This window comes from Microplitis demolitor, chromosome 5 (genome assembly GCF_026212275.2).
Source record: "Microplitis demolitor isolate Queensland-Clemson2020A chromosome 5, iyMicDemo2.1a, whole genome shotgun sequence".
In the NCBI taxonomy this organism is placed as follows: Eukaryota; Metazoa; Arthropoda; class Insecta; order Hymenoptera; family Braconidae; genus Microplitis; species Microplitis demolitor.
Window position 1 is genome coordinate 21,704,518 of NC_068549.1, and position 288,358 is coordinate 21,992,875.

The window sequence follows — 288,358 nt, forward strand, 5'->3', positions numbered from 1 at the left end:
AAAATTGTTAATTATTTATTTTATTAATTATTGTTAAATCGTTAAATATTTATATTTATAAACGTGGACGTCACCGTGCTTATTTTGTTTTTAAATTTTTAATTAAAAAAGTTTAAGTTACCTCATTTTATTTCATAATTATTGAAGTTAGATTAAAATTTTTTTTTCTGTGCTTGACTTCTTTTCACTTTTTTTAATTTTTATAAAAAAAAAAAAATAAATATATAAATAAATAAATAGAATATCAGCAGACAATATTATTTATTGATTTTTACCTGAGCAGTAAAATTTCAAAAGCTTCCTAAAGTGTAGGGGAGGGGGGTGGCAAAAGGGGGTACCTTTGGAAATACTCAGTTTTTGATGACTAAAATACGCCAAATCTTTTTGTTTTCAATGATATCCAAGGAAAATAGACAAAATTGTTAACTGCCGTTAAAAAATAAAATTTTTACTTTTGGCGGGCAAAATGGGGTACCTTTTAAAACAGCTGAAAAAAAAAATTTCTGAAAGTTGATCAAATTTCATAAAATTAAATGTTTTTTATGTAAAATACATACAGAAAAATTACATTTCACATCATTGGTGGATACGAACAGAGAAAAAATTGATTTTGTAGGGCAGAGAGACCCCCCTCCAAAGAATGAGATTTTTTTTTTTTAATTGAATTGTTATCAATTAAAAAATAAAATATTATTTCCGAATATTTTTAGTGGCCAATTTTGCCCCAACTATAGGAAATCAGCCGAAAAATGAATTAACATTTTAATTTTTTTTTAATTTGACGATAAAAGTATGAAAGTATCATTTTTCAAAACTTTCGGCTGGGCCATTTTGCCCCAGATATCTAAAATATCGTATGTACAGTAATTAGACGAAAAAAAAAAGTTTTCTTTTTACCAAATTTCGGGGGTACCCCGTTTTGCCTACCCTACCCCCTTTTGCCCCCCCCCCCTATTAGTGAAGAATAATTTTTTTTTGTTAATTTAAAAAATTTAGTCAAAATTTTTGAGTTGTCCCATTACTCAGGATAGTCAACTTACCCCATCTAAAGCTCACAAATAAAAATTATGGACTAAAAATAATAATAGTCATTTATATTGAAAGTATTGAAGATATAATAGAGCTATTAATTAATTATTTTCTATAAAAAATCGACTAATTAAATTTTTTCGATTGTTAATACTTAAAGTGCTTCTGTACAACCAAATAACAGCAATAATTAATTTTAATTAAATCCATATATTTAATTTAGCTTGGTCTTAAATTACACGAGAACAATAACTGCTCTTTAACAAGGCTTCAAACGTAAATTAAATATTTAATGAAACTCTGTACCACTAAGATTTCATCTTACATAACAAAACATCAATTTTATTTATTATTTCAATTTATTTATACTCGGATATAAATAAACTGCAACAACCTATAGATTTAGTACTTTCAATGACGTTAACTTTATGCAATTATAAGTGATTAGTGACAATAAAAAATTTTTTACTTCTCTTACTGCTCCCAATTTATGGGAAAAAAAAAAAGGAAAAAACCATTAATGATAAAAGAATATTTATCGCCATAAATGTTTTAGTTAAATGGTGAATTTATGTCGCGTAAATTATCACTAGTTTTGTCGTGTGTAAAACAGTAAAGTTAATCTAGTTTGTTTGAGAAGAAAAAAAGTTTTAAGTCGTTAAATAAAAGTTATGAAAAAAAAAAAAAAAAAAATACTAAATGATAATGGCAAGTGAAGAGTAAAGAGCAAATACAAGTAGAGTAAATGCAAGTTGAGGAAGAGAGAAAATCATAGAAATTAAAAACAACAACAATAATAAAGAGGTTAAAGTATCCTCTTTATCTTCTCTATTTCATCCACGTATACATATATATTATCATAGAAACAAAATTATATTTATGCAGTTTATTTCCCTATAGAGTTGGGTTTAAATTTTAAATCCTATTATGGGATAACTTTAACAATTTAAGTACAGGTTTCTACAAGACGCTGAACTATTGAAAAAAAATTAATACCGTTAATTAATTAGCGTGTGGAAATAATTTTAGATTTCAAAAATTGTTTTTTTTTTATAGACAATTTAATTTAAAAATCATTTTTACTAATGAAAGTATTACGCTAATTAATTAGAGTAAAATTAAAAAAAAAATTAATACCCGGGTCAAAAAAATGAATTGATTTTGACTTGATTAACTTAATTTTGACTGCTATAATTTTTTTTAACTTTAATATGACTTTTTTAACTTACAAATATAAGTCAAGTTTGACTTGGATTCGACTTAGAAATTTAAGTCAACTAAATTAAATCCAAAACACCATAACTTTAATTTGACTTTATTGAAGTAAATCGGTGGTAAGACAATTTAGTCAAAACCAAATGTGTTTTTCATTGTTTAAAAAAAGAATTTATTCAGTTGCTTTTGTCTCTCTAGATTCGCTTTATTTAAAATTTTAAAAATCGCGCCAAATTCAAATTATTTTTTTGACGCGGGTATTCGTAAAAAAAAAAATCTTTTTCGGTATTTAAAACGGCTACAATTTTTAAATGAAAAACTTCTCATACTCTGTAATAAATTTGGAGTGAATTTGGAGTAATTATGAATTTTATTTAAATCAGAATTGACTTCGTAACAAAGTTTCGAAGTTGTATAAAAAATTACTTCGAATTACATCCGGAGCAATTGGGGAGTTGTTTTTCTAGGAGTGATTTCGGAGTGATCTAGATTTTATTTAAGTCCGCATTCACTTCAATCCGGAGTTTTAATATTAAAATAAACTCCCCTTGTAGTAAATTTCACTCCAAGGGGACTAAGTACAGAGTAACATCATGTTAAAAAAAATCCCATATAAAATTTATCAAATCGTGTATTTTTTCGATAAATTTTTTAAAAATTACTAATAACACAAATTTACATTTAAAATATAAGTAAATATTTATGACACACCGGATACACAGTATCCCAAAAAAGTAAATAAAAAGAAAAAAAAAAAATTCAAAAGTTAACCAGCAATAAATTCAAGTCAGACGGGATAAACATTAAGGGTGTATCAGAATATCCTGAGGGCATGAGAAAACGACTGCGCCGAGTGTAATCGAGAGTGACAGGGTGTGGAACAATATATATGTACAGATAGATAAATAGGGTGTTGTGAGAACGGTGTGTTGTATAGTAGAAAGAAGTAAGAGATGAAACTTACGGAAGTTTGATGTACGTATACATGGGTATGGAAGTGCCGCATGTGGCATTAAGTCTGCAATCCAACTGAAATAAGTCCATGTATATATGTATTATTTATAAAGCGGATAGTAGTGGATAGCGATAAATCTTAGTATCACGTAAAACTTCTATTCACCTTCTCGCAGCTATTTGTGTGTTATGTTGTAATATATTGTACTGTGAATGGAGCTTAAATTCGCCTTGGAATATTATATCTCACGTGATATGCAATTGCAACATTGTACTGGCTTTTAGATCTCATATTCGTAGTGTTGCTTTGCTTGTCCAACTTCATTTAATCGATTGCATGTCGAGTTTTGGTGATAAATACCAGAAGGTTCAAATCGGAAATTTGATCGCTGACAAGGATACAAATGTAATGTACTTTGAAGCATTCGATATTGCTGGTTAGTAGTGAGTGTAAATGAGATTGTTGGCTGATTTGTGGATTTGTTTTATTATTTTTGACGGTTCATTTCGGTGCCGAGTACTGATGTATATTCATAATCGATAACTGGATTTTTGCACTATTTTTAGACGTAAGTGCATTCGAAAATATTCAAGATGTAAATTCGGTTACAATCATGCCACTGATAAAATAAGAGATTCATTTTTAAAGATTACATTCTGTGGGAGTATTTGACCCAGTAGTTTAAATTGTGGAATCAGATATTGAGGATCTTTATGCGGGCTTTTTTTTTTTTACTGGGTTTAGTTATGATAATTTTAAGTGGAAACTCCGAAATGGATTTTGACATCATTTAATAAAGTGGAGAAGTATTTAATGTAGAGAAAAAAAAAACTCAAGTTTAAAGTTGCGATAATAGACTGAGAATTTTTTTGCGGTAAATATGAAAAATTTAAAGTTCACTAAATTTTAGCTCTTGAGTCTATTCTCAAAAATAATCGGCTATTTTTTTTCAAATAAAACAAGAAAATTTTTAAATTGACGTCAATTTTTTTTTTTTTTTTTTTTTTTTTTTTTTTTTTTTTGAGTAAATTTATGAAACAAGGCTTCGAAAAGTAATAATATTTTTATAAGAAATTTTATTCTTAAATTTATAAGTGACTGGCTGTCAAAAACTGAAAACTGTCAATAGTCGATTACTTCACTCTTCAGTATAAAAAAAAAAAAAATTTCCAATATTTCAGCATCGAAATTTCCTCTCCTAAATAACGTAATAAAAATAAAATATCCAGGATCTTAAAAAAAATTTATCTCAGTTAAACTTTAGTAGAAATACTGAAAAACTCAAAGTCTGAGTGCATTAAAATGATATATAAGTGCACGGTCCATAAAAGAATCTTAAAAATGTATTATATAGTAATAATTATGATTATTATTGTTATTATAAAGTAGAGTACTAAGACTAAATGGATATTTTATCGTTTTACAGGTATAATCTTTGATGTAACCGCTCTACTCATGAAAAACCATTTTTTTTTTAAATAATACTTTTTACCTTATTTTTGTGTCGCATCTTTACCGGCATACCACATGAGCCTCCTCAACGAATTTTATCATGTTCTAGCTCGGTATTGTCCCTCATCTGCGCTTAACTTAAAAAATTTCGCGTTTTTTTCTCAGACCGGATCGATGCTAAAACGTACTTGACTAAAACTTTGCTGCAAGCTACAGCCGTACTTTATCTTTCCTATCTTTTCTTTTCTATCCTATTTTTTTTTTTTATTCAACATATTTTTTTTTTTTTTTATTTACCTCCTCTAGCTATCATTCTTTTAGTTTCGTCAACAAGCTTTCACAATCTTTTCACTAACGGAATTTTTTTTTGTTTTGTATTAAAATCAGTATATCATATATATATATATATATATATATATATATATATATATATATATATATATTTGTATTTTAAAACTAAAAAATTCATAACTTTTTTTGTTTGACTGAAATTTAAAGATAAGTTAACGTCAAAATGTCCAAAATCAAATTATTTTTTTTGTGGTGGTCATAAAAATGACCTTTAAAATTTACTCTGATATATAAATATATATGTATGTATATGTATACAAAAAATAGAAAATTAGGCAAAATGGGATACATCTAAAAAGACAAGAAAATTTTTTTTTTTTATAAAATGATTCAAAATTGTAATTTATTACTGTTACAGTTAATAAGAGGTTAGAAAGTCTGGACTTTGATTTTTAAAAATACATTTTTTTTAAATTTTTTCCAAAAATATAAAGTGATTTGATTAAATACAATTCGTTATTTCGAATTAGGGTATAAGTAGCATTTGTGGCCATTGTTCCATTTTTGGACGTGATAAAAGTATTTTTGGAGAAATTTAGAAAATTGATTGTCATTGCATGATGAGTGAGAATGTAGCAGACATCAGAAAAATTTAAAACTATAAATAAATAGAGTAATCAATTAAAAAAATAAAATTTATAAAAAATGCGCTTATTAATTTCAAAATTTTCCAAATGCGCATTTTTTAAAAATTTTATTTTCTTAATTATTTACTCTATTTGTTAATAGTTTTAAATTTCTCTGTCTGCTACATTCACACTCATCATTGCATTTTTTTCCAAATTATATTGTTTCAATTTTTCACATGTCCAAAATTGGCCATCGAGTGGTTGAAAACGGAACTTCTACCCAAGCAGAAAATTTTTGAGTAAAAATTACCCACAAAATTTGGTACTGCAAAGACATATAGCAAGTAACTAAATTTTGACTTTCTTATTAGTAGAAATTTCACTTCATTCACATGTTATCGAGTAATAAATTTTGCAATGTGCATGGAAAAATTTAGATATTTACCACATGTCCTTACAGTATCTTATTTTTTGGGTAATTTTTTCAAAAATTTCCCTGCGTGTATAGACTCTTTAGAAAAAAAATTTCAAAAAAAAAAAATTGATAACTAACTACTGAAATAAATTCATGAAAATAAATTTTTTTCAACTAATAGATGACAATTTTGGACTTTTTCTGAGCTCTAGTACTTTATAGTGTCCCATTTTTCTTTATACATTTATATACATATATATTGTGTCGAAATGTTTTGAAACAAATTCGACAAGTAGTATACAGCAGTTAAGTTGGTCAGCAAAGTATCTAAGTACACATTGAGACTGAGCATTGAAGACCAGACACTCAAGGCTGTCAAGTCGATTACGAGTCAAAAGTTACCCTGGCGAATTGTCGTCTTTTCCAATTTTAGTTTTACCCTCTGATGAGCAATATAATAATCCCCGAGGAAATCCCTCTTATATCTTACAGATCTTATGATTTTTATTTATTTTCAAATTATATGTCTATATAACTATTTTTTCTACTTAATATTTATTTGACTCAAATACATCAGAAAAAAAATTCCAATTTTTTTCTCTCTTCTACAAAAATATTGTCGTTGATATTTTTAAAATTTAAAAAAATTAAAAAACGTCGAAATTACGATGAAAATTTTCAAAATAAAGTAAACATATATTCCATTACATAAAATAGATTTATAAATGTATCTCAATATTAGTATAAACGATTTAAACTTTGCAACTAAATGCAATCTCATCGCCTTTATTGATTTTGTGGTTTAAAATAGATGCGTTAACATCCACAAAGCAATCAAATATCCACAGTAATCATGATGATGAATCAGCGGTATTTGCCCTGTAAATTAACCCTTACTATTAATGTAGTAAATCATTATTTTGATAGATCAATAAATAAATAAACAGTAAATAAATATGAGGAAAAAATAATAGCATAGATGAGTCGATATAAAAAAAACCCCGAAGACAAGGGAAAGTAATAAGTCCCCAGTGTCTCAACGGAATTTTAATAGTTGACAGACGACCTTACACTCAGTGGAGCGTTGTATGGCGAAAGCTGCTCAGCGATGCAAGAAACGATCATGTTTTCTGTTTTCAGCAGAGACTCTAGCCTAATGGCTAGTGAGACTAGTGCGAGGTACTACCAAAGCAAAGACTAGAGAAGTGTTTGAGATAAAAGAGTAAGTGAGTGAATGAGCTAGAGAGGAAAGATTATACGTGTAGCTTGCGAGAAACATTAAGTGAGGGTGAATAAATTATACAGCTTCACTTTTCTATATATATATATATATATATATATATATATATATATATATATATATATATATATATATATATATATATATATATATATATATATATATATATATATATATATATATTTATTTATAAGATCAAGAGTACAGAGTATAGAGGGAATTAAATTGTCGTGAGCCTTTACTTGCTCAAGTACGGAATTATGTGATACTGATGTGATGACATCAATTTTTTTTTGTAGTTTCATAATTAAACATTTAATTTGTATAGAAATATAAGAGGGTCTGGCAAAATAAAATGCTTGGAACTTTTTTTTTTTTTTCAAGTGAATTTTATTTATTATTTTTTTTGTAATTTGAGTAGTTGGTTTTTTTTTTGAAAACTCGTTAAATTGTAGGAAAAAAATTTTTTCGACTCGATTTTGCAAAAAATGGAACAAATTTCTATTTGTTTAGTGGGGACTTTAGAGAAATTAATTATTTATTTATTTTGTACTTGGTAAAATAAATAGATTTTACTGATTTATTTTTGAAATTAATGCGATAATTAATGAGTATAAAATTGTTTATTTAATAATATAAATAAAATTAATCATTACAATAAATTATATTTCATACTCAGTAAATTATTTACTTGACACTTGTAAGTAATATATTTGTATCAAATATCGCGTTATTATACTATCAAATGAATTATTTGTTACACATAAATTTTTGACGTCTATGTTCAATAGCAAAGTCGCTAATGAAATAATTAATTTTTCATTACTTCGATATTCATTATAAAAATTCTGATAATTTATTGCAAAAGTACTTTTTAGTGCGAAGTTAACTGTATAAATTTATATAAAAACTGAATATATTAATAGCTTCATTTCAATGAATAAATTATTAGGCTTTTGATACTTTGATTTACATTGTAATGTATTCCAAATTGTTTTTGAATATTCATATAAAAAGATACGGAGTTTGAGTAACCTTAAAGACTTTCTAGATTTTGAATCCTTACTTAAAACTGTGAAAAAAACGGTGTAAGTCGACGTTATCTCGTTGTAAAATTTAACCCTAAAAGGTGTTAAAGTAACACTGGTAGCGGTGTTAATATTTTTCTTAGTGTTATGCAGTATTACAAAAAATGGTTTTATTTTTCAAGTATCAGAAGTCGAATTTCATTTCAAATACAAAAAAAAAGTTTTGTTGTTTCAAAAATGTATGACACGACGAATTTTCGAATTTTTGGAGAAATCCGAAAAATAGTTGTCCACAATATAGAAAATAGACTTTTAAGATTTTTAAGTCTTTTTGCAAATTACACGGAAAATATCGGTAGCAGCTACTGATTATTTTTTAGTAGCCGCTACCGATTATTTTGGTATTTGCTACCAAAATAATCAGTAGTTGCTATCGATTAATTTTTGATAACAGCTACCAAAATAACCGGGAGTAGCTACCGAAATTACTGGAGGTAGCTACCGAAACTACTGGGAGCAGCTACCAAAAATTAATCGATTGCTTGCGATTAATATACTCACACCCTCATACTTTGATTGGAGTTAATTTACTTCTTATGTACACCGTTTTTACACTGCTAAGTAGCACCATTACTGGTGTCAGTTAATTTTACACAGCTTTTATACTGTGTAGGCCCACGGGTAATCTGATTGGTTAATGAACGCTTCTAATTGGTCGTTGAGTCGAAGTAGGGGAAAGTGCTAGTTAGGGCAGGGGTAGGGGTAATTTAAAGGGGAAGGGGTAATTTAAATATAAAAACAGACGTTTGAAATTAAAAATATTTTTGTAAGTATCGGAAAAATTTTATTGAAAATATAAATTAGCTTAAAAAATATTTTACAAAAAAAGCTAAATAAATTTAAAAAGTAACGACTTGAAAAAAAATTACAAAATCGAAACGTAACATATTTTTCCGGTCGGATGAAAATAAAATTGTTGAATTCAATATCAACCTATAAAATTTTATTTTTTATTCCTATAGCAAGCGATTTTTCTATTCAGTGAAATGAAAGGACTAAAAAAGAAAAAAAAAGAAAATATTGAGCATTAAATCGTTCTTACAAGATTGTTAAATGATTTAAGATTGAAGATAAATATTTGTTAGGGTAAATTTGTGTACTCAGCACTCGGTTATTTATTTTTAACTCGATGGTTTTACAACTCTATAATGTTGTAATGAACAATGTTACCTTTTTATTTTTTTTTCTCCAAGGCGGGTTTATTAAAGTTGATAAATGATTTTCATAAAGTAGTAGCAGTTGCCCTTTAATGTCACGAGCTTTCACATCTGGGTGCGGTTTTTCGTGTTAATTACAAATTCATATTAATATTAATTTATATAATAATAATAATTATGACAACAATAATTAAACATAAATTATAATTGTCATGGAATAAAATTATTTAAAAATAACATTTTATCTCTATTAACAAAACTATCACGCATTCTATTGAATTTACATGCCCGCGAATGATAATTAATCAAATCACCCGAAGCTAAATATAGAAAAAAAAGTGTCACTATCGTTATCGTTAGCTAAAAATAAAAAAAGTCATTAACAATAGGGTAAAATAAAAATATAACAAAAGAATTTAAAAATTGAGGAAAAAAAAAATCAAGTCAACATTTCCGAAGATTTTTTATTTTATTTGAATCCGCTTATTGTTCTCGGAGAAAATGGCTGAAAAAATTGCAGATGTTTGGTGAATAGAACCCAAACATGATGAAAAATAATAGATCTTTGTGAATATGAAGCAAAAAAAAATTAATTAATTAGTTCTGGGGTGAAAAAAAAATTTTTTTCATTTTTTTTTTTTTTCGAGACGATAAAAATTTTTTGACAAATTTTGCATAATTGTTTAAAAATTTATTTGCCGATGAAAGATGGGCGGAAATGGAAAGATTTAAAAATGCAAAGGTAGTGCGGGTAAAATGGACCACCCCAAAAATTTGATAGGAATGTTTTTTCTCCAAAATTATTTTTTTATTTAAATTTTATGTTATTAATAAAAGAACAAAATTTTTTACTTTTTATTGGGGCTGGTCCATTTTGCCCACTTGGGAAAAAAAAATTTTTTCAATGGCAACTGGAAATTTGGTTTGATTTCTTCAGATGGAAGTCAATAAATAAAATTAAAATGCACAAAAATAAATTATTTCCTTCGCTGTCCCATTTTACCCACGTTTCTGCCATTCAATAGTAGAAATTTTTGAATTTTATTGAAAAATAAGGAATTAAATTATTTTTAAAAATATATTGTACTTGAATATTTTATGCAACGTGCTATTTCAAAAAGTTTAACGACTTTTAACTTCATATTTAAGTTTCTTGACTATGAATTTCATACGAGGCCACGTACCAGAATTCCTTCCTCTCCATTTTCTCATTCTCCGAACCAATATGTTGGGTATCTCAGGTATTTTATACAAGCTCTCATAAAAGACGACATGAAAAGTTAAAAAAAAAATCAAACTTTTTTTTTATTGACACCTTAATAAAAATCATTTGCGGTAGCAATAAAAAGTACATCTACTACAATAAATATAAATATCAAGACAATTTTATAAAAGTTCGGACATGGAACTGATCCAACAAACAGAAAAAAAAAAAACTAAAATATAAAAAGTGCAGCGTCACCAATTTGTAAATCATTTGGCGGGAAAGAATTTTAAATCTTCAGTACTGTTTTTACTCCAGTTCTCTATTCAAGTGTCTACACGAGCCAAATTAATTTTGACTCAATTCAAAAACGTCAAACTAATATCCAAAAATTATCGAATAGTCTACAGAATCAGAAAAGTTCAAATATTCCATCCTCATTATTTTTTACCGCGCATTTGAAACCGCGAAGTTTTGAAAAATCACCCTCAGAATAAATTTTAAAATGTCAGAAAATTTTTTCGCGGGAAAAATTATTGGCAGTCTCAAATTGATCTCAGTTGCATCTAAAAAAAAAAAAAAAACAAAAAAAAAAAACAAAAAGAAAAAGAAAAATCGTGAGTACGACAGTTTCTATTTTCCCGCTCGTCTGTTTCCGTTTCTTTAGAAGTAAAAAACAAAAAAAAATTGCTGTAAAGTTGAAACGTGTTAATTATCTAGCAAACAATAACATATTGTTTGGATGACAAAGTGTCATATACAGAACTGTGTAATATCCAAGTAAATAATAATGAAAATGAAAACAAACCATCTGTATTTATCTAAATGAATCTTTAAAAAAAAAAATTATTCTATTGAGAATAGCTGGTACTCAGTTTATATAATCTACTTAAAAATAATACATATATATATATATATATATATATATATATATATATATATTTTATAAACCCATGTGTCAGTATCAGTGAACTCGCGCTTATATTTAAATAATGACAAATTTTGTAAAAATAATTTTTTTCAATCGCAATTTATTTGAATAAACCACACGCAGATTTATTTAATTATTTATTATGACGTGATTTTTAAAAAAGTATAGAGTATAAAATATATGTAATTTATATTTACACTTTTGTAAATTAATGAGTCTCGTGTAGACGAGTCTCGATTGTACAATGTGTCACAGACAGTAGAGATAAATAATTTCCATGTGTTGTATATATTTAGAATCGTATGGAAAATGTATGGATAGTGTGAAAGGAAATGCGCGTGCTAATCTGAAGGAAATAAAGTAAAAGTTACATTTTGGTATGTTTATTTATTTGTTTTTTTTTTTATCTAGTTCATGGTCGTACTTTTACTAAGGGTCAGACAGTTTGGGGAGAATCAAATAAATAGTAGGATAAAAGGTAAATATTTTTGTAATTATCAGCTCGATGACTAAGGCATTAATATTAATTAGTTTTATTGAAGGACCGACGCTGACTTGTTACAAGAAAAGTATTTAATTGAGTAAAAAAAAAAATTTTGATAATTTTTTTTTTCAAATTGTAAATTTTGTAAAAGTATTAAATTTTTGTGTAGTGGTTGCATAAATTTTTCCGAATAAGAAATGAAATTTTTTTTGTTATTTAGGGGAGAGATTTACACTAAAAAATGGGGATTGAATATGGATTTTATTTAAGTTCGAATTTGACTCAGTCGGAGTTCTGGAGTTAAAAAAAAAATTATTTCGCACGCGGAGTGAGTAAGGATTTTTTATGGGGGATTTTGTTATTTAATAAAAACAGCTGTTAATTATAAACATAATTATTTAAATAAATAATTAATTGAGATATTAATAATTAAACTTAAAATTTTATTTTTTTAATTTATAAAATGTTTAGGAACTCAGTAAATTATAATTTCATATATATAATACATAGTGAAAATATTAAATTATTGAATAGCTGTAGTGACATAGTTTTTATGGGAATATTTTATATTTCGGTGCAATATGAAATGTTATCTCGTGGTATGGTTGATGTAAGTCATACGACAGTTTGTGACTCAGTGTAATTATATTTTTGCAAGTTTTATTATCAGCTGGTTATAATTTTTAAAAATAATTTTGCGTGAATATATGGAAAGGGAGCTCGTAATTATTTACGTACTCAATATAAATGTCTAAATATCAAAGACCTAAGCTCACTATATAGTAATTTTTTTTGTAATTAACATTTTCCGAAAATCCCTTTCGGAGTGAAATTCACTCCCAGAGAAATAAATAAATAAACAATTATTCACTCCGCATTCACTTTGCAAATTTTTCACAGTGTAAATACAAAATACCATAATTTAATTTAAAAAATAACTGTACTGTAGGTTGAATCCAAGTTTAGTTGATAAAGCTGCCACTAGATGGCCAAAAAAAATAATTTCTCAAAAGCAGAATATTGATGAAAACTGATCTTTAGCTATAGATGCAACAGAAACATTTGATAATTATTTAGCCAAAATATTCAATTCACTCCGCATTCACTTTGCAACTTTTTCACAGTGTATTTCTTTATGTGTAGGTCGTAATTTCGAATCATTCCCATTCTTTTTAATTCATTAAACATTCAAAATTTTTTTCTCAATTCTGTTGTAAGCCAGTCCTTAAATTTCATTAAAATTTACAGAAAAAATTTTTTCACTTTTTTGGAAAAACTCGATTTTTTGCCCGAAAATGTAAAACATTTTAATGTATACTAATTAAAAACTTGCATACATGTGAAAAGCAAAAGATTTAGCCTGATAAAAATAAAAAAGTAAATTTTTCCTCGGTTACATGTTGCGTTTAAAATTAAGCGGTTAAAAAACTGTAATAAAAGAATTTTTAATAAAAAAGAAACGTTAACTTATTGAGACGTCAAATGCGAGCGCTGACATGATAATATAGAGGTTTCTGTGGTATGTAAACGAGGATAATTTATTTTTCTACTCTGGAGTAAACCACATGAAATATTGAGACGTGGTAACGAAAAATTTTTCCACAAGTACGGTCTATGTAAAGAGAGCAAAAAATTTAAAAAAGGAAATGACGACACACAAATTCAATTTCATGTAAAGTCCACTGAGTTTTAATATAAAACCTGATAGAGTTCAGATATTATCATTATTGTTTTTTTTTTTTTTTTTTTTTTTTATTTCATACTGGTCAAAGTAATTGGAAACTTATATTTTAGTTTCGTTCGATAGACTTGTTATTTTTTTTAAACTTGTAATGGAAAGTGAATGAAGTCAATTTCGATGCTTGGTAGGATGGAAGTTTGTGTAGAGTGAAGAGACCATAAAATAACTATTGAGTAACCCGCAAATTGTTTCCCTCAACTACTATATTACTCTCTGTGGTTTTACGTACTGACTGTTATTGAAATTGTTTATTAAACTCAGCATTTGATATTATTATTACTTTTAAACGATTATATATTTTATAAATTTAATCCATTACTTCACATCTTTCTTATGAGCACTTACTATCTTCTGACAACAAGTTATAAACTAATGCTACCAAAGTTTATAAACTTCCATAACTTGTATAAATTTAATTTATATTTAACAATTAACCATTTATTACAGGTCACAAGCGTTGTTCGCACGTGTACTGTCATAAATGTTATTAAGATTATTTATTATTAATGCATGTTACAAAAAATTATGAAATTCGAAATTTTCAATCTAATTTAGTAATAGTACGAAAATTTGAAGATTTCATTTAAAATTTTTTCTTAAGTTGAAACGAGACCGAACTTTTTGCTCACATTCAGAGAAATAAACAGAATTATTTTTGTTGTTTCTGTAGAATAACTGAGAATTTAAAAAAGATTTTACGAAATTTTCTGCTCTTTGTTAATGTTCTAAACTAAAACTAAAAAATCTCCATTTTAGACTTCTAATATTTATCTTTGAATAAAAAATAATTGAAAAAAACTTACCGTGACGCCTCAATCAACTTTCTAAAAACGAATTAGTGAAAATCACGTGACAGTCACTATTTAGTCACTTATTACCAGAATTCAGCTCGAAATATTCACATGGAAAAAAATAATTGGTAGCAGCTACTGATTATTTTTCGGGAGGCTACCGATTATTTTGGTATCCGATACCGAAAAAATCGGTAGCCGCAATCAGTTAATTTTTGGGAGCAGCTACCGATTATTTTGGTTCTCAATACCAAAATAATCGGTAGCTGCAACTAATTAATTTTTGGGAGCAGCTACCGTTTATTTTGATACCCGATACCGAAATAATCGATAGCTGCAATCAATTAATTTTTGGTAGCTACTCCCAGTTATTTTGGTAGCTGTTAATGAAAATTAATCGGTAGCAACTACCGATTATTTTTTTCTGTGTGCTCAAATTTTTTTTTGGACTAGTAAAAATAAATTTTTTTTCTTTTGTCAAGAAAATTATTTTTTAACTTGCATTGGAAAAAATAAAATAAAAGAAACCAATGTCCTAAGAGAATTTTATTTTTCTTGTTCTTTTTTTTGCATTAAAAGTCGGTTATTTCTATGAAAAAAAAAAAAAAAAAAAATAATTACGTAGTTAAATCTAATATATATTCTTCTATTAATATTATTTTTTATAATTTTACTATGAAAACGCCAGCCAAGTGTGAATAGAAAAAAAAAAAAATAAATAATAAAATAAAATTCTTAGCTATCAAAGCCTTTTTTATAAAAGCGTATCTACGCTGAAGAAATTGAATTCTTCGTATTATATCGTTCCTTTTTAATTTTCATCGTTCACTAGTGAAGCTTTAGAGTAAGTAGAAAATATTAAACTTGAATTATAGAAAGCGCGAGAAAAAGTGTGAAAAGTGCAGCATTAAAGAAGTAGTGTCTTGCATTCTTCTACGCTCGAATCCTCGGGTAATTTGAATCCACATATTTTATTTTTTTATTTTAAATTTCGTAGTATCAAATTCAATAGACCCGTGAGTTTTTAATCCTCTAATCCACGGCGGGGAATAAAAATAATTTATTTATCAAAAATTTCTAGCCGAATATTAGAATGAAAAATTTAGTGCGGGTTAAAATAGCCGCAAAGCAAATGGTAAAATACTCTAGACTATTGGGTAAAATTATATTGTTTACCTGACTAATGTATCCACTATACCACAACCACAGTAGTGGCGAGAGAGTAAACATTTCATCGAGTTACACCGAGAAATGGCGAGATAGTAAAGTGCTGTCACATCACAACTTATATATCAGTAGTCTGAAAAAATGATAGTAAAAAACCGATTTTTTTTTTTTGTAGTACTTGAGTTACAACAGACGTTAAAGTTACCATTCAAACTAAAACTTAAAACAATAATAATGATAATCAATATAATCAAGAGAATAAGGAAAATTTTGTTTCAGTCATATTTATATGATAAAATCAGTTAATGTTATTAAATTTGGTATCGTTAAAAAGGTATTGACTCGAATTGCCTTTTCAGTTTTCATGGTTTAAACTCTTTTTTATTGCCAAGGATTGAGATACATCAATTTATCTATATTATTTGAATTACATTTAAATTACGCGGGAAAAAAAACGATCGTATTTATTTTCTTTGAATAAATTGATATTTCAATTATTCTGTCACTGAATATGACTGAATATATATATAACTATTATAAGGTAAAAGCCCCCATACCTGTTCAGTACCATTAGTCGCTCACTTTAAATGTTTAAGGTGTTTTTTTATAATTAAAAAAAAAAAAAAATTACAATTTTATTTATTAATTTATATTGAGGGATTTAATCTCACTCCGATGAAAAGTGAAGTGGTATAGGGGCTTTTACCTCATATATAATTAATAGAAAATGAAAAAAAACATCGAAATCAATAAATTTGCGAATTAATGATGAAATTTTTCTTATTAAATTTCGATGATAATAAAAATAAACGAAAAATTCTAGAGTTAATTTTAGAGTGGATATTTTAATAAACAGTGCAGTCACACAGTGACCGTAGGTTGCCTGTTATTATTATTATTATTATTATTATTTTAATTATAAAAATATAAAGAAATAGACGGCATTAAAAATAAACTTTGGCAATTTGTTTTTACATTCTGCTATTTAATATCTTAGCGTTCGAATGACTTGAAAATCTTTTAAACTCGAGAAAATAAATAAATAAAAAAAAAAAAATGGTATTTGTATAGAATGAAGTAAAAGGATAAAAAAGCAACTGGTGAAACAAGAATTGTAAAAATTTTACTGTGCAGATGTTGAGTTCTGAACTTTGTATACAATTCGTAGCGCGGTTTTGTGTACTTGAAAAGCTTTAAAGTAATCATTAAAGAAAACACGGCAAACGTGACCGGAATTTATTACTCAAGACCGTGATGCAATGACGTGAAAAATACTTTTTCATTAATGCGATTAACTCTTTTTAATATTTTATTTTTAAATACCGTCTCTTTGCTGAATAATTTTTCTTAAGTTTTAACGCTTTCAATCAATTAGCTTTCAAGTACTTTTAATGCTTGTGAATTTTATTTTTTCCATTCCTTTGTTAGATAAAAAATTAATTAATTTTTTAATTTTTACAGTTATCATTAGGGAAAAATACTTATAAGAATCTATTGATCATTACTTTAATCACAACTAGGTCCGCATGAAAATACCATATATGATAAATATGTATGGAAAAATATATGATCAATATGGGACCATATAAGTGGCCAAAAACGATATATATTTTCATATATATAATATAGTAAGTTTTAATATAATTAATTATATACGTAAGTTTATAAGTTAATACATGTATTATATATATTTATATTCATATATGTAAACTTATGAGTTAGCACATATATGTATTACATATATTGATAATTATATATGTAAATTTGTAAGCTAGCACACATATATATTCTGAACACATGTTTGAATCTTATAACAGAGAGAGGAAGACAGAAAAGAATAGATTTTATTTATTCTTACATATATGGGGAGACTTATATGGTTCTATATATCGAAAAATATATAAAAATTTATAAAGAATACATGGTACATATATCGTGCCATATAATGATGAATTATATATGTATTCTTATTTGTTTCCATATATAAATAACATTTATGTTTGAATATATTGAAATTATAAGTTTTCAAATATATAAATAATATATTGAAGTTATACGAAAATATGTAAAATCATATAAGAGAAAACATATAAAAATATAATTAAATCGGCCAAAATCTATATATAGTTCTATCTAAGATTTCATGTATTGTCATATATATATTTATATCTGTAACATATATTTTTACCATATATGATATTTTCATGCGGGTGCATTTCATGTAATTTATTTAATTATTTCATGCTGCCAATGGTAAAAAATCTTTAAAAAAATATTTCAAATGTAAATTTTCATTTGCTTCCATTCATTTTTTTTAATAAAAAAAAAAAAAAAAAAAAAAAAAAAATTGAATAAAAGTAGCGACAGTTTACTTAGATATATGACACCCGAGAGACTTTAAAATTAGGTAGCATTACTTTACTGATAAATGGGGTTCTTTAGTGGTATATAGAAAATTTAAATTTAATATAATCCTTACAAATTTACTATTTTCAGGTAAAGTTTATATAGATATATAAATGTATATAAGAAAGGAAGTTTAATTTAGTGCTAAAAGTATAAGATGAATTTTTTCTTTACGTAAAAGCGTCGACGAGGAAAAAAAGATATTTATGAATGATGTATAAATATAAGGTTACATATTTAGTTAGTGATATAAATGTATGTAGATTAATGCCAAGCGATATCTATTGGATTTCGGCTAAATTCAGAGTATTATATACTTGAACAGGATCACTGACGTGGAATTATGGAATAATTATTGGTTCCTTGATACGCTAATCAACTTAAACAAACGTCTCGTATTGAGTATAATCGACTTGCCTGCAATATTAATTACCGATTATTTACTGAGTTTGTTTTTGTAATTTAATCATTTTTTTTACTCTACTATTATTAATTTTTACTAAAAAACTTAAAATTTTATTTTCCGGCCTCGACTCGAGAAATTTCAAGTGATAAATTTTTTAATGCGTTGAGATTCGAAAAAAAAAAAAATGATTTTAATTTGAAATAAAAATTATTAGTTTTACCAAAAACGATAATTTATGTATTGGAATATTTTGAAAATAAAAAATTAGTGGGAATAAAATTTCGCCGCGGGATATCGGATTGTTAATTTAGTGTATAGTAAATGCGGCGGGTGTTAGTTGAATTTAATTTGATTGGATATTGAGTTCAGTGGTGGAAAAAAATAAAAATGATATGTTTGTATCTATTAGATACAGAATATTTGGGTGAATGTGGATGTATAGTGGGTTAGTTGGGGCTATGGGTGCTATGTAATATCAAGAGTGCTTTTGTGCGCTTAATATCATGAGCGTGTTTTTTTGCCCTCTCTCTTTCTCATGCACTTTGGCTCAACGAATTTTAGCTCTTGGATCTATTCCAGCTGTTAGATTAATAATATTATGGATATCAATGTTACAAAAATTACTTGAGTGATGGAAATTTAATTTTTTTTTTCTCTATTTCTTGTAATAGAATTTTTATTTTTATTTTGTAATAACAACAATAATAGTAATTAATTCTCTAAAAAAAAGCTTCATATATTCCTGTGGCATATTTGATAAGAGCTAAAAACCACTGTCTCCGGTATAGATACACGGTAGCCTCGCGCCATGACACTTCTTATGTACATCTATTTGAACGTGTACTTGGCGCGAGACACTACCGTGTCTCCTGATTTATAACTTGTAGTTTTGGTGAAAATGACAAAATTTGTGATGACTTTGTCTGTAAATTCAATCCGCGGAACAAATAGAATAGTAAAAATTAATAAATAATAGTAAAAAGTGGAATCTGTTATCAATAATTAGTACTATTATGTGCTTAATGCAAAGTAGTTTACTAAATTTCGTAGATTCCTAAAAATTACTATCAATTATTTCAAAAAGTAAATAAATATTATTACTTTTAGGTATAATGCGTGACTTATTAGTGAAAGTTAATTAATTTATGGCATAATCTATTAAAAAGTAATGATTGGTCAAATTAAGAATTGCTATCTTAGATACTGATTTTTCCAGTCGAAAATGACCAAAGTTACAAACTTTTATTTTATAAATTCGATATCACTGATTAATTATTAGCTTAAAATATCATTTATTCATCATTATAAATAAATTTACAATATACATAAATCTAATAAGTGGCAAATAATAAAATGAAAAATTAGTATACTAGATACTGATTTTTGTCTCATAAAAATACCGAAAATTTCAAACTCTTATTTTATAAATTCTATCCCATTGACTAATAATTAATATAAAATGTCATTTATTCGTTATTATAAATTAATTTATTGTATACATATATCGAATAAGTAGTAAATAATAACATGAAAAATTCGTATACTGGATCTTTATATATTAATATGTACGTTTACTATTTTTTCGGTTCCTCATTTTGTAAATTTTTCTGTTTATTTGAATAGTAATAACTGTAGGTACCAATATATCGATTCTTTTTCATATTAATTTTAATATACGAAATTACAAATTTTGCTCTTGTATGTGTATCAAATTTTAATATAAATAATAGCCATTTTGTAGTATATATAATTATCCTGGTTTGATATTAGTATCGAATATACCAATTTTAAGTCGGAAATAAACTACAAACTATTAAAATTTTGAGCATCATTTTTTCCGTGTAGATAATTTTACAAGCTACAAAAAAGGTATCAGTGATATTTCTCATATTTGCAGTATTTCGGCAGACATATTTATTTCAAAGTCGCAGGTGGAATTTAAGTCAAAATTTCGGAGTTTCAAAATCTTCTAGGGTGAAAAATATGAATTTAAAAAAAAACAGTAAGGGAAATTTTTTTTTAGGTAATTCAAGAGCTAAAATAAATATTGCAATAACTTTTTGATATTAAAAATATTTAAATTACAAAATATCAATAATTGAGCCAGTAAATTTCTTCATGACACTCCCGGTTATTAAATATTCGATTTATAAAAATTTTGAGCATCATTTTTTTCCGTGTACTTTAGTTGGAATTTGAATTTAAAATTTTCAGGATTTTAAATACCAAACTTTTTTTAAAAAATATTACAAAGGGTGACATTGTAAAATTTATGCATTTACATGAACTCAAGGGTTCACTTTGCCCTAAGGTAGTACTCTACTACGCCAGGGCTGATGAAACTGAATTTCAAAAGTTCAGAAAAACCTCAAAAATTTGGCGGCTTTTTTTAAGAATATTGAAATCCAAATTAATTATTTTTGTATATAAAATTGATATAAAATATGCGATTAATTAAATTAATTAAAGTCAAAAAAATGTACAAAGTATGTTTGATACTTTTTTATAATTAAATTTAATAAGATTGTGTTGAATCTAGAGTCAGCGGATTAATTGCATGGCATCCAGTCTCCAGCGTCGTTTGATCTCCCGGACTAATTGTATCTAACAAACGGGTTTATCCAAAGTCAAGACACAGATTGTTCTGTGTACATTTTACTTGATAATCTTGGCTAGTCACGTATTCAAAGGATAATGAGATTCTATGGATAATAGTTACTCGGTTTCATAATATCTGTAATCTATATGAGAAATCCGCCGTCTCTGTGTGACTGCTCGAGTATAAGAAGAGTCTTTATTGAATATCTTTTAAATTAAATTTTTTATCGAAACTTTTGTTTATTGACTACAGAACAAAACTAAATTTTCAGGTACTCGATTACATGCGATAATAATTTTTCAATATTTTTTACTTTTTCGTAATCAATTTCAAAATTTTTAATTATTCCGCATTATTGTCCCGAGGAACTTCTCTCTATCCTTGTCTTTTTTTTTAGATTTTTTTTATAAGAAAATTTTTTTCTTACATTTTCTTAATATTTATTATTATCAAAAATAATTAAAAAAAAAACAGAATTTATTTTCTGTTACAATTTGATCTATTTTTGGTTTCAGTAATTGAATATTTGAAAAAAAAGTTAAGAAATAATGAATTTTTTTTTTTTGACTTTTATTTTAAGTAATTAAACAAAATTTCCAGCTGCCATAGAATTTTTTTTTTCCAAGCGGGCAAAATGGACCATCCTCAAAAAAAGTAAATTTTTTTTTCTTCTATTTACGATTACAATTTTCTAAAAGAAAATTTCCGTCAAATTTTAGACCCTCGCTCTAAAAATTCAAATTGTACAAAAAAACCCGCGGTAAGAAGTCATCAAAATTTTCTTTTACCCCAGTTTTTTTATTTCCACGTTAAAAAAAAAAAAATAAAAAATTGTGATGCCTGAGGTGGCCAATTTAGCCCACTTTTCTCGACTATATATAAAAATTTTTGGAGTGAATCGTTTTGTAGACCGTTTCGTTTTTCCCGCCCTCTGTATGTAATTAAAAAAAAAATAGCGTAGTCTAGGCGTGACCTTTTTGTCAAGTATTTTTTACATACTCTCAATCTTTCTGTGAATGATCTACTCGTTGAGTGATATAGGTCCGTATAATAAACGTTCTCTAGTTTGATGGCTGGTATTCAATTTACCGAACCTCTTTCACTTCACTCTGTTATCCATTAGATACCTATATCTATATCTACATATCTAAAAAAAAAAAAAAAAAAAAAAAAATAAATAAAAAACTAAAAACCACTCGCTGTCGACTACACTATTTTAACGACCTTCAATATATATTTGTGTTCGTAAAATAATAAAAATTGAACGACCAAAAATTTATCTTCATTTAAATAAATTAAATTTTCACATCTCGTGATAATTATTTTTTTCGAGATAAAAGTGAAACGAGATATTTTTTACTCTTATAATTATAACGATACTAAATTCGATTTTAATGCCATCGCTGCTGTACGACTGCAATTGCGAATGTGAAGTAGATTTAATTATTTTTTTTTTTCTTTTATTATTTGCTAAATGATGTTAATGATTCAAAGAATTTTTTTAACGTTAATTACGATCAGTATGGGTATCGTTTAAAATTAAACTGCTTCACGGCCATTAAATTGACGGCGAGTTACATAGAGACTGTAGTTCCTTCGGGTACAAGTGCACTTTGGTTAATTGGCGAGTTGCAGCTTCCAAGTTTGATGGTATCATGTTGAAGCTCACTTTGACAGAAACGAAATACTCTATATATATAGACATTTAATAAATTATTAATAGAGAAATTTTTTAGTGAACATTAATAATAAATTTATTAATGTTATTTAAAAATAATAATTATTTAAAGTAAGACTCATTACCTGCTCATTTTTAATTGTTATGAGATTTAATCACATGATAAATTCGTAAGTGAAATGAAGGATCATTTTTTTAAAATAAATATGTTTGATAAAAACTCAAAATTAGAAATTCATTAAAAAATTTAGCTGCCATGTTATTCAATCATTTTTTTTAAATACTTTCTTGCATTCGAGCGCCATCTTGTGATCACTTTTTAAATGAGCAAATGAGCTTCGCACGTTTGGATTTTACAATTTTATATATTTACAAATCTAGACATACAAATATATGAAGTGATCGGGTAGGTCGTTTACTTAGCTCGATTTTTTTTTTTAATAGAACCATAAATTATTCAAAAAAAAAATATATATATAAATCTGTCATATATTTAAATACATATATTTGTGCAAATATATGTAAATATAGGTCCATATAAATATATATTTACATACATTTATACAAATATATGTGAACATATATTTATATAATTAAATATATGTTCACATATATTTGTATAGTATAAAATATTATAAGCAATACTTATAAGTTATCATGTAAAAAAAATATATTACCGATATATATGTTGCAAATTATAAAATCATATAATATTTCTGAAAAATTTTGTATATGACCCCATATATGACTTCTTATAATTCCATATAATTAATCATATATTTTGAATTATATTGAAGCTCATATACACGGAAACCCAAAACTTCTCGCTGTTTTTGAGCTTGGAGAGATTATTAGTAAAATTTTGAGTTCCAAAAATGGCTGTACCAAAAATCTATACATTTCACTAAAAAAAAGTAATTTTTGTCTAACGGGACTTAGATTTGATCAAACTTAGAAACAAGTCGGTCAAGCGACACGTTATGCAACCAAAATTTTGAAAAAACCTTTTTTTGATTTTGACTTTTTGTACCACTTGTAAACTCGACCGATCAATTTCAAAGTCTAATCAGTCCTTTCGATTCCACATACATCCACACATACGAATGTCCACCGGAAGTGGTCACAATAACTTCCTTTTTTTTTAAATTTTGAATTTTCATAGCGAAAAATTTGAAAATAAATTAATTATTAACATTATTTACATAACAGTAATTATTAATTACTAATTAATGAAAAATAATGACAATTAATAATTTGACAAAGTATAAATATTAATATTAATATTATAAGTTAATAATATTATGCAAGCCTTGATAATCCATCAGTCTGATCAAAGCACAGTGTCCATCACTTAAACCAACTGAGGTCTAGCCAATATGCACTATCCGATTCATCCTATCACCACACCCTCGCAGACTAGATCTACCCACACCAAAATACTGCGCACATTTACACAGACTAAACATTGTCCTAATGCCCCGTGTAAATAAACCAGCCCTCAGTAAATAATTTCTCACTCAATACTACTGATATTATATTTACTCTCGCCTGACCAAATACTGACAATTATCACTAATTTTTATAATTCTTATCACTCTACCTCCTCTAATTGTTTAATGCAATTAAAATTTATTTGGCAAAGTACAATATCAATTTAAGATTCCCACAGCAATGATGATATAAAAAACTTATCCTTTTTTTATTTTTTCGACCAATGAACTCTCTCTGCATTCGTGATATGCGAAGATTATACAGGAAACTAATCCCGAGACCTTTTTTTCTGTTCCGATTAATTAGCAAACCCTACTTACAAATACTTTGATCCCATATATATATATATATATATATTATTTTTTAGACCCTTGCCCCGGAGATTTATGTTGTATAGAAAACCCGGGGTAAAACGACCAAAAATTTTTTTTACCCAACGGTTTTTCTTTTTAATTTAATGCCAAAAAAAAAAAAATAGATTTCAAAATTTTGATTTTCATACTGAGGTGGCCAACTTACCCCACTAGACAAGAAATAAAATTTTACTGACTAGTGTTTCATTTTGCGCCATTTCTTTTTTCTTTTTTAATTTTTTTTGTCAAAAATAATAATTTTAAATTTATGAGAAAAAATTGAAAAAAAAAAAAAAGTGCCTAGAAATTAAAATAAAATAAATTTATTCATCCGAATAATTACAATAGCTTTCTAAATGAGCTTTTAAAAGTATATATTTTAGAAAAATATAAATTTAACGCTTTGAACTTTTAAATCGATATTCTTTTGTGCTTTTAATTTATATTAATTTTTTATTTCTATTTTTTCCAATGCTACTGACACGTGGATACGAACTTTAGATTTTTTTATGTACAAATATTTTATTAATAAAAGAAGAAACTATCGATTATTCGTGCGCGTAAATTTATACAGTAGATTAAATTGAAAGAAAAAAAAATTCGAATGTAATATATTTACTATAGATATACGTTTGTTGTAAAGTTTTGATTTTAGAAATATTCCGTCAGATTTTATTAAAACGTGTAGTGCACAAAGAATAAGAGAGAAAATATTAATGTTACAGTAAACATCTTCTACCCATTTGTATTCGTATTATTCCTTTGGTGTGTACGTGGCACAAAAAAAGCTGCAATATATAAGCAAACTTCTTCTTTCGTGTCACATTCACACTTTTTTAACTTTATTCTTTACTTAGATTTTATGCACGCTGACTAAAAATGAACTGAGTAATAACATAAATAAATAATAATGTAGAAAGTTTTAATAAAAGCTTATTTTTAATAGATTTTTTTTTAAATAATTATTTACAATATAACTTTTTTGAAAAAAAAAAAAAAAGTGCATTATCATCATAATTTTTTTTTATTTGACAGAATAGTATTTTTTCCCGCGAATATTTGAATTTTGAGTATACTCTATAGACTGAAAAAATATTTATATGAAGAACATAAATCAAAATTTGAATATGGATAAATATATGAATATATATATGTATATATTAGGGATGTATAAATCGTATTCGAATCGAATATAACTATTCAATTCGAAAATTTGTTAAATTCGCATTATTGGATTCAAATTCAAAAATTTTGATTAACTTTCAAATATTCAATTGTTATTTGATACTTAGCTTGTCGAAGTAGCCGAAAAATTAAGTATGTTGTCGATTTGTGTCAAAATATATATTGCGTCACTAATTCCAAAGACATATTTTTTTACGACATTTTGGTTTTAGTTACAAAGTTCAAAACCAAAAAAGGGTATAAAAATATGAGTATTTTTGAAATTATTAACTCGATATTTGGCTCTGACAAAAATTTGACCTACTGTAAAAAATCTCACGATTTTGTCTTCCAAACGAAGAAATTCTCAAATAATTTGAATCCTGATAAATAATTCGTAAAATTTCCAATAATTTGAAAATTTACGAATAATTTAAAAAGTATTTGTTCAAATCGAATATTTCGAGTCATTCGCATACCCTCAGTACATGTATTTTTTGTCATTTAATATTATGATTATTATTTTAGTTCGTGTCCAAAATTAAGTTCAAAATACTCTTCACTCAAAAACGTAATTTAACTAAATTTTTTTGACTTATCAAAAAATTTTTTTTTCTCAAAAAAAAAAAAAAAAAAAAAAAATGAAATTCGTCATAAACTGGTATCAAACAATGACATAATCAGTTTAATTCCCAATCAATTGATACCATTCATCAACTAATGATTTTATAATTTCCGTCACACATGGATCGCATATAAAATACAAACCCGCTAAAATTCGACAACCAATTACGGGTGATGGAATAATTGTGAGTTTGAATTTTCTATACATCCTTCATATCACCTATCTATTATATTATTGTATATTCATCCATTTCCACCAGTAGCAATTATATTTAATACTCTCAACGTCATAATCCAATGACAATTTATCATCTTGTTCAATAAATTTTTTTTTGAAAAAGTTTCATTTATTCTAGTTCGCAAAAAAAAAAATATTTTTTTTTATTCATTTTAATCAGATGTTAATAATAAATAGTTCAGATAAATAAAGAAACCATCAAAATAAATATATATTGTTTACACTCTTATCGATTTTATCGGACATATATTTTCAACCATTATTGATATTTTTTTTATTTACTTGATTTATTTTGTCATAAATTTTATATACGAACTAAACTCTATAATATTTCTTAAATTATTTTTTTTTAAGCTCGTAAATATTTATTTTAAAATTTATGATAATAATAAATAACAATAAACCCATTTGAAGGTTTTATTTCCAATTAAAAATATATATCGTTTAAAAATAGAGCAATAAAATAGAATCAGTTTTCATACTTTTTGATAGTTCGATGCTTATTGGAAATAAATGCGATAATTTTTTTGTAATTGAAAAGTAATTCAGAAGGGTGTTAAATAAAAAGAGAGAGGTCTATTAGTGTGGAGATTTTTAGTCATGTGTTAAATAGTAAGTAGAAATGAGAAGCGTGAGCTTTTGGAATATGTATACCATAATAATAGTGAGAGTATATTTAACTGTGAGAATAAGACGAAAACATAGAATAAGAGTAATATCGTAAGTTGATGTTACATTACAGCCAGAATGGTTCATGACATATATACATATACATATGTGTATATATATATATATATATATATATATATATATATATATGTATGCCGTGCGGTAATAATGTATATCTCTTTGTTCTATATTACAGTCCTTGATTTACATATTCATATATTTACATGTAATTTAAAATGAAATATGATAATTATTATTATTACTATTATAATAATAATAGTAATAAAAATAATAATAATAATAATAATAATAATAATAATACACGGAAAGAAAATTATGGTAACAGTTACAATATATTATGGGAATGGTTCCCATACTGCATGGTAACCGGTTTTTTTGAAATGTTGATTATAGGAACGGTACCCATATATATTATGGTAATCATTCCTATAACTATGGGTATAATTCCCATAGAGTATCGAAATAGTTCCTATGGAATCATGGTAATCGTTACCATGTAACTATGATAATGGTTATCATAATATTATGGTAATAATTTCCATACATTTTGGTAATCATTACCATAATATTATGGTAACCATTACTATAATATTATGGTAACGATTACAATAATGTATGGGAATTATTACCATAATAGTATGGGAATGGTTACCATAATATCATGGTAATAATTTCCATACATTATGGGAATGATTACCATAATATTATGGTAACCGTTACCACAATATGATGGTTATGTTTACCATAATATTATAGGAATAGTTACCATAATATATAGGGCTTATTCCCATACACACTTAGGAACCATTACAATGTGGTTATAGGATCGGTTACTATTTGCTTGTGGGAACTATTCCTATGAGTATGGTAATCATTACCATGATTCGTTCACATGCGATATGGAAACTGTTACCATAATGGTAGGAATTGTTCCCATACTTATGGAAACTTTTCCCAGAAAGTATGGGTCTATATCCCATAATCCCAAGTAATCATTACCATAACGGTATGGGATGATATTTCATAAATGTACTAGGAACAGTTACCATAATTTTCTCTCCGTGTAATAATAATAAAAATAAAAATAAAAATAATAATAATAATAATAATAATAATAATAATAATAATAATAATAATAATAATAATAATAATAATAATAATAATAATAATAATAATAATAATAATAATAATAATAATAAATATTTTGTAAAAATGAAAAGTAATGTATTTTTGATGAAAATCAATCTTACTTTTTCGGTTTAAAAACTTTGCAAAAGATGATCCTATGTGACAAAAACCGCGTTTCACGCCGCGATACATTAATCATATATGACTATTATTTTCCTATGTTTTTCACGTGATAGATAACAATAACGCAAAATGAAAAAAAAAATAAACACCAATAAAAAGTATTAAAAAAATTAAGTATTTAACACGGATGAAAATTTCATGAAAGTACAAACATAAAAGTAAAAATAAGATAAGTAAGACAAAAAGTATAATAAGAGAGAAAAATACTTGAGGGTAAAATTTTATTTTTTTTGTTTAAGACGACAAGTTAAATGAGTGTACATTTCTTTTGACATTCTTATAATTTTTTTTTGTCTTATTACTTTTCTGAAGAGTTTTGAAAAATTATTTTTCCAAGCTTGATAGAATAAGTTACAATTACTTCATATAAAGTTTTAACTTCAAAAGCATGCACAGAAAATTATTTATTAAATAATTAACAAGGGATTTCATAAATGAAATTTTAATCAAAAAAAATAATTAATATTTTAAATTTCTCTACACAAATGGAGGCCATTCCCATGATATGGTGTAATTTTTACTGTAAATTTCTCTCTGTGTATAAAAAAAATTAGAATCAAATATCGAATCTCTAATTAAAATAGTAATTTGCAAAAATTCTTCAGCAAAAATTAATGAACTAGTAAAAAAAAATGAGGAAATAATTTATCTGAAACATAATTGGTACAGCAACAAATGATGCAGAAACTCCCATCGTACTTTTCTGTCTGTTTCCTATCAATTTTTGTATGCTTCTGTCCAAGAATACAATAGACTTTAAGTATAATGGCGATAGAAGTTTACTTCCCTTATATTCTGACAAAACTAGTCGTCTGTTCTCTTGTCTCACTTGTACTTATTATTACTCTACTCCACTTATTCTTTCATCCTGCCCTCATTCCAACTTTATTCATCCCCCGTGATACTCATTGATACAGCGGCAGGGTGCTCTTGCCTTGTTAGTGCTCACAGCTGATATAACTAAACAAGAGACCCAAATCGTCCAAAAAAAAAGAAAGTCTCGAGACGTGGGTCGAAGTCTCGGAAAAAAAATATTCTCTACTAAGTGTTAGTCTTCAATTTTACTCAATTTCCACTTGAATCAACTTTCCAAAACCTAAATCTCAAAGCTATACTCTCGTATCCTCTTGCCATCTTGCCTTGAAATGGACTATCAAGTTTCGCTGCCGAGATAAATTTACGTGAAAACCATAAAATATATTTATATATATTTGCAATTGTAATTGTTGCTGTTGTGAATCGACTAGACTACACGTCAGCTGCTTTGTAAGGTTCCTAATGCAGATCTCAGGTCACGGCCATTAGTTCATGTTCCGCGGCATGACTGAGCAGCCAGATTGCCTCGTGTTCAAGCCATTGATATGCAGATCCTTAACAAATTAGCTTCACACACCTCTGCAGCTTAATTTGTGACGGTATTAATCACTCAGACATTTCATATCCAGTACAATTATAATTAGTAATTAATAACATTTTTCAAAAATTAATTAACAGCTGAAAAAAAAATTTCCCATTTGCTCCATGTGCGAGGTGATTTTTTTAAAACTCCGTAACTTTCAGTAAATTTTAGGTTGCATGAAATCCATATTCACTTCAAATTTATTTCCAAATTTTCCAATGGATCATTTCTGGTAACTGAAATTAATTTTCTTTAAATTGAATAATGAAAGCTGTCAAAAATTGAAAATGTATACAAAATGTATTTGGATTTTGTTTCAATACGAATTTATTGCGTTACTTTAAGTTCTGTATGGTAATTTTTATATAAATATTTGAATTTTCGTTATGAAAATTGAAAATTTAAAAAAAAAAAGGAAAGTTATTGGTTTCGGTCCTAATTTCGAAAATTGAGTTTTCATCAGATCTCGATATTTTAAAGTCTCAGGAAAATATTCTATTTCCGGATAGACATCTGTGTGTGTGTGTGTGTGTGTGTGTGTGTGTGTGTGTGTGTGTGTGTGTGTGTGTGTGTGTGTGTGTGTGTGTGTGTGTGTGTGTGTGTGTGTGTGTGTGTGTGTGTGTGTGTGTGTGTGTGTGTGTGTGTGTTTGTAGGAATGTAAACTAATTTTTCTCATACGATATTTTTGAAATGAATCAACAAATTTGAACAGTTGAAATTTGGCGGCAATCAAAAAGGCTCATCAGGATTTAGATCTGATTATATTTCGACTAGTTTTCCACTTTTATGTTTTTTTGAGGTTTTTACTTCAAAATTTAATCAATGCTGTTTCAAAAAATACTTTCGTTTGCCACAAAGCAGCTATCAATTTTTAGATTTTTTCCAAAAATATCGTCAGACAAAAATGACTTTTTTCATCGAAATGGATTATTTTTGGTCCAAGCGTTTTTTTAATCGGAAGAGCTCAAAAATTCACAAATAATGACGGTTTCAAGATCTTTGAGCTCGGAAATAGTACGAAATTTTAGGGTTGGCCCACAGGGTCAACCGTTTTCGGATTTTCTGTGTAAAAAATACCGTGAAATTCTCTGTGTACTGACTGGTATCTATATAATCGTGTATAATATTTACACATGTGCACACAAAGTACGTATTACAATTTATGAAATTATATATATATATATTAAGCCGACTTTGTGGGTTTAATATACAGTATTTAGTTCTTATTTAATTGAACACGTACTAATTTAATTTTAATCTTCATAAAACATTATAATAATTAGTATTAATTAATTTTTTAATTAATTAATAAATAAAAGAATAATGAGGGCAATGATTTACAAAATTTAAAAATTAGATTATTTGTTATATTATATTAAGTTTTGTGGTTTAAATGAAACATTATTCGTGATACAAAATTACGGGTAAAACGTTGTAATAATGATTATAATAATAATGATAATTATTATTATTTCGCCAAGATGGTTTACATTGTCGAGGGAGAAATTTCACGGGATTATGATTATGAGAAATGGGAGGGAAAAAAAATATGAGAAGGATAATGATGAGAAAATAAGAGCAGTTGGAGGTTTAATGTTCAAAGTTTATTTCGTTGTTTTTTTTAACTTTGTGTTAACTCAACAAAGAATTTCGACGTATATTTAATATTTTACTTTTTTTTTTTTTTTTTTTTTTTTTTAACATTTTTAAAGTTTAATTGGAATTATTTAATTACTAAAGCTGAGTATTTCAGCAGATATGCTTTGAGCTTTTAATTTATTTTGATTTCAGGCAGAACAAAAGTTTCTATTTTTTTTTTTTTTTTAAATTATTCTAAAAAAAAAAATAATTAGTAGAATATTTTAATTTTTGAGAAAAAAAAAAAATTCGATTTCTTTACCCCATTGAGATTTTCGACTGGAAAAAAAAAAAAAAAAAAATTGAATTTAATTGAGTTTAAAAAATTAATTAAAAAAAAGATTCACTAAATTGTAGAGAAAAAAAATTTTCTAAAATTAATAAAATTTGTGTCAGTCTTTTAACAAAAAAAAATCTATTTCACGTGACGAGCTATTCTCATTATTGAAATTCTCATATTATTATTATCATTATTATTGTTATTTTGTTCTGATCTCTATCTTACTCGACATGCAAGACAAAATGAATTTTTGCAGAATAAAGTTTTAGAGAGAATTTAGTACGAACAGAGAGTAAATACAAGTATTGGTACCGTCTTGATAACATGATCAAGGCCTTTGGCTTCTACTGATGACAACAAGACACCGCCTCTCTCGCGTACTCCATTATTATTAGTATACCTTAACAGGGTTAGTATACGTGCGTGTCCACGTCTTCCAATATCGTGCATTTACTTGCATTAACAACTGATGATAGTTATTGCATCATAAATAATTCACCTCAATATAATATACAATACAACATGCATGTCTATATGTGCACACCGCAATACATTTAAAAACAAGTGAACCTTAAAATTAATAGCAATTATTATTACTATTATTGTTTCGTTCAAATACAGTTATAAATTAATGTATACAGAAAATCATAATATAAGTAGGAAGCATATTTTATTGAATTTAATTTTGGCGCCTCCAGAGAATACAATTAATTTAATGGTAATCCTCATGTTAACTTGTGCATCGGGTTTTGGGAAATATATAGTAATAGAATATGTTATATGATATATATTTAGAATGCAGAGCGTACGAATTATCATAGTCCTTACGAGCGCCAGGCAATAGATTTAACGTATGCTAAATTTGTCGGATAGTAGACGTCAAAATATGTAAATAGGGAAATGGGACTGCTTAAAAAATAATGGGTTTTTGTGCATTTGAATACGGGAAATTTTCTTCTTTCGACTTAGACTTGAAGTAATTGAACCAAATTTACAGTTGCTGTAAAAAAAAATTTGTCTCTGGGTGGGCAAAACAGACCCCCAAGAAAAGAAAAAAATTTTTTTTTAAACAAAATGATTTTTTTTTGAAAAAATAATTTTTCAAAATTTTTGGGGTGGTCCATTTTGCACACCCAGTCTCTTTTTACCTAATTTTCTCTTATGTATGTATACATAAATATATTTATATATGTATATATAGGGAAGGTCATTAGTAGGGACAAAATTTTTATCCTAATTTTGAAATGAATGGTTCAAATAGTTCATATTATGGCGAAAATATTGATCGTATAAAAAAATTTTTCAAACAAAAGTTGTAGAAAATTTAATTTTAAAGAAAAAATGTCTCTTATGATTTTTTTATACGACCAATATTTTCACCGTAATTCAAAAATTGAGATTCATAATGAATTATTCAAATTTTTGTTAATTATGAAAATATTGAGTTTAAAATTACGGTGAAAATATTCGATACAAAAAATCATAGGAGACATTTTTTTTGTAAAATTAAATTTCCTACAACTTTTGTTTGAAAGATTTTTTTATACCACCAATATTATTACCGTAATTTCCAAATTATGATTCATAATGAATGATTCAAATGTTTGTTAATCGTCAAAGTGTTAGTTTTTAAATTACGGCTTTCGTATTGGTCCTGAAAAAAAATTATAAGAGACATTTTTTTTATAAAATTAAATTTTGAACAACTTTTATTTGAAAAATTTTTTTATACGGCCAATATTTCTGCCGTAATATAAAAAATTTGAAACCATTAATTGTTAATTATAATCGATTTCAATTGATCCGTCGATTTTCAGTTCAACCAATAATATCAATCGACATATATACATATTATGGTGATATATTAATTCAATAGATCGATTACATATCAATTCGATGTATCATAAATCGATAAAATCTCAATGAAACGAATCGATTGAATTTATTGTCTGAGCTGAAAATCGATAGATCGATTATATCTAAATTTTGTCTAACCCGAACCTTCTGATTAATTGTGAATGCGTCTAAGCAGAAACACGAAATATATGATAAAGCTTAAACGGAATGAAAAGTAGTACAACTTTTATTTGTCAACGGCAGACAGAGGAGCATGTACCTCTGCACTCACATACTTGATTTCATCTATTCTCACTCGACTTCAGTGCCGTCTTTCATTCAAGATTCCCTCTTATCTCTCAACAAGTGATGTGACGTACGTGAATAATCGATCGAGTGAAAGTGTCAGACACTCGATTTCATTTTAAACCTACTCTTCCACTCTGTATTTCATCTTCTCTTTCGTCCTCGTTTTTTACCGCGGCCGCTATTTATTTTTTTTCTTTCTTCACTCCGGCAGTCCTTGACAATCGAATAAATTTATTTTCCTATACATCGACTCTCTACAGCATACATTAGTCCCAATACATCCAAATACCACTAATTTTTTTTTTTTTCACTAACATCATTTGGTTCCCACAGGATACTTTTCATCAGAATTCATAAACAGCCGTCCTCTCCATGCTCAGAATCAGTAAATAAATGAATACTATCCTACTCATTATCATTATTACAGATAATAGCTTATTGTAATATATATTATTAATATTTCTTCAAGCGGTTAGACGATATAGATACTCAATTATAAAACAATTCTCATTATACCCCGCTCACTTTCGCACTATTATTCTCATACTTTATTTCCTTCTTTCCTCTGCTATCGGATCCATATTGTAGTATACTGCGTTGTCTATACTATTACACTTAAGATAAGAAATCTGAATAGGGGTTGAGGTAAAAAACTAAAGTTGAGTGTAGTCCAGAATGAGAAGATGAGAACGTGGGAAAGAAAGGATGCAAGATGGAGCTGGGGTAGATGAGGAAGAACAAATAGAAGATAAGAATGGACTGAGAGAGGTAGAGCTAGAGAAATAAATAGTCTTTAGATATCTAACAAGAAAGGTAGCTGGTACTCTGTAGTAGATTCTGTGTTTACTGTTTACCCAAAAGAGATCTTTTTGTTGAAATAAAACCTAAAATGTTCATCGGGGATTATTCCAGGAGATATTGTCACAATCATACTGTGTACTGTATCCCTTCGTTATGATTTCCTCTGTCTTCAGTCTATTTTTTTTTTTTTTTATTATTATTTTTATCATCACTGAAAATCCCTTTTGTTCCGAAAGTTATTACGGTCTTACTAAAACTATTTTTAAATATTTTTCTATCTTAGTAATATATTTTTGAGGTTCTTGCTGATTGATTAATTGCTATAATTATCTTGAATATCTTTATTATTTTTACAGTCTGGTGATAAATTAGTGGGTCAAATTTTACGTATGCAAATTTGGAAACTTAAAAATGATAAAAATAATGACTATGAAGTTAACCAACGTCTAATAATTTTTGAATTTTCTTAAAAATTATAAATTATAAAAAAATAAATATTTTAAAAAATTGCACATGTAGATTTTTTAATTTTCTACATGTGCATATTTTTAGTTTTTCTTTTTTTTGCAGTCAATGTTTAAAAAATAAAATTCAAAAATCTATAATTATCTACCAACCAGGATCATAATAACTTTCAATTTAAAAAAAGAATAATTTCAATGCATCTTTTTTTTTCTTGTAAATTTTTTTTTTACAAGATTAAAGTATTTTTATGTAAGGAAAAATTCCTTAGGTTCTTATAAAGTTTTAAGTATTAATAAAGTTCATAGAAAATAAAAAATTTGTTAAGAAAGTTGAGTTAGCTCTCGTTAAAGTATGGGAAGTATTACAACTTGTACATATGGAGGTATAGCGCGTGTAGCCTGCAGCAAATTTAGTGCATCGATTCGTCAACAAAATGACTTACGACTGCTAGAGCTAGTGTTATGTATCGAGTACAGTATATAGTTTGATATATATAGAAAGCACCCAAGCTGTACTGATGAATTAGCTTTTCTCAAGCCCCATTTGCCTACAAACTCTAGCGTACAATCACAAATTCACATTCCAAACCAGAGATGTCTAGTTGTATTTCACCTACAATATATAACCAATTCCCTCATTCTTTTTTTTGTTTTCTTTATTTTTATTACTTTAAGCCATTACACAAGTCCACCTTTATCAAAGTAATCCCTTCAATTAAACAAAAAAAAATTCAATTTATTTTTCTTGGATAAATTATTTCTTTTATTCCGGCTTTTGTGCCTAACAATTAATTTTCGACCTTTAAAAGGTCGAACAATTTTTTTTAAGCTGTTGTATTTTATTTATTTTAAAGCTGCTCGGTGGCCTTAAGTGATAAATAGTTTGATACTAAAAAAATTTAAAAAGTTAAGGACTCTGGGGTAAAATAGTCATAGGAAAAAGTCGTTTGAAAGCTTCTAGTCTCAACTTTCAATGGTTTTTCAAAAAACGTCTGACTTTTTAGTAGTTTGTGAGGTGAGTTGGAAAAATTTAAGCTCGTGAGAAAAAAGGCGAAGCTGTGCGACATTTTTTTTTACGGTTATGATAATTTTAGTGAAGTCTTTTTGCTCTGTCGTTGAACATGTAAACGGATTGAAAAATAGAAATTAAAAAAAGGAACTGAAGCTTGAAAAATGATTCAGATAAAAATATTATAGTTGAGCTTTAAAAATATATTTCAATGCTGAGCGTTAAAAAAGTGAATTTATTTCTAGATCAGTCAGGATTTCTCTTATGACAAACGAACGGAATAAATTTTTCACTATTTATTGGCTACATAATTTTTAACTTCTGGCCTCAAGATTCAAAATAATATTTTTAAGCAACATATCAATTTTTTAAAAATACGACTGTTAACTTTTGATGAAATGTTATGTAGAGTTGTTAAAAATTTCGATAAGTATTCAAAACCACCCGAGAAAATTTAAATTAGATCATTTAAAAAAAATTTTGGTCCTTCGAGCCGGCTCATTTTTGTGGTTTCTGAAGCAAATAACGAAAAAAAGTAAATAAAATCCAAACTGGGTGAACTTCAGAATCATTAGAAAACTACCGAACAATATTTGAAAATAATAATTAAATTTTTCCCGCCACAATATTAAATTACTCAAGCGAAAATTCACTTGTAATTTTATTAAAATTTAGCTGAAGTCTTAGTATGAAAACCGAAAACTAAATTAATTGAAAAATTTAATGAAATAAATAGTAAAGGCGATTATTAGGGTCGATTCCACAAAACTCTCAAAGACAACGTTACTGTATCTCTGGACAAGCAAAGGCCATTCGTCGGTGTCTCCTCCCTGGACTCAGACACCCAGGAAGTTGGTGTATTTCCGGTTGGCCGATTGCTTTGTCCTGGGATTGCATTCTCAAGCGAGACGATATATTATACCGTACACTATTTTGCCGTGACCGTTCTATTCCATTTGAACCCAAAAGAACAAGAAGAAACAGTAGAACCAGGGCTAGACTTGCAGTACTAGTGGCAGCAGCACCACCAGCAGCTTAGTATCCAAAGCTAAACTATACTAGAGTTCTGGTCGGTGTTGAAGCGTTCGAAAGCCGTCTAGATGTTCCACAAAATCCGCTCTTTACTCGACACAAAATACCGCATGCTTTAGCTCTAGAGTTGAATTATCCTCTTCCTCTTCCTCTTCCTTTTCCTCTACAGATAAAAATCGCTCCCATTTTTCCTTCTTCTTTAAGCTCTCCTTCGTCGCTCTTTACTTTGTATCCTTTTAATTTTGTGTCCTTCTTTCGCTCATGACCCAATGACCCCAAACTGTTCATCGGCATTGGGGGACGAGTTGCATCGCGTGCAATATCCAAGATAATGGAGCTTAAGTCCGCAACTTCCACTTTTTTACTCAGTGAAAACTTTCTAAAGAGAATTATCGATATACTTGTTCACTTAATACTCAATCTCTTTAACGTAGACACTTATTTATGTCTTCTTTAATGGTAGCATTGATACTTATCGCTACTTATTTATTTTATGGGCGATGGTCACCATTAAATGGGTGCAGGATTATTTAATTTGAAAAAGTTAATACAGGGTTTTAGAATGAGGTTTAATGCTTTGAATTTTTTTTTTCGGCTTAAGATCGCATGTCAGGTGAGGAAGACTCAGGGAGAATGACCCTGTCTATGTATTTTTATGAAAAGTAGCGCTTAACTTTTTTTCGGATGCAGATAACGCCACACAATATTAACATTTTTTGTTCATTACGATGCCCTCTAGCCAGAGAAACCCTAAAAAGTCCTGAGAAAAATTTATTTTTTGAATCCTGACCCATATAAGGATAAATGAGGATAAATGAGGATGAATATCTATGAAGAGTGGCCCATAACTTTTTTTCTGTTGGGAATAACTCAAAACTATATCAACATTTTTTGTTCAATATGATGTCTTTTAGTAGGAGAAACCCCAAAAAGTCCTGAGAAAAATTTATTTTTCGAATCCTGACTCATATAAGGATAAATGAGGATAAATGAGGATGAATATCTATGAAGAGTGGCCCATAACTTTTTTTCTGTTGGGAATAACTCAAAACTATATCAACATTTGTTGTTCAATATGATGTCCTTTAGTAGGAGAAACCCTAAAAAGTCCTGAAAAAAATTCATCTTCAGAATCCTGACCCACATGACGATAAATGAGTAAAAAAATTTTTTTTTGACTTTTAAACCATATGAGGATGTATGAGGATGACACTATCTGTATTTTTATGTTCTGTATATTTACGAAAAAAAACAAAAATTATTATAAAGCAATCCTGGTTGTAATTTTCTACTGGGACATGAAAAATAATGAATCACTTCTCTGAAGTTTCTATTTCTAACTAAGCCTGTCATGATCTGTTTTGACATTAAACATACATATATATATGTTAAAAAAATATTTTTTCAACTTTATACCTTGATAAGAGTCATAAATCTCTTAGACGTGGTGTCTTATCTAAAAAAAAACAATATTTTTCTAAGTCAAAGTGATTTATAAAATTAAATAAATGTTTAAATCTGAGTACTGTAAATATTAAGTGTTTAGTAAGTGATTTTTGACGTGGGGTAGCATAAAGTGGGAAATAATTCTATGTGTTTATAATATCTAGGGGCATAGAATATAAAATGCTAATAATGATAGTGATTCGAGAAGATTAAAGATCCACGTACTAGAGAAGTTTCGACAAGTGTACACTAAATGTTATCTGGTGACAAAGATACGGTGTTTTGCTCTTAACCGTCGGTTTTTCAACTTTGTAATTCCGATGGGCGGAATAAATTTAACTAGACTACGATTTTTCACCTCCATCATCTACCCTCTGGCCTTTGCGCCCTCTTCTCTGTCGAGATCGCACGAGACTTGTGGTGAGGGTTCTGATTCCATGGATAAACTATGGTAATTTCGACAAATGAGGGGAATTGTCTGTCAAATGACTCTTTAGCTGTTCTCTTATATAAATATATAAATCACTTGTCTTTGCTGAACATACATATACATATTTAAAACCAATTAAACTCTTTACATTAATGATACTTGGGGATAATTTATTCCCTAGTAATTTTTTTAGACCTCAACAAAAAAAAAAAAAAAAACTATTTTGTACTCCGTAAAAATTGGGAGCGAATTTGGAGTGACTAAGAATGTCATTTAAATTCAAATTACTCAGAGCTCTGGAGTAAAAAAATTACTTCGCATACGACGTAAATGGGGAGTTTAGTTTTTCAGTGATTTCGGAATTGGTTTAAATTCAAATTTACTCCAATTCGGAGTTCTAATATTAAATAGACTCATTTTTTGAATCAATTTAATTCAAAACCGGAGTTTAAATATTGAAATAAAGTCCCCTATGGAGTAAATTACACCCCAAGGTAAAATTAGGAATTTTTTTAAAAATATTAGTAATAATTTTTCAGATACACGGGCTTTGAAAATATAATCGCGAGCTTAATTTACTCTTTTTTTTTCTAAACCCGTCTTTGCACTAAAATCAACTCAAATCATTAAAATCATTCCTGAAAAAACGAATTCCTTATTTAGCCCGTATGCGGATCGACTTTTTCTAAGACTTCTGAACTCCGAGTCCGAAATCTAATTATCAGCCTTCAGACGATTATTTGTCTATTTAAAAATTAAAAAAACATAAAATAAATGTTAATTATTTTTAAAATTCTCCTTATTAACATGGATCTGAACATAAAGTATTTTTTACTGCACTGAGAATACTATTTTATTTGCAGAAAGAGGATTAATGTAAACAAAGTTATTAACAATGGCTCAAAAAAAAATTCAATGAAAGCTTCTATTGTAAATATTTTTATTTTAAAAAAAATTAATTTGTAAATTCAATGAAGTTGGTATTGATTCAACTAACACTGATGCGCGAAAAAAAACTCTAGGGTTGTACGGAGATAAAATAATTAACGATAACTGGCAATGCACTCACGTACTTCATTGACCGTTGATTTAATTTTTTTTTTTTTTTTTTTTACGAAATTCAAAATTGACATTTAAAAGTTTTTTTAAAAAAAAACTAAAATTCTGGCTAAATTTACACAGATATCAAAAAAATGCATGAGATCGATTCGGTAGCTAATTAAATTCTCTATAATAAAGGTCTTATAACATTATTACGTACATCTGATTATTTCAGCACAATTGCAACTTGAAAACTAAAAACTAAATATTTTATTGAAATGCCAAAGATAAATAATAATAAGACAATTAAGTAATTAGATGATATTTTATTTAATAACCTATCATGAATTGCTAAGAAAACCATTTGATAAATATTTAATTACCGTAATCATCAAAATTAAATCACTGCTAAAGTTTGTTTCAAAGTTTTTAATCTCGAATCTCATATAATTTTAATCCTTTTGAAATGTATGAGTAAATACATTCGTACAAACTTATCCCGGGGATATTACATCCTTTTTATCTTCTTTACTCATTACTTATCCTCTTTTCACTTAGAAATATTTAATTAATATCACACTTTGTCTTTTACAATTGCACGTAATTTTATTTAATAAATTAATAATTAATTTCAAATTACAAAAGAAATTTTTTATTATTACTGAAAATTTTTTTTTCACTGCGCAAAGTGGGGGCTCAAATTTTTTTTTTCATATTCTTGATAAATTTCATAATTTATGTAATTTAGGAAGTTGGTACATAATTAACAATTTTGTGATTTTTTTTAAACAAATTATTTACAAAGAAAAAAAAAACTAGAAAAATGCACTTGTAGAAAATTTAAAAAACTATAAGTGCAATTTTTTATTTATTTTTTTTTTTTTATAATTTATCGTTTTTAAAAAAATCAAAAAATTATTAGCCGTCAGTTAATGTCAGTATAAAAAAAAAAAAAAAAATACAAAGAACTGAAATTTTCAAAAAATAATATTAGAAGCTTTAAATTCAAATTTCAAAATTAATTAAAAATAAAATATTTTTATACATTACTGCTTAATTTTAAAATTTAGTAAGAAGTAACTCATACTTTCTTTTTTTTTTAGTCATATTGATAAAGAAAAAAAAAAAATTTTTTTTAATAAAAATTACTCCAGAAAAAAAAAAGAAATGAAAATTTTTGCTGATATGTGTTTCGGCTTGTCCTCATTTTAATTGAACTTTCAATAAAAATTATAATGCATAAAAAAAAGTAAATGAAATTTATTAAGTTTTTAATAAAAATTTTTTTTAAAAACCATAATATTATCCACTGGCGAGTTTTTAATATTCAATGTTTGCATTTTATGAATTTTATTTATTTTTATATAATTTCATTTTCATGCTCGTTTATATTTATTTTTCATCTGCGTCTACACAACCTGTGACCATAACGCAAAAAAAAATGTCAAATATTTTTTCCATACGCTCAAGGCAGCAAAAGTAATAAAAATTCAAATATAAAAGTTAACAGAAAAAGTTAAACAGAAAAAAAAATTAAATAAAGTTGTACTTTGTACGATTTCCAAGAATACTTTTATTTTTTTTTTAATTTTTCTTATAATTTACACGGAAATTTTCGTATTCTGCATATGAATTTTCCAATTTTCGCATGCGAATAATCAGATTCATATGAAAATTAAAATAAATTCATATAAATCACTGCTGATAAAAATTACACAGTGTAAATTATGAAACTCAGCAATAAATTCAGGTGTAATAATTTTATTTATATATATATATATTATTATTATTATATTTTCTTTACTATACGCAAATGTATTTTTCATATCTGACATATGAATTATTTTACAGTGAGATAGTAGTGAAAATAATGCTTTGGAATACCAAGTGGAGATCGTAAACTTAAAATTTTAGAGTCGAAAAAAGAAAAAATAACGACTGAGGGTTGAATACTTGAATAACAGTAATGGGGAGGTTTCATACCTGAGATTTTAAATCAAGTAGATATGAGAGAAAATATTTTTTATTACTATTTCCAGCAGGTTTTTAGTATGTTACAACAAGTCGAGATTGAGGTATGACAGGATACTGCAAAAATAAAATTTCAAAACAAAAATATATCGGTTTTATTTATCCTGTGTGAGAGAATGCAATCCAAAAAAGTTCGAAATGTAGAACTCGTGAATTTAAAAAAAAATTCTACAACTTCTTTAACATTTTACAAACTTTTATGACTATTATAGTAAAAAGTATAGTTGGTTAAATTTCATTTGAATTAAATAATGATGTCATCAATATTTTTGATAGAAAAAATTTTTTTATTCTTTACTTCCCCTAATTTTACCCGGGATGAAAAAATAAATTTTTATCGGAACTTTTTTGAGTTTCTCCTACTAGAGGACATCATAATGAACAAAAAACGTTAATATTATGATGGGTTATTCCCAATAGGAGCAAAGGTACGGGCTACTCTTCAAAGAAAATCATCTCCACCCAATCCTAATATGGGTCTCAACTCAAAAAATAAATTATTTCCGGGACTTTTTATGGCTCTCTCTACTAGAGGGCATGCTAATAAACAAAAAATGACAATATTATGATGGGTTATTCCTAACAGGAGCAAAGTTACGGGCTACTTTTTATAGAAAATGTCATCCTAATTTATCTTCATTCATCCTTATTTATCCTAATATGGGTCTCAGCTCAAAAAATAAATCATCCTTGGGACTTTTTTGGGTTTCTCCTACTAGAGGACACCATAACGCACAAAAAATGTTTATACTGTGCTGAGTTAATCCCAACAGGAAAAAAGTTAACGTCCACTCTTACTAGATAGTCATCCTCATTTATCCTCATATAGGTCTAGAATCGAAAAATAAATTTTTTCAGGACTTTTTAGATTTTTTTTTTACTAGAGGACATCATATTGAACACATAACCTTAGAATTGTCTTGAGTTATTCCCAATATAAAAAAAGTTATGGTGTACTTTTTTCAAGAAGACGTGGATGGCATCCTACCTGATGCTCCTTCCACTTCCCTGGCCAAATTCGGCGTTATTTGTCAAAAAAATAATTTTTCTCAGGCTTTTTTGGAGTTTCTCCTACAAAAGGGGTCAAAAATTCGATCGAGCACCCAGTGTCTCAAATCGGCAGCAATTGTTACTAATTTTCTAGCAAAAAAATTATAATCAGCATAAGTAAAAATATAATCAACTGATAAATCCCATCAAGCAGACACTCGTAGAACAGCTCAGCAGTAAAGCTCTGAAATTTAAGGAATTTTGATCGACGATTCGCTGGATGACTCCATATCCCATTTCCAAACCAACTCATCGACTATTCCGACAATTGAATTCCTATATCCATTTCCCATCTTATAATACAACCAACTAAAACCGTTGACCCCCTTTTATCTCACTCCACCTTACATTTATCTCTTCTCATCCAACTGTCCTTTCCATTCCAAACTCGTTAATCATTTTTCCATGATGGCACTTGGTTTTAATTAAATGTCGCAAAGGATATCTCTGCTCAAACCAATTTTAAATCACAAATTATTATTACCTTCATTAATTTTTTTTTCAACTCAATTCACTTTTCGCTGAAAAAAAAAGCCGTTAAATGTGAGCTGACACCCAAAATCTAAATATGTCAGTATTAATTAAAATTTCTTTTTATTTTTGTACTGAATTAATTTTATCCCTTTTCTTACTCTCACTTATTATTAATCGACTTATTCATAAATTTTAATTACAAAAATGCCCGAGCCTAATTAATTCTAATAAAAAATGTGGAAAACCAGTTATAAATTTTTTTACTTCTTTAAGTCTGGTTTTCAAAATCGGCGAGGGGTAGGGAAGATCAAAAACAGTAAAAATTAATTTAAAATAATAATTCTGTATTAATTACAGATACATCTTATTTATAATTATCAGTTCCTTCAATGATTTTTAGTTTAAAAAAAAAATTCAAATTTACCCTCAACGCCTACATTAAAAATTAGGGGAGAAAAGAGCAAAATGGGGTAACGGAAGTAAATTTTCAGGAACTCAAATACGTTAAATTTGTTTTTTTTATGATATTCAAAGTGAATAGAAAAAATTTCGGCTGCCGTTAAAAAAAATGCATTTTGCGGGCAAAATGGGGTTGCCCCGAAAAAATGTGAAAAAAAAAATTTCTGGAAATTACACAAATTTGATTAAATTAAATTCTCACCATACCTGCGCTAAAGTTTAAACTCCTGCCCTGTTTAAAGGGAAAAGAGTCGTACTTTTCTCTTATGTGGAAACAAGTGACATAAATTAACGCATGCGCCATTTTTCACGCAAACAGAAGCAGAAATTCAAACTTTCAGGTGCAGGTCGGGTAAAAAATTGTGTCTACACCACAGAGGAAGGTCTTCTGTTCGGATAAGAAATTACACACGTGGGTCAGAATGTCCTACTGTCTTCCATCTGTGTGTAATATGCTATTTCTTAAAAGTAACTTACATGACGAAAATTTACACTTCACATAATTATTGAATGTAAAGGAAAAAAAAAAATTGTTCAATAGTTTTTGTCATAAAACAAATCTTTGACATTTTTCGACTGACATTTGATTTTTGAAAAAGTTTCAATAAAAAAAAATTCAAAATAATATTCAATTATATTTACAAAAGTGATTTTGGAATCTTCAAAAAACATTGTATAAAACAGACTCTTTTTATAAAATTTTGAAGGGACCCCATGTCACCCCTTCCCCCGCGTTCAGCCTCTTCGCTATATAACTCATTTAAAAAATTATTTTTTATATTTGTTACAGAAATCTCGAGAATAATATTCAATGAATAAAAGAACCAGAAAAAAAAGCTCCCAGCGTTACGGTTCCGTGGTTTTAATCTCGGATTAAACATCAAGACCATACGATTCAGAGTAAATAAAAGTTGCTAAAATAAAAAAGAGGCAAAAATATATATCGTAATATTAAAGACAAGGTGTCAGTACTGAAAAAGCGAAAAAAAAAAAAAGAAATAGCCAGAGGCCCAACACATCCCCAAAAACGTGAGATAGTAAACAGGTGACAGCCTTATGTTGCTTCTGCCATACAAACAACAACCATCGAACCCTTCAACTACGGTAGTAGTGTTGCTCTTGTTTTAGCCGTGTCGTCAAAGTTACGACGGAAAAGTCAAGCCAAAAAAATTCAACACTGAAGAGGATAAAGAGAACATACTCAGCCTTTCATCAGATACAGAACGAAATAACGAAGCAATGAGTTCGCTATAAAAAAGTTATAAAAAAGAGACTGGACCTAGATAAATCCTGGGAAAAAATTTAATGTTCCGTAAATCAATAGAGAATATAATGAATTATTTATAGAATAATAATTATTGTTATCAATAGAGTATCGATAACGTGAAGAATTAATTTAATCGTCTTGGTGATTCGATGGTTAAAAAAATATTAAAATTAATGTGTTTTAAAAATAAGTGGCTACGATGCCATACAATAATTAAAATCAAATAGTGCTCTGATAAAAAAAAAATGTCGAGTATGTAAATGAATGAAAATTTTCGGGGTGATGCCCCTGAGTAATCGAATTAGTGATTAATTGATTAATCAATTGATTGATTAATTAATTGATTGATGAATAGTGAAATTTAATAAATTGCTGGTGAGTAATTTGGATAATTAAAAATCCAAAGATGCCGCCAAATAATAATACATATTTTTCAACGGGCGAACCCTTCAATTCAACGCCGTGGCCGGTAAATTCGATAAATTATTTTGGCAATGAGACAAATTTTAATGTTACGGATATAGATAGTAATAAATTTACGTTGCCTCTGTGGCGGCAAATAGTGTGGTATTGTTTGTTTGTCAGTATGATTATTGTTGCAACTGGTGGTAATTTAATAGTTATATGGATCGTGCTTGTGCACAAACGAATGAGATCGGTGACTAATATTTTTTTGGTTAATTTGAGCATCGCTGATACAATGGTGTCATTATTGAACGTCACCTTCAATTTTTACTACATGCTTCACAGCCATTGGACATTTGGTAATTTGTACTGCAAAGTCAGTCAATTTATTGCTGTGCTGACTATCTGCGCTAGTGTTTTCACACTCATGGCTATTTCCATCGATCGGTGAGTTTTTCACTTTTATTATTTATTATTTATCACTTACTTTGTGCTTTAGTTGTAAGAATCCATTTTTCTGAAGACTAGAAACGGGATTAGGAAATAAGTTACTTATTTTTTATCAATTAACAGGAAATTGTGGCTTTAATATTTAAAATATGCAAAAAATCAATGAATCCTTTTTTGTAGCCCGTAAAATTCTCTACAAAAAAGGTCTATTTAATTTTTTTATAAAATTGATATTTTAAGCTCGAGAAGTTCAAAAGTTTCTGGGACAAAATTTTAATTTTGAAATTCAAATAAAAAAAAAACTTTAAAATTAATTTAATGACTTAAGGAATTAAAATATGAAAAAGTCAATCAGATATTTTTTTTAGCCCATTAAATTCTCTACAAAAAAGGTCTCTTTGATTTTTTTCTACAATTGATATTTTAAGCTCGATAAGTTTAAAAAATTCTGTATCAGAATTTAAATTTAAAAAATCGAATGAAAAAAAACTTTAAAATTAATTTAATGACTTAAGGAACTGAAATATGAAAAAAGTCAATCAGACATTTTTATTAGCTCTCAAAATTTCCTACAAAAATCATTCAATGATTTTTTTTGTAAAATCAATGCTAAGATAGCTATCAGGAAAAATTTTGCGAAAATTTACGAGGCCTCTAAATTTTGAAAATTAAAATAAAAAACTTTGGAGATATTTTTTAGTTAGATAAAGTTGTATAAATCGTAATGGAATGATTGCACAATAAATCAGTATCAACGTGAAAAAAAAAATAAACGTCCAATCGATTCGGTTGCCGGTACTTTACACTTTTGATTTTTTTTCATCCTTTTATTTTTTCTTCAACGCCTCTAAACACTTTTGTTACTCGCTTTATTTTCATTCCCCACGGTCCACCAGCTACACCAGATATCTACTACAATTTATAGGTCTCCGAGCATGTGCTTGACTTTTCTTTGTCTATTTCTTTTTAAAAAATAATATAAATTATAAACGACTATTTCTTTAAGGAATATTTCGCAATTTATTTTTTCAATTATTGCCCGCGAGATTAATATTATTACCATTATTACTATTATTATTATGACGTTATTAAAAAATATATGAGATTTCTTGAATTTAATAAAACTATGTCAAGATTGAAAATATCAACTTCTGTATTTATTTATCACTAGATCCAATGAGCTGAGACTTTAGCAATAAAACTTTCATTTCATTTTTTGTTGCGCTGCTTGAAAAATAAAATATTCGAATATAAAAATATTAAAAATAAAAAAACTCATGAGTATTAGATTTAAATTTACTTAAGAATGAAATTAAAATGGACATTGGGGGAAAGCCGGGTGAAACAGGATCGTATGGGCAAAACGGATCACCCCAAAAATTTTGTAAAAATTGTTTTTATAACTCTTGTCATTTTGCGACTCTTATTATCATTTTTGTACAATTTTGGATGTTCAAAAAATACATACGGTGACTTCTTCACTATATTGAATTTTATTTAAGTTATTTATCTTCAATAATTTTTTTTTGGCACCTTTATTTACTAACAGTATTGAAAATCTCTTTTTTCACTTAAATTAGATATAAACAATTTTATTATAATCATTTTTTCTAAATTAAAGATTTTATTCTTTTGGGGACTGGTCCATGTTACCCATGGAAAAAAAATTTGTTCCTATAACAATGGAAATTTGGTTTAATTACTTCAAATGAAAGTCAAAAAAGATGATACTGAAGTTAGTCGAAGTCTAATAATTTTTTATTTTTTTTAAAACGATAAACTACAAAAAAAAAATATTTGAAAAATTGCACCTATAGCTTTTTTAATTTTCTAAGTGTGCATTTTTTTAGTTTTTTGATTTGCTGAAAAAAATCCTAAAATTGTCAATTGTCTAACTTCAGCATTGAAAAAAAATAAAATTCGCCATATTCAGTTACACAAAAATCCATTATTTTCTTAGCGGTCCCGTTTTGCCCACCCTTATCCTATTTTTTAATTAATTACTAGTACATACTGATTTCCATCTTACGTTAATGATTTTCTTTTCATTTCCGGAAAAAATTGATTTTTTTTTTTCAATAACTAGAATGATTAGCATGTAAATTTAATTGGAAAATATAATTATTAATTATAGAGTAAAAGAATGCAAAATTTTTCCGAAAATTTTTCACGGGGGTCTAATTACATTTCAAAATTTTTTAAAAAATAATAATTATTATTATGGGAACTAATAAAAAAATTATCATTAATTGATTAATTAGACATTAATAGAAGTTGATTTTATTGATAGCAACAGATTATTTGGAGGTTACAATAAATGTGAATTGTAAAAACGCCCTCTGCCACATCCGGTACTAAAATTTCAGTCTTTCTTAAGACAACGCAATGGCTAAAATAATTTTGACTCCTAAATAAAATCAAATTGCGTGGAAAAAATGTGGTAATACATATTCTCTGTTGAGAAAAACATCTTAGATCGATAATAATAATAGTAATAATAAAAATAATACTAATACTTATCTTTTATCCACTCGGTACTGTTTGATAGCTCAGAGTCAGCAATTTCACAGACTTCTCCCGCCTGCTATTTCTCAATTCGATCCCAACTTCTCTAGTTTAGTTCCAGCCTCGACTCTACGAGGCCATGAAAACACTCGGGAATGGTGACACACTCGTAATCTCATATAGAAAATGGATATGCCCCATTGAGACTACTCAGGCACATCACGTATTTTATTAAACACACCGACATGAATTTTTTTCTCATCTTTTAATATAAATTTTAATTCTAACTACTGATTAAATTCTTTATAAATCATATCTGCGATAACAACCAACGACAATTAATGCGGCTCGGTTACAATTCATTGTCATTATTCACACACAATAAATAAATTAACTAGAAAATAGGAAAAATCAAATTAAAAAACGGGAAAAAAATTTTGAATAACTAAATTACTATTGGGACTGTGAAAATTACATTGCTATGGATCAAATATTTGAATTTTCCAATAAAAAAATATGGAAAAAAGTTGATCAAGTGCACTAATTACAAAATTCCCCTTTTTTAAGCTCAAAATCATTAGCGTAGACACATTTTCGAGCGACTCGTAGAACTTCGAAACCTCCGAATTCGGCGAAAACGCGATTTGCGAAAATCGGGTCGACGGATAAATTTCCTTATTCTTTTTCAAGGTCAATGTTCTAAGCGGGAAGTTCAAAATTTTTTTGAATTCAATACTTTCGTATATTAGAGTTCTTCTGAACGACTTATTTGACATCCTTAATAACTAAAAACATCCATTTGAAGCCGTACTTTCGGCCAGGATGGCCGTCTAAGAAATTTTATAGAAAATCATGACCACTGGCTTATGCCAGAAAATTAAAATTTTTCAAACATCGGTTTTTGGATCCTACATGGAGAAAAATGTTGGCTAGAAACCTTACAATTTTAATGATGCTGTCGACCAAACTTGAAACAGCAAATGAAGCATCCAAAAAATTATTATGCTGCATCGCAATTATTATAGTGTATGAAAGTATGTTATCAAACTTTATCGATAAGTTTTTCACGTGTAGTAAGTATTGTGATGCATCATAATAATTTTTCGTATATGAGCATAATAATTTTTTGGATGCTTCACTTCCTGTTTCAAGTTTAGTCGACAGCATAATAAAAGCTGGTAAATTTCGAGCCAACATTCTTCTCTCTGTGTTAAATCATCAATAAATGATGATGACACAAATTACTATTAAATTCTTATTCGTGCCATTTACCTCATATTCATTAAAAATAAACCGACGAAAAGAGTATATTCAAACGAGTAACATGAATGGGAGAATTATTGATGTGACATAATTTTATAACGTTGTTATTAAATATAAGAAATTGGTATGGAATATTTAAAGACTTATTGATGTGAGAAATGGGGATGGATATTGGTATTGGATGTAAGAAGATGAAATCAAACTGAATGTTGTATTGTTTAGAAGAGGGTTTTCGAGTATTTGACGGTCCGGTGGTTAGGGTTCCAGCTGATTTGAATAGAATTGATTTTAAAGGATATATCGGGACGGAGTGGAAGCTTCTGCTGGAGATTCTAAGCCCAATCATCAATAATTCTGCTTTTAGCTGACCTGAGGCTTCATCTCTCAAGAAGCCTAGGGTGTTTGTGTGATTGCCATGATTGCGGGTCAGTGATCAATTGTGTTCAATATGCCTCTTATGTTGATGTTTTGTGCTTTTTTCCCATTTTTTAAAAATCAAATTCATTTCCTACACTGAGAAAAAATTTCGCTTCGGACAATTAAATTGGTTTTGTTAAATTCTGTGAAACTAATATTTAATTGGGACACCTAAATTTTAATAGGTTAACACAATCTACTTTGCCATTTTTAAAAAAGAATTTAATAGATTCCATTTGGTTGATGTTAATATTTCTTTTGCTACGATAATAAAATCATTTGATAAAGTTAAGAAAATATTTATTTGATAGACAACTAAATTATTTCGTAGTGCCAAGATGTGACGAGCTCGTAAAAAAAAAAACTGATAATGTGACGTGCGTGGTAGACCGAGTAACAGAGAGAGAGTAGGGTAGGAGAGGGGATACGCACGAGAGAAGGGAGAGTAGTTCGAGGTTCGCTGCTAGGTGGACACCGTGGCGCCTGAGTTTCTCCGAGTTGGATACTTATACTAGAGTGCTTATAAGTGATTCATCACCACTAGTCTTCGGTTCTTTTATTTTAGCCTACGATCTGTATCATGTGAGGGGATGTTGCTACCCGCAGGAGGCCGCATTCGTTGGAGGTTGCTTCTGCGATTGTTGTATTACAGCATGCAACTCAGTCACCCGTTGATTAAGGTTATTGACCGTCTGCTCGAGCTGTTGCCTGGCCCTCTTGCAAGAGTCTTTATTGTTGGTGAGTGGAGCTTTGGCTCGCCGAACCAGAAACACCTTTAGCAGGTCTCCAACGAGCGATTAATTGCGGAAGTACATGTTACTGAATATATTTTTCAGCAACTTGCATTCCGCAAGCGCTCTACTGTTACCAAAAAGACATTTGGTGAACATACTCAGTTCAACCATACATGACTTTTCGGCGTTGATATTATTTTTCTCGATTTCTTGGTTCATGCCGGGGACATTAAGTGCTGTCACGCATTCCGTCCCAGGCAAATCTACAACTACGATCATTTCTCCTGTCACTTTTCTGTAATCAGAAGAACAATTGTTTTTAAAATCTACTGTGTATAGAAAAAAAAAAGAAATAACAGAATGAGGTACCTCAAAAATTTTATAAAAACAGTTTGTTAAGGAATGGTTACTTATATCTCGTATATTTCTTTAATAACCAGAACATTAGAACCTACTCAATCCCATTCTGACATGATTTTTTAGTAAACTCATATATGTCTTAATTATTCTTGATACTAGAGACACATATAAATCTGTTGTTTAACTGTGGCTTTTTTGTCAAACTTTTTCTGCAATTTTTTAATAAATTTTCTATAAATTTCATCTCCAAAATCCAAAATTCAAAAATAAATAATTCACAATTTAATAAAGGAAATTTAAATTACGATTAAAATTTACGTCAAATTTTTCGCTCCATTATAAAAAAAAAAAAAATTCACCGTGGGTTTTTTTGAAAATAAACAAAAAGTTCAGTCACGTAATTCGAGTAAATAATCGAAGCTTTGAAACTTTATATTCCAAAGTATTCCCAATACTAAGTTCTACTTTTGCTTGAAATTTTTCTTAGCCCTTCCGCTATAACTTAGAAAAAAAATCATCTTAAATATTATAAGTGTTTTCCGTGAAAAATTTTTTAAAAAATAATTTAAAAAAAATCTAAAGACCCGAATAATTTTCAAAAATCGATTTATTAAAATCCAGTAGATTTAGGTCATAACCCCCAAGTGTTTAAAATTTACTGCTTCTTTTTGTGCAACAAAAAAAAAATTATCTAAATATTGCATTTAAAAAAAAAAATTATGCTACAGTACGACATTAATTTCATCAAAATAATCAAAATTTTTTGACTTATTATTATTAATATTAATATCCAATCTAAATAATAAATTCCATTTCAGTACCACAGGCTTTCATATGCATGCTCTCAATACCAATAGTTGATATATATATATATATATATATATATATATATATATATATATATATATATATATAACCGTAAAACGTCTTTCAATACCCATAGCATCACGTGCCATAAAATGAGAATGCGCTGACAGAATTCATGATCTATAAAAAAATATTTTTATTTCATAATTCAAACCTACTTCTATTTTTTTCCATTAGATAAATTAACAATCATTTATTTTAATCTGACAAATAAATATTTACTGCTTCTCATAAAACAAAAAAACATACAAATTACTCATGTATAATCAAACCTCTTAGCTCCATTTTTTGCCTCTCGTAAAACGAGCAGTAAATTTTCCTGTGGCTTTTCCGCAGCTTCTTAACCAACTTTTTTCATTTTTCATTTTATTTTTGAATTTCTTGTCACCGTCTTAGTGCTTTAAAAGTTATTATACATACATACATATACATATATATGTATAAGGTTTAATGCATAAGGTAGTCAGTTAATCAAAAGCCAAGCTCGTGACCAGAATAATGAACACGTGGACTACAGCCGCCCTTTTAATGTCTTAATCTTGCAAATGGGTTCGTGAAAATACCTTAGACTTAACATTTAAGAGCTTACTAACAGTCTAAAACACGTGATCTATAAATATAAATTTATGTTAACGAAGTTTTTTTTTTTTTATTGCGTCAATTTATTTATTCTGTAGATAATTATCTATAGATTTGAATAAATTATTCTACTTCCGTATCAAAAAAAATCTAAAGAACGGTTGACCAACCCTAAAACCCCGCTATTTTCGGAGAGCTCGAAAACGTTATTATTTACACTTTTGAGATCTTCAGGCTCAAAAAAAAAAAAAAACGATTTGACCAAAAAAACATAAATTTCACTGGAAACATCATTTTTGTTCGACGCGATTTTTGAAACGAACCAACCGATTCGAGCGTTTTTTGGCGCCAATAGAAAAAGCTCTCTAAGATTTGAAACCGGTTCGACTTTGAGGCAAATCGAGCAAGTGGTTTATGAGCTGTACGAACAAAACAGTTCTATTCAGAAATAGTCAGAATAGTTTTCTAGGACCTGAAATCGTCAAAATCTGATGAAAACTCGATTCTCGAAAATCGGACCGAAACCGATAACTTCTTTTTTTTTTTGAAAATTTAAATTTTGATAGCGGGAAGTTTAAAATAATAAAAAATTTAAAGTATAATTGAATTGTAATTTTTAAATTCAGTAATTTGTTTCAAGTAAACGGTGAATTAAAAATAAAATTGTCAATTACTCTCGGTAATGTACCAGGAATTTTTTTATTGTCCATTAAAGTGTAATGGGCATAATAATAACATCAATAAAAAGTTTTAAATTATTTCATCAAATACAGGCAGTCGGTTACTGACGAACCGATACGATAGAAAACGTTTTATAGAAAAATAAACAAAATGAATTTCGTGGGTATTTTGTTGTTTAATATAATGGTAAGTTATACTATTATTTTTATAAAAATATTTATTACAAAAGACTCGGGTAAAATGAGCTTTGGAATTGAATGATAAATTTTGAAAACCAATAAAATTTTTTTTAAAATAATTTTTCGTTGTAATAAAAAAATTTTATTCTAGTTCATATTGTCCCCACCCCTTTTTTTTAATTAATAAGTAATCACATAAAAATTATCAATTTTATTTTTTGTCTCTAGAATTTTTAATAAAAAAATTTCATTTTTTTTATTGAGATAATTTTTATTATTCAATTAAATTTTCCAAAAAATTCAAATCAATCGGTAATTTTTGACATTTAATTTAAAATTTCGAACGTCAAACTGCCAAAAGTAATTGAGTTTCATAACAACGAATTATTATTATTAAATAAATTTATGAAAAAATTAAATTTGTGATCGTTCATAAAATAATTTTTTTTTTTTTTTATTCAAATAAATAAATAAATAAACGATGGCTAAAATTATTGAAAACATTTATCATATAATTTAGTAGATAGAAAAAGCATTGAGATACCGGTGGTTAGAAATATCTTATCCTTTGGCATACGAATGCATTCGAGAAAATCGTATTTTTCACGCTCGACGTTTTCAATATATATGAAAGTATATAAGTAAAAGCAAGAAGTCCCACAAAATGAAAAAACTAAAATAAAATAGAACAGGAATAAGCATAAGATATTCCAAAGCTCGCATCAGCTGCACTTCCTCGATAGTATTTGGCATCGATTTAAAACCCAACATAAATTTAATCTTTTATATTCCATATAATATATTTTTATTTTGCATATCAGCTTCGAAAATCATTGGGAGCGATCGCTTCGTCTGCCATCGAGCAAGCTGAAAAATTCGACATACCGATCCCAGATTATCGCAATCATCTGCCGCAGCCGGATAGTAAAAAATCTTCAAACGTGATTGACAAGAACGGAATTGAGGCGATCAAGTCTTTCAACATGAATGGCAGTAATCTCCGTAAAATACCATCTCATTCATCCCTATTACAATTCTATCCACATTCGAGGTTTCGGCCTGTAGTACATAGTAGTGGGCGTCATCATCCAGATGCCATAACCTCCATCGACAACGTTCCAGCTTCGACAACTCAACAATTCGGGAATTCCAATAATTTTGATGTAAAAAATGATAAAAACCTCAAATCCATCAAAAGTAATGAGAAAGTCGCTACAAATTCATCTGCCAGCGATTTGGGGCCCTCAGAACTTTTAGCGGGAAATTCAAATTTTTCAAATAATTATTTATCTGAAAATTCTTTTGTCAGTAATAATAATGATTATTTAATATCATTAAATGACAAAACAGTAAATTTGTCATTTATAAAATCATTATTAACAAATAAAGTAATTTATAAACTTTTGGAATTCATTTTGAGTATTATCGACGTAATCAGGTTATCGCCATTTCGTGTCACGTATAAAAAAATCCAACCTCAATCTTTAGGATTAAATGATGAAGTAAAGCCTACGGAAAGTAGTTTTGTACAGAGGGTTGAAATAAATCCTGAAATAGAAGTTGTAGATAAAACACAAAATAAATTAAAGCAAAATAGTTGGAAACATGATAAAGCTTGTAACAAATCTGTAAAACTACACAACTTTGAAAAGGTTGAAACAAAGTTTAATGTCAAAAACTCATCAACGGTAAATGCACACAAAACATTGTTACTTGACTATTTAAATATGAATAGTTTGTCTAAGATAAGACAAGTAAACTCTCAACGTAGTAGACTTGACAGTTGTAAAGGCAGTTCAAGACAAGTTTGTTCTTCGACAACTTCACTTCTTCAATCTTCACAACTAGAGCACAAAGAACGCGATAATATTGATAATCAATATCTACATAAAAAATTTTTTATAAATAAAAATGTGGGGACTAAGTCACACAAGTGCAAGTCCAAGGCAAACAAAGTTGACCTCAAAAAATCTTTACCTGTTGAATTTCAACCAACTCGACTTGTTGATAATCATAAACGGGTTTTTGGAAATTTTCATTCCAATAAAAAAAATATAAATTATAATAAAGAGGGAGAATTTAAATTTTTAAAAAATAATTCAATTTAAATGACACGAAATTTTGAATTTAAATCAATTAAAGTAATTATATATTTAATGCAATGGACAATAAAAATGAGGTTATAAATGGCGGGAATTTGTATAGTAATTATGGTTATGATGGAATGAGACGTCGAGTGAATTTTAGTACTGTAGTAAATAGAGCAACAACTCTGCGTAGTGGGACAATTAGAGATAAAAAAAATCTTTTGGCAGTTCGCTGATAAAAAAAGCTATTGATTTGGGTTTACGAGGCAGTAGTTTATTTTATCGTTTCGATGATACGGGTGATAGAGAAGTTTTATAATTAAATATTTTTTTTTCGATAGAAAAAAAAAAACCATTGATTATTGTATGCTATAAAATGTTAATATTGTTGAAAATAAATAAATAAAATTATAAAAAAAAATTAATGAATTATTATTTTTTTTTTATCTGGAAGTATGCGTTACATATTTGAAAATATCCAATAATTGTTTTCGTTTCATTCGAAGCGTTAATTTTTAAATTTTTATCATTTCGCGCGTAAAAATTTTCGGTCGAAAAGTCAAAATTTTACCGAAATCACGCCGAAACCATAGAATTTTTTTTTTAAAGGTCAAAATATGGCCAAAAATACGGCGAAATTTTGTCATTCTATTAAGGATTTTTTTTTTTCATTAATTTTTTTTTTTTTTTTTTATTAAAACAACCCGAAAATCGGCTGATGAATTGAAAACCTATTTTCCACCATGGATAATTTTTTGAAATAAAGTTACAGGATTTAAAAAAATTTCAACCAAACCAATATAGAATTTGGACGACTTTAAAGTTTTCAGGCATTTTTGGGCCGTCAGCTGAATTTCGGGTATTTTTCGGTCTTATGTTCACTACTTCTGCTTGAAATTTCTTTTCTTGAGTTTTTCATTATTAATCGAGACATTTTCATTTTTTTTCACGAAATATCGGTTATGAAAACACAAATTCTTTCTTAATTTTGGATTCCGATTTTTTTTTCTGGAAATATTAATTTTAAACCCGCAGTTCGATTAATCGATCATTAACCTCTTACAAAATTTCGAATACTGTAATTCGATAATATGAATTAAAAATAAAATAATATAATTTAAATTATTAAAATAATAAATTAATAACAATAATAATTTACAACACAATAAATACAAAATTTCATATTGAAACAAATTGAAAATACTTAAACTAAACAAAGTTTGTAGCTTTATAACGACTTAGTAATGACTTGTATCACTTAACAGAAGTTTTAAACTTTCAAAAGCATTCCGCATTCTAAATTGTCTCGTATAATTGATTTCGAGTTCTCTTGTCCTCGTACTTGTCCCGGATACTGGAAAAATATAAAAGTAAAATTTGTTTTAAAAATAAAAAAAATGATAAATATATTTTTGATGATAATTATTATTGTTATGAAATAATAATTAGTATGTATTAGGATAGTTTACCCAGTTGAATTAATAGGATTATTCAAAATCACGTATGATAGGTATTTAAATATTAACGGTGTAGTTTACTGGGGGTAATAAAATTCAAGTTATGATGCACGATAAAGCCTTTTGAATGCTAACTCGATCGTAAATGCCTGTTATGAGGCAAACATCTCTCCTCACATGTCTCTTTATCTTTTAAAGCCCTTTTAAATTTATTCTCTACATAAATTCGAATAACAGATATATCATTTCAAATTTCCTTCAAATGTCATAAATAATAAATTTTTATATTTTATTTACTTATACTCACAAACAAAAATTTTCTTCTTCATTATGCAAAAATAATAGTAATTTCGGAAAAATTATTACGCGGGTAAAAATATTTGGCTGAAATCACACTGAAAATATAGAATTTTATTCCAAGAGGCCTAAATTTTGCTGAAATCATGCTGAAGTCATGGAATTTCGTTGGAAAAACTCGAAAATCGGCCGAAAATACGCTGAAATTTTAGTATTCAGACCGAAAAGGTGAAATCTGGTCGAAATCGCGCCTAAATCGTAGAATTTTAATGGAAAAGGCTGAAAACACGCTGAAATTTTGTTATTTTTATAAACAGTCCGAAAATTGGCTGATTTCCGACCTTTTTTCGCTTATAGTATTTTTTTCAGATAAAATAATAGAAAGTTACAGAACTTGGAAAATTTTTCCAGTTTTCGGTCGCAAAAAATTTTGTTATTTTTTTGGCTCGAAATTTTTATGTTTGAGATGAAATTTGAATATTTTTAGTAGAAAATACCAGAACACGATGAAATGCTACCAATAGGGAAAAAAAATTTTTCCATTACTATTTTTAGTTACTTATTTCCGGGCCTACAATAATTTATGAATATATTTTATTAGAAAAAAAAATTTTTTTTTATTGGGGTATGATAGAAAATTTTTCAAATTCACAGTTTTCACTCTAGTTTCACTGAAATAAAAAGTTGAGTTTTTTTTTCATATGATCTTTAAAGTGCCCCACTATCCCCAGGATATTTTGTATCACTCGAAATTGAGAGTATTCTTAAATTTTACTAAATTGCCACTAAAAATATTTTTTTTCACGAAATTTCAAAAGTATCCATTCTCACCCTGGGTATCCCGGCGCCTCTCAGCCTCTGTGATTAAAAATGAATAAGTAATTATGAAAAAATAACATAAATTAATCTTTCGGTGTATAAAAAAATCAGATACAAAAACATTAATCTACCCAGTAGGTATACACGGTTATATTTATTCTTATATAAAATTTCCCAGAATAAAAGCCGGAGATTTATTAAAACGTCAGTCTTCATTAATCACATTAAAGAATAATGAACTTGGTCTGTATATTAAAAAAAATGTAATACTACCGAAATTAGTTATTTATTATTTCGAATTAACATAAGATGTAATGTCATTATTAACTTTAAAAATATTCACCTAATGGCGGGTAATTTAAATTAAAAATTTTTGCGTCTACTAAAATATAGATTTTTAAATAAAATTTTAATTAGACATTACACAGTCTTAAAATGGTATTTTAATCCAGTTGGGCATTTAAATAAATCAACCCGGTATTTAACTATCGCTTGTTATTTTTTTTAAATTATAAACAAGTTTTATTTAATTAATTAAAATAAATAGATTTTAAAATCGATATCTAAATAATAAAATTTAATTTTTTTTAATTTTTTGAAATTTGGATATTTTTAATTCACTTTAAATGCTAACGAAATATTATCAATGAGTTATTAAAATTATTAATTAATTAAATAATCACGTGAATATAAACTGCTTACTATTTATTTATAAAAAAAGTTAAATATAAATATAATTTAAGCAAATACAGTTCAGTGCAGACAAACTTTTTAGTAAATATATATGAAGGCTCGTCAATATTTTAACGTAGTCAATATTTTATTCAAATACCTTCCGTTATGTAATTCCTACTTGTTCAATTTATGTATAACATTTTTTAAAAATTATGCGCCGGTTAAAATTATCGCGGAAGTAAAATTAAAAAATTTATTTATTCATAAATTTATAAAGAAACATTCAATAAATTTGTCATTGAATACTTCAATTCAAAAATACTTTAACAAAACACATAAATAATTACTATTTTTTTTTTTTGTAATGTCTCTCATTAATTAGAAAGAGCAAAATGAGCTCTTTGAAAATTTCAAAAAATTCAAATGGCGCGAAATTTTTTTTTGAACCCTTTTTATGGAGCAGAGGGGGAAAATGGGTCCGTTAAGAAAAAAGGACATATGTAATATTAATGCAAGCCCATTTTGCCCCAGGGGCTAATTTCGCCCCATTTTCCCTTAAACAGAACATTTTCTTATTTTCATTTTAAATATATATGTAAAATATACATTTGATAAAAGAAATTTTTTTTGAGCTCATGAAGACCCACATAAATTTTTTTTAACGACCCGATGATATTTGCACGCATCAATTATTTTGTTCGTAAAAAGTTTGAGTATTGGAAAAAAGTAATAAAAAATTCAAACTCTGATCCGCGTTTTTGGTAAAGGGTCCGTTTTGCCCTCGTTTCCCTCATAAAAAATCCCTGGGTGTAAAATATTGGATGACAAGTATATTTTAAAAATTCACTATTTTAATACATATATCATAGATTCAAGAGAGTAAGAGAGTTGAAGAGATGCTTTCAGTTGTCGCACAAATCAAATTTTTTTTGACCTTCTTCATCTCATGCTTTTTCCGTCTCATAAATCGAGAGCAAGCTTTTTTTATATATTATACTCTTACTTCACTCTCTCTTTACTTTTTACATACATACGAAAAAATAAAAAAAAAAAAAAATAGAGAATCCTCATACTTGTAGCATCAGCTCCTTTACTATTCAGATCTAATATTATAAATATTCTCAAAGTAAAAAAAAAATTACAATAATACAAAAAGATATTTTTTACCAATCACTTGGGAAATATGTTGACGTCATAATCAAATCGACGAGTTTTCTGCAAAAGATTTGTGTTATAAATCACATCATATTTCTCCATCTTCATGTTATTAAAAAATATATATTCAATTTTTTATCTCAATACCAAATTCATTGATCATTTTTTCGACATTTTTTTTTTTTTTCAAATTTCATTGCATTAACCCGCATGAAAATACCATATATGATAAATATATATAGAAAAATATATAATTAATATGGGACCATATAAGTGGCCAAAAACGATATATATTTTCATATATATAATATAGTAAGTTTTCATATAATTAATTATATACGTAAGTTTATAAGTTAATACATGTATTGTATATATTTATATTCATATATGTAAACTTATAAGTTAGCACATATATGTATTACATATATTGATAATTATATATGTAAATTTGTAAGCTAGCATACATATATATTCTGAACACATGTTTGAATCTTATAACAGAGAGAGAAAGACAGAAAAGAATAGATTTTATTTATTCTTACATATATGGGGAGACTTATATGCTTCTATATATCGAAAAATATATAAAAATTTATAAAGAATATATGGTTCATATATCGTGCCATATAATGATGAATTATATATGTATTCTTATTTGTTTCCATATATAAATAACATTTATTTTTAAATATATTAAAATTATAAGTCTTCGAATATATAAATAATATATTGAAGTTATATAAAAATATATGAAATTATATAAGAGAAAACATATATAAAAATATAATTAAATCGGCCAAAATCTATACATGGTTCTTTATAAGATTTCATGTATTATCACATATATTTATATCTGTAACATATATTTTTTAATATATGTTTACCATATATATTTTTATGCGGGAAATCACAGAAAATTATTACAGAGAATGATTTTACGATCAGTTGTCAAAAAATTTAATTTTATTAAGAGAATAATTACAATCCATATAAATTTTAAATTCAGTCATATTTTGAAATTTCTGACATTTTAATTTACCATAAAAAAAAATTATTTATTGATCATAAATTCAAAATTTATTTGAATATAAAATATAATTTTAATTATTATTCGAACTTTTTTTTCTTTTACTAGAATAATTTAAATACAATAAAAAAAACTTTTATTCTCGTACGTGAATTCTGGGATATTATTGGCAATTTCTCTAGGCTAAATAATAAAAAACTGAAACTACAGACGTGACATGAAATGAAATGGCGAAAGAACAAAGTCTATCAAAGTCGAAACTCGTAGAAAATGAAAACAAAGTAAAAACTTTAAACATTTCTGTATAATTTAGCTTCCATATCTCTATTTATAAACTTTCTGATTCATCGATTAACCACTTTTTAGACTGAGAAATATGATAACTTTGTGCACTTTCCTTTGGGTTTTTTAAATTTCGTACATCCATAAATATCACTTTCCCTGGGGTGCGTGAACACGTGTACAGTATTTATTCTCTCGAGTACTGGAGTACTCACACGCGATAGCAAATATAATATATATATACAAATACACTTTCCAATAATATATCAAACAGCACTATAGCGAAACATGTTTTTATTTATATTTCAGAAGCTTTTTACGTATTTTTCCCCGTGTCCTTTTCCCTATTTATATATTAACTTATTACTTTTATTATTTAATATAAAAATAATGTATTCTCATTCTTATTATTAATTTTTTTTCTGATAATAATTTCAAAAAAATTGCAAACTCGTATTTTATGCAGAGAGAAAAATTTCCATGTTTTCAAACTTAAATATCCCAGCGGTGTAAATTTAAACAGCTGAGCAAAACGGGATTTCTAAAAAAGTAATGGAATTTTGTGCAGTCGAATATGATGAACTTTTTTTTTGTCTTCCATTTGAAGTAATAAAACCAAATTTCCAATTTCTATAGAAAAAAATTTTTACCAAATATTTGGGCGGTCCATTTTGCCCACCCGGTCCTGTTTTACCCGCGCTTCCCTACGCATCCTAAATATTATCGAAATAAAATGACTCCAATTTAAGTGATCATAAAATTTTCGAAGCTCGTAAATTTTTTGAATTTGATAACAGAAATAGCTGCTGATTTACATTTTTATCACTAAATATTCTTACATTTGAATTATGTCTGTTAGTCATTAACATATTTTGCCGGAAAATTAAATTTTTTTATCGGGTTGAAGGTAAAGATTAATGTATGACTAATTGAATTTGAAAACCGGGAGAATAGAAAATATTAGTATCATATAATAGAAGGTAATTTAAAATTATGTATGCATTGAAATGTATATAATTAGAAACTTAACATTAAGATATATATATATTTATCAAGTCTTTTACAAGAATTCAACAGCAATAAAATTGCAAATGTTAAGAAAAGAGTCAGCATAGAAAAAAAAAATGAAAGGTAAATGCAATTCTTTTTTCTTGTGTAATTCTTCTGTGAATTCATAAAACTTTAAACAATTCGAGCGAAAAACTATCTACTTTTTTTTTTTATTCAATTTCCAAATGGTTTTTGAATGTTCAATTTACTGATAAGAAATTTTGATAAAATATTTCTAGATCAAGTAAATAAAATTCCAAATGTCACTTAATACCACAAGGAAATAAGTTTTAATTAAAGTTTACAGGGCAGAATTTTATCAATCGATTTGTTGAAAAAAAAAAAAAGAAAAAAAGTCGACATTTTTTCAGTAAAAAAAAATTTTGTGTAAATTTACTTTTTATCCGAGTTGAAATTTCTTTTATTTTACCTTCGGTTGTACCTCGAAAGCTTTGATAGAAATTCAGATATCTATACACCGGCATTTGGTATAATATAAGTAAGACTCTTGTTGAGAACCTAAAATCCTTTGGAATTCTGTAGAATAATCGTGAATGAGATTGTAGCTAAATCAGCAGCTTAGTCGCTGAAAAAAATTTCCAGTATCCTCTTGTATTACTTTTGTCTAAAAAAAAAAATGTTCAATAGACTTTACGCCGAAAAATTTATGGTAACAATTACAATATATTATGGGAATGGTTTCCATATCGTATGGTAACTGGTTTTCTGAAAATATCGATTACAGAAATGACACCTATCGATATCGGAGTAGTTCCCATAATATATGTTAATTATTTTCATAATATTATGGTAATTGTTCTTGTACTACTACAGTAACCATTACCATAATATTATGGTAATAATTTCCATAAAAATATAGGAAAAATTACCATAATATTATTGAAATATTTCACATATACTATGGGAACAGTTATCATAATGTATATGGTTTCCCATACGCACAGAGGAACCTGTGACTATGGGAATTATTTCCATGAGTAAGGTAATCATTACCTTCTGGTGTAAGAGTTTTTACCATAACTATAGGAATTTTTCCGATAGCTGTGGTCTTTTCCTAGAAATTATGGGCAATCCCATAATTTCAAATAAATATTACCATAATTTTATAAGCTGATATTTCATAAATGTATTAGAAATGGTTACAATAATATTCCCTCCGTAATCAGTACATAATTAGAATTAAATAATTAATATTTATTGGAACATTATAATACGCAGATTGAAAATTTTAAACTAATGATCTATTGATAAAGGGTTGATTAATGATCAGAGGTCTGTTAATCAAAATTTATGGACTCTTATTGTTTATAGAGGATCTACTAATTTTTTAATCGCTAGAATCAAGATAACATTATATTTAGTGATTATTATTAATATTAATTGTATTAATAATTTTTGGAAATGATAATCATAATTAGTAATTAAATAGTTGATTAAAAAATTTAATTAATCAATTTTCATGCGGTTCGATAATAACATTTGACGAGGGCTCGTTCGATTGAACTCATACTTTAATTAACGTAGTTTCGCATCCTCGATATACTTATACTCAAATTAATAAGTTATTATATTCCGATGAACCTGTAAATAGTTCGAAAAAAATATGTATTGAATATAATTTTGTTAGGCTTCCAAAGTAATTCTGCTATATTTTTTTTTGATTGAGAAATAATTATCATTATTGTCTTGTACTTTGAGTAATAATCGAATTTTTGTGTTTGCGCTGAGAAAATTTATAATTTTGTAAATTTAACTATCATTTATACTGCGCCGAAACTTATTGTGACTTTGTCTGTTTTTCGGATTGTTTATATTTTTTCTGTTTCATTTTATTATTTTTGTATCATTTAATTTTTTTCGAAAGAAAGAGATTATTCATTTCCTTACAGTCTATCCATTCGTAGGTTTATTTTTCAACGTTATTTTGTATCATTTAATTCTTTCTTTATGGTATAACCATTCGTAGGCTTATTTTTCTAAGATATTTTGTATCACTCAATTTTTTTTTCATGAAAATGGATTGTTCTGTATTTCTTATTATATTTCTTATTATTATATCCATTCGTAAGCTTATGAATCAAAAAAACAGCTAAATTAAAACACTTTATCAATAAAATACTTATACTTTTTCTTAGATTCATACTAGTACCCAAGCCGCCGATAGAGGGACAAATCATTTCGTTTGTTTCCACTGGTACAAAGGTTGCTTGAACTTTTAAGTACCGATGTAAGATCTGTGTCGGGACCGCCCGTCTGGGTGATAAATAAAATCAAAATAAAATGTTCTAAGCTCAGTACTTGTGAATCAAACTGAAATCAATAACTTCCTTCTTTTTGTTCTTGAAAATTTTCCATCTCACTCACGAGAAATTGAAAATTTCAAAAAATAGTTTTTTCGAATAACGTGAAAAAATGAACTGACCCGTAGGGTCAATCGTTTTCCATTTGTTTTTTTTTTTTTTATTAATTCAAAAAAATTCAATTTTCTAAAACAAAATCGAAATTTCATGCGATAATATAAAAAAATTTATATAACATTAGGACAAAACGTAAATTTAAAAATAATTAAATATAATTTTTTTTTTGACAAATTCAAAAAATTATAAAAGTATCACCTGTAAAATTTTAATTGTACGCTCCCATTTTTACGCGAAAGTTATCAAGTGTCATAATTGGAAAAATTAATAAAAATCACGTTTCAATGAAATTCATTTCCTCAACTTTGCTATTATAATCAGAAAAAAAAAAAAATGATAATAATACTGGTTCTAAAAAAGAAAAAATAATAATGAAAGTCAGTACTTACCAAAAGACCTTGCGGAGGGCTTTTAAGCTCTTGCTATACAGAAATAAGAGAAGAGATCTCCAAGTCTACGTGTTCAATCCATCGGGGATTTTCTTTCTCGTAAAATAAAAAAAATAAAAATGGATAAAAAATACATAAACAGAAGTCTGCATTTACTTATACAATATATGTATTTATATAATGTATATATATATATATATATATATATATATATATATATATATATATATATATATATATATATATATATATATATGTATATATATATATATTTTAGCCTACTTTTTTATTTTTCCTTATTTCAGTGCCAAAAAGTAAATATCCTGCAAAGTTTGCAAATTTACTTTTCAATATTTTGTATATCCACCAGTACTTTAATATCAAAGTATGTATATAATTTTTATTAAAAAAAAAAAAAAAAATTTTTTTCTATAAATATATGTCTTTATAATGCCAGTTAATTTTAATAAATGAATAGTAAAAATATTTCAAATTTGAACTCGCTGACTCGGTTGATTTTCATTTTAATGAGAAAATTCAAACCATCCAATTGGTCTAGTAATCGGCTAATATTTTGGCAAAATTCTTTTTTTTTCCGAAAAATCAACTCAAAAATGTTGGACAATATGGACGGATGGAAATTTTTTGAAAAAGTTTTTAAGTTTAAAACGATTACATTTTTTTTTCTTTTCGTTACTCGTTTCATAATTAATTGCATTATTAAATTATTGATATTTGTTTTAGTATCAAGGATACAAAAAGTTTGAACTAAAATAAAAAAGTATAAAGGATTGATTGATTAACTTTTGCAAACTCAAAGTTTGCAGTGATAGCATCTCTTAACTTTCTTATCAATCATTGGACACTAGAGTTCCGCAAAAAAAAAATCTATAGTTCGTATACACGTGAAAACACTCGATCTTCAATTTGACTCAATTAAAAAATAATAATAATAATAATAATAATATTAATAATAATAATAATAACCATATATTTTATCCCATAATTTAAAAAATTTTTAATTTCAACCAGGAGATATTTATCCTCATATATGAAAATATTTAATATTTTTATTAAAATAAATATATATCACAGTACATAGTGCAGTTACATTTAAAATATGCCGTGCATCAAATAGTCGTTTAAAGAATTCCATACCATAAAATTTTTTATTCATGAATGTAAACAAGAATATTGCACTGAGAAAAAATTTCTCTTCGGACAATTAAATTGATTTTGTTAAATTCTGCTAAACTAATATTAAATTGGGACAACTAAACTTTATTAGATCAACATAATCTATTTTGTCATTTTTAACAAATGATTTAATAGACTATATTTGGTTGATGTTAGTATTTCTCTTTCTACAATAATAAAATCATTTGGTGAAGTTAAGAATATATTTATTTGATAAACAACTAAATTATTTTGTTATGCCAACAAACCCCAATATTAAAGCAAAATATCATTAAACTAACTCTAATAAATATTACTTAGACACAATAATAAATATTCATTTAGAAAAAGTATATATATATATATATATATTTGTTCGAGGTTAATAAATATTATATTTAAACTTAATGATTATTGATTTAAAAAGTTATGGTGCTAGGCAGCACTAGCGGGAGTAGTTCGGTGCCCGCCACTAGATCGCGCCGACCACTTTTATTGTCCCTGGTAAGAAACTTATTTCAGAGGTATTATATTCGCATCAACGGGCCAGGTCATCCGATGTTTTTTTGGAAGTAAAGGATATCACATATTACGCTACTTGAATCTTTCCCTGAACAATTTGTGTCACAGTACAAAAAAAAAATATGTCAGAAGAATTTAAATATTCAATGATTTGATTTTCGAAGAACTATTCTATCATTTTAAAAATCGTATCCAATTATCATTCATTCATTCTCTAAGACTCACTAATATATTTCATTATTACTACTTCAAAAACTTTACAGCCAGTCAATTTGATTTTCTTATCAGTGTAGTAATAAAATTACTTACCACTAAAAACATAATTTTTTTAACTGTTTAGTACGGTCTTCTACTCCGCTTCCGCCAATTGTGTGAGTGTTGGTTACTCATGTGTTTCTCATACCCTTCTGGATATGCGTAATTTTTCTTACAAAATTCTCAGGAGAATCTTCCACCGAAGTTCTGCCGCCTTTCTGTATACCACCGCGTACTGTGGGCTTGGTCACTTGTGGAAAGAAACTGACAACATCTCGGACGTTATTGTTCGTGAGTGGAGCTTTGGCTCGCAGAACCATAAACACCTTTAGTAGGTCTCGCGATTAATTGCGGAAGTACATATTACTGAATATATTTTTCAGCAACTTGCGTTCCGCAAGCGCTCTGCTATTACCAGAAATTTTTTTTTGTACTATTTTCGATCCATGAATAAAAATATTTCGCATTCAATTTTCGAGAAATAAAATTAAAGTGAACATACATGTAAATTCATGAACAAATATGTACACAAAAAATAAAAATCAACAGTTCGAGATTTTAATTTAATTAGAATTATTCTTTTGCTAAAAAAAAAAAGTTAATTAATTATTGAAAGATTTAATTGAATATGTAGAACAAAATAATTTGAACAAGAATTCAAAGTATGTTTTCATAATTATTTGATCAAAGTGTACGCGTGCGCTTGTCATATTTTAATAAATAAAGTTTAATGGTTGGTAACTCAATAACGTTTATTAAACTTGGACCTCATTAAATTTTCTCTAACTTATATTTGATCGGTCATATGTGCACGTTTTTAGTTTTTAATTAATGTTAATTGCTGTAAATTTTTCATTTTCCATGTACCGAAAAAAAGTTTACTATGCATTGAAAATATTAAATTGAATCCTGGGTAAAATATTTCTACTTTGGCCGAAAAGGTTAAATATGATTGTAACTTTAAATTTTGTTCAATAATAAGGCCGAAATTTTACCGAAATCAAGCCGATGTCGGCGAATTTTATCGGAAGAAGCCGAAAGTCGCCCGAAAACGGGCCGAAATTTTAGTATTCTTAATAAAAAGCCTGAAAATCGGCTGATAAATTGAGTAAGCCTATTTTCCGTCATAGATTTTTTTTTTAAATAAAATTATTGAACTTGAAAAAATTTCAAGCAGATCAATGTAGAACTTGAAAAATTTTCAAGTTTTCGGTCATTTTTAGGCCGCCGTCAGTTAAATTTTGATCTTGTGTTTACTTGAAATTTTTCGCAGCCACTTTTCGGCCGAGAAAAAATTTTTCACTGAAAATCTGCACTGAAACTTGAAGTTCCAACGCAAGTAATCATGAAAAATTACTATAAAAAATTCGACTTTTCGCAGTCACTGTTCGGTTAAGGAAAAATTTTATTATTTGTTCCACTTGAAATTTTTTCACCCGGTAAATAAAATCAATAATTCGTATAAAAAAAATGGAAATTAAAATTGCTAGTTAATTGATATCGCACTTGATTGATTTAGAGCTGAAATAAAATAAAAAATTACAATTTATAGTTTAAAAAATTGAATTTTATTTTAAAAATCATAACAATTATTTTTTGCTTGAATTGAGATTACTGACGCCCTCGTAAAAATTCAGCTTTTGTAGTAAAGCATTCGAAATGAACAAAAAAAAATCCAAAACCGGAAACACATACGCTTTTTATCATTTCCATGATTGAAAAGATAAAGCGAAAAAAGGTAAAAAAAATACCTCAATAGGCGAAATAGTCCGCATGATTGTGAACGAGCAGCACAAAGGAATATCGATTTTCAGTTAATACTTTATTACAAACGTTAACATTAACATTAACAATAACAATTATTTTTCTTTCCCTCTAATTAAAAACTTTAATTTATCTCTTTTGTAAATTTTTCTTATTAATAACCCAATTTTTCAAATTTACATTAGACATTTTTAACATATACTTTTTACTACTCAAAAAATATGATAACCATAATATTTGAAGTGGGTCAGCTATATTCAGTAAAAATATAAAGTGGAAAATTCACCTTGGATACTGAATAGAATATTACTTATATGTATATTATATATTTATATATATTTTTTCTTATTTTCAGATATAAAGCAATTATGAATCCACTGCGTCAGAGAATGAGTCGACGGAAAACGTTATGTATAGCCATAGTAATATGGGTATTCTCAACGTTGCTTTCAATACCGAATTTAATATTCTATAATATATATACTGTCACTTTTCCAAATGGTATGGTGAGAGTAGTTTGCTATAGTGATTGGCCAAATAAAGATGATAACGAATTCAGTTATGATGAATACATGTAAGTTATTTATTTATTTATTTATTTCTATATATATATGTATGTATAAAAACTATATGGGTGACGGAAAAAATATAAATATAAGTATGTCTTTGGGAAAAATATCTTAATTGAATATCAATATATTCTTAGAGAAAATATCCTAAACAAATCGGCGAAAAAAAAAAAATTATATTTTACGTGTATGATATTCTGTCGGAATATTTCGTTCGGAGATCGATAGTGACTGTCATATATATGCATTACCATGATACCAACATCGTAATTTCAGTTTCAGTGTATGTATGGTCAATCGAAACAAGCTAATTTCAGCTCAATGCCGCAGAGAAATATTAGCGTATGCGTGAATTGCGAATGCCTTCAGTCAGAGGACAGAAACAAATAATATTTCTGCCCGATACATGGAAAAAATAATAGTGGAAAAATTACAGTTTTAAATATCAGCAAAGTCCCTCTACTTCGAAACTGTAAAAATTACACTATTTCTGAGACGCAGCAATTATTTAGAAATTGTTACAGATTCATATGACTTTTTTCAGTCCTTAATAGCGTTTCATTCATAATAAAGTATCATTCAACTAAAAATACATTAAAAACTGTTGAATTTGGTATCTATGATCGTAATTACTTCATTACAAAAAGTAGTCTCGATTATTACAGTGGAAACTATAATACTTTAAGTTTTTTCAACGAACGCCCTGTTTCTGCACTAAAAACTGAAATTTTTCCAATGCTCTCTTTTCCGTGTGAAAGCCAATTCCACTCTTTATTTCAGCTCTGATACTTGCCATTTGTTTATTAGTAATTTCAGATTACTAATTTTATTTATGTAATTGACAGTTATGACTTTCTGATTGTTTTATAAAAATTAGTGTAAATGACAAACAATACATATTTTTTCTGCTTAAAATATTACTGTCGATTTTAAAATTACCGTTAACAATTTTCGAGTAACCACACTGATAAGGGTCAATTTCTCTTATTCGCTCCGAGATTTCGTAAATAAAAAATTAAAAGAAAAATGTCCCTTTCGTCCTCTGTTCCTCTGTTTTACAACAAATATGCACTTAAACCCAGAACAGTAATAAGAAGAAAAAACAATAATAATATTAATATATGTCATATATTTATATATATTTTATATCTTGAGATCTTCATACTTCTAATTGTTTAAGGGAAAGAAAAAAAATGTTTTAGATAAATAAAAATAAATAGAAAAATAATAAAGACATAACGATAGTCATCCCCTTTTTCTCAACGAGGGTCCTCTCAACCTCGTTACGATGAATAGAGTAATAAACTTCGAACGAATCTCTTCACCGATAAGAGACTCAAAGAATCCGTCGTAGTGAAAAACCTCAACCTAAATATAAATATCAGTTATATTTATAAATAAATCTTCAAATCGGACGATTTAAAATTATTTCTATTTATATTCAAAATCACTAATCTTTGAGTGGTCCATTTTTCCCGCTCTTCCCATAAATACCGCAATTTGTTGGCAAACGTACCAACTAAAATTGATCCCGTTGCATCACGTCACTGCTGATCCTTTCTGAAGAGGTTCTGCCCAAGTGCCTTCAGTCTGTTCATTTGTTTGATTGATCGAGTTTAATCCTTCTTAAACTCTGCTAAGCATAAGTCTTGTTACATCCTAAATATAAATAACGCTTGATTTTCAAAATCCTAGATTTAGATTTAAAAAAAACAAAATCAAAATTTCAAATCAATAATAAAAAAAATCGGTCTATCGGTTGACCCTGCGGGCCAGCCCCAAAACTTCCCGCTCATTTCGAGCTCCTTAAGCTCGAAAATATTGTCAGGAATACAGTTTCAAGCTCTTTGAACTCGAAAATACTTTTGTATACCGTTGTTTTCGAAAAAAACGTTTTTTACCATTTCTTTCTCCCACGATAACTCTAGAACAAATTATCCGATTGAGAAGGCTAAGGGTGAAATCGACGCATCTTTTTAAGCCCGAGAGCTGATTAGATTTTGAAGTCGATCGTTAGACTCGTTTCTGAGAAATTAATAAAAAACTAAAAAAAAAAAAAATTTTTTTTTTCGTACTTGATCAAATCATCTGAAATTTTCAGAAAGTTGATGGCTAACAAGCTCTTTCGATTGCCTCCTAAACCATTCAAATCGATTCATTAGTTAAAAAGTTATAGACTGGGCATACACACACACACACACACACATACGGACATCATTCTAAAAATAGTCAGAATAGCTTCCTAAGACCTCAAAACGTCGACATCTGATAAAATTTCGATTTTCGCAAATTGCGGTGAAAACAATAACTTCCCGAAATTTTTGAAAATCATCGATTTTCTTAGCGGGAAGTTAAAAAGTTTTTGAGCTAACAAATTTTAATAAATAATTATACTAATTTTACCAAAAAAAAAAATTCGATATTCAAAAGTGATTTAATTGGATCGTGTAATACTAGTAATAAATAATCGATCTGAGAGTGAGTAGTAAAGGGTAAACTAATTAAACTTTTATAAAGTTAAACTAGATGTCTGATGATGTTCTTGTATAAACATAAAAGAGCGTGATCTCCGTGTAACTGGGGATAATTTTCCCTTATTGCCTTTACTACTCAGCCTCCTTGATATAAGTCACTGAAGGAACTAAAGACTTACGATAAAGACAGATTGAAAGAGTGATCGAGGGTTTGAGGGAACACAGACAGGGAACAGAGAAGGGTCTTAAACCAACTGAAACTTACATAAAGTTGCTCACTAGAACTGCTACACATGCTGTGCTATTAGTGGTAGAGCGCAGAGAACCAAAACCAGGAACTACTAAAGAGGTAACCTGGTGTCTGGTGTCTGGGGATCACTACGAGTATGAGTGTGGCTTATACTTTGTTTGAGAAGTGGGCAGAGCTTCGAGGGCTTCATGTTCATCACCAGTCACCGGCTAGACTGTAACTTCTCATTCCTTTACACTCAACTCACTTTCATCGCTCACTACCCTAGTAGTCACAATATTCGTTACTGTGCAGGATACTGGCACACACATGCACACATATATATACTCACATGTGCACACATGAGCTACACACAGAACAACATTATCGTGCAGTAATAAAGTAACGTTTGTCGATCGGAAAAGCCAAATTGAAATCCAATCGTTCGCAGGCTACCTCATGGATATCGTGGATAATTTTAAAACTAAAGAACCCAATTACCTTTGAGTCAATCATTTAATTCAAAGCTTTTTTTTTTAAATTATATTTTTTTAATTCGATAGTTGATTGATTTTTTTTTAGTTATCAATTTTCATTGGAAAATTTTTTTTGCAATTTAAATTACTGTTGGCTTCATTTTTTTTTGTGTGATTGAAATTAAAAGGAGTGGGGACTGGGGTACAAGTTCACCCCCATCATATGGTACAAAAAAGTCTCAGGAAAATCAAGAGCGACACGAACGTCTGCACGAAAGCCGATCCCCCGAAATTTGAAATCCAAATATTTAAGCAAAATATTATTATATTAACTCTAATAAATATTACTCAGACACAAAAAAAAAATATATATATATATATATATTTGTTCGAGGTTGATAAATATATATTTAAACCTAATAATTATTGATTTAAAAGTTATGGTGTTAAGTAGCAGCAGCGAAAGTAGTTCGGTGCTCGCCACTAGATCGCGCCCACCATTTGTGGTGTCCCTGGTAAGAAACTTATTTCAGAAGTATTATATCCGCATCTATGGGCCGAGTTACCCGATGTATTTTTGAAAGTAAGGAATATCCTCTATCACGCTACTTGAACGTTTTCCTGAATAATTTTTTTCACAGTTCAAAAAAAATTACGTGACAAGGAAATAAATTATTTGTCTTAATATGCAATTATTTAATCACAAGTAAATATTCTTTCATTTTAGGATAATATAAAATAATTTTTCAATAAAATAACTTATTAGTAAAAACAAAGTGAATGCTCTGAAGAAATGGATGTTGTTTAATGTCTGTAGGAGCCCCCCTTCGCAACACCTTTCGCACCTCCGTGAGTGTAGTATAAGGCCGGTTGTCGAAGCTAATAGAATCTGCACCAACCGGTGCTAATCCCTGCAGATACGCGGTGGTGAGATTTAAGAGCTTTCCCTTATTATACTCAACGATGTTGTAACATAAAGGCTACGACGTTTGTTACTTTACATTCAGTAATTCAGTCATCCGTTGATTTAAATTGTTAACCGTCTGCTCGAGCTGATGACTGGCACTTGGCAAAAGAAGCCGACAACCTCTCGGACGTTATTACTTGTGAGCAGAGCTTTGGCTCGCAGTACCACAAATACTTTTAGCAGGATCCCAACGAGTGATTTATTACGGAAGTACACGTTACCGAATATACTCTTCAGCAACTTCATTTGGAACATTTAGAATAAATTAGATTATTGATTTAAAAAGTTATGGGTCTAGGCAGCAGCAACGAGAGTAGTTCGGTGCTCGCCACTAGATCGCGCCCACCTTTTGTAGTGTCCCTGGTAAGAAACTTATTTCCGAATTATTATATTCCTAACTTGAAGCATTCATGCGACGGGTTACCCGCTGAATGTTAGCAGAGAAACGATAACCTTTATTTGATAGTAATATAGGGGTATCTTGTTTACACTATGACATTAATGTTTCCTTGAACAATTTTTGTCGAAATACAAAAAAATAAACATGTTAAGGAAATATATTATTTTAATTATTATTGATAACTTATTCACTAAGGCTCACTAATATTTTTCATTATGACTACTTTATAAACTGTACAGACAGTCAGCTTTTGATTTTATGCTTGCTACTTAACGCGTAATTATTTTTACTTAATTTTTTGTAGTTTTTAATAATTTTTTTTGTTGTTGGATTATAAAATATTTCGTTAAAATAACCAAATACATGATTGGCAATGGACAATCAAATTATTTTTTAGCCATAATTAAAATTAAGTTGTCAGAAGAAAATCTTTTTCTCAGTGTATATATCTCATATATTTAGTGAGAAACCTCGAGTTAAATCAACCCGAAAATTCACAAAAATTTTTCTACTAAAAAAAAAAAATTATACTTCGGCCCTGAATAATTTATATTTTTTCATCAAAAACTAATTACCCGCCAACTGCGTTCTCTTAATGAGCCAATTTAAAATTTAAAACACGCGGTACTTTTTAAAAATAATAATCATCTCATTAATATTAAATATCAAATAAAATTTTATATAATTTTCATCTCAATAAATCTCACCCTAAAAATATTTAAACTTGGAATTAAAATATTTTCTTGCTTTTCTTATTTCGTCAGTCAGGTGGTTTCATAGACACCCGGAATGGGAAGCAATCGATGCTCAGCGATCCGTTTATTTAAAAGCACTTCGGGTATAAATCGAGAATGCGCAATTAAACGAAAATGTTTTAGCTCTATCTTTTATCATTGACGCTTCTCTTCCATTTACTTTTTTTTACCATAACCCAGCTCTCTTTCTCATCAGCCCCGAGAACTAGAGAACCAGAGACCCGAAGACCAAAAGACCAAAGAACTAAAAAATAAAACGCAAAAGAAATAAAGAGAGAGATTTTTTTTCCAATAATCAATATTATGTAATAAAAAATTTCAGGAACGTACATGAGCAATCACGAACTTGACACTAAATTTCTTTTTACCGTTTTTTTACTCTCCCATAAATTCTTATGTCGATTAGTAACGTTTATTTGTTCAATCATCCGATTTAATTTTATTAAATTATTTTAATGAACCCTATTAATTATTTGCTTTTAATTCAAAAGACTGAAATTTTTTAGCTTCCCGCTCGGCTGCCCAATTTCAAACCACAGAAAGGGACAAATTTTTATAAATCAATTTTTTAGTATTATTAGTTCTAGTGGAGTTTTGTGAACATCTTCAATACATATTTGAAAAATTTCATTTTTAGATCGTGTTGACATTTTTTCTAACGCCTGATTTTTTTTTACAGATACAATGTTATATTCATGGTACTGACATATTTTTTGCCGATTGGATCAATGTCTTTTACATATGCAAGAGTTGGCTGTGAATTATGGGGCTCGCAAAGTATTGGCGAGCAAACTCATAATCAAATGGAAAGTATTAAAAGCAAACGACGAGTAAGTTGATATTATTTATTATAATTAATCCCTTGTGTAAATAAAATTCGTTGAAAAAAAATTCCAAGAATGTTCAACATAAAGAACTTTGAAATTTATGACAGCTTAGAAATTTAAGTTTAACTTTTTTTGAACTTTCAGGCATAAAGTTAAAACTATGGTTTTCAATCTGAAGGAAAAGTTTTTTGGAAGTTAATTTCTTCTTTCTTTTACTAATTATCAAAAGTACTGATTTTAAATTTTTAACTTTTTATGAAACATTCCAAGAATGATCTAAAAAATACTTGCCGTAGACTCAAAAAATGGTTCTAGATTCAAAAAACATTCACTAAAAATTCTCCGACTCAAAACATGGCTTAAAGTTATAAAACAAAAATAATTTTTACTCTAAATCTTGAAAGTTCAAAAAAAGTTCAACTTTATGTTCTAAGTTTAAAATCCCAAGTTCTTGGAAAATTTTTTCCATTATTAGTACAAATTTAGTTTGAATACTTGGTAATAAAATTTACTAGGATTTTATTTGAAAAAAAAAAATTTGAAAATCATACAAAAACATTCGAATCGATACAAGAAAAAAAATTTTTTTTGTGTGGCTCATTTTACCCTACACTATTTTTATCTCAGTTTCTTTTAAAAAAAAATATCCGAAATAAAGTGAGGAAAATTTCTTAAACAGAAATTTTAAATGAAATTTCTAAACCGCATGATCTATTTCCCAAAGAAAAGTAACAAATCCTTACCCTTATTCTAAACAATTCAAAAAATATGACAGTGACTTCCCCACACGGAATGTCTCCTGGCATTTAAAACGACCGGGTCAACACGTTAATTCCCCAGTGCATGTCTCACTGTCTTTGCTCAACAAGGACACCCACGGCATACAAAAATCCGACTTAAATCTACCAGCATAAAATTGTTGTCTTCCCAGCACGTGAATACTCGCATTCATTCATACATACAAAATTAGACTCACAAATTGTAATATGCATCCATTTATCTATATCACATATATCCCCATCCAACTAAAAATAAGTATACCGTAAATATATAGAGTAGTAAAGTACTGAGGGTAAATTTATTCGACTTAATCACGTGGTATTACAAATAAGGTTATACAGGTTTAATTTACCTTCTACGCTACCAAAATTGGTGCTAAAATATATATATACATAAATAGATGTATCTACGACATGAAAATAATAATAATAATTAGAGAAGGGTCTTGTAATAGTGTTGATATCAAGTTCAAGTTAAAATTGCTCTTTGAATATTGCTCGAGGGCTTTTTGGACATTATAGCTATTTCTCAAGTTTGTACAGTCAACTCTACGGTAACTTGTAATTAACAAACACTTGGTATATATATATATATATATTCATAAGTATATTAATTGGTAGCTATCTGATAAATATCCGATTAAGAAGGTTAAAGCCGCACATTCTCATCTCTGCACCCTTTTAAACATGATATGCTTTGAAGACATTTCTATAACAAATTATTCAAGATTTGCTTCTAAGCTTTATACCTCTACCATCTAGACATTTTATAATTCTCGGCTCTACCTGTTCATTGAGCTTTGCCAGAGGATCTTGTTCTTAAATTAATGTTCTTGTGCATTGTATATATATGCGCATTGATAATCCTGGGACGTTAGTTTCAGCGAGATTAGTTGTTTCAAAAGAGTCATTAAAAGGATTTATGGCGAATTATATTTAGCAGTGAATGTTTGTATCGCTGAGGAGTTGACGTATTGCACAACTCAATTGCGAAGCAATAAGATGTGTTCTGTTAACGCTTTTTTGGTCACAGCTGATTCACTCGTGTAAAAATAATATTGTAGTATCTGGTAACTTACAATTGACATCACTTACACTACAACTACATAACATTCTCGCTTTCATTCTTTAAAAAATCCCGTCACTATCTCAGTTGACCAATCGACAACCCAATAAAATAATCACAGAAATTACAGAAAACGATACGACATCCGGTCATCAACTTTTTAGATGAGGATAAGACACAAACTAGAAATAACAACACAATTAACAGCAGTAAAAGAAAGGCAAGAGATATATATAGTGTATTGATATACAGATGTAAAATAATATGCTTTCAATATATGACTGACTGACTTTACTCACGCATCTATCGAACAAGAGAAAAAGGCATTTGTTTTCTAGTTATTCAAATATTTTGAAAATCACTTTCACATTCGTTACAATATCTATACTTATTCAAAAACGCGCAGCTAGAACAAAGTTCGTACAGTTTAAAGATATTAATTAATAAAAAAAAACACAATTTTTAGCAGGGTTGTAAAATTCGTTTGTCAAAAAAATATCACATTGATTATTATTTTTTTTTTCGATGTAAATCGTTCCGATTTAAAAATTAAATTTAATGGCTAATGGCACATACGAAAAAATTTATATCCGAGAATATATGCCGGCAAAATAGCATACATATGAGAATACGGAAAATATAAGCCGGATATATACTATTTTGCCGGCATATATTTTTTTACATACAGGGGAAAATTTCATCATTAAAAAACTAAATTTAATGACTAATGAAATCGCTAATGCGTTAAAAAAAAAATCATTATTTACAACCCTGATTTTAAGTAAATTTTTTTTTTAAATAATGATTAAAAAAAATTGTGATGTCGGTCAGTATGTATGAATGTTGGTACACAATAACTTCAAAAATATACAACCGATTGATAAATTTTATTTTTTATTACATAAACATATACATACATTATATTGTATTAAAAAATTTAGCTGCCATTTTTTATTATTATTTTTTTTTTTTTAATTTTCTGGCATATAAGAGCGCCATGCAATACTCACTTTTGGAATGTCAAGTGAATTATGGACATTTGGAGTTTCCAACTTTATTTTGCTTCAATTATGTTGGGTTCCTATTAAAACATAGCAATGTAATGGCTAAGATAAGTAGAATCCGTACGGACGATAAGAATTTCTTTGCGGCCCACGCGATCGTCTAAAGACCAAAGACCGACGATTGTTTTTTTTTTTTTTTTTTTTTTTTTACGAATATAACCTTCGGTTCGTCATTTGTAGAATAATTTCGGTCTGTGGTGATAAAATGCTTGAGATAAGCTTGAACATTCTGACGAGATCTGGGAATTGTTAATACCACGACCTTTATAGTGAACTCTGAAACATTGCTTTGATAGTTTTTTTTTTAGGTTTGATAAACTTTTGGCAAAGACGAGGTCACAAATTTAATGGAAAATTCTTGTTCAACTTACAAAATATATATATATATATATATTTAATTTTCTTAAACAAAATATTAAACTATTTTTAATATACAATATTATTAGACTGTAAAAAATTCGGAGTGATTAAGGATTCAGAGTTTTAATATTAAAATAAATCCCTTTTAGGAGTAAATTTCACTCCGAAAATTCTTTACACTGTAAATATACAATTGTAATTTATAAATGTGTAATTTTAAATCATAGACATGTGCTTACAAATTTCTAATACTAAGCTACACTATGAATGTGTAAATAAATTTAGCTATTGAAATTGAATTGTTATTATATATAAATATATATAAATGCCCAAGTACAACTCGAGTAACGAGAAATTTTAGATACCCAATTTTAACTCTATTTTCACCCACTCATTCTCCATTTACTTTTTCCATTCCTCTATTCGTATATATAACATTAATTGTAAGTTGAATCACCAGCATTAAATATCCAACTTGATTCTATATTTAAATTTATTGACAATCTCTTTGTGTATCAAATCCTACATACATATTTACTAGAGTTTAACTACGATATGTTCCGCCAAATAGCAAAGCCAATTTTAAAAAATCAATTTATTTTCGACGATCTATTAAAAAATAAATAGAAAGTAATATTTAAAAATTTTTTTAAAAGAATAAAAATAGTAGTAGAAATTATTATTATTTTTATTATGAAACTTTTCCACTCAACAATTAATTTTATTTTATATAATTAAGGTAAATAAATTAATAATTAAAATTATAAAGTTTGAAAAGTTACTTAACTGCAATAATTAGTATCAAGTTTCTTATAAATTAGCACAGCTGCTTGATATTTTAAAATGAATATCTTATGAAATAGCACAAACTCCAAGTATTATTATTATTATTTGTAGTTTGCTTTGAATTTTGGCTGGTCATATTTTTATTTTATATTTTTGGCTTAATTCAATATTTATTTTTGGTAATTTTTGAAAATAAATTCAATGTCTGTAACATGTTTGAAGTACAAAAAAACGAATACACAGAATCAACTAATTTTCTGAAATAATACAATCTTAGTTACCGAATACAAAATCAAATAAGGCTTAAAATACTAAAAACCAAATGTATATTAAATCAAAAATTAAATTGTAATTTATCCTTTAAGGCTCATGAGAGAGTGACTTAATTGGTAATAAATATTTTTTGTATATCACTAGGCAATTAGCCTATGTCTTTTTCCATACCCTATGTACAGACAATCATTTGTCTTTATAGGGATTATATGTAGATATATGTGCAACTATATATATAATTTTGGGAAGAAAATAAATAAATAAGAAACCGATAAAAAATAATAATGATTTTAGTCTACACTGTGAAAAATTCCCATTAAATTTTACTATGGGTGCATTGTAACCCCGGACCATAAGAAAACTGCTACAAAATTTACAAGCGTCCCATAGTAAACGTATGCGCATAGGCCCCAATCGTGTCGTCTGCGCATACGTTTACTATGGGACACTTGTAAATTTTCTATCAGTTTTCTTATGGTCCGGGGTTACAATGCCCATAGTAAAATTTAATGGGAATTTTTCACAGAGTAGTAATCGAACCCAGAACTTTGGATATTTACAAAAATTATTATATATCATATATTATTGTACTTAAATTACTTATTTTTTTTTGCACTGTTTCCTGCATGGAGAGAAAAAAATGTGAATTTTTCCAATTTTGCTTTGTGAAAATTTCTTTGTTTGCATTGTAAGTTTTACTATGTCGACATGTAAATTGTAACTATGTCACAGTAAATTTTACTTTTTTACATACTCTGGTAGAAATTTTCCGGAATTTTCTCTGAAAAACTCAGTTCTAAAGTTCTAAAGACTTCTTCAGAGTTCTAAAGACTTTTTCAAAGAAAAGTTCGAAAAATTTCCACCATGGTAAGAATTATATTTATATTGACACCTAAGCGGTGCAAAAAAAAACTTTTGAATTTATGTTAACAATTAGTTACACTGTAACAAATTGTTGCCTTAAATTTAACAAAAAGTCAACAATTTGTTTTGTGCCGCTTGGGACAATGTAAATTTTTCTATACCAACATTGGAAAAATAACTATGTAATATAGGAACAACTCCGATGTTAACATAGAACACCCTTTTACTTAACTACATTTAATTTCCGTAGATACAATCTTACATAAAAAAGTATATCTAAGTAGACCTGAGTAAATCTACATAAACCTACTCAAATCTAATCCATTTTTCCACAGATTAATTAATATGAAATACAGTAATCATAAGATTAAATAATTTCCACATGTTAGTATTCAAATTAAGCCATTTCTGAGTCGTTGAAAGATATAATTAAGTAAAGCTTTTCAGGATTGTATGGTCAGATTTAATTTATTACCTTAAATAGACGTCTACAAGTTAACCTAGAATCCGACTAAGAAATCGTTTTTGCTTCCGGTCACGTGCTACTCGTACCATAATAAAACTTAATTGAAGCTGTATTATTTATAACTTTGCTCATACATATATATACATACATATATTTCACCACATATTTTGCAGCCGACCTGAAAAATATTTAAAAAATTTAACTTGCAAAATAAACCATTAAATATTTCTTTTTTTTTTCAATGCACATGCAAATAAAAACTTATGTACGTACGAATATCTATTATGTCCTTGTCATGAAATCCGGTTGTAATACACATTACACACCCAGTAATTTATTACACTAGACTCACCAAGAGACCATACCAGTTTCTCGTGATCAATGGAATAAGAAAGTTGGACTATTTCCAGATCATGATAAACCGTTTCCCCATGTTCTCTTTCTTCACTTTACTCTCTCCTTTACCTCAGTCTCCTCTCTTATATCCTCGAATATTTATTTCTACCTCTTAGCCCCTTGCCCTTGCCCCTTACACCCTCATTTAACTCCATGTTTTGGTGGATATACAAAAATAATTTTCATTCCTCAAGTTTAATTCTCCGATCTACTTATTCCCAGGACTTTTAGTTCAAGGACAAAAGACCAAATAATCTTTTATAATAAGGGATAAAACATGAAACTTTGCCATTTATTATTTTTCAGAGCTTTCATAACTTTTTATTTCTTTTTAGACTCATAATTTTTTATTACAACCTTTTAAAAATTTTATTATTTTCAAATAAATTTTATAATTAAATTTAACAATTATTAACATTCGGATGACAATTATTATCTTTATTTACTAACTTTTAACCTGTTATCCAAAAAACATCCTAATTACTATGTGAACAGAGAACTTCTAGTTTGAGGAAAAGAAAAATTTTTAACCCGCAATTTTTTGAAATTTAAAATTTTAAAAAATATTTTGCATCGGCGGATGCATTTTAAACAGCAGAAGAATAATTGTCATCCAAATGTATACATATACTTGTATTTGATTTTAGGTTGTGAAGATGATGATTACTATAGTAATAATATTTGCAGTATGTTGGTTACCATTTCATATTTATTTTATTGTCGTATCTTCATTACCGGACGTAACAAATGAACCATACATCCAAGAAGTTTATTTAGCCATTTACTGGCTAGCGATGTCCAATAGTATGTACAACCCGATAATATATTGCTGGATGAATTCAAGGTAAACTATTTACTCATCAAAGCAAATTTACTTTCTAGAGTCGAAAATTAGCCATTTTAGTGATAGTATTTTGCATACCATGAAGAAAAGTAGGAACAGTCTAACCCACGTGTAGTCTACCTGAACCCAAGGCTAGGGTAGCAAACACACTGATAGGGACGTCCTTCTTTTCTTCAATGTGTAAAATATTTTTCACATGGCCTGAAATGTCCTACTTTCCTGCCTTGGTGCATAATATAATATTTCCTCAAATGAAGTTCCGAAAATGATCAACTCAAAGTTCAGAATCGTCTCTAATTTATAAATTCACTTCTAAGTTCACTGTTACATGGAGAAATTTTTTTTGCTTGGAATGCTATGGTGTCGTAGTAGTGCTGGACCATTTTGGCCACCTGTCGGAAATTGTAATGAACACATGGAAAAATTACTATGGCCATAGTAAAATTGACAACGATTAGATCAAAAATTACTGTAACCATTGAATACTTTAATAGGGTTATAGCATGTTCTGCATATGTTTATTTAAATTTCCGACAGATGGCCAACATGGACCGGTACTACTATGACACCATAGCATTCTAAACAAAAATTTCTTGACATGAACTGACATTTTTTACAAAATTTTGCTGTTTTTAAAATGGCAGCATAAAAAAAAACTGTATGCCCTTTTAGTTTTAAAATGACTTTTCGGTATCAAAAATGTGATATTGCGCAGACATAAATGATAAAGAAAAGTAATAACTTACGACTAATTTAAGGGTAGTTTTTGATAAAAATGTTAACTATATTTTTTTCTGCAAAACAGATTTCGTAGAGGATTCGCTTTAGTGTTCCGGTGGTGTCCGGGCGTGCACGCGGAACCGGAACCAGCGTTAAGCAGATCGGAAGCTATTACACGTTACAGTTGCACAGGAAGTCCCATTGGACATACGAGGATCTCAAGAAATGGTATGTCCACCTGTAGTACATCCTCTGAACAGAGTCTTAGTCTCAGCTGTGCATCAAATACTTCTCACGCTAATAAATACGCATTGATAAATCCTCCTAATCATAACGGCGATATTAATGAGTGCGGTGATTGTAATATTGATCTTAATTTATTAAATCCTCATTTATGTTCAAGTAACGATTTTAATTAAAAACATTAATTATGTTTATTTTTTGTTAATTGCTTCTAATATTTTTATTTCTATTATTGTTGTAATATTTAATTAAGAAATAATAAAATTTTTTTCATTTTGTTTATTTTATTTTTCCTTTTCGCACGATTTATTCTTTTTTAAATACAGTCGAGTCGCGTTATGAACCCGCCTACAGGGATGTAGGGGAATATAATATAATATAATATAATATAATATAATATAGAATAGAATATACTATAATTCTAAGAATTCCTGTACCCCCACTTTTAAAACCATAAGAATAGGCTTTATTTTACTACGGTAGGATAATAAGACCTATGGGTTAAACAAACTGTAATAGTTTAACTATACTTAATAAAATTGGTATTAGAGATGAATCATCACTTAAATTTAGCAAAAATACTTTTTAAGAATCAGAAAACTAGATTGTTTTTTAAAATTTCTTCTGCGCTACGACAGAATATGGCGAATGATAAAATATACAAGACAGGGAACGTGATATCGGGGTTCTATAAATTTGTCGTAACATCTCTATGCAAGACCCTTCTACTAGAGTAGCTTTTAGCGGGGGCGGTTATTTTAAATATCATTTCTGACACTTAGGCCTTATTACCCGCGGGTTCCTTATAATTAAAAAGAATCAATATTTAATTCGTTTCAATAATGTTCAGGTCTTATATCAAGAGAATGAAATAAATTTTTCTTTAATTCATAGAAAGAGGTCTTCAAGAGAAATAGACCAATGGAGAGTCGACGGACCCAAAACGAGCGGACTTATAACGCGACTTGACTGTATTTGAAAAATTTTTTTTTGTTATTCAATTATTTTTTGAAATTTTTCATTTGTTTTTTCAATGTCTTTCAATGTAAAGCGACTTTTCACGGTCACATTCCTCGGTCGTATAATGGACATTATCCCCGCCTGTCACGCGGGAGACCGGGGTTCGATTCCCCGCCGGGGAGGAAACATTTTTTGTTTTCTAAAAAAAAAAATATGCCTCCAATTATTAATAAATAAATATGTTATTTTATTTTTTTTTATTTTTTTTCAAATTCTTATATTAAATTAGGTACAGTGAGGATTCCATTGCACTTACAATCAGGAACGATGATTATACGGCAAAACAATAACGGCAACAACACCAATGGCAGTCAACATCAATCTACCAGGCAATTTAAATCAAACTCTCAAGTCCACGTCTCCTGACATCAAGACAGTGCTCTGAATCGTGTTCACGCTTCGATAAATGTATAATAATAATGATAAACTTGAAAATAAAAAAAAAACTATGCATACAAAATTAAATAAAAATGTTCATTAATATAAAGTGACTTAAAAAATTAAAAACGACTGACACATCACCGCACATAAACAAGCTTTACTTTTATTAACCCAAGGCCGAAAAGTTTATCTATAAGAATTAAAGCCCACTAAAGGATTTATCATGATTAAGAAAAAGGAAAGAATATCTTTTTAGATGAGAAAATATAAACAGTACAGTCGAATCGCGTTATAAGTCCGGCTTGTATCTTTTTCTTTTAACCAGGCTCACGTTAATATGAGAGAGACACTAAGCGGACTTATAACGCGACTCGACTGTAATTTTATGATACGAAATTACACATGTGAATAATAATTTTAGTTACCAGTAATTTAATGAAAGAAAAAAAAAATTGTAAAATTTTCAATCATTGCAGTAATTCAATTTTTTATTATTTCGTATTGAGGACCAATCAATCGATCATATTCCATACGAGTAATTTTTTTTTTTTTTTTTTTTTTTTTAATAGATAAATAAATTAATTAATGAAGTTGGTGTACATAAATATATATCATAATCAAATATATATATTAGGGGTGTGCAAATATTCAAATTCTTCGAATTATTCGATACCAATCGAATATAGAATAGTTCGAATTTCGAATTGAATACTATTCATGCACCCATAATATATATATATATATATATATATATATATATATATATATATATATGTGTGTGTGTGTGTGTAATTATATTTGTGAGAAACAATCGATGTTAATATTTATGTAAATGAATGCCTAAAATTTATATTTATTAATATTTAATAATAAATTAGATATTTCTATAAAAAATATATATATGACTGTGTGTACGTAATAATTATGCACGGGCTCGCAATTTAATAATCTAACGGTGCTTACTTGTAAATCGGAAAAAAATTCATTGTATATATAAATATGTATATATATATGTATATATATGTATATATATACATATATATAATCTTAAAATATGAAAATATTTGTAATTAAAAAATTAATAAAAATAATTTGAATCAATGCTCTGTAAAAGTAAATTAGTGACATTCACAAGAAAATTTTGAATACTCACTAATTCAGAGAGCAAATGGTATCATTTTTTGGAATTAGTGAATATTCACTTTTCTTCACTAATTAACTTTTAGAGAATGGTTAAAATAAAAAGAAGTTATTTTTATTGTTTTAATAAATTTTCGTAAAATATCTTCTGTACTTAATTTGAGATTGTGCCAATAAGTTTGAATAAAAAATGAAACTTGGTGACATAAACTGAGGAACGATTGTAAAATAGTAGAAAAATACTAAGAAATTTGAAAAAAATAAATATTTATGATGATTAACTGAGGGAAAGACGGGCAAAGTAGAGAAATTTATCAGATGTTTTTGAATAATTTTTTTTTTGAATTAATATCGTAGACCGCCTAAAAAAATAAAGAAAAATTCTATTTTACGTGAATGATACTCTGTCAGAAATATTTCGTCCTGAGACCGATAGACAATCGAAACAAGCTAATTTCAGCCCAATGCCGCAGAGAAATATTAGCGTATGCGTAAATTGCGAATGCCTTCAGTCAGAGGGCAGAAACAAATAATATTTCTGCCCGATACATGGAAAAAATAATAGTGGAAAAATTACAGTTTTAAATATCAGCAAAGTCCCTCTACTTCGAAACTGTAAAAATTACACTATTTCTGAGACGCAGCAATTATTTAGAAATTGTTACAGATTCATATGACTTTTTTCAGTCCTTAATAGCGTTTCATTCATAATAAAGTATCATTCAACTAAAAATACATTAGAAACTGTTAAACTTGATATTTATGATCGTAATTACTTTATTACAAGAAGTAGTCTCGATTATTACAGTGGAAACTATAATACTTTAAGTTTTCTCAACTAACGCCCTGTTTCTGCACTAAAAACTGAAATTTTTCCACTGCTCTCTTTTCCGTGTGAAAGCCAATTCCACTCTTTATTTCAGCTCTGATACTTGCCATTTGTTTATTAGTAATTTCAGATCACTAATTTTATTTATGTAATTGACAGTTATGACTTTCTGATTGTTTTATAAAAATTAGTGTAAATGACAAACAATACTTATTTTTTCTGCTTAAAGTAGTACTGTCGGTTATAGAATCACCGTTCAGAATTTAATGAAACTCGACATATTAGCAGACAATGATAAGAAAAAGATCCAATTTAATTTTTGAAGAGCAACAGAGAAAAATAAATTCAATGAATCCTGAGATTTCTCATGTAGCTCAATGTTAAGTCTATGAAAATAAAAATTTTACTGGTTCTCTGCAGCTCTTCAAAAATTAAATTGGATCTTTTTCTTATCATTATCTACCCATTTGTCGAATTCTACTGAATTCTGAACAGTGATCCTAAAAACAACAGTACTACCCTAATCATAAACTGAAAATGACAATTTACGCTTGCGCTAATGATTGATGACACCATCAGTCTTAAATTAACTTGTCTCTGACTGACTGCTGACACTAAAACTTCGTTCCAATGCAGGTAATTATGAAAAACTAGTGTGTAAGTCAGAATGAAACATAATTTTAGACTGCGGGTAATTTCAGCCCTCACCTTCAACTCGGGTGGCCAACTTTACCCTGGTCTAAAATCTTTTTGTTTCATCCCTTGTTTTGCCCGGCTGTCTCTTAGTTTTAAATAATTTCTTTAATGCTCACGATTTAAGTGAAAAATATTTTTTAAAAAATACTCTGGGAAAACCAAACGCTTTTTAATATTAAATAGTAATTGATAATCAATATTAAAAAAAAAATAATAATAATTTAAGATTTGTAATCACGTGATTTTAAAAATGAATCTTTAATGCTCGTGATATAAGAGAATAAATTGTAATTAATTATAAAAATTATATAATGCGATGTACATTAAAAATAATTATTAAGTAAGATAAATATATAGTATATAATAAATTAATTAATAATCTTTATAAAATCAATGAGTTGATTGACTAATTACTGGAATTATATAATTTTATATAAATGTGATTAAGTTAAATTGTATTAGAATCATTTATTGATATTCCAGTTGTAAAAAGTTTATAATTAATGTCTGGAAAAAGATACTGATGATTTCTACATATATATATATATATATATATATATATATATATATATATATATATATATAAATAAATATATATATTATTTGTTAAATAATGACGATAATATAAAATATATTAAGTTTGTTAATTTGAAATATAAATAAAATATGTTGAATAAATTTTTGTTACAGTCTGATATTATGAAAACTATCAATAATTGATATATGTTATATGATTATTAATAATAAATATGAATTAATTATAATAAAATAAATCTGAGAGAAATAGTGTATTTTTATTCCATGCCGACTTTAAAACGTCCTAGTGTCTAACTGATGGGATTTATCGAAAAATTTATAGATACCTTTTTTGTACTTTTTTTTCAATAATTTTTTTTACAGCAACTTTATGTTTCTAAACATGCTCAAAAAAATTTTTTAAATATTCTAAAATGTGTGAAGAACAAAGTCCAATTTTTTCAAACCTTTTTAGTAGAAAATGTAATTGTAATAAAAATAATAGAATCAAGAGCGGTGTCACGCTCATACGTTGACCAGTCGAGGGTTAAGCTACAATTTTAAGTTAAAGTTTAAAAAATAGACTAAATCATAAAGTCGATAATTTTGAATTTTTTTTTTGTCTCCGTTACAAAATGGGAACAATAGAAAATAATTAACGTATTTTTTGAAAAAAAAATGCGCGAAATAATTAGTCAGTCTCGAGATTCGTCCATATTTACAAAATTCTACGATTGAAAATTTATTTCATATTTTTGTTATCAAAATTTCATGAAAACTCAACTGCAAATTTTATGAAAAACAAAAAACTCTTATTTTTTAAAATTTACAATCGAATTCGATTGCAAAAATTTGAATTAATCAAAAAAAACTTCTAAATTTGAATAAAGGGCGAACCCATTTTTTATTTAATATTTTTAGCGGGAAATTGAAATTTAAAATGATTAATTATTATATTTTAATTATTTATTGATAAATTATTAATAAGATAAAAATAACTTATGTGAAAAACAAACGTCGTAATCTACTTCTTGCAACAGGGTAATAATCAATAGAAACTTTTCCCGCCCGTCGATTTACAGCTTCCCAAACAGCGCAGCTCAAAGATTTACGGTCCATTATATCAGTATACAATTTACCCTAGAACATATATTTTCATATTAAGCACAATAATAATTAATTAATTCATTCATTAGTTAATTAATAAAATAAAATTACCTGCAAATGGTCAAATTCATGCTGCGCAATTTTGGCAGGCCAGCCGACTGCATCCCAAGTGAACGGATCCCCATTGATATCTAAGGCCTTTATTTGGATGCCTTTGGCTCTGGGTACATTGGCCATCAGCCCGCAAATACTCGCGCAACACTCAGGGTACTGGGTAATTGAAAAGTCGGTTACTTTAACCGTAGGATTTATAAAAACAGTGAGTGGCACTTCTTCAACCGGTTGACCCGCAGTTTTTTCTAAGATCATTTCATTGTATTGTTTTTTTGTTGTCTCTATTACGAATATTTGTGAAGAGACTCCTATTTGCGGGGCGGACATTCCAAATCCATCGTAAGTGCGCATTACTTTTATTAAATGGTCGACAAACTAAAAAAAAAAAATTTGCTTTGGTAGATATCATTCTATTAAATATATATATATATTAGACTGTTTCAAAAAAATCCGACTATTTTTTTTTTTCGAAACCGTATATTAAATAGTTGCTCGGAGGTACAAAAATTTGAGCTCTTAATATTAATATTCAAAGGTCAAGCATCGCAATTTTCTATTTTCGATTTGGATAACATGGAAATAAAAATTTTAAGTTTGGAATTTTATACCTCGGCAATAGGTAACTGTACAAATAAACTGAGGATATGGTTTCGTAAGGAATTAATCGCTCTCCAAAAAAAGTCTTATCATTTTTTGATAAATTCCTTTGTTCAAAAGTTACTGGAGCTTGAAGTCAAATTTATAGTAAATTTCGAGATCTTTTTACTTTTCCGGCGAAACTATCAGGCTTATCACAAAATCTCACAGAATCTTTTTTGTAGACAATTTTATTTCTGACAAATTATCTCTGTTAAAGTTTTTCAAAATTCCGCATTGTTTTCTTGTTATTTCTATTTTAATGTAAAGCTCTTGAAAAAAAAGGTCGATTTTTTACAATCAGTCTAATATATATATATATATATATATATATATATATATATATATATATATATATATATATATATATATATATATATATATATATATATATATATATATATGAGGGGTGTACGAATAGTTCGAACTTACAAATTATTCGTATCGAATAAAATCGAATTTGATTGGAACATAGAATCAGAAATTGAAAATTTTCAAATTATTCGTAAATTATCGAGTAGTTCGATTTATCGAAAATTCTATTGAAAATAAATATTCATATTCGATTTTATTCGCACACCCTCGTAAAAAAAAAAAATCCCCTGAAAACGCGTTGATTATTTAAAATCTCAAAACATGACATAATGACGAACTTTTTCAAAATTATTTTTGAACTTCTGAAAATACAAATAAAAAAATAATTAACTTCATATTATAAATGAACATTTTTCGAATCTTGTAAATTTTTTGATTTCTCATTAAAAGTGATAATTTCTTTCAATGCAAACATCCTACATTCAAAAAATGCTGATTTTGAACTTTTTCTGAACATATTTAAAATATTATTAGTCCAATAATTTATTTTTTATTTGAATTTCAAAAGTTCAAAAAAAATTCATCATTTTCATGTTTTGAAGTCCTGTAGTCAGTACATTTTCACTAATTTTTATTACAAGTATATAAAGTGATTTATTTATTTACTTTTTTGAATTCCGCGGTTCTGATAATTTCCAACTCAATAGATTCAGCAGCCGAACGTAAAACAGGATCGCCAATTTGACAAACATGGTGATATGGTGGCTTAACAATACTTCTTGGTTGTAAATATTCATATACTTTACCTTCAAAGCCGACAAATTTACTTAAATGCCTTACAATGCCTACTTGGTTTATGACATTATTTAATAATAATGACGACTTATTAATTAATTTTATCATTTTGTACTTGTCATTTATTAAAAATCACTATTAATATCAGATTGATTTGAGGTTTAACTTTTTATCAGAAATATAATTTCGGGGTTAGGTATCACTTTTGTGTGATTTTGTTGGTAAGTGGTAATGATGGTAATTGTTAATTTTGAATACAGATGGCGAATTTGAGATCTCTATTCTTCTTTGTGATTTTTACTACTAGTAATAATATAACGACTACAAGTAAAAATACGCGCGCGCTTCTCCCATTATCGATACTGACTGCCGCTATCGAACCGTCAATTGGTGCAAAGCAGTCTGTACACAATTTAACGTTAACTCTTGCTTGACAAAAGCACTGCGTCTAATCTACAAATTCTTTCATTTATTCTTTTTTATTTTAAAATTTAATTCATTAGTTTCCGACCAACTTGACAACAAGTTATTGACAACTTCAGCTTTTGCAACTTTTGGCTGCAAGTTACCGCCAACTTTCTCAGAAAGTTGGCACCAGTATGGAGCCGCAACTGGAATGCAAGTTTCTGAGGAAATTGAAAGGAAACTTACCGTCAACTTATGATTGCCAACTTTTGCAAGCAACTTTTGCCACCAACTTTCTCAGGAAGTGATCGTCAACTTTTTGGATTTACAACTTTTCCCTCTAACTTTCTCAGAAAATGTCTATCAACTATTGGAGGTAACAACTTTTGGCGGCCAACTTGGTGTCCAGTTGCGGCTGCAAGTTTCTCGTCAGTTTCTCACCAACTTGGCTATCAGGGTAACTCTCAGCACTTCAACAAAGCACTGGGTTTTATCTACCAATGGGAAAAAATTTAATTTTTCCCATTGGTACTAATGGATGCCAACTTTGATCACCAACTTTCTCAGAAAGTTGGTGACTAATTGCCGTCAACTTTTTAAATGCCAAATCGATAAAACTGATGATTTGTATGCAACACGGTGTCAAATTAACATCTTATCCTGATAGTCATTTTGATCGCAAGTTGACGGAAATCTACAACGGAAACACGATGTCAAGTTGACTGTAAAAAGTTAATAGGGCAAAAAGTTGACGGTAACTTGTAGTCAATTTGGAAGTTAAATTCTTCTTATTAAAGTTTTTTCTCGCAACTTTTAAAATAAATTTAAATTTTCTTCTGTTAAAAAAATAATTCTTCAAGTTGATGAAATTTTATCAGCCGAATGTCAAATTCTAAAAAATAATAAGCGGCAATTCCTAAGCCGCCAGTACTACTTTTGATGTCAACAAATAGTGCGGTGGCCAAAACTGATCCTTCTGTCTGATAACTAAGGGAGAGACTAGAATTAATAATAAAATAAATAATTTATATAAAATAATAAAATTTTTTTCTTTTATTTTTTATTGAATATTTTATTGAAATTATAATCTAAGCTGCGATTTAACATTAGATCCAATGATCAAAAAAACTTTAAATGTCTAGTATTAGTCTATAATTATCAATAATAATTAATTACTGTTTTATTATTATTATTTTATGATTATTGATATTATTATTATTATTTATTACATTTCACTCCGACAATATTAACAAATGACTAGGTAATATATACGCAGCCTCTATTCGATAATTATAATAATAATAATAATTATAATAGAAATAATAATTATAAAACAGAAATGAAATTATTTAATGCTAGATATGTTGCATAGGCACAGTATTGACTTTATTTTATTAATTAATTAATTAATTATAATTGACAGCACTCACACAGTAAATTATATTTTTTTTTAATTTCAAATTTATCTAATTAATTTTAAATTTTATTTTTATTAATTCGTTTACAATAAAAAAATAAATTTTTCTATGCGCAAAGATATTTTTTTTTTCATCAAATCACACGAGACCAATATCCACTTTTTTAAATTTTAATTTTGTTTTTAATTTAATTCATTAAATCATAATAATATTTATCGAAAATATGATTAATTATGATAATGATTGTGATAATGATTAATTTTATAAACAATTAGTATTGGATTACATTCAATATAAATATGAAAAAAAATAATAATAATAATGATTATATATAACAAGAAGCTCAATATGAGCCATGATATTCTTGAAAATTAACCTGAGAATTTATAATAATGCGTCTTATACTATTTTTTTATTTAAAAAAATTCAATTTATTAAAAAATACAAAATTTATTTTCAAATTAAATTAATAAAAATTGCTTAAAAATTATTAATTTCTAAAAAGTTTTTTTTTTTTTTTTTTATATAAATTCTACAATTTTTTGTTCAATCGCTTAATCGATGCAGGTAAAAATACAATTTGCAAAATTAAAATTTTCCAATTAATTGTAAAAATTAAAAAAGTTCACAGAAAAAAATAATCAATTTAAATTTTTGGCGGGAATTTTTAAATTTTTAATTTTCTGTTACAATGAAAAATTTCTCGCGCCAAAAAATAATTTCTTTCTTTAATTTGTATGAAAAAAAATAAATTTGAATTTTTGGCGGGAATTATAAAATTTTAAATTTTCTGTTACAATAAAAAATTTTTCGCGCCAAAAAATAATTTTTTTTTTCTTGTATAAAAAAAAATTAATTTGAATTTTTGGCGGGAATTTTACAATTTTTAAATTTTGAAAAAACTAATAAATTTTTTTTGCAAAGTAGCGTAGAATTAAATTAAGAAAAAAACATAAATGTTTATTTACTCAGACGCATTAATTGGTAATTTATTGTTCCAAATGGATAAATGGTCTCCATACATTCGTAGATAAAATAACCACATGTACATCTTTAAAACATAGTTACGTCATAAGAATACAAGTGGTATGTTCTTATTATTATTGCTTTATACATCTATTTACAATAAAAACTCATTTTCAGGACTGTCGTTATAAAAAATAATTAATAAATTGTTAAATTAATTAATTACCATACATTGATCACTACAATACAGTGGTCTCGCAATTAATGCAAGAGACAGTCCAGTAGCATACAAATAATACTAATCATTTCAGCATTTTCTACATTTTTTTTTTTTATTTTTCATTTATATTATTTTTGTTTAATGTAAAAACGTACACAAAAGCTACGAGATCGCTCGTATTGTCGTACTCTTTACATATTCAGTCTCATTGAGTTCTTTTCCAGTTGAAAAAAAAAAATTTATAATTATTAAATATTTTTTTTTTAACTTTTTCTTGATTATGTTTTTTTTTGTGCAATTTACTGACAACGGCTGGGAAGGCACTAAATTTTTTTCTTTACAAATTTATAATTTAAGTTGGTAAAATTTTAATTAATTTATCAAAATTTTCAAATCTTATTCTAAAAAATTTTCTGATTTTTTTTTTTTTTTTTTTGTCAATTTTTTTTTCTTGTACAAAATCAATAATATTTAAAAATTGATATGTTTAATTTTTTTTTAAATTCAAATTTAAATTTTATTCCATGATACTGAAGTTAGCTGACGTTTAATAATTTTTGGATTCTTTTAAAAATTACAAATTATAAAAAAAAAAAAATATTTCAAAAAATTGCACTTTTAGTTTTTTTTATTTTCTACAAGTGCATTTTTTTAGTTTTTTTTTTTTTTTTATTAATTTATTTGTTGAAAAAAAAAAAAAATAAGAAAATAAATAATTGTCTGTTAACTTCAGATCATTAATTCCACATAGAGCTTAAAAATTTTTTTTATGAAGGGCGTGCCCTGAAGATTATCGTGGTCACGATAGTGTACCAGCAGAAGCGAGCTCAGCATTCACATCCACATCCTCATCCTCATCCTCATTTTTATTTAACATTTATTTTATGTTTTTCTTCTCCTTCCTCTTTTCATGTCTCACGAGACCATTGAACTCTTCATTCTCTCTTATTTATTTTTTTTTTTTTTTTCATTTTTTTTTTCTACACTCGATCACATTTACTAGCGTTGTAGCCGCGTCTCGTTAAAAATATATTTAACTAGACAATTATTTTAATTTTAATTATAATTATAATTACAATTATAATTATTATTTAAATATGTACACACATGTACTCGTCATTCGGCCTCGGATAAATTACTCGCTATAGGAAAGCATTGATTACTGAGTTTTGGAAGGCTTTCACAATCGCTTATGCTAATTTAATTAATAATCTAACTTTGATTATTTTTTAGTCATTAATTTTTAAATATTTTAATTTAAATAAATAATTTAGTAAACGTAAATTGTCTTCAACTGGTCCTTAAGCTCCGGTGGAATGGCACACGTATCCATATCTGACTTCCTTTTCACCAAACGACGCCAGCGCCCGAGATTTTTACGTATTCCTTTGGCAAATCCGTGACGATCTCCTTGTAAACCGTGTACGAGAGTATTCTGTAATTCAAAAAAAATTTTTTTTAGTACATCTGTTATTACACTATTATTTTACAGTTTCAATATAAAGTAGAAAAAATTTTTGATTTATGAAGTTTTCAACACAAAGACTATAATTAACGAGTAGTTAAAAATTTTTGAATGAAAATTTGAATAAATCGCGTTTTCAATTTGGTATCAAAATTTTTTTAATTCGAAATTTGAATAAACCGCGACTTGAATTTTCTGTTAAAAGTTTTGATATTCAAATTTTCAATTAAATGTCACTTAAAATTAGTGTCAAAATTTTTTAAATTAAAAAACCGCGACTTTAATTTACAGTCGAAAGTTTTGAAATTCAAATTTTAAATTAACCGCGAATTAAATTTAGTATCAAAATTTTTTACATTCAAAATTTAAATGAACTGCGTCTTAAATTTAGTGTCAAAATTTTTTAAATTAAAAATGCAAATAATCTGCATTTTGAATTTACTGTCAAAATTCAAAAAACTTTAAATTTGAATAAACCGCGCGTTAAATTTTCTGTCAAAAATTTTGAGATTCAAATTTTAAATTAACCGCCACTTAAATTTAGTGAAAAAAATTAAAAAAATTTAAAATTTGAATAAACCGCGACTTGAATTTGTCGCCGAAAGTTTTGAAATTCAAATTTTAAATTAACCGCGACTTAAATTTAATAGCAAAATTTTTTAGATTCAAAATTTAAATAACCCGCGTTTTAAATTTAGTGTCAAATTTAAAAAATTTTTAAATTTGAATAAACCGCGTTAAATTAATAATCAAAATTTTTATTTAAAAAAATAGTATTTCTCACAATAATAAAAAATAGATTAGTAAATAAACTTTTTCCTTAGACTATAATATAAAAACCATAGAAAACCATTATATATATATATCCAGTAGTCGAGGATACTTCCAAGTTCTCATGCTCTATTCTCCCCTCAAGTAAAAATAAATATCCAGCACTTTTTTTCGATACGATGGATCTCAATAGATCTCAAATATACCTCATACATATATACCCATCTACATTTATATAACAAAAATAAATATAAAATAGGGCTCACAGACCTAACATACAATTTTCCCATACTAAACCCAGAACCTTAGAGTTCAGAGGGGTCTGCTCTTTTTTTCTCTATCCTTGTCGCACTTGCGCATTAAAAGAATACTCTGTCCATCTTTTTCTCTCTATACATTTTTTTTTAAATTTAAATCTAGACTACTCCTAATTTCGCGCTTGGAGGTTTCGTGTAAGAGGAAAATGTCAACAAAAACTATGACCCTCCCTAAGCTCAGATAAGAATTTTATTTACTGTACATAATAATAATAATAACATAGTAGTGTATGAATGTATCACCCTATTTATTAACACACACATATATATATAAAAAAAAAAAAATTGTATACTATACTATACAATACGAAAACTCCTTATACATTTAGACATAATCAATAAAACTCCCTCGACATATAATGGAAATATATTTTTGGTCATTGAACTTTATAAAAAAAAAAATATATATATATATATATATATATATATATATATATACATATACATATATAAATGAAACAGAATATTACATAAAAAAATATAGAATGACCTAAATATAAAATATATATTTAAACTCCGTCCTCTGTTTATTAGTCCTTGTGTTATTTTTATAAATGATTAAAAAAACATATATGAGACATATGTAAGTATGAGTATGTGTGCATGTGCGTGTATGTGCTGTGGAATAAAATGTTTTGAAAGTTGCAAGTTGAGTTTTAAGTAAAAATTGTACGAGGTCAGGCGTTAATCTCATCTCATCTCATCTCATCTGGTTCCCGATTCCCTGTAGGCTGTCTGGCGGAGCTGCCGGGGTAAAATAAAAAGGAGTGTAGTAATAATAAAGTAAAAAAGAGTGGTGATAATAAGAAGAGTAAGAGTGAATAAGAGAATGAGTTTGAGTATACGGTAAAAGGAATAAAAAAGAACAGCTGTTATGTCCGGGGTTTTAGTCAAAGTCTATACTAGTCTTGCTGTACGTTTACCAACGGGCTCTTTGTCTCTTTAGTTTCTGCGATGGTAGTTTGGTTGGCAACCTGAGCCAACCTGAGTAGAGTAGAGCTCGTCTATAATGTATTGTATGTATAATATATATATAAAGAAGGTAAAGACAGACTTGCTGAGTAGTTTGAGTGTTGGTACCTACGCCCACCCACGATATATTTAGCAGCAAGACCGAGGGCTAGGCAAGTTGCCTAAATTTTACTCCGACTTACAAATTTACTAGTTTACATTTTTATCAGGTAATTTGGTCTTTTATTTTGGAGTTTTGTGTCATTTTATGTAAAGAAAAAAAATTCATTTTTTGATACTGATATTTTTTAACAGATGGAAATTTCAAAAATTTTGAATTATGATTTTTAGGAGGGGTAAAAGTAACTGTAGCTAAAGCCCTGATTCAATGAACCTAATAAATAAATTAGTATATATGTGTATATAAAAAAATGTTAACTCAGTTGTAAAATAAAATGAAAAAATATTTATTTAAAATAAAATTTTTACTAAAAAAAATATTTATGTTGTTGTATTGAACCGGTAAAATATTATTTGAATTCATACTGTTTAGATAAGAGCAATGATAAAATTTATATATATATATATATATAAACAGTTGCCTAAATAATTAATTACATATATTTGCATAGTTACAACCTATTCCCATTTATTGTAGGTACTCAATATATATGTATATAAATATATATATATATAATGTATGAATATTATATATAAGCAGTTAAAACCTCAGCAGTAGCGCCTTCTATTCTCAATACTTAATTCTATAACTGATCGCTGGGTTTCGTCACGTTCACACTCGTATCGGCAACGCCGCCGATTGTTTAGAATTTTTTTTTATGTCTTGCAGTCTATGCTACTTATTTATATATATATGTATAGATATATGTAAAGGTATCTGTCGGACTAGACGTAAAGAGGTCGGAAATGTATCACATTTATTCGAGGTCCAGTCCTTGATTAATCGATGTCATGAATTTTGATAATTAATTTTTTTTTTTTTTTTTTTATTATTATTTGATTAATTTTCGAACGCAGACACGTGAGATTTATATAAATAATTGTATAAATATATGTTAAATATATTTATAGAGATTTCCTAGTACAGAGGCTCGAGCGTCTGACAATTTTAGAAAACTTGCCAAAAAGTTTAGGTGTGTTGGTAAAATCGAGCTTACGTATAACAAGGATATAAGATATATTTATGTTTTGTTTGAGAAATCAACGTCGGATTGTCTGGTATAGCGGGTGATAATTTATTTACGGATGTACGTGTATATACCAAATGAAAATAAAAGCTTTGGATTTTTATTTACTAAATACGCTGGAATATTTACTGTCTGAGTCTCGAGTTGCGACCACCTACTCTTTGATTTTATTTTTTTTTTTTTGCTGTACTTGTGACTCGATTGTTGATAATTACGATGTAGATGTGATAAATGACTTTTGTTTTGATAAAAAAAAAATTACTCCAATTATTCAAAGGTAATGATTTTGGTATTTTGAGTTTTTTTAAGAATAATTTTAATTTGGCTGTTGAAAAGGTCAAAATAATTTAATTATTTTGTGGAAATTTTGCTGAGGACTTAATCATGGTTTTGATAAATTTATCAGATTATTGGATTCTTGTCGTTTTTCTATGAATCCTTAGATTGAGAGATAAGATTTCGGAAATTTTTAATTACCGAAAATCCCCGGACGCTCGACTTAAATTAATAATTTATCATTATCAGCTATAACTTTTTAAGAATTTGTCCTACTCTATTTTTCATAAGGACCAAAATTGTAGAGAATTAAATTTCCTACAACTTTGGTCTCTTTGAAAATTTTCTCAAGACCAATATTCAATCGATTATTTGAGAATTAAATAGAAAAAAATCGATCGTCAAATAAAAATTATTTAAAAACAGCTCCAATTTCTAAACTATCGATCCTACTCCATTTTTCATAAGGACCAAAATTGTAGAGAATTAAATTTCCTACAACTTTGGTCTCTTTGAAAATTTTCACAAAATCAATTCTCAATCAATAATTTAAGAATTAAATAAAAAAATCTATCTTCAAATAAAAATTATTTAAAAACAGCTCCAATTTTTAAACTATCGATCCTACTCCATTTTTCATAAGGGTCAAAATTGTAGAGAATTAAATTTCCTACAACTTTGGTCTCTTTGAAAATTTTCATAGGCTCAATATTTAAGCCAATAGTAAGTATTTAAAGAAAATTAGTCGTTAAATATAATCTCGAAGCATTAGTTTAAATTTATCAGTATCGGAGGTACTTAAAAAAAAATGATATTTAGCCACTAAGTGGTTTTTAATGACGAAAAAGTAATTAAAAAAAAATTACCTGGTCATTGTACAAAGTGTACTGAGGCGGCGGAGTAAGTGGCGGTGGATAGGGAGGCGGAAATTGCCAAACCAATTGATCATTAGCTTCGGTAACAATTGTCCCATCAACGATCCCATTTATTTCGGAAGCAGTTATCGAAGCCGCTGGATTCACAATCCCATTGTTTCGTATGTCCGAGCTGAGCATTTGGCCCGTCGTCACTCCATTACTTAGATTTAAATTGTTGTTATAATTACCATTGGCCTGGTAGTTATTATTAATGTTATTGTTGTTGTTGCAAGCCGATGTCGCTGTCTGCACAACTGCCGGCTCCGAATTAACCTGATGATCGTTGGCGTTGTCCTCTCGTTTTCTCAGTTTACTGCGGACAAGCCGTATCGCAATCATCGTACCGTTGCTTCCAACCATTTTTCCGTAAATGCTTGATAATTTATTTGATAATTTGGAAGGAATTTTGAAGCCGTCTGAGCGATTCTCGATCAAATGTTCGAGAATCTTTTAACCAGTCTTAAATACTCTGTTTTTAACTCAATTACTTCACTCACTCACGTTGAGTTTAAAAATTAATTAATTAATTATTTATTAAATACACTTGGTCAATCACGTTAACTATCACGTACACTAGGTCTAGTGACCAATCGAGCACCTTATTGTGGCGCACTGACTAGAGTTTTAAATCCTTGGTGTTAAAATTAAATTTATCACGGTTTTTTTTTTTGACAGTAATGACTGATTATAATTTATTAATTGATATAAATTATTTATTAATGAGAAACTAAATAAACGCGGCGAATATCGACGTCGACTTCTTCTTCAGTCGCCTCGACAATCATCGCAATCTTCTCACGGGTTACAAGTGAGAACGTGAGCGAGTCTCTGAGCTTGGGTTGTCGCAACGTGCTGGTTTTATACTACTGCTTTATGACGTCATGGCTCTACTTAAATTTCATTGGCTACGATGCTTGGCAATGATTGTGCGCGCGCATTTTTTTATTGTGGAAATGTTACGATACTTTGATACTTGTTATATATTTTAATACTTAAATTTATTATTATTATTATTATTATTATTATTATTATTATTATTATTATTATTATTATTATTATTATTATTATTATTATTATTATTATTATTATTATTATTATTATTATTATTATTATTATTATTATTATTATTATTATTATTATTATTATTATTATTATTATTATTATTATTATTATTATTATTATTATTATTATTATTATTATTATTATTATTATTATTATTATTATTATTATTATTATTATTATTATTATTATTATTATTATTATTATTATTATTATTATTATTATTATTATTATTATTATTATTATTATTATTATTATTATTATTATTATTATTATTATTATTATTATTATTATTATTATTATTATTATTATTATTATTATTATTATTATTATTATTATTATTATTATTATTATTATTATTATTATTATTATTATTATTATTATTATTATTATTATTATTATTATTATTATTATTATTATTATTATTATTATTATTATTATTATTATTATTATTATTATTATTATTATAATTATTATTATTATTATTATTACTATTATTATTATTATTATTATTATTATTATTATTATTATAATTTATATTTGAAGGTGACGATAGTAATTATAAAAAATATATGTTCTGCTATCAATTATTCATATATTTAAAAAAATAAATAAATAAATCGGTTAATAATATTAGTAGATCGTGACAGTAAATAGATAATTATGTAACTGTAAATTATTTATATGATGTGAGAGTATGTAAAATGTAATTTAAATAATTTTTGTGGTATTGGTAATATTTATTTAATAGACTAATAATTATCGATAGTAGTTTGTGCGGTTTATTAACTTGTACTTGAAAAAAAATATACGGTATATTTTATAAGGACTGCTGAGAGTAATAACCGGATGCTTACACCTTAGTAATCTACATTTTACTAAAGGTTTTTTTTTATTTATCCTATTTATGCATACGGTTTTAGTTAAAGAATTAAAATCGGCATTTTTTGTGGTGGTATCTTGAGAAATATGAGAGATAAATAGACGTCATGGGGGTGTTTTGGAAAGGAAATTTGATTTCTGGTAATTTTGATCCTGTTAAAAAATAGAATAGGATTAATAGTTTCAAAGTTACAGCCGTTTGAAGATAATTTTATTTTTTCAACCGATTTTTTTAGAATAAATTTTAACGATCTACTGAAATATTGATCCTATAAAATTTTTTTAAGGACCAAAATTGTAGGTAATATAATTTCCTACAATTTTGGTCCTTTCTAAAAACTAATTCGGACCAATAATTCAATAGTTACAGCCATGTATAGATATTTTTATCTTTAGCGACCGATTTTTTAAGAAAAACTCAACGATCTATTGAAATATTGATCTGACGAAATTTTTTACAGAGACTAAAGTTGTAGTAAATTAAATTTCCTACAACTCTGCTCCTTATAAAAAATTAAATAGGACCAATAGTTCAATAGTTAGAAGTCTTCAAAAAATGACCCGATTTTTTAAAAATTTTTTTTGGGCTTCCAGCGGCTGAATCTTCTCAACTATTAATCCAATGGCATTTTTTACAAAAACCAAAATTATTAAAAATTCAATAAGCTTTCCAACGATACCTAACAAAAGATATTTACCATCGTATTTCTCTTAAAAAATTAAAACAAAAATAGCACTAAGATTACGATTAAGTAAATAATTCTTATTGAAATCTATTTATATGATATCCGATTGTACTATTTATTAAAATAAATATATATATATATATATAATCCGCATACTAATATTCTAAAAATATAATATAATTATGTTTATTTAATCCTATATTTTTATCCTGCGCGTAAGTAAACGATATTATTACAAGGGTGGACACTTAATTGTTTGTCTGATAATTTAATTTATTTACTTGACGTCATGATTCCCCTGACTACTCAAGACAATAAATTCAATAAAAAAAAGTTCCATTTATTTAATTAATTATTATTAATTAGATATAAATAGCCGACAAATAATAAAATAAATAAATAAAATATAAAAATTTAAAATGACGTTTCTGTAATTGACATCATATTTAATATAATAATATCTGATAAAATGACTGTATCTATTGATAAATAACAATTTCTTATTAATTATAATAAACTGAAAGTACTTATCACATTACACATCAGAAATGACGTACCAAGTTAATAAAATGATAGAGTTAATAACTCATTACATATATATATATATATATATATATATATATATATATATATATATATATATATATATATATATGTATACTATAGTCGACATTAATCTTTGTACGATGGAAAAATGGAAAATGAATTAATTGTCAATATTTAATCATTTTTATAAGAAAATATCTATATATAAATATGATACTGAAGTTAATTGACGTTGAATAATTTTTGATTTTTTTCAAAACGATAAATTATTAAAAAAAAAAATATTTGAAAATTTGCACCTATCCCATGTAAAAAAAATTTCAAAAATGTCCGATATATAGAACTTGTAAATTTGGCACAGATTTGAATTTTGAATGGAACTTTTTTTGAACTTTTGTAATTTTGATAATAGTAAAAAAAAAGAAAAATTTTTAGAACTTTATATGAGGGAATTTTGAGTAAAAATGAACGTTTTTAAAATACATTTCCCAAAATGTATTTTTAAAAAATTTTGAAAAAGTTATAAAGTCTAATTTGTAATTTTTTATGAACATTCTTTGACTTTTATGGGGTTATTGGTTTTTAATGGGAACTTTTTCGACAGAGGGTAATATAAAGTATGACTTTCATGATAAAACGGTAATTATTTTTTTTTATTATAAATTATATATATTGTATTCCTTCTCTTGTCTTGTCTTGGGGCATTTTAAAATTGCATAACTTATCGATATATTATTTTATTAATTATGACTTATTTATTTATTTGTGACGTTAACGTATTAAAGTGAAGTGAATGCACTTTTATTAAGTATATTATTGAGTTATGTTTTTTAAACATTTATTTTTATGTTGTTTAGGCAAACGTGTTAAAAAGTAAACAACTTTGTACGTCATATTGCGTCAATGGGAATATTATTTTAACGAAACATTTTTTTTTTTTTTTTTTTTTTTTTTTTTTTTTTAAGAACTTCTCATGTTTTCCTGATGTTAAATTTAAGCTGATGATTTTTATAAGTAAATAGAAAAAAAATTATTATTATTATTATTATTAGATATTTTAGGAATCGATTTTTATTCTTTTAATAAAAATTTATTGACGAGTTAATATTATCGATGATAGTGTTGATGTTTACGTATCAAATATTCAAATTTTATGGATTTTAATAAGAAATTAAAAAAAAAAATTTATGGTTGAAAAAACAATTTTTTTTTTTTTATTTTAATATAAAATTTTTTTTCGTGATTAAAATTTTTTTAATACCCAAGAGTAAGCGTAGTAAAATAAATAAAATCTAAAATTTATTAAATCTATTGGAAAATTAAAAAAAAAATGTACTCTGTCTTTAATAATAAATTTAATTAAAGTAAGGCCTTAACAAAAAAAAATCTCAAAAATTTTTGTAAAAATTATTTTTCTCGAAAATTTTCTCGAAGGAAGGTAAAATTTTTCTTGTAATTTCAGTCTCTCACTAATTGTAACAGAAGCTTCAAACTTCAAATGTAATTCATCATTACAATTATGAACAATAAATTATATTTTACTTGATACTAATTAAATTTCCCGCCAAACATAGATAGTAAATTTTCATCATGAACTTAAGAGGCTTATAACGAGTTGTCTAGTACAAAAATTCTTAGTAATTAAATGGGGGTTGATTAGATTCAGTAATTGCGAATTGAGGTCGGCTTACTACAAGCAGGTTTACAACAAGTGGCTGTATATTTAAATCAAGTCTAAAAAAAAACCTCATAATTTAAAAAAAAATTATTTTTTACTAAAAATTCATATATTTGTATGCAGTATATATTTAAATTATTCCCAGCAATAAGACGATAAATATATTTTAAAAACTAGCTGCACTTGCGAAAAATAAAAATCTCTGATGCCAAGAAATGTAACCAGAGATGTTGATTAATTACAATAATGTCACACGTGGCAGAGACAAAAAAAAAAATCTACACAAGACATTGACACGTGTGTCTATTTCTGTTATCCATCTCTTAATTTATTTTTAAAATGCAGTCGGAAAAATTTATGATCATTGTTTTCTTTTTTTCTCTATTATCAATTCGTAAAATGTAAATATTTTTAATCACCTTTCATTTAAAAGTCTGATAAGAATTTCTTCTCATATTTATTTTTTTTTTCCACTTACGAAATTTATTTCGTCGATGGTTTTTATTATTTACAATCGGTAGCCTAAAAAATATGTCAAATTTTTTTTTTATTTGTTATTTATTATTAATTATTTATTTGTAAATAGTTTTTGTTATTTGTATATATTTTTTCAAGTGCATCGAGTGTTAGCCAACAGTAACAGTGTATCATATCCGTTTAAATATTCTGAAGGTTTTATTTTACGTGTCATATGTTATTTATTATTTATTATTATTAATAAAATTAACCGACGTCAAATCATATATATTTTTTTTTATAATTATCTATTGATTTAAGATTACTCATGAATAATTATTTGTCATTAACTAATTCATAAATTTAAAAGTATTTTAATCATATCATTGAGTAACTGTTTTACTCATCTTTTATTATTTGAATTATTATTATTTTTTTATTTGTTATTAATCATTAATTACTTAATTGCGTTGCGAAATTTAATATCAATGAGAAAGTGTGTGAAAGCTTAGAGATTTAATTTCCTCTTAGCAACAAGTTTTTTTTTTTGGGTTTCGATTTCAAATAATTAATTACTTTTTTTAGAACTGTACATCGATTAATTGACCAAGTGTATTTTAATTTTTAATTAATCACGCGCTTCCTTCCAAATTAAATAAATTTTTTTTATTTAATTAATTTTTTAACATTCCAAAATAATTGTTTACCTTTTTTTCTTTGCGTGCAACCTAATGATATTTGAAAATAATGAACTTATCTGATTGGTGACCCTGAAGTTTGAAAGGTACGAAGTTAATTGACGTCTAATAATTTTTGAAATTTATTTACAATTATAAATTATTAAAAAAAAAATATTTTTGAAAAATGCACTTGTAGTTTTTTCAATTTCCTACATGTGCATATTTTTAGATTTTTTTTTTTTTAAATTAAATTATAGAAAAAACCAATCCGAAAATTTTTTATTGTCTACTAACTTAAGGATCATAAGCTAGAAGACAATTAGCAATTTTCGGATTTTATTTTCAACGAATAAATTACGAAAAAAAAAAATCTAAAAATATGCACATGCAGAGAATTAAAAAATTTATAAGTGAAATTTAAAAAAAAATTTTTTTTTTATAATTTACTGGTTTTGGAAAAATTCAAAAATTAATTGACGTCAGCTGACTTCAAAATCATGTTTTATTGAACTTAAAAATTTATATTTTTGAAAAATGAGCATGAGTAAATTTGGACTTATGGTAAATTCAATTTTGAAATTTAAATTTTTATCAATACCATTGCAAGGACACAAATTTTTGAAATTAATAATCAAATTTTGTAATTATAAATTTAATTAATCGAAATAAAATTTGAAATTTTTTTAAATTTTTCTTACCATCGCGAACGCATAAATTTCCTGAAAAAAAAAAAAAAAAAAATAAAAAAAAAAAATTTTTTTAATTCAAAAGTTCAATTATAAAAATTGAAATTACCAAAATTTTGATTTAAAAATCATTAGGTAGGTGATCATTTTATTTTTATAATGATTGTAAAAAAAAAAAAAAAAAATTTAATAAAAAATCTAAACTTTCATAAAAAAAAAAATCGATTTTTTTTTTAATTACAAAAATTATTTTAGAATGTTTAAAAATTGAAAATTAATAATTAAGATAATTACCTTATTGTTACTGCAATAAGAATAATAATAACACCGACCAATGCCGTAGCAATCATGAGTCCTCCTATCATGTACAAGGTATCCAAGGGAGGATCTGTAACAAATTTTTTTTTCATTAATTAAATAATTAATCAATTACAGTAACTAGTAAACACAGCATTCAAGTACGAATAAATAAATAAAAATGAGTAAACCAACGTAATTATGTAAAAGTAAGAAAAAAAAATCGAGGCCGAGTCTCGAACCGCGAACAAAGAAGCCGTCGAAAAGAAACGAGTTCATTTAAACTCAACAATTTTGTCATTTTAATTATAATAATTATAAACTATTTCTTTGTAAGAATGAAATAATTTCGCATTTATTTAAAAAAAGAATTTGTCATATATATTATTGTTTTTGTAATAAATATTTGTATCGGAATCTTGTCACTGGATGCAAGGTTATGTCGACCTTCCTTTCCCGGATTCGCGACATTTATTTAAGACTTTTTTTTCTTCTTAAATTTATATTTTTTAAATCACGTCTCACTTTCAAAAGAACTTTTAGATAAACTATTTTTTAATTAGCATTTAATTTTTTTTACTCAATGTCACGATAGTTCATGACAATAAATAATTAATTAAATTTAAAAAATAGTATTTTCGAATTTAGAAAGCATTAATCGCTTTTTCTCATTGAAAGTAAACGAGAAAGTTTATCGGACTGAATTACCGGTAGCGATTTTATTTTCAAAATTTATATCATTTTTTTTTTATTTTTATTTTCAACGGTTACTTTTTCAGGATGGCAATAAATCACGGACTTATTTATAACCTGCAATCTTTCATCTTACGATTAACAATAAAAAAAAATGTAAATAAAAGAAAAATCTTTATAAATCGGCGTGAGGTTTATCGCTAAGTAATCGTGGGAAATTTCATTGATATTCACAATTAAATGAAATACTTCCTCGAATTGATCGACAATTATAGAATTGTATTCAGCCGTCCTCAGTAATCAGTGTCGTCACCGTCGCCGATAAAGTTTAAAAAAATAAATATAAATATATACATATATTCAGTCACAGGTTTATCTATCGTGTGTTTTCAGAAAGACATTAACTCGTCATTTTTTTTAAATTATTATAATTATTGTTTGCTTAAAAAAAAAAAAAAAAAAAAAAAATTTCCAATAAATCCTTGAATAAAAATTATTTATTAATTCCTTTCTAATAATAAAAAAAATTATATTACTAAAAATATATAAATAATTTTAATTTCAATAAATATTACAAAAAAAAATAAGGAAATTTATTTATTTATTTATTTTTTTTTTTTTTTTCAGAAAAAAAAAATATTGTAATAATTTTTATCATGATCTAATCAACTTCCTGTGTGATATTATAAAATATATATATATATATATATATATGTATATATATATATGGATGATAAAAGAAAGAAAAAAATTTAACGATAGAAAAAAATAATTATTTAATTAAATATTAATTTAAAATAAATGAAAATAATTTTTAAAATAATAAAATAATTTAAAATTCATCATATTTAAAATCTCTGAGAACATAAAGTTGGTAGTACGTCATACGTTAAGAACTTTCAGGTAAAATATTAGGACTTAATGCCGAAAATTATCTGTATAGAACCTTTGGAGTACAGAAGAGATAAAATATGACTTAATGCAAAAAGGTCATTGTGAAAACACTATTTCTAGTTTTCCAAGAAGGCGAAAACAGGATTTATAAGCTTAGACCTGGACCCTGAGAAATTTTGTATAATCATATTTCAAAAGATTTTCTTACTGGATTTTACTTCTGCTTTTAGACTATTGGCTATTCCATGAAAGGTGACGGTTAATTTTATTGCCGAGGATTTTAGTGTAAACTTCGAGAACTTTAAATGGAAAACAATATTATTTGTGCGATTAATTTATACTGCGCATTCGAGTAATTTGACGCAATATTTGAATTTATTGTCAGATGAATTTATTTAGTAAATATTTAAATTCTTTATTTCAACATTTACGCAGTGATATTTTATAAATTAGTTGTAGATCATTGTTATATATAGTGTTAAATGTTAACATCAAGTCATGTGTTATAAGTTATAATATACAGACACAAGCTTTTAATTTTCTCGAGGTCGCTGTTGATCTCAGGCATATAAAGGGGTTAAGTGAACCTGAACTTATTGATGCAGCCTCCTGCGTCGTTACTTTGACATCCAAGTTTAAAAAAATTCTCTCGTGTTTTTTTTCCATTATAAATTAACAATTCATTTAAAAAAAAAATATATATATATATATATATATATATATATATATATATATATAAAAATTTTGAGGATGATCCTTAGGGTCGACTGTTTCCCTGATTTTTTGTCCTCCATCATTATTTTTTTTTCTTTTATTAATAATTATGAATATGAAGAGTAAATAAATTTGATGTTCTGCTGAGGTTAAAATAAAATTTAAAAAAAAAAATTTCTTAAACACTGAGCGGGATTCGAACCACGTACTTTGTGTTTCACGCCACGAGCGATAACACGAAGCTACGAATCAAAAACTTGTTTTTATTTGATTGAATCAAAAAATTAGATAAAGGAATTTCTTAGAAATAATTTGTGTCCATTAGAAAAAAAAAAAAAAACATGTTATTAATTTTAAAAAACCAGTTTTTAAAGAACCAAATGCCCTTTATAAATCGTATTATGTAATTTTTTATACTCTTTTGTTGGTTAAATCCCAAGTCTGTACAGATGATACGAAATAAAAGGGTAACTTGGTTATAGTATGAATACACAGGTTTTAAAAAGTAAAAAAAACCGATTCGACAGACAACGGATTAGTTATTTTTCACGGTCATTGTCCCCGACGAAATAAATAAAAGCCGAGCAACGAAAAAAAAAAAATGAATTTTTTATTTTCTGTCTAATTTTACTCTTAAATATTCGTAATCTGATAGTCTAGTTGGGTATACTGGTGACTCAAGGTTCCGCGGAATGACGAAAGAACAAAGTAACGATTAGATTATTCAAAGACATTTTCTTGGTCTCCTTGTCTTCTATTGAGTGAATTTATTTCTGGTTGTAACGAGTGCGTGCTGATATTAAACTTAAACGCAGCGTTTGATTTAAAGTTGATGCAAATGGTCACGATAAAGATCCAGATTAATACCAGGAGGAAAAATAAAATTATTATAAGAAACCTCTTTAATCTATTTTTGAGCTGATGCGCGATTTCGCGTTCGGACGTCAATAGTTTTCGTAACTTTGAGAAATAATATTTTTATTTTAATATAAATATTATTAATATTTAATTATGTTTATTCTTTATAAAATACAGGCTCCTCGTATGTTTATTTAAGCCGAGACAAAATAAATTTAATTTTATAAAATTCATATATTGGCTTTACTTTGTTGTTATTGTTATTATATCTCGATAAATATACGAGATAAATAGACATCATGTATGTGTTTTCGAACGGAAATTTGATTTCCTACAATTTTAGCCCTTGTAAAAAATACAATAGAGTCAATAGTTTCGAAGTTACAGGCGTTTGAAGATTAATATAATTTTTGAACATGTCAATTTTTGGAAAATGCTTCAAAGGACTGTAACTTTTGAACTATTGATTCTATGAAAGTTTGTATAGAGACAAAAGTTGTGGGGAATCGAACAAGCTTTCTAATGAACCCCTACGAAGTCCGTTTATCTGTAAAAGTTCCCTGGAAACAACGAATTAAAAAAATGTATTTTTCAAAAATTTCAAATTTATTGAAGCAACAAAAAAAAATAATGCCATAAAAACATTAAAGCAATAAATAATAAATTTAAATACATAAAACGTTATCGAGGAATATTCTCAAGTGCCGGCTATAAAATACCCAGCCTGAAAATAAAACATTTCCGCGTACATCAACCCTGAGCGATCCGCACATATGGTACCATAGCAACAAGCCGCATTATAGACCATCATACATATGTGCGTTACTTTCACTTTCGCCCCGGATAAATTCATATATATATATATACATATACATATATAAATACATATATTTCACCCTTCTCATAACAAACCGTCTGCTAAATCTTTACTTCAAAAAAACTTCATATATATTAAAAATAAAATATACATCCTATCCTCTAATCCCGACTTATGATTCAAAATAATAAACAAAAATTTTTTAGCTCATTGTCAGATCTCTGAGTACTGATTCATTATTTTTTTTTAGTGTAATTATATGTAAGTTCAAAGCCAGGAATTTAGTGAAGTCATAGAATAGAAGTGGAAGATTTTGTTTATTTCAAGGATCTTAAATCAAACTTTCTGTTGTCTACCACACCTAAAATGAGATGGACAATTAAATATTCGTGTGTTAAATATATATATATATATATATATACTTGTTTGAAAATCATGTCCTCGACATGTTAATATCACGTGGATCATTTCTAGTCTACTGTTTATATATACTTGGACTATAGACTTTAACTATATATATATATATGAATATGTATATATATGTATATATATAAACCACACAAATCCTGTTGTAAAATTTCTCCTTGTATTTATACCATCAATTGTCGAAGCCTCGTTTTACTTCCGTGAGCATTTCAATGAATATATATATATATGTATGTATGTATATATGTGTAGACATATAGATCATTAGATGAGCGAGATAAAATGTAAAAAAAAATCTAAGATCGATTTTATTGAAATTTACTAGCAATGAGTCATCCAATCTGAGCCTTGGCAAATTCCATTTTAGTTGTGTGCATGATTTTTACACGTGTCGGAAAAATATCAGAGCTATTGTTTTGCCATAAATATTTGTTTAATTGCTGTTTCTTTTTATCACAAGATTATTAAGACGACAAAGTAAATATTTACGTGTTTTTGAGGCGGGTTAGTATTTTTGGATTATTATGGTAGAGATGTTTGGACACCGCGAAGAGCTCATGAAAGGTTAATTATCGATGATAAACTGCCCACGTGTTTTACGATGACACCTTAATGTTACTTGTCGTGCCAAGGTACTTGAATTGCCATTTATATTTGGATTTATTACGTGAATTTGTAATTAGTATTTATTTAATGTAATTTTAATTTGCGTCGAATTCTTTATTTTTTTTTTTTTTTTTATAAAATTAAATTTTGAAAATTCATTTTTTGAGGAAATTTATTATCTGCAATGAAATTATCCAACCAATGAGCATAAAATATAATCTATACCCTCTTTCAATCTCAAATAAATAATACATAATATATAGTATCAATATTTCGATAAATTGAATCGAATATATTTGCATTGACTCGCTAATAAATTTCGACATGCAGATCAATTAATTTTAATGCCCGCAATAATATCAATATATAAAATAGTAATTTAAAAATAAATGCTGCTAATAATAGACTGGAACCAACAAATAAATTAAATTTATTCTCATCAATAAACGCTGTACTATCAATACCATAGCAATATAAATAAATATGAAGACGCGACATGCGTTAACCGACGGTATAAAAGTCCATCTAGATCTTAAATAAAGCCAACGGACATTGCACCTGTGAATCAATATCTAAAAAAAGTATTAATAAAAATGAAATATATAAGGCACTAACCAACATCTCACCATGTAATCATATCACACAACATATATTTACTGGTACACAGACATATATAAGCCAACTCGTGATTAATCGAACATGATACGATGCCCGCAAGATAATTCCGACTGTATTCTGTTTTATTTATAATTCGAAAGCTCAGGACATCGTCTCTTTAATATCATATAGTTCAATTCACTCAAACAAGTTCGTTGCCACTGAGCGCAACCGTGAATTAGCTTTAAATTAAAGGCTTACAACAACAAATTATTATTATTTTTTATAAAATTCAAATCAAAGTTTAAATTGATTAAAGTTGTAAACAACTGACGTGTAAAAAAAAATTTTTGAAAAAAGATTAAAAAGTTTTGAATAATCTATACTTCAAAACGTGACAATGACGATTTTCAAACTTCTGAAAATACACAAAAAAAAGACAATATTAGAATTTAAGATTTTTGAGCGCAAAATACGTTCATGGAAATTTGATTACCTACAATTTTGGTTCTCATAAAAAATATGCTAGAGTCAATAGTTTTGGAGTTAGAGACGTTTGAAGATTAATATAATTTTTGGACATGTCAATTTTTGGAAAATGCTTCAAAGGTCTACAACTTTTGAAATGTTAATTTTATGGAAAATATGTTCAGAAAATACTAATTTTGAACTATTTTTGAAATTTTTCGTTTTAGCATATTTTATAAATATGAGAATATATATTTATTTTTCTTTTGAATTTTGAAAGGTTTAAAAAACGTTCGAAAAAAAGTTCGTCGTTTTGCCACGTTTTGAAGTTTAGATTAACTTTTTCTTACACGGGTGATACTACAAAAAAATAAAATCAGTTTTTTTTTTATAGAAAATTTTATCCTCTATAAATTTGTTTTCATACATTTTTATCATATCTCTGATAAATAACGTGTAATCACGATTCAAATCATCCGGTTTAAAAATGAGTCAAAAATTAAATTCCATTAATTTTTTGATCTCTTTGAAATTAAATTCTGACGAAAATATCAAAAATACGACAAATACATATCAGTAGTATTTTTTAGTAAATTAAATTATCTACAAAAAAGTATTCTGTGCCTTTGTTCGTAAACTCAATAATTTCGACACTATTTTAATTCAAAGTAAAAAAAATCATTTTCTTCAATTTTGCCCAAAATTTCATCAAAAATAATTTGAAAATAAGAAGAAATAGATGTATTTTTAAAATATATATGTAAGTCAATAAATATAAAGGACTTTAAGAATGGAAAGACGAAGCGGTGAGTTTAAGAACCTGCTTTGAGAGTCAGGAGAGTAAAAAGCAAGAGCAAGTACATATGAAGGAAAACTTGTATTTTTCCCTTTCATTTTGTTGCATCTTTTATCCTCATCCTTATCCTCTTTTTATGCTTCCTCTTAGTCTTGTCTTATTATTATTTTTTTTTTTTTTTTGTTAAACATTTATTTTTATTTTTATTTTATCTTCTTTTCCTTATTTCTGCAGTGCTATTTATAAACCGCGTCGATGCACTGACCGCGATGCTTCGGGATTATCTCGACTAAAATAGATACACTATCAAAGATAAAATAATATCTTAATATGTTATTATCTGTACAGAGATGCTGAGAATGATGAAAGAATATATACATATCAAATCTTCACAATATATTTTATATTCGTTTTCCACGCAAACTAAACAATTAACCTCAAATACTTTAAATTAACCCTAATTAAATACAATAATATTCAATTATATATTTAATTTAAAAAAAAAAATTACAAAAGACAATTTTATTTACTGTAATGTTTAATCAAATTTTCTATTAACCCAAAAAAAATAAATTTGAAAAATTTATAAATTTCATTAATTATGGGTTTAATTAATTAAGTTGATAATTATAATCATTTTATTTTTTATCTCAAGTTAAATAATTAAATTTAATTATAATCGTAATTATAAGAAATAAATTTTTATTTTGAAACCTTGATAATTTGAAAATTAAAAAACTTTTTGAAATATTGTAAGTTTTGATGCATCGCTAGGAAAAAATCTTAGGCGACTTATTGCAGCTGACTTACGCATGTTTTATGGTATGTATATATTTTTTTTAATGAGTTTTTATATATATTTATGCTAAAAAATTAATTAATCAAAAGTAATAAAAAAAATAAAATTGAGTGAATTGATTTTAAAATTGAATTGGCGGCGAAACTATAGATTTTAGGAAAAAATGTTTTGAACAAAAGTTGTAGGAAATTTAATTTACTATAAGAAACATTCGAAACATTCGCGGATCTTTGATAATTTCAAATTTATAAATAGAATAAACCAATGAGATAACGTAATTTAAAAATAAAATATTCAAATTTATTTTTTTTTACTTCACATTGCAATTACTCCAAAGTAATTAGATTTACGTAAAAATGTAATGAGACCTTTTTTGTACAGAATTTAATAAGCTACAAAATTGGTCTTATACATTTTTGTGATATCTGCAATAGTTCAGCCGAAATTTTCATTTTTTACCAACAACTTTTCAATGTCAATTTTAAAATGTAAAAAAAATTAAAGCAGTAAATGGCGACGCGATAACGTACCGGTGGTTAATTACAAAAAAAAAACATTTTCTAATTAATCCGACCTTGTCTCATTATATTTCAAACGTGACGCATTTAATGCATACATTTTTTTACCACGTGCTGCACGTCACAATACAATTGTTATCATTTAAAAAATGAACTATATAATATTTATCTCTTAAAAAAAAAAAAAAAAAAAAAAATGAATCGAAATAAAAATACTAAAAAATTACAGGTCAAAGTATCTGAGTACTTAAAAAATAAATAAAATTAATAATAAAAACAAGTATTTAATCAGAGTTTCTACAGATCGTTCAATGATCCTGTTAATAAATAAAATTAAAATCTTTGATTTAAATTCCGATCTCTTGACAGCACCGATGGCTAAAGGCTAACCGGTTCAATGGCTTTACTTATTTTGTGGCGCAATAACGTACAAACTGTACTTACCAGTTTGCATTTTCTTTTCATATTTAACATCAAGGCGACTATTTATTTATAAATATTCACTATTTATATATTTTTATATTTATTTATTTGATAACCTTACATGGAATTGTTTTATGCGCCCGCGATTTCATGTCACCTCAATATTTTTTACTTTTTTCTGAGGACTTTTTATTCAAAGTTTAGTTGACAAAATTTAAAAAAAAAAGCGCGTGAAAGTGAGTCTCAAAATTCAAGTTTAACAAAAGAAGATGAGACTTGCGATCTTTGTTTTAATTATCATTGGGTTAACGTCTCTATTATTATTGAAATTTTTTTTTTTAATAATAATAATTATATTTTTTTATAAAGATGTCAAGTCATTCTACTTGAATGAAAGGTAAAGGACATTAGCTGTATGAACTTGATGGTAAATGTTGCATGTCAACAGGAAATCAATTTATTTATTTTTAAAATTATATATTTTTTTTATAAGAGGCTTTTATTATTATTATTCATTTAAGTGCTGGGGGGTTTCCCTGATAGTCCGAAGATTATTACTTTTTTTTTTTTTTTTTTTACTAAAATTCCCACTATTCATTTTCTAAAATACAAAATAATAAAAACTACATTCCTTATTCTGTTCTCGGTAATGAAAAAAAAAAAAAATTTTATATTCATTTTTATCAACTTTTTATGATAAAATTTAACGGAAGTTCAAAAAACCTATTAAGTTTAATTTTTATTTCGTTAATATTTTTTATAACTAAAGTTGGTAGTCAATCATATATATATATATATATATATATATATATATATATATATATATATATATATATATATATATATATATAGGAGAGGGGTGGGGGTGGGGGCCAAAACGGGGTACTTACGGAAATACTAAATTTCCAAGGACTCAAATACTCAAAATTGTTTTTTTTTTTTTTTTTTTTTTTAATGATATTCAAGTAAACAGAAAATTCTGTTACTGTTAAAAAAAAATTAATTTTTGCGGGTAAAATGAGTACCCTCTAAAAAAGATGAAAAAATAAATTTTCCGGATATTTAATAAATTTGATGAAATTTTCGAAAAAATTCAACAAAAAAATTCAAAATAATGCTCAATTATATTCACAAAAGTTATTTTGGAATATTAAAAAAATAAAATTTTTTTTACAAAATTTAGTAAATATAATCTTTATAAAAGTAAAATTTTGAAAATACATGAAAAAATTTTCTTTGTTATGAGCAAGCTGGCAAATATGGCATTAAAATTATAACAGAAGCATTTTTATGTAATTAATAATAAAGTTATTTTTTGTACCAGCAGATAATGAGTGTCATTGAACAAGGATACAATTACCTGTCACAGATGTATTATTTTAAAAATTATCATTAACACTGAACTTGACAAACTAATTAAAACAATTAAATCGCTCTCGATAAATAAATGACGTAAATTTTTTTATAGTGAATGTAAACATATTTTTCATTATAAGACGTCATAGAAATTTATACAAACAATTATTCACTTTTATTCATTTTGTCATACATTTTAGATACTTTAATTTTTTTTTTTTATTCAAAATAAAATTTCATAGGATGACGTAAAAGTTACGACATTAAATATTGAAATTTTTTTTTTTTGTTCATGAACTCTATAAAAAATTGAATGGAGTTTAGAGCAAATCGAGTATAAAATTCAATTTGATAATGATTATATCATTTAGTTGATTGACCTTTTGATGGTGTTAGAGGTTTATAAATGTATATAAAAATATTGGAATATTCACTGGAGCGTAGTTGATTCACCAATGTCTCATCGGGTGATAAAAATTTCTGTCGCGTAAACAATTACGTCACAGCTGAGATTAATGACGTAACTGTGTGTTCTACTTACATTTTTTTTTGCGCCAGAAAAATATTTTTAACTCGCGAATTTGATTGAAAAATTTTTCTACTGACTTTCAAGTACATTTTTATTTTTATAATTTGCCGATTAATGACGTGTTTATATTTAAATAAATAAAAGTATGTTAAATATTTTAAAAATAATTTACGAATTTTAAAATTCAATTATTTTTAGTTTTTGTGATAAATTTTCAAAAATTTCGTGTCATTTAAATCGAAGATTACAAGTCAAGTTTTTGAGATATGATAAAATTCATTGGAATCTTTTTTATTAAAATTTAAATTTTTTACAAAAAAGGAAAAAATTTTCAAAGTCAAAATTTGAAAATTTGAAAATTCAAATGTTGAATAAAATAATGAGTTTAAAAATATATTTTTATAAGAGTAAAAAAACCTAGACAGACCTTGTTCAATTCATATCTAAATACGGAAACGTATACACGTGTCTTGACAGACAGAGATAAATGAGCTCGTAGTCTAAAGTCTTCAATGACCTCTTAAATTTCAAACTAATGTTAAACTCGAATATGCTCACTGATTTAATACAACATACATGACGTATAATATAGTGTGTATATATGTATATATTTTCATACTAATAGCGAACCTTGTCCATCAGCGTCCAAGATCACATTTCACATCGTCATGTCTGGATAATTTAACTTATCTATCAAATTTACTTCGAACTGTTCTCATCAAAATTAATTAATCTCAATACCATATTCGCAAATAGATTGTGAAGGCCGGAACACAGGATTTTAATTATTGTAGAGAAAATAGAGGCAAAAAGGACCCTCGAAAAAAAAAAAAAATAGTGTGACTTTTTTTCCCTAGAAAATCTATTTGACAAAATTTTTGAGCCTAATTTCGAATGACAAAATTTTTTTTAAATTTTTGGTGGCCTAAATTGGCCAATTTTCGTACCGCGTTTTTTTACAGTTTGAATAATAAACTTGGCGCCAATTTTACCCTTTTGTCCGATAATATTTCAAAGTATCTGGGGTAAAATGGGACTCCTAAAAAATTTACAAAAAAATAATAAAAATTTTTATTAAATATTCCAATAGGTCCATTTTGCCCCAGATGCTTGAACAATGGGTAAAATGGTCACTGTCTTTGGACACTTAATTGTGTACTTTAATTAATTAAAAAAAATGACACTGTTATAGTGTAATAAAAATGTCTAACACATTTAAAAAATAAATTACGTCACAGCGTATTCTAAAAAGTATTTTATTTAAATTTTCGAGTGTCCAAAGCTGAGCAAAAATGGTTCCTTTACCCTATTAATATTTAACAAAATTTTTGAGCCTAATTTCGAATCACAAAATTTTTTTTTAAATTTTTGGTGGCCTAAATTGGCCAATTTTCGTACCGCGTTTTTTTACAGTTTGAATAATAAACTTGGCGCCAATTCTACCCTTTTGTCCGATAATATTTCAAAGTATCTGGGGTAAAATGGGACTCCTAAAAAATTTACAAAAAAATAATAAAAATTTTTATTAAATATTCCAATAGGTCCATTTTGCCCCAGATGCTTGAACAATGGGTAAAATGGTCACTGTCTTTGGACACTTAATTGTGTACTTTAATTAATTAAAAAAAATTACACTGTTATAGTGTAATAAAAATGTCTAACACATTTAAAAAATAAATTACGTCACAGCGTATTTTAAAAAGTATTTTATTTAAATTTTCGAGTGTCCAAAGCTGAGCAAAAATGGTTCCTTTACCCTATTAATATTGACATTAATATTAATGACTTATACAATATTTATAATTGGGCCGACCTCGATATAAAAAGTATGTCGCATTTAGATTTGATCTAAAGTATAATCATAGAAGGAAGAATATGCCAATAGAGACAAGCTAATAGACAAAGAGAAATTTTAAATTTAGGTTAACTAAACTCTTGTTCATTTTTCATTCCTTATGATTATGTTGTTGCATCATCATCATCATCATCATCATCATTAACACCATCATTGTCGTCTTCAAAAAGTTAAGTAATCGATATTCAAAGTTATATATTTCATTCAATATAATTTCAAATAATAATACTATACTGTAAAAAATTACCAGAATTAACGCAGAGTCAAATTGGCGTCAATGCGAAGCGAATTCCGGATTACTCAAAAATGACTCCGCTGAAAAAACAAACTCCCATTTACTCCAGTGCAGAGTAAATTTTTTGACTCCAGATCTCGAAGGAACGAAATTCAGATTTGAATAAAATTTGAATTCACTACTAATTTTATGCAGCGTAATAAAAATTAATTTATTAAATGTAAAATGTAAATTATTACATAATTTATTGAGACGTTTAACTCAAGGCTGACATAAATTTATATGAAACAAACATTCTTCCCTGCGTCTCTTTAGAAGATAGAAACTGCATTGCCACATTATTTATAGTTATTGTTATTGTGGTAAACGTAATTTTAAAAGCTGGTTTAGGTGCATTGCTGCAAGAAATTGATGCAATCATGTGTGTTGATGGTGATGATGCTGATGGTCATGATCGAGCCTACCAAGTATGATAGATGTATAATTAAATTACTTTTAATAAATTAATGTCGCTATCGGTATCGGGATAGTAAAAACTTCTGGGTTATCAATTAACGCACGTGTCAATGCCAATTGTATACTGTAATAATTATTTTTAATTTGCATTGATTAATAATTTTTTTTTTCTATTGAGGTTCATAAGTTAATAGTTATCAGGATTTTTTATTTGATTTTAATTGCGGCTCAACTGTTGGATAAAAAAAAATTTGAGGGAATTTTACTTTCATAAAAAATATTTGGTAATTAATTCAAATTCTGGCGAAACTATCGAAGATATGATAAAAGTGATAAGAATAAATTTTGTAGATTATTAAATTTTCTACAAAAAAGATGTCCATAAATTTTTATCTAAACCCAATAGTTTAGATGTTAGAAATTTTTAAAAGTAAAAATAAATTTTTTAGATAAAAAAAAATTAGTTAATTAATTTACGTCATTTTGAATTTAAATTCTGGCTAAAATATTAAAGATACAGCAAAAATGATAAGGAACGATTTTGTAGAGAATTAAATTTTCTACAAAAAAGGTCTTAATAAATTTTTTTTTAACTCTCATAGTTTACGCGGCAAAATTAAAAAAAGATAAAAAATGGCAAATTTACCTCGAATTAAAATAAAAATGGGAAATAAACAAAAAATAAAACTCACCAAGATGTGAAGAAGATTGTGGTGAATCTGCAACAGTGCAAAAAAAATGCTACTGTTAGTTAACAAAAAATAAAATAAAATTTGTAACTAAAAAATAAAAAAAAAAAAAAAAACATCAACAGGAGAATATATTTTCCGAGTTAAACAAAACGAAACCCTGGTCATATAATAGCCTTAAGTTATAAAGCACAAGTTCAAGGAAAATGTATAATCGATCGTGTGTGTTATTGTGTCTATATCGAGACACCGCACATTTTTAGTGACTTTATTTATAGTGACACAATTAAATTATTTATTCGTCAAGAGTTAACTGTTACTATTTATACCGATCAATATTCGTATATATATACATACATATACGTATATATATACATACATATACATAATGACAATCGACTACAATAGTCGGAGTAGTAAAAAAATCCTGCGTAAAAAAAATCCTATAAATAAACAATTAAATAATAGTTAAGTAAAAAAAAAAAAAATTTGGTTGTGCGTCACAAGGGCTTGCACGTCTACTTGCAAATGCTAAATTACTATTTTTGAATCCGACCTAGATCGAGTTTATATTTGAATACAACAAGTTGATCCACTACACAAACCATTGAGTATTCAAAATATTTATTTAGTTTATGGTTATTATTAAACCATAAATATTATTTAGTAGTCCAGGGTAGATGGAAACTATGTATACATATATATATCTATATATTTTATTTATAAACAATTATCAGTGGTGTTAATTTATGTGGTTTTAACGAGACCTCTCAAAGTCGTCTGAAAATATTGTGACGCAAATTAGTTTATGATCAGTAATATCCAATTGACTTGTTTATCTGGTTAATATTGTATTTCAATATTCAATAGTTCAACCAGAATTGTAATACTCTTATTTATTTTTTTTTTTTTAATTGTGATAATTGTATCACGAGATGTATGATATGTTTTTATTACCACACACGAAGACATGGGGAAATGTTTACCAGTTTTCATCGGGTGATAACGGACACCCCGTCAACAGGGTTCTAAAAATGGAAAAATATTTTATCGTGACCTTTCGCTGCTATCAGTTGTAATGGAATTATTTCATGTATTTTATTTTTATTAATTTATACGCATTGACATGGAATTTTTTTTATTTTTAGTCTATGATTTGTAAATTTTTTTTTATTTATACAGTCGGTTTGTGACTGTCCATCATAAGCCTCGTCTAGAGGCAGGGAAAATTTTTTTTAGAATTTCAGTTCCCCCACTAGACTTGTTCTCGACTGCTCGTTTTAAGAGTGTTGTATTGTATGGGTGTATTTGTATTTAGATGATGTATTTACTTAAAAAATACTAGTGACATGTGTCCGTATCTGACCGACGTTGATTACTTAAAAAATAAATTTTTTTCTAGAGGTTTTAAATTTTTATCTACTAAAGGGCATGGTAATGAACAAAAAATGTTAATATTGTGTTGAGTTTTTCCCAACAGGAGCAAAGTTAAGGACCACTCTTCATAGTCATCTACATTTCCCCTCATATGGGTCTGGATTTGAAAAATAAATTTTTTTTAGGACTTCTTTGGGCTTCTCTTACTACAGGACATCATAATGAACAAAAAACGTTTATATTGTGTTGAGTTATTCCCAACAGAAGCAAAGTTACAGGCTTCTCTTCATAAATAATCATCTTAATTAATCCTCATTTATCCTCATATATCTTCATATGGGTCTGGATTCGAAAAATAAATTTTTCTCAGGACTTTTTAGGGTTTCTCCTACTAAAGGACATCATAATGAACAAAAAACATTAATATTGTCTTGACTTATTCTCAAAAGAAAAAAAACTACACCAATTTCTTAGGGGTCCAAAATTAAAAAAAAAATTTCGGAAAAATTTATTTTTATTTTTGCTGACTTTTTTTTTTTAATTATATATCGAATTTAAAATATATTCAATATCAATATAAATAAAGTGGCCTCATGATTTACAAAAATTAATATCATAAAAAATTTTTTTCGCTTCCGGTTATAAAAAAAAAAAAAAAAAAAAAAAAATTATCAAATTTCCCCAAATCAGGTACGATAAGGAAATTTTACCTGAACCCAAAAACAAAATTGACATCCGAGCTCCCCGATATTAAGGAAAACCCGAAAAAACCCGCGCGTCAATAAAACTCTGGAGGTGTGCACAATTAGCCAACGGACTTTTTCCGGTAATTATTTATAGTTTGAGGTAATGAACAATTGATTATTTATCAATTATCATTATCAGCAAATAACCCGTGCATACATTCCTTATGCAAAAAAAAAATAAATAAATTGAAGAGTGACGTGTACGGAAAATTAGTCAACGTGAGTTTGTCATCAGACCTAGTATAAAGTGGTCAATTTACCGAGTTGAATCAGGTTGTCTGTCTTTACATATTCATTAAAAATGCGATACTTAAATAATATATGACATTACTCATACGTATTTCATTTAATCATATAAACAAAATAACGTAATTTATATACATTTCGTATTAACTATGCTAGGAATCTATTAATTATTAATATTAAACTTATTTTTATAAATAATTATACGTAACTATGTAAATATAGAGAAATAAATTATAAGCGATTGAAAATAAAATAAGTTATAATCCTTTATCGGTTGAGAAGCAATTAATGTTTATTAGTTGCATGGTTGAAGTGCACGTGTCTTGTATTTATCTAGTCGTGACTTCATGTTACTGTCGATAATGCAATCAACTGCTGACGTATCCCTTTATATATATATATATATAACTTATTGTAAGTATATATAAAACTTCAAACCATATCAATGTTTTACGGAACGATTAGTACACATTTTACAATCAATATAATGTACAAAGTTTAATAATTTTTTTGTTACAAAAAAATTATCATATATTTTTTAAGCATGGGTCGGTAATGCAACGTTTAGAAAATTGCTTAAATTTTTTTTTAGACTCAGAAGACTATTATTGAAATTCGCGCAGGAATAAAATTCGATTTCAATAAAACATGAAATTTTGAAAATTTTTTACTGAAAAAATTTTTCATGGAAGGAAAAAAAAATTTTAGTAAAAACTTTTTTTTTTGCTGGATGATCTGATGATTTAATAATATTTTATATGATGAATAATGATAACATGTGATTTTAAAAAAATATATTTAAATATATGTATAATTGATTTATGTATTATATATATAAATGTATGTTAAAAAATTGTGTTAATTATTTTTTTTTTTTAAATTAGTTATTATTTTTGCTGAGTATCATATTCATATTCGCATAATATACTTGACGGTTAGAAACTGTAATCACGTAGTCGTGTTGACGTAAGAGCATGATATGCTCGTGGGCAAAACATTTTATAAGGTGTAATTAAACAGTGGGAGTTAAATTTTTTTTATTGTTATTATTGTTATGATTATTCGATAGATTGAGGAAATCAATAAAAATTTAATAATAATAATAATAATAATAATAATATTAATAAATTTGAAATAAAAATTTTGTTTATTTTGGATTTCAGGGTTTCAAATTCATTTACTGGCTTAAATATTCAAATTATCGAAAAAGTCATAAATACTTTTTTTGTAGCTCTTTAAATTTTACATAAAAAAAGTATTAGTGACTTTGCGTCTAAGATGGATATTTAAAGCGCTAGGAGCTTTGAGAAATTTTTTTTTTTGTAAGCTGTCAAATTTGAATGATTGTAATAATTTTTAAATTAAATATTGCGCTTAAAGTATTGATGTATCAAAAAAATTGTCTGAATGTTTTTTGTAGCTTATAAAATTCTCTAAAAAAAAGCTCTGATTGCTTTTTACTCAAAAATCGATATTTAAGTCACAATTTTCAAAAATACATAATTTAAAAAAAAAAAAGTGTTGATATATATAATTCACTTTTATATAAATTTGTGATATGATAGCTTTTAATATATTTTTTTATCTACTTTAAGATACAATTACAAGAAAAAAAAATTAATGAAAAAGTCAATAAAATTTTTTTTAAAAACATTAATAAAATAAAACAAATACTAGAATAAAAATGAAGTACCAGCTTGAATAAATATTTAAACAATAAAACAAAGTCAATCGCAATAAATTGATTAAATAAATCAAACATGCGAGAAATAAATTTTTTAGATTGACCACTCGATTTGTTGCTAGTTCAAGGTTATTTTCGATCGCGAGTCCAGCCTTATACATTGAACTTGGCCAAATAGTTAAAAAAATATAAAATAGTGATTACAAAATAAATAACATGGATCGTTAAAAAGTAATAAGCTCTAAAACCGTAGAATAAAGACGGCCACAATATAATTAATCGGTCAACGTTTTTTTTTTTTTCGGTTTTTCCCTGACCGCTAAAATTTAAACGCCGCTCGATAAAACTGCATTGTGGGAGTAATTATTATTATTATTTTAATTGCGTGCTTGTATTTAATTGTACAAAGCTTAACTATGCCCCAAATAAATGTAAAGCCAGTTTATAATCACAAGCACGCGGTGATCACGTTAATTCAATTACTTAAAAAATATCCACATAAATATATATATATATTGTCATATATATGTCTCGGTATTTAGAGTGATGTCATAAAAACGACGACAATATCCAACGACGACAAATATCTACGACATTGACATTGGCAACGTCATTGCAAATAAAATAATTAAATTTATTTTGGATAAATACCAAAAATATTTAAATGACTTAAACATTTATTCAAATTTATAACTGTTTCCAATTTTATTATTTATTTTTAAACTCAAGCTACTTATCAGTCATTTTTATTTTTAATTAAGAAAAAAATTTTCGAATGAAAAATTTATTTTAATTATCAATAATTAATTTGAAAAATTTTTTTCTAGTTATCGGTACTAGATATTTTCATTTTTGAAAATTTTTTTTATTTAGATTTTAATTATTGATAATTAATTTTATGGTAATTTCTATTTTAAAACTAATTATTTAAGTCGGTCATAGAGAATATTTATTTTTGAAATTTTTAGTGAAGATAAATTATAATGATTTATTATTTTTTTGGGAATCACGTGAGAAAAGACTGTTCTGTATATTGGATTATAGTTTCCGAAAATTGGCATCAAGCCTAGCTGAAACTACTTCATATTGTCTGCGTGTTTGGCATTGGAAAATTACAAAATTACTGTAATAGTAAGAAATAGTGTCAGGTGAGTCCTGTTGTGGGCTTAATATTTTATATTCTGACGTAATTTCACCGCGTAAACTTAAATTTTTATTTGTAACGCAAGAAAATAAAACCACATGGATTTTAATTTTAATTTATCAATCGGTTTTTGGAAATGAAGTTCATTTTCTATACTGAAGTTGGCCGACGTCTGATTATTTTTGAATTTTTTAAAAAATCATAAATTACAAAAAAAAAATATGTAAAAAAATACACCTGTAGCTTTTTTAATTTTCCACATGTGCAAATTTTTAATTTTTTTTTTTTTTATTCATAATCGATTTGTCGAAAAAAATACAAAATTTGTTGACTGTCTGCTAACGTCAGGTTCATAATTTTCTCATTAATGCATTTTATGATTTCAAAAATTTGTTTTTTTTTTTTTTAATTAAATTTTCTGTTAAATTTTTGGAAAAAAATTCGAAATATTGGAGGTCAACTTTTATAAATAAAAATTAGAAGGAGCAAAATTGCGCAATAAATTTTTCTTGGGCTGCAAAACCGAACAATGCCATGGGATTTTGGACCACTAGGAATTTGAAAATTTTTTTTTTTTAATACAGAAAATTTGAATTTTTTCAGTGGGTCTCAAATTACCTGACAAAAATTTTATGGCCAAGTCGCACTATAGAAATTTTTTTCACGGGTCATCTTTCCCTATTTTCCAATAAAATTTTGCATAAAAAATTGATAACTATCAACTTTTACGGACAAAAAATTGATAAATAAGAGGTTTAATTTTCTATTAGCAGAAAAAAAATTCATTGAATGAATTCTTTGTGTATAAAAATGATAAATGTCACAAAAGCATGAACGCGGAAGTAAAGTGTGAAATAGAGAATTGTAATCTAAAAATTTTATTACTAACAAACGAAGAGTAAGAAGTAAAAAAGATACTTCTTTAATATTTACAGAAATTTAAATAAAAAGGCGCATGATCAGAGATTATAAAGACGGTTATTCAGTTTCCAGAAAGGACGTTGGCCAGACTATACCCATTTGTTGGGTCAACTTTGTTGCTAAGCGGCTCCAACTTGGAGGCCAACCGTTATGGTTCAAGTCATTTCTCACAGCTTAAATCTCACAACCAACACATGCTACTAATATTTCAAATGGTAATTTTTTTCACAAGTTTACTTACACCAGTCTATTCAAAAAATAATTCAAAGCCTATTCAAATATAAAACTACAGTTTTATTTCATAGCCACGTAGCCTTATCTCTCAATCACTTTTCAACTCTACGCTGATACATAATTATTTTTAAATTTTATTTAAACTCCATTCAATTTTTTCAAAATTTCGATAATTTCTACTTTCAAATTTTGATAAGGAAAAATTTTTCCTCATTTACTTGATTATTCATTAATTAATTAATGAATTAATTCAAATATTACAGAATGATAATAATTAATATTTTTATTATCAATATTGAAAAAAATATTTGAATAAGTAGCAGCTGTGTAAGTGAATCTTATAACCTTTTAATATAAAAAAAGGTCAAAGGACAATTGAAAGTGATAATTTTAAATTAAATATTTCATCATCGAACATTTCAATAAATCATTTTGTACTAAAAAAGAATAGTTATATAATCTATATATATTCATATGTACGTAATTACATAAATGACATTTATTACTACAGTTAAAAAAAAAAAAATTAATTATCTGATAAATAAAAAAAATTCATCGGTCGGTAAGACAGAAATTTCTGCAGTTACCACAACTGGTAACGTCGAAACCTGTAGGAAATACGTTATCACTGACAATAACAACGGAAGTGATCAATTTTTTGAGCGGTCGTCGGTAAAGACGGGGTGAAAATTGCCTAAGGTTGGTAAGGTAGAAATTTATAGAGTCGAAATTCGGTACATGAAATTTTTTTTAGAAAATTCGTGACGTAGAGCGACGTCTGGTGTTGAGATATTTTTTAAATAAATTATAAAATGTTAATTAAGTTATTAATGAATGATTAATTGAAAGAAAGACTTACCCGTTTTGTTATCTTGAGACTTAACTCCATTTTCCACATCTTCGGCGGCTGTGGAAAATGCTGCTATAACATAAAAATAAATAAAAACTTTTAGATTAATGATTAATTAATTAATTAATTATTAAAAGGAAAGAAATTAATTATTTATTAATGGAATGGGAAAAATGATTAATAAAAATATTTCGAAGGATTCGGGATGAATTATTATATAAAAGGATGATACGAGAGATGAGATGATGAATAAATGAATATAAAAAAAAAAAAAAAAACTAGTAGACGAAAGTATTACGTGGTAGCCGGAGAATTTCCATTCTTAATTTATATCGACAATTATCTGAGTAAATACTGAGTAGAGAGGAATATTTAATAGCGACTATCACAAGTTTTAGGTGCGAGTGATGGTATAATAGTGAGATGACTTGAGTCTTGCAACTGAGATAAGTGAGATGAGGTGACGTATTTTATTATCTTCTATAATCGTTAATTTTTAATTATATTCCATTATTCTAATTAATATTAATTCTGATTTACACTTGATAACACGTGTTCTTACATATAGTATTAAGTAATATAAAATATTATTTTTTATCCAATGACAAGAAAGAAACATGATTAATTTTCTCTATTTAAATATTTTCTGTAATTTTCACTTTTTTTAAAAGCAGCAAAAAATTTTTTTCATAATTTTTTCAGAAAGTCAAAGGTTCTGACGGAAAATTTCCATGGGCAAAAATAACCCGTAAAATTCTATAGGGACTATGACGTAGAATATTGTCTGGGAAATCGAGCCTTGGGAAATTACTTTTACGGCAAATGAGATCAGTTAAAAACGAATTTGTATTTGTATTAAATATATAAAAAAATTAATTACGTAATTCAATGACAGTTTGTTAAGAAATAATGACAGCTATTGTTGTATCTTTATGATCGGATAATTAACTACAATAATGACACGAGATAATTCGCTAAGAATGGATTAATAAAGCGTGCAACTGACAAAGACCTTAATAGAAAAATAAATATAATAAATAATTAATTATTTTAGTTAATAACTGAAAAATTCAAGGATGCTGTCATTTACTAAATATTTTACTGTAAAAAACCGGTGTTAAAATTAACTAACATCGTAGGGGTGCTACTTAGGTGTTAGGTGTACAGGTTACTTTACCCCTCCCTTGCCTAGTACTTTCCCTTACTCCAACTCAGCGACCAATTAGAAGCGTCCATTAACCAATCAAATGGCCCTTAGAGCTACAGCGTAAAAAGTGGTGGTAAAATGAACCAATACCGGTGTAGCGGTGCTAACACAGTGTATATGAGAAATAAATTAACTTAGATGAGAGTATTGGGGTGTATTAGTTTTATAAAATCTACAAAACAGAAAAATAATGATATTTCGTTAAAATTACGAAATTAGTGTTGATTGAGATAAAGAAAAGTGTATTATCTATGAACTAAGAAAAAAAAAAATTTATTAAACTGAACAAATCGCTGAAATTTTTGATCACATAAAATTAGATATTTCGGAACAATATTATAATTATTTGCATTACAACCCTAATATTTTTTATAGGTTAGTAACTGATTTAAAAATGATGAATTAACTTTTGAAAATTTTATTTTATTTTTCTTGCTAGTTTGCAGAGACATGTCAAAAAAATCTACTTCCCATATTTTGTAAAATAACATTAGCATGTGGTTGTGGAAAAATAGCCTTTGGATTTATCCAAAAATCGGTAAATTCGTCGTCCCTGATTAAAAAAAAAGATTTGTTCCATTTAAGTGTATATGTATACATTAGTCGATTCAAATTGTTTAAAATCATTTCAAATTATTTTGAATTATTCCAAATAATTTTTCTTAATCAGGGGTGTCATTTATTTTTGAAACAATAAAAATTTTTTCTGATACTCAAAAAATAAAACAAATTACTCTTAAACGTTGTTTAACATCGGAAAAAATTTGAACACCTCAGGGTTAAATTCAACACCGGGGTAGGATGAACTTACACCGATTTTTTTTTACATTGCTATAATTTAAATTATATGAGACAGTGTTTAAAGTATGGTTTGTTTATTACACTAATTTTAGGGCGTATATCCGGAGTTCTGATTCAGTTATCAGGAATACAAATTTATTTACCAAGTAAATGCATAATTAAATAAATAATTCACATTAATACAAATATATATAGCGAAGATGATCCTAAAAATGACTGATGTATAAATAAAATATAATCGAGTCATCCAGAATTCCTTTTTTAATTCAGCTCAAGGATACGCGTATCGTTGCGATCTGTTGTTTTTTTTTATTTAATTTATACGAGTACTAAATAATAGAAAAAATTAAAAAGCTATAATAACAACAAATAGTTCTCACAGTGTGAACTATTAGATCAGCAGAAAAACGTATTTTCATGTTTGATTTAAATCATTTATTGTAATTAGTTGTGAGTAATGAGTCGCGAGTAATGTAAAAATAATTAATCGGTTTTTTTGTTCTTAGCATATATATATATATATACATAAACACTACTATTTAATGAACAAACAACTTTGTATAATTGACAGCTTACATTATTTATTGTATTGTAATTCAGAGCCGTTTGTTATTTTAATTTATTCATATTTTTTTAATTATTTAATATCCAGAGGATTGATTATTTTTTTGGTGTAAAAAATGACTAATAAATTTTGTAATCAATATAATTGTTAAATTAGTATGAGATAATTAAAAAAAATTTTTTTTTTATACTGACTCATTTTGCTTTTAATTGAAAAAAAAATTCCAACGCAAATAAAAATTTGTCATATGTTTTTTTTTATTCAAAAAAATGATTTTTAAATATTTCGGATAAAAAAAAATCTCCTTTCCAGTCCTTCACAAATTAAACCATTAATTTTTTTATTAATCGAATTAATAAGTAAATTTATAGTTGAAAATTTCGTAATAAATTATTTTTCTCAAAAAAATTTTTCCAAAAATGTATGCAAAAATTTTTGTGGTTTTCAAAAATCGTAAGTTTTTATAAAGTATCAGCTTAGATAATAATAAGAAAAAAATTAAGTTTTTTTTTTTTTTTTTTTTTTTTTTTTTTTTTTTATTATTAAATTAAATTTTCAAAAAGCTAAAGGTCACGTTTATTTTCCGTGATCAAATTACAATAAGTGGAGGATACATACCAATATCTCTATACTCAATCGGGGATTTCAACATATTAGCTTATATACTGGTCACGCTATTGTTTTATAAACCCACGCACATAAATTAAAACCGACAATAACAATAACAAAAAAAAAATTATTAAAATGCGAGAGAGCGACAAATGCAAAATAAAAAATAATTAATCACAAACTAGAGATCACTTAAAAATACATGATATTTTTATTTAATTATTTTAATTCGTTTCAATCTTGATGACTATAAATCACTCCGTCATCTCTCAATTTCGGTATTAAAAAAGAAATAAAAAATTTTTAATTTTTTATTTGATACTACTACTTTTTTACTATCCCTCATTCCACACAAAGGTTTATTTTTTATTTTTTCTAAACGTCAAAATTTGTTTTTTGAATTTTAAAATTTTTTTTTTTAATATTTAAACATTAGTAGTTAATGTTCTACGTCTAGCTGACAAAGTAGACAATTAATCACTTTTCAAAGCTGTCTATTATGACCTATTGTAGTATCAGAAATTTGTACTTTCCCACTTTTTTTTTTAAATATCACGTATTTTGCCGCCAGCTTTTTTTTATCTCAGTCGTTAATGGACACTAATTAAAAAAAAAAAAAATAAAAATATTTACTACCGCACGTGTAATTTTTATTTTCGTGTATAATAAAATACCGACTATTAATAATTTTGAAAATTAATTTTTTCGCGGGAATTTATGAATGGAAACCGCAAAAAAAAATTTAACTCACGTCAACATAACTTTTAAAAAAATAATTCGATTAATTAAAAGTATACTAAATTTTCGTATCACGAAAAAAATAATTTAAATCAACCGGAAATTTGAGAACTGTAAAAATTGTCTCACTAAATTTTCAATTAAAAAACACAAAACATAATTTATTTCGAGTCAGTTACAATTTCGGAGTATACTTCAAATAATTAAAAAAAAAAAAATTAATCAACTGTTTTATTGAGTAAAAAAAATGACTGATTTTATTTAAAAAAAAAAAAAAATGAAAAAAAAAATTGTTTTGACGTGCGACAGCAGACTGATGATAAAAAGAATCATACAGTAGATTTTATACGTTGTAAATAGAGAGATAGAAGAGAAACGTATTGTAAGATTTAAGATTAGATAATAATTAACTAAAGAGGAACGCGATGTCCTTCGGCTTGTCGTTCAACGAGCACTCGGTATCAGGAAAATTTTCGAATTACATGGATAATATATATACATATATATATTATATACATTATGTTATATCCGTTATATTATATTCGGTTTACTTTAGAATATTATGGTGATTAAGTCACTATAAGTAATAGTGAAAATCCGGAAACGCGAAATTATTATTATAATTTTATAAGAGATGACATGTAAATATATGTATGATATTATATACGTGTATATATTTATGTAAATATTTAGAAGGGACTATACGTAGATTATTTTTTATTGAAATGTCATTGAACTATCGGTACACTTGAGTTTACTTTAATCACTCGCATTACTTGGGGTCTCCGTAATTCCTTTACAATTGCGATAAAATAAATCATTTGTTTTTTTAGTTATTTTTATGTCATATGAGATATGAGTAAGAGAATATATATGTTGTATTCTACGTGGGAATTTTTTCGTATAATGACGTTTCATATTTAACAAAAAAAAATAATTATTGTTTTTTTCTTTTTTTTTATATAGTGGGAATTTTCAACAACTTTTTATTAAACTACTGCGTGATGGAAGTTAATGACGAAAAAAAAAAATTCTGAAGGGAAAGAGAATAACCTATCATACCATAGACATTTTTTGTTCATCATGATGCCCTCTAGTAGGAAATGCCATAAAAATTCCCGGAAATAATTTATTTTTTGAGAAATCGACATCGGGCAGATACGGGCAGATGCCACTGTCTATGCAATATTATATGAAATGGTCCGTAACTTTGCTTCTGTTGGGAATAACCCATCATACCATAAACGTTTTTTGTTCTTTGGGATGCCCTCTAGTAGGAAAAGCCATAAAAAGTCCCGGGAATAATTTATTTTTTGAGAAATCGACATCGGGCAGATACGGGCAGATGCAGGCAGATGACACTGTCTATGCAATATTATAAGAAGTGGTCCGTAACTTTGCTTCTGTTGGGAATAACCCATCATACCATAAACGTTTTTTGTTCTTTACGATGCCCTCTAGTAGGAAAAGCCACAAAAAGTCCCGGGAATAATTTATTTTTTGATCTGAGACCCATATTAGGTTTGGGTGGAGATGATTTTCTATAAAGAGTAGCCCGTAACTTTGCTCCTGTTGGGAATAACCTATCATACCATAAACGTTTTTTGTTCTTTACGATGCCCTCTATTAGGAAAAGCCATAAAAAGTCCCGGAAATAATTTATTTTTTGAGAAATCGACATCGGGCAGATACGGGCAGATGCAGGCAGATGCCACTGTCTATGCAATATTATATGAAGTGGTCCGTAACTTTGCTTCTGTTGGGAATAACCCATCATTTGAAATTCGAATATTTGTAACTTGGAAAATATTATAGACAGAAATTGGAATGAATTTAAAATTTTAGCCGAACTTTTGACCGAGATTTAAAATATTTTTTATAGTATTTTTATTACTTATATTTTTGACGGAACTATTAAATTATTTATATGATTCTCTGCGATTTTTGGAAATGAACTTAGTAATCAAATAACGTCAATTTTTTGAATTTTTAATGTTAGTGATAACTAGCAGATCCCGTCCACGGCGGGATATTCAAAAACTAGAAAACGACAATTTGGAAAAAAAAAGTCCTGATAAGTCAATTTTTGAAAAAGTTACAACTTATTGAAAAAAAGGCCTTTTTTTTAAATTCATAATTTTTTTAGTTAAATAAAAAAATTTTTCAAAATTCTGAAAAATATTTTTCATCAAATAAAAAAAAAAAAAATTTTTAGCCAAATCCAATGGGGTCTGATTTCAAAGTGGGTGATTCGAAGTGGAATTCCCCACATATAATATTCATTTGTTTTTTTAAAAAAAATATTTGAAATACGCAGGTTAATGGTACGAATTTCATGTCAAAATATTCAGTAGTTTTTGAGTCACGGGCGCTCAAAAAAAAAAACACCAATCATTTTATAGATATAGACTTCTTATATATTGTATTCTTTTTTTTAGTCTATGAGATCATAAATAAATTTACTTAACTCACCAAGTTCCGGTTTCATAAGTATATATAATATATAGTAAAACGTCAAAAGATAAACCAAAAAAACAGTATCATAGAACATTCAGAAAAACACATGAATCATTGAAAACTATGGAATATAATAAAAATAATAAATAGTAAATACTAAATAAACACAAAAAAAACGCACTTTGCTAAATAATCATATCTGTCACAAGTGAGAGTCTTTTTAAAAGTGAATACACGAAGCACAAAAGCCAACGTAACAATTTATCACCAGCATTAAAGTACTCATTGAATAAATGTTAAGAATTAAATTTAAACGCCTACACTTTACTACAACTTACGCACAATACAACCTGATATGGCTCTCAAGAGCACACAGATATTTTTCACATCATATTTCTCGAGCGAACGCTATCATTATGGGGTCATTTTTAACTGACCTTTGCTTGTGGTTACTAACTAACATTTTTACGTGGGCTTTTACTTAATTTTGTCTTTTACGACTTGACAATCATTAGACAATACTAATTATCACAATTGCATATCATAACAAAATTGAATTTTATATTTTTTAGTCATCATTTTTACACTGTAAAAAATTTCGGTGTAAAAATGGACCCGGAAAACTTTACATGCCCGTGTAGTGTAAAATTTTCTCGGTGTAATTTACTTTTTTTACACCATTTTGTGTCACTCATAATTTTGATTAATGAGCAGATAGTAAGTTGTTCAATTAATAGATAAATATTATTTTGAACATTTCAAAATTCTTATGATTAATTTTCTTAACTTTTAATTCACGCCGCCTAAATTTAACACCGAATTTGGTGTAATTTTACCTCCATAATTTTGACACAGAGACATTTACACCACATCGAGTCCAAAAATTTTTTATAGTGTATTATTAAAAAAAAAATGACTAAAAATGTATAAAAATAAAATGATTCAAATTTTTTTTGATTTTTTTTTATTATTATTATTATTATTTTTTTTTTTTTAAATAAAATTTTGACTAAAATTTCGGTTAAACTATTGAACTTACATATAAGGTCATTGAATTATTTTTTGCAGAAAAATTTATTTTAAGAACGAATTTTTTTTGACTCAATAATTAAGAATTTATCATAATTCAAATTTTGATTCCCACTTTGATAAAAAAAATTCCCATCAATAATAATAATAATAATAATAATAATAATAATAATAATAATAATAATAATAATAATAATAATAATAATAATAATAATAATAATAATAATAATAATAATAATAATAATTAACTATTGTATTTTAATCTGCAATAAAAATGTGTAAATATTATTTTCCAATAAAAACTTATCACAACTTAATAAATTCCGTCTTAATCATCCGTAACAATCCACAATCTGTTACACTTGTACTTATTACAAAGAAACACTATTAAATAAAAACAAGTACAAATAACAAGTAACAAGTGTAAGAAGAGTATTATCTAGTGGCATTGGCACGTGGTCAACTGTCAGTTGACTCATGCATAATCGTAAACTTTAAACTAAAATAAAAAAATATATATAAAATAAAAATTGCAATAACGACAGTACCGATAAATAGATCAATACAAAGAATTCATAAATCCAGGTCACTTAAATATTTAAACGTATATATTTACATTATATGTACGTATTTTCATTATTTTTATATTTTATGTTATTATAATTAATAATCAAGTATATAAATAGTACAAGGGCATAACTCATTGTTAATATTTTTTTAAATATATATTCACATATATATGGGAAGGGTAGGCAAAACGAATCACCTTAGAAATTTTATTTAAAATATTGTCTTTTGTCCAAAATTTTTTTTGAATCATTTATTACGACTCTTATTGTCATTTTTATATAATTTTGAGTTTCAAAATTTTTTTTTTTCAGGAATTTATGAGTGAACTCAATAAAAAAATGCATGAGATGTCTTCTTTGTGAGACGGAAAAAAATGAACTGGATAAAGTGAGAAACAAGTAACATAATGATGAAGTAATCAGTCAATAGTAATTCTTTAATTCATAATCAAAACGTAAATAATTTTTGGAAAAATATTAAAATTTATTGTCTATGCAGGAAAAATTAATATTTGAATTTTAAAAATCGCAACATTTAGAATTTTGAACAATAATTTATGAAATTTTAAATAAAAGAAAAATAAATTTTTTTTAATTTTTTTTGACTGGTCCGTTTTTCCCGCCCGGAAAAATTTTTTTTTTCTAAGACGATTGGAAATTTGGTTTAATTACTTTGAATAGAAGTCCAAAGAAGAAAATTCTCTGTATTCAAGTGCCCAAAAATCCATTATTTTTTTAACGGGCCCATTTTGCCCGTCTTTACCTGAATAGTTTATGGATACCAAAGACCCATTTAAATGTCATCGTAAATTTTTTAAAAATTGTATACTAATGGTATAAGACAACCGGAAGTTATTAAAATTAAAAAAGTAAATGATACTTTATTATTATTTATAAATAAAAAAAAAAAAGTCGGAATATATAAAAGGTCACGAACTTGTGATTAGAGGAGACTTAGACAGAATTTATTTTAAAAAAATGTTGGCGTGTTTCCAACTGCTTGAATATTATAAATATATTTCAATATATATATGATTATTATTGATAGTATGTATATAATATATAATATTTTTATTGTGTAGTTGGACTTGACTCTAGTCGGGAAATAATGATAGTAGACAATATGACGACGATGATTAGTACAGTGAGCACTAGTGGTTACTGTACGGAGCTTTGTACTTAAACAAGGTCGCGCCAAGGATTTATCGTTAATACAGGCTGTATATCATAATAAAAAAAAAAATAAAAAATAGATAAATTATTAAATTATCTATTGTATTGTTTAATTATAATTTTTATGGCATTATTTTACTTCCTATTTGTTTAATTGCTTTTATTTTTGTTGGTTCAAGCGATAACTTTTAATTAAAATAACTTGGAAACTATTGAGTTTTTTAAAAAATGAGTAGATACCTTTTTTGTAGATTATTTTGTGCTCGACAAATTTGTTTATGTGCATTTTGAGGTATCTCTGATAGTTTTGTGAGAATTTTCATTTTAAAAATTAAATAGAAAAAAAATTTTTTTTTTTTAAGGAAAATTTTAATTAAAAATAAAAATGGACGAATTTTGTTAATATTTTATGAAGGCTAGTAGTAATTATTTATGACAAAATTTACATAAACTGGACATGCAAGAGACGTTAAAATAAAAGAAAAAAAAATTAAATAATATTACTGTGCGAAGGTTAATATTAGATTATTTTTTAAATTTTCAAGATGACGTTTACGTCATTTTTGTCGTTGAGTAATAGAAAGAATTCATAATTTATATGACAAAATATAAATATCACAAAGATAAAAATATGAATTATTGTCTGGTAATATCTAGTTTTTTTTTTTACTTAAAATAAAATTTTTATCAAACAAAGTATTTTATTTAAATTTTCAAATATTTAGAAATAATTAAAAAGAAATCTTACACTTAAATTTATTATCACAATTTAGTGATCACGCAGTAATAAAATGTCTCTAATTACTTTTCACGCGTTAATTTAATGTACATGACGTCCTATTTTATTCTATTATTATTATTTCTTCAAAAAAATTTTCAATTTTATTTAAATTAAATTTGTAATTCAAATAACTTCTTAATTATCGGGTCAACCGAAAAATCCAATCAATTATTTTTTGAAGAAAATTTAATTCTCTAAAAATTTGTTCCTATAGATTTTCATCGTATCTTCAATAGATAACTCAGAATTTAAATTTTGAGTACTCATATTTTGTAATCATCGCCACTATTTTTAATAATTTTTTTAAAAAATTAATTTATGATTAAACTATTGAAAATATGATAAAAACACATATATACAATTTTATAGGAAATTAAATTATCTAAAAAAAAGTATCTCATGATTTTATCCATAAATTCAATAGTTTAGTCATTAATTCAGGTCGAAATAATTTATCAGTTTCATTCTCAATTTTATTCAAAAAATTAATTATTGTTATTAATTTTTATTTTTATCATGTACAAATGACATTTAGTTTTTTTTTCTTTTCTTCAATTCTCTTTTTGAGTAAATTTTATAAAAATCTAACTGTTGCATTTGTCCTCATGAAGCAACTTTACAAAAATTTTAACATTTTCTATCTATTTGAGTCAAGTAGGTTCCAAAAATACTATTGGTGAAAAAGTTTATATATATATATATTAATGAAATTTTTTTTGCATACTCTTTAGCTAAAGAGCTCAGTTCAGTTCGAAGATGAGTTAAATCGGTCGAAAAATTTAAAAGTTATAGTCATTTAAAGATTGTTTGATTTTTCAAAAAATTCAACTTTTCTTGATTTATCATTAAATAACTTTTGATCCTAAAGAGATCTATTTTTGGTGATTGAATCTTTATGTTCATACGATTTGCTTTAATTTAAACTATGTTGCTTACTCTTTAGATAATTTTTTCTAATTCTTTGTTGAATTTCAAAATTTTCAGAAAAGTAGAAAAAAACATTTTTCTTGACTTTCTCATTTAATAACTTCCAAGTAATACATAATAGTTGAATCTTGTTAATATTTTTATGTAGCTTATCTAATGAGCTTCATATTTCAGTAGTATTTTTTTTATATTCAACAAAAATTACCTATTTATTTATTGAAATTTAGCTGTTGCATTCGTTTTTCCACTTTTTAATAAATTCATGTAACTATTCCAATTTTGATTCCTGTCATGTAACACTTTTAAAATCTCAACATTAAAGTATACATAAAATATTTTTTTTAAAATTGAAAAGCATAAATTCAATTGATCTTATAAGCTTTATGAATCTTTAAACGCCACCGCCTACATTACAGATTGAAATAATTAAATAAATAATGAAAAATCTACTTCCATTTCGGCTGCCAAATGGCCTTTTTTTTCCTTTATATTATTATACGATAACTTATCAGCGTATTTAGTTATAAAGCCAAGTTATCAGAAATTCAAATTGACTTACGTCAATTAATTTTAAAGTTAAAAGGAAATTTAATTTGTAACTCAAGTTTCTACATCAGAATAATAATTCAAATTCAAAAACTACTTTGTAAATTTTAATTGATAATTTTTTTTTTTTTTTTTTTTTTTTTTTTTTTTTAATACCTTATGGGTATATTTATATGTATATATTTATAGAGACAACAATAAAACAATAGCTATTTATTTAATTTAGCAAAAGGTGTGTCGCGATAATTATTGATAAAGATAAGAAATGTAATAATTGTGTTATCATTTTATAATTTTCTTGTAGACGGCAATAAGTCCCCAGCAACGACAACTATTTTTGAAAATTTTTCTATTGTTTATATCAACCAAGATAAAAATCAATGTATATATAATGCCTAAGGCAACTTAGATAGGTACTATATGTTATATTTTTTTTTGTTATTCAGAATCTTTGTATATCTTATGGCCCTGTCATTGGCATCTGCTATTGGGCCTTGTTGAATAAATGAATAAATAATTATTATTTTGAACCCGAAATTGCGCGGAAATTTGTTGACGTAAAACGATAATTATTTTATTTGTTTACTTACATATAAATATATATGCTACTAGATATTTGTTATTGAGTAATAAAATATATCAGAGATAAAAATCTTTAGATTAAAGATTCAATTTTTGCATCTCATCGATTTTATCACTGACAGATAAATAGAGTTATTGATATTTTACGGACTTCCCTTGGTATCAAAAATATTTACCAAAGAAAATCGTTGAAAATATTTTATATATTGAAATTCTATTGAAAAGTTATCAACTAATTTTTTTTTTGTTTCAATTTTCAATAATCGAACAAAATTTTTCTGAACTGTCACTTTCGATGACAACTTTAAAATTTTGGTAAATTTGATCATTGAATTTTTTCGAACGACTTGTTAACATAAATTTTAATGCTTCATTTAAATCTGAGTGTTCAAAGATTATAATTTTCAAATAAATTTATTTGAATAAATAAAATTGAAAAATTTTCATACGAAATTGAAAAAAATATTAACGGGAGGGAAAACGAGATTGCTAAGAAATAATGAATTTTGAACACGAATATAGAAAGTTTTCTCTTTTTGACATCTTTTTGTAGAAATCAAACCAAATTTTCAGTTGCCTGAGAAAAAAAATTTTTCCGGGCGGGCAAAAAGGGCAAATTTGAAAAAAGTAAAAAAATTGTTTTTTCTTTCATTTAAAAAAAATGACTATAATAAAATTGTTTATATCTGATTTAAGTGAAAAAATAGATTTATAATACTGTTTATAAATAAACCTGCCGAAAAAAAAATTATTGAAGACAAATAACTAAGGAACGAACTACCAATTGTACAAATAAATTAACATTTAAAGTCCCGTGTGTCGTGTTTTGAACATTTTTCAAATATTATTAACTAATTTGATGGTATTCTAATGAATGATATTGAATGATAATTTTATACTATATTGTATTATTCTATTTGTATTTTATATGAATGGCTACAAGAAGCTCTGTTTAAGAAATCTAATTTGGAATGATTTGAGATTACGTAACTCTCAATCATTTTGAATCATTCCAAATTGTCTAAATTATTTTTCATCGAGTGTAGATTTTGGAATGAATCATTTTAAATCATATTGAATTAAAAAATAACGAAATATTATTTTATGATTTAAAATTACTTGAAATAATTTAAACGCTCGAATCATTTCAAATTAAATTGAATCATTCATGATATGAAACGATATGAAATAATTTAGATTTTTCAAATCATTTCAAATTAGACTTCTTAATCAGGGAGCTCAGACTCCATAGCCAAGTAAATAAATATTAATTATAATTAATAATAATAAATAACTCCTATAAAATTTATACATAGCGAACATGGCATCATATGATCATGAAAAAATTTCTTAAAATTTCTTAAGAACATATTTTGAAAAAAATTTTGGGGCACTCAAAATTATACAAAAATGATGATGTGTCATAAATGATGACTCAAAATAATTTTTAACAATAAAATTTTTTACCAAATTCCTATGATCCATTTTGCCCACCCAGTTTCGGCTCGCCCGTTTTTTGCCTGTTTATATTTTTTCAAAACTTCTCAATTAATTAATTTCAATACAATTAATTAATTAATATAATTCGTAGTATAAAAAACGCAAATATCCAAATATGTATTATTATTTTTCATATAAATTAAGTCTGTAAATAATATAAACATGGATCTTTTCACTTGATAGCATACATGTCTATATATGAGTAAAACTCTTTACAATAAAATATGAACTTCATTATCTAAAATATTTATTGATATAATATTTATTTACTACATGTTTATTCAAGTGGAATTCCATCGATAATAAAATTCGAAAAAGAGTTATCAGACTCCTGTTGGAATTAATGTTAATTACTTGTAGTTTGTTGTTATTTTTTAACGTGAAAGCGAACCGTCTACTGTATAAATAAAAATATGCAAAGAAAAAAAAACAAACAAAGAACAACAAAGTAACTTTATAATCATCCTGTCATTCACGTAACGACTGAGTACTCGCCAAAGACCTTTCGTTAAAATAGGAAGCAAGGTAACACGTGCTAATGATTAAACTACTCAATTAAAATGTCTATGCAACACGGATACGCGTAACATCCAAGAAATTAATTTATTATTTAACCAGCATTCTTCAGTATTATTAATTTTATTAATTATTTATCATAAATTTATTCATTCATTCATTAAATATGATAATGATAACATTACTTTGTCATTTGTTACTTTAATAGCTAGTCAATTTTATTATTAATAACTCATTAATAATAAGTAATAAATACTATTTTACCCACTGTTATTTTATCATATCTCGTATTATGAAAATTTTATTTTTTTTATTGCCTACTAAATATAAGGGCCGGATTTCATTATTTATTCATTTACTTTCTAAAACATTCATTAATTTACTTTTACTCCATATTTATGAATAGGCTGGGACAGGACAAGATACTCAATATCAGATTTTTTTTCTGATTCCTATATACTTTTATACTGTTTCAATTTTTAAAATTTGTTTTTGAAAAAAAAAAAAAAAAAAAAAGGGGGGGGGGAATTAAAAATGTCTATAGGGGATTCGAATTAAAATATGGGCCCACTAAAATATTTTATACATAAAATTACAAGAGCGCAAAATTTTTTTTTAAACAACAAGTCAATAAAAACATGGGGCAATTTGAACCGCTGAAATTTATTTAAAATTTCAGAAATCGAAATTAGGACTAAAAATTTTAATTCAAATAATTAAAAAAAAAATTTCTTGCATACGTAAGTCGAAATTTGGTTAAATTTTTTTATGTAAGTAAACTAATCTTTCATGAAAAATTTTCTACTGACATTTGAATTAGACATCCATGTGGACGTCGATTTGTTGCACCAAATTTCCGGTGCGATCTGTGCCCGGTCTCTTCTATATTAGAATTAAAAATAATTATAATATTTATTTCAGGACAGAGAAATCGTGCCGGCATATCGATACCATCGAAAAAATTTTCAAAAAGTTAATTTACATAATTTGAATTTAGTAATTTTGATAGTCATCGATTTTCTGTCTTTAAAAAATTTTTTTAGTGACTTTTTTTTTTTAACCAGCGGTTTCTGTCACAATGGATTCCTCTCTCATTTCCACGTGTCAGTTTTCAGTGAAAGTAAGACAAACGCGTGACTTGCTTTCTTATACATCCAATTCGAAAATAATACCATTTATATATATACATATATGAATTATGAAAAATTTATATGTAATGATATCGCTTACAGGTGTGAAAAAAATTATTATTGTCGGTTTAAACTTATTTGATCTTATTTTCATTTCCTACAATATATTACACTATAACTGCTACATAAATTTCATAATTTATCTCAATGAGGTGTCTATTACTATATCTACTATAGGAAATTTTATATCTCACCTCAATAAATGAAATTTATGATGATAAATACTTTCTCTTGATAAAAATGTAAATATTAAATAATCGTTTTTAACGACAATCCTCATTGATAATTTATATTTTTCTCACGTTAATGTCAAATTATAATTTTCTCGATTGAAAATATTTATTCAAACTTGACAATTATCAATGATGACATATCAATTTTTATTTGACACTTGATATTTATGTATTTGTTTTGTTAAAAGAAAATATCATGAATTTACGGTTTTATAAACTGAAGTTCCGAGAAAACAACGAGTGAATAATAAAAAAAATTTATAGTAAAAAATATTGACGAGTTTATTACCTCTTTATTTATCATATTTACTCATATATGTATTTATATATTATTTATGTGTCTAGTTATTGAATAAACCCGATAAATAATTTATCAAGAATAGACGCTGTATAATTTTTAATTTCGTGTCTTTTTTTTTATTAATTTCGGAAATTTAAATCAGTTGAATTGGATTTTTTTGAAAAATAATTATCAAATATTTCTGTTACATCTATAGCTAAAGATCAGTTTTCATCAATATTCTGCTTTTGAGAAATTAGTTTTTTTTGGCCATCTAGTGGCAGCTTTATCAACTAAACTCGGATTCAACCGACAGTACAGTTATTTTTTAAATTAAATTATGGTATTTTGTATTTACACTGTAAAAAATTTGCAAAGTGAATGCGGAGTGAATAATTGGTTATTTATTTAATTCTCTGGGAGTGAATTTCACTCCGAAAGGGATTTTCGGAAAATGTTAATTACAAAAAAAATACTATTTAGTGAGCTTAGGTCTTTGATATTTAGACATTTATATTGAGTACGTAAATAATTACGAGCTCCCTTTCCATATATTCACGCGAAATTATTTTTAAAAATTATAACCAGCTGATAATAAAACTTGCAAAAATATAATTACACTGAGTCACAAACTGTCGTATGACTTACATCAATCATACCACGAGATAACATTTCATATTGCACCGAAATATAAAATATTCCCATAAAAACTATGTCACTACAGCTATTCAATAATTTAATATTTTCACTATGTATTATATATATGAAATTATAATTTACTGAGTTCCTAAACATTTTATAAATTAAAAAGATAATATTTTAAGTTTAATTATTAATATCTCAATTAATTATTTATTTAAATAATTTTGTTTATAATTAACAGCTGTTTCCATTAAATATAAATTTATTCAAGTATTAAAACTCCAGACCGAAGTGAATGCGGGTTGAAATAAAATCCACGTCACTCCGAAATCTCTCCGCCTATAAAAAATCCCTATTCACTCCGCATGCGGGATTTTTTTTTAAACTCCGAAACTCCGAGTGACGGAGTGAGTTAGTATTGAAATAAAATCCGTATTCACTCCCGATTTTTTTCAGTGTAAAAAATCTACAAAAGTGAAAATAACTATCACATGCCATAAAATATTTAATAAATAAAAAATAATACGATTGAATTCTTGGATCATGTTTTTTTTTTATTACTACATTTCGATTCATTTGAAAGTACCTCTCTTTCAATTGCTAACTTTTTATGAATCTTACATACATATATACATATATATATATATATATATATATATATATATATATATACATATATACGTAATGGTGACGGTAGTTCCTATTCACGGATAAATAAACCAGTTTTGATGTTCGATCGATGGATGGATCCACGAACGGATGGATCGATCGATCGTACGATCCATTTGCTTTTAATGGTTTTATAGAATGCGATCGATGTACACTCGTGGGATCGTTTAGTGAGAAAACTATCATCTAGATAATGATAATAAAAATAAAAATAATAATAATAATAATCAATAGACACAAATCGAGATCTTACTCGATTATGTCTAATACGGTCTCGACCTCGATAACTTGTGTATTTGTAGAGCATACTTCCTTTATCATTTTCATTTTTTTAGTATTTTTTTCTATTATTATTATGTCAACGATTATATAAGAAAAACAGTACAATAATTTATTGTTATTTAAAGAGATGTAATTCTTATACGAGTTTGAATTTTTTAAAAAATAAATCACTTTTGACATTAGAACCACAAGGTAGAGCTAGAGATATATGAGCAGATGGATAATTAATGTATGAAAAAAATCCAATTTTAAAAATTATCGCGGTCATAAATCTCAATTGTTACTATTACGACGCAAAATTAACAACATCGTTAAAAGACGGGTCGTTTCCGTTATAGGTTTCATTAAAATTACCATCAACGTAATACAAAAATACGTAAGTTAACTCAGGTAAGTCGATGTTATTTTTATTTTTGATTTAAAATTTTTTTTTAGTTAGAAATTTTTTAATTAACATGAAAATTTTAACTTTAAATTAATTACAAAAAATAATGATAAATAGAAATTTCAAAAATTTTTTCTACTAAGACTTTACGGAAAAATAGGTGCTGCAACAGGACAAAATCCTGCAAATTTTGAAAAAAAAAAAAAAACATAATTTCGAAAATAAATTTTTATTTTTTTCCAAATTTTGAATCTTTTTTTTTTCAAATTTCATTTTACGGACAAAAAAAATTAGTGCATGGAATATGTTCCTTATCCTTTTGATTCCACAAGATTTTGTCCTGTTGCTCCCACAGGATTTTGTCCTGTTACAGCGCATTTTTTTTCCGTGTTTATATGACTGTTTAGATGTATCTCAAAACGGAAATAAAAGGCGCGAATTTCAAATCTTAAAAATATTAACTTTTACCCTATATATTATTTTAAAAATAAAAATAGTCAAAATAAAATTACAAATAACGAATCAAAATTAATCTAAACATAAAAATTAATTACAAATCTCAAGTCCATTGTACGCGGAGTAAATTATTTATTTTTAACTCATAACTGCATTAACACGTAATTACTAATTATCGATTACTCATGTATATGTACATATAAAGTTATCAGGATCATTTATGATCACCGGACTATCAGACATAAAATCTGTCGATGAAAAATAACAAATCATTGTGTGATTATCACTAATCATTGATGATTGAAAAAAAGTCCAAAGTAATTATTATTAATTATACTTTATTATAATTTACCACAATTTATTGGATAAAAAAATGAAAAAAAAATTTTTTATCTCCATTGTCATACAATCAATTTATAATGTAACTGATAAGAGATTTTGTCTGAGCTTTTTAGTAGCCGAGATTAAGAGATTCATTAAAAAAATATATGACATTATTTACTGCTCTAAATATTGTGTCAAGTGATGTATGATAAGATTTAAATTTTAATATAATTAAATCGTCACGTAATAGATCGCTGCGAAGCAGGAAACATTGTGTATAATATAAATATATATGTATCTTTACTATTATCTTTTAAGTGTAAAAAATAAAAAATTCACGTGAGCTGAATGTGACAGCTAAGGAGTTATGGTTTATTTATATTTTGTCCGGTACGAGACGCAATAAATTAATCAGATTGTAAATATATTCGTTAAATTATATTTTTACAATTTTTTTTTTTTTCCACATATGCTGTGGTAAATAATTATTTCATGTCATTTAATAATTATACTTAATAAATATACAATTTAATTTTTTTTTTTAATAAAAAAAACTGTGCGATTGATTAAATTGATAAGAGACAAGTAAAAATGAATAAAAAAAAAAATGACAAAAGTCATTGAGTTGGATTCGAACTCGCGATCTTGGATCAGGGAAAGTTCAAATAAAAATTTAAAACTTTAATAATTTAAAGGAGTACTTCAAATGCCGAATTTTACGTATGCCCAAAATTGAAAGGAAACTTTTGATTAGGAAAAAAAAAATTTTGAAAATTGACATTGTCATGTTTGAGGGCCACGAAAGTAAATGAAAATTGAAATACGTTAATTACAATGTCGGAAGAATAGTGTAAATAAATAATAAATAATAAATAAAAGCGGAAGTGGCCGTGAGAAATTAACAGACGCATCGCTGAGCGTAACGGCCTTGAACTTGTATGCGGTTACAACTACAAGAAATCGCTCCGGTCTTTTGCTCTTGACAGGCGAAATCGACAGTTACGATTTATCACGTATTTAATTACGATTACAATTATTTATATAATAGTTATTATTTTTTTTTGACAAGAATCATTAACTTTTGGTAAGAGCGATTCGGGTTAAGGATAATTTTTTTTTTGTATGATAAAAAAATCGTGGTTAATTTTAAAGAATAATTAGTTTGATCTAATGATCTTGAAATTAACAGACGATAAAAAATTTTTGGATTTTTTTAAGCAAATCAATGACAAAAAAAAAAAAAAAAAAAAAAACAAAAAATATGCACATGTAGAAAATTTGAAAAACTAAAGGTGCAATTTTTTTAAATATTATTTTTTTTGGAATTTACCATTTTGAAAAATAATCAAAAAATTATGAGACCTTGGCTAACTATAATCTTAAATCAAGAATTTTAGGATTTTTTTTTTCAACAAATCAATTATGAAAAAATGAATACTAAAAAAATGCACATGTAGGAAATTTGAAAAACTATAAGTGCATTTTTTGGAAATATATATTTTTTTAAAATTTAATATTTAAAACGAAAAAAATTCTTTGATGTTTAGGATTTTATGTGATGTTGATTTAAAAACAATGTTTTGCTGATAGAGTTATTAAATTTGGTAATGTTTGTTGAGTAACAACATTTATACATACAGTTAGATAAATATATGATATACATATATGCACAATAACTCATTATAATTTAAAATTATTTTTTTTTCATGAATAAGTAGTACACGAAATTACAAAAGTTGAAAAAATAAAATTATGAATTCTTGTATTTTTTTTTTTATTTGTTTAAAAAAAAAATGGTATTTAGAATGAGACAAAGAGTTTGCAGATATGTCATTAAATAATATAATAATAATAATAAGACTAATTATTTATATTTTCACACTTAAAGTTTAAAAAATTTTTCTTATCTTTAAACGCTGCGAATTAAATTTTGTAAAAATACGATAAGAGTAATAAAAACATTTTTCTATAATTAATATTTGTATTCTTTGAGTTTTCATTATTATTATTATTATTATTTATTTTAAAAATTCTTCTGGTTTTTTAAGAAAATATTATAATATTAACTTAAGTTGAAAAATGACTGAAAGTTTATTTTTAGAAAATTTTAAAAGCCACAAAAAAAAAGAATTGAAATTTCCATATTGTTTTTTAAATTTTTGGTTTTTAATTTTGGTTCTAAGGCAAAAAATATCAGAACATTTTTTGCAAAAAATTTTAAAAGCTTTTCCATCAATTAAAAGGATGGAAAATTTTAAACAAAATTTTTTTATATTTTCCTTTTCTACTAAAATCCAAAATTGCACCCAATTCATGAAAAATAAACTTTTCAAACTTTGAATTCTTAAAAAAATATTTCGGAAATTTTGAAATTACAAAAAAATGTACCCGAAAATCGTAACATTTTTCACAAAACGAAAATAAAAAAACGAAATGAAAAATTAAATTACATGAATTATTTTCATTTTCGTTGCGTGAAAAAAGTTTCGATCTTCAAGAACATGAAAAAAATGTGAAATAAATATTGATAAGAACATATCTATACATTAATTATTACATTAAAATAATAATATGCGACTCATTGAAAATATTCCGAGATAAATGAACGTACAGGTGAATCACCGTGTTTTGTTACCGTGACATAACTATGAAACAACGCACATGCGTATCATCAATGCATATTGAGAGTAATAAGCAAACCAGTTTAATCAGCTTTTATAATAACAATATTAACAGCAATGTTATTTAAATTTTTTCCTCTCAATCTGGCTCAAATTTTTCATTACAATATTATTCAATTATCAATTGACATTATTTTTATAGTCACAAGTTTTTTTTCCTCCGGCTTATAAATTTTAATTATTTTTTTTTATCAAGAAGAATATTTAATTTTTTAAGTATTACTATAAGCTATGCTACCAAATTAATTATAAGATTATTAAGTAGATCGTATAAATTTTCAAATTATAATTATCTGTAGATATATATAATTATCAAAAATATTTTAAGTGCTCATTTAATAAAATTTTCGTTTTTATCCAGAATAAAACAGATTAGAGTACTTATAATATATATATATTTAAGTGTATGGGGAGGGGGTCTGGATTATAATGGGTGTAAAAAAAAAAATGTGAATCTGAGGTTTTTGAACTAAAGCAATTTAAAAGAATGCTTAAGGTAGACGTATAATTTGTCGATTGGTTCTTCTGTTCTTATATTACCACCTTCTTTTTCATCACTACAGAATCCAACACATGACTTTAGGTTTAGGAACTGAACCAAACCACAAAATACTTAAATATCTGTTACCAATAATATATTATTTAAACTTCGGTAATGGCTAAAAAATTTCTGAAAATTAATTTATGAATTTTTTTCATTTAAATGTAATTTGAAAAATAAAATTTACAATTTTTTATACCCATTGCTTGGTAACGTAACTTCATAATAATTTTTTTTTTGTTTTCTACTGGAAATTAATTTAATTTGATAATATTAAATTGCTTGTCTAATAATTACAATCTGTAATTTTTATCCGGCATGAATCAAGTTTTTTTTTTTTTGTATAAATTTATGAAAGAGCCAAAAAAAAAAATTGAAGTTTTTATCTTCTGATAATTTTTATTTTTGTTATTAAATAATTAAAAAGTAATTAATTTTATTTCGTAGCCTGTATAAACTAAGATATATATATATATATATACATATATACATATATATATATATATATATATATATATATTTTTTTTTTTTACTTAATCGCTTAGTTCCCGAAGTGGTTTTTCCATTTCAGAACTGCAATTAAGGTTTCAAATTTACAGTTTTCAAATTATCATTTTAAAAATTCTTTCGCTCCCGCCATTTTATCCTCATCCCTTACCCGAATAATAACCGGCTAATTTTCCATATATATATATAAACAAAATAAAAAAGTAAACTTACAATTCGACTCAACAACGTAATGATCTTTGGGATCCATTCCTATATCTCTGAGAATAACATCACTAAGACTCATATCTTTTCTCAATAAATATATAATTAAACAGCAGAATATTATTCAGCAAATCTTCAATATATAACACAAAAAACCATTTATTTGCACTCCACTTGCGCAATTATATTTTTTTACTGCGTAAAATTTTTTGTTCTTCACTATTGCCAACAAATCACAGGCATTTTATCAAATATCTAATATATATTTTATTCCAATTTTTCATAATAAATATTCACTATTTTATTTATTTTAAATGACAAATTTGGTCAAGTATTTTTTAAAAATTAAATCACATCATAAGTGACTAGTGACAAAATGTCATATATTTGTTATCGTGTTTAAATCAATTTTTAAATAATTAATGTAAGATCACTTGCTTTTATATTTTTGCAGTGCACTAAAATTTTTTAAACAATAAAAAATTTATTACACTAATATGTATGTATATATATGTATGTAGTAGAGATAAATAAATAAAATAAATATGTAATTTTTAAATTAATAAAGACATACTAGATATATATATTTATATACTTTTTTTTTTTTTAGTACCGATAATAGACACTAATTTATTGTCTTGTATTATCATAAATCATAATTTACAATACAATTGAATTTATTATCACATTACAAGGTTGTAAAAAAATTTCTCTCATTTCTAAAAATGATTTAAATTTAAATTGCAATTCACTTATTTATAAAAAAATTTTTAAAAAATTAAATGACTCACTTATTTTAAAAATTATCTATATAGACTCAAAACTTAAAATTTTGAGTCTAAAAAATAATTCAAGACATTTCAAAATTTAACAAAAAAAAACTGTCAATGATGGACAGTAAAAATGTATTTTATAAAAAAATATTGAGGACATTTAAATAACACAGCACTAAAAATTTATTTTTTTTTTATGGGGTGTTTTAGTTGAGGTATGGAGATTTTTGTCTATTGGAGTTTGATTTTAGATATAGATGCGTTGGGATATCTGATATGTGGAAGACGCACACGCGATGCACGTATGTCGATGCTGAAGCCGCGGGTATGATTGAGTTGAGGTAAGCGGGGCATCGCGATACATGTTATGTTATTCTCGACGTCTGTCCGACGGGGGCCACTACTATCACGACGGAGACAGGTGTTTTTGAGGAGTGGTGGAAGCGCACGCGGATTCTTTAAGGAGGAGGGGATGGATCATGATAATAATAACGATAATAGTAATAATATTTATAATGATAAAGTAAAATTGGCGGCAAAAAGTTGGAGTTGATTGTTATTTTTATTGAATGCGCAAGGAGTTTAATGTTTTTTAATTTTACCAAAAAATTTTCGGATAAAAATTTGAATAATCAATTTTTTAGATCTAAGGCGAGAAAATTTTTTTTTTTAACTTTACAAACTTTTTGAGCTTGAAATATTGAATTTAGGACAAAAGTTATAAGGACCTTTTTTATTGGAAATTTAAAGATCTACAAAAAAAGTTATGATAACTTTTTTGATATTTTTGATATTTCATCTGTAATTTGGATTTTTAAATTTCTGTACCATTTTTTTTTAATTTAATTATATTTGGGCTTTGAAAAACTTCCAGAGCTCAAAGTATTGGTTTTAGGACAAAAGTTATAAGGACCTTTTTTATTGGAAATTTAAAGATCTACAAAAAAGGTTATAATAACTTTTTTGATATTTTTGATATTTCACCTATTATTTGGGTTTTGAAATCACTGTACCATTTTTTTTTTAAATATAATTATATTTGGACTGAAAAGCTTCCAGAGTTCAAAATATTTATTTTTGAAAAAAAATTACTGATACCTTCTTTATGAAGAATTTAATAAGCTACAAAAACTCTCTCATCAACTTTGCTGATATTTCAAAAACTAGAGCTGTAATTCCTATTTTTTAAGTACAGGATAAATTTTCTCAAAATACTTTACTCAGTAATCGAATTAATTATTGAAAAAAAAAAGTAAAATTGTATTTTGGTCGGGTAATGAGATAGTTTATTAGCTAAGTAATAAAAATAAATTATATAGAGTGAACGCAGACGAGACATTATTTTATTTTCTTCATAATTAAATGCCAACAAAGATCTATGTCAATCTCTGACAAGGTTAACGTGTCTTACCTTTAACCTTTTAGGGTCGGAGAGTAAAAGAAAATAAATAAAACCAAGAGATAAAAAGTAAAAATGGATAAGGTATCACAATGACAATATATGTATATATAATACTAATAGTGACATCGATAAGTGGGTGCGCCATTGTACCCAAGGGTAAATATCATCCCCTTGTTAATAATTTATTTTATTTTGTTTGCTTACTGGCATTTTAAATAATTGACAGAATAATATATTTTAATATTTGAATGCATCAATAAATAAATTTATTTATTAACAAAAAAAAATCAGAAAATATGAACTGATATTGATGCAATTCTAGTGTGTTTTTAATTTTACCGCAATTTAAAAATTTAAAGACTAATTTTGAACTTTAGATGGACGATAAAAAAAAAAACTGAAATTGAGATTTCTATAAGAATTCTAAATAAAAATTTTTAAATTGAATTCACAATTTTTCTTGACTTCTCTTGACTCAAAAATTATTTTAATACAATTTTTGAATTCTGAGGGTTTGAAAAAATAATTTTTATTCCTAGACGAATTTTAATAATAATCAATTTTAATAATACACAAAAAAAAGGATTTTTTGAACTAAAAAAAATTTCTAGATGCAAGAAATTTTTTTTCGCGCCAAAAAAAATTTTTTTTCGCGCCAAAAAAATTTTTTTTTAAATTCATAATGCGAAAAATTTCTTAGAGCAAATAAAAATTTTTCTCTGAAAAATTGTCTTTTCTGTGTATAAAAAATTCATTGAAACGAATCGGGATGTTAGAAACGTTCCAAAACGGACAGGCTAAAAAAATATATGATGAATGAATTTATTGTTGTTATTGTTATTGTTATCATTTGTAGAGAGTAGGATGTAAAAAAAAATATCAGAATAAAATATCCCTGAGATTTTTTAATAACGCTGTGCACACACAAATTCGAGGACAACCGACAATACAAGGCACTGCACGGTTTATTGCATGTGTTAATAAATAAAAAAGCTCACGAGTCTCAAGAAGGCTGTAGTATATTATCATTATCATATATATATTTTGGTATGATTAAAATATGTAAATACTAATAAATAATGTCTAATTATTTGTTTCTGCGAAAAAATAATCTTTTGTGGCGAGATGAAAACATAATTAGGTGACGTTTTCTTTTTTTTTTCGAGAAGACGTTAATAGAAAATCAAACAGATTTAAATATTTTTTTTGTCTTCAGTGTGTAGAATATTTATCACAACGGTGTTAAATAATTTCACGGCTTATTTATTTTCGCGACTGACGACAAAATAGTAATCAGTCGCGGCTATTTACGTCACTTCTTAAAAATATTTAATGACCTTGCGGAAAACATTGACGTGAAACACTTAAGTTGTTGTTGATATATTTTTTCACGGGAATAACATCTGTAGTACAAAAAAACAATAATAACAATGAAAGAAAAGATAAAAGTCAATCACTCCGATCTGTCAGAAATAAAAAATTATTCAGACAGGTTTTGAACTTTTTTTTATTGGTTATTTTTTTTTTCGTCAAAAATAAGAAGAAATAATAAATTTATGTTTTTAGTAATTTTCTTCAAAAGCTTCTGGAGCTCAAAATATATATTTTTGAGAGTAACTTTTTATAGGAAATTTTATAGAAAAAAAACTACGAAAAATCGAAGAACAACTTTTTTGATATTTCGAGTATTTGAGCCAGGGTTATATTAAAAATACAGATTCAATTTTTTTAAAATTTCAAAATATGATTGAGATTCAAAAGCTTCTCGAGCACGAAGTATTGAATTTACAAAAAAAGGTGCTTATTTTTTTTTATAAAAAATTTTACAAGCCACGAAAAACATACCGTCAATTTTTACGACTTTTCAATATTAATTTTGATTATCAAAATCTGCATTAAAATTTTTTAAAAATTACTAGAACACTGAAAAAAAAAAAAATGAACTTTTATAAAAACAATAATTTCTTAAGTAGTTAATCAATAAAAGTTATTGTATTTTTGATTTCATATTGAAGTTGAAAAATAATTTTCTCAGCGGAATAAAATCGAAATTTTGACAGGACTCAAAAAATAAAACTCTTTAAAAAAATCAGTAAAAAGTCCAGTAAATCAGTGAATATTCACTGCGAGTCTCAAGTATATCACTGATTGAATTAGTGATATGCAGAGGTACCGTTTTTGGCCACTTTACGGCCAGTGTGGACACAAAAAAATTAAATAAAATAATTTGTAAACGACGCAATGTCAAAATTTTCAAAATGTCTTCAAAGATACTTTTAACCTGCTATTTAATGTTAATTTTACTTTACACTTTTTTATTAATTAAAATAAAGTATCGAATGTCCAAAAATGGAGCATTGGTCACAAATGGTCCCTCTACCTTCCCGCATGAAAATACCATATATGATAAATATGTATGGAAAATATATGATCAATATGGGACCATATGTGGCCAAAAACGATATATATTTTCTTATATATAATATAGTAAGTTTTAATATAATTAATTATATACGTAAGTTTATAAGTTAATACATGTATTATATATATTTATATTCATATTTGTAAACTTATGAGTTAGCACATATGTATTACACATATTGATAATTATATATATAAATTTGTAAGCTAGCACACATATATATTCTGAACACATGTTTGAATCTTATAACAGAGAGAGAAAGACAGAAAAGAATAGATTTTATTTATTCTTATATATATGGGGAGACTTATATGCTTCTATATATCGAAAAATATATAAAAATTTATAAAGAATACATGGAACATATATCGTGCCATATAATGATGAATTATATATGTATTCTTATTTGTTTCCATATATAAATAACATTTATGTTTGAATATATTGAAATCATAAGTTTTCAAATATATAAATAATATATTGAAGTTATACGAAAATATATAAAATCATATAAGAGAAAACATATATAAAAATATAATTAAATCGGCCAAAATCTATATATAGTCCTATATAAGATTTCATGTATTGTCATATATATATTTATATCTGTAACATATATTTTTACCATATATGATATTTTCATGCGGGTTACTTGGGAATATTTTTGCAGAATATTCACTGATTTCCAGGACTTTTCACGAATTAATTTTATGAGAGATCGGCACATTTCGATCAAAACTGAGCTTTCTTTGATTAAAAAAATGATTTTGAAAGAAGCCATCAAATTTTTCCAATAAAAATTTCCAATAGATAATTTCTTATTAAAATAAAAAACAATATTTTTAAAAGTTGTTTTTTTTCCTCAATGAATAATTAAAAAATTTAACAGAATAAAATAAAATGAAGACATAAATGAAGACATAAAAAAAATTCTACACTTTTAACGCATACTAAACTTACTGTTTTACGATTACGGATTCAATTGTAAGGACATATATTGCATTGTATATATATTCTTTGATACATAAGTCAGCATCATCATAAACTAATTATTCTCATCTCAATAACAATTTATCTTTCTTGTTTTATTATTAAAAATATTAATTAAAAATATGCAATATCCTGTTACTGACAAAATATCCTGGATGATGAATAAAATAAATGTTTAATAATAAAATAAATAACAATTATATAATTATAAGTTATTAAATTGTCATAGGACTAATAACATACTATAAATATATATGATAAATTAAATACGGAAATGCTTTGCTCCAATGCCTCATATATTTTTGGTGTGCAAGCGTTAAAAAAAAATGTATTTCTCAAATGTGCTTAAAATATTTGCTGATAATTTAGTTAATTAAATAAATATAATATGTGCACAATGATATCAGAGTACTGAAGTTGCCCAAGGTCTTAAGACGGGGCCAGCAGATCGACTTTAAAGTGCGCATTAAGTTAAATGTTATAAAAAAATATATTACGGCTCTTGCAACGGTCGGGACACACCTCTCATTGCACCGAGGCGTGTCTACCTCAACGTCATCTAATTCAATTATTAATTAATCATTTATAAATAATAATAATGATAATTAGTTATTAATATGGCGACAGATTTAATTCTGTGGATTTGTCAATAATTTAATGGTGACAAATAAATTTAATGATTTAGCGAGTGGGCGAAATTAAAAGCAAAGTAATTGATTTATTCAATGAAACAGTGTTCTATTGTTTCGGTCAGTACTTATATTTAAAATAATTGCTGAAGTTTCTTTCATCAAATGTGCGTCGTTGCACACTTTACACTATGCCTTATATTACTTGTTATCGGTGACCAATACTGATGCGTTGCGATAATACACGATGGCCTTTACCGTGACTTAGTCACTTTATTTAAATCCTTGAATATTATATTTATGAAATTTTTTTTTTATTTTATGTAATTACTTTATGGTATTTAATTACTTAATTCATTATTTATTTTAGCAAAGAGATTTTATTAAATTTTATGATACTAAAGTTAGCCGGTCTATTAATTTTTTAATTATTCTAAAAACAATAGAGTTTAAAAAAAAATTATTTTTAAAAATTGCACTTATGGTTTTTTTAATTTTCTACATGTGTATTTTTTTTTTTTTTTTTTTGGATTGATTTGTTGAAAAAAAATACGAAAATTTTTAATTGTCTAACTTCAGGATTATTAAAATTTATATTTGTGATAATTGAAAAATATATGAGAAAAATAGATTCCAAGATTATTTTTATATATGAATTGGACAAAAATTTTTTCAGTTTAAAAAATTTTGATTTAAATAAATTGTCCAGTAGTAAAAAATTTTTAATTAAATTAAAATTTATTTTTATTCGAAAATGTCATATATTTGTTACTATTATTGTGTAAGTTTTTTTATTAAAATCTATGAATAATAACAATAAAAAAAAATGTTAGATAATAGGTTTATATTTAAAACAATAAGCAGATGGATTATGCATGAAAATCTCTGACAATATAATTCTACAGGAGACAACGGTAATAGATATATATGAACGAGAGATATATGAGTGAACGCAGGAACCGAGCAAGGACACATTCAATTCACTATTTTTTTTTTAACGTATATAACATTTTTAATAATATCCATGTCTACGTAAATTAAAAAATCGCAGATTGAAATTCCCGCGAAAAAAATATTTGAAAACTTTTTAAATTCGTCCCCATTTTTTGTCGGAAAAAAAACAGTTGTTACTATTTAACGAACGGTAATTACTTTAAATATTTTAAAATAGAAAAATTTTTACCGATTTTCTACGAACGATATTAATTTTTTTTTCTGCAGGCAATTAAAAATTATTTTTAACAACCCGCAGTTTAAATAAATAAAAATTACGTAATATTTTAAAAATAATTAGTATGCAGATGGTAAATATTAATTTTTGCTGCATTAAATTGTTTAATTTTGTGCAAAAAAGTTGCTTTTAACTCTTTTTATCTTAACCAATGAAAATATATATATGTATATATATATATATGTGTAAATAATATATAAGTCACAGATTTTTTATTTTACGCGCGTACCTCTTGCCTGAACACGGTCATGTCAGGGTCGGTTATTCACTTTTATTAGCATGCATAAATAATTATCGAAAAAATAAACTTAATTATCATGAAAAAAAAAAAAAAAAAAATGTCTGCAATTTCAAAATCTGTCTTATAAATATTTTATCCTTTTATTTGTTTCGACTTTAAATTTATTAACTATTTTTTTTTTTCATAGTTCTAATTTGATAAAAAAATTGTCTAGACAAAAAATAATATAAAAATTTGACTTTAAAAAATTGCTTATAATTTTAAATTTTTCGTCCTCGTTAATAAAAAAAATTATTTAAAATTTAATAAATAATCGGTAGTTAAAAATCAATGTTGTTAATTAAGAGCAATAAGTTACAATTAAATAAATCAACAAGTATACGTAGAGGACGATATTAATAAATAAATATATATAGATTTGAATATAAATAGTATGTTGACAAGGACGCGTGACAAATTTATATCACGGGATAATAAATTATAAGTTTATTTTTCTAATTATTGCATGAGCATTTTCTCCCTACATATATATATGTACATATATATTTATATATGATGTGATGAGCATGTGACTAGATATTATTGGCTTTATTAGACTCAATCGACGACGGTGTGCCTCCAATTGAAAGGAACAAAATTATTAATCCACTGGGTTACTATTCATCCTTTATTGTCATATATTTTTATATGACAATTGATAATATTTTAGAGCTGATATAATTAATAATTTTTATAAAAATTAATCATACGAATTTTTAAGTATCGATTATGTTGTATTTTATTATTTTTTTTTTTTTAATTTTTTATGGAGCCGATGGCGAAATAAATTACCCGGCATATTTACGAAGGTTTATATATCAGTAAATTAGAGTTATGATTGGTCAGAAGGCTGCGAGGGTGAAAAGTCACGTGAAGGTTGAGGTTTTATTGTTCGTCTAAAAAATTCGTTTTGTTTTTTCCTTTTATTTGAATTTGTAATTTAATTTTTAAATTACTTAAATATTGATTTTCAAAAAAAATGAATCAATACTTTTTTGTAGAGAATTTCTAAAGCTACAACAAAAGTCTAATTGACTTTTTAAATATTTTCAATATTTAACCAGTTATTTTAATTACAAAATTAATGAATGATTTTTTTTTTTTTTAAATTCCATTCCAGAGCTTCTGAAGCCTCTAGAGCTTAAAATATCCATTTTTAATGAAAAAGTATAGAATACTTTTTTATAGAAAATTTAAAAAGCTACAAAAAAGGTCTCTTTAACTTTTTTCATAGAATCAATACACGAGCCATAATTTCAAAAATAAAATTTTCATAAAAAGATCACTAAATTTTCAAAGTAAATAATCCATATAAAGTATTATGGTAATTAAGTAAATAATAATTAATAGATAAAAAATTTTTAAAACGTTAAATAGTAAACATTGCATTAGCATTCGTAGCACGACAACGAAAAATATATTTAAAAAGGTAAATAGTATAAAATAGAATTATAGTTTTAAAAAATTTAGTCGGCGCGTGATCAAACCGTGCGAGGTCATCGCGGTTAATAATTCACATCTATATAATTGAGTCAAACTATTGTACAAACATGGATAATCATACGGAAGAAAATATAATGAAAAAAAAAAAAAAAATGAAAAAAAAGCATTTAAATAAATGTCGTAATTAACTGTGGCTTATACTGCTAATGTGACGGTACGGGAAATAAGAGAGTCTGTTGGAATTATGTGATACTATTTGTCTCACATTTCCGTATCCGAGTTAGTATATCATTATAACTTCATTACATTAATTAAATAAACATCTCAAATCACATTCAATTAGACCACACCTCGATATTACCATTAATGTCTTCATTCTAATATATCATCATCATTATTGTCATTCGTCATTCATAAATAGCAAATCATATTTAATAAAATTTTTTTATCAATTTACTAATGCACAATATGGTAAATGCAGTCTTTATAAATTAACATGTACTCTGCATCTCACAATAATTTAACGAGGCGTTGGCTCACCCGATCACGCAAAAAAATAATCATCAGTGTCTCTGTTGTTAAAACTTCTCCAATACTTTTACAATTAAGAGAAAGTATATTTACGATTAAATAACTTATACCGCATGCGAGTTTTCGTTTAAATTTATATTGCGTGTCATCGAACTCATATATATATATATATATATATATATATATATATATATATATATATATATTTTTGGTTGTTTAATAAAATTTATACAACAGATTAATTTTATATTTTAATGAATTATGTGAAATTTTTTGTTAATTTTAAAAAAAAAATTTAATTTAAATCGATAAATAAAATTTAATTTTTTTGAAACTAATATAATATGCGAATTTAAACTTTTGATTTATTATACAAACATTAAACGATTTATCGATTTAAATTCAGACTTTAGAATTGAGCTATCGATTTAGTGGATAATAAATCGATATATTATTTTGAAAAAATAAATATCGTTTTTATAAATGAATATTCCGAGTTTAAAAATAAAAAAAAAGTACTAAGACATGTAAGAATTGAATTGAAAAAGGCCGACAAAATGAAGCGACGAGGAAAATAAAATAAAAATGATTGACAATTCAGGTAATAAATTCACCTTGATTATAATTTACTCAGGAGAGACTGCGAATATTAATTACTTGAAATACTATTTTAATACTTCCGCTTTTGACAGAAGATTTTTATTAATGAAGATTTTTAATATTAATGACAATAATAACAATGTTAATATATTAAAAATATGTCCACGCACGGACAAAAAAATTTGCTCATTATTTATATATTAATAATTAAAACTTTTGAATTTACTTTGATTAGTGATATCTCGGTTTGTTATTAATATAATCAGACACTTATGGTGGTCATTGGAAAGGGAATTTTATAAGCTACAAGATTGGTAAAGACAAAAAAGTCAATAGGATTGATATTTTTTGAGCTACAGCCAAAAGAACAATTTGGAAAATTCCAAGATTTTGGAAATTGTTATCGACTCATTTTATTTCGTTGCATTGTTGAATTTTTATGGTAATTAAATTCTTAGGGTCATCATCAGAAAGGTAATTTAATTTTCACTCCGAAATCACCCCGCTGGAAAAACAAATTCTTTATTTACTCCGAATGCAGAGTAACTTTTTTTAAACTCCGAAACTCTGAGTGACGGAGAGAATTTGGATTTTCATAAAATCCGTAATTATTCAAAATTTACTCCCAATTTTTGACAGTAGTTAAAAAAAAAATATTTTACTATTTTCGTCTAGTATATTTATCATCCTATCAATATATATAAATATATATTAATAACCAGTGTAAGTTCCAAGATACAGGGTCGTGTAAATCATTTGACCAGGGTCAATCTAGTTTAAATTGTTTGACTTGAATATATTAGATATATATGTGTATATATATATAAACTATTTATTACCCAGCCTTCGTCGGCAAACAGTTACTTAATCTAATTTCAATTTATTAACAATTGTATTCACTTTAAATAAATCTCTTATCATCTCACCCAATAAAAATATCAAATATTATTATTATTACAATTTATTTCATTAGTATAGTAAAGTTTGAGTTTTCAAAGTTTAAAAATTAATTTAAAAAAAAATTTTTGATACAATTTTTATGCAAATGCATTTTAAAAATTCTAAAAAGTAAAAAATATAAAAATCTGAAAATTAATCGAGCAACGCATTATATCAAAAATTTGATCTAAGCACCACGAATATTTAAATTTAATATTTTTGAACCCCATATAAATTTTTAAATTTTAAATCTCTTTTGAAGAATTTTTTTTACATCAAATGAAATCTTAAAATTTACAATTTGAATTTTTTTTTAAATTTGCCCTTAAACGTCTAAAGTATTCGACTTTTATATTTTTTTTTAAATATTTGCCAACACAACTTTTATCCTAAGTACAAAATTATTATTATTAAAATACTTGTTTTCAATAAGCTAACGAATATAAATAAAAAAAAATGTTATTATAGTGAAAAAAAATAATCGAATTTAATAGTATCAATAAAAGTGTGAAAATATATTATTAACATTGAAAAATTAAAGTTAAAGATCACTCGTTAACCCAATTAACAGTCAGGGTAATAAGACTGGTCTTGGTTATTCACTTGAAGACTATATATATATAAATATATGACATTTTTTTTATAGTCTCGTTTACCATGACACATGGAAATATACCGACCGGAAGAAATTGCCACTGTCACACTGACATTATTAATATTTTATTGTATATTACGCTGATTATTTATTGCTGAGGAATTAAATATTTAAACAAATATTTAAATAAAAAAACAACAGTCAGACGGAGAATGAGTACACATAAAAGTATTATAAAATGCATTATGGTAAATTTGTTGAGACAGCAATGACCTTTTAGAGTGACACGTACGGATTTTTAAAATTATTTTGAATAATAAAATAATAATAAGAGAACGAGATTTATTTTATTGTGAATTATTGTGCGTTAAAATATATCTGAGGATATATTTTTAATTCTGTTTGATCCAAAAAAAGAATCGTATCTATGCCAAGGATTTTAGTCTTTAATGACTCGCTGGGTTCTAGCTTGTTGTTATAACAATTAAATTTCTGTATGTGTGTGGGTATGTTTTTTTTTTAATTAATGAAAAAAAAGTGTGAAATGGGTTTGATAATTATTCAAGTCAAAATATTACCGATCTTTTTTGCTTGATTTAAATGCTTCGCTATTTGGGGAGGCATTAAAGTTTTAAATATTTACAAAGATTTATATTTGAAGAGAAATTATGTCGAGTTTACTTATTGCTTGTAAATATGTTTAATTTTTTAGTTTTTGTAATGCAAATTTTATTATTTTAACCGCGTTCTTTTTTGGACGGTCCAAAATTCAAATTAAGTATCGATTGGTTTCATGTTTGACGAAATCGATGAATGCGTAATGACAGTATTTATACTAATTTAGTCAGGAATAATTTTTTTTCTTTTCTTACGAAGCCCAAAAAAATTTGAACAACTAAAAGACTGAGTTCAAAAATTTCAAGCGTCTACTCTATTAAGTTTTTATTAAAATTGATAGGGAATTTTTGTAAATAATCAAATTTTCAAAAAAATTATTCCAGTAATTAGTAACCTATTTTTAAAAGCTGCCAAAATTATAATTTTGGTATAAATTGAAAAATGAAATGATTTTTTGAAAAAATTTATAACTTCTAAACTTTTGAGTTTACGTTAAAATTAGTATGAACTTTTTTGTAGAGAATAAAATTTTCAAAATTTTTATATTCACGTATTTTTCTCGTATTTTTGATAGTTTGGTCAAAATTTGAATTTTTACTTTAATTGAAACCAAAAGATTTTTCAAAAGATTTAATATTCTTTAATTTTGAGCACCAAAATAATTGAGTCTGTCAAAAATATTGAAGCCTTTTTTTGTTTACAATAAAAGTTTCTACAAGAGTATATTGAGTAATTTTTATCGTATCTTTGATAATTTGATCGAAATTTGAATTTTTATTTAAATTGAAACCAAGAAATTTTTCAAAAGATTTAATAATTTAAAATTTTGAGCGCCTCATTATTTGGGTCTAAGTCAAAAGTAATGGAGCCTTTTTTTTGTCCAGAATAAAAGTTCCCACAGAAGTATCTTGAGTAATTTTAATCGTATCTTAAATAGTCAAACCAGAATAAATATTTGAAATCAAGAAAATTTGAATAATATTAATATTCTATATTTAGAAAGGAAGAGAAATTTAAAAGCCGGTAAAATAATTTTAATAATTAGATACATCTAAAATAATGCATAATAATGATACATAATAAATAATAATTTAAATTTTTATTTTAAATGTCATTAAAAGTTCAACGAAAAGGACCCGTTATGAAAAACACGCCCGAGGCATTGAGAAGGGAAAAGACGATTGAATAATCAACAATCACACGATCTGGTGATCCATGCTCTCTGACCACCAAAAAAAGTATTCTGGCCTCCATAAATTATTTACTTAAAAGCCAAGATATTTTTTAAAATTCAAACAATCACCAATTCAGGTCAGTTCATATATATATATATTTTTTTTTTTTTTCATTATCGGCAATTTATGTAATTGGTTTGTTAATTTTTGAGTCAATGACTGCTCATAAGAAAGTAATTAATTATAAAATATGATTTATGGCAATAATTAATATCACTCATTATTATTATTATTATTATATAGAATATGGTGTAAGAATATTTAAAAAACAGGTGATCAGTTTGGAAACAAATGTCGTATAAATAATTACTAATTCATAGGAAAGTCAAGATACTCATTAATATAGCATTTAAATTTAAAATAATTAATAATAAATAAAAAACCGGATTGTAAATATTTTTTCATTATGTTATGTATATATAGAGATATTAAAAATAAAAATTAAATATACTGGCTAAATAAAAACAGAGAATAAAATAAGGAATGGATCGATATATAATCTTCAATCATTAAATTGATTCACATTTTATGCTGGCCTTGTAAATCTCTTGTCCTCGGGCATCATATAATAAATATATATTAATAAAATTTTTTTTGTTTTAATAAAAATAAGGTAATTGTACCAGACAACCCGTTTTGTTTTGAACAATGAGGAAAAATATTAAAAAATTATTTGAGAATTTAAAAATTTTAATTTTGAATTTTAAATTTTGATCATTATGAAAAATATTTGGTATTATTTTAGTAGAAACCGAGCAATTGTTCATTGAGGAAAGAAAATAATTTCGTGGATACTTGATATTTAATATGCTATTATTTTTGTAAAGATATTTTTTGTACGCCGGGTAAGATGAGCAATGGGATAAAAAAATAAATTAAAAGAACTGATGACAAGTTTTTAAAATTATTTTGTTTAGTAAATTTTTAATTATAATGAGCAGTGGCTATTTTTTGTGTAATTTAAAAAAAATATTTATCTGGGATAAATTATTGATAAATTTTTAAGTTTAACATGTGGGATAAATTAACAAAAATATGCAATTTTTAGTTTGAGATTTAGGTAACTGGTAATTTAATTTGAATTATCATAAATATTTAAATATCGGAATACTTAAAGCCTTTATCGAATGATGAACTTTAGATACGCGGAAACTGACTTGACCGTGTGTATTATAGAGTTTGTTGAGCCGGTGCAATTAAATAAAAGCTTTTTTTTATTTTAAAAATATCCTGCCAGCAAAACTATTTACTTTATTTTATAAATATATTTAAATATTTAAATAGCAAACAAAGTCTTTAATTACTGGGAGGTTGAATAATAATAAAATTGACCAGTTGTTATTATTAAACACAAATTACCCATTTTTGTCCGGTGGTAAAACGTAATTATACTCGAGTGTGTTAGTAATGTCTTTACCATCTCTCAAAGTCTCTAATTAAAAATAATATTTAATAATTATTTATTTTTGTTTTCGTAAAATAAATAAATAACGTCAGCACATCGGCTCAGATATTTAAACTTAAATATTTTTTTATAAATAATATCATTTAAAAGATATATATTTAAATATTGTCTGTCAAAGCACCAGGACAGTTTTAACGTTTAATAAATAATGCCAAGTGCTTTTTAATCGCTTAATCAGAACATTACTGCTCTGCAATTTAATTAATTATTAATTAATAAAAAAGATAAGCCCAACTTGTATGACCCTTAAAACTCAAACACTGGATTAAAATATTAAAAAAATTAAAAATAGAAATTTCTTTTTTCAATGACTAAAAAATTGTTTAATAAAAAAAGTACTATTGTCGCAATGAGTTTGTATCATTTAATCGTCATCTTTAATCTTAAAGATCTCAATGTAAAGATAAAATAAAATATGTAAATGGAAATAAAAAACAATCATTAAGATATGAGAGATATACACGACTGTAGATTTACAGAACCAAATGATTTATTGCCTATTGATTGTTAAGTAAGCTCTTTTAACACGCCGTTAATTACAAATATATCGAGTAAACAAATAAATATCCATGCAGAAATACGCGGATACAGAGAAAAACTTATTAATTATTTTTACTCATTAGTAAATAATGTGTCGCATTAAATTGTCAATTAAATATAATTTTTTGCGATTCTAAATACCGGAATTATTGGATTTTTCTTTACGATATTGTTTACATTTACATTTTTTTTTTTTTAATTTATTGCGAGCAAAAGATTGTATTTATAATTTTGTTATATGTTATAAATTTGTAAGGTAAGAGTAGAGTAGAGGTAATATAAAGATATAAATTGTTTTAAATATGATATGAATTTATGCAGCCACATGAACTGGAACGTAACGAGTTTTCTTAGCTTCAACCGATTGGCATTTACCGTGCGTGATATTACACAATATTGTTTATACGAGTGTAGTACGAGTGGCTCAAGGGATTAATTAATTAATTTAATAATATTAATTATTTAAAAGGATCATTCGATTTTTTAATAAATATAATCACTCCTATTCAGTGCACTAAAATTTTGTATATTTTAATTTAAAAAAAAAAAAATTCTAAGTGTGAAATTAATTTATATTTTAAAATAATTATTTTATGTGTACAAATGACACGATTACGAGAAAATGAGTACCCACATCAATACATTTGGATTATGTGTACGCAAGTCATGAAAATGTTGATTACATTAGTAGCTGATTAATGATTAAATTAATTAGGGAACTTCTGGTTGTGGTATCATTAATTCTATTCATTTTTCACGGAATTTTCTCGACTTTTCGCATATCATAATAGAAAAAGATAATTTTTGAAAAAAAATTACTGTTATAATTTTTTTTTTTTGTAATTTTTGAAAATAATAGCTTTCATGTCATATCTGAGGTAGTCGCGAGTAAGATGAGTACCCACAACAGTATATTTATAATAATTCCATTAAAATTACAAATTGATTATTTGAACAAGAATTAATTAACCGATAAATTAATTAACCACCACTTTATTGTAATATAGCGTTGTTGGTACTCATTTTTCGTGAAATTTGCTCAGCAATACGAATATCTCAGTAAATTTACTGTAAAAAAATTTTTAACAGTAAAAATTCAATTCTGATTTTTATAAAATTTTTTCTAGACTGTGTATTTTAATAAAAAAATTTCTGATGGCTTCTATGGATCGCTAAGTAATCAATTGATCTTTCTTTAGCAGCCAATAAATAAATGTAATGTTTTTCTATGAAATGTTATTTAATGAGTGTATAAATAGATAATAAATATTTATAAATAGAAAAAAAAAGTGAATTAAACTCACCATTATCAATCGGCGGTTGTTGTAACTGATGTAGATGTGCATAATAATAATGATGGTGCAGAATGCACTCAAGATCAGTGCAGTTTAGCATTTTCCACGACTCCGCGTCCTCAACACCTTCGTCTCAAGGACAACAAATGTTCTTTCTCTTTTAATTCTTTTAAGCAAATAATAATAATAAAATAAATAAATAAAAAGAACACACTGACACAAACACTTGACTAGATTATTTTAAATTTTGTTTAAATTTTTTATTAATACACGTTTACGCGCACTGAGATAAATGTCATTGACTAATTTAAAAATGTCATTCACTTAATTACTCAACATTAATGTCAATTAACCCATTTTTAATTTTATTGTATTAAGATTGATTTTTTTAAATAAAATTATTTATAAATATGTATTTTTATATATATTGTTTTTTTTTTTTAATATATCAACGTTAAATATAAAATATAAATTTAAAGTTTCTTCATTCAAATTACATATTTTATTGAACTTCCTGTCTCTTATATTTGACCTCTAGTAACTATTTTATTTCCCTTTGAAAATTGTTAACGTTTTATTTAGTTCAAAAGTCATTTACTGACATTAATCATTGTGATTTTCTTCAATTATCTCATCAACAATTGACGTTGTCTTGTTTAAATATTAATATATGTATATATATTTATATATATAGAAATTAGTGTTTAAAAAATGACTAATTGTTCATACCAAAAAACTCTAAATATTAAAATGCCAATTGCCAGTAAACTATTGATTTTATCAAAAAATTTCATAAACATTTTTTGTAGCAAATTTATTTTCCCATAAAAAGTATTTGAGATAAAAATACCGTAAAAGTAATTGCTTTAAAGATATAGACGATTAAAGAATTTTCCAAAGGCAAATTTCCAAATTTATGAATTTTGAACCGCCAAAAGTTTTAATTGGCTATAACTTCTAAAATAATGACTCTCTGGTAATTTTATAAGAAACCTTTTTTCTAGAGAATTTAATTTCCTGCAAAAAATTTCTGATGTAAAAATACCGTAAAATTTATTGTTCAGAAGATATAGGCGATTGAAGTTTTCTCCAAAACCAAATTTTCAAATCAATGAATTTTGAACCGCCAAAAGTTTTAATTGACTATAACTTCTAAAATAATGACTCTCTGGTAATTTTATAAGAAACCTTTTTTCTAAAGAATTTAATTTCCTACAAATTTTCTCTTGAACTTTTTCTCCTAAAACTAAAACTTTAGCCGCGATCTTTTAAACACTAAATTAATAATTTTGTAGATATCAGCCTTCGTCATCCGGTCAATGAAATTAAAAACGCCTATAATTTTTAAACTTATTATCCTACAACAATAGTACTAATGACCTTTTTTATAATGAATGAAATTTCCCAGTTTATTCGCATCAGCATTTTGAACCCATTTTTTATAGAAAGAGTAATTCCCAACCGAAAATCATCTACATAAATATTTAATGATTCATCTGAAAACCCAGTAGTGCAAAAAATTTTTCTTAACAACCTAATTATAAAGGAATTAAAAAAAACTACTATACCAATGAATCAAAAGGGTCGTTGCACGTGTTAGAGAAATCTTATTAATAGTGAAATCCGTATATTTTATCGCTGTACACACATGCAAAGCAAATGTACATACACAAGCTTTTCATCGGCTAATCACGCATACTAACACTTTCTAAAGTGTCAATGATCATTAAACAACAAAATAGCTTCTCAATGAAATTCAAAATTTATTTCCGGGTGTGATGAACTAAAAAACTTCCGCAACCTCACAATATTATTATTATTATTATAATTATCTACTATTATTATTATCATATTCAAGGTCAAGACGTTCAATGACGAGATCAAAGGCAAAGTTCGTCGACTGTTATCGAGGACAACTTAAGATCTGCAAGGCTAAAAAATTTTGCTCTCTTTACTCTTTTATTTTTCTTACTTTACTTCCTCAACTTGCACTGTACCCAAGAAAAAATTTCAAAGCTAAAACTACCGAGTCATATTAAAATATTTCAAAAAAAAAATTTTTCAAATTTCCCGCCAAACTAAATTTAAACATTCAGCCATTTTGATCCTATTATTTGCAAATAAATCAATAAAAAAATGTATATATAAATTAATTCATTAACACTCACTAATATAAATATATAACAAACCTATGAGAAATTAATTTAATTAAATTAATATTTAATTAACACAACACAGCACACCTTAAGTTTTTTTTAAATCACTATCATTTTTCGGTTTTAAAAATTTTTTACACTAAAAAAATTTATGTTCAAAATATGACAGCTTAAACACGACACTAAAAACTATATTTTATAAGTATGTGAATATATATATTTATGAGAAATTATTATTAGAATAAAAAATAATTATTTTGCAAAAATAAAAAGTGATTTGTCGCGAACGATATGTGACCGCGAGCGGGTTTGTTGAGCGAATGTGTTCTGTAGCTTAGCTGGTCCCCGTTGGATTTAATACTTAATGTGTGCGTGTGTGTTTGTTGTGTGTGGGTCACTCAGTCACTTTACTTAAAAGAGTTGGCATGTATTGATGCCGAGTAAGACAGAAGGTAGAATGTAATAACGCCACTTACTTTCCACTCACTATAATCTCTAACTAAAAACATTTTTTTAAATTATTTTTTACTATTTAAATAATTATTTATTTATTATTATCACTTTTATGTATTAATTATGATTAATTATTAACTATTAATTATTTATTTTCAAAAATCACTGATAACTCAACACTGACACTTTGACTGTTACCCAAAAATCGCCATTTTGTTTTTTACTATTGCACTTTTACATTTTGAAAATTTTTAAATTTCACGCATGCGCGTCAGGGGGGCGCGCGCGTATAAACAATATGGCGGCTAACGGAAAATAACCCGGCATTTCATCATAAAAAATAATTAATGGTTGACAGTATTTAATGATTATTAGTGTTAATTAATAGTTTAATTAATTTATTGAATTATTTTAAAGTGATTTGACGTAATAATTAATATATGTCATTGTTTTTTTTTTTTATTTAAATTTGTTAAATGTGTCGCGGCGTAGATTTTTTATTGTGATGTTGTTTTATTATTTTAATTAGTTCTTTTTATGTTAATTATTATTTATTTCATATTGGGATAGTGATGTGAATTTGATTTTTATTAATTAAAGTGTAAATAAAATAATTGTGGAAAGTGTGACTGCGAGAACGACCGTTTTATGTACAACTGTCATGGCGGCTGTTTAAAAAAAGGCGGAAAAATTTTTAAATTTGAATTGGAGATAAGGTAAGAATATTTTTTATGATCGTTTCGTAGTTTTGAAATTTTTCCTTTGTATAAATTCTATATTTTTTTTTTAAATTGTTTAAAAATACGCGCAAAATTTTAATTTTGAAAAATATTAAAAATATGACTGCATAATAAAGAAGATAATAAAAAACAAAAATCGATTTCGAAAAAAAAAGATAATACTGCAGTTATCTGACTTCTATTAATTTTTGAATTTTTTTTAAAACGATAAATCATTTAAAAAAAATATTTTTAAAAATTGTACCTGTACCTTTTTAAATCTTCTGCAGGTGCATTTTTAAAGTTTTTTTTTTTTGTGATGGATTAAAAAAAAATCCGAAAATTTTTAATTGTCTACTAATTTCAGAACCATAGAAAATTTCATACCCCAAGTAAGCAGACAGACAAATTTAAAATTATAAATAAATAAAATAAATAATTAAAAAAAAATATTTATAAAAAATGCACTTAATAATTTTTAAATTTTTTAAATGCGCATTTTTTAAAAATTTAATTTAATTTATTATTTACTCTGTTCATTAATAAATTTAAATTTGTCACATCTGCTGCATTCACACTCAGTAAAAAAGAGCAAATATTTTTTTTATAAAAATTGACTTCCACTTTAAGGAGATTAATTTCATAAATAATTAGGCCGATTTTTATTGATTTAAATAATTACATAGTTAAAAATATATAAAACTTTGTTCAAAACAAGAAAAGTGTCCTATCGTGAACATACAAAAATAATTGAATGAGTACTTCTATAATAATAATAAAAATTTATATTTTTATGGCTATCAATTATCATTATAAAGTATACAATAATGATTGAATGATAAATGTGTTTATAAATGTATTGTTAGTATCATTTATTAGTTTTTAAAACTTTCGCCTTTTCATGACGCGAGACAATTCGAAACTCGACGTGATGCGATACGAGTATTTTTTTTATAGAGAAAGAATGAGAGAGCTCGTGACTTTTAACGATTTAAACTATCAATAAATAATTATATACACATATATATTTATATATTGAATAGTCTATTGTATACTTTTATAAGAAAAATAAGATAAAATATATTTTCTAAAGTTTCACATCTCAAGATTATAAATTATTTGAGCTTGAATTTTTTTTGAATTTATTTAGTTTGAGGGAAAAAAGTGATGGGTATTTTTTGTCGGTAATGTATATGGATAAATATGTGGTTTATTTCACTTTAGAATAACCAGGTAGCTTCTTTTACGATCATTATTTATTATATGTCGACTTGTTTAGACTCGATGTCGCCGGTTAACTTACTCTGGTTCGTCTAGTTTGTAAGTTCTAGTTTCATGGGATATCTGGTTCTCTATGTGCCCTACATTCAATACAAGATTTATTTAACTGATACACGATGATACAATTTTGTTTACACTTTCTCTGTTAAATTATTTATTTTTTAAATTTAATTTTCAAAATTTTCTAAGGAAAAAAAATTTATATCTAGTATTGTTTATTTTATAATCATCTATAGTTAAAATAAAAATCAGTTATTAATAAACGCGGACGATAAAATTATTTTTATAATAAATGAAATTTTTTTCTTTATAAAAATATTTTTAAAAATTTACGACTATGATTTTTGAATTGCTGATTAAATTCTGAGCAAAATGAGTACCAACATCGATATATTTCGACAAAGTGTTCATTAATTAATTTATTTGTTAATTAAATACTAAGGTTGCCATGCTTAATTTTTTATGGTTTTTAAATATAGGGATGTGGGTAGTCATTCTACTCGCAATTGCCTCAGGAGTAACGTACTATTAATTATTTTTTTTTTAATTTGAAACTAATTATTACATCACCGTAATTATTTCCATGGGAATTTTTTGGCGTCGCATTATATCGATGTCGGTACTCAAACAACAGGAAATTAAGTTACAAAAAAGACTGGACTGATAATTTTTGATTATTCTCGAACCCGCAAAAAAAATATATCAAATTAATTTACGATCGATTTGATATTTTGATTTTTTTCCCACAAATAATTGCTTAGGAAAATTGATTAGACTCAAAAAAGATCGTGTACATTAAATAATATTATTTTATGACAGCTAAATAATACTAGCAAATAGTGTCATTATATATTTATATAGAAGCCTCAATGGAGAGACCTAGTGGAAGAGCAAACCAGATTAGACCGCCTTTGAAGTACTTAACACGTAAAATTCTCTCAATCTTAATCATAATTATTGAATAAAAAATTTATAATACACCCGATTAAAACGTATCAAACTCGAAATTTTTTTTTTTTTATTACAAATACCGTATCTAGGTCCAGTAAAATTATACTTTAATGTCTTGCGTACCCTCAAGCATAGAAATTATGTAAATTTAAAAACACAGTTTATCAATTTTTTATTTAAAACGTCATGTTTAAAAAAATTATATATAAATAATGCATGATAAATTTCGTAATAAAAAAAATAGTTAATGTTGCAACGGAAAAAAATTATTAAGTATTTTATTTAATTTTTTTTTTAATTCGATTGACGGTCAATGATGTGTTGAGAATGACAAATTATTTTATCGTCTGTGTACTGTTAATACCATGATAAAAAATTAAATGTTGGTCATATAGAATTTAGACTTGAGACTTTTATTTTATTTGTGTCTGTGAGAAATGATACTAAGTACTAGTGCTAGTAACTAGTAATAATGAGGTAAGATACACGTGCCATTAGCTTCTATGCTAGGGTACATGATAATTTAAAGGTCATACCGTATTACAGTATACATAGTAAGTAACACATACATCTAAATATATATACATTTGAAATATATAGATATAGAGATAGAGAAACTGAGGACTGTAATTTAATCATCGGGATAAAAAGTTACTGCTTGATTGCTTGTTAAAAATAATAATTAACAAATAATATATGATAAATTTTTTCCTGAAATCTGCTGCGTCACCCGTGGAAATAAATTTTCGACCCGCTTCTGGAAAGAAGACTAGATCTATTAATTTTTGTAGGAAATGCGTCACACTAGGGTATTATTTTACTGTCAGTTTACTTAATTCGTTCCATGTATGGAAATCAGCAGAAATTTTGTGAAATTTCTGTATTTTTAGCTTTGAAAATATTTGTCAAGGGTTTAGTTACATGAAACTAAAAGTAGTTTTCTCTCACTAGCAGGCCCTTGTTTGGTGAAAAAAAATTGAAACCTCATGGTCTGGCCTAAAAATAAATTTTTGACGTTTTGATTCGGAAAAAGACGATCTATTAATTTTTGTAGGAAATTCTTCTCACTAGGGTATTTTACTGTTAGGTTTAAGAATTCCCCGTTTCTAGAGATTGAGAAAAATTTAAGAAATTTTCTTCTTGGACATTGAATTTCTTTTTTTTTTTTTTTTTCTCAAATTAGAAAGTAAAAGTTAATTTTCCAAAATCGGTAATTCGACCCTACATATATTTGTATATTAATATATATTTAATCTAAAAAACGTATTCCAAATGTATATGAATCGCGTACTTGTAAAATGTTAAAAAATGTTAATTTTACAAATTATTACTAAAATAAATTATTTACTATATTCTATCGAGATAAAAATATTCAAATTTTCAAAATAAAAAAAAAATGATCAAAATAATAAACTCATAAATAATTTTTTTTCGTAAATAATTTGACAAAAGTTTTCTCAATACATTCGAAGAATATAAATATTTATTTTTTACAAGTATCATAATAAATATAAATATAAACTTATTTACTATTAAAGACTCGGATCAATTATTTGCCCGCTAAATATTATCGTTTCATTAATGATAATGAGTATAATAAATGGACGATTTACAGTAAAGTATATTCTATCATCTAAACATGAACTATCGTCATCCGGACCTGAAAAATATATAAATATACTAATTAAAATCATAAAATTAATAAATCATTATTTATTGATTTTATTTCGTCAATATAAAGTTCAATTAAAATACGATAATTTGAATTCAAATAAAAATACTTACAAAGAAAACTTGGTCCTACACACTCGCCTTCATATATTCTAAGTACTGTTTTTTGTACAATATTACTAACTTTTAATGACTCAGATATGCAACAAAAGTCAGCAGTATCATCCATAGTTTTGTTTATATTTATCTGAACAAAAAAATATATTTATTAACTTCTATATTATTGATTATAATTAATTATGATAAAAATAGATTACCTTATTTGAATAATCACTTAAATCGATAAAACTATCAATTTTAAATTTCGGTAATGATATATCGATAATTTCAGTTCTCGCGTGGTTACGAAAATCACTATATTTAAATTTATGAAGATTTTTTACCACATCGAGTAAAGTTTTATCCTCATCCGGAAGAATGACAATCATTTTTAATCCTAGATCATCGTCCTGTAATAAATAATTTTTGGTGAACATATTGTCATGATACCAGCATCGCAATTTCATGTTTCAGTGTCTGTACAGGCAATCAAAATAAGTTAATTTCAGCCCAATACCGCGGAGAAATATTAGCGCATGCGTAAATTGCGAATGCCTTCAGTCAGAGGACAGAAACAAATAATATTTAAATGTCAGTAGTGCATTAATATGTTATAATTTTATTTACTTTTAAAGGGAGCTCGACGAGCTCAGCATTTAAATAACCCATTCGAATATATTTAAATCTATTAATTTGCTGCATCATGCATACAGACTTTTCCGTGGTAGCATCTATTTGAAATAAATTATGGGTAGTATATAAATAACTAAATGGTTTCAGCCAATTGGTTCGGAAATAAGCAACGCTAGCAAGAAGTAAAGATGTGTCTTTGCTAATTAAATCTGAAAATAATAAATATAATATAGTATATTATTTACTTATTCATGTACAATGAGGCGTCTATTATAAAAACCATAAATTTCATGTCTTTTTTAAATTAGGATCAGAACCGGCCTTTTTTTGCTCAACGGTCGTGTTCAAAACTGGGTCAAAAATTAAGCTAAAATAAAAATCAACCGCTAAAATACATTTAATTAACTTTAACAGCATTAATTTTCCCTTAACACAAAAAAAACTCGTAATACTACGACCCAACCATTGAATTTATCGCTGGTTCATCATTTCTTAGTTTTTCGAGTGTTAAAAATTTAGAAAAAGATCCAATTTTGAAATTAGGCGCCTTAAATGCTACTTCATGAATAATTAATAATCAACATACTATTAGTTATGACATTTTGTACATGATATTTAGTTCTATTAGTACTCCAATGGTTTATTTGTCTTACAGTATCATCTAAATTGTGAAAATTAACATTCAGAGGTTCAGATTCATAAAGAACTCGAATTAACTCCCTGTATTTAGGACTAACTTCAGCCTCTTCCGACGGGAAAATTTTGCTATCCAAGTATAATTTGGAACCATTGATATTCTAATGACAAAAATTTCAATTAAAAAATCTAATTGATTTATTGATTAATAGAATAAATAAATAAATGAACAAACTTTAAGTGAATGGACAAGATCTTTGATAGGTCTCATATATTTCTTAGATATTTGTTCAGGCAAATATAAAATAGTGTCGAGTTCTTTTTTAGTTTCACCGCAAGCTCCATTTTCCATCATTAATAACGAGAGGGCATAATTAATTGGTGATACTGCGTAGTTTTTTTTATTATCATGAAAAATAGTCTAAAAAAAACAAAATAATTTTCTAGTTTTTGGATTCAAAGAAGTTTTTTTTTAAATAATTACCTTAATTAAATTGATTCCAAAGTCATTGATATTATTTATCATCTTCTTTTGTGTCTTTTTCTCAAGCGGCTGTAGGGTAATGACATCAAAACTTGCGTTATCGTCTTTGTCTACTTCAAGACAATTTGAGAAATCGGTAGGGTTTAGAGTTTCGGTAGAAGACTCAGGTTCTATTTCATTGATATTAGTTTTAGAATTGATGATCGGCGAATCTTTTATCATTGAATCATCATTATTTGATCTATCAGTAATAATCGAGTCGTCCTCTGTATTTTTCAGCTCTTCTGGAGAACTAAATGGTTTATTTTAATATGTATTGAATATTAAGGAGGGAAACTGGTCTGAGATACAAAAAAAGCATATTTTTATGATTTTTTTTTCAGAGTATCTTCTTTATTAATATTCTCAAAATTTGTGACATGATTAAGCATCATTCCAAGAATATTCTGCTAAATTTTCATTAAAAAATATTTAAAAATAAGCCAGTGGTAGTGGGGAGAGATGAGTCACCTCAAAAAAAGGTATCCATGCCGTAGGCAGGATAACTCATGACTGCCTCATTTGAAATAAAAAAACCAAAAAGATTTCTTTAGTACATAAGTTTGATGGATTTGAACGAAAGAATAAACGAAATATTAATTTTTGAATTTTTGGTAAAGGTGCAATCAAAAGAATGGTTTTTGCCAAAAATTCTTCCTTTTGTTTACTAAAGAAATCTTTTTGATTTTTTGATTTGAGATGAGATAGTCATGAGTTATCCTGCCTACGGCATGGAGACTTTTTTGAGGTGACTCGTCTCTCCCCTCTACCACTGGCTTATTTTTAAATATTTTTTAAAGAAAATTTATCAGAACATTCTTGAAATGATACTTAATCATGTCACAAATTTTAAGAATTTTAATAACAAAGGTACTCTGAAAAAAAAATCACAAAAATATACTCTCTTTTTGTACGTCATTTGAAAGTTTTCGTTTCACGGGGTTTTTATATTACGCGCCGTAACTAAATTATAACAAATTATTAAGCACCTGGTAGACTCAAGCTCTGGATTTTCTGAACTAGAAATGACTTCTTCGGTGGAATGATCAGTAATTATCTGATCCTCTGAATCATCTTGAGTATTTGGTTCCACCGGCGCGCTATAAATTGTTACAAAGAAATTAATAATTTCATAGTTTAATTAATCATATTTTAATAAATATAATGAAGAAATGAGAATATACTTAGTATAAGGATACTCTGAAGTCTCCGAACTAGTTGATGGCTCCCGAGTGGTCATAAAGTCTTCAGTTTCAGTTTGGTATTGCATATTTTCACTGTTATCTTTATCCGTCTTCTCAAATTCTTCAAACGGGCTATCAATTATTTTGATTCATTACTTATACATATTAATTACTTATGTCAAATACTAATTAAATTATAAGTGTTGAGCAAGTACTTGATTGTAGTGTGAAGCTCCGAAGTTGTCGATAAAAGCCCTTCAGTAGTAAAGTCATCAGTTGTTTCTTTTGAATTATCGTCAAAATTGTCTTTTTCGTTATCTGGCTTTTCAGCTGAACTTTTTTCTGGAGTAAATTCAGGCCCTTGAGTAACAGTTGGGTCATCAGTGATAATTTTATCATCTGGATCATCTTTTTCTTCTACCAGATCTGGTTTCCTGATAAATTATGTCTCTAATAATTTTTTCTCTGTAAACAGATTTATAAAAATAAATTGAAACTTTTTCTTACTCGGTTGTACTCGTTGAGTAAAAAGTTGTCTGATCCGAATCTTCTTTAGTCTCATTTTCTTCTCCTTGGTTATCTGAAGTGTCTGATACTCTATAGGATAAATTTTTATAAATGAATGAAAATTATCATTTTTAAAACATAGTTGAGTTTGTAAATCAGTATAAATTTATCATACCCATGGGTGGATTCGGACTCTGGAGTTTCTTCTGAGTGAGTTGACTCGGTTGTTGTAAAAGCTTGAGTTGTTTCTTCGCTAGGGTATTTTTCACTGGGTTCAGTCGGTGCAGTTGGTGTCCAATTTTCAATTGGTTTGGATGTTATTATTATGAGATCATTATCATCGCCATAGTCATCATCATTATCATTATAATCTTCAGATGGTTCAGCTTTGTATTTTCTACCAGTAGTTTTTGTATCACTTGGTTTAGTTACATCAGTTATTGATGTCGTGTCAATGTCTTTATCACCCTGATCAGATGTTGTCTTCTTACTGTCATCATTATCCTGATTTTTGTTTTCAGCATCTTCTTCAGGAGATGGTTTAGAACTTGGCTCTTCATCAGTAGTTTCTTCATCACTTGATGCGGTTACATCAGTTTTTGATGTAGTATCAGTGTCTGTATCACCCGATGCAGGTGTTGTCATTTTACTATCATCGTTTTCCTGATTTTTGCTATCATCAGCATCATCAGGAGATGCTTTAGTACTTGTTCCACTAGTAGTTTCCTTATCATTTGATTCGGCTACACCATTTGATATCGTATCAGCGTCTTTATCATTCGGATGAGGGGTTGTCATCTTACTATCGTCATTGTCTTCATTTTTGTTATCATCAGCGCTATTTTTGGGAGATGGCTTAGAATTTTGCTCTCCATCAGTAGTTTCCTTATCAATCGATTCGGTAACATTAGTTTTTGATGTCGTAGTCTTTTCATCATTCGCATCAGGTGTTGTCATCTTACTATCATCATTATCCTGATTTTTTTTATCATCAGCATCATCTTCAGAAGATGATTTAGTAGTATGTTTTCTATCAGTAGTTTCCTTATCAATCGATTCGGTAACATTAGTTTTTGATGTCATAGTCTTTTCATCATTCGCATCAGGTGTTGTCATCTTACTATCATCATTATCCTGATTTTTTTTATCATCAGCATCATCTTCAGAAGATGATTTAGTAGTATGTTTTCCATCAGTAGTTTTCTTATCATTCGATTCAGCTACATCAGTTTTTAATGTCGTAGTGTTTTCATCATTTGCATCAGGTGTTGTCATAACATTATCACCATCATCACCAGAAGATGATTTAGTGGTATGTTCTTGATCAGTAGTTTCTTTATCAGTGGATTCAGTAGCGTCAGTTTTTTGTGTAGTATCAGTATCTTTATTACCAAAATCAGGTGTTGTCATCTTGCTATCATCATTATCCTCATTTTTGTTCTCATCAACGTCATCTTTAGGAGATGATTTAGTGCTACGTTCTCCATCAGTAGTTTCTGTATCACTCGATTCAGTTACATCAGATTTCGATGTCGTGTCAGTGTCTTTATAACCCGGATTAGGTGTTGTTATCTTACGACCATCATCCTTATCTTCAGGAGATGATTCATCACTATGTTCTCCGTCAGTGCTTTCCTTATGACTCGATTCAGTTACATCAATTTTTGATGGCGTGTCAGTCTTTTTATCATCCGATGCAGGCGTTGTCATTTTACTGTCATCATTGACCTGATTTTTGTTGTCATCAGCATCATCTTCAGGAAATATTTTAGTACTTTCTCCAATAGTAGTTTCCTTATCACTCGATTCAGTTACATCAGTTGTCGATGTAACAATATCTTTATCATTTGGACTAAGTGATGTCATTTTCATATCATCACTGTCCTCATTTTTGTTATCACCATCATCATCTTTAGTCGATGGTTTAGTACTATGTACTTCATCACTAATTGCTTTGCTAGGAGTCGGTGTTGTAACACTATCAGTACTCGAGGAAATTTCAGTCATCTTTGTATTACTTGATTCAGTTACATCATTTTTAGATGTCATATCAGTCTCGTTGTCACCCGGCTCAGACGTTGCCATCTTACTACCACTTTTTTTATCACCATCATCTTCAAAAGATGGTTTCGTATTATTCGCTATGTCAGTAGTTTCTTTATCACTTGATTGAGTTACATCGGATGTTAAAGTCGTACCGCTGTCTTCATCATGTGGACCAACTGTTGTCATCTTCTTATTACCCTCATCTTCAGAAGATGTGTTATCACTGTGTACTCTATCAGTAGTTGTTTCTTCACTCGTTTTAGTTACACCAGTTCCCGGTGCTGCATCACTATTTCTAAGTCCCGAATCTATAGTTGTCATTACATTATCATCATCATTATTATTCCCAGAAGTTGATTCAGTATCATTCACTTTATCAGTATTTTTTTTTTCACTGTCTTCAGTAACATCAGTCATTGGTGTCGTATCACGACCACCTGGATCAGCTGTTGTCATTTTACTATTTCTATCATCTTCCATATCATCATCATCATTATCATCATCTGATGGCTCAGCATTAAATTTTCTCTGAGTTGATTTTTTATCACTTGATTCAGTTACTCTAGTCTGTGGTGTACTAGTGAGATCTTTATTACGTGGACCAGGTGTTATAATTAAAACTCCATCTTCATCATCATCATCATCATCATCATCATCATCATCATCATCATCATCTGTATCAGAAGTTGACTCAGTTTCATTCACTTTATCAGTATTTTTTTTTTCACTGGCTTCAGTAACATCAGTCATTAGTGTCGTACCACCACGTGGATCATTTGTTGTCATTTTAGTATTTTTATCATCATCATTATCATCAGTATCAGAAGTTGACTCAGTTTCATTCACTTTATCAGTATTTTTTTTTTCACTGGCTTCAGTAACATCAGTCATTAGTGTCGTACCACCACGTGGATCATTTGTTGTCATTTTAGTATTTTTATCATCATCATTATCATCAGTATCAGAAGTTGACTCAGTTTCATTCACTTTATCAGTATTTTTTTTTCCACTGTCTTCAGTAACATCAGTCATTGGTGTAGTATCACGGCCACCTGGATCAGCTGTTGTCATTTTACTATTTCTATCATTTTCCATATCATCATCATCATTATCATCATCATCATTATCATCATCTGATGGCTCAGCATTAAATTTTCTCTGAGTTGTTTTTTTATCACTTGGTTCAGTTACTCTAGTCTGTGGTGTACTAGTGAGATCTTTATTACGTGGACCAGGTGTTATAATTAAAACTCCATCTTCATCATCATCATCATCATCATCATCATCATCATCATCATCATCATCATCATCATCATCATCATCACCATCATCATCATCTGTATCAGAAGTTGACTCAGTTTCATTCACTTTATCAGTATTTTTTTTTCCACTGACTTCAGTAACATCAGTCATTGGTGTCGTATCACGACCACCTGGATCAGCTGTTGTCATTTTACTATTTCTATCATTTTCCATATCATCATCATCATCATTATCATCATCATCTGATGGCTCAGCATTAAATTTTCTCTGAGTTGTTTTTTTATCACTTGATTCAGTTACTCTAGTCTGTGGTGTACTAGTGAGATCTTTATTACGTGGACCAGGTGTTATGATTAAAACTCCATCATCATCATCATCATCATCATCATCATCATCATCATCATCATCTGTATCAGAAGTTGACTCAGTTTCATTCACTTTATCAGTATTTTTTTTTCCACTGACTTCAGTAACATCAGTCATTGGTGTCGTATCACGACCACCTGGATCAGCTGTTGTCATTTTACTATTTCTATCATTTTCCATATCATCATCATCATCATTATCATCATCATCTGATGGCTCAGCATTAAATTTTCTCTGAGTTGTTTTTTTATCACTTGATTCAGTTACTCTAGTCTGTGGTGTACTAGTGAGATCTTTATTACGTGGACCAGGTGTTATGATTAAAACTCCATCATCATCATCATCTTCATCATCATCATCATCATCTGTATCAGAAGTTGACTCAGTTTCATTCACTTTATCAGTATTTTTTTTTCCACTGACTTCAGTAACATCAGTCATTGGTGTCGTATCACGACCACCTGGATCAGCTGTTGTCATTTTACTATTTCTATCATTTTCCATATCATCATCATCATCATTATCATCATCATCTGATGGCTCAGCATTAAATTTTCTCTGAGTTGTTTTTTTATCACTTGGTTCAGTTACTCCAGTCCGTGGTGTACTAGTGAGATCTTTATTACGTGGACCAGGTGTTATAATTAAAACTCCATCTTCATCATCATCATCATCATCATCATCATCATCATCTTCATCATCATCATCATCATCTGTATCAGAAGTTGACTCAGTTTCATTCACTTTATCAGTATTTTTTTTTCCACTGACTTCAGTAACATCAGTCATTGGTGTCGTATCACGACCACCTGGATCAGCTGTTGTCATTTTACTATTTCTATCATTTTCCATATCATCATCATCATCATTATCATCATCATCTGATGGCTCAGCATTAAATTTTCTCTGAGTTGTTTTTTTATCACTTGATTCAGTTACTCTAGTCTGTGGTGTACTAGTGAGATCTTTATTACGTGGACCAGGTGTTATGATTAAAACTCCATCATCATCATCATCTTCATCATCATCATCATCATCTGTATCAGAAGTTGACTCAGTTTCATTCACTTTATCAGTATTTTTTTTTCCACTGACTTCAGTAACATCAGTCATTGGTGTCGTATCACGACCACCTGGATCAGCTGTTGTCATTTTACTATTTCTATCATTTTCCATATCATCATCATCATCATTATCATCATCATCTGATGGCTCAGCATTAAATTTTCTCTGAGTTGTTTTTTTATCACTTGGTTCAGTTACTCCAGTCCGTGGTGTACTAGTGAGATCTTTATTACGTGGACCAGGTGTTATGATTAAAACTCCATCATCATCATCATCATCATCATCTGTATCATCAAGTTTAATTGTAGTCCCACTAATACTTGACGTAACAGGATTCAAAGTTGTCGACGTACTACTACTACTAAAAAAATAATAAATTAAATCAATTAAAAATAAATAATCAATCATTACTCATTACTCTAAAAAAATGACATTAATTTACCCATCAGTTACTTTCTCAAGACTATCATTTTTTATCGTATCTCCATAATTTTTTCCACAGAGTCCAAGTTTCTGAAACTATTTCATTCAATTCATAATTACTGTTTACAAAACAAATATTTATTTTTTCTTAATTAATTAATTACCATTTCACACAAATTCGGGAATATTTTACCATCACAATTACAATTTGTATGTGGCAAAGAAATTAATGAAGAAGAACTAGCATTAAATATTGAAAAAGGTAAACCCACATCACTGGGTGATAATGGAGGTAATGGAGATGTTGTATTACATCCTCCCAATAAAACGAGTACAAAATTTAAAAGTGGAGTCATTATAAAACTTATAAATAATTCGAATCTTATTAAAATAAATTTTATTAAAAAAATATTAATTTAAATAGATTTAATTTATTATTAAGTCAGTGATAATCTTATGAACACTAGCGGACTGACTAAACGAATAATTAACTTTATCTTCAATTTATAAGAAAATAATACGGAAATGGTAAATATTTTTTATACAAAATTAAATGCTTGTACCTGATAATCTTTTATCGCTAAGACTTATCAGCAATTTCCTTAATTATTAGCCAATTGTATTCAAAATATTTTAAATTTTTGTCGAGGAGAGACATACAGGCATTCAAAAACATTATGTTTAACATATAAATTAAATAATTGACAATAAGAGTAGGAAGTTTTAATTTTAAAACAAATTTTATTTTATTTTTTTTTGATTGATTTTATTACAATTTTTTTTTAACACTTTCGACTTACGGAAAAATGTCTTGAAAAAAAATATTAAGTATTTCGTGTCCAAAATTTAAATTATAAAAATTCAATTACGAAGTTAGTCAAGTTGAGTAAAAAATGGTAGTTTTATTTGCAATTAAACAATAATTAGTATTTTGTGTACACAGAAAAAAAGAATTTCTTGTCGCAAGAGTGTTTTTCTATTTCAAAAAAATTTTTCCCGCCCCAAGATAATTTATGATCCTGAACTTAGCAGACAACAAATTTCGGAGTTTTTTGACAATTAAAAAAAAAAACTACAAAAATGCACATGTAGCAAATTTAAAAAACTATAGGTGCAATTTTTTAAAATAATTTTTTTTTATCGTTTTAAAAAGGTTCAAAAATTATTAGCCGGCTAATTTTGGTATAATGATAATTTTTGTTTTAGATTTTTATAAATACAAAAAAATTTCTTGAGGCGAGTAAAGATTTTTCGTGCTAAGAATTTTTTTTCTGTGTAAATATGATACTTGTAGTAATTGTATTTAATATTAACATTACTGACAGCAATTTTAAATTTTTTCAATTTTTATATGTAATTTAGAAGAGACCTAATAGTCGGTACTTAAAATATTGAATATTAATATTCGATTTAAAATTCAAATAAAAAATTTTTAATTTTGAATAATTTACAAAATTTGAATTATTTAAAATTTTCAAATTTAGAAAAAAAAAATTAATTACACATGCGTACGTTTTTAAATTATTAATAAATTTTTTTAATTATCAAAATAATTTTATTTGTTTTAAGAAATGTGAATTTTTTTTCGAATATTTGAGAATCTCATCAGAGTCAAATTTAAAAAATTGAGACACAAATAAACAAGATGATCTTGGACTCAAAATTCATCAAATGCGTATTAGAAATATTTTATATCCGAACCGAGTATTTGAATTCGTACTGAATATAAAATTTTCCAATATTAAAAAATTTGAAATTCTGAATAATTTAATTTTAATTTAAAATCAGATAATAATATTTTATTCAAACACTTTTTGTACACTTGTTGTGTAATTGTATATAATACATTGTGCCGTAGGCTGTTTTTATTTTTATTTAAAATTACAGTCACTTGAGCAGAACGTTTTCATTCATACAATTCAAAACTTGTAATTTGTAACTGTATACTTTCGTCATGATTATTATTAAGTTACAATAATGCCTCATTACTTTTTTTTGTTAAATTAATATTTAATTATAATAATAAAATTTTATTTAAATATTATTGGAGTAGCGCAATAATCGCACACAAATTCAGCATTAAAAATTCAAAAATTTCTATTAAAACGGCAGTATTTAATATAAAAAACGTCTTTCTAAACAAGTGGTGTCTTATAATTAATCATTTAATTATAACAATTATAATTAAGTTTGCTTGCAAAAAAAATAACTTTATGTCGTTTTTGTAAAGCATGAACTGTCACAATAATTAAATTAATAAATTAAATATGTAAACATAAATCCCATCAAAAAAAATTTTTTAAAAAACATTGACTTCAAAACTTAAAAACGTGACCAGGAATTTTTTTCAAACTTCTAAAAATACAAAGAAGAAAAAAAAATTTACAATAAATGAAAAATTTAACTCTTCTGTAAATTTTTTTGAATCCATTAAAAGTTTTTATTTTTTTTTTTTGTGAGAAAAAAATTCTTGTGCCAAAAATTCCTTTTTTCTGATTACGCCACTCATTGATTTTTTCTTTTAATTTTCAAAAGTTTAAAAAAAGTTGATCGTATCACATTTTAAGTTTGAAATAGTCAACATTTCTTTAACTTTTTTTTATGGGACATCAATTAATTATTTCAGTTTTGTTCATATGAAATATTTTATAAAAAAATGTATATGATACTAATGATTCATAAGAAATATATGATAATTTTTAATTTATATAATCATGAAATTAAAGGCTCAGTTCTATACAATTTGTGTATTGTATCAAATGATTACAATAATTTTGTAAAATTTTAAATATTGGCGCGGAAAAAGTAAAAATAGATTTTTACTGTTCAACTAGATACAATAATTGAATACACCTGGTAATTTTTAAAAATAACTGACCACTCTAGCGTATTTACTATCTCTTCAGTTGTCTTCCCTTTAAAAAAAATGCCTATTAAATATTATAAATTTTATTTTTAGTGTCATCGAGTGTCAGGTCATTAGAAAAATTGATTGTAATTTATGTGAATTTAAAAGTTATTAATTGTTTTTACCTCAGGATTAATCTTAACAATTTTATTTTATCGATTTATTGTATTTTATAAACATTAACTCAACTCAGATCCATATTTATAATTTTGTTTTTTAAAATTCAAAGAAAGATAAAAAGAAACTTATATATTTTTATTTAAATCACCATTTAATTTATTGCCTGACGATTTCACACAAACAATTACAGTTACAGACAGTATAATTTTATTTTTCGTCATCAAAGCTGATATCTCATTATCAATCCTTACAAATATTGTAACCAAATGATACCATACATAAAATCATAAGAAACTGAGTCCTTTCCATAAAACAAACGATAAAATGTCTATTAAAAATATGAGAAAATACTGACTTATGCAATGTGTTGATTGTTTACTGTTTGATTCTACTATAAAATGTCTCATTGATTATTTAAATTTCAATATTTATCATTATTATCAATTTAATATTCATGACTAGTAATTAAAAAGCAAGACCGGCTTCTGAGTATGTCGTAAATATTTTTTCAATGGAATTTGAGTAGGCTGCTGTCCTTAAGTCTAATCCCAAGTTATATTTCATCGCAGTCTTCATGATAGCCTAGAAATTTATTTTAAAAACAATTAATTAATTATTGAACACTAATAATAATAATAAATTAATAATGATCTTGAAGTTGGCAGACAATTAAAAACTTTCGGATTTTTTTTTCAACAGAGTAATTACAAAAAAAAAAAATAATAAAAAAATGCACATGTAGAAAATTGAAAAAACTATAAGTGCAATTTTTCAAAATATTTATTTTTTTATAATTTATTGTTTTTAAAAAAATCCAAAAATTATTAAAAGTCAGCCAACCTGTATCGTAATTAAGCAACATATTTATCTACTCACTCTAGCTGATCGTTCCATAGTATAGTCAAGACCAGAATGAACAATATCTTTTTCGGAAGCACCAGAAATTCTTTTTTGAAAAGCTTCAGATGCAGTCACTGGAATACGGCCACCAACGCGACCAAATCTGCGCTCTAAAGACTCTTGGACGGATTCTATAATTTAAAAATAATTATAATCTCATTACTTTTATATAGTGATGCAAAATAACCGTCATTTTTATGTTAAGTCAGACCACGATAAATTGCTGACAATTGACGTCAAAAATTTTTCAGTTAAATTTTTATAAAATAATTATCTGGGTAAAATAAAATCGACGCGGGAATCGTAAAATTTCAAAAATAATCTTTGGTAAATTTTTTACTGATAAATTGACGTCAATTATCTGACACTTGTCCATATAATTTTATTAATTTATAATTTACCTAACAAATGATAATTAGATTCTCTTTCATATTTAAATGTAAGACGTCCATAGGAAACATGATTTAAATTTTTAAGCCATTCGAAAAATGACACAGTAACACCACCGGCATTTATATATAAATCAGGAATAACAAGAACATTTCTTTCAATAAGAATTTTATCAGCGGCAGGTGTCGTAGGACCATTGGCAGCTTCAGCAATTATTTTAGCCTTTAAAAAAATATCACAATTAACATCAAAATAAATAAATAAATAAATGAACAAATCAACTAATCAATACCTGAATACGTGAGGCGTTATCTTTGTTGATAACCTTCTCAATAGCAGCGGGAATGAAAATATCGCACTGTTCATACATTAAATTTTCACCAGTGTAAGGTTGCGCCCCAGGAAAACCAACGATTGTTCCGTTTTCAATCCTATAATCTTCCAATGCCTTTGGATCGATTCCATCGGGGTTAACGATTGAACCATCGTGCTCAATAACTCCAACACAAGTTGCACCAGCACGGTGGAGATACCGCATCGAATGAAGACCTACATTACCGAAACCTTGAACGATAAATGTTTTGCCACCCCAGCCTGGTGTTGTTCCAATCATAGACATGTAATTAGCCTCGTTTATAAAATTCTCTAGACCATGGAAAACTCCGCGACCGGTTGCTGATATACGTCCGTGAATTCCTCCTTGATTTATGGGCTTTCCTGTTACACAGGCATGGGCATTTATATCCAGATGACCTATCGTCTTTGCATATGTATCTGCTATCCATGACATTTCACGTTCGCCGGTTCCCATGTCAGGGGCTGGTACGTCCACTCCAGGTCCTGTTTAAATTTTTCATTATTGATCGATCAATCGATTAATGAATTAATTCCTCATATATTTTATATATTTATTTAACTATTCTTACCAATGAAACCTTTTTTCGCCATTTCCAAAGTAAATCTACGAGTTATTTTTTCTAACTCGTGCTCGGAATATTTTTTCGGGTCAATTTTTATTCCGGCTTTAGCACCACCGAAGGGAACGTCAACGCAAGCACACTTGAAGGTCATCAAAGCTGACAAAGCTTTTACTTCATCTCTGCATACATCCATTGAAAATCGGATACCTGTAATATAGAAAATTATTTATTATTTCATGAAATTAATTATCATTTTATTTAAATTTATTTTTTGTGATTAATTGTAATAATTATTGATAAAATCTTAGAAATTTTGACCAAGTTGAGGATAAAAAATTAAACCCTTCTTAAAATTTTATCAGCTATTTTGATCCTTCCGTTATTGTTGATATATTTTAGAAAAAAAAAAAATTACGACAGATTTAAATGACATTACATTTTTCATGTTAATTTTTAATAAAATTAATAAGGATTAAAACAACTCCCAGTGTGGGGTCAGTCGGTCAAGATCTTCCTCGTTTTTTAAAAAAGTAATACAATAAAATATTTACAAATTTTATGTTATATTTACATAAAAATCTATAAAGAAGTAAATAAATAAAAAAAATCAGTAGACGATTTCTTTAAAAACTTCGATAAATTCTTATAAAATTTCTTTTATGATAAAAAATTCGTTACTTTTTAAAATAATTGATGAGAAAATCTCAGTAAAATTTGTCAAAATATTTTTCAGAAATATAGTAATCTAGTAGATTTTTTCCAATTTTTTTTATTCGTTGCGCGAAAACCGTTCCGATTTTTGGGAAAATAAAAAATATGTCCTGTTAGAATTAGTAACGCGATGTCATAGTCATAATTAACAAAACTCAGGCAGTCATGAGAACTTCAGATAACTAAGATTATTAATAAAATTATTTTTATTTATACCCATGTATTTTGGTACTCGTGGTTTCTATTTTGGATAAATCCAAATATAAATTATCCGTGGCCTTTAGCTTTCGTTTTTTTTTTATATGATCTATATGTACATGAATGCATGACCAACTAATTAGCCAATGCTTTGACCTATTGGGCTTAGACTGCATGGCACCGATTGTCTTTCGTAATTACTTTTATTATTATTATTGTTATTATGATTATTATTATTATTAGTGTTCTTTAATTGAATATTCTAATATTGATTAATATTTTTAAGCATTTTTTTTATTTATAAAACTTTTTATATTTTTTATTCAAATACCAAATATTTATTTATTTCATACATTTTGTTTGAATAAAATATTTACTATACACTAGAAATCACTTCCGGAATAAAATAAAAAAATATATATATTTATTTAAAAATTAAATTTATAAATCCGTGAGTAAGAATTTAAATAAAAAATTTTTATTTGAACACAAACATGGAAAAAAAAAATTAATATAAGGTAAATATATATAAATATAAGGTAAAAATATATAAATAAAAAATTCTTAAAAATATGAAATTTAAAATCACGTTAGTGACCTGCGTAAATAAAAATCAGTAGAATAGCACAAGTTAATATTATTTCAATTGATTAATTTTTTTTTTTATTGTATGAAAATCAAAAAAAAAATTTCAATGTCAAACAATTTAAAAAATTCTTCCCGTTTATAAATTTTTTTCAAATTGCAGATTTATAAATTTAGTAAAATAAATTTTTTTAAATTTTACTAAATGATGAAAAAAAATAAATTCTTATTCAAAAATTTAAATATTTATTAAATTATCAAAATTCATATTATCAATAATTAATACATTTTTTATCTTTCACTAATTAATTAAATAAATAAATATAAAAATTGAATAATCAATTTCCTAATCAATTAGTTAAATTAAATTATCACGATTGATTATTTGTAGGCCGTATTTTTTTTTTTTAGATACAACAAATAATCGAATATCATATTTATATATTGATTTATTTATATAATATTGCGATAAGAGATAATTTATATATTTACTAAATGAATAGAATTTACAAATAAAAGCCGAGCCTTTAAGTTTATTTATAACATCTTTTAGCTGACAAGGCTGTAAAAGCTTGCAGCTTTTTACTGACCTCATTACTCTTCAACATAAGTAAAACAATTTAATGATTATTAATCAATAATCAATAACAATTGTCTATCAATTATTTTCAATCAACTAATCAAGAACTACCACTACTTGACAACGAAATAATTAAATAAACTACATAGAGCATAAAAAAAAATGTTTAGTGATGCCATGGAATGCAATAAAATAAATAAACTAAAGTCGAAAAAATAATTAAAATTTTCTCACTTACATTTAAAATTAGATCAAATTTTATTATTTTAATTAACTCTCAAAACAGAAACAATTAAATGACTCATCAGTGCCACGTGTGTTTGTTAAGTTGCCAACAGTTAAATAATTCCAAGTGTTCATATGATATATATATATATTTTTTTTTAACTTTTTAATCGTATGATTATATATTTATAAATATGTAACTAGAGATATATGAGAGGTTTATCTCGACAAAAAAAACTATTATATTAAAATATATAAAAGAAAAATGGAGTAATTTTATCAAAATTTATGATAAAATTAATTTTGAAGAATAAAAAAAAAGTAATGAAATTTATAATTATAAATAAATAGAGTAAATAATTTAAAAAAAATATTTAGAAAAAATGCACTTATTACTTTTTTAATTTTTCAAATACCCATTTTTTGAAAATTTTATTTTTTTTATTTTTTACCCAATTTATTTATAATTTTAAATTTGTTTGGTGCCTGCTACATTCACACTCATAAATTCAACTATGACTATAAATTATTTTATTAATTTTATTATTATTATATATATATATATATATATATATATATATATGTCCATGAAAGTAAATTGATGGCAATTAATGACAAACATTACAATTAAAAAAAAAAAATTGAAATAAAAAAAAAAAAATTAGAATTTAATTTTATTAAAAAAAAAAAAATAATATTTATCATAACAACGACATGATTGACGATTATAAAATGATTCATTACCCGGAACTTTATTATTTATCCATAATAATAAAATTTGTTATTATGTTGTTAATTGAAATGTCATTGAATATTTATGACATTTGTACAAATATTTAAAATTCAAGTCCAATATCCGATTGTTGTCTGTAATGATAAGAGCAAATAATAGAAACTATAATAAAAATACATATACTGCGATTTAAATGAATGCTAGACAAAGTGTGTTCATTGTTTGAGCAATAACTTTTTTTTTTTACAAGGTAGAGATTTTTTCTGGCCTTGTGTTTTTGTACTCTTGTGGCGTATCACAACTTGATGAACAATCACTGACACTTTGCTGTCGATTTAATCTCTATTATAACGGTGTCGAGACGTTGACGCGAGACTTAATATAAAGACGAGAATAAACTCTCGATCATACTCGAAATATTTATTCTCTTTACAAATAATTAACTTTGGTAATAAATTATTAATTATCATGAGGGTGAATGTAGCAGATATCCGATAAATTTTTAATTATTTATAAATAGACTAAATAATTAATAAAATTAAATTTTTAAAAAATGCGCATTTAGAAAATTTTGAAATTAATAAGTGCATTTTTTAAAAAATCCACTTTTTAATTATTTATAATTTTAAAATTGATGTCTGCTACATTCTTACTCATTACTTACATTAGTAATAAAAATAAAAAATTTTTTTTTTAAATTTTTACTCCAATTTTAAAAAAAATTTATACTCGTCTAAAAACTAAAAAAAAAAATAACTGATATTTTTTTCCATTTTTTGAAAAATATTCTTTTATGTCAAAATAATAAAAAACATAAAAGAAAATACTGGAAGCTCTGAAACGTATTTACAAAATATAATTATTTGAATAAGGTTACAGCCTTGAAAATGTTGACATTTCCGTAAATATTTAAAACCATCTCTTGATAAAAAAAAGCTGTTTATACATTTCCCTGTTGCTAAAAAAAAAAAATAAAAAACAAACCTCCTTTGCATGGTGTCCGATGCGTAGAATGCTGAGCTCGGTAGCCAGTGATCATTTCATAGTCACCCGAGTCACGTCTCAACGGGAATGTTGTCTCCAAAATATGATCACAAGGTTCCATTAACATAAGAATACCTTTGACCTTTTTTCTACGCTCCTCGATTGTCATTTTAGATCGATGACCCACATCCTCGACCAATTTGTCCTCGATAGTTTGGCATGCACGGTGAAAAAAGTACTCTACCATGTTAAAAAATTTCGGGTTCTCAGCGACCGGAATGTCCTTAAGACGATCAGGGATCTGGTGCTCAGCATACCCTCGGTTTTGAATTGTCACCGGGATAACACGCGCCAATGCACCGGCTAAATCACCATTTAATTTTGGAGCCTGCTTTCCTTTAAGACATCCAGTGGCTTTTGATCTCATAAATTTATTCAAATGATGATACATTTTCAAATTTTTTTTCTTTGTAAAAAACTAAAATTAAAATTTTTTAAAATTTAATTATTGATTTTGTTAATTTGAAAAAATTTTAATTGGGTAATAATCAACAGAATTTGTTGACTTTTCCCTCCACTCGTTGATTTTTATCTCACAAAATAAAAATAAAACGACGATACCGAACCCGCAATAGATTACCGAGTACTGAGTGTTACTGTAAAACTTTAACACTTATGTGTATACACATATATGTGTATATATGCGTGTATAAATGTATGTGTATATGTATATATATTTATGTAATTGTAGATATTTTAATATGCTGCTATTAAAAGCGCCTCAGCTTCAGGCTTCAGAAAACCAACTGACGCCTAACACGTTTTAGATTTTAGTCACGCGTCCCACGTAGGCTGGACTGAAACTACTATTTTAGAGATTGGAAGAAGAAATGATTTTTTTAAATTTATCTGGACACTACTACATACTAAAAATATTAAGCCCGCATTATTAGCTGGTGTTTGATATTTATTTCTGAGTGATTCATTCTCGGGTGTACTGTCGGCATAGAAAAATTCTATGGTTCTGGTAGACGAGAAGTTTTAAATTTCGAATCGAGATGGCGCTAAAAAACATTCGAGTTTGATTGGTTGGGCTTGAAATTTAAAATACGCGGGAAAATTTAAAAATACCGCGAATTAAAAATAGCATTGGCTACAAATGAAATTATGACGTAGTTAAGCAGTCGATTAGTTAAAAAAACACATGATATTAATTATAACAATCAAAAAATATTTGAGTTAAAAGTATTTGTTTCTCTCTGAGTACATGCCCTTATATTATAACCATCACCAATATCTTAAACTCAATGAAGAAGGCTGTTTCTGCCGTTCTCGCATTAGTATAAAACAAATATTTTACAAAAATATTGACTTAAGTATCTAAGATGATCAAAAAAATATGAAGAATTTATAAAATAATATATCAATTAGACAACCAAGATACTATACAATAGTTCGTGAATTCGAATATTCGCGCACTTCTAGTTTACAGACAATTATTAATTTTCGGATTTTGTTTCTACAAATTAATTCCAAAAAAGCAAAAACTAAAAATATGCATTTATAGAAAATTTTAAAAACTATATATGTAATTTTTTTAAAATATTTTTTTTTCTTATAATCTACCGTCTAAAAAAAATCCATAAATTTTTAACCTCAGTCATATTTCTAGATTTTCATTCTTTACATTTTTACTGGTTTATTCGAAAGTTAAAAACTCTACTTGACAATTACATTCGCACTTATAAATTAGCCGACTCATAGTTTTTTAGCAACTTTTCGAAACGATAAATTATAAAAAAAAAATATATAAAAAAATTGCACCCACAGTTTTTCAAATTTTCTGAATATGCACATTTAAAATTTTTTTTTTTCTGTCAATCTCTGGATCATCAAAAATTACAAGTGTAAATAAAGCAGATATATGACAAATTTTTAATTCCATATAAATAAATTAAAGAATTAAAATAATAAAATTTTAAAAAAATTCATGTACTGAACTTTGAATTGTCTCAATATACATTTTTTTATTCTCATTTTAATTTATTATTTCAAAATTATAAAAATTGTCAAATGATTGCTAACTTTACTATCATTCAAAATCTTTCTATTTCTGTAAATCATAAGATAAAAATTTATATTAAATAACAATTATTATTTCTTAATTACATCTCTTATTAACTCATATATTTCCTTCATAATGTACATTCAAGCATTAACACACTAAGTACAAGTAATTAAAAATAAATTATACTCCAAATGTCAAAATAATGATTTTCGGTTCCCAAATCCTTACCCTCGCTCTTCAGTCCTTTATTTAAAAAATGAATCCCAGGTATACTAATCCGAAGGTCTCCGAATATTACCGAGTTATTTCGATTATATCAAAATAATTTTAGTATGTAAACCTGAAGCTGTCTGTTGACTTCTGCTTCAGTTCTCTGTAATCTCCAGCAAAAGCATCACGCATTCAAATCCTTCACACATTTAAATTTATTCTCTAAAGTTATACAGTTTAAAGTCTACTGTAAACCCTATACATTATATATTTATCTATATATATATATATATATATATAGACACATACATACATATATATATATATATCTCTCTCTATATATATAGTAACAAAGTTAACAATATGTCTGAAATTCCTGTTGTCAATCAAATCCAACATTATCAGAGAAGTATCGAAAAATATCCTGACGACGAGCCAAGAGTGAGTTTATTTATTTATTTATTAATTTATTATTATTAACATATTTATTAAATCTTATTCCTTGACGTTGTAATTTTAAAAAATAGTTTCTGTAGATAACCTCAAATGTGTCGATTATTTTAATCGAATTTATTTAATTTTTTAATTTTTAAATTAATAATAAATAAATTTATTATTATTATTTATTTTATTAAACAATTAATCAAATTTGTCTCATTGATTTAATTAACAATATTCATTTTTAATTATTCAATAAATAATTACGTCAATTACCAGCTGTTAATGAAGTCAAAAAAAAAACAATTTATTTTATATTTCTTACTGTAAATTTATTTACTACTTTTTTTTGTTTTTTTCAATTAATTTTTTGAATTGTAAGTTTTTAAACGTCAATATAACAAGTAATTGCTTTAATTTTTATTATTAATTTATGATACTGAATTAGCTGACGTTTAATATTTTTTTTGTTAAAAAAAAAAATATTTCAAAAAAATGCACCTACAGTTTTTTAAATTTTCTATATGCGCATTTTTTTTTTTCTTTAATTGTTAAAAAAAACGAGTGTCACGTCTGTTAACTTAGGATCATATTTTTTATTGTTGATGTGAAATTTTTGATAATGAATTTTTTTATTAATTGTTTAGGTTTTAAGATGCATAAGAAAATTACACGACTTGCCGGTAACAGTGCAACACCTCCAGGAAACGGGGGTAGGAAGGACAGTAAATGCACTGAGGAAATATGATGGTACTGTTGGAGATGCTGCTAAAGCTCTGGTTGCCAAATGGAAAATAATGGTCGTTGATGAGGAGAGCAGTGACTGTGATGACGATGATGATAACTGTGTACCAGATGTCTCCGGAGGTTACACTGATAATTCAGACTCTGGTGTTGACAAAGATGAAAGTCATACTCGTACTTTATCTAGGTATTTATTATTTTATTTTAAATTTAAATCCACGAATATTTTATGGTCCTGATATTTACAATCAACAATTTTCGTATTTTTATTTCGACTTCCATTAAAAAAAAAAAAACTAAAAATATGCACACTTAGAAAATTGAAAAATCTATAGGTGCAATTTTTTCAAATATTTTTTTTTTTTATAATTTATCATTTTAATATGTTGACAATCAAATTTCATATTTTTTTTTTACTAGTTACAAGTATTAATAATACAATTATTTAATTTCAGCCATAAATTAAATGAATCGCATGAACGTAGAAGTAATTCAAGGCACGAATCCAGATCTTCCAAACATTCATCAAACAATTCATCAGATTTATCACGATCTAAATCATCAAATAAATCAAACACTGATAATAATGATCGCCGTAGACATCACTCGAAATCTTCATCTTCATCATCATCATCATCGTCAATAAATAATAATGATAAATTAGAAGATACCAATACGCGACATGATTCTCGTGAGAAAAAATCTAAAAGTCATCGCGAGTCGAGTAGTAAAAGTGACAGACATAGTTCCCGAAAAGATGATAATATAAGTAATAACAGTAGTAATAAGACAGTAAAAAAAGATAAAGATAAAGAATCATCGAAAGTGTCATCGCATGAGTATTCTAAACATAACGGACACAGTTCCAGTGATCGTAAACGTAAACGCGAGAGTTCGGCAAATGAAAAGCACGTGGATAAACGACGACGAAGTTCAACAGTCGATGAATCTGATGATGAAGACAAAAGTGTTACTGATACTAATGAAATTTCTGATAACGAGTGTGATAAAATTAAAATAAATATTAAATCAGAGTCACCTGAGTCACCTCCGCGTGTTTCTAAATCCAAGGAAACTGTTAGTGTTAAGAAAGAAAAGTCGAAAGATAAAACCGGTGATAGTGGTGATAAATCGAGGGATGATAAACATAAACATTCAAGTTCGAGTAGTAAACATAAAGTTAAAAGTGATAGCAGTAAATCTTCAGAGCATCGAAGGCAAGACAAAAAAAAAGATGAGCTACGGGAGCCATCAGCTTGCAAATCACGCGGTCATTCAACTTCTAGTTCTAAGGATACTGATAAAAATAAACACAGTGAGAAAAGCAAAGAGAAAAAGTCACCAGATAGCAAGGATAAGGACAAAGATAAGAGCAAGGATAAGGATAAGAAACATAAAGAGAAGAAAAGCAAAAAATTTAATGGCCATGAAGGAATCGATTGTAATTCTGGTATATATATTTTTTCTGTTGATTATATTAATTGTCACTTATTGAGTTATTAATTAACCAATTGATCAATTTGGTATTTTTAGGCGCTAGTTTTGCTGAAGCACTTGGAATGTGTACGGCATCAACGTCTTTTTCACGTAAAAAAATTCCAACTTCCCCAATCATTTCAATTAAAAGTAATAAACCGGAAGCTGGTACTTCGGCTCAGAAAACCGATAAAATTAAGACTGAATCGTCGTCTCCCAAGGACGAGGAAGTGAGTTTATTTTATTATTATTTTTAATTGATTTTATTTTATGTCGGGTTAGCCGATGTCTAATAATCTTTGGGTTTTTTTCAAAATGATAAATTACAAAAAAAAAATATTTTGAAAAATTGCAGCTAGTTTTTTTAATTTTCTCGGTGTGCATATTTTTAATTCTTGTTTTTTTGTAATTGATATTGAAAAAAGAATCGGAAAATTTTTGATTGTCAATTTCTGATCATAATTTCTTGTGATACGAACATACAATAATTTTAAAAAAATTTTTCTGTGTATAAATCAAAAACTTTTTGTTAAACAAAATGGCGTTAAGCTGACGGCTTAAAAAGCTGGCGATAGAGATTAGCATTTAATTTTTTTAATTCAAATTAAAAAACGAATGATATATATTTAGAAGAGATTAAAATAATTTTTTTTATTACTCGAGTTTATAAAACTTTTTTATTTCTCAATTTAAAAAATATTGTTTCACATAATTTATGCCGATCTTGCAAATTATTTAAATATTTCATTCATTCAATTCCGCCATATTTTTGTAATTAAGTAATTAGTATTCGTATTTAAATACTTTTTTGTCAAAGTATTTTTTCAAATCGATACTTTAATTATGTAATAATAAAATAAAACAAAATTTACTTCAGTAAAGTTGTTGTTGGTTATGTTGATAAATTCCGCGATTGTTTTTTATTTTTTATTAGTTTAGAATTTTTTCTTACACTAATTATTCATCATTTTATAATTTAATTATAATAATAATTGATAACGTAAGAGATTCAATACCCGATCAATTATCGAGTAACTGACGTAAGATTAATTTTCAAATTTTTTTTTATCAATTAATTTAAATATTTAACAATAAAATAGATTTAGATTTTTAATTGTTTTTTTTTTATTGACAATTATTTATTTTCTTTTAATTATTTGCCGTAAAAAAATTGTATAAATTTATAGTATGTAAAAATTTATCAGCTGTTTGGTCTTGATCAGTAATTGGATCTGCTGATAAATTTAATCAAATATTTTGTAAAACATGAAAAAAATCCCATGGGAATAAATAAATTTTCCATTATAAATTAATAAATTTATTAAATATATTTCAGATACTTCATCTATTGTCACCGAATATAAAATTAAAACCATTAAATGTGGATCTTGCGTCAACATTACCAGAGATTAGTGCTAATTACAAACCATTACCAGTAAATAACATGAATCCAATTTATCGTCGAATGGAAGAAGACAAAGCACTCAATGATGCTATTTATGCTAAAAATATTAGGTAAGCAATAATTCATTATATTATATATTACGTTGCATAATAATTATGTAACAATACGCCCTTATGGTTCTTGGATGCCAAAAAAGCATACAAATATTTTTTTTTCGCTAATCGATTTACTTTAAATTTACAAATTAAAGAAAAAGGAAAAAAATTATTTGTCTGATAATTGATTTATTTTTTATTTAAAAGCATGAAAATAAAAAAAAATTTAACGCCCTACTGGTTCCCGGTGTTCATTTCCTTCTAAGAGCCTACAAAAAAAAATTCAAAATTTATATTTTTTATTTCATAAACTTATAAACTATAAGTACTTTGATTAGTAATAAACTTTTCTCGCCATAATTTTTTTTTTATCGGTATCTACTACTAGGATACGCACTTGACATTTGAAACGCGAGATCATTAATAATGACAACAATTTACATAAATATTTTTTTTTCTTCTTACAGAACCAAAGTCTACTCTGGTAATAAAACAAGTTACACAAGTGTACCGTCTCTCTACGAATTATGTATCCGAGTGTTGATAGAAAATATCGAAGCTCTTGAATGTACTGGGGGAGTACCTTATTACCTTTTAAAACCCGTACTGGAACGTGCCACCGCTGATCAATTGTTCATGATCGAACACTACAATCCATATTTGATCGAAGACACCGACACACTCTGGAAGTTCCACTGCAACCGGGAGTTCCGTAACAAAGAGCGTGAAGAAATGGAGTCATGGCGTGAAATGTACATGGTAAGTAAAATTTATTTATTTATTTATTTTTTTAATAATCAATTTATTATTAATTTGAAAATTACAAATAAATTTAAATGCAATTGAAGATTTATTTTTAAATAAAGAAAAATACAGAGTAAAAAAATACAAAACGTTAAAAATATAAATATTAAATGGAATTATTTAAAAAATATAAGATAAATTAATACAGAATTATTTTTAAATTTTAAATACTAATTTTTAATAATGGTAATTATTTATTATAATGACGAAGACATTAGTTTATTAATTAAATTCATTATTATATTTATCAACTATTTAATGATATTTTTTGTCTTATCATCTATTATTTATATATTTTTTTTTTTAATTATAAATCAGTATTACAATTAATAAAAAAAAATTCGCGAATACTCGCGGTAACGATTAATTTGAAAATTACAATTATTATTAATTAAGAAATATAAGTGAAGACAAATTACAAGAAATTTTCATTCAAAAAAAAAAAAAAAAAAAAAAAAAAAAAAAATTAATACTGGTAATAACAAAGGCATAATTAATGAATTTTTTAAACTTTACTGTATGCACGTAATTAAATTTTCTAAGTAAACTAATTCCATTATCAGTAATATTTTAAATTGATGTAACACTTTGCGGAATCATAATTAAACAAATACAAAATATTTTAATTTATTACTTATTGATGACAGGTAATGACTAATTAATTACATGACTTGAGTCAGTTCACTCTAAATGCAGACCAATAAAATTTATGAATAATTTTTTTTAAATTTTATAAAAAACCAGGTGATAATAATCATTAATATATTTTATGGTAATGATTATTTTATTAATTACTCAGTGGTTTAAAAAGTATTTTATTTTAATAATAAAATCCATTAAATTTTTATTTATTATTTAAATTAGAGAACACGTGAAAATTAAAATTAGAGACATTTTTGACTTTTTTAAATTTACGAAAATGTCTTGTCCTCTTTTTCAGTAAAAAACAATTAAACGGAACTTTTTATGATCCTGAAGTCAGCAGGCAATTCAAAACTTTTGGTTTTTTTTATCAATGTAATGTGGAAAAAAAAAAATACACATGTAGGAAATTAAAAAAACTACAGGTGCAATTTTCTACATGTGCATTTTTTTAGTTTTTTTTTTTTGGAGTCGATTTGTTGAAAAAAATCCACAAATTTTGAATTGTCTAACTTGAGGATCATACTTTTTTTGTCGCACTAATAGTTTATGATAATTGAAAGCTCCATTATTAAAATGATAAAATAAAATCCGCCTTGTAATTGAACTATGTCTTTATAAAAGATATTTTACCCTTAAAAATTAATAACTTCAATGTAAAAGTTATTCCTGATATTTTAGAGACTAAAAATCCCAGTATCATAATCACGCTCATAAAAATGATCAATGACAAGTAGTACAGAGATAAAGTATGTCCTTTTTATTATCAGAATCTTCAGTAGTAGTCGATGTTGACGAACACTTATCATGGACCCAAACCTCACACAGATTACATTGAACCCACGTGAGCCCAGTCTTGCAAGCCAAACAATTTTCCTCATCATGCTCTTCCCCAGATGATTTTTTATTCCTCAGTCGTGTCGACTGCCGAGTTCTCTTACTCGACTCGTTCTTCATCACCGCAATATCTCTAGCCACGTAATCTTTGTCATCGTCTTCATCATCCCCATCATTCCCATCCTTTTTTTTACTTCCGCTTCGTCTCTTCCTTCCGCCTCTCCCCTTACTTCCATCAGATTTTTTTCTCTTCTTATTATTCATCTCGACATTTTCTTCTGCAGGTTTTTTATTAATCTCCAGATCTTGATCATGATCATTCTCATAATCATCTCCATCAGCTTCATTATTAAAGTCATTGTTATTTTCACTTTTAATATTCAAATTATCATCAGTTACCTGACTGCTGCATCCAGGTTTAGCTTCCAAATAATATTTACTATCATTACTTTCAATATTTTCGCTCAGCTGCTGACCAATTTGATTTATTCCTCCATCAACTGATGGATTGATACCGACACTATGGGGATTACTGCCCATTTTTAATAAGTCATGATGAGTTAATTTCAAATCATCAAGAATTGTCTTAAAATTATCCAGAAATGTGTCGACATTAAGTTCTTCAATATTACCAGGACCTGGGCCAGCACCACCACCACCAGTTGAATTACCACAGGAAACACTATTGCTAGGTAACTGTTTACAGTGACTACGACGTTTGACGTTTAGTTCCTGGTGTCTTCGTAAAAATGCTGACAGCCATTCAGGACCAGCCATCTGATTATTGGACCAAGATGATGGATATTTAATTCCCAAACTAACAGCATACTCGTACGCAAATTTTCTCAACTGACGTCCTGTCAATTCATTGTGATAATTATCGTCATCACCGGAATTCAAATTTGAATTTGAACTTTTGTTAATGTTTTCATTGCGTGATTTATTTATATAATTTATAAGATCGTGCTCTTGTTGAAATGAAAATACTTTTTTCATAGCCTCATAACCCACATTTATTTTAACCAGATCGTCATTTTTCAAATCGTCTATTTGAATTTTAGAACAAAATCTCACTAATGTCGTCCGCGGGATACTATAGTGATTCGCGACACTGCGATTTGATTTTTTTAAAAGTAAAACTTCTTTAGCGGCTTGAATCATCACGGTTTTAGGTATGAGACCTCGTTCGGTTTTTCTCTTGTAATTACGCATTTTTGTTAATTCTTATATTTATTATAAAACTTTTGGATATATATTTACTTGTATTATTTTTTTACTTTTAAATCATTATTTATGATTATGTAATTTTATGGACCAGGTAATTTGATATTTTTTTTATAAATAGTCGATAAAAATTTTTTTTACTGATATGACGAGTGACAATTGTCTTTTATATATTTTATGATACTGGAGGTTAGGGTTTGAAAATTATTTTTTTCATTTTTCTTGCAGCGCCACGTGGCGCCAAACTTTTTAATATTTAAATTTCACATTTTTTTCATTATATTTAAATATCATTTTTTTTATTTTTGTTTTATTAAATTATTTTTAAATTTATTTTATTGGAAAAATTACAATTATTTTGAAAAAAAAACTTGTGATTTTACAAAGAGCGGACATTTGAATTTTTTTTTTTAATAAAATTAAAAACTGACATAAAAAATTATGATTCTAAAGTTAGCAGGCAACTAAAAATTTTCGGATTTTTGTTTTTGCAAATAAATTACAAAAAAAATAAAAATATGCTCTTGTAGAAAATTTTTAAAACTACAGGTGCAATTTTTTGAAATATTTTTTCTTTTATAATTTACTGTCTGAAAAAAATCCAAAAATTATTAGACCTCGGCTGACTTTATCATAAAAAATGCATTTGAAATATTTTCGCGCGAATTTTAAAAAATTTATTTAAATTATAAGTTACTGATTTTTAATTAAAACGAATTAATTATGTAATTTAGCGGATAAAATTTGATTAACTAATGAGTACTTAGAAAAAAATTCATTTATATTTTCCAGCGCTGCTTAGATGAAAGAGAGGCTAAATTAAAAACATTGACTGCAAACATTAAACAGTCAATTGATAAATCAATGCCAGCAAGATCAACAATAATGGCTTATGTAGACGATGTCGTTAAACCACCAAGAAATGTATTAAGAAAGCAAGCTAGATATGGAACATCATCAGCAACTTCTTCCTCAGATATTAAGAAAAAAATAATATTAACTGGTGGTACTAATGCCGCTACTAATGTTTCTGTACCGGCACCGCCTATGTCACGTGTCAAATCATCAAGTAAGTTTTTTATTTTTAATTTTATAATTTATTCATTAGAAAAAAAATTAAGGGGTATAATGGGTTCTCGAAAAGTGAGTTTATTTATTCAGTCTAATTTTTTTTAAATCTTCAAATATTTACTATCAATGATTCAGTCATTAAAAAAAAATCGGATTATTTCCCATATGAAATTTAAAAATTTTTAATATAAAGTTTTATGGTTTATTTTAAATTTAAAAATTTAAATAAAAATTTTGGTAGCTCACCTCATAATATTCTTGCCTTTTTTTTTGTAATTTTAATTTATAAAAAATTTTATCGAGCTTACTCCCCCCTCCTGTATTTTTAAAAAATAATTAAATAATGATAATAATAATAATAATAATAATAATAATAATAATAATAATTAAAAATTTAATTTTTTCAGCATCAGGAATAGTTAAAAAAAATAAAGCACCGCTAATGGCAAAGGCTTTACAATTGATAAAAGGAAGATACAAGCGATAAATAATAGTAGTAATAATAATTATAATATAATCCACCATCTTTAATTGGCTAGAACAAAATTACAACTCGACTTGGTTATACAATAAACAAATTAAAACTATTACATCTGTGTGATGTAATAACTAATTAAATATATTGTTTTTAATTAAAGCACTCATTAAACAACACAGTCTATAAATATTTTAAATTAGTGTTTAAAATAATTAACCCGCGAAAAAATAATTTTACTTTTTATTTTAAAAAATTATTTACCGATAAACGTAAATTATTTATAATTAATTCAATAAGATTATATATTGTCATCACAACAGATATTATTTGTCTATAAATATATATAGAAAAATTATATTCTTATATAAATATCAATCATAATAATAATAATATTATTATTTCATTTTACGACTGATTGTAATTTTAATAATTTTCAAAACTCAATATCTTTTAATTCATCACAATTTAATTTAAATTTAAAATTAATTAAAAATTTTTAAACGTAAATTTTTTTTTTAATCAAATTATAGTACAGAATGTAAATAAAATTATTAATTTTTATTATACAAACAATTTAAGTAAGAAAAAACATTAAAGTGGGTACTGAGTTGTACAGTATATTAAATAAATATACATAAGCATGTAAATTGATATTAATAAGATGAAATTTAATTAAAATCGTAAATTGTTTATAAATTTATAATTTATCAACAATTGTTGTTATAAATTACTGTAATAATTTTTGAATTTAACGACTGCTGTAAAGAGAGTCTACAATATTTTTTTAAATATTTAAATTCCATTACGATACTTAGAAAAAAATAAATAAAAAAATAATAAGGGTGTGCGAATAACTAGAGCTTACTTCCCACATTATTCATAATTTTTCAAAAAATTCGAAGCTCTTCTTTTGAACGACTTGAGGGGGAAAGCTGGTCTGAGATACAAAAAAAGCACATTTTTGTGATTTTTTTTTTCAGAGTATCTGCTTTATTAATATTCTCAAAATTTGTGACATGATTAAGCATCATTCCAAGAATATTCTCCTAAATTTTCATTAAAAAATATTTAAAAATAAGTCAGTGGTAGTGGGGAGAGACGAGTCACCTCAAAAAAAAAGTCTCCATGCCGTAGGCAGGATAACTCATGACTGCCTCATTTGAAATCAAAAAACCAAAAAGATTTCTTTAGTACATAAGTTTGATGGATTTGAACGAAAGAATAAACGAAATATTCATTTTTGAATTTTTGGTAAAGGTGCAATCAAAAAAACTGATTATTGCCAAAAATTCTCCTTTTGTTTAATTAAAAAATAAGTAACTGAAAAAAAAAATCTTTCGTTCAAATCTAAGATAAACTTATGTACTAAAGATATCTTTTTGATTTTTTGATTTGAGATGAGATAGTCATGAGTTATCCTGCCTACGGCATGGAGACTTTTTTGAGGTGACTCGTCTCTCCCCACTACCACTGACTTATTTTTAAATATTTTTTTATAACAATTTAGTAGAATATTCTTGGAATGATGCTTAAGCGTGTCACAAATTTTCAAAATTTTAATAAAGAAGCTACTCTGAAAAAAAAAATCCCAAAAATATCCTTTTTTGTGTCTCAGATCTCTTTCCCCCTTAAAATTGACGGATAATTCGAAATGATTTGAGTGATTCTATTTGAATTTTGGATCGAATAGTGATATTCGATTTAAGTCGAACTCGATTCGCTCACCCCTAAAAAACAATAATTATATAAATAATTAAATAATTACATAAATAAATTTAATTAATAATTTAAAAAACTCGTAAATTTTGTCAATGAGATTAATGAGGTATCTCGCGTTAAAAAAACAAAAAATCAAGCATGAAAACTCAGTTTTAAATAAAAATAATTGTTAATAATAAATAATTAATAAAATTATAATTACTTGCTAAATTACTTAAACATTTAAATCAAAACTAATTAAATTACAAACAATATTAATTATTTATTTATAAAAAAAATTAAAATTTTTACCAAAATAAATACCTCAATTAATGTGATGTGATATTATTTCTGTTTATCACTAATTTCATCACTATGTGATATGTATTTTTTTTCTGTAATTTCATCACAACAATTGTACAGTAGTTACGTAAAAGCAAAAAAAAAATCGTAGCATTTGGTGTTAAATAATTGATTGTAGGAATAAAATTATATATAGAGAACTTAATGTTAAAAAAACGACTAAGTCGTCTGCCGTAATCGGAAATTAAAAATGTAATTTATTTATAATAAAATATTTTTGCTTGTATTCAAAATATAAATAAATAATTCAATTAAATATTTTATTTTTTATTTTATTTTAATTAAACTTTTGTTAATTTTTTTTAATTAAGTACCCGATTAATAAAAATATTTTTATTTATCTCCGTCTCAATATCCGGAGTTTTTGCTGTTTAAATAAACTTCCCTTTGGAGTAAATGTCATTTTAAACCGGAGTAAATTTAACTCCGACGAACAGTCATCTGCTCCGGATTTAATCTGAAAATTTTTTAAACTGTAGGTCCCAGAAATTCTTTAAATCCAGGCCAGCTTAAGGACTAAATAATTTACTTTAAAAAAAAATACCAGATTAAATAAAAAAATAACAAATATTGGGAAAATGAAAATTTATTTATTTTACATGGATTTTAATTATTATTAAAAAATAGTTAAATTTTTTATTTAAAAATATTATTTGCTATTAATCTACTTTTTATAATAGTATTTAAAATAACAATTACAATTAATTATCATTAGCTGAACACAATTTGTGAGCTTAAAAAAAAACTAATTATTCGATTAAAAATACTGCGTTTTTTAACAGCCAGCACAGTTTTGAAAGGGCACATTAATGACCTTTCATTATTGAGTATCTTAATTAGTAATAAAACAATAAAATTACAAACTAAATGTTGAAAATTTTAACTATTTTTGTATCAGTTGAAGACTTTGATCATCGCCTCATAATTAAAAGTGTAATTTGTTTAAAATTAATACAAATAATGCCGAAAATTTTAACAAACAAGCCTTTTATATTTCGTTATTACTTAAAAAATTTAATTCAATAATTAAGTAAATTATAAAAAAATAATTAATTATTTACGCGATAAATTCTTAAAAAAAAAAAATGTCCAGTTAATTATTGAAGTTAAATAGTAATTAATTTTTACTGTTAGTAAAAAAAAAAAAATTAACTATTGAATGTTAAAATTTTGCGGGATTTTTTAGAGAGACTCCTTTCAAAATAAAAATATCAAGTCTTTTTTTTATGCAGTAACGACGCACATGGGCGAATTATTTCTAGGATTGAATTTTAGTGTCAGAATGGCTTCAACGCTCGGTTTTAATACTTGTACAGCTGGAATTTCCATTTCAGATGTTGATTGTACTGGAATACTGTAGAAAAAAATTAATACAGTTAAACAATAATACAATTTTGTTGTTTTATTTTTTTTCAAGCAGGACAGCACGTTAATCAAACTATTTAGCTCTTTAGTGAGACCAGTACTAGAATATGGATGTGTTACATGGGATCCCATTTATAATAATCAGATTGAAAATTATGAATCGGTTCCAAGAAAATTTTCAAGCCATACCAGATACGGCGATAGCAGGAAGAGAATCGGATAGACATCAAGCCTTTGAGTACACGGGACTATTTTTTTAGCTTAGGAAAAAATATCTATCATTGTGCTGAGTTTAATATTACTAATCGGCATTTTAATGCCTCGGTGTTGGGTTTTGCCGTGCAAAATATAGACCAGATGTCTAATAGGATAATGTAAATTCCTTTAGTGAGATCACGTTTTTCTACACGCTCTCCACTATACGAAATTTTCAAGATTATTAATGAAGATGTGACAGAAGTAGATTTTTTTGGAGCATAGTTGCAAAAAGAAAGCTAGCAGTTGTTATAATTATGGTGATGATTGAATTTCCCCAAAACTTTCCGCTATTTTCGAGCGGAGAAATAAATAAAATCAATTAATAACACACCTGATACCATTTTTTGTGGCTATTTTAGCGGACCATAATCTAACAGTACCACCTGTGTCCCCACTAGTAATAAACTGACCATCAGCACTCCAATCTAAATTCATTATCGTCGAATCATGACCTTTCAACTCATTAACAAGTCCATCTGTTGCCAAATCCCATATCAATACATTTTTATCATCACCTAAATAAATTACATCATCAATTATCTTTTCCTTCATAATTAAATGATAAAAATTTTAAACTATTATTATAATTTATTTTTATTTACCAGCACCCGCGAGATATTTTCCATCAGGACTAAATGCCAAACTGTAAATAGTTGACTGGACACCTGGATAAGTTCTCAAAGCTTCACCATTTTCTTTGCTCCATAATTTAACCGACTTGTCTGCGGAACCGGATGCTAAATAATTTCCATTTGGATGAAATTTAATTGACTGTAAATTTAAAAATTATTTTATACAATAATAATAATAATAATAATAATAATTAGCATTAATATGCAGTTTTTTTTTTAATTGCTTACATTGACATCCATATAATGACCAGCGAATATACGAACTGGAGATTTTCTATCCAGTGTCCATAATTTAGCAGTGCGATCATGGGAGCCAGTTACAATATACGCGTCATCTAGACTCATGTCCATGCACCAAATTGGATAATTGTGCCCACTAAAGATAAATAAATTACTTTATTAATTGTAATTATGATTAATTATTGAGTAATAAAAATAAATAATTACGTGTAAGTTCCAATACAACTGTAATCCTGCATACTCCAGGCTTTTAAATCATTGTCACTTGACACTGAGAGAAGGATTTCAGTGTCGCTTGTAAATCTGACGTCGTGTACAATGTCTGTGTGACCTCGTAACACAATTGCACCAGACGATTCGCTAAAAAATTGATAAATAATCAATAAGTTAATTGTTAATATAATTTAATTAGTATATTGTATGACTAGGGATGAAACAAAATGATTTCAGACCAGGGTGGTGACAAACAAGTTGATAAATAATTAATAATTAATTAAATAAACATACACTTCAACATGATTATCAGGAATATTATAGTCTACTTCATTTTCATTGCGTGTTTTTTTTAGCGGAGGTCCTGGCTGTGGTATCATTAATCTCGTGCTTCCCATTGGCCATATTCTGACAGTGTGACTATTAAATCCTACTGCAAACTTATCCATTTTATTGGGTATTGTTGCGCAGCTTGCACTATAAGTAAATAATTAATCTTATTACTAAAAAAAATAAAAATTTATTTCACAAGGCCCATTTTACCTCGGGTATTTTATTTAGTCTCCTTTTCGATTATTAAGCGTTGAAAAATAGATAAAAGTACTTACTCTTCAATTGCATTTTTAATTCGGAATATTCTCAAGGGTTTGTAAGGATTATTATTTAACCCACGTATTACTTCCAATAATTCTCTCATTTCTCTATCAGCCCCAGTACCAGACGTTTGTTCCATATGCCCATTGATACTGATGTCTCCAAATCTTGTTCCGTCGTCACTTTCATCTTCTTCAACTACATTTTCTATTTTTATATTAATTTTCACATGTATATTTATTATCTACAAATAAAAAAATAAATTAAACTTCATCCAGAATAAAAAATCCGAACTGGAAATTTTGGAATGAGTATTAAAATAAACAAATTATTCGCAAATTAAAAAAAAAAACACATTTTTATTTTTCCGGACAAATAAAAAAAAAACCGGGCTTAAAAAAATCCAAGCCCATGTAAAAAAATTAATTCCAAAAATATTAAAAACAGTGAACTAAATTTGAAATGTTTATTTTTGATATTTGAAAAAAAATTAAAACGCAAAAGAAATTTTGAATTTCTTGACCTCGTTTATGACGTTCTATATAATTCAAAAACTGTATAATTTTTTTCTTTTGCTTTCAAATCCGCGAAATTTAAAAATTTAATATTTTTGAAATTCAAAAATTATCAACTCAAAATTTATAACTATTTCAAATTTGAAAGTTCACTGCTATGAACATTTTTGAATGAATTTTTTCTGACAGGACATGTCCGGACAACTCGGATAGACTCCTACTTTTTTGGGGTAGGCTAAAAAATAAACTCTGACACAAGCGAACAAAATAATTAATAAAAAAAAAAAAAAAAAAAAAAAAAAAAAAAAAAAACTAGTACCTGCATAATAATAACATGTCCATGCTTAGCAAGATACTTTTGCAATGCATTGTGGGCTTCATCAGACATATCAACCCGATACTTCCTCATTTTAAACGCATTGACAGTTGGCTTTGACTCAGCGTCTTGGATTGAAAACACGCATGACAATTCGTCAAGAAAATTTTTCTCTGTACACGATAAAAAGTCATTACGATTGCCATTAAAAAATTCAATTGCTGCCTGCAAATTTCCTGCATTAAGCATTTCTAAATACAGATGACAGAAAATTGGATACAGGAGACCCATTAAATCTTCTTTTACTGTCTCATCATGAATTAAATCAATCCATCCTCGTAATCTATAATTATTATCAATAATTAAAATAATTATTTCATGATCCCAGGATTGAAACTTTAAGTTTAAGTTTGTCTCCAGCCAGTCGAGAGAAGCAAATAGATCACTAGTTTTATTTATGTAACTGACAGTCATGACTTTGTGATTAAGTTTTATAAAAATTAGTGTAAATGACAAACAATATTTATTTTTTCTGCTTAAAGTAGTACTGTCGGTTATAGAATCACCGTTCAGAATTTAATGAAACTCGACATATTAGCAGACAATGATAAGAAAAAGATCCAATTTAATTTTTGAAGAGCAACAGAGAAAAATAAATTCAATGAATCCTGAGATTTCTCATGCAGCTCAATGTTAAATCTATGAAAATAAAAATTTTACTGGTTCTCTGCAGCTCTTCAAAAATTAAATTGGATCTTTTTCTTATCATTATCTACCAATCTGTCGAATTCTACTGAATTCTGAACAGTGATCCTAAAAACAACAGTACTACCCTAATCATAAACTGAAAATGACAATTTACGCTTGCGCTAATGATTGATGACACCATCAGTCTTAAATTAACTTGTCTCTGACTGACTGCTGACACTAAAACTTCGTTCCAATGCAGATAATTATGAAAAACTAGTGTGTAAGTCAGAATGAAACATAATTTTAGACTGCGGGTGATATCAGCCAACACCCTGGTCTGAAATCGTTTTGTTTCATCCCTTGTCACTCAATATACTATTTATTTAAACAATAAAATAAATACTTTTTGTATGCTTGATCAGCAGCAGTAACATCATTCGTGATGGCGCTAAAAATAATCGAATTTTTAGTTGAAGTTGCGGACTCGGCCATTTCTCGTAATAATAATTCTTCGCCTGTGATTGTTTTATTACGATCTGGTTTATTAAATATATCAATATCCTGAATCAAAATAAATATATCAATTAATTAAATAGGTAATTAATAAACTAAATTAAATGACACAAAGGTAAACAAATAAATAATACAAGTGGGAAGGAGGTTAACTTTTTGTTGTTTATTAATTGTCATATATTTATAAATATTAATTAAATAAATAAAGTTAATAATTACCTGATAGCCACGACGTTTCAAATACGATTCAACAGTTGCATTGATGATATCAATTTTTGAACGTTTCATTTTCATCAGATCACGTGTTTTATGTTTTGTTTACAATTTTGAACAATGCATTGGCCGAACGGATAAGAGGATTTACTTTTTTTTTGTTTTACTTTAATATTTTATTATTATTATTATTTGAAAAGACATTTTGATTGTTAATTTAATCTTCAGATGACAGTAGTTTATTATAATTATTTTAATGGCGCTAATTTTAAATTCTTTAGCGCGGGAAATTTAAACTGCAAATATTATAGTTTTATAGCTCCCTTAAGTTGGCGGGGGGAATTCAATGTTTGGCAAATTTTTTCTAGCAATTCGTTTGTTCGTTGATTGTTCGTCAATGTTCGCTATAAATAATTATTTGTTCGTTTTTTATTTTTTTAAAAATAAATTTTTAAAAATTTATTTGAAGTTAGCGGTGACTATACTCATTTTCTATTCTTTCTTCATCTTGATTTGTTTGTTGATCCGAAGGAGAGTTAATTTAATATTGTCTTCGAATTAGAGTGAATTCAGATTTAAGTTAAATCTGTTATCATTCGAAATTTACTCGAAGTTTTTTAGTTTATTCAATCGTCATAGCTTACATGTAATGAATATAAATTATTGATATTGACAAAAATAATAAATTATAATTTAAGACTATCATTGGTGTAAGATGGGCTATAAGAATTGCAAATTGTGAAAAATAGGTGCTATCAAATTTTATTTTTAATTTTAAATACAAATTTATGATAAAAAAAAAGATTTGAATTTTCTCATGGGAATTTTATATTTAAAATATTTTTTTCGCGCCTTCAAAAATTATTTCTTGCTTTAAGAAATTTCTTGTTTTCAATTCATAAAGTAAAAAATTTTTCGCGCCAAAAAATTCTTTTTTTTGTGATTTTAAACTAAAAAATGAAAATAAAAATTCAATTAATTATCAAACATGTATATAATAACATTTTATGTATTCAAAAATATAATTAAAATTTTGTATTGATTCTGCTGTCCTTACGTAATTTACCAAATCACAGAATCAAATCTATTTCAAAGTCTATCTTTCATCCAAAACTCGGATTTTTTTCAAATATTTAAAATTTAAAAAACGCGCATTCTTGAATGCAAAAAAAATCTTTCACATTTTGTTTTAAATTCATTTTTTTCAATAAAAATTAAGTATCCAAAAAATTGATTGATGACAAAATTTTAAATTTTTGATTAATGCGCTAAAATGTATATTTGTAAATTAAAATGATAAAATGATGTCTTTAAATTTAAATAGAATTGATAAAAATTTGATTTTGGAATTTCCATATCAATGCCAGGTAATCGATAACACAAAAAAGATAATAATCTTTACCGCGATATTTTTATAGACTGTTTTGATAACCAATCTATGGTACTTTTTAATATATCGCTTGTTATCGAATTAAACAAGTTGAAATATTCATACGAATAACAGTGGCTGCTTACTAAATAATAATTATTATTATAACTTTTATTTACGGTGATGAATTGGAGTGTGTGGTGTCTGCTTGTTATTTCAGTTAATCCAGGATCGTCTTATGTCAAAGGTAATTAACATTTACTTATTACTATCATCCATTATTTGTTTTCGTAACTTAACTAATTTTATAACCTTTTAAATTTGACGTTAGGTCATTTATTTATTGGTTTGAATTTCGTGATATTTATTATTATTAACAAATATAAATAGTTTAGTTTGTGTTGTACCTTAACAATAACAAATTTTTATATTTTTTTTCTCTTTGTGTTATTAAGATGTTAATGATACGAAGGTATTGGAGAATAGATTTGCTAGATGGACTGGACGGATAGTTAATGGTGAAGTAGCTAAAAAAGGACAATTCCCATTCATGGTTTCGTTGCAGAAACGATGGACTCCATTACTACATTTTTGTGGGGCTAGTATTATTAGTGATAGATGGATTGTTACTGCAGCTCATTGTATAGTTAGGTAATTTATTAAATTTTAATCTAAATCATACATTTGTCATTTTGAATGTTTATTTTTTTTTTTTTTATTTATTGGTATCCTTTCAAAAAATCTCAAGTAAAATTTTGACATCTGAGAATATTTACAATACTGAAGTTAGCTGATGTCTAATACTTTTTGTATTTTTTAAAAATGATAAATTAAAAAAAAAAATATTTTTAAAAATTGCACCTGTAGTTTTTTTAATTTTCTACATGTGCATTTTTTTAGTTTTTTTTTTTTTAATTTAATTGTTGAAAAAAAAAATTCGGAAATTATCTGCTAATTTCAGGATCATGAATATTTTACCAGAGGTTTACATTTTTTGCTGAAAATTCGGGCAAAATTACTCGATGTAAAAAAATATTTTAGATCTAATTTTTTTATTGTTTAGTTCTGTAGAAACCCTATGAAAAAAATCCAATAGGAATCCAGCCTAGATTCCTATATGGGTTCCCATATGACGTTTGTAGATGAATTGCCATATGATTTCCTGTAGGAATATTATTCTGGTCTTCTATTCATATGCTCCCATGAATAGATGATAGATATAAAAATCCAGATCTAAAATTAAAAAAATTAGATCCTAGTTGATTTAATCAGATCTTGTTGGTCTCAATTATTTTTCCAAGTTGTAAATTATTTTTTAATTATTACATTTCTAACTAGAAATTATTTTTTCAGAGGCAGTTCACTAACTCCTAAATGGGCAGTAATAGCCGTCGCAGGTGATAATAATTTAGACTCGTACTATTCACCCTACCGACAAATACGTAATGTCGAGCAATTTGTCGTAAACCCGCGGTTCGATATATTGAACCTCGCTAACGATATTGCTTTAATATCTGTAAGTAAACAATATCCTCAAAAACTCGGCATCAATTTCCGGTATACTGAACTTTACAACTTTTTACAATAGTTACAAGCGCCATTTTTTATTTCATTGTACGTATCACCAATCCCATTAGCCAAGCGAGTGCCTCCACCGGGAACAAACTGTACAGTCTCAGGCTGGGGATTCCCTGGAGAAGTATTTCTTACTTTTGTTATTAAGCTCATTAACCTTAAAATTAAATTAATAGAAACAAATTAACATCTAATATTTTTAAGAACAACCGGACTATTGTCGACGAACTCATGTTCGTACATTTGCCAATAATCAGTTACAACTTTTGTGGTAAACTACTGTGGGGTATTATAACCATGCACCCAAGTATGATATGTGCAGGTTATATCGGAGGTGGTAAAGATGCTTGTCAGGTAAAAATAATTTAATTGTTAATAGAAATTTAAAAAAAAATCAAAACTTTTCACCATATCTGCACAGAAAGTTTAAATTACTGCCCTTTAGAGGGAAAAAAGTCATATTTTTCTATCCTTAAATAAAAAAGGCATAATAGATATGAATCCTCTTTTCCGATTATTTGATTGGTCGAAAGCAACAAAATATATGTAAACAACATGAAAATATACATTAAAATAAATATATGAAAAATGACACGCGCTAGTTATGGAAAAACAAATGATAAAAATTAGCGCATGCGCTAACCTTCCGACAAATAGAGGCAAAAATTCAACCTTTCAGGTGCAGATCTGGTGAAAAACTGCATTCACAAAGAAAAGTAAGATGTTCGAATCCTCCTTCGCCTCGGGTACGCAATTCTACGAGCGGGCTGGAATGTCCTATTTTTTCCCCTAGGTGTGTAATGTACTAATTATTTAAATATATTCAGGGTGATTCTGGTGGACCATTTGTATGCGAAAACTCACTGACGGGCATTGTATCGGGTGGCAGAGGATGTGCGCGTCCTAGAATACCTGGATTTTATGTCAATGTTGCTTACTATGTGAAATGGATTGAACAGGTATTGAGAACAAATGGGAAAAATCACTCGTATGACGGCTCGACGAGACATCCAGCCAGCAATCTAACAGTTGTCATAAGTAGTAGTATTTTCTATGTCGCTAGTTGTCTATTAGTCACTATATATTTATATGATATTGTTAAATTATAATTACCTGTAATAAAAGATATTCATTGATCTCTTGATTATTTTATTGCAAGATGATGTCATGGCTGATTTTATAAACTTCATTAAAAGTATTTATAGCTTTATAAGGATGTATGGTAACCCTATTCTAAATTTATATATATTTTGTCATTTTTAGTGGATCCACAGTAGAACACATCAAATTGTAAAAAATTTTTTGAAAGTATGTGAAGGGGCAACATGAACACGATTGAACAATTGCGGTCACTTTAAATTTGCTTAAAAAAATTTCTAAATTTGGAACATTCAAATTTTGATGATTTTTCACACAGGCTCATTTGCCCAACATCTTAAATTTTTTTTACAGTTGAATCGAATACTTAATTAGGAAAAAGTAGAGCTCGTAAAAAATACAGACATTTTTTTTAATAGGACACACAACAAAAGCGATAACGATAATTTTACTACTCTGCTATCATACGGATGAATGAATGATGTATTGTCACTTGTGGTATTCGACTATCGTAAAATGTTCTAATCGATATGGAAGATTAATCAATTGACAGTCATTTCAATGATAACTAGAACAATTATTGAATCATCAGAAACAAATTCATGCTTACAATTATTACAGAATAAACTCAAATGATTTCATCAAAAGACCATGAGCTCTGAAGTTCATCATCAAAAGCATTAAATTTGATTTATTAATCTAGCTAGCAAATTTTTTAATAATTTTTCGCTTCTTATTAGACAAGAGATATCTCAGATATTATCGATACCTAAAAGTCATTAAAAAAATCTTTATAAAACAAAATTTTACGATCTTCGGTTATATTCGTCGAATAAAAACTTCTACGTGAATTTGATAATTTTAAAAAATTACTGGTAATATTATCCTTTTATTAGACATGGATTTCTTCGCTAATCCCTTCCAAGGTTTACTGATGACCGCTACAAAGTCAGGTGGTCCTTTTGAAGTAGTTGATGATTACGATTATAATTTGGAACCAAATGGTAATTTTGCTGGCTCATATGAAGGTTTTAAACAACGTGACTACGTGCAACTTCCGGATGAATTGGTAGACGCACGAAGTGTTGCTAATAAAAAATTTGTGTTTAAAAGCAATCAAAGTGTTCGTGAAAGATCAATCCAAGAAGTAGAACAACAACAACTAAAACAAAAACTACGGGCGGCTTTAGATGATATCAATGTAAATGCCATCGATGATCGGCAGTCAGTTTCTTCGATGGATACTCTTCAAACATACCAACAAAATGATGATGGTGATGAAATTGTAGAAACACCAGAAGATCAGTCCTATTCGCCGTCTCTAGTGTCGGCTTCTTTTGATGACGCCGAACATGATGGATCCAATGATGTATTTAAAAAGCCGTTTAGTAATTCAAAAAGAAGCAAAAGAAGCAATAAAACCTCTGCAGCTGATAAAAGCGATACGTATTCTCAAATGTCTGATGATAAAACAATATATTCAAATGAAGGATCAGACATTCGTGACAATGAATCAGTTACCTCAGTTGCTGACACTGAAAATTACATGAAATATTTGGGCCGTACATAATAAAATAATAGAGAGGATATATATATATATATATATATATATATATATATATATACATATATATATATATATATATATATATATATATATATATATATATATATATATATATATATATATATATATATATATATATATATATAAATTGAGTTACTTTGATTACTATTTGATACAATTTAAATATTGATTGAAAAATTGAACATTTTTTTCGGTTCTCTAAAATATGATACCTGATGAAAAAAGTGATATATATTTTGATAAAGAAACCCTGATAGCACGAGTTGATCGTGAAAAAGTTGGTCATTCATTAGTTTCCGACCAACTTGACGACAAGTTGTCAACAACTTTAGATTTTGCAACTTTTGGCTACAAGTTACCGCCAACTTTCTCAGAAAGTTGGCGCCAGTATGGAGCCGCAACTGGAATGCATGATTTTGAGGAAATTGAAAGTAAACTTACCGTCAACTTATGATCACCAACTTTTGCAAGCAACTTTTGCCACCAACTTTCTCAGAAAGTGTTCGTCAACTTATTGAATTTCCAACTTTTGCTACCAACTTTCTCAGAAAATGTCTATCAACTATTGGAGGTACCAACTGTTGGTGGTCAACTTAGTGTCCAGTTGCGGCTGCAAGTTTCTCGTCAGTTTCTCGCTAACTTGGCTATCAGGGAATGTATGAAAAATTTTGTCATATGAGGATCGAACTTTTACCCGAAGATCAAAATCCTGAACGAAACTCTTACCGTTACAAGATAATAGATGGCAGTGTATAGACAGATAATGAAATATCAGCTGCCTTGGAGAAAATTAGCCAGATGCTTTTTTTATTTAAAATCATTCATGAAATTTTGTTCGTTACTGCGCAAGTTTGAATATCATATTTCAAACATCCGTTTTTATTATATTCGATTATGAAGCTTCATTTTAAACATTTAAATTAACTTCTGATGATTGAAATTTCTTCAATCTAAGAAATGTCTTAGAGAAGCTCAGTTGGTGTAGAGCTTTTCGAACCACTTGGGTAAGTCAGTTTCTCATTTTGTTGGTAAAAGCATTTTAGAGACTTGTAGTCAAGTTACAAAGGCTGAAAGTTGTCGTCAAGTTGGTCGCAACTAATGTACACTCGCTTTCTAATCAAAAGTTTGACTATTAGGGATAGTAAATCACTGTTTTCTCGGAGTTCTATTCGGAAATTATTTTACCCACAGTCGATAATCTCGGAACTATATTGACAGCAAATAATAAAGTGATTTCAAATTATCACTATCATCCTGTTATCATCGAAATAAATTGGCTCCCCAGCTAACCACCGTCTGCAACTTGACGTAAATTAGCAGCTGAAACTTGACACAACATATCTGCAACTCATTGAAGTGCGCAACAGTTGACAGCAACTTGTTGCCAAATTGACTACGATAATTTGGGCGAGTAAACAGCTGCCAACAAATTGATGTCAATTTTCTCTGTCAAGTTGTTTTCATTGCGGCCTCAAATTGTTGTTAACTTTCAGAAAATTGAAGCCAATAGTTGAGTAGTCAAATGTTACCCTCAACTTGACAGCACATTGACCGAAACTGTTTCTTCATAACTTAGTTGTGGAAAAATTTTGGATATCTAAGTAGATGTCAGCACACAAATTTTCCACAAATTTTGAAATTCAGCCAGATTTGAATTTTTGAAAATCCAAAATTAATTTTTACGGTTAAAAAAAAAAAATTCAAATTATTGTTAAAATAATATTTTTCAAGTATACATTTTCTCAACTAATTAATAAGAAACATTTTTTAATATTGACGTCCATTAACAAAAAATATATCTTATCATTTATCAATTACTTCAAACTAAAATCCATCCTAATATTAATTTACTCAAGTTTATATTTCAAAAAAGGGTCAATTAATTATCAAATGTCCATTAATTAAATTATCGACTCCAATTACTGGCTTTTAGTCTGACGTCACTTGTAATTTACCTGCAGACGACAATTTTTCTTCAATAGTTATTTCTTTTTCTCTTTCTCTTGATTTTCCAATTACACTCGAGCCTTTGTACTCCAAATAGGCTTTTAAAGTAACTCTCGATACAACTTGTGAAAAAAAATAATTTATCGTTATCCATGGGCACAACAGAGTAGTGCGATCATACCAACGTAATATAATAAAGCTTGCCAGGACTTAATTAAATCAACGTGAATGCGGCATGCTCCCTTTTAACATCCACCCTTACATGCTATAGAGTATTGAAATTGAATGGGATCAATAGTTTGTGAGTGAGTGAGCGAGTAAGAAACTTAGTTCAGAATATCTCCCATTGGAGGCAAAGCATATTCTGTTTTAAATTTCCCGATTCAAATTTCAACCAAAACTTCAAAGATTTAATTTCTCAGAAATCGACGCTAAAATCCTCAAATTTCAAAAATCCTCTTCGGAGTGAATTTTAATCTGAAGGAGTCTCAGATATTATTTATAAAAAAAAATACTAATACATATCCGGGTCGAAATATCCAGTTTCATCGAACCCAAGTAAGCCTCAATTCAGCCTCACTGAGTACAAAATAATTTTGAGCCTCAAATGATGTTCAAAACGCCTTGATAAGATTCAAATAGTGATCAAAGAGTCTCAAATAGTGCTAATCGAATTTAAATTGCCTAGTCGAGACCAAGTTCATTTGAGGCTTCTCGACGCTTATTGAGGATCTTTGAGTATTATTTGAGACATTGAGACTTTTTGGACATCGTTTGAGGCTCAAAATGTTTTTTTCACTCGGTGAGGCTGGATTGAGGCTAGATTTTGACCCGGATAGTGAGTGAAGGTCTTTGATAGTTCAATTTTTATATTTCCGGGTCATAATATCTAGCCTCATCGAACCCAAGTAAGCCTCAATCAAGCCTCACTTAGCTAAAAAAGCATTTTGAGCCTCAAATAATACTAATCGAATTTAAATTACATGAGATCGAACTCGTAAAATTATTATTATTTGAGATTCATTGAGTCGAGACTAGGTTCATTTGAGGCTAATCGAGGCTTATTGAGGATCTGTGAGCATCATTTGAGGCTCAAAATACTTTTTTAGCTAAGTGAGGCTTTATTGAGACTTACTTGGGTTTGATGAGGCTAGATATTATGACCCGGGTTGAGTACGGAAATAATCACGAATTCCTTGTCCATATTTACGCGAAATGATTTTTAAAAATTCTAAGCAGCTGCACAGTAAAAAATTTTCGGAGTGAACGCGGATTAAATCCGGAGTAAATACGGAGTAAATTACTGTTTATTTAATACGTGGGGTGAAATTTACACCGAAGGATAGTTTATTTAAATATTAAAACTCCGAATTGGAGTGAATGCGGATTCAAATAAAATCCAGATAACTCCAAAATCACTCCGATGAAAAAAAACTCCTATTGAAATAAAAATCCGTATTTTTTACAGCGTGATCTCTATTTTGCTTTTTATTTCTTCATCTCACAAAACTTTCTTCGTAGTATTTCATCCTCCCCAAGTCACAACTGTTGATACAATGCTCAGCCAAAAAACTTTATCTTACGCAGCCTAAAAGTTTCATTGTGAGATTGTAAAGTCTTTCTCTCATCGCTCATCAGCAATTCAAGTAGAGTTTAAAGACAAAGAAAAAAAAATAATGAAAATAAATAAAAAAAAAAAAGTAACCAGTCGCTTTTGAAGGATCTGGTAACTTACGATCGGCGCTCGGTGCAAATATAAATGTTAATGTACTTTATTTGTTTCTTATCCCAGTGCATAAATTATTATTTTTTTATCTGTAATTTTTTCAAGTTTCCAAAATGAACAGGACTTTGAATTTATTCATTAAATAAATTTCAAAAAAATGATTAATTCACATTCTAGTGATTAATTTTACGAACTCGGTCTATTTTTGACGTCAAAAAAAAATTTTAATAAATGAAGGGAAATTAAATGGCGATAGTTAATTAGCTTATGGGAATATTTGCGAGCAGAGAGAGAGAGAGTAAAACTTGAGAATTTTATGATGAGATTACTACGGAGTACAATAAAGCCTTAGACAGCTCACAATATTCAGCAGTACGCTGTAGAAGGAAGAGAGATGAAAACTCGGTGTTTTAGTAGCTCTTACTCCATCTATCCATCTATTTATCTCTGTCCGTCTCATCCTCTTCATCAAAAGAGACAACTGCCACTACCGACGTCGAGGATGACGCCCGTCCGGCGACTAATTACTTTAGACTTAAAATCTTTAATTTACCGTTGAAAGGGTGCCACTCTGTTGTATAAGGACGGCTAAAAAAATAACGTCCTTTAGCTCTCATTTCACGCTTGCTGATTAAAAATATTGTTATTATTATTTTTAATATTTTTAAATTAATATAATTATCAAAAGTTTAGTTTTTACCCTGGATAGTGCTCTTCTGTAATTAGTTGTGACAAAAATTAAGAAAAGGATTTTTATTATTACCGATGGTCACTGCTACTGATTTTAGGATTTGATAATTTTTTAGCTGAATTTCAGTTTATGTAAATTAGTAGAGGGGTAAAATGAGACGCAAGAGTGGTCAATTATTTTTTAAACAAAATTTTTTTTTTTGTTAAAAAATCCTGTTACGGTTTGTAAAGAAATATCTTCGGAAAGTTGATCAATTTGGGCGATATCGAGTTTGATATTCTATCGAGTGCTGGAAAAAATTTACTGAGGTAAAATGGGTGTCTAGTAAAAAATAAATTTAAGCTGAGTCGTTTCCTAGTCTGACTTTTCATGACAAGGATCCTTGGTACAGTAGAAATTCTCCAATGTGACTTTCTGTGGTGCTACACTCTCTCTAAATTTAACAAGATTCTCTCCCTAATGTTAACAATCCTCTCCTACTACGTTTTTTCGCGCGACCAATAAAAAAAAAGCTTAGTGGCGGGAAATTCGAATCCTCCCACCTACACCTATACGATCAAATCCTAACCTAAAAATGTACTTTTTTTTTCGTACAGTACGCATTTTTACGGCGCAGACCTGCGCACATAAGACACTAGTATCGGTATGATGAGGATGTCAGGATTTATTAATATTACGGAATGGTCCTGGACAGGAGTGTTAACATTACGGAGATTTTACTGTAGTTAATTACAGTAAGGATAATCAGGTAAATAAATTTGAGCCTGAGTCATTGCCTAGTTAGATTTCCGATCAGATCTCTGTATCACCAAATTTTTGCAATGTATTTAATTCCGTTGCCTGTTACATTCCTCCCCCATCGGGCGTTGTTTGAAAATCGAGATCCAACAGTTCTGCCAGGGTCATCGTGGTTCATTTTGCCCCTTCTTCCACTAGAGACTACGAACTAGAAATGAAATGAAAATTATAAATTTTGAATTTTGTAATTAATAATAATTAAATTTTTTTCTCAAAAAAAAAAAAAAATAAATGAAATATTTCTGAGGTTAATTTAAAAATTTTGACTAAATTTCCCTGGATTAAATTTACAAAATAATTCAGAATAATGTTTTAAATGACAAATCACACTTTATACCCAAATTATTCTCGGCGCTTTATATTAAACCGTTTTCGACATTAAACCCTTTGTCTCTTGACATTGTGGTTACAAGACGACAGATGTCTCTAATACATATTCATACAAAGGCATTTTCATTTCTCCGAGGATATCCCTCGCTATTTCTACAACTCTGGCATTATAGCAATAATTACGTGTGGCTATTATTATTAAGGCCTTGAATTAATAAAGCTCAAACATTCCCCTCTTCCATTTTTCACAAACTAATTTATGAAAAATATAAAAGTTAAATATGATTGCAAATATTCTCATTTATTTGCGATACTTACATTGGAAATAAGTAAAGTTAAGGGAAAGATAAATAAATTAAAACACTTTTGATACTAAGGGTTCAAGATTTTTAATTTATTTAACATAAACTGTTTGTGTTTTGATATCGGTTGCTTTTTTCTTCAGTAGAAAGTGAGTTTGGTAAATTTACGAGGTTCTATCATGATGAAAAGTTTAATCAAACGTCCTTGAGATAAGCAAACAGACTGTAATGAATTACTTACTTACTCTCGCTCTTATGGATTCTGTTTTCTGCTACTGCTGGTTCTTTATCTTCTTAATTTTCGAGTTCTATGTACATGAAAATATCCTTTTTACAAAAATAAAGTATTTTTTTGTAAAACGACCGGGACAAAAAAAGTTCGATATTCCGAACTTCAAAATTTCGAACAATTTCAAAATTTTAACTTTTTCGAAATTTGAACTTTTATATCGACGAAAATTAGTCAAAAACTATAAATTTTTCTCAGTTTCCACTCAAATTCAATTTATTTGTGATTTTTAAAAAATTAAAAAAACCGGGAATTTTGAAATTTCATACTGACAAGAATCATGAGAAAATCTTTTGAAAATTAAAAATTCTGATCATTATATAGATTTTTTTTAATTTAAGAAAAAAATGAATTTTCTACAAAAGTTTTTGTAAAATTTAAAATTTGTCTTCCAAATCCATCCTATAGTTTTTTCAAATTCGTTCTTATATTAATATTGACCCGTACGGAAAAAATATATATGCCTCATATATACAATTTGTCCGCATATATTTTTTTCGTATCGGGAAATATTACAAAAGCCCGAAATTTTTTCAAATTTTGAAATTTGGCATGTCGAAATTTGTTCTTTAGTAATTGAAAAATTACAATTTTTATGTACATTAATAAATTATTAATGACGTAAAAAAAATTTTTAAGCTGTGGCATTTTTAAGAAATTTTTGTAATTTATAACAAGTGAGATAAAAATTTGAAATTTGAATTCTTAAAAATATATCAAATTTTATAAAATAATTGAATTATCAATTTACATTTTTGAATTCTTATTCATTTTTGAGATTTGATACACATTAAAAATATAAAAAAAAAAATTAAAAAATAAAAATCGATTGTCTGAATAAAATTGACTTGCAAATTGAGGTTGTAAAGTGGCGCTACGTCAGTTTGTAACTTACTCGTGGCACCTTCAGCACCTCATCGGGGTTTTAACCCCTTAGAAGATTCGACTCAAGGTCTTTATACTACACGAAGATCACCGCAAGGTAAAAAAGAAATATAAAAGCCTCTAGTATAATAAAAATAAAAATAAAAATAATAAAAAACAGACAAAGTTCTCGTAAGCCCGATCATTGAGACTCCGCTCTCATCGTCTCGTTTCCATAAATAACCCGCGATTTTAACCCACCCAAAATATCTTTATCCTCCGAAAAAATAAAATTGTCTCGAAAAAAAAATTAACAAAAAAAAAAAAAAAAATAAATAAAAAGAGTTATAAAAATTAAAAGTTTTAAAATTCTTAAGTACTCACCCTAAATACGAAAACTTTTATATTTATTATTTCGACAATGGGAAAAACTTTTTTTCGCAATACAGAAAATTCATTTTCCACAGTTATAACCTCGTATTTTATTGTTATTGTTATTATTTTTTTTTACTTTTTACCATCGAATGTTCGGGTTTAAAATTCACATTTGTGAGTTAGTGTTTTGATGAAAACAACCCTGAGAAACAAGACCGAATTCAGTGCAACAACCGGTTGCTAGGTAATGTTTGTTCTCGCGAACCGCACCCTCTAATCTATAATGCCGTTAACGCGCTATTCAGAATGTGTTATTTAGCATCTTTGTATTTACATTATATTCCACCAGATAAATTATTCATTTCATTTTATAACAATACAATAATATTCTTTATCTCTCTATTCTTGAAAAAATTAAAAAAAAATTTATTTTTTAATACATTCATTAATTTAATCATCAAAAAATTTTTTTACAATTATATTGACAGAAATTTTTGGCAAAATTACCCCCTCCGAAATTTACCCCCCCCCCTTTCCTATTAGGGGAGAGTGGGGCAAAATGGGCTGACATTTATATTACATATAATTCCTAATTTCTAAAGGGGTCCATTTTGCCCCCTCCCCCTTCCCCTATATTTGTATAATGAAATCTATTTCCATTTTGGCGTTTTTTTATAATATACTAATTTTTGAATACTGTTAGTGTGTAAATATAATTAGTAAACAAGAATAAAAATAAAAAGTTTTAACGCAAGTTTGAAACAGGGAGCTAAGAAACTATGATGTGACAAACTAAAGGCACAGAATCATGGCAGATAATAACTTGAGTAAGTTTAAGTTATGGGTCTTTGTTAGCTAAAATTTTCGGCGTAACCGTCGATGAGTTCAAACACGACTGAGAATAAGGTGATGCAGACAAAGAGACGGAGCTGGGGTGGGGAAGAAGACAGGGTGAGTTATGCTGATACCGAAATCGAGGGAGAGAATAGAATAGTCCAATGTCTATTATTCTATCTGTCTTCTGTACTCCATTTTGTGTAAATGTCTATATCTATGTATGATATTAATATATATGGATAAGAGATTTGTAAAAGTATACGAGCGAAAATGATGACAATAATAATAAGATATGTAGATGGAGTGACGGGAATGGATGGGAAGGAACAAGTAGAAAAATCCGCAGTGGATCAGACATAGTTGCTGCTAGCTATTGTCATCTTTTACTCTTTCTCGACAATTTACCGAGATATTTGGAGTTATTGACTTCCCCCTTCATCGGATATCAATCAAAACGCCATTGACACGCCTGCCTATGCCCCTCAACAAATAGAGGGAAAGTCATAGTACACCAAAGGTCTTATTTCTTCTCCAATTTTTTCTTTATTTTTTTTTTTTATTATTATTATATTCTTATTTTCATTCTTTCTTACTCGTAATATCTGATATTTAATTTCCCTCGTGTGTCATATCTATTTTCATCTTTTTTCCTTCGTTCTTTTCTTGCTCCTGAGGACTTGAGAGTTGCGCAAACAAAAGTTACAACATAATTGTCTGTGGATTATATGAAATTTACTTTTTTAAAGTCAAATTTTGTAAAGTTTTTTTTTTAATACTTCCGGTGATTGAAATTTTACTTTTAATAGCTCAGTTTTTTGAGAATATATATGATGTAAAATTGAAATGTTAGTTCGAGTTGGAAGATACAATTTTCAAAAATCTCAAAGCTTTTAAAATTTTTTTTTTAATATTTCAAAATTTATGGAAATACTTCCGGTTACTAAAAATTAATTTTCATGTTAAAAATCTAAAATTTGCCGTATAATTAAACCATTTTTAAATTTTAATTTCAAATAGAGAATTTCAAAAATTAAATTTCAAATTTTTTCAAATATTTTTTATGGACAAAAAAATTTTTTGGAATTGATTCTGTATTAAAAAAAAAAAATTAGATAAGTATGACTTAATTTTATTTTTAAAAATATAAAATTTAAAAAATTCCGTAAAATTGGAAAATCTAAAAAAATCCTTGATAACTTTTTACCGCATCCTTGAATATTATTATCATTGAAATTCAATTTCCCGTAATAGACAAAATTACATATGGAAAAAAAAAAAAGATCTGATGAACAGATAGAAGAAAACCCTTCGACAGACATTTGACTCTTACTCGTCAGCAAATTCAGTGGGAGGCGAAAGAAAGAACGAGGATTCTCAAGTGACAGGAAGAATAGAATTCAATGCGGCAGTCAGTGAAGCACCGAACCACCAGTACCATCAAACCATCGCTATCACCAAAACCTCGAGAGATAATATCTGAATATTGAGGCACTGAGCACAATCTGTCGCGCTCGTAAACCAGTCTGATATGAATGTGGATTGCTCAATTTTCTACAACCCAAAAGACACATCAAACGCATTATTTTAATCCCTGCTAAAGTACCCACCTATTTCTACATATATATATATAAAATGCGAATACCAAATTCGATCCATATTAAACCTATCGTATTAAAACATCCATCGTACTGAACATACGTCATTTTTATTTCTTTACATTTTTTATTCACGAAAAATTTTTTACATTCTCGACAACTTCATTCAAATTTTTTTTTTTCATTACCCAGAAAAAACGCGCCATTTATTTATTTACTTATTTTTTTTTTTAAATAAATATTCTACTCAATTATGACCAAAGTTTATATATTTCATCTCTTATTTTTCAAAATAAGATATCACTGAAGAGAAAAAAAAAATTTCTGACTATTTGTTGTTTCAAATTTCGAAAAATGGCGCGAAATGGCTACTATTCAAAAAATTCGTTTTAAATATAGCATCTCTTATTTTTTGAAATGTGATATCACTCAACAGAAAAGAAAATTTCTTACTGTTATTTCAAATTTCGGAAAATGGCGCGAAATGGCTACTATTCAAAAAATTTGTTTTATTTTTTAGTTTCCATGTTTACCATTGATAAATTTCAACCAAACCGAATCATTAATTGATTTCTTGAATAAAAATTTTATTATCAAAATGTTTTCCAATTATGATCGAGGAAAATTTCGAAATTTCACGTGGAAAATTATCATTTTTTTAGTGGCTTACCCCCAATATCTGTTTTTTTTTCAATATTCTGACAATTTTGAAAATTTTCTTAAGCAATAGAATTTTTCAAAATTTAAATTCCCGCGCAAATCAACTTACCCCATTTTCTCTAGATATTTAGGAAATTACCATTTTTTAATAAAAAAAAATTTTCTTCAGAATAGTGTCTCATTTTACCCTCATGTACGTATAAAATTTTTGAAATAAAAAAAAAAAATAATAAGAAAAAGAATTATGAGGTAAAAATGTTAGTGGTACGAAAAAAAATGACGTGTAGGCGGATGATCTCTCTTTTGTTCCCATCTTTCATATTCTTTTTCAGTGAAATTGCTTGTTCTGTGTAAAAGTTAAACCCAATTGGCCTGTGTTAGAGCAAAAGAAAAAAAAAGTTGCATTAAAAAAGACTTAAACATTGAATTTTTCTTGCTCTTATTTTCTATAACATATATATATATATATATATTTTTTTTTTCAGACAATTTTCATCTCGAGGATAAAATTCTATCTTGAGAGTAAAGTTACATCTGGAGAATAAAAATAAAAAAAAGTATAATATAGTACAATAGAATGAAAATAATGGATTCTGATAGCAGTAATAGCAGTTTGGCTGAGAGTATGACGAGTTTTGATCGTAAAAAGTCGATCGACGAGGAGGATACCCAGCAGATGATGCTGGAGTGTGGGCTGAGAGAAATTGTTACTGAAGAGCCATCACAGCCACAACAGCTAGAGGAAAATCAAGTTGAGTTTAAGAGATTGCTCGAGTCAATGATGGATTCGGATAATGGCTCGGGTGAAGATGATTATGATCCTGATAATGATGACAATGATGATGATAATCAAACAGAAGGGGGTCGAAAAAAAAATAAACAAGATAATCAAGATGATGACAGCAAAGCTCTAGGTAATTCATTTTTACTCTAATTATTCATCACCTGCTTTTGATAATTTTTTAATTTTCATTTAAGGGGAGAAGCCGCTCTGAGATACAAAAAAAGAAAATTTTTGTAATTTTTTTTTCAGAGTACCTTCTTTATTAAAATTTTAAAAATTTGTGACATGCTTAAGCATCATTCTAAGAATATTCTGCTAAATTTTCATAAAAAAATATTGAAAAATAAGCCAGTGGTAGTGGGGAGAGACGAGACCTCTTTAGTACATAGTTTATCTAAGATTTGAACGAAGGATTTTTTTTAGGAACTCCTAATTTTTTAATTAAACAAAAAGAGCAATTTTTGATAAAAATCAGAATTTTTTGATTTTACCTTTACCAAAAATTCAAAAATGAATGTTTTGATTCCTTCGTTCAAATCCAAGATAAACTTATCCCATGTCGGAAAAATTGATAAAAAAGTGTTGACTATTCTAAATTTCAAAACGTGACACAACAAGTTTTTTTTGAACATTTTTCAAACTTTTGAAAATTCAAGAGAAAAATAAATAAATATCCGTACATTATTAAAACATCATAAAACGAAAAAACTTCAGAAATGTTTAAAAATCAGGCTTTTCTAAAGGTACTTAGAACTGAAAAATGTTAATTTGTAGCATTGTCGATTTTTTTCTGTATATCTTCAGAAGTTTGTGAATCGTTTAAAAAACGTTCATTATTGTGTCATGTTTTGAAGTTTAGAATAGTCAACACCTTTTTAGCCTTTTCTCCACAATTTTTTTTAGACGGGGTGTATTAAAGAAATCTTTTTGGTTTGTTGATTTTAGATGAGAAAGCCATGAGTTAGCCTACGGCATGGATTTTTTGAAGTGACTCGTCTCTCCCCGCTACCACGAGCTTATTTTTCAAAATTTTTTAATGAAAATTTAGGAGAACATTCTTGGAATGATGCTTAATAATGCCACAAATTTTGAAAATTTTAATAAATACGAAACTCTAAAAAAAAAAATCACAAAAATATGCACTTTTTTTGTATCCCACCAGCTTCCCCCTTAACATCAATTCTAAAATATTATTTTCCATGCAAATTAAAAAAAAAAAAAAAGTATATAAAATTGGATTAAAAATATTAAATTATAAAAGCAATTTTTCATGATTATCTTAAGCTTTGAAATGAACCAAACCTCAGGAGAAATTGATTTATGGTGTTTATAATATTTATTTTTATCCATATTTCAAACAAACTACTTTACCAGATTTACAATGTGGGTTTAATTAACTTGGCTATAAAAATGAGAGTACACTAACAGACCACCAATTATCAAATTTTAGTCTGCGATAAGCTTTTTTCCTCCCGGCTTACGCCGAGAAGCCCATAACCACTAAGAGTATAAAAGTTTTATATTTTTGTTCATAAATCACGAGTTTAAACTTTAGCAAAAAGTAAAAATACATGAGGTTGCTGGTAATTCAGTAATTTTTTAAATTTTTATTTTTAATACTGGAAAGTTTGTATGTGTTTTTATTTTATTTCCACCATATTGTACTATTTTAATCTTTAAATTCGTCGAATATGGGAAAATAACGAGTGAAAAACTAAATGTAACCTGTTGAGAGTTTTTATCGATGCTTGTAGCTGGGAAAATAGCGAGAGAACATTCAAAAGTCTCGGCTTAGGATGGAAAATTTTCCAGACAGAAAAATACAAGTGAAAGTTTATTTTTTTAAGCTCATAGATTTTTTTATACGTCTATTTTTAAAATATATCAGTATATTTTTCAAAAAAAAATAATAATAACTTTTTTTTTTATATATATTTTATAAATTCATTTTTCACTAAAAAAATATTTACGGAAAGAAAATTATAAAAACTGTTCCTAGTACGCTTGTAAAATATCAACCCATGGCGTCACGGTAATTATTACTTGGAGTTGTGGGACATACACCCATAATTTTAGGAAAAAGTTTCCATAGCCATGGTAAAAATTATTATAATTACGGTAAAAATTCCTTTCTTGTATAGTAATGATTACCGTACTCATGAGAATAGTTGCTATAGCCACATGTGAATGAATCCTATATCCACGTTAGAACGTTTCCTAAGTGCCTATGGGAATAAACCCCATAATGGTAACTGTTCCCATAATATGTATGAAATATTCCCATAATATTATAGTAATTGTTACTATACTACTATGGCCATCATTCCCATATTAGTATGGTAAACGTTACTATATATAAAGGTAATTATTGCCATACATCATAGGAATAGTTACTATAAGAGCATGGTAATAGTTACTATGATAGTATGGTTACCATTACCAAAATAAACCAGTAATGGTTACTATAATAGCATGATAACGGTTACTACAATAGTACGGTAATCATGACAATGACAAAATGGTAATGGTTACTATAATTGCATGGTAACCATTACCATAACAAAGTGGTACTATAATAGCATGGTAATGGTTACTACGACAAAATGGTAAATTTTACCGTAGTGTGAGGGATTTATAAATGTTATGGTAATAATTACCATAATGTCACGGTTATTATTATTATTAAAATATCACGGTAAAAATTACCTTTTTTTTGGACTAATTCGATATCGTATAAGAATGAAATCCATATCTATGGAAATTTTTACCATAATTTATGTGAGTGCCATTTTTATAATCGATGTTTAATAAAAAAAAAGTTACTATGCATTATTATTAAATATTCCTATAATATATTGTAATTGTTACTGTAAATTTTTTTTCGTATATGAAATATTTGACGAACTAAATTTTCAAATTTATATTTTATATATTTGGTATTTATTTACGAAGTAATCAACCAAGTGTCACTTTTATCACCGATTGACAGACGTGGGCTTAACTCTGATGAAAGAAAAAAATGAAACTAGATGTAGAACCACAAGAGCAATTATTATTGGTCGTTGATTAGTAGAAAAAGAGAGTTATATAAAGACATCGAGGGGTAAAAGATCATGTGAGCTAGGGACCAAAGACAAGGAAAGAGAGAAAAAGTAGTGAAGCATGAGAAAAATATATATTCTACCCCTATTTGGTACCGGACACGTCAGAGCTAGTGGATTCCCGCGTGGCTGCTCACCAGAGATTAGCTCAAACGAACCAACGCTAACTATTTTCACGAGAGTTGAATAGAAAGAATACGAGAAACGCGCCCTCAAAGTCACAAAAAAAAAAAAAAAAAACAACCTAAAAAAAAAAAAAAACAAAAAAAAAAACAGGTAATTCTCTGCCGACTTTTGATAACAGGAATCAACTTTATTGATCAGATAAAAATTATTCACGCGGAAATACCAGAGCGATCTATTATCGCATTAATTCTTTGATCTCTAGAGTAATAAAAAAAAAAAAAAATTTTATCTCATCTGAATATTTATAAAATTTTTATTTATTTTTTTGAATAATTCTGAATTTAATTTAGCGGTGGAAGTTTAATAGAAAGCTTTAATTAAATTGATAATAAGAAAAATTTATCGAATGGGTTTATTTATTGAGCTGCTGCGCCACAAAAAATCTTGCAAGTTAGGTACTTTTGGGCGAGGAAAGAGATGAAAGTACAAAAAAAAGTAACAATAAAGACACACATTTGTATTGGCACTCTAGCGGGAAATTAAAGTAATAAAATGTCCGTAAACCACACAACGAAGCGGAGTTACTACTTGGCTTTACAAGCACGCCTTTGGAACGGTGATTACACGGTACGCGATTCGTGTACCGAAAACTCCGCATGGGCATTTTGGAAAGCTGTAATTTAAGTAATAAATTGTTAATTTACAACCTTACATCTTTCTTACTGTCCTGTCGACTTGAATTTTATAAAGATGCGTAAGAATTAAAATTTTTGAATTTTTGATATTTTCGCGCGAACTTTCAAAATTAGTATTTCGGACCAAAATTTTCAGATAACTCATTACATTATATGGTAAGAATAAAATTTATTTTGTACCGAAGTTGATAATTATAAAAAATTTGAACATTTTAAAGATGCGGGAGAATTTTAATTTTCAAATTTTTGATATTTTCGCGCGAACTTTGAAAATGAATATTTCTGACTGATATTTTCAGACAATTCATTACAGTTCCATGGCAATACTCAAATTTACTTTGTATCGAACTATATAATTGTTAAAAGTTTGAATTTTAATAGACGCGGAATAATTCAAATTTACAAATTTTTGATATTTTCGCGCGAATTTTGAAAATTGATACTTTGGACCAAAATTTTCAAATAATTCATTACATTCCATGGTAATAATAAAATTTACTTCGTACCGAAGTTGATAATTATAAAAAATTTGAACATTTTAAAGACGCGGGAGAATTTTAATTTTCAAATTTTTGATATTTTCGCGCGAACTTTGAAAATGAATATTTCTGACTGATATTTTCAGACAATTCATTACAGTTCCATGCCAATACTCAAATTTACTTTGTATCGAACTATATAATTATCAAAAGTTTGAATTTTGAAAGACGCGGAATAATTCAAATTCCCAAATTTTTGATATTTTTGCGCGAACTTTGAAAATTGATATTTTGGACCAAAATTTTCAAATAATTCATTACATTCCATGGTAATAATAAAATTTACAGAGTATCGAACTCGATAATTATCAAAAATTTGAATTTTTCCCAAAATAACGATCCCGCCAGTTTGACTAAATTACCAAACTCATATGATTTGTTCGCGCAAATAGATAAAATCTAATCTCAAATTTTATTTGTACAACATTTAAATGAAATTTACTCTCTACCTAAGATTACTTCCGTCTGGAAATCGAATTGTCTCCTCTGCATCCGATTCCATAGTCTCTTGCACTCAAACAGGATATTCATGGTACATGCACAATTTTATCATTCCCCACTTCCATACAAGATACTTCAACTCACCCCCTATTCTCAATATTTCTCATCCCCCATAATTCTATTCTTTTTCTAACATCGAAAATTTAAAACAAAATTTCACGTTCCACGTAAACTTTTCCGTACGTGGAATAGCAATATGCGATTCACTATTACCATAATACGCTACCATAAGTACAGTAACACGAAAATCCAACTCATATATTTATATTTATATATAAATTTTTTTTTTTCCCTCCCACTTTCTATCTCAGCTTCTTTTTCCTCACTCCCTACATTTTACTTCATTTTTTGTGAAAGCTGAAATTTTTCAAATAAAAAAAAAAAAAAAAAAAAAAAAAAATCAATGGAATCGCAATATAAAGTTTGACGTGTAATTTTTTATCTAAAAAACGTCAAAGTTTAAAACAAAAGTGACATTTTATTTTTATCTCTTTCCGTCTTATTCTCAAATATTATTTATTTTATTTTTTACTTGTACTATTATTTTTATTTTGTCTAACATGGGATATGAAGAATCGTGACTAGCTCGTGGATTTTGACCGCACGTCCATGAGTAACCGAGGAGAAAATTGGAAATAGCCTTGTCGGAACGTGTGCAGCTTTCCCACCTTAGTGACGAGGGACAAACGAGAAACGAGGGTGAGACAGAATGACAAAAAAAAAAAAAAAAAAAAATAGAAGTGAAGAAAAAGAAAAAAAAAGGGTGAGGGTATAAGTTAAATCTTGAATGAGCAAGTTCAGGCATCAAGCTTAAACTTATGCTGGTTTATGCATAAAAAGAAAATATATATATAAATATATAGAAAGGGTGGAAGAAAATAAAAAAGCTGTATATAGACTAAGTGAGGAGTGAAAAATGACATCGAGTTCAAAAGCCTCTAAATAAGAAATCACTCTTGGTGTTACTTAAACATTATTCATTCTGAATAAGTCGAAAGTGAAATACTAAATTGACGATCTTGCTTTATATATGTATGTATATATATATAAATAGAAAAAATGCCTAGTCATCAATTTTCGAGCTTTGCTTTCGGTCAAAAGTAAACTACCAATACGTTCAAGACCAGACGCCGTCTGGCACGTCAAGAGTTTTTCTACTTACTAGTGTTTTTTTAAGATTACGTGAACTTTAACCTTTTCTTATAATTTTTTTTTTGTCAAAAAAAATATTTCTTAGTGATGATAACATTTATTTGGATATAGATAATAATTGACGGAATGTTTTTCGAGTTATTGTAAGTACGATCACAGGCTTCTATTACGCGGAAAAATTATTCTAGTTTTAAATGCTGTCATAGTGAAGCTGGGCCAAGTCGGCCACCTGACGGAAATTGAAGAAAATATGTGCGAAAATTACTATGGCCATAGTAAAAATTACAATGGTTACAGTAATTTTTCATATGATCGTTGTCAACTTATGATACTAAAGTTAGCGGACGTCTAATAATTTTTGAATTTTTTTTCAAAATGATAAATTATGAAAAAAAATATTTGAAAAAATTGCACTTGTAGTTTTTCAAATTTTCTACATGTGCATATTTTTAGTTTTTTTTTTTGTACTTGATTTGTTAATAAAAGAAATCCAAAAGATGTCAATTGTCTATTACAGGAAGATGTCAATTTTATTTTAGCCATAGTGATTTCTATATGAATTTCTTCCATTTCTGTGGGTGACCAACATAGACCGGTTTTACTACAACATGTACTATTGTAATTAAAAATTTTCCAATCGTAAAAATTTTCATTCAGCTGAAACGGAAGCTACAAAAAAAATTTACCCAAATTTAAAAAATCAAAATTTCGATTTAAATTTTCTGGTTCTTGTAAAAAAGATTTTTCCCATAAAGAAATTTTTTCTAGTCCCAAATCCAAGACAAAAAATCTTTTTTTTTTCTGTACATTGAAAATTTAAATTATTTTTCCACAAACAAAAACTTGAAGATTTAAAAATTCCATTTTTATCAAACTCTATATAAATATATGCACATATATACTGTCTTCCGATTCGAGCCAGCATAAAATCGAAAAAACTAGTTTCCTTCCTTCGTTATAAACTTGGACACTGATACCTCACTCGAAAAGATAACTCTTATCTATATACGACTGAAAAAAAAACCCGTTGTTAAGTTTCTCTCGGCTTACAGAAAAACTTTTTCATCCTCTACTCAACTTCCGTATTATATTATATTACACAACAATATATAAATATATATATATACATCCGTAAGTCTCATAAGTCGACATTATTACCTGCAGCCCGTCGTAAGAACGCGCTCGGGTGTGCACTTACAATTTACGCATTCCACTTCCGCCCAACTCGCAACAGCCAAAATAATAAAAGTATTTATAAGAAGAAAAAAAAAAAAAAAATTACTCAAGGGAAGTCGCGCGATAACGACCAGGGTAAAGTAATTCAATATGCTTTTGTACGAGCCTAACTACAACCGAAGATTTTCGTTGATACTCTTTTCTAATTCGTCGGAGAGCTATTTTCCCACAAAATGAAAAGTACTCTATATTTTTCCTTTGTGGTTCCCATGCTTTTGGGGGGATTAAACAGCCGAAATAGTAATCTTTTTGGCATATATATGTGCAAAGTACACTAGCGAGCACACAGACGCACACGCGCACCTACACTCAGACATAATACCCTACAATATTATATTATACCCGTAACATAAGCCATCTGTGAATACCACCACATCAAATATTGACCAGATGAGGGAAAAATACCCACAAAGATATGTTATCAAAATATTATTTATCACTGAGAATGCTTCAGATTATGTACCGTATCAAAACCTTATACACTAATTCTTTTCTATGATCTGTGTGATACCTTTTTTCCAACACTTGTTTTATTTATTTATACATTTCATTTTCCCAAACTGAGTAAATGGATTTTTTTTATTTACTTTAGCTTTATATAATATATATATACACTAATAAAAAAGTTGATTTGATTCAAGAGAAAAAATCTTGAACCAAGAATTCCATTTCGAAGAAAATGATTTTCTTGAGTCAAGGGAAAAAATTCTTCAGCCAAAAAATTATTCTTGGGTCAAGTTAATTCCTCTTGGATCAAGAATTTTTGCTCTTGCATCAAGTCAACTTTTTTATAAGTGTGTATATATATATATATATATATATATATTGGGGATGTGCAAATTGTGTTCGAATTGAATATAACCATAAATTTTCCGAAAAATTCGTCAATTTTCGAAGTATCTGAAAGTTTTCGAATTATTAGATTCGAAATTCGATAAGTATCAATTTTAATAAGGATTTATATATGTCTCTTTGGAAATTTTTGTTTAAAGAAAAAAAAAAGTTTGTTCGATGGCTTATTATTTATTTTGATCTTTTAACAAATTTGTATACAATGCAATTATTATATAATTTCAATTTAACATTGGATATTTTTCAACATTTAGTTTTTTACAGAAGAGAGTTTTTTTTACAAAAATACAATAATCTGTTCACAAATTGAAGAAATTTTATTTTGATACAGTTTATTTTTACAACTTTTATTTATTTTCATAATTAATCTATACCCCGTAGAATATTTAGTGCGTCAATAAAATATTTAGTCATTAATACCCGCAAAATTAATTTTTTCAAAAAATTTATAATTTAAATGGATACCCGGACAAAAATGACCCAACGGAGTAAGGATTAATTTTACAACCGAAATTCATTGATAAAATTTTATCGTTAACCCCTTTAAAGTGCTTTTAAAATATATAAAATATAAATATAAAATATACTCACATTTTTGAGCTGTATAATTTCAAAAAATCCTAAGGAAACTGACCCACGTCCAGAAATTACACAACTGCAAATTCAAAAATTTCATAAATGTTTTGAATTAAAACGCCTTACTCTGCTCTCATTTCATACATTCCTACGAGCACATATATAATTGTAAGAATGTAGGAAAGAGTAGAATGAGGCGTTTCAAATAAAACCTAGAAGTGAGCAAAGTATTCAAATTATTCGAAAAATTTATTTTTCACTCCACATTTAATCTAAAATTTTTTCGCAATCCGGATTCAAATTTCTAAATTCATAGTAATTTTCAATTCGAACATCCCTAAAAACGCACAATAAACTTGAAGTTTAAATTTCTGTTACTTGATTTTCGAATATTTCTCCGAAAGTGAATTTATGTAAAACACGCACTGGTAAAACTAAAAAATTGACTGAAGAATCAGAAAAGCTGTTTAAATATTTATGCAAAGCTGATTAGTATTTGAGGCAAAAAGCTGATTATTTATTATTTATATGGTATAAGCAAGAGTATTTTGTTTATTTATAGCGTAAGTGAGTGTGTTTTAATTATTTATTTATAAAATGTTAAGATAGTATGGAAATGGTCTGGATTGAATGATCGTAGAATCAAGACTGGCGTCGTCAGACACCATAATAACAAAAGTTTGCTACTTATTGATCAAATTCGAAGTCTCCGTGCAGGAGAAATCGTTAAGTAAAGTACGTTTCGTGACATAAATTATTAGTTTTGTTTATTTTCATAAGCCAGAGAGCGGCACCGAGTGACATCATGTTACAAAAATACTGCGAAATAGCTTTCAATTCATAATTTTTCAAATTTCCAGCGAATTTCCACTTTCCTACAAAGCTAACAATGTGCGAAAACCCAATAGTTTTGAATAATTTGTGTAATAAGGCAATTTTCCGATGGAATAATTAAGGAGAATTTGTGAAAACGACCAAATCAACTGAGCAATAAATGAAATAACAAAAAAATAATACAACTTTGAATGTAAGTAAGTTGGTACCGTGGTACTGTAACAGCAGAACAGGAAAAGGGATCGCGTGCAACGTCAGTTGTTTGCTGGCTACAAATATTCCGTGCGTCTCGTGACAATAGACTCGACATGCGACCTTACTTTCAACCAAAGACATCTTGGATTCTATCGGAGCTTAGTTGCAATCCAGCTGCTAAGTCTTTATCATCCATGATTTCCAATGAAAATCTCAAAAAAAAAAAAACATCACTATTTTGTCAAAAGTAATTAGACATATAATTAACCGTGGATACTGTTTTTAAGAATCGACTATGGTGGGACCAGAGTCGCCAACTGATCACCGTCTCGAGTATATCGGGACGTGTATTCAAAAGTCACTGAAACTGAAGCCCGAAAAATGGAGCCGTTTATTGCTGACTGAGGACTATCGCAATGCCATTTTGGATTTTTTGGATAACTCGTACCCTGCGGCTCTTTTCGTTGTGCTGACACCCAATGCACAGCTTGTGGCCTCTTGCAATTTTCCGATACCGTGCCAGCGCACGAAGGGTAAGTCCACGGGCTTGCATTTCTGTCGGTAATAAAATTTGTAATCTAATGAATAATGATAATCAGTAGGGTTTTGATTGAAATTACAGGAACTTATGCAGTCAAAGTAAGAATGACTCCAGTACCGAAAGACGTCGAAGGTTGCGCATCGATGCTAATTTTGGGCGACTTATCAAACCGCGTTGTCGACGAGCTGGCAACTCTTGTTGACAATGTTTACGCGCCATTGCTCTGTAAGTCGGAGAATCACAAAGATCTACCGGAAGTGGCTGTTCAAGATATCAGCAGACAAGTTCATTTGATCAGGGGAACTCTGTATCAGGTTGGATTTTGTTTGGTGGTTTATTGGCTTGCTATATTTTCTATAAAACTTTTGATCTTAGGTCAAGGGTCAAGTTAATGGTAGGACCGTATTACCAATGCCGGCGGGATTAGAAAAAGTTGTGGAGGTCGAAAAGAAAGTTAGCGAAGAAGGTCCGCAAGCTGTTGATCTCTATTTGAAAAGTGCCATCGAAGGTGTCGTTATAAAATGGGCTTATTTGGTAAACGATGTCGTAACCCAAGAATCGAGTGCGGCTTTCGATAACGGCCAGAACCCAACTCCAAATGTTGAAATTGAGTATTGGTCGAAACGTCTTACAAACTTGAGGTTTCTGTTATCAATAAATACTAGTATATTAACAATTATTTATAATCATAGCTCTAATTTTTCCTTACTCTTTCACAATATAACGTAGGTATATATTTGATCAATTACGTGAAGATCGGGTCCGTAAAATGGCAATAATCTTAGAAAAGACAGACAGTGCTTACTATCCATGTTTCCGTACATTGTTCAATAATGTAGTGTGCTCACTTGCTGAAGCTAAAGAGATATCAATGTACTTGACACCCCTGAGAAAATCCTTCAAAGCTATTGAGGAAATTGATTTTTCAGAGGCTAAGCCCTTAATGTCGACGGTGATACACGTTGTCGGTTTAGCTTGGGCTAAAGCACGTTATTATCAAAATTCAACGAAATTGATAATTTTGTTTCGTCAAATTTCCAACCTGTTGATACAATCTGCACGTAAATTTTTAGACCCATCTTCCATTTTTCAAAGTGATGTCGACGAAGCTTTGCAACGCGTCCAAATTTCACGAAGTAATTAACGTCAAAAATATTTTTAATACAGCCGACTACTCGTCATAAACCTGTCCATAATGAACATCTTCCTCTACGTTTCCTAGACCAGGCTTATGACGAATAGTCGACTGTAACACATACGGGCATAATTTCTGTAAGTATATTTATTTTCTAAAGGCGTTCTAGAAGAATTCAAATACCAATTTGAAAAAGCGCGGGCTAAGCCCGGCATGAAACCAGATTCCCCACCATGGACATTCAATTCATCGGCAATATTTAGCCGGCTTGACGAATTCCTAAAACGTCTTGCAGATATCGAGTGGTTATTCCGCACGGTATTAGAATTCTCAAAGCTTGAAAAAATAGAAATTGGTGGAATACTTGGCCGTTCGTTAAGCTTACGTATCGTCGCTGTTGTAAAGGAATTTCAATCATTGTTTGCGTCTTTCTCAGCCCGAGCTAGCGATGTGCTTGAACCTGACGACGAATCTTTTGCCGTCGACTGTGCCAAATTTAGTGAATCAATCACAGACCTAGACAGTAAATTGGCCGCTATACTTTGCCAAGCTTTTGACGATTGCAGCAATTTGGAGAGTGCTTTCAAGGTTTACTGTCATTATATATTTTTATTGTCATTTGTTTGCTACACTTCTATACTTCTGTTGTTCTTATAAAATATGTAATGCATAATCAAGTAGTTGGCTTTTGTACAAACTTTTTACCCTATCCATTAAATTTACTATCCTTAAACTTTTTTTTCTGCTCTACTGTGGGCTCCTTTAAAAGGGGAATAATTTCAGCTGATCAATATCGCCGGTACTGTACTAAATCGACCGGTTATTCGCAACCAATTTACCGATCGTTATTCACGTATTTATGAGCTACTTAATAATGAGCTTACGATGATTGAAGTACTGTTCAATCGCGGTGTACGGGATGCATTTCGTGATTTACCGGGGCTCGCTGCAGCCTTGCAATATACGAGTATGCTCAGACAACGTATCAATCTTCCAATGCAGTCATTCAAAACTCTACAGGCTTCGTAAGTAGACATGACGCATGATTTACGAAGGATCATTTTTTCAAGTAGATGTAAGGAATGAAATCCATTAATCAGTTGCTTGATTGCAGTATTGTTGAGAGCAAACAAGGAAAAGAAATAAAAGAAAGATATGAAAGATTGATTAAGTTACTCAGTGATAATGATACTAGGCTCATTGAAGAATGGACATCGCTCGTACCGGATATTGTCAAAAGAGGATTACAATACACCTTATTAACCCGGGACCGCGTTTCTATTTTGTTGAAACTAAATTTTGATACTGACTTACTCGCCGTTTTGGTGGAAGTCACTTATTTGAAAAAATATTCACAGGCTGAAATTCCCGAAATAGCACTAAAAGTATGTTATACATTTTGTTTATGAACTTATTTTTGGTGGATTAAAAGACTTGAATTTTCAGGTCGCTGAGAAATCCGAAACTTTCAGAAAATTTCGTAACCATTTGGGGACAACAGTGACTGCTTACAACGACATCCGACGTACGTCTTGTCAAATAGAGTACAATCTTATTGAATTAGAAGTTGCGAGAATTGATTCGATGATAGCACGAGGTGAGAAAGAACTCTGTTGGGATTCGGATAATCTGGCTGATTACATTAATGAGCTGGGAATACTCGTCCAAAGTCTGTGGAAACGATTGAAGGCCATCCAATCCAATGTTAACAAAATTCATGACATTCTTGAACCTTGGACCCGGACTCCTCTGATTGAACGCAAAGATCATCGTAAAGATACGCTGCTTGCATTGGATGAAAGGGCTGAAAATGTAGCTAAGCGATACTCAGACATTAGAAAAGCATCCGAACAAATTCACGCGTTGCTGGAAGAAAACAAAAGCCTCTTTGAAATATCATCAGAAGTCGACGCTGCTTGGGAGCAATACGTTGAATATGTCGATGATATGGTTATCGAATCGCTGAGAAAAATTGTTGGATGTTGTCTAAGCTATCTTTCGGAAAATATGGATCCGGCTGGACAAAGGGAGCCATTGCTAGAAGCCAAATTGGAACTAAGAGAACCGGATTTGTATTACGAGCCTTCTTTAGATCCCGACGACTCGGATAGTCTTGAGCAGTTGATTGTAGGTTTGCTTAGTGATATTATGAATATGGCGACACTTGTTACGAGATTGAAAAAAGACGCGCCAACTTATGGGGACGACATTGAAATGGATGCTGACATCAAGGCTATGAAAAGCGAAATTTTGTCTAGTGTCAATAAGGCCATTGATGAAGCCACTGAATTTTGTGGAATATTCGAAGGTAAAAAAATTTTATAGAAATCTTAGAACCTTTATAAAGTATCTGAAATTTTTAGTTTACAATTTTCTGACCCCTTAGGAAAGTTATGGGTCAATAGAACTAGCTGAATTTTTGTAGTTTTTTTTTTTAAGAACTACTACTAAAGCCTTAAAACTTTAAGTTATTCATAGTATAGCTTATTGCAACTAATTGTCATAATTAAATTTAGGATATGCGTATCTGTGGTTAGAAGACCGTGAAATAGTGATGCAACAGTTTTTAGAGTACAGTCGTCAATTGACCATTGAAGAAATGGAAATGATAGCGTTGCTAGATCCAAAAGCGCCCCAAAAAGTAACCCCTCGAATGGATCAATTCCGGGAGCAGATTGACTTGTATGAGGGTCTATACCTCGAGATTGAAGAGATGAAACCATCACGAATTTTTTGCGGATGGTTTAGAGTAAATCTCCGACCCTTCAAACAATCCTTGCTCAATACCGTATGCAAATGGTCCAGTATGTTCAAGAAACATTTAGTAGAACGAGTCACAACCAGTTTATCTGATCTCGGAAACTTTATTCGGTGAGGCATAAACATATATTTTATTGATTACCCATTTCCTTTATTACCCGCAACCTTTTCAATCGGATTCGTCAGTTACTCCCTATGTTTATTGCCTCTAAAGTATATTCTCTATTGAAATACTCACGGGAAAAAATTAATCAACAGATTGGCTGACGAAAGTTTACTGCAACAAATACAACCAGGCGATTACACCGGGCTAATAAGTGTAATGGGTTATTTAATGCAAATAAAAGAACGTCAGCCGACGACAGACGAAATGTTTCAACCTCTACAAGAAACAATCGAGCTTTTAAAGTTCTACGATCAAGATATCCCAGAAGAAGTTAATGTTTTTCTACAAGAATTACCAGAACAATGGGCCAATACCAAAAAACTAGCTTTGATTGTAAAACAACAGGTGGCGCCACTGCAAGCGGGTAAATTCTTAAGCCTCTGAATCTTCTGATTCATTATACTAATAATGATAATAATTATTATTAACAAATATAAAATAGGGGAAGTGTCAAGGATTCGGGGAAGAATATCAGCATTCGACACGACAATCTGCCACTACCGTGAAGCATTTCGTCGCTACGCATTCTTTAGATACGACTGCGAAAACGCCTACGGATTATTGGACGAAGCTGACAGAGAACTTTGTATGCTAGAGAGACAAATGAAAGATATACAGGATTCAGCGTCACTATTCGAAGTCTCAGTGCCCGAATTCAAACAATTGAAACAATGCAGACGTGAACTAAGGATGCTTAAACAATTATGGGATTATGTGTTTATAGTTCGCAGTAGCATTGAGGGATGGAAAACAACACCATGGAGGAAAATAGATGTAGAGAATATGGATATTGAGTGCAAGAAGTTCGCCAAGGAAATTAGAGGTAATACAAATCTCAATTTTTATGATATTTACTGTTTATTTAACGGTAGCAACAGAAAATTAGTCCATAAAATACTAACTAATGTATTTATGGATCCTAGTTGCACTAGATAAGGAAATGAGGCCATGGGATGCATACGTTAAATTAGAAGCGACTGTTAAAAACATGCTAACGTCATTGCGTGCCGTTGGGGAGCTACAAAATCCCGCAATACGCGAAAGACACTGGAGACAATTAATGAATAGCACTAAGGTATACTCCGCTTAATTATATCCTCTAATAATTAGACCTCGCTATCTATAAAACAATATTTTGTATTAATTATACTGGAATCTGGCTAAGCGCCCAGTTTCTGGTCCTTTCAGAATCAAAAAATTGTCATATTTAGTTATAGTATATTTATATATATATATCTATCAATTCAAAATATTAGTTTATAGTTTCGCACATACATTCGCTGTATATACGCTATCGGTGTTACAGAGATTGGGTGACATGACTCCGGAAATGACCGTAAGTCCACTGTACATAAACGCACGGTATAATTATTTATAATCATATATTTTCATTATTTTAACACTTTTATAAGCTGAATATCTTTCAATAAATCACTTTTGTAACCCATACTCGAAATAGTCGCTATTAGTTGCCTTTAGCCAGCAGCTAAAAATATTAGATATGACCTCGGGTAATAAAAATACCTACTAGTTTAAATTGTGACGCCAGCCATGCATAAAATTTATTTTTTAGTTGCATGGGCTATAGCTAGCGTGCAAAAAATATCGAAGGTACTCGTTGCGCCATCTTGTGATGAAATTTTTCGCTATATTTAGTGCCCTTCATTACCTGCGGCGATAACATGCCGTTTATATGCACTCATTGGCCTACTCTTCGAGTATTTTCACAAAAATATGTATATATCGAGTACAATTTCCTATAAGACGCTCATTGTGCTGACAACGTCTACAATTGGAGTCTTATACAGAATCGCACTCAATATATAAAGTACTGTTATAAAACTATATCATCACAATCATTGTTACTGTAGCACATTATATTTTTATTTGCCTACAATCATATTGAGCATTAATTAGATCATAATCATGAATCATTGTAAATTTATATGCAATAAAATACATTTGATCAAAGCTTCACTTTTATTCATTTCACATCATCTGACTCCTGCACATTAATAAAATACTATTTTTGACATCTGAAGGAAAAGTTCGAACTCTAAATATTTTCCTAGGAGTACAATAAACTGTTTTTAGATTTAATCATTTTTTTTCTATCATGAAAAACAATAATTAGGATGGATCGTATTGAGAAAATGATTTAACATTAGGTACGTTTTGTAATGGATGATTCGACGACGCTAGCAGATTTGCTGGAGTTAAATCTCCACGAATGTGAAGAAGAGGTAAAAAATATTGTTGATAAAGCGGTTAAGGAAATGTCAATGGAAAAGTATTTGCGTGAATTAAATGCCACGTGGTCGATAATGGAGTTCGAACGTGAGATCCATCAACGAACGGGAGCCGTTTTACTGAGGGCTAGTGAAGAGTTGATAGAAACACTTGAGGAAAATCAGGTCATTAGATTTAACGAATGAATTGTTTATTTCAAATTAAAATTATGTCGGGTTCCCTAAATGAATTTTTGAATTCAGGTCCAGTTGCAAAATTTGATAACCTCAAAATTCATTGCCCACTTTTTAGAAGAGGTGTCAGCATGGCAAAAAAAACTAAGTGTTGCTGATCAGGTTACGACCGTTTGGTTTGAGGTCCAACGGACATGGATGCATTTGGAAAGTATTTTTTTATCATCCGAAGATATAAGAAAGCAGCTACCGGTCGACGCAGATCGTTTTAACAAAATAGATGCAGAATTTAAGAAAATGACTGCAGAGATGGCAAAGACGCCTAATGTCGTCGAGGCAACCAATCGTGAGGGTTTGGCAGCAGCTCTAGATGTATTGCAACGCGAGCTGGTTCTCTGTGAAAAAGCATTAGCTGAATACTTGGAAACGAAACGTCTCGCGTTTCCACGTTTTTATTTCATATCTTCCACTGATTTGCTAGACATACTTTCCAATGGAAATCAGCCGGAAGTAGTAGCTAAACATTTGACTAAATTATTTGACTCGATGGCAAGACTCAAGTTTGATGATAGTAACGATAAAGTAAAACGTGCAGTCGGTAAGAATAAACCAACAAACTAGTAGATTTTAATAATAAATTAAATTAGATGATAACAAACTTTTTTTCAAGGAATGCATGCTAAGGATGGCGAATACGTTGCATTTACAAATTGCGAAATGTCCTGCGACGGAGCCGTCGAAGTCTGGCTGAACCGGTTGCAGCATGCGATGCGTGCATCAACTCGCCACTATTTCAGCGAAGCTGTGGTAACCTACGAGGAAAAGCCACGTGAGCAATGGCTCTTTGATTACCCAGCTCAGGTCTCTTTGTGTGGAACTCAAATCTGGTGGACTACAGAAGTTAATCTAGCGTTTTCGCGTCTTGAGGAAGGTTACGACAATGCCCTAAAAGATTATCTTAAAAAACAAATTTTACAACTGAGCACACTGATTACTCTTCTGTTGGGTGAACTCAGTAAACAAGATCGTCAAAAAGTCATGACCATTTGCACTATTGATGTCCACTCGAGAGACGTAGTGGGGAAACTAGTTCAAGCTAAAGTTGAAACTGCCCAAGCATTTCAATGGCAAAGCCAACTGCGTCATCGTTGGGATGACAAAGAGAAAGATTGCTTCGCTAACATTTGCGATGCTCAGTTTAAATATTCTCACGAGTATTTAGGCAATACTCCCAGGTAACTGAAAAATTTACTTTTATATACCTTTTGCATTAGAATCTGGTGCTAATTTTGAACTAATGGTTATTGTATGTTTATAGACTCGTAATAACTCCATTGACAGACAGATGTTACATCACATTAACACAGTCATTGCATTTGGTGATGGGCGGAGGGCCAGCAGGTCCAGCTGGAACGGGAAAAACCGAGACAACAAAGGATTTGGGTCGCGCCCTAGGTATCATGGTCTACGTATTCAACTGTTCTGAGCAAATGGACTACAAATCGTGTGGCAATATTTACAAAGGGCTCGCCCAAACTGGCGCTTGGGGATGTTTCGATGAGTTCAATCGTATTTCCGTTGAAGTGTTGTCTGTCGTTGCGGTCCAGGTTAAAAGTGTCCAGGACGCTATACGCGACAAGAAGGAAAAATTCAATTTCATGGGTGATATCATAGGCTTAGAACCGACTGTTGGAATATTCATAACCATGAATCCTGGCTACGCTGGACGTACAGAGCTCCCAGAAAATCTGAAAGCGCTATTTCGGCCTTGTGCTATGGTCGTGCCGGATTTCGAACTCATTTGCGAGATCATGCTGGTCGCCGAAGGTTTTCAAGATGCCCGTGTACTGGCGCGAAAGTTTATTACGCTATACACACTTTGTAAAGAATTACTGTCGAAACAGGACCACTATGATTGGGGACTAAGAGCTATCAAGTCGGTGTTGGTCGTTGCTGGTAGTTTGAAACGTGGTGATCCAGACAGACCCGAGGAAGAAGTTTTGATGCGAGCTCTACGTGATTTCAATATTCCTAAAATAGTTACTGATGATTTGCCAGTATTTATGGGTCTAATCGCTGATCTGTTTCCCGCGTTAGATGTCCCTCGGAAACGGGATGTAGAGTTTGAGAAGACGGTCAAACAAGCTGCTGCAGACTTACTTCTTCAACCCGAAGATGGGTTCATCTTGAAAGTCGTCCAATTGGAAGAATTACTAGAAGTCCGCCATTCGGTTTTCATTGTCGGTACTGCAGGTTGTGGAAAAACCCAAGTATGGCGAACTCTGTTCCGTACTTATCAAAATATAAAACGCAAGCCCATGTACAATGACTTGAACCCTAAGGCAGTTACCAATGACGAACTCTTTGGAATAATAAACCCAGCAACACGTGAATGGAAAGACGGGTTGTTTTCAGTTATCATGAGAGAGCAAGCGAATTTAGGCGGAGAAAATCCCAAATGGATAATTTTAGACGGTGATATTGACCCGATGTGGATCGAGTCCCTAAACACTGTCATGGACGACAATAAGATTCTAACTCTTGCCAGTAATGAAAGAATAGCTTTAACACCGGCAATGAGACTGCTTTTCGAAATCTCTAACCTACGAACAGCGACACCTGCTACGGTTTCACGAGCAGGAATTCTGTATATAAATTCTCAAGATCTTGGATGGAATCCCTATGTGACCAGTTGGGTTGAAACTCGGACGATCCCCGCGGAGAAATCAAATTTAGTGACTCTATTCGACAAATACATTCCAATTTGTTTAGAGACTTTGAGAACGAGGTTCAAAAAAATTACGCCGATCGCAGATATGGCACACGTCGAAATGCTTTGCCATTTACTGCACTGTCTGCTAAGACCAGAATTAACAGCAGTTGAGTTCTCAAAAGATCACTATGAATTATACTTCGTCTTCGCTGCAGTCTGGGCATTTGGATCTGCTATGTTCCAAGATCAGACTGTCGATTATCGTGTAGAATTTACAAAGTGGTGGGTCAATGAGTTCAAGCAAATAAAATTCCCAGCACAGGGGACCGTCTTTGACTACTACATTGATTCTGAGACAAAAGAATTCACTCCGTGGTCTGAACGCGTTCCTAGATTTGAACTGGACCCAGATATGCCATTGCAGGCTGCCTTAGTCTACACCTCAGAGTCCATTAGAATAAAATTTTTCCTAGATTTACTGATGGCTGAAAAACATCCCGTTATGTTAGTCGGTACAGCCGGATGTGGTAAAACGGTGTTGGTATCAGAAAAATTGTTACAACTGTCTGAAAATTACGCTGTTACAAACGTGCCATTCAACTTTTACACATCCTCCGAGATGTTGCAAAAAATCCTAGAAAAACCTTTGGAAAAAAAGGCTGGTCGTAATTACGGACCACCTGGCAGTAAGACCTTGATTTACTTCGTCGATGATATGAACATGCCGGAAGTTGATACTTACGGCACTGTTCAACCCCACACCTTAATCAGACAGCATTTGGACTACGGACACTGGTACGACCGCACCAAACTGAGCCTAAAAGATATCCATAACTGTCAGTATGTGAGTTGCATGAACCCGACTGCTGGGTCATTCACCATAAATCCAAGATTGCAAAGACACTTCGCTGTCTTTGCTGTCAGTTTTCCCAACCACGATTCATTGACGACAATTTACTCGTCCATTCTCTCCCAACATCTTGCCAATCTAGAGCACAGATTCCCACTCTGTGTTACTGATCTCTGTAATAATATTGTCCAAGCCACTCTGCAGCTGCATAACCGATGTGGCCAAGTGTTTTTACCAACGGCTACTAAGTTTCACTACATATTCAACTTACGTGAGTTGTCGAATTGCTTCCAAGGAATGCTATTCAGTGGCAATGAGTGTCTGCAACAGCCATGTGATTTGATACGACTGTGGATGCACGAAACGCATCGTATATATGGAGACAAACTTACAGATGAGAAGGACATCGATAGTTTTGGCAAACTGCAGATAGATATAATTAAAAAAAATACCGAAGAAATTGACGAGACTGCAGTGTTAGAAAAACCCAACATTTACTGTCATTTCGCGGGTTATTTGAATGTTCATGTATCAGAATTTCGCTGGCGTTGATTAGTAGGTGTCGTAAACTTTTTGTTGATTGCAGGTGGTGTAGGCGAGCCAAAGTACATGCCAATTAAAAATTGGGTTGATCTGCATCGCCTGTTGTCAGAAGCTCTTGTCAGTTACAATGATTTGGTGGCAGCGATGAATTTAGTTCTTTTTGAGGACGCAATGATGCATGTCTGTCGGATTAACAGAATTCTTGAGTCTCCGAGAGGTAGCGCTTTGCTTGTAGGAGTCGGGGGCTCGGGAAAGCAAAGTTTGTCTAGGCTCGCTGCTTTTATCAGTTCGCTAGAAGTTTCTCAGATTCAATTGCGCAAAGGATATGGCGTGCTTGATTTGAAAATGGAACTTGCAGGCTTATACATGAAATCGGGAATGAAAAATATTGGGATAATGTTTCTTATGACTGATGCGCAAGTTCCTAATGAACAGTTTCTTGTTTTGATCAATGATATGCTGGCTTCTGGTGAAGTCCCAGATTTGTTTCCAGAAGACGAAGTAGAAAATATTATTGCAGGTAATTTATGTGTAGGGAATATACTTCCGGTCAATTAAGTTTTTTTAAAATTTGAATTTGTCACAAAGGAGTACGGAATGAAGTCAAAGGGGCTGGGATATTAGACAGTCGCGAGAACTGTTGGAAGTTTTTTATCGATCGCGTCAGACGTCAACTTAAGTAAGTTGTCAAAAAAAAAAAAAAAAAGCGGAATGTTTAAGACTAATAGAGAATTTATTTTTTTAGAGTCGTTTTGTGTTTTTCACCAGTCGGTTCAACTTTGAGAGTTCGATCACGTAAATTTCCAGCAATTATTAACAGTACAATAATAAATTGGTTTCATGAATGGCCTCAGGAAGCGTTAATGTCTGTTTCAAAAAGTTTCCTCGAGGAATTAGATGAATTACCCGAAGATTGCAGGTTTGATTAAAATTAAACAAGCACGTAGTGTAATATTATTTTTATGGCTGTAAATTGGTGTAGAGTAAGTTTAGCAATTGACGATCAACGACGCGACAAATAATATTTTAGGGAGTCGGCTGCTAAGTTCATGGCCCATGCTCACACGACCGTGAACGCAACGAGCCGTCTCTATTTGGCGGGTGAACGACGTTACAATTACACGACACCCAAGTCGTTCTTGGAACAAATTAGCTTGTACATGAAGCTTCTTAAAGCCAAGGCGAGGGAATTGAGCGGGCGAATAGAGCGTCTAGAAAACGGCCTGGCCAAGTTGAGATCAACTGCTGCTCAAGTCGCCGAACTAAAGCAGAAATTGGCGATACAGGAAATCGAACTTAAGCAAAAAAACGAAGCCGCTGATAAACTTATTGCCATTGTCGGAATCGAAACGGAAAAAGTACAGAAAGAAAAAGCTTTAGGTAAATTTTAACACCCGCGATTACTTTCAAATACCTGGCCAACGATGCTAACAATTATTTTTAAAATTTTGTTCAGCGGATGAGGAAGAGACAAAAGTAGGAGTTATTGCCGAAGAAGTATTAAAAAAACAAAGGGAATGTGAAGCTGATTTAGTAAAAGCTGAGCCGGCATTACTAGCAGCTCAAGAGGCTCTAAACACTCTTAATAAAGCGAATCTCACAGAATTAAAGTCATTTGGATCACCACCGGGTGCCGTGACCAACGTCACTGCCGCGGTAATGGTACTTCTCGCACCTAGTGGCAAAGTGCCAAAGGACAGAAGCTGGAAAGCCGCCAAAGTACGTACGTTTGTTTTAATGACACATCGTACATTTTTATAACTAATTAAAAATATCTCACCTCACTCCATCATAAGACGTTAAACTTTTTAATTATATTTCCGCGAAATTACTATTATTCTTATTCTCATAACTGTAATAATTATTATTGATATGGCGGTGCATTTAAAATAGATTGTTATGGCTAAAGTTGACGCCTTCCTCGATTCGCTTATAAATTATGATAAAGAAAATATCCATCCCGAAGTTACAAAGGCAATTCAACCGTACTTAAAGGATTCGGAATTTGAACCAGAGTTTGTAAGATCAAAATCCGCAGCTGCTGCTGGATTATGCGCTTGGGTTATCAATATTATCAAGTTCTACGAAGTATTTTGTGATGTTGAACCGAAACGTAAAGCGCTGGCGCAAGCTAATGCTGAATTAGCAGCTGCTCAAGATAAATTGAGTGGCATAAAACGTAAAGTTATGGTAACTATATCATTATATTTATATATATTTCATTTTTAATTACTTTATCTACATCTAAGAAAAGCAAAAAACACTTTTAATGTCGTATGACGATTCAGTTTAACTAAAAAAAAAAATTAGGGCCTTTTTTACGCCAGTTTTTGTTGAAATAAGAAAAGGGTCAATTTTAGAGTAGGTAGTGAGACATTATAAATTAAGGTAGAGTTCGATAATTGATAATCTAATGTAAGTTTAAAAAAAAAACAGTAAATTGATAGTGAATAAATAATTGAGATTAAATATACGTAGTCATTAGAGGAGCAATTAGCGAAGCTAACAGCGGACTTTGAACAAGCGACATCGGAGAAGCTCAAGTGCCAGCAGGAAGCAGACGCTACTAATGCAATAATCGCACTGGCTAATCGATTAGTCGGAGGTCTTGCCTCTGAGAATGTACGCTGGGCTGACTCAGTAGCTAAGTAAGTATAATTATCTTGAATGCACAATTTGATAGAGGACTAGTCATATATATTCACTCGCAAAACACATCTAAAGCACGTTGCCCGAAATCAACTTACATCAATTATTCAAATTTAACAGTTTGAAGCATCAAGGCGAGACACTACCCGGTGATGTTTTACTTGTAACGGCATTTATATCCTATGTAGGATGCTTTACTAAATCATTTCGCCAGGATCTGCTTAATCGACAATGGTTGCCCGCTTTGAAAGCCATTGAACCACCTGTGCCAATTACCGACGGTCTTGATGTCTTGACGCTACTGACCAACGACACCCAAATTGCTAAATGGAACAATGAAGGTCTTCCGAATGACCGAATGAGCACTGAAAATGCAACTATTCTATCTAATTCTGACCGCTGGCCGCTGATGATTGACCCGCAAGTAGGAATAATTTATTTAGTTTAATCTATTAACCATCTAAGGCTACGCCTCTGTAATTAGACACTTCAAATGTTTTAAAATTGGCGGCATTTTTTGAAAATTCAATTCGTAAAATCCCGGCTTGAAAAATTTGATCTGTTTTAAGTAAAATAAAAATTTTAAGTTAGTTCTGTTAAATTCTACTTTTTATTTGTATGATAAATATGTAAAATTTAATCAATAATCTTCTCTTTGATAATTTTTAGCCTCGTTTTGGTCACCTTTAGATAAAAAATCATTATTTAGTCTGTTTTTGATCATTCATAGATAAAAAAAGAGCATAAAATTTAAAAAAAAATTTAAAAACAGCCCACAATCTAGTCAGACTAAAATTACATCAAATTTTACGACCCGGGATGCGCACTTGAGGTGTCTATTTTTTAATTATAAAAATTTTGTGTGTTTTTCTATTAAATTTATACAAAAATCAGCTCCAAGGCATAAAATGGATAAAACAAAAATACGGCGACGAGTTGCGAGTAATAAGATTAGGGCAACGTGGTTATCTGGATGTTATTGAACAATCACTGGCACAAGGGGCGACTGTTTTGATAGAAAACATCGGCGAGTCAGTGGATCCTGTTCTTGATCCGCTTCTCGGGCGTAATTTGATAAAAAAAGGCCAGGCAATTAAAATAGGGGACAAAGAAGTAGAGTACAACAAAACATTCCGTCTTATACTGCATACAAAGCTCGCGAATCCTCATTACAAACCCGAAATGCAGGCTCAAACAACGCTAATTAATTTCACCGTCACACGAGACGGTCTAGAGGATCAACTTCTTGCAGAAGTCGTCAAAGTCGAACGCCCCGACTTGGAGGAACTGAAAGCCGATCTCACAAGGCAACAAAATGACTTCAAGATCACCTTAAATGGGCTCGAGGATTCGCTTTTATCGCGGTAAGTTTGTTTTCAGCTTAGGAAAATTCATTTTGCTTTACGCATAATCAGTTTATTTAGTAGCAAATTAATTTTTTCCAAGGCTGTCATCTGCGGACGAAAATGTTCTCGGCGACACGGCATTGGTGGAAAATTTAGAGACAACCAAGCGAACGGCTGCCGAAATAGAGCGAAAAGTAACGGAAGCACGAGGCACAAGCAAAGAAATCGATGCCGCACGTGAACTGTATCGTCCAGCAGCGGCACGTGCATCTTTGCTGTACTTTATATTAAACGAGCTCAACACAATAAACCCGATATATCAATTTTCATTGAAGGCCTTCAGTGTCGTCTTTCAGAAGGCCATTGTCAAGGCCGACCCGGCGGCCGATGTCTCAGGCAGAGTAATTAATTTGATTGAATGCATAACTTATTCCGTTTTTATGTACACAACACGAGGACTGTTTGAGTGTGATAAATTAATATTTACATCGCAAATGGCATTTCAAATATTATTAACAAGACGTGAAATATCGCCAACGGAACTTGATTTTCTTCTTAGATTCCCCATTGTTCCTCACGTCACGTCACCCGTTGAATTTTTGACTAATTCCAGCTGGGGTGGAATACGAAGTCTCGCTTCACGTGATGAATTTAGGTAATTTTACTTTTTTATTATACTTATTAGGGGATTATTATTTTTAGAATTATGCCAGATATATATTTTACCCAGCATGTTATGATAAATTTTATTGTAAGCAGTCATTTTTCAATTGATTTTAAATAGTTAAATTAATATTTTCAACAGCTGAACAACAGCCGCATGAAAATATATATGGTAAACATATATTAAAAAATATATGTTACAGATACAAATATATATGTGAAAATACATGAAATCTTATGTAGAACTATACATAGATTTTATTATATTTTTATATATGTTTCCTCTTATATGATTTCATATATTTCCGTATAACTTCAATATATTATTTATATATGGAAACAAATAAGAATACATATATAATTCATCATTATATGCCACGATATATGTACCATGTATTCTTTATAAATTTTTATATATTTTTCGATATATAGAATCATATAAGTCTCCCATATATGTAAGAATAAATAAAATCTATTCTTTTCTGTCTTTCTCTCTCTGTTATAAGATTCAAACATGTGTTCAGAATATATATGTGTGCTAGCTTACAAACTTACATATATAATTATCAATATATGTAATATATATATGTGCTAACATAAGTTTACATATATGATTATAAATATATATAATACATGTATTAATTTATAAACTTACGTATATAATTAAAAATATGAAAACTTACTATATTATATATATGAAAATATATATCGTTTTTGGCCACTTATATGGTCCCATATTGATCATATATTTTTCCATATATATTTATCTTACATAGTATTTTCATGCGGGTGTCCTCACAATATCACATTTTTAAAGTAATTTTTACTAAAAATTTATCTATATGTAATTCAGACTCTGGCTGGCAGTTGGCATTTTTGAAATCTGTACCAGCGATTGATTATTCGAGGGCGTTGAATAAAAGTAAATTTTTTACGAACGCGGTGTAAGCTTCCGATCGATTTGCAGCTCCTTGAAATAGGGGTTAGCTTAATATATTTGGTATTCATTGAATCGTTTGGGAGGAGCGATTTATAATAAAAGAAAAATATATATGTATATATATATATATATGTATAAAGGATTGTTATTTATCGATTTTTTAGGAATTTAGATAGAGATATCGAGACCTCATCGAAGAGATGGAAAAAATTTACCGAGTGTGAGTGCCCGGAACGTGAAAAATTTCCGCAGGAGTGGAAAAATAAGACTGCACTACAGCGGCTGTGTATATTGAGAGCTTTAAGGCCTGACAGGATGACTTACGCGATATCCGCATTTATTGAGGAAAAACTTGGTGTTAAATATGTCGAGGGTAAGACTGTGGAATTTGCTAAATCTTATGAGGAAACCAGTCCTTCGACTCCGATATTTTTCATCCTCTCCCCCGGAGTGAATCCACTCAAGGTACAGTTTGTTAATTAATTTCCCAAAAGCAACGATAGGGTGATCGATCAAAATGATTGATTTAGGACGTCGAGGACTTGGGACGTCGGTTGGGTTTTTCTATGGCCGCCCAAAATTTCCACAATGTGTCACTCGGTCAAGGACAAGAGACGGTCGCCGAGCATGCGATGGACATCGCGTCGAAAGCGGGCCACTGGGTGATCCTGCAGAATATCCATCTGGTTAAAAAATGGCTGCCACTGTTGGAAAAAAAATTGGAGGTTGCAGCTGAAGGATCTCATCCAGACTACCGTGTTTATATGAGCGCCGAACCAGCCAGCACTCCAGCGGGGCACATAATCCCTCAAGGTGTGCTTGAGTCCTCAATCAAGATCACGAATGAGCCGCCCACCGGGATGCAGGCGAACCTCCACAAGGCTCTCGACAACTTTACTCAAGAGACTCTCGAGATGTGCAGCAAGGAGGCCGAGTTCAAGGCGATCCTCTTTTCTCTGTGTTACTTTCATGCGGTGGTGGCCGAACGCCGTAAATTCGGCCCTCAGGGCTGGAATAAAATATATCCTTTTAATGTTGGCGATTTGAATATTAGCGTCAGTGTACTTTATAATTATCTTGAAGCGAGCCCTAGAGTACCCTGGGAGGACTTGAGATATCTCTTCGGCGAAATAATGTACGGAGGGCACATCACTGACGATTGGGACAGACGACTCTGCGTTTCGTATCTTGAGGAACTCATGCAGCCGGATTTGGTTGATGGTGAACTTCAATTGGCGCCAGGTATTTTTTCCTTTCCAATTTATATTTTTGAAAGTGTATTGTTTTACGTCTATTAGAACATTTTATCAATTTCAGTCCATAAATTTTATCAAAGTCAAAAAATAAATTTCGATAGGTCGTTTTCTATCTTTAGATGCTTTCTTTGCCGAATTTCCAAACATAGTAAGGGAAAAATTTTTAAAAATGGATACTTAGTATCTTTCATTCTTGAAAAATTCAAATGAAACAGTGTGTAAAAGACGCAATCACATAATTAATTTGAAAAATGGGTTCGACAATACTTTTATGCTACTATTCAAATAAGAATTTTATTTTATGCTTCATTAATTAAAATAAAGTATCAAATGTCCAAAAATAGAGCAGTTGTCAAGAATGGTACTTTTACCCTGTACTTCAAAAATTTAATTTTTGTCAGTTACTGTATTTTGAAGGGGCAGTCGATAACTTCTATAAAGGTGTGCGAATAGTGCGAACTTAGGAATTATGCGTATCGAATTGAATGAAATAATTCGAGGCATCGAATAAATCAAAAATTTTCTTTTAAGTGACTTAGAATTGTAATAATTTTTTGAATAATTCAAATTTGTATCAGAGGTAAATAGAGCTAAGATACGAATCTATGAAAATATTTTATTTTTTCTTACTTTAGAAACTGAACTCTCTATTAAATATAAATTGAATATTTGAAAGCTAATCAAAATTGTCTAAATTTGAATCGAGTAATTTTAAAAATTACAAATAATTCAAAAAATTTCAGATAATTCTAAAATTGACAAATATTAATTCGAATTATTAGAAAAATCGAATAGACATATTCGATTCGATTCAAACCCTATTTGCTCTCCAATAATAATTTTTTTTGAATTATTTATTTTGGTAAAAAAAATTTTTTTTACGATTGAAAATCAAACGACGATTCGATCTCTTAAATCTTAAATTAAATTAATCAGTAAATTTATTTGAATTCTTCGTGAAATAGTTGATAAATAAAAGTCAATAGAACATTTTTCAGAAAAAAAAATTCCTTTGTTTAAAAGAAACAATAGAAAGAATTCTTCTCTTTTGACAAAGGGTTTCCCGCGCCGCCCAATACCGACTTGGTAGGTTACCATGCCTACATCGACGAGGCAATTCCGCCAGAATCGCCCTATCTGTACGGTCTACATCCAAACGCCGAAATAGGATTCCTAACAACGACTTCAGAGAATTTGTTTAGGACAGTCTTTGAGATGCAGCCGAGGGACGCTGGGGATTCCGGGGGTCAAACAGTCACGAGGGAAGATAAAGTACATTTTAAATTTATTACTTGCAAACACATCGTAAATAAAGTACATCTTCTTAGTCATATAAATATTGGTGTTTTTGGTCAAAAGGTAAAACAAATTCTCGATGAAATCGTCGAAAAACTGCCCGAAGAGTTCAACATGATCGAGATAATGGCGAAAGTCGAAGAGCGGACTCCTTACGTGATTGTTGCCTTCCAAGAGTGCGAGAGAATGAACGGATTGACGGGGGAACTGAAGCGATCATTGCGTGAGTTAGATCTTGGATTAAAAGGCGAATTGACAATTACCTCAGACATGGAGGATCTTGAGAACGCTCTTTTCCTTGATCAAGTACCACCTGTTTGGTCACAGAGAGCGTACCCTTCTTTGTTGGGTCTCACTGCCTGGTTCGTTGATCTTCTGCTAAGACTCAGGGAATTAGAGACTTGGTCGACTGACTTTGCAGTAAGTCATGTATTAATTATACTATTAATTTAAACTGTTACGAAATCCTGAATTAATCTGTTCATTTCATTTTATTACAATCTGTTTTTACTCCTTTGGTCTTGTCGATTTCAGGCTTCATTAATTTGTTTTACAAAATGTTCCACATATTTTTCATGGCAGATTATTATGAGAAAAATTTGGAGTACTGTATTATAAAATTACCGGAGTTCAAATTTCATTTAAATTCAAATTCACTCCATAAGTCAGAGTTCCGGAATTTAAAAAAAAAATCACTGCGTATACGATGTCAATTTGAAATTTTTTCAGCGGAGTAGATTTTATTAAAATCCACATTCACTCTAAAAATTTTTACAGCGCATGTGAAGTTCATCAAAAATTTTGAATTATTTTTAAAATTGCAGCTTCCAGCCTCAGTATGGCTTGCGGGTTTTTTCAACCCCCAATCACTGCTAACCGCAATAATGCAGTCGACAGCAAGAAGACATGAGCTACCGTTAGACAAAATGTGTCTCCAGTGCGACGTCACTAAGAAAAATAAAGAAGACTTTACGTAACTATTTTTTTTAATCTCAAAAATCTTAATAAATTGACATCAGATAATTAATCAATAATTGTATGGATTAATAGAACTGCACCCCGAGACGGAGCTTACGTCCATGGAATATTTATGGAAGGGGCCCGATGGGAAGTAGCAGTGGGACTTCTAACAGACTCGCGACCCAAAGAATTGTTTCCCATGATGCCGGTGATAAATATACGGGCAATAACCCAAGACAAACAGGATCTAAGAAATATGTACGAGTGCCCTCTGTACAAAACACGGACACGTGGACCGACTTACGTGTGGACGTTTAATTTAAAGTCGAAAGACAAACCCGCGAAATGGACACTCGCGGGTGTCGCTCTGCTCCTTCAAATATAATTTATATATATAATAATTATCTTAATTAAAAGGAATTTAATGCGAAGATCGATGTCGAGTGAATTAAGTCGAAAAATAATTATTTTATAATTAATGTTGATATTCTCTTAGTTCTTACTTGCAGTCTTGTTTTAAATAAAGGGGATGATACAGCCCCATTGTAAAGTAAAATAAAGATCTGGGGTTAGTAAAAAAAAAGTTGTATTTATTATTCAGTTAAAATACTGCTCTTTTTTTTAAGAAGAAGATATAATCATTTAGTTCGGTCTGTTGAACAAATACTAAAGGAAATAAAATATAAAGAGCTTAACAATTTAATTTATGAATTAAAAGAGGGTGTAAGATAAAAAAATAAAAACAAAGAGGGATTGAATTTTTTATAAACAAAATTATGGAGAAGAACGCGGGTTTTTTTTCCGAGTATTTATGTTTATATAAAAAGTATCATTTTGGTAGATTTTAAGAGCTTGACATTAAAATTAAAATAACTAGGAAACAATGCGGAATTTGGAAAAACTTTATTAGAGATAGTTTGTAGGAAATAAAATTGTCTACAAAAAGTATTCTATGGTATTTTGTCTCAAGTATTATAGTTTCGCTGGAAAAGTGGAAAGATTTAAAAATTTACTATAAATTTGACTTTAAGCTCCAATAACTTTTGAACAGATAGATTTATCAAAAAATTATAAGAGGCTTTTTTTGTAGAGCATTCAATTCCCTACAAAAACGTGTCTACATATTTTTTTCTAGGACGCAAACTTAGCTAGTTATAAAAATCAGAAGACAGAAAAAAATTTTTTCCATGTTATTCTTATGAAAAATAGAAAAGTGTACATATATATGTATATAAATGTATGTGGGGACAAATAGAGATTAATTCTCTTTGATGATGATGAGTTTGATTTAGGTTCAACAGACTCCTAATTTCCCAAGACTTTTTCATCCCTGGACTGTAGGTCTCACTTGGGCATTTATTTACTTTTTTTTTTTTTTTTTCTCTATTTTCCTTGTCGTTATACTCCTTAGGGAAAATTCTCAAAAGGCTTTTATCGGACGATTCGGTGATTAGCCTCGAAACAGCTCAGCTCAGAAAGGACGGAGGTGGAGATGAAGCCGAGATGAGATGGAAGAGATGGCGAGAGGGTAAGAGGGTTCTGTTCCTTTGTCCCAGAATACGCGGTGTAGGACGACGAAAACGAGGAGCAAGACGATCGATCGTGCTGAAACTACCCACGCCGGCACTACCAACCTCAATCAGAGTTTTCATTAGCTCGCAGAATACGACGCAAGAAACCCTACCGGATGTCGAGTCGTTTAATTCATCGTTATTACTTTTATCAAGAGTTGAGTTAAGATACCTAATGATGTTATTAATATTATTATTATTACTACTGCTGTTAAATTATTAATTAATTTCAAATTTCAATCCATTATTTACCCAGTGGTCAATTTTTTTTTTTAACCTAATTTTGATATTTTTTTTTAAATAACCGACCTTCAAAAATACAATCAAAGAAGAATTTGATTTTCTAGTCTTATCCTAGACTAGACATTTTTTATATATTTATTTTGGCGCAAAAAACTTGACCGTGAAAATAATAAATTTCATATAAAAATGTATCAGTTGTCAAAAAAAAAAAAAAAAAAAAAAAAAAAAAAAAAATTGATAGAAAATTTTTTATATAAAAAAAAATTTATTATGTGAAATGACTCGCCTGTTTATTCAAAAAAAAAAAAAAAAAAAAAAAAAAAAAAAAAAAAAAAAAAAAAAAATGAATAAATTGATTGTAAATTAAATTTTTTTAATTAAAATTTTTTTTTCGTAGACAGCAGCTTGCGTATTTTTAATAAAATTATACAAATGTTGTAATGGACGAGGATTATAATTTTATAAAAGTTTCGGTAAGTAAAATAAGAAGAGACGAGATACAAAGTTGAGTTTTAGATATAAGTCACTAATGGCTCCTTTGTCTCGAAGCCTAAGCCATTTTTCATAGCTGTCAGCTTTAGTGTCGTTGGTTAATCATTTTACGACGAGCCGCAAGCAGGTGCCGTACCTGTCATACTCTATTCTCTCAAATATATAATATATATAGATATATTTCATCGAGGTTACTAGCTAGTTAGCTATATGACAAATACAATGTACCAAGCGTTAGATTGCCTGAGCCTTTAGATGTACACACATTTACGTTATAAAATTTAATTTAACTTTCGTGTCAAACGAGTTTCGAATAATTAAATTACCTTCTCTTCCGTTGAAAGAATTTGTTTTACGCTGGATATTTTAAATATTTTCCTTTGTCCTTTTAATATTTAAATGCTTTTAAGGCTGACGCGCCTAACAAAGAAATATTAATTAGCTTTGCATTAATAAATTACAGTAAAAAAATTTTAAGTCTCATTTAAATTCATCAGCTTGATTATTTGTTTATGACTACAGCGCTAGTGATAAAAATGCTATGGGTTCTCAAAAAAAATTGTTATGGAAATTTACTGAGGGCTCGGTGTAACCGCCTGAAAAAAAGATGATTTTTGGAAATTTTTTCAAAAAAAAAACTACTGCATGAAATGTTTCAATGTTCTAAGGACATATTTTTGGATATATAATGAATATGAGATAAAATTTTTGGGCCAAAATATTCAAAATTTAGCGGGTTATTCAAAATCTCCCATGGCTACAATTTTCAGCTGACGCGCGAAACATTTAAAAAATCAAGATCTAGATTTTTTTCCTTTCATTCCGTTTTTGCAAAAAACATGCAATGCAGCAAATTCATGTATTTTTGTTTTGTGAAACACGTTGCGATCTTCAGGTACATTTATTAAATTATGTATTTTCTGTACCATGACCCTTAGGTTAAAAGAAATTGAAATTTAACATAATGGCGTTTTTAAAAAATATTCAAATTTCGCGCGCAAAATTTGATGATTTTTGATCTGGCAAAATTACATTTTTGATTCGATTGGAAAACTGGAGGTTCATAGTACATAGAAATATATATAGAAAAAGCTGCAATTCAAAATATATATAAAATCTGATGAATTGCCTTCGAGTTATAATGGCGGCAATTTTGAAAATCGCATTTTTGATAACTGACGACTGTTCTTCAGATGACTGTAACTCAAAGAAATCTTTCGAGACATCGTCTCCTTTTTGGGTAAACCTCGTAACCACTTTTTTTTCATAATTAAAATTATGAGTGAAAAACATGCTTTAGTGCTACTATTCTGTAAAAAAATGCTTCAAATTTGAATAATTATAACCGAATGTTCGAGAGACTTTTGGATTTTTAAATTTTTATTAATACACAGAATATATGTTTTGATCGAATTTTGAAAAATTATAATTTTGCAGTTACGAGGTTATGTAGAAAGGGACAATATTAAATTCTAGTATGTGATTTTTGAAGCTATAGACTATTGAAATATTAAAAAAAAAAGCGAAAAATGGTTCCCCTTAATGAAATTCATTTATTTTCGATGCGCGGAAAAAATCTCCGTACTTTGTAATGACTTTGAATAATTTTCTTTAAAGTCAAAGACAAATTTTTTAAAGTAAAGTTTTTTTTTTTTATAGAAATAAATAAAAGCAACAACTGACAACGGGAAATTTATGGTGAAGAAAAAAAAAAGTTTGTTCAATTAAAAAAGTATAATTCTCTGTCATAAGCAGTACAAGGGGAGGCAAAAGAAGATGAAAATAAAAGTAAAAATAAATAGGAAAAAAAATAAAAGATGACTGAGGATTCCCCGTTGAGATTACGCCCGCGCAAAAGTAATGTATATATTGTATATATGTGTGTAATACTGTTGTGCACAACAAAGTATGAGTAAGAGTAAGAGTAAGAGTAAGTGAGAGTGAGAGTAAGAGCGAAAGTTTCATTTCACTTTAATTGAAACGAAATTGTGGGCCAAGGGTTACTCTTGATGCAGGGGTTGTCAGTTTCAGTCTACATTATTTTACTTCCGTAAATATGCGTATGATATATAAGTTAGCGTGAGCTGTAGCTCAGAATGAATTTGTCGCGGAGATATTTCTTGCTGTTAGACATCTTTAGACAAAAAAAAAAAAAAAATAAATAAATAAATGGGGTGGGTAAAATGGAGTACTCAAAATTTTTAAAAAAAAATTTTAAGTCAGTCTCATAAAATTTTATATTAAAATACAATCTTTTCTGATTGGTCAATCGAGTGGTTTAATGTGAAGCTAAAGCTAGCGCCTGAAATAAGTAGCGGCCACGCGAAAAATTTCGGGCCGCTACTTATCACGACTAGCTTCGGCTTCATTGGCTTAATATATATATTGAAGCACTAATTTTTATTTTAAACCACAGAATTTTAGTGAAATAGACGGAGTATATCCCTACTCAATAATTCAAGCCTATAACTAATCATCTTTCTCTCTGATGACGTCACTTTAAATTTAGCTGCCTTATTAACATAACCGAAATCTCTGAACTGCGCATGCGCATTCAATTGAGTCCATTTTTAATACCGATCTTTTTACAGTATACAAACTTCTTGTAGTACATATACATATATATATATATATATATATTTTTTTTTATTTGAACATTAAGACCTACTTGATGTTAACTGTTAATGCTTAAAGTTTGTGTTTCATATAATAATAATAATATATATCGTCCCTACTCTATAAACAATTTTCGTACTCTCTTCGTACAGCTCTTTATTTTCTCTTACACTCTCAGCAGTTTACTCTACTTAATACTATGTATACATATATATATAATCTGAGTTCTGAGCACGATCAATCTTCGGAGAGCTGAAGAGATGAGATACTACTACCACTGCGTACATTATATACATTATATACCTCTGGGTATATAATGTACAGTAGTCAGCATCAAAGTTAAAGAAACTCTTCTGTTATTATTACGAAAATAAATTAGCTATCCCATTGGGAAGTTCTCCTTAATTATTACACATTTATTATCACCAATTGTTTAAGAATTACTTGAATACTAAAATTATTTTTCTTTATTACGTATTCAGATTTTATCTTAAAAGTTTATCAGAAAAATTAAAACTTTTTTAATTACTGAGGTGTATTTAATAATCAGGTTCATTAATTTAATTTTATTGACTACTCAGGGTAAAATGGGCCGTCTAATAAAAAAATTCTATCTTACCACAGATAGAATTTTTTTTTCAGGCCAAAATATTTAAATTTCATTATTCATTAAATATATATGAGAATTTATAAATCAATATATGTAAGAGTGGGGGAGGGGGTCACTCGGGTACTAAATTTTCAGGGGCTCAATATAAATTATTTTTTTTTTTTTTGATACTTAAAGTAAATGAAAAAAAATTTCAGGTTAAAAAAAAAATTTTTAGTTTTCGTGGGTAAAATGGGGCAACCCCCGAAAGGTGAAAAAAAAAATTTACCCCTCTCTTCCATACAGCAATTGAAGTTTGAAAAATTTTGACCGCATCGTACCCCAACTTTTTTTTTTTTTTTTTTGTAAAATGATGACATGAGTGAAGTAAATTATGGGATAAATTTTTCAAAAAAATCTAGATACTAAATCAAGGATTAAAAGTTAACACACAAGATAAAATATATATGTACATATATGTATTAAGTGAAAGGTATTTAAATTAATCCAAACATACGATCGACAAATTTTATCCTAAAAGTCATGTTGATACAAACTCTGGTGAGAGTATTAACGACTAAAATTAATTAAATGCTTAACTAGATTCACGTATATAACTTAGGATGTAAGAGGTGGGATGAAGAAACGGAGGAGTAAATAGTGAAGATCAAATCGAATGAGAAAGTAATAGTGTCGGTAAGCGTGAGTGAGAATTTGAGTGATAAAGACTGAGAGAGTGAGTAAAATTAAATGATATGGCGAGGGGATGATGAAGAGAAAAGGATGATGCCCGGATTGCTTTGACTGGTGACTGAATCGTTGGATCTCTAAATCAATCAACCAGCCGATTAGGATACTAGTCGTCCTGTGGTTTTAGTTTCCTTTATCAAATCAACGTCAATTGCTTACACTGTTAACACACTGAGTCCCAGTTGAGTCTGTAGTTGTGCCAGCACACGTTAGACATCACACAGACAATAGACCTAACCCTTGTATTAATATATAGACTCTGTCATCGGTATCATTTTTCTCGTTTCTCTAATTGCTTTTAAATCGCCGGAAATTCTTTTTTCGGCTTTCAGCTCGCTAACAAACTCATTATCGAAAATTTTAAACGCACCCTATAATTTACTTTTTTTTTTTTAATAAATTATAATTTTCTATCTTCATGATGACTCATGTCATTTAGTCACTGTAAAAAAAGCGGTGTTAAAAATGGACTTGATTTAACACCGCGCGGTGTTAATATCAAATAACATTGGTAGAAGGTGTTAAACTGGTGTGAAAAAAATTCTACTTACAGAAATTAGAAAAAAAAAATGCATTGTATACAGTAACGCAAAAAATTAAAGGAACAGAAAAATTTTATAAATTTTTTAGTGATTTTTGAAAGGCTGTAACTTTGTGAAAAAAAATCGTATCCAGATTTAAAAAAAAAAAAGCAATGGGTGGGGTTTTTAAAAAATTTCTATGAAAATGCACTGATTTTTAACACCAGAAAATATTTTAACACCGGGAAATTTTTTTAACACCAGTAATGAATATTTACACTTTCGGTGGTGTTATTTTAACACCACTTTTAGTGTTTAAATTTAACACCGAAAATTTTAACACTTACACCTTCGATGGTGTTATTATGACACCACTTTCGATGTTGAAATTTAACACCGAAAATTTTAACACTTACACCTTCAATGGTGTTATTATGACACCACTTTCGATGTTGAAATTTAACACCAAAAATTTTAACACTTACACCTTCTGGACTCACCCTGATTTTTTATAGTAAAGCCGTATATTTAATTATAATTAATAATCTCAAATAATTTTTTTCAAAATTTAAAAAATTTTAAAGAATTAAATGATAAAATTATTTATATAAAAACGTAGGAAAATATAATTAAAATTGTAGTATCATTTATCCAAGTCCCTGAGTTTGAATGTGTCAGTCTGGATGGATTTTCCAACCTTGAAAGAGACTGTTTGACGACACCTAATTATTTTCCCGCCTCTGTTTGTCTCTGGTTGTTTACTCAGACGTAATTCAACAATCCCATCATTTCATTTTGGATTCATGGAAAATTAATACTCATTAATAATTTATTAACCTTCAGTAATTATTGCAACATTCAATTAACTACCGAATAATTCAAGCATATATTTAATTTTCATGAAGCATTATTTTAATCCATTATCAAAATTTTTACAACGTCATTGGATTTAAGTGTACTGCCACGAAATTTTCAAGTATCTGGGTGAAACTTAGTCAGCCTTTCGACCCCTTCTAATCCAGAGGGTTGATAACAGCCTAACAGACATATATACATATACATATATATGCAAATTTTAGTATGCGAGCTAGAGAAAGTGAAACAACTAATGTAAATGACTGAGGTATTATAATGTATATATATGTCATATTAAAGTGACAACTGACCAATAGGGAACTTAAAATAAATCCATGGAATATTTACGTCAAGGACCCTTGTACACTATAATATAACCCTTTTCACTAAATCCTTAAGCGTTATCGCGTTTTCCCAATATTATACAGGGGATAAATGTATCTACGGATAATCTTTGGGTACTTTAAAATACATAGGAATATATAACATATATTATATAGCCGGATTATATTTTGGATATTTAAACTACCGAATTCCTTCACAGGCTGTAAAAAATTTTCAGAGTGAATGCGAAGCTAGACTGTTTTTTTTTAATCCCTTCGAAGTGAGGGTCAAATCTAGATCACTCTGAAATCACTCCTGAAAAAATGAACTTGATATTTACTCCATATTTGAAGTGATTTTTTTTTTCAAACTCCAAAACTCCGAGACGGAATGAATAAGGATATAAATGAAATCCGAATTTAATTCCAATTTTTTACGGTGTGTACTCTTTAAATCTGAAACAGGGAAAACCACTGAAAAAAAGTGTATATGCACTATTTTACAGATATAAGTATACTTATAACTGTGAAACAGTAAATAGTCACTGTTTCAAATTTAGAGAGTATTATATAATTTTGAAAAATCTATAGAGTAGAAATTTGGTCGCTTTAGAGCCATTTTTGGTCGCTTAGAAATTTATTATAAAATAATTTTTAAAATACGCAATGACATTATCAATTTTTCAAAAGTTATCAAAAATACGTTTAATACTCTCCAAATTTGAAACAGTGTATATTCACTACTTTTCAGTGGTTTTCACTGTTTTAGATTAAGAGAGACACTATTTCAACAAAAGACGCTTTTTACACTTTTTTATTAATGAAAATAAAGCATTAAATGTTCAAATGGAGCAGTGGCCATAAAGTGCTTCAATTTTACTCTGGTAAATTTTTTCAGTAAACTAAAAAAGTGTTTTCTCGTGAAAAAATTTGAAAATTTATAAATGAAGTTTTCAATCCTATTTTCGATAAATTTTTGATTTGATCAAAATTAATTCAATTGCATGTAATTTTGTTTTGAATTTTCTAGAATGTATCTTTAAGCTTATAAACACAAGATTTTGTTGTATCGATTTGCAAAACACTCGGAAAAAATAAATAGTGTGAAGTCGTCAATTAACAGAAGAATAATTATTGTTGATTCATCTCCGTAAAATTACTCACAAGGGTGCCATCCCCAAAAAACAAATTCTCCCTATTTATTACACGTTTTACATAAAATCCCAATTATATTTTCTCGAGACATTTAAATTTTATTTTTTATTTGCAATAAAAATACTTGCAACTTTATTCAAAATAACTAAGCAGATCCCGGGTATACTCGAACAAGATTACTGTCTAGAGCCCATCTGCTCGGCCAACTGTGTTGCCTAGAGGGAGTCAGTCGTCGTTGCATCGATAAACAGCACAGCGTAATTTCGAGGGTTTTTTTTTTTTCTATTTATGTGTTTAATTTTTTTTTCTACTTACAGAACAAACGGAAAATTTTTTCTGGAATAAAACTGAAAGGCAAATGTACGAGTGAATTTAGTATGTGTAGAACAGTCTCTTGAAATACTTGTAGACCACCCAATCATTTTTCCAATCGATTTCCATTCTAGTATGTAGAGAACAAGCTGGAAGCCTGTTCTTATGTATGCTCACAAGAGAAAAGAAGAGCAACCCTCGAGTACTTATGTATACGTCGGTTGGTACTTATGGGGTGTACAGACTTGCTAAAAATGAATGAAATGTTAAGGGGACGGATGTGTGTGTGGAGCTACAAACTCTCTAACGAACCACTTGTGGGCGCGATTGAAAATTCCAAACCCCCCGAAATACTGCGCATTCGTTTCTTTTTAAATCCATTTCTTTTCGCTTTTTATTTTTCACCACTCGGCTGTTCTGTTTGACGTACGTTCACTTATTCGAGTGCCATTGATAGTGAAAAGTCTTTGTACTAATTCAATTGTGGGTCAATCGATGACAATTTTATTGTTTTCGATAGATAGCTTCGTGTTTCTTTGATTTCTCGAACGTAATTTAGAAAAAAAAACACATAAATCGGGTGGCCTATTTTACCCCACTAGCTTATAGATTTAAAGAAGAATTTTTCATGTTTATATATTTTTAAAAAAATTTAATACTCAGTGAGGAAATCCGCGAAAATTTAAAATGCGGAAGGCGAACCCTAAAGTCGACGGATCGAATCCAGTCGACGGTAAATTTATCGAAAATTTTCTTGAAAATTTTATTGGATTTTTGAGAAAATCCTGAGACCAAAAAAAGTTAGATAGGGATGTAATTTCAGGTAGACTGGAGATAAAAAAAAGTATTTCGACAAAACATAATTTAATGTACTCGACAGAGTTTTTGAAGAATTATAGTAAAGTATTTTTTTTATGTGTGAAAATAAATGTAACAAAGCAAGTATCATATTATGCGTCCTTTATTTTTTTTGTGTTTTATTTTTTAAGGGACGCTTATCCGCAACAGGGTAGGGTTAGACCCTCTGCTCTGGTTTCTCTCAGTGCCCGTGTGTACCGAGTATAAATGTATTCACATGTATGCCTATCGCGTATTTTCGAGGCACGAGGCGTATTTTCAGCGAGGGCTGAGTAGTAGACTACGAGGGTGGTACGGCGGCCATGGCGGTTCCCAATTAAACAAATGCCACCCAGTTTGCAAAAGCAACCCCTCAACGTACCGTATACCATACGAGTATTCCGGGTAAGGGTAAGGTTTGGTCAGAGGGTTGCACGTGTCGAAATTTTGCCCACTATTCTCATACTCTGGACTTAACATTATATTTTGCTTAGCTTTAATGTACCTTGCGTTTAACATTTTGGGTTTTTTCAGTTATCGAAACTTTATTTTCCCATCTATTTGTTTTGATTATAGATAGTATAATGACTAAAGTTAATAATTGTATGATTGGCAGTATTTACTACCTGCGAAATTGAGTCTAAAAAATATAAGATGGTTTTTTCAGAGAGAGCCAGTTAATCCCGAGTCTCTGAAAAATTTCTGAGACGGCGGTTCTGACCAAAGTCTAGGATTTAGAGAAAACTTCTCAATAACGCTGGCACAAAAATTTTTCAAAGTTTTCTCGAGTCTATGGATTGTTTACATGCTGAGTATGTATTTTCTATGGAATCTTCAGACGAAGGCTTCTGAAATGGCCCTAGCATATAGAAATGCAGAAAAATCATTTTTTTCCGAATACCGAGCCCCGAGTATCGATTGTTCATTCATTGAGTGTGTATTTCCTATCTCACGTACCAAGACATTATATTTCAGCCGCGAAATTCATTTATCGTTTAGTTAATTCATTACTCATATCAAGCAAAGTGAAACTAAATTTAAAAAAAAAAACAAAAGTACATACCTTCAATATTGTTCACCCATCCAAAACACCTTGCCCTCGGCGAATCCGGTGGTACAGTACTTATAGCTCTTTTGCAGTAAGTACATTAGTACATTAGACCGTCAAATATTGGAGGATCCTTTGTTTAACTGAAACCAGCGGGATTATGTTTGACTTGAAATTTGTTCTTCAGTCGATCTTTTTCACAGACGTCGAGTCAGCATCAGCGGCCACGGATCACATCCGCCACTTTCTTTATCATCATCACCATTTTCCTGTAATTCAATTTAATTATCAATCCTTATCACTGTTTCCAATGTTGAAAATAATGACCGACATCTCTTTCATTTTTTTTTTTTTCACTTTCGGGAACAAAAGATCAAAAGCAAACCCTTTGTCAGTTAAGTGATTTTTTGTTATCGAAAATGAATTATTGAAAAAAATATCTGTAAAAAAATGTATTCTTAATCGAAAAAATGTAATTACAAGTACACAATAAGTATAATAATAAGCAAAGTTATCAAGATAAAAATAACGGGTTTCTTTAGTAGATAATAACATTCTATAAATAATCGGTTTTCTCATTCGGGTCCATCGGATCAATAGCAATTACGATCTGTCAGCTTCCAAAAAGATTAGGAAAAGTAACTCATCCTCTCAGAGACTTTATCTAATAAAATACTCTGTACAAAAATACTACAGCTAAGTAGGACCGATTATCTTTCTGATTCACCACGACGTACGTCAATCCTCTCTCTTTCTCTCTCTTTTTCTCTTTTCCCTCATTTATACATGAAATTCTCCAGGGATCTTATAAAAGCCTAATTCGTGAAGCGAATTTTATCCCACATAAAAATAATGTGCGAGACAAAAGAATTTATCCAATAATTTTTATCTTTCATTCGTAATTATGTCAACAAAAATTATTTATTATTAAATTGCTTGTAATCGAGACCAGCCTTATCATATAAAATTACTGCTATTCAAATTATGACAGTTTGAATAGCAATAACTCATCAAAAATATGTTAATATTACAAGTTATAAATTAATGAAGACGGTAATTAAATTATGCACGAATATGACGAAACATTTTCGAGGACGGGCTCTAATTAAAATTTAATTGTTATTGGGTTTAATATGAGACATTAATGGATTAATTAAATGGTTTATTATTGTTATCATTATCCTTTGGTTAGCAGCATTAAAGTATGGCGAGAGTATGAAAACGTGCTTGTTGTTGATTGTATAACTTGTAAATAAATTTGTCAAGTGCTAAATGTACTTGAGACTTGCTCTTGACTGATGTTGCATTGTATTGGGTACAATGGGCTTCGCTCAGTGTGTATATGTAGATATATGGCATGTAGTTGAGAAGTTGCAATAACGAGGATAACTTTGGATCGAGTAGATTACGGAATTAAAAGTGATGTTGAGCTAACAACCGCAATCACTGTAAAAATCAGGAGTAACTTTTGATTTGATTCCAAGTTGTATCGAATTCCGCCTTTTGGGCTTCAAATGAAATCATTCGTATGGAGTAAATGGGAAATTTATTTCAATGGAGTTATTTCGAAGGCAGTCTTACAATTCTACTCACTCACAAATTTACTCAGTTTTAACTACACTTACAGTTCTTTTTTTTACTTAGGTTTAACTCTCAATTATATCTTTTCTGAGCTTTAACTAGACTCAGCTACAACTCCACTCACATATTTTAGCCTATCCACAAAATAGCAATTCTTTGTGAGTAGAATTGTAACCTTTGCATTTCGGAATCATCTGGATTTTATTCAAATCCGCTGACAATCTGATCTGGAGTTATAATTTTTAAATAACTTCCTTTTCAAGAGGAATTTCACTGCGAAGATAGTTAATATTTAAAAAATTGAAGAAAAAATAAAATTGTATATATTTATGATTTATCAAATATTAAAATATAAGCTTTCTTCAAAAATTTCTACTAATACATAAAAATGGAGACAAAAAATGTATGAATTTTTATTATACTGTCGACCAAACTGGTAACAGGAAGTCGAATTCACCAAAAAATCATTATTGTGAACTATATTTATTCTTGTGCGCCTCTAAAAATTTTTTATTCTCTACTATTCTTCCTAATTCAGGCAAATATTTTCCATTTAAATTTATCAATGAGTTTCAAGTGTATGATATTATTTTTAGCGCAGCATAATTTTTTGACAGCACAGCTGTCTGCTTCAATTTTCGTCGACGGCATAATAAAAAGTCATACACTTATTTTCGTGTAAAGTTGAAAAAAATATTGCAGTTAACCTAAATCACTTTGACCCGAACACGGTAATTTAGATGTATTTTTAAAAGCATTGGGTTTTTTTATTTTAGTAAAAAATAAATTGTTTTTGCTGTTTGAGTATTTACATTTCGGATGGTCATTAACTTGACAAACCAAAATTATCTTGTTTAATTTCCACTGAAAAGTCATGAAAAGTCGGCTAAAATGAAAATTAAAGCTCTATACTAAATTTTTATACAATCCGCCAATTATAACCAGTTACATAATTTTGAATTTTAAGACAAATCATCTATGGATATTTTTGATAACATCAATTTATTTTACATAATTTAGTATCCCCAGTATGCAACATTGAGATAAAAAAAATATTAATAATAATTAGCAATATTTGATCAGTTGTAAAAAAAAATGTTATATAACAGACATTAAAGCGTACCGACCCATGTGATTTATTTTTAATTTTTATTAAGGACACTATTGATGTTTTATCTCTATCCGTTACTCAATTATATAAAATTATGTTAAGCAAACGGTATTAATTTAATTCATTAACGAATCGATTTTCGGCTATATAAAGAGAGTCAGGTATTTTTCTTATCATTGATTAATTCAAAAATGTTATCGCATTTTTTAAAAATTATTTTATTGTCGGCAGTCTGTTTCAATTGTAAGTAAAAAATTGTCTTTTCATAGATAAATAAATACCTATAATTTTTTAATGATTATTATTTTACGTTTAATGTAATTAGGGATTGAAACATTAACGAGTTTCAAAAAAAAATGTGGAGAAAACGAATACTTCAATGTTATAGGGGGGTGCAATCCAACATGTGCGAACCCAAAACCAGTTTTATGTCTGAGAGTAAGAAATTTTTTGGTTTACGAATTTATAAAAACATCAAATTTATTTAATAAAAATTTATTTTTTATTTTTGGGAATGTAGGAAAACTCTTTTGGTTGCCACTGTAAGAGCGGTTATGTGAGAAACCCATTCCATCAATGTGTCAAACCTGAGGACTGTGATAAAATAATAATTGGGCCAGTGGAACCTGGTTTGGAAAGTATAAAAATTGATCTTAATGATCCTGGATTGAGGGGCGAGGTCGTAGAAGCTTTTGGAAGGCCTCCGATTGATCTTGAAACAGGAAATTATAAAAGTGATATTGACCCTAATGATCCTAAAGTGAAGAATGCGCTTGAAAAAATTTTTGGAAAGTCGGAAAATTTATTCCAGCAAGGGAATAATGATAATAAGATTGATGACGAACCGAGACAACATTTTGAAGAAATTCCTGAAGAATTTCCTAGTGATTTTGAACATGAAGGTTATGATAGTAAAAATTTTGACCCTAATGATCCTGAAATGCAAGGAAGTGTTGAGGATATTTTTGAAAATCCACCTGTTGTTCCTGAAGAGGTCGAATATAATGAAAATCTTGATCCAAATGACCCGGAAATGAAGAAAAGGCTCGAAGAAATTTTTGGACAACCTTCTAGTGTTCCTGAGGATGTAGAATTTAATGAAGATCTTGACCCTAATGATCCGGAAATGAAGAAAAGGCTTGAAGAAATTTTTGGAAAATATCCAAGTGATTTTGAAGAAGAAAGTTATGATAGTAATATTGATTCAAGTGATCTAGAAATGCAGGGAGGAGTTGAAGAAACTATTGAAAAACCTCCTAGTGTTGCGGCGGGAGTCGAATATGATGGAAATTTTGACCCAAATGATCCTGAAATGAAAAAAACACTCGAAGAAATTTTTGGAAAATCTCCAGGTGGTCTTGAAGAAGAAAATTATAGCAGTAATATTGATCCAAATTATCCAGAAATGCGGGAAGGAGTTGAAAATACTTTTGGAAAACCTCCTAGCGTTGCGGCGGGAGTGCAATATAATGAAAATTTTAACCCAAATGATCCGGAAATGAAAAAAACGCTCGAAGAAATTTTTGGAAAGTATCCAGGTGATTTTGAAGACGAAAATTATAATAGTAATATTGAGCCAAATGATCCTGAAATGAAGAAAAGACTTGAAGAAATTTTTGGAAAACATCCTAGTGTTCCTGAGGAAGAAAAATATCAAATTGGTTATAACTCAGACAACACTGTAATGAAAGACATGCCTGAAAATAATTTTGAAAAGAAAATGGATCCTTTGAAAACAGATTTTGACATCGAGTATAGGTATAAAAGATAAAATTAATAGCAAAAAAACATGTATTACATTTTTGAACGCATTAAAAAAACAAATTTGCGTAATTAAAACTGTCAAAAAATTAGTCAAGTATTTTAAATAAATTTATAATTTATGAATGTAAATATACACTGCGGTTTCGCATCAATTAATAACATATTTTTAAGCTTTGCACGGTTTAGATAAAAATAAGTATTTGTAGGCGGTTTCACATCATTTATGGAGCGTAGAGAATGAATCATAGCTTAAGTAAATAAATTAGATGGCACTTTATCAATTCAATAAAATAGTTATTATAAACCATGATTTCAAAAATATTTATCGTTTTTTCCTAAAAATGTTTACTTTTCCAAGCATAATTTTCTATTTTGGAATGAAAAAAATTTTACTAGAATAATGTCTATATAGATTATACCCACCGAAATCGTCAATATAACACCATACCATAGTGATTCAAATACGAAAAATTTTTCAAGCAAAAAGATTTCTGAGACCTATCAAAATGGAACCCATAATTTTGAAAACTATCTCACAGCTGAAAAGTGCGATCGTTCATGCAATGAAATAAGGGTTCGCCCTATTAATTTTTTTGTGTACTGCAGAACTATTGCCAATAACACTATTTACAAAAATTACGGATCTACATAGAGTTGAAAAATTTCGATTATCAAAACTGCAGCTCCAGAGAATTATTTTATCAAAACTGAAAAAGTAACGTCACCAATTACGACCTTATCGAAGCTAAAACCTACAAAATGAACTTTTCCGATTAAAGTTTTATTTAACTTTGGATCTCTATTTTATCTCGACAAGTGATGAGAATTAGGGTTGGGTAGATCGGGTCAGTGGACCAGGGCATACGCCACTCGTTTTCCAACACAAAGGGACCGTCACTCGAGTACAAAAATCACCCCCTTTGTACTTGAAGTCTTTGTCCTTGAGCTTAAGGCCAAACGCTGTTTCTTTCCATGTTCCGCTTTCTCTCTACCATCAATATTATTATTATTCCTTAAAAACATTATTTTCACATGGCCATTAATGGCGACTCAATTAATTCCCATGTTGAGCCGATTACTCACTAAACGGTGTATCCATCGAACTATTTTTATTTGTATTATTATTCCTCATTCCAAGTTATTATTTTAACACATACGTCTATTTATTTAATTCGTAATATCAACTGTCAAGTGTTCAAGGTATTTTTTTTTTTTTTCACTGTATATATCCAACAATTTTATCTCAAGTAAACATATGATTTACCGATTCATTGCGTCAGACATCTGTATTTTTTTAAAACTACGTAAATCATCAATATTCACCATTTATGATGTTAATTTGTTTTTTTCCACCTTTTAAAAATTTATATTACATTTCAATAATCATTAAATACTCATATATACATATATATGTACACATGCTCGTATTCAAATATTTCCAACTAATCAGCCGAATTTAAAAAATGATACGACGTAAGTTAATTACTAATGACAAGTAATTTTTCTAATCTATTCCAATGTCAACATATGAGCCCATAAATTTTTTTATATATTTAGAGATAAGATACTATCATTCGATAATTTATTGTTATCATCACCAAAACCTATATAATGAAATAAAATATCGTGGGTTCGACAGAAGACTCAAAAATGCTCTCGACAAACTGTAAGATTGTTTTATTCACAGCAATAATTGGCTGCGCATGTAAGTAATTTATATTGAGTTTATTAAAATAATAAGGGATTATTGTTGAAAATTGTAAGGTATGTTATTTTTGCTGTTATTTTTCAAGGGATTGAAGCGCTACCGACTGGCGATATAGATGACGATTTGAATTTGAATCCCGACTACTTCGCGGCTAATAATTACTGCAGTGAAAACGAATATTACAATAATACTGTGCCGGATTGTGAAGCGCATTGTGACGATCCTAATCCCATTATTTGCAACAGGGTAAGAAATATTTGATTAATTAAGTAGTTAATTAGTATGGACCAAAAAAACAATAAGTGATTGTACGGAATAATAAATTTTGTAAAGATAGACAACAATTTTTTTTCGATGAGTTTTGAAAATAAATTATTTTAGATGTATCCATTTTCATTTTGTTTTTACAAAAACATGCAATGCAGCAAAAATACATGTATTTTAGTGCGTACGTAAGAAAAATTTTAAGTCACTGAAATTTCTATCAATGATTCTTAATATTTTGATTTTTAAAAACCAAAAATTCAAATTTTTATGTAACTAAATTTTAATGCACAGAAAAAAGGAATTTGGCGCAAGATCTATTTGAAAAAAAAAAATTTTCTTAGGGTAGGAAAAAATTTTTTTTCTTATAAAAATTTTCACTTTTAATGCATGATCCAAAAAATTTCTGGGGACAATTAAACATTTTTTGAACCAGTAAAGATTTGGGGGGGGGGATTTAAAATAGAAACTTATGTAGGAACAGATGCGATTGTGAAAATTTTAATTAAAATTTAATTTAAAAAAAAAAAATAATATTGCAGTTTGGTTCAACTGGATGTTTGTGTAAAGAAGGCTACATAAGAAACGCAAGATTTGTTTGTGTCAAAAAAGAAGACTGCGACAAAGAAGAAGAATATCCAGACGATTTGGACGATATTTTCGAAAATGAAAACGAATGGTCGACAAATGAACTATCAACTCCAAAACCTGAAAATTCATTGACTGATATTAATGATCCTGAGTTGAAAGGAGAGGTTGCCAAAACTTTCGGAAAATTTCCTTCGATCCCTGGAGCAGTAAAGTATGAAAACGATTTCGACCCTAATGATCCTGAAATGAAGAACGTACTTGAAAAAATTTTTGGAAAACCTATTGTGTCTGAGCAAGAAAATTTTAATGAAAATTTTTAATCCAATGATCCAGAAATAAAGAAAACCATCAAAGAAATTTTTGGAACACCTGCTAATAAAGCTAACAATTAGAAACTTTTATTTTTGCTCAAAAAAATTACATTAATTAATTTTGTTTTTATACTTTGATTATGTGTTAACGTGTTTTGTCATTATTATTTTTTTTCTCTTAATTATATATTTTTTGTGTGCCCAAATAAAGTAATTATAAAATAACTAGTTATTATTTATTTTATCCAAATTATATAATAAAATTATAATGACCAAAATTTTTATACTTCCAAAAATTGATTTCTATTTAAATTTCGGAAAAAAAAATTTCTTGCATTTAAATCCTAGAGATTAATTTTCAAAAATTTAACTCCGAAAATTGGAATTTAATTAAAAATGATTAGAAAAATGCTAAGTAGTGAAATTATTGTGGACTCTTCGTAAATAAATAATCAAAAATACAAGTAGTAAATAGTGACATATAATTTACAGAAGCTACTGTAGATAAACAGAGATAAAATAAAAAGTCTCTTATTAACCGCACAGTAATATACTATTCTAGAATATGTTTTCTGAGTTCTGTTCTCATTTAAGTTAAAACAATGGACTTAAAATGTTAAAAACATCTCAAGCTTAGTATCCGATTTTTTATGGTCATTATGCTGACAGACAAACTTTCAGATAAATTTAGAGAGTGAAGCATTTTTTTTCTGATGGATATCTGCAAATACTTAAGTAATGATGTCACCAGGTATTAACAGTTACTCCCATCGGTCCTACGAAAATTTTTCTTTTAAGATAAAAGATGTTCCACCACTACCACCATGAGCTCAGTTATCACTCAGGCAATACTTTTAAGGGCAAAAAATTACCCGATAAGTCCATTCGAGGACGAGAACCTGTCGTAGCGAACATTTAACTGCAAAATGTCCACGAGGAATATTCAACTTTTTTTATTCACTGCAGCCGTCAGCTTTGCGTGTAAGTTTCATACTTTTGCTACTTCATAATATTTAAGGAGAATTGATAATTAACAAAAATTCAAATTCAAATTTAAAAGTTATTGTGAAAAAATTTAAATTATGGCTAAACAAGTACAGATATAATAAAAGTGTATAGAAATAATTTTGTAGACAATTAAATTCTCTATAAAAAAGGTATCTTGACATTTTTACATACGTCTAATTATTTCGCTGTAATTGCAACTTAAAGTGAGAAAATTAATTTTGACATTTTTGTAAATTAACTTGTCTCGTATTTATTTTTTCTATAACTTTAAAACCATCAGAGATACGTCAATAGGTATTTAAACCTTTTTTGTAGCAAATTAAAATTCCTACAATTTTTGTTTGAAACATTTTTCGTTAAAACCTATAGTTTAGCTACAAAATGAATTTTTGAATAATTTATTGAAAATAACCAACAAGAAAAAATATTTATTTTTTTCTTTTTTAAATATATCGATTTTATATTTAGTAATTGAAGCACTTCGGACAAATCCTTGTCGGGAAAATGAATTTATGAAATTACATGAAGAATGTGAGCCGCATTGTAATAATCCAAAACCAGAATTTTGTCCCTATGTAAGTAATTTATTTATTTTTAATTAATCTAATTATTTATTTCGCGTTAAATTAATCAAGTAATTTATCAACAGACGCGAACGACATGGTGTAAATGTAACCCAGGTTTCGTAAGAAATTCACAAGATCTTTGTGTTAAACCCGAGGAGTGCATTGATGACGAAGTTTCTGAAGAATCAGGAAATGAAGACAAAATTCCCGATGATGCTGGTAATTCAAAAATTACATATAATAATTTTTTTTTTTTATATTTAACAGTAATTTTTAAATTCACAACTTTATTAGATGGCGACGTATTTAAAGTATATTCAAAATATGATAAATATTGCGGTGAAAATCAATTTTATACACATAATGTCATAATGTGTGAACCATCTTGCGAGTATCCTATTCCTCATCGAAAATGTCAAGTTGTAAGTATATATTATAATTTAGAAAAGTCTAAAGTAAGAATTTTTTATAAGTACTTTGTTAGTAATTAAACATGTACACTAAAAAAATAAATTTTTTGCTCTATCATTGAAATTATTCCGAAGTTGGGCATTGAAAAATTTTGGGATTCGTTTTTAAAAAAATCTATTACGAAAAATAGAAAAATAAAAAAATGCACTTGTAGAAAATTAAAAAAACTACAAGTGCAATTTTTCAAAAAAATTTTTTTTTTATAATTTATCATTTAAAAAAAAAACAAAAATTATTTCACGTCGGCTAACTTCAGTACCATGAAGTTATCCCGAAGACAATTGACAATTTTCAGTTTCGTTTTTAAAAAAATCTACTACAAAAAATAAAAAAATGCACATGCAGAAAATTAAAAAAACTACATGTGGAATTTTTCAAAAAAATTTTTTTTTAATAATTTATCTTTTAAAAAAAAAAAAACAAAAATTATTAGACGTTAGCTAACTTCAATTTTTTTCAGGAAATCATTTTTTTCTGTGTAATAATTAAAATTTTTTAATTTATAGACTTTAGCAGAGGGCTGTAGATGTAAACCTGGATATCTAAGAAATTCACAACGCGTGTGCGTGAAACCGGATCATTGTGAAAATAATAAATTAATTATGTTGTTATAATTAAAAAAAAATATGTAACTAAATATTACTCGCAGATTCATATTAATATTGTTGACTAAGAAATAGATAAATATGAAAAATTATTTGTGTATAATTAAGCAAAAAACATAAAATGATAAATTTGAATAATTATAATACTATAAAATTCATAAGAGAAGCTATTATCGTATAGATCAATTAACATGTCGTTACCGTAGTGTGACTAATGGAAATAAAATTGAAAGGTTCTTATTAACGGTGTGGTCATATTATTCTTAGTATACTTTGTCGTGATAAATAAAAATCAACGGTACAATTTATGGGCATGATAAACCACGATATTTAATCCGTATAAATTGTTGTAATATAATAATAATAGTGTACATAGTGTATAGTACATATATGTACGCTTACTTTGTATATATGGTGTCTTAGTAGAATGTCTAAAATTAGTATCACGTAAACTGGTTTATCGACGGTTATTAATCGATTAAATTGCTACTATATTACAGGAAATCATTTTTATTCATATCTTTAATAATTTAAATACTAATTATTTTTAATAATTAATAAATAACTCGTTAATAATTTTCATTAATTTTATAGAAAATTTTAATTAGCAAATAATACTATTTTTTTTTACGATGACTAAATATTTGACCGAAAGCAGCCGAAAGTTCAAGTTAATTTAAAGACATTAAAGTTATCATTAAATTAAAAATACCGGGAAGTAATTAACTGATTAAAACGTCTGTGGAATGACGTACTTGTCATAGATAACATTTTGGTCCGTAAAAAAAGACGTACACTGCAAGAATTTTTTAAATTTTTGTTTTAATGAATTTTAGACTATGTCTCTTACAGACAAATCTTAACCTCAAGTTTTCAAAAAAAATTTTGAATCGAATACGCGTCAGTTTTTTAATTTTTGATTCAAAAATAAAAATAGAAGTCTATGCCAAAATAAACTGTGAGGCAGTTTTAGTCCTGTAAGCAGGTTTTCCAAAAAGATCTTTATTCTAATTTATAGAGACTTCATGCTCTGAAGGATGAATTGTAAATTTTTCGAGGGAATAAGTTGAAGGTCTCATTTGACAGTAAGTAGATAACGTGACTAGTTCAATTTTCGGAGGGAAAATTTAAAAAACAAAACGACTGAAAATGAATTGGAGCCAAAATGGCAGCGGTGGCATTTAGGGGTAACGGTAACCGATTCAAATTCAATTTAATTTACGGACCCGGGTCAAAATATCCAGTTTCATCGAACCCAAATAAGCTCAATCCAGCCTCACTGAGTAAAAAAAGAATTTTGAGCCTCAAATGATGCTCAAAGATCTTCAATAAGCCTCGATGAGTCTCAAATGAACTTAGTCTCGACTATGCAATTTAACTTCGATTAGTACTATTTGAGGCTCTTTGATCACTATTTGAATCTTATCAAGGCGTTTTGAACATCATTTGAGGCTCAAAATTATTTTTTTACTCAGTAAGGCTGGATTGAGGCTTACTTGAGTTCGATGAGCCTAGATTGTGGCTAGTTTGACCCGGGGACAAACACTAGAAACCTAAAATAGAGTTTTTAGTTTTTTGAAACCTTAACAGTGGGCTAGAAATTTCGTATTTTCAAAAATTTTAATTCGTCTCCAAGAAAAATTGTTTTAAAATTCTCATTTACTCTACAAGTGCAACAAAGATAGTCACGTTTATATTTCTGAGTGTGAAAACTCTGTGCGTACCTGTTAGAAATTGAGCTGGACGAAAAGAATACTTCAAAAATAACAGACATTCCCAAATTTAGCTCAAGTCACTGATCCCTTAGATCTCACTGAGGGGCTTGTAAATAATTTTACCCGTTTTTATCCTAATCGAAAACTCTTATTACAGTCCATAGCAAGACTCGACGGTCTATTTTATTCAAAATTTCTACTCAAGTGCGAAAAAAATTTTGACAAAGTCTCAATTTACTAAACAAGTGCAACAAAGACAGCTCCGAGCTACTCAAGTGCGAAAAAGAAAAAGTCCATATTCCCCTTGATTTAAAATTACAAAATAATTTATTCTGTCTTATAAAAATGTCGAATTATATCACCATGGTAGCATGGCAATAAATAACTAGATTATGTCATTTAATTAAATGAAGCAAATTAATATTAAAACACAGTGAGCTGATGTAATACGACATACTTATGCTTTTAATATCATATTACGGTGTAAATATAATTATCAAAGTAGACTAATATAGAATTTTAAAAAAAATAGTATGAAAGAGTTCAAGATGATCAAGCATGTCATTCAATATTCTTGTTATTTATCGATGTTGCCGTGAGTTTAATTTATTTCTTGACTTTCTCGCTTACAAATCCCTCTTTGCCTCACCCCCAGGTTCCCAGCTCCCCCTTCCTCGGACCCTACTGTACGCAGTGTAGAGTACAGTGTACAGTTTTCAAGCGGATATTAATCTGTCAAGAGGATTAATCGTTCGATCTTGTATACGATTGCAATCTGTAAGTAACCAGCTACTCAATGAATCAAAATGTATACTATGAGATGAATTCACACCTGACATTTCCATTGCAATATTTCAAATTTTTATTAAATTACATTTTTCGCGCTTTATTTTTTTACATTAATTATTACACTGAATTATTATTCATTTTTATTTCAACTATCAAGCAGAATTCAGCTTTTTTTTATCCCAGACATTTTTTAAGACTATTACGCTGCCATCTGTTGATGATAAATTAAACTACGTATCCAAGTGTAGTCTGATTGAAATATATGAAAAAATGCGATACTAAAATTAGCCGTCTAATAATTTTAGGATTTAAAAAAAAAAATTTTTGAAAAATTGCACTTGTAGATTTTTTGATTTTCTACATGTGCATTTTTTTTTTTTTTTTTTTTTTTTTTTTGAGAAGTGACTAGAATTTTCAAAAGTTTAAAATATTTATTGACATCAATTTGACATCTAAATTGATCTATAGATCCTTAGACTAATTTTTTTAAAAAAAACTTCAAATTTATTTTTTGAATTTTCATTTTGAAAATTGGACTTTTTTGACTTTACTCTACAAGACCTATAGAAAATGCAGAATGTCTCTGTAAATTTAAATTTTTTTTCGCGGTACTTGTAGTTAAGAGAATATTAAAATATTTATGTAAATTAATGATAAATATATAGAATAAAAAATTTAATAAAAGAAAATATTTTTTATCGTTCGCTAAAAGAGAGTTTAATATATTCATCAATAACAAAAGTTATTTTCTTTTGAAACTCAATTATAATAAAGCTGATAGTGGGAACAATAGATGCGCTTTCACCTGTTTTATGTAAATTTAAGCTTCGAGAGGTCGCTTATATTTATCAGTACTAGGCTATTCAAGATAAATTAATTTTTCCAAGTAATTATCGATAACAAATATATGAGTATACTAATAAATGACATGTTTCTGTTTATTTTCAGAAAAAATAACAAAATTTTTGCATTTAATTCCTTTGCTACAAATTTTTACCGATGAAATTTGTCGGTAATCATTTTTTACGATTAATAAAAAGCGAAATTATGAAAATTTACCGATTTTTTATTTTTTCAATTCTCTCGTGAAATTTATTCCAAAATTTATTTCAACATTAAAACTCCAGATCCCAATAAATTCGGACTGAAAAAAAATTGACATCAGTCTGCTGAAAAAAACTCCCTATTTATTTCCTATTCCGAGTCATTTTTTTCAATTTTTCGAATTCACTCCCGATTTTTTACAGTGATGATATTTTTGAATCTGAATTCATTTTGTCCCCCGGAATTCCAGTGTTTTTTCAAAAATTCCCCTGCATAAGAAGTATATAGAGTTTGTTTTTTGTTGAGATTTCAAATGGATCTGGATTTTATTTCAATCCGTATTCACTTCGATTCGAGTTTTAATACTAAAATAAACTCCCCTTCGGAGACAATTTTACTCCGGTTTCAATCTGCATTCACTCAGAAAATTTTTACAGAGTACTATTAATTGTTACAGTTAATTTTTTGTGAAACATAAAAACCGTTCCCCATAAGAAATATTCAACATTTTTTTAAAGTAAAAAAAAAATGAGAAATTTTTCACTTGGGATAGAAAATCTAAACTTTAAAAAATTTATCATTTAATTATATTTTTTTTTTTTTTTTATGCAGTGCCCGAAAAATCACCAAATAAATCATTTTTTGAATGTTCAGAATTTGAATTCAAATTTTTCTACTGACAGACAAATATTCATGAGATCTTTCAGAAATTTTATTGAAGAGTACAAAAATTTCCACTGAGTTAACAATCCAGGGATAAAAAAAAAATATAATTGATCTTCAGAGAGCGATATTGTCAGTATTTAATAATAGAGTTGAAGTGTCGGGTGATATTGTAAATTCGAATGCTCGTTTATTGCAATTACTAGTAACCTTAGGTTATAAGTGTGTTATGTAGTGTACAGTATGCATGCATATAGAGGTGCACGAACTTAGTGACGTGATACATGCACACACATGTAACCTAGCATATGTATATTTATATATTTATATATTAGTATAGTGGGGAAACTTGTATAGTTCTAATGCCAATGCTCTCTTGCCTTGAGCTAGTTGGCGATCACGTCGGACGTTGCCACCGGCATCGTAGAAGAGTTGAGTAGTCTATACGTCCCAGTCAATAACGTCAGGCGATTCTATACGCCGCTCGCTCAGTTATTCGCGTTATCTCGTCACTAGCCTCAGGTATAAATGCGGGTTAATACCTTTCGTTGCTTTTTATTATCATTTTATTATTTATTTATTTTTGCAATATTTTTAGTTTTTAATCCTTACGATTCCGTCGGAGATACGTCAAAGCAATAAAGATTACATTTATTTTTTTTAATCGCAAAAAAAAAAATAAATGTTTTTTTTTTTACAAAATAGAATTTTTTACTGTAGAAAGATTTTAATTTAAGACCTGTGTTAATTATTTCACATAGTTAATTATCATTAAAAAAATTTAAAATAGACGAATTCGATATTTTTATTTTTTGCAAATTTCAAAGTCGTCAGTAAAAAAAAAAAAAAAAATTTTTAATTAGAAAAATGATTTTTTGTTTTCATTGATGAAAAATTTACGGATATTTTCTTAAAATTGTAATTAAATTTCAATTGACTGACAATCGGACTGTCAAAAATTTTCGGAGTAAATGCAAATTAAATCTGGAGTCAATACCGAGCGGATGATTTTTTTTATTTAATTCTTTCGTAGTGAAATAAAATCTAGTCCGCTGAACAAAATTCCCTATTTACTCCATATCAATAATTTTTTTAAACTCCGACTTATGGAGTAAATGCAGTACAGATTTTAAAAAACCCATTTTAGCTACAAAATTTTTACTGCCTGTCGATATCTATTTAAATCTAAATTCAATAATGCATGTATTAAACTTTGATAAGTCGGTCATGGTAAAAAATTATCGGAGTAAATGCGGAGCGGATGACTTTATTTCCCCTGGAGTAAATTTCACTTCGAAAAGGAGTTTAATTTCAAATTAAAACTCCGAATCGGAGTGAATGCGGATTCAAATGAAATCCAGAAATCACTGCATTGAAAAAATGAACTCACTATTTACTTTTTATGCAGAGGAATTTTTTAAAAAACTCCGGAACTACGAGTGATGAAGAAAACTCGGAGTTAAAAATAAGAGTATTTTTTTTTTAATAAAAATATTCCAGGTTTAAATTTAAATAGTAATCAGCTCCAACATCAAAGAAATTGAAAATATAAAAAAAAAAAAATTGTCAGTTAGTTGAAGTACAATGAAAAATTTATAAGATCCAAAAGCCAAGTAAATAAGATAATAAAATAGGGAAGTCAATGGCTTAGTTAGCTGTCGACATAGTTGCACGCACGATCAACGATGTGACATTTTCACGAGTAGAGCCGCTCGTGCGACCACCGCCTTTCACTATGACCACTGAGGACGTCAGTTTGTTGTACCTTGTACATATATATACGTTATATACAATATAATACCCATATGTGTTTATATACGCGGGTCCATTTAATTCAACTGTCGCCTGTTACACTCTAGTCCGCTCATGGTAGGCCAGCCAGCATTGATGCCTACAGTCTCGTTATGTGCATACAACACCGAGCACATACGTCTGTACATACTACTTCAAACTCTATACCATTGTAAATATATATATACATTCATAAACATTTCTGTTAGAATAGAATAAATGTATATAATAGAATAGAGTCCAAGGATTCACGCGCGTGTCAGTTCAACGCCACATGCAGCGCAATTATACTTGCGGATCTGACATCGTTTCTCCTTGGGTCACTGATCTCTGACTTAACTTTATACAAACTTATTTATTCTTCATTTATTATCTATCCTATGCCATAAACGTTTTTTTTTATTTTTTTTTATAAAATAAATAAATAATTATTCATTTGCCTTTTTTTATTTTTAACGTAACATTTAAGTTTTTTCAATCCTGATTCATTAGCAAAGGTCTTACAAATGTCCATAGGAAATTTTTAATAGAAATTTTGCATAGTTCGAACGCAAAGCAGAAGTACTGCACACTCCAAATGCGAAGCGAAGAAGTATTGCACACCTCGATCACGAAGCAGAGGTACTGTCCCGATCAAACGCGAAGCAAAGAAGTATTGCTCACTTATGAGCGCGAAGCAGAGAAGTACTGCATATATCGAACGCGAAGCAAAGAAGTATTGCACACTTCGAACGCGAAGCGTGCTATATTGTCACCAAATTAGAAAATCCAGGTTTCACTAACCTTAAATCATCTCCAGAAATTTATTACAGTACCTAAGTAGCAAAAAAAAATGCACTGATGAAGGAAATAGTCTATTGAATAATTATAATATACCTTAAAGTTCTCTTGCTAAGTTTATTATTAAAAAAAAGTTGTTTGAAAACAAAATTGTTGTTGGACGTCAATTGGTCTGTTTATTGGGATGTTCGGATATCGGCAAGATATCTCGCGAACTAGGCACTGATTTGACATCCTTTTGTTTATTTTGTTTAGAATTTTCTCAAGATGAACCCTTTCCATATTCACTATTGTACTTTCTATCATCTATTTTATATTTAATTAAAAGTGATGACTGATAGAATATTGTATACACAATCTCGTATATATTTTTTTACAGGTGCTACCTCTGACAGATATTTTTGCAAACTTCATATATATATATAGATTGGTTTCATTCTTGTAGATGTTCAAATATCGACTATAATTATAAAAATTTATTTTGTATATATTTATATACATGGTCATCTAATTGCAGATGTAATTTATCATCGGGTGGAAAAAATTGGACGATAGAGATCCACTTCTGTCATGAGGGAATTTTTTCGGAGGCATTTGGCATAGCGAGCTATAGTTGCGTAGAAAACTGCTGTAGTGTAAGAAAGATATGTATATATATATGCTAGTCTTGAGTGTTTTTTGCGGTTGTTGAACAGTGTAGTAAAAAGATAGGTCCTAATTTGCCAATGAGTCGGCAAGCTGATGTTCATCCGGCGTTACCTGGAAATACTAAGCAGCTGCTGATCTATTGGCCTTGGATAAGTTGTTTTTTACATAATCGCCAAACCGCCATACTCACATTACATAAGACCACAAAAATATCTCGATAAATATATGTAATTTGATACTCGGCTATTCTATAAATCTGTTGGAGTACATGTTTTTTGTTCTTTTAATAAATTTTTAAGCTGTTTTGTTATTTGGTAATTTTTTGATGTCAAATCAACCCAACAATTTTTTTTTATTGGAAAATTGTAAGTGATTTTAATATTTGGGTAAAAAAATTGAGATTATTATTTAATTTTTTTTTTAATGGACTAGTTTCTTTACGTTAGAGTTTTTTTGAAAATAAGAAAAATCTAACTTGAAATTTTTGATTTTAATAATTTTCTACCCAGGGTTTTAGATAAATTTAAATTTCGGGCAAATTTGAAATTTTTTTAATTTTCGAGTTGCGTTTGATTT

General features: G+C 27.9%; 12 protein-coding genes, 1 long non-coding RNA gene and 1 other non-coding gene across 34 annotated transcripts in view; 9 read left to right on the plus strand and 5 right to left on the minus strand.

The window, feature by feature from the left end:
* Positions 1-86,025, plus strand: part of LOC103579347 (tachykinin-like peptides receptor 99D) — a 128,572-nt gene extending 42,547 nt beyond the window's left edge. For 3 of the 6 annotated variants that reach the window (XM_053739163.1, XM_014444650.2, XM_053739164.1), the window contains 5 exons: positions 45,239-46,567; positions 69,904-70,122; positions 76,098-76,248; positions 82,947-83,143; positions 83,949-84,393. In XM_053739163.1, the coding sequence (XP_053595138.1) occupies positions 46,122-46,567; positions 69,904-70,122; positions 76,098-76,248; positions 82,947-83,143; positions 83,949-84,282 (1,347 nt within the window). In that variant the 5' untranslated portion in view covers positions 45,239-46,121 and the 3' untranslated portion in view covers positions 84,283-84,393. Of the gene's footprint in view, positions 1-12,017; positions 12,085-45,238; positions 46,568-69,903; positions 70,123-76,097; positions 76,249-82,946; positions 83,144-83,948; positions 84,394-85,355 lie in introns of those variants that run through there. The other 3 variants (XM_053739162.1, XM_053739161.1, XM_014444651.2) reach the window with 2 other exon arrangements.
* Trnad-guc (transfer RNA aspartic acid (anticodon GUC)) lies at positions 85,177-85,248 on the plus strand. Its single transcript has one exon. It is a non-coding gene; the product is annotated as a tRNA-Asp (tRNA).
* A 2,805-nt stretch (positions 86,026-88,830) lies between the features above and the next one.
* LOC103579345 (peptide deformylase, mitochondrial) lies at positions 88,831-91,934 on the minus strand. Its single transcript, XM_053739197.1, has 3 exons — positions 91,527-91,934; positions 89,907-90,284; positions 88,831-89,828 (listed from the first exon to the last, which is right to left on the minus strand). The coding sequence occupies exons 1-3, from the start codon at positions 91,761-91,763 to the stop codon at positions 89,688-89,690; spliced, it is 756 nt and encodes a 251-aa protein (XP_053595172.1). The 5' UTR covers positions 91,764-91,934; the 3' UTR covers positions 88,831-89,687.
* A 2,503-nt stretch (positions 91,935-94,437) lies between these two features.
* On the minus strand, positions 94,438-168,036 carry LOC103572619 (WD repeat-containing protein 48 homolog). Of its 14 annotated transcripts, none has more exons than XM_053739275.1 (8): positions 167,862-168,035; positions 128,480-128,539; positions 121,272-121,298; positions 107,537-107,630; positions 107,255-107,275; positions 106,584-106,646; positions 100,519-100,882; positions 94,438-96,099 (listed from the first exon to the last, which is right to left on the minus strand). In XM_053739275.1, the coding sequence occupies exons 1-8, from the start codon at positions 167,950-167,952 to the stop codon at positions 95,935-95,937; spliced, it is 885 nt and encodes a 294-aa protein (XP_053595250.1). In that variant the 5' UTR covers positions 167,953-168,035; the 3' UTR covers positions 94,438-95,934. The 14 variants fall into 14 exon arrangements, with proteins under 14 accessions (XP_053595250.1, XP_053595249.1, XP_053595252.1 ...); XM_053739274.1 differs by having other exon boundaries at positions 128,480-128,542; XM_053739277.1 differs by lacking the exon at positions 167,862-168,035 and adding an exon at positions 150,874-151,179.
* LOC128667771 (uncharacterized) lies at positions 136,451-137,624 on the plus strand. The gene is made up of 3 exons (XR_008403732.1): positions 136,451-136,499; positions 136,758-136,900; positions 137,528-137,624. It is a non-coding gene; the product is annotated as an uncharacterized LOC128667771 (long non-coding RNA).
* A 2,754-nt stretch (positions 168,037-170,790) lies between the features above and the next one.
* Positions 170,791-206,861, plus strand: LOC103572618 (transcription elongation factor B polypeptide 3). 2 transcript variants are annotated; one of them, XM_053739289.1, is made up of 9 exons: positions 170,791-171,177; positions 195,708-195,801; positions 196,446-196,729; positions 196,998-197,992; positions 198,076-198,248; positions 199,355-199,533; positions 199,986-200,277; positions 203,818-204,094; positions 204,504-206,861. In XM_053739289.1, the coding sequence occupies exons 1-9, from the start codon at positions 171,110-171,112 to the stop codon at positions 204,581-204,583; spliced, it is 2,442 nt and encodes an 813-aa protein (XP_053595264.1). In that variant the 5' UTR covers positions 170,791-171,109; the 3' UTR covers positions 204,584-206,861. The 2 variants fall into 2 exon arrangements, with proteins under 2 accessions (XP_053595264.1, XP_008549498.1); XM_008551276.3 differs by lacking the exon at positions 170,791-171,177 and having other exon boundaries at positions 195,486-195,801.
* Positions 174,893-184,294, minus strand: LOC103572616 (mucin-12). Of its 2 annotated transcripts, none has more exons than XM_014444567.2 (14): positions 183,993-184,294; positions 183,848-183,924; positions 178,841-183,763; positions 178,666-178,755; positions 178,374-178,592; positions 178,159-178,290; positions 177,964-178,074; positions 176,936-177,227; positions 176,687-176,872; positions 176,402-176,612; positions 175,810-176,024; positions 175,401-175,592; positions 175,198-175,330; positions 174,893-175,072 (listed from the first exon to the last, which is right to left on the minus strand). In XM_014444567.2, exons 1-14 carry the CDS (start codon positions 184,182-184,184, stop codon positions 174,945-174,947), a joined length of 7,101 nt encoding a protein of 2,366 aa, XP_014300053.2. In that variant the 5' UTR covers positions 184,185-184,294; the 3' UTR covers positions 174,893-174,944. The 2 variants fall into 2 exon arrangements, with proteins under 2 accessions (XP_014300053.2, XP_053595263.1); XM_053739288.1 differs by having other exon boundaries at positions 178,841-183,766.
* On the minus strand, positions 185,612-194,052 carry LOC103572617 (glutamate dehydrogenase, mitochondrial). Its single transcript, XM_008551274.3, has 6 exons — positions 193,083-194,052; positions 189,073-189,273; positions 188,439-188,986; positions 188,158-188,368; positions 187,733-187,887; positions 185,612-187,438 (listed from the first exon to the last, which is right to left on the minus strand). Exons 1-6 carry the CDS (start codon positions 193,531-193,533, stop codon positions 187,322-187,324), a joined length of 1,683 nt encoding a protein of 560 aa, XP_008549496.1. The 5' UTR covers positions 193,534-194,052; the 3' UTR covers positions 185,612-187,321.
* Positions 206,862-207,277: 416 nt separating the features above from the next.
* LOC103572615 (TAF5-like RNA polymerase II p300/CBP-associated factor-associated factor 65 kDa subunit 5L) lies at positions 207,278-212,336 on the minus strand. The gene is made up of 10 exons (XM_008551269.2): positions 212,191-212,336; positions 211,862-212,019; positions 210,772-211,111; positions 209,952-210,181; positions 209,638-209,820; positions 209,338-209,490; positions 209,119-209,266; positions 208,861-209,029; positions 208,590-208,773; positions 207,278-207,989 (listed from the first exon to the last, which is right to left on the minus strand). Exons 1-10 carry the CDS (start codon positions 212,263-212,265, stop codon positions 207,860-207,862), a joined length of 1,770 nt encoding a protein of 589 aa, XP_008549491.1. The 5' UTR covers positions 212,266-212,336; the 3' UTR covers positions 207,278-207,859.
* A 1,172-nt stretch (positions 212,337-213,508) lies between these two features.
* Positions 213,509-216,256, plus strand: LOC103572614 (trypsin-2). Its single transcript, XM_008551268.3, has 6 exons — positions 213,509-213,800; positions 214,009-214,204; positions 214,907-215,069; positions 215,142-215,252; positions 215,333-215,482; positions 215,956-216,256. Exons 1-6 carry the CDS (start codon positions 213,737-213,739, stop codon positions 216,235-216,237), a joined length of 966 nt encoding a protein of 321 aa, XP_008549490.1. The 5' UTR covers positions 213,509-213,736; the 3' UTR covers positions 216,238-216,256.
* Positions 216,257-216,945: 689 nt separating this feature from the next.
* 17a (Bracovirus particle protein 17a) lies at positions 216,946-217,812 on the plus strand. Its single transcript, NM_001414768.1, has one exon. It carries the CDS (start codon positions 217,125-217,127, stop codon positions 217,794-217,796), a length of 672 nt encoding a protein of 223 aa, NP_001401697.1. The 5' UTR covers positions 216,946-217,124; the 3' UTR covers positions 217,797-217,812.
* Positions 217,813-239,114: 21,302 nt separating this feature from the next.
* On the plus strand, positions 239,115-259,445 carry LOC103572626 (dynein beta chain, ciliary). The gene is given in 32 exon segments (XM_053739711.1): positions 239,115-239,352; positions 239,442-239,674; positions 239,736-240,001; positions 240,090-240,505; positions 240,656-241,083; positions 241,279-241,520; positions 241,610-241,880; positions 241,942-242,803; positions 243,012-243,366; positions 243,514-243,785; positions 243,864-244,244; positions 244,345-244,496; positions 245,590-245,835; positions 245,914-246,442; positions 246,515-247,079; positions 247,163-249,918; positions 249,994-250,470; positions 250,539-250,629; positions 250,696-250,869; positions 250,981-251,330; positions 251,407-251,669; positions 251,844-252,140; positions 252,429-252,598; positions 252,720-253,023; positions 253,494-253,963; positions 254,046-254,600; positions 255,713-256,013; positions 256,079-256,790; positions 257,862-258,076; positions 258,164-258,520; positions 258,925-259,073; positions 259,151-259,445. Coding segments are annotated over 32 exon segments (13,392 nt in total).
* A 16,977-nt stretch (positions 259,446-276,422) lies between these two features.
* On the plus strand, positions 276,423-277,927 carry LOC103572612 (Trypsin Inhibitor like cysteine rich domain-containing protein-2). Its single transcript, XM_008551266.1, has 3 exons — positions 276,423-276,533; positions 276,622-276,782; positions 277,343-277,927. The coding sequence occupies exons 1-3, from the start codon at positions 276,479-276,481 to the stop codon at positions 277,709-277,711; spliced, it is 585 nt and encodes a 194-aa protein (XP_008549488.1). The 5' UTR covers positions 276,423-276,478; the 3' UTR covers positions 277,712-277,927.
* Positions 277,928-278,594: 667 nt separating this feature from the next.
* Positions 278,595-280,379, plus strand: LOC103572611 (serine protease inhibitor swm-1-like). The gene is made up of 5 exons (XM_008551265.2): positions 278,595-278,683; positions 279,179-279,285; positions 279,360-279,495; positions 279,571-279,698; positions 280,254-280,379. Exons 1-5 carry the CDS (start codon positions 278,629-278,631, stop codon positions 280,359-280,361), a joined length of 534 nt encoding a protein of 177 aa, XP_008549487.1. The 5' UTR covers positions 278,595-278,628; the 3' UTR covers positions 280,362-280,379.
* Positions 280,380-288,358: the final 7,979 nt, after the last annotated feature.

Coding starts and splice junctions, on each gene's coding strand:
- LOC103572614 (XM_008551268.3), top strand. CDS start 213,737: ATGAATTGGAGTGTGTGGTGTCTGCTTGTTATTTCAGTTAATCCAGGA. Junction 214,205..214,906: donor GCAGCTCATTGTATAGTTAG/GTAATTTATTAA, acceptor TTATTTTTTCAG/AGGCAGTTCACTAACTCCTA. Junction 215,483..215,955: donor GTGGTAAAGATGCTTGTCAG/GTAAAAATAATT, acceptor AAATATATTCAG/GGTGATTCTGGTGGACCATT.
- LOC103579345 (XM_053739197.1), bottom strand. CDS start 91,763: ATGATAAAATTAATTAATAAGTCGTCATTATTATTAAATAATGTCATA. Junction 90,285..91,526: donor GAACCGCGGAATTCAAAAAA/GTAAATAAATAA, acceptor TTTTTTTTTTAG/TTTGTCGACCATTTAATAAA. Junction 89,829..89,906: donor ATGAATTTGACCATTTGCAG/GTAATTTTATTT, acceptor TATATGTTCTAG/GGTAAATTGTATACTGATAT.
- LOC103572618 (XM_053739289.1), top strand. CDS start 171,110: ATGTACAACTGTCATGGCGGCTGTTTAAAAAAAGGCGGAAAAATTTTT. Junction 195,802..196,445: donor ATCCTGACGACGAGCCAAGA/GTGAGTTTATTT, acceptor TTAATTGTTTAG/GTTTTAAGATGCATAAGAAA. Junction 198,249..199,354: donor CGTCTCCCAAGGACGAGGAA/GTGAGTTTATTT, acceptor AATATATTTCAG/ATACTTCATCTATTGTCACC.
- 17a (NM_001414768.1), top strand. CDS start 217,125: ATGGATTTCTTCGCTAATCCCTTCCAAGGTTTACTGATGACCGCTACA.
- LOC103572616 (XM_053739288.1), bottom strand. CDS start 184,184: ATGACTCCACTTTTAAATTTTGTACTCGTTTTATTGGGAGGATGTAAT. Junction 183,767..183,847: donor CTTGAGAAAGTAACTGATGG/GTAAATTAATGT, acceptor TTATTTTTTTAG/TAGTAGTAGTACGTCGACAA. Junction 175,073..175,197: donor TGTAGGACCAAGTTTTCTTT/GTAAGTATTTTT, acceptor TATATTTTTCAG/GTCCGGATGACGATAGTTCA.
- LOC103572611 (XM_008551265.2), top strand. CDS start 278,629: ATGTCCACGAGGAATATTCAACTTTTTTTATTCACTGCAGCCGTCAGC. Junction 279,496..279,570: donor CAAAATTCCCGATGATGCTG/GTAATTCAAAAA, acceptor CAACTTTATTAG/ATGGCGACGTATTTAAAGTA. Junction 279,699..280,253: donor CTCATCGAAAATGTCAAGTT/GTAAGTATATAT, acceptor TTTAATTTATAG/ACTTTAGCAGAGGGCTGTAG.
- LOC103572619 (XM_053739274.1), bottom strand. CDS start 167,952: ATGCTAAACTGCACTGATCTTGAGTGCATTCTGCACCATCATTATTAT. Junction 121,299..128,479: donor GTCTCAAGATAACAAAACGG/GTAAGTCTTTCT, acceptor GCACTGTTGCAG/ATTCACCACAATCTTCTTCA. Junction 100,883..106,583: donor TTGCACGCAAAGAAAAAAAG/GTAAACAATTAT, acceptor GCTTGTCCGCAG/TAAACTGAGAAAACGAGAGG.
- LOC103572612 (XM_008551266.1), top strand. CDS start 276,479: ATGCTCTCGACAAACTGTAAGATTGTTTTATTCACAGCAATAATTGGC. Junction 276,534..276,621: donor AGCAATAATTGGCTGCGCAT/GTAAGTAATTTA, acceptor TTATTTTTCAAG/GGATTGAAGCGCTACCGACT. Junction 276,783..277,342: donor ATCCCATTATTTGCAACAGG/GTAAGAAATATT, acceptor ATAATATTGCAG/TTTGGTTCAACTGGATGTTT.
- LOC103572617 (XM_008551274.3), bottom strand. CDS start 193,533: ATGTATCATCATTTGAATAAATTTATGAGATCAAAAGCCACTGGATGT. Junction 189,274..193,082: donor TCGGACACCATGCAAAGGAG/GTTTGTTTTTTA, acceptor TCTATATTACAG/GTATCCGATTTTCAATGGAT. Junction 188,369..188,438: donor ATAACGCCTCACGTATTCAG/GTATTGATTAGT, acceptor ATTTTTTTAAAG/GCTAAAATAATTGCTGAAGC.
- LOC103572615 (XM_008551269.2), bottom strand. CDS start 212,265: ATGAAAATGAAACGTTCAAAAATTGATATCATCAATGCAACTGTTGAA. Junction 210,182..210,771: donor GACATGTTATTATTATGCAG/GTACTAGTTTTT, acceptor TTTTATTTGTAG/ATAATAAATATACATGTGAA. Junction 209,030..209,118: donor GTCATTATATGGATGTCAAT/GTAAGCAATTAA, acceptor TTAAATTTACAG/TCAATTAAATTTCATCCAAA.